The sequence below is a fragment of the Schistocerca nitens genome, chromosome 4 (genome assembly GCF_023898315.1).
Source record: "Schistocerca nitens isolate TAMUIC-IGC-003100 chromosome 4, iqSchNite1.1, whole genome shotgun sequence".
Taxonomy (NCBI): domain Eukaryota; kingdom Metazoa; phylum Arthropoda; class Insecta; order Orthoptera; family Acrididae; genus Schistocerca; species Schistocerca nitens.
The window spans coordinates 292,161,830-292,450,187 of NC_064617.1; the positions used below are offsets into that span (position 1 = coordinate 292,161,830).

Here is a 288,358-nt window from a genome sequence, read left to right on the forward strand (position 1 = left end):
TCCACCCATCCGCTCTCTCCTGCGCATTTAACAGTGGAGTACCCACTGGACTCTTAATGTTACTACACTTGCTTTTAATGGCACCGAAGGTTGTTTTAACTGTTTTATGTGTTGACTCAGACCTCCCAACGGTCATTTCTTTTTCGATTTCTACACATTTTCCATGCAGGCATTTTGCTTTAACTTCCCTCCACTTTCTATTTATTTCATTTCTTCTGTTACCCAAGGTTCATTCACACTTACCTTCTTTGTACCTGTGTTTTTCTTTCCAACTTCAGTGATTTCCCTTTTTAGAAATATCCATTCCTCTTCAACTGAACTGCCTAGTGAGCTTTTGATTATCACTGTATCTATAGCCTTAATGAACTTCAACCGTATCTCTCCCTTCCGTAACACTTGGGTATCCCACTTCTTTGCATATAATCTTCCTGACTAGTCTCTTAAACTTCAGCTTACTCTTCATTGCTACTAAATTGTGATCTGACCAGAAAGCGCTGTCTTCTTTCCATTTCACTTCGCTAATCTCCATTACATCTAGACTGAGTCTCTGCATTTCCCTTATCAGATTTTCCAGCTTCCCTGTCACGTTCAAACTTCTGATGTTCCACAACCATACTTGTAGAATGTTGTCCTTTTGTTGGTTATGGAATCTTGTTCTCATATCACCTCCCCCTTGACATCTCCTTCCAGAGTTCCTAACGGGAGACTATTCCAAAATCTTTTGCAATGAGGAGATCATCATGACACTTTTTCAATTTCAGGCCACATGTCCAGTGGAAACACACTGTGTATCCGTAATGCAGTGGTCTCCATTGCCTTACCAGCCTCACGCCGTTGCTCATTGCTGATTCTTCTGCCTTTAGGGGCGTGAAACTCTGTCCGCTCCTCCGCCCTCTTTGATAAGGCCGTTGCCAGAATGGGGATGACTTCTTTGGCCAGAAGTCTTCTGCTGCCAAAGCTGATTTATTCAAAATTTAAGCGGTGGTGAGGTTCAAACCGAGGACCGAGGACGTTTGATTACTAATCAAAGATGCTACTTTTTTGTGTCATGGACCTATCTCCTTATCTAACTAACTTTAATCTCCAAAGTGAAAAGAAACGAAAATCAAATCTACACCTACTTGTCACTGCTACCAGAACCCTACGTTTAAAAAGAAAGAAAACAACTATCCCTCTTCAGCCGTTGCCCGTAACTACTCCCAAAAGTACTCCATATGTGATTAGATTCCACGTGTCTACAATTTTTTATTTATTTATTTTTAAGTACATAATTATAATGTGTACAAATGATAACACTATAAAACAGAATATTGCAATAAAATCTCTTAGAGCTCCATATATAACTTGCGTACTTCAGCTAAAAGAATATTTCTTCAACAAATGGTCCAAGTGAGGTTTTCTTGTGCACTGCCACTGGTGTTTACTATTTCCAAAAATGCCGTCTAAAATATCGACAGGAGACTAATGCTGCACTGCTAATGCCTCAATGAATGCAGCGTTCCTTGTATCACAGTTGCTTTCCTTTCGCATTCCTAGCAATTTAGGTCAATCTCCCTTCGATGTGATGCAATGTATGTTCCACTGAGTTTGGCATTCCCAATACAGTGGGAGGGGGGGAGGAGGGGTTACAAAAACACTGCATAAATAATTTGAAAAGAGGATACAGTACCTTGGTGTGGGTTCTAGAGTGTAGTGTGCGTTTTGCAGGTACCACCAGTAATCAAGCTCCACCAAGAATTCGCTGCACACAACCAGAAACAATACACTGGCACTCAAAGGGAAACAGGCACTATTAATGAATTAGTAAACAAGTTATGGTTACAGTGTGGCAGACAACCTGCTGAAACTGTAGAAGATCAGTTTAACCATTACACTGCAGATACTGTTGGCAGAAAACTTTCACTATACATCAGAGAGATCGTTGCATTCATGAGGATTCAGTCAAGGTGACAAAGTGCTGTGTTTGCAAAACCTTTGCACCACACGGCGATGTCAAATGTGGCTTGCAGCATCCATCAGGTAGTCCAGAACAGTTGCACACCCCGATTTAGAATTGTAGGGTTTTATCATGCATGTCATCACATGTCTCTGTCCTAGGTAACAAAGAGCTAAAACTGGTAACAAGACTCTAGGTGACACATGTCTAGAGCCTAATCCAATAACCATCAGTGTCTTCAGAATGTACCATATGACTGCAACTGCTCATGCCCAACATGGAAAATTGGTATTCCCCAGAGTTTTATGACATGCGAGTGCCCGGTCATCAATACATCCCTGATGTCAGAAACTAGGTCTGCCAATTGCTCAGAATAACAGCAGCAAAGTTCTAGCTCTTAGGACATAGAAAACAGATAATGTTTTGGTTTCCAACCTTTATAGGTGCCAACCAAAGCAAAGGCACCTATTTAAAGAAGAAAGAGCAAGCCGTTCAAATTTCCAGTGGTCTCTGATAGTTGTTACCATTTCTGTGAAACTGCGAAGTTCTCTCTTGGTAATTGTAGCCCAGATAAGATTCCGGGATACGGCTCTGCAATATGTAAAGAATCTGGCTTTGATGGTCTCTCTACTCTCCTACTTTTATTCAAAAAGGAAACTCTACATGTAAAGTTACGCAAACATCAAAATAAAATTAGTATTAAAAAATGAAATGCACCAGAGTGTTAATTGTAACAATTGTATCAGTATTCAATAGTAGCATAAATCTGATTTTAATTAATTGGACCCTCTTTCCTTGTTAACTGACCCCGTGCAAGCACTCATGTAAGTTTCTCGGCACATGGCGGTGTGGAATTGAAGTGCATTGTAGAATTACAGGGAAAATGAAATACAGGATGAACACAAAGTCCTTCCTGATTACACAAATATATTTCTAAGAAACTTTGATAGAGTATTTTGTTCGAGAACATTTTTCAACATAAGTGAGTTATCATTAGGCACCCACTTTTCAATTTCACCCACGATATGTACTGCAAGTAAATCCTGCTCTTGGATACCCATACGTCCCTCTCAGTTTAGTGCCCCAAGCGGCCGCTACTGAATATAATGCATTCCGTATAGAAATACAGTTCTGGGCGCCCTAGCAGTGGCTTGTCCCTGTAGCCTCAAACTGGCGCCGTTCATTGTCATGTTATTTCACCTCATTGATCCCCGCTACATGTAGACAGAGCCTTTGCATTTCCCTTTCTAGCTTTCCTACTACTATTTTGAACTTCTGACATTCCACATTCCGACTCTTTGGATGTTACCATTTCATTGGTTATTCAGTCTTTCTCTCATAGGACTTCCCCCTGGGCAGTCCCTCCCATAGATCCAAATGAGGGAATAATCCACTGTCTTTTTGCCAGCGAAGAGATCATCATCATACTTCTGCAATTACAAGACTTTTCCTGTGACTTCACATAATGTGTCTTTAGTGCAGTGGTTTCCATTGCTTTCAGCATCCCTCATGCCATTGACCATTGCCATTTCTTCTGCCTTTTAGGAATAGTTTCCCACCCCAATGTCGAGAAGCTGTCCTGAACCTGTCTGCTCACCTGCTCCATTTGAAAAATTGTTAACCAAATGAGGGTAACTCCGCACTCTGGAAGATTTCCACTGCCACTGCCGACGATTTGTATTTAGAATTCAAACAGTGACTGGGATTGCATCTGGGACCCAGGACATTCTGTTACTGGACAAAGACACTACCCCTAGATTGTGGGTTCTATCGCTACTCAAAACTTGCAGTTGGTACACCACTGTTCCATTTGCTCAGACAATTACTTGAAACTGCATGCTTCAACTGAACAACCAAAAATGTAATATCCTGAGTGTTTAAGTTCTGTGCCTTATATATTAGCTGATCCCTCTCCCCAACTTTACCATTTAACTGTTAATTTAATAAAAATGGCCCACCAATCATAACTCAATAAACTTCAGCAATGGGTTATACACAATGCTGGTGACTACTTTGAAGGTCAGTAAAACTTTGAAACACATATCTATTTTGTATGAGCTGTAAATAAATAGTTGCCACTATTAAAGTTCCAACCCTCGTATAGTACAACAGAGAATAAGTAATGTCTTTGATTCTTACGTATCTGGTGCTCACCGATTCTATCACAACGAACTCTAGCTGTGGGTTTTACAAATCTGTTATGGACTAAAGTTTATGTAAGTTGGAAAGCAATTGCTATGAACCCATGGGACTGAAATATGAAGAGCCTTTGATGTACTCACTATAAATCTTCATTTTTTCTCCTTCAATAAGGTAGCTTCTCTTTCTATTAATATAAAATCTAGGATTTTTACAAAAGAAAACAAAGATGTACTCAAAATATTTCTATTCTCAAACAAATGCAAAACAAATACATGAAAAATCAGGATTCAAAATCGCATTAAATCAATTTCAAACACGTATGAGCAAGTGACAGCCAGTGAAATTGTACCTACGCACGATGCTATGAATAAAAAATATTATATACATATGTAATGTTTATCACAGATACGTATAACTTCTTCAAGATTTTGTTCGTGAAAATTGTTAGCCAATATCCATGGCACTTGGCTTACTTTCACATGCTGTTGTGATGCCTGCAACAATAAAACAATGAATAAAATCGAATTCATTTAGTGGAAAATATCATTTTATGCTATATATTAAACACATAACTACTGTTGAAATTGCATATTTAAAGTACGTACATTTTCACAGAGGTTGTAGCTACTATTCAAAACTGCAAATGAGCATTTTATTTAAGTTTGGTTCGAATGAGAGAACTACATGAAATGAACCCATCAAGCATAGTATCTATTACGCAAGCACATCACAAAAGTATATTATCATGACTCGGAGTTACACTCATACTGAAGATTTCTGCTAAGAGGTGATAATGAATGATCCAATGCACTCCAATTAATTACATAAAGGCTTTCAGCAAGATGCCAGTTGGTGGATCTTGTGGCAGTAAAAGGAGATGATGTGAGAGAAGAGGGGTGAAAGCAGAGTAGTCAAGTACACATGATGATCTGGAGTGAAGAGTGTTTCCTTTATGTTCATGCAACGAAGTGACTCAAAAGTCAATTACATGCTTTAGATGCCTAGCACATTCATTTTAGATCTATCAGTTTATTCGTTCTGGACGCGATACCAAGTCCTCCCACTGAAATTGCTTATATTGAAGTATTTTAAAACAACAGATGGTTAAAGGCTAATGGATTACCACGATTTTGACACAACTCAGCACATACAATTCAGTACTTTTTGTAGATCTCACGAGATATAAAAATCATCATCTGAAACGATGAAACGTGAGAAATATATGGAAAGGATAGATTGCTACTTACCACATGGAGGAGCTGAGTTGCAGTTACGCTCAATTAAAAACTTGCTGAACATTTAAGCTTTTGAAGAAAAAGGCCCTCCTTCCAAAACAGTGTGTGACCACACACATGGACTACACCTGTGTCTGATCAGTGAAGCTGTCTGAATTGTATGGTGAGGGTGAGGAGGCAGTATGGGGGCAGGGAGTGGTAAGGGTAGTAGGTTTCTGCGCTAAAGTGGGGAGCAGCCTCACCAGCATGCTCCCCACCTCTCCCATAGGGGTATTTCACCACCAACTGAACCTACGCATATCCTTGTCCATCCCTGTACCACACCTGCTCCCAAACCCTTCCTTCATGGCTCATATCTCTCCAATAGACCTAGATGCAAGACCTGTCCCATACATCCTCCCACTACCACAACCTCCAATCCTGTCACAGGCATCTCCTACTCCATCAAGGCCAAGGCTACCTGTGAAAGCTGTCATGCGATACAGAAACTAAGCTGCAATCACTGTCCTGCTTTCTATGTGGGCATGACAACTAACTAGCTGTCTGTTCACTTGAGTGGCCACTGCCAAACTATGGCCAAGAGACAGTTGGATCATCCAGTTGCTGGACATGCTTCCCAACACAATGTGCATCACTTCAATGTCTGTTTCACAGCCAACACCATCTGGATCCTTCCTACCAACACCAGCTTTCCTGAGTTGTGCAGGTAGGAAATCTCCCTACAACATATCCCTCATTCCCGTAACCTTCTGGCCTCAACCTTCACTAACCTCTGTCCTCTCTCTATCTTTAAGCTTCCCCATTCCCACTTCAGCATTACACACACCTTCTATTCCACCAACACACTAAAGGCTTTCCCTCCATTATATCTATTATCCCCCCCAATAGCACAGTCTCCCAACTCTGTACCTAACAGCCTTTCCTCCACCACATCCCTGCATGCTCCCACAAACAGCACAACATCCTCCCTCACCCCTACCCTACCCTAGCATCACTCCCACTTCATGTCCCATACCACCTCCTATCCCCACTGCCCACCCTAGATTGCTGCAAACGTCAGAAACAGATGCAGTCTGTAGTGAGGACCCACCAGCCAGAGACAGTAACCATGTGTGTGTGTGTGTGTGTGTGTGTGTGTGTGTGTGTGTGTGTGTGTGTGTTATTTGTGCTGGTGTGTGTGTGTGTGTGTGTGTGTGTGTGTGTGTGTGTGTGTGTGTGTGTGTGTGCATGCGTGCGCATGCTCTATTTTGGAAGAAGGACATTTATGGTAAATGTTTAGCAGCCTTTTAATTGTGCATGACTTAAATTCATCACCTTCTCTACGTGGTGAGTAGCAATCTATACTTTCCATACTGTTGCTACTCTATCTTGGACTTTCCATTGTTTAGTGAAATATGAGAAGCAGATAATGAAAAGTTTCTGACATTAGACATAGATCACAACCTTAATTGGACACCCAAACCTTAGAATTAATATAGTGCTTTAGTTAAGTTACATGTGAAATATGCATTGTTATATGTGATTTAAAAATGAATAAACTAGTTTATTCGGCATATTTATATTCACTAAAGAGTTACAGAATCATTTTTGGTGAAACTCAAATTGTCAACTTGTGGGGACAATATTTCTAGAATATAGAAGTTTGCTGTAGGATTTGATGTTAGTTCTAAACATCTTGCAAAAACTTCCTCCAAAACATTCCAACAACTGTTTCATAATCCACATCCACATCCTATGTCATTACTGGTGTTTCACTATTTTCAAAAAATAGTAAAAAGTGTTAACATGATGCTAGGAAGTCCTGAGTGGAATACAAACAATGGAAGGAGTAAAGGTAACTATTCACTGTATTAACACGCTGAGCAAGGCTCATAAATAATATTTCAATCATTGTTACAGTGTCACACACTAACTAGGCTGAACAGCCTTTTATGTGGATGCAACCCCCAACCAACTATTCCCTTGAATGAATGGACACACCAAAACTGTGTCCAACAGCAATGGACAAGCCAGTGGCAAAATTGACTCTGAGCAGATGTTCAGCTTCAATACCCACTTCAGCAACCTGTATCACCTGGATCCTCCCCTGCAATGCTAGCTTCTCTGAGTTATGCTAGATGGGAACAGTTCTTACAACCCATGTTTAGATCCTGCAGTCTTCTTGGCCTCATGATCTCCACTATGCCCTGTCCCACACTCTCCTCCAACCTGTCCTCGTGCCTCCCACTTCACTCCTTTAATCTACACCTGCAGTGTCCTCTCCACAGTTCTCTCTTCCTCTGTTTCATCTTCACCCTATCGCTCCTCATAATTCACTTCATCATGTTCTACAGGCAACATACTCTTTCTGAACTATTTTCAGGTAACCAGTGCCACAATCCTAACCCATTCCTTTCCTGCCTCTCCATCCCAACTGTCAGCTTGCCTTCCCTCCACCTCTCCTGCTCCCCTTCTCCTCCAAGTCCTCTCACTCTCCCCACCTGACACAACCTCTCACTCCAGTTGGGCAACAGCACCAGGATCAGTACAACATAGTTATCAAAGGCATAGAGAAAGACAGAAAGAAAGAGGAAGCGACTTGCCCAAAAGCTTAGCAATGATTCTGATCTTGATTATGTGCCTGTTGATTGTTCCACATTTCAACTGTGCAGTGAGTGGCAACATTAATTCTCTTTATTTATATGTCACCTTGGACTTACCAATACTGTAGGCCACTGGGTGTGCGCAAGGACTTCTGTACCCACACTTTGCTATACAGTTTGGCTAAACAGACAATGTTTTCCCGCAGTTTATGATAATTTTTATTGGTCCCTTCAAATTATCAATGTTCAGAATCTTGCTTCTGCAGTACTGTAATTATTAATTTCCACCATAACCATTTAATAAAACAACATGACTGGTGAAAAAATGTTTAGTGGAAATACAATGTCATTGGGAAGGTGTTGACTTTCAAGTAATGTTTACAACCACAATATTTATAACCATTAGGCAATAAACTTTCTTGAGCTTTGACTTGCCTAGTTCTGAATTCATAGGGGATGTTAAAAGTTTGAGCAATTTGTGCTGCTACTACTACTCTGTCTTCTAACAATGCCATCCTAACAATAACTATACTGCGTGTAGTGTTTGTCATAGTTGTGTTATCAGATGTGGGTTGGGCTAAAACTTCAATATTATTCCAAATGGAAGGGAAGATGGCAACAATAAACAAGAGCTACGGTAGTACCTCTTCCAGACAGTATACCAACTACCTTCGACCGCTGAAGGTGTGGCACCTTTTGAAGAAAAAAAAACTACATGTGAATTATTGGCATATTATTTTGTTACAAAAATGCATTAACTTTGTTTTGAAGTAAGACGTTATCAAGCGGTGTACAACTATGGTTTTGTCGGAATACGTAGCGATTTCTGAAGTGATGGTTAGGCTGTAACTAATAGTAATGTTTAAACAACTTAATTACAATTCTCACACATTTGGGCACTTCTTTTAGAATAATAGCAAGGGATATTCTTCAGCCCCATACATATCGCTCCCATAGGAACCTAAGTAAAAGACTAGACTAATTACAATGTGCACGGAGGCACTTAAACTAGGCTATTCCAATGCTGCCCCATCATGCATGGGGTGCTTGCATGCATTCCTCATCTCGCCCATGGGCAGGCCCAGGTGGATAGGCAACCCGCCAGGCTGTCCTACTATGCTGTGTTTGTGCATTGCTCTGTGGGCAGACTTGGATGGACACCCAATTCTTGGCATCATATGAAGAAACTTCGCACTTCATAGCAAACATAGCTATAATGATGTCTTCTCAAAAAATCCCACTGTTATTTTCCATCCATTGGGAAGCACTATTCTTACTTGTTGGTAAAGGTGGGTTGCCTCAGTGCCTAGTGTGCCATAAGATACTTAATACAATCAAGAAGTACAATATTCTCTGTTACAACATATGCCATCACATCACACATTTTGAAGAGCTGGTCGGCAGTGCAAGGAAGCAACTTATTGCCACACTGAAGGGCAAAGTACAGCAACAGCTAATTTGAGACAGAAAAAATCCATATCGTAGACTTGGTGCATGTTCTTCATGTGCATCAGTCTCAATTACTCCATGAGGAGAGGTAATGAAATTTGAAGGATTTTGCCTGTCCAAACAAATACTTTCTTGTCTGATTCGAGGCATGTGTGCCTATACGGAAGACCAACTAAAGGAGAAAGGTCAGAGTTTTGTTACTTACTCATTAGCACTTGATGAAACCTCTGATGTAATTCTATTCTATGATGTTTGGGATTGCAGACGGATCATATTGACTTCTCGCCACAATATTTCGGCTGGCAACCATTCAGTCACCATTTTCAGGTGAGCATCAGCCACTGGAGACTGCTAGTTCACAAATGTAAGTTTCATAGCAAAAACTCATGCGGAGACGCATGCACATTAAAGGCCATGTCAGGAGTGTCCAAAATCCACATAATCTGCAAATACTGTTCCTTCTGTGACATGCAGGCACATACGTAAAAATGAAACTAAATGTCCACCCTGTGTTACAATGCACTCGTGGTGCTAAAAACAAATGTCACATGTCGCCAGACGTGCCTTTATGGATAAAATGTTTTCTCTCAGAAGAAATTAAAAAGATCACTGGACCCCAAGCATTGTCCAGTTGAAAGTCACCTTCATGATTTACAAGATCTTGTGCTAGACGTATTTCCAAAAATTCTTTAATCACTGAATCCCAATACGATCTTGCTAGGGCCAACATTTTTGTGGAAGAATAGTCCATAGAGTGTCCTGTGATAATACAATGCTCAGCTACGGCCGACTTACTGGGCTGTGAAAGGCAAGCTTGCAGAATCTGATGTTTGTGTTTAGTGCCAGGAATGAAAGCCAACAGCGTGAACTAGCGGTCTCTAGAGGCAGACACTCGCATTAAGATGACTGAACAGTTGCTAGCCGCAATATTGTGGCAAGAAGTCAACACGATCCAGCTGCAACCTCAAAACCTCACAGAATATTCAGTGTGCCGGGAAAACTTCAAGAATTACATCAGACTATGTGTAGCTTGCAAAAATTTGTGCAGCGTGTTGACTCAGAGCTACAAGTTTTCTAGGAACTTTTAGATGATGTACCTATGGATTCCACAACTGCAGGTCAAAATATATTTTAGGTAGTGTGTGAATCCATTGAAAATGTGTTTGCCATGGGTCAAGCTCTATTCTGTGGTGACAGATGGTGCACCACACACAGTTCTGAGTCAACAAGGTTTTGCCTCTCGTAAGAAACAAATCAAGACCAAATTTGAGAAAGACAACTGTTTTACACACCAGGAAGCCCTTTGTGCAGAAAATGTGCAGTGTGGTGACATCACAAAGGTCACGGTACAATGTATGAATTTTGTAAGGCACCATGGTGTCAATCACTGCCAGTTCAAGGGATTTTTGGAAGATCTGGAAGCAGCATACAATGGCTGGCAATTAGTAGAGACACAGTGACAAGAAATGGGTTGTGGACTTGGCCTTCCTTCCTTAAATCTGTCAGTTCAAGGAGAGGCTCTGCTTATTCCTACCTAACGTATATGACAAAATGTATGCACTCATGGAGAAACACTGTCTATGTGAAAGGCAGCTCACTACAGTAAACCTAACATTTATCAAAAGCATTTCGTTACTACAGTTATCTTCAAGACTCACATTTCAAGACTTACAAACAAAATATTGTGCAACTCCATCAATCTAACAAGACAAGGTTTACAGAACTGTGTAGCCTACAAAATGAATTAAATTTATTTAGCACACCATTTTCTGCTGCACCAGATACTGGGTCTTTGGAAACGCAATTATAGCTAATAGATCGCAGGACTGAAATCTGCTCATACATACATACATACGTATACAGCAATCACAGGCCCTGCAGACGACACTCTGCCACCACAAAATACCTCCATTCCTTTCTGTCTTGTGCTTATTTTCTCCAGGTGTCTCATCTTCGAGTCCACTGATACTGAATCGGAGTAAAGAATCTCTCTTAGGAAATACACGAATTTCGTGCCCCCTGCTGTTCTTTCCTTGATGTCTGTTTCTATGCTTTTGTCACTGGTAAACCAAGATTCCAAATATTTGCACTGGTGAATTATCTTAAACCTCATGCCATCTCCGCAAAAAATTCTCCCTGCTCTTGCCTTCTTCCTAATTGCATGAACTCTGTTTTGTGATGATTCACCTTTAGCCCAGCCTCTGGCACATAGTTCTCCATTTTCTGGTACATTTCTTTCAACTCATGGTTTGATTCACTTAGCAGTACCATATCATTTGTGTACACAAGACAATTGAAATCATCATCAATCTGTACTCCAGCCCACTCCTGTTGCTTACATTCCTTCACTACTTTCTCTAAGATGAGGCTGGACAGAACATATGACAGAGCATCTCCTAGTCTGAGGCCCATCTCAATCTGAACATTTCTTATGTGACCTCCCGGAACCGCACTGCTTACCTTCATCCATCCACACAAGTTTGCACCATTCTTACTAGATTCTCCAGGATTCTAAAGTCACACAGTGCATTGTATAGGCTTTCCTGTGGATGTTGTCATAAACATATTAAAAAATGAAGAACAGACTGTAGATATTGTGGTATCGACTACCGCCTGTCAACTGCACATCGAAATACACATGGCACTAGTCAACACCGCACTTCCCACAACCGCTGCCATGGCCAAGGGGTGCTGCTTCGATGCTGTTATGCCACCATCAATCATCTGCGAGTAACCACGCACTTCAAAGTCCTGCAGCAGATGTATTTAAGTTATGAAAGCAGCTTCTGTCCTACTCACTTGTTACTGTTCTTGTACCTCCTATTCAATGTCCTCAAGTATTTGTTGGCCAGGGTTTTGAACTTTGTAATTATCATTCATAATGTGAAGCCTGACTGGAAAATTTAGAACTTCTGAATTTGTCTTAACAAAGAACTTCTATAGTCAACTTCTACCAGAAAGATATGTATTCATTCTTTTTTTAATGTCATCTGTACTTAGAGTAAAAGATAATTGTCTGTGTTTATAGTGCTCCATGCTCCTGTCATAATGGGAAGAACATAACTCTTGAATTGCACAGACTTCAATGAGATATTACCTGCAGACACAATGCAGGAAAAAAAAGATGAAGAAGAGTGGGAGGCAACTGAAGAAGATGTGAAGATTGCAATCAAAAGACTCAGAAACAAAATAGCCCCAATGCAGGACAGAATTACAGGCAAATTAATCAAAGGGAGAGGTGAGAGGTTGCACTTGGATACCAACTGATCTAGTTGGTATGGAAGAATGAGACATTACCAGAAGAATGGAAATTGGTGCTAATATGCCCGATATAAAGGAATACCAAATTGGCTTTTGACCAAACCAATCGAGATGAATTGCATTTTTATTCTTAAGACAATTATTTGAAAAACACTGGGAGTATGATACTGATGTTTATTGTATCTCATCTTATGCACATGTGGAGGATGGCACATGTGGGAGATGAATTTAAACAATGTTTTGAAAAATGGAATAAAGCAAGCAGAGAGTACTTTGATGGGTTGAAGGTTCATGGTTAAAAATGTGAATAAATAGGTTTAAAAATAAAAAAAATAAAAATCAGTTCCTTTTGGGTACCAACTCATATTCTCTTCTCTGTTCTCAAGATTCACTTCATCTCCTTTCTAATGTCGAAAAAAATGTTACCTTTTCTGCCCATTCGCCCTGTCAGCCAGTCAATTCTCACCCATCTTTCTTGTCTTTTCTGTAGCCTTCTGAAATATCCTGTTGAACCTTTTTCTCTTCTTCATTCTCTTCTTTCTTCCAAATGTATCCTCCGCCATACTTAGTACCATGGACTTAATTTCTTTCCACTTTCCCTCCATGTTCTCTTTTGATTCTAATGTTTCTAGGGCCTAAAAACAGTTTTTGACTTGTTCTTTAATTGCCCTTTTTCACAGTTTTCCAGTATTCAAAGCAGGTTCTAGTGTCTCCTTTGTTAAGATGTTATTATGATGTTCATTCAGAAGAGTTGTCGAAATTACATAGGAATGCAGCTAACATTGTATCTATGTATCTCTCAACATACTCTCGTGAACAACTTTTCCATAATGAAGAGGATAAAAACTGAAAAAAAGGTCTCAGCTATATGACCCAACACTAAGTCTCAATCTAAATATTCCATCTCTTGTAATCGAAAAGAAATGTCTTGCTTCATACACTTAATAAAATATGGTGCATCAAACAGCCTTCATGGCCAGATGGAAGTTAAAGATGACCCACATTCAGGATGCCCTTCGATGTCGACGAATTATGCTCATGTCCAAACATCAAGGAAACTATTAATGCTAATCAAAGACTGACTGTCCAAGAGCTTGCAGTAGAATGTAACATTTCAGTTGTATCATGTCATGAAATCCTGACACATCACCTTGGAATGCACTGTGTTACTGCGACATTCGTACCACAGCTCATGAAAGACCAGGAAGACCTTCACCTCACAATCTGTGAAGAGCGTTTGGACCACACAAATGAGAACAAGATGTTTCTTAAGAGAATCATAACTGGTGATGAGATGTTGGTCTACGGTTATGATGTTATGACCAAGGTTCAGTCTTCACAATGGGTTGGGAAATATTCTCCAAGACCAAAAACAGGTTGTCAGGTGAGCTCAAATGTCAAAGCCATGCTGATACTTTTCTTTGCCTTTGAAGGACTGGTTAATTATGAATTTATGTCACATGGACAAATTGTTAATCAATGGTGCTATCAGGAAATGTTGTGATGCCTGTGTGAAAATTGAGAAGAAAATGGCCTGAAATGTGGTAAGACAATTCATGACTCTTGCATCATGATAATGCACCAGCACATTCATCCCTGTTGGTGCATGACTACTGAACAAAAAGCAAAATCTGTGTGCTGCATCATCCTTCGCACTCTCCAGAACTGGCCCCTGTGGACTTTTATCTATTTCCAAAGTTGAAAAACCCATTTAAAGGATGAAGATTTGCAACAATAGATGAGAGAAAAGAAAATTCATAGACAGCATTTCACATGATCCAACAAGAGGCATACCAAGACAGCTTTGGGAGCGGAGTATAAATTGTGGAAGAGAGTATTTCAAAGGAGACCATGTACAGTAAGCAAAAGGTAAGAGTAGAAAAATTTTGTGGACAAAGTTCTAGAATTTTTTGAACAGATCTCATATAAAAGTGATAGCCTGCAGCACTGTGATCAACATTTACTCACCATGCAGTATAGAAGCAAATGCAACTGCAGCAGGGGATTGGGGGACCTCAGTGAGAAAGTTCTTGCCTTCATCACAGGCACGAGCAAGAAGAGGATCTAATGGAAGACTGCCTAAGAATGGAACATTCAAGTCAGCTGCCATTTTCCTTGCACCTCCAGTTGCTGCTGGAAATATCTCTGACTGCACCTGTAAACATGATTAATAAGTCTTAGAAGATAAAACCACATTTGTGTTCTCAAAAATTAAAAATATATAAGACTAGGAAAATCGTATTAACATATAGAAAATTCAAAACTATCTATAATGATAATTAATACATTTTCAAAAAAACTTTACCGCAAAATTTTTTTTTAACTTTGGTAATGTATACACAGCACAAACTATTCAAATAAGTAATACATGAACTTGTGGTATCAGTCAGAAAAGTCTCATTAACAACTACTCATTCCACACAAAAAAAGTCTATAACTCATCACATCAATTATGAGGAGGCTACCACTCATCATCATCAATCAAATAGGGGTAATGCAGGAGTAGGTTTAATAATGAATAAAAAAATAGGAGTACGGGCAAGCTACTACAAACAGCACAGTGAACACATTATTGTGGCCAAGATAGACACAAAGCCCACGCCTACCACAGTAGTACAAGTTTATATGACAACTAGCTCTGCAGATGATGAAGAAATTGATGAAATGTATGATGAGATAAAAGAAATTATTCAGGTAGTGAAGGGAGATGAAAATTTAATAATCATGGGTGACTGGAATTCGAGAATAGGAAAAGGGAGAGAAGGAAACATAGTAGGTGAATATGGATTGGGGCTAAGAAATGAAAGAGGAAGCCGCCTGGTAGAATTTTGTGCAGAGCATAACTTAATCATAGCTAACACTTGGTTCAAGAATCATGAAAGAAGGTTGTATACATGGAAGAACCCTGGAGACACTAAAAGGTATCAGATAGATTATATAATGGTAAGACAGAGATTTAGGAACCAGGTTTTAAACTGTAAGACATTTCCAGGTGCAGATGTGGACTCTGGCCACAATCTATTGGTTATGAACTGTAGATTAAAACTGAAGAAACTGCAAAAAGGTGGGAATTTAAGGAGATGGGACCTGGACAAACCGAAGGAACCAGAGGTTGTACAGAATTTAAGGGAGACCATAAGGGAACAATTCACAGGAATGGGGGAAACAAATACAGTAGAAGAAGAATGGGTAGCTTTGAGGGATGAAATAGTGAAGGCAGCAGAGGATCAAATAGGTAAAAAGACGAGGGCTAGTAGAAACCCTTGGGTAACAGAAGAAATATTGAATTTAATTGATGAAAGGAGAAAATATAAAAATGCAGTACATGAAGCAGGCAAAAAGTAATACAAACGTCTCAAAAATGATATCGACAGGAAGTGCAACATGGCTCAGCAGGGATGGCTAGAGGACAAATGTAAGGATGTAGAGGCTTATCTCACTAGCGGTAAGATAGATACTGCCTACAGGAAAATTAAAGAGACCTTTGGAGAAAAGAGAACCACTTGTATGAATATCAAGAGCTCAGATGGAAACCCAGTTATAAGCAGAGAAGGGAAAGCAGAAAGGTGGAAGGAGTATATAGAGGGTCTATACAAGGGCGATGTACTTGAGGACAATATTATGGAAATGGAAGAGGATGTAGATGAAGATGAAATGGGAGATATGATACTGTGTGAAGAGTTTGACAGAGCACTGAAAGACCTGAGTTAAAACAAGGCCCCCGGAGTAGACAACATTCCATTAGAACTAATGACAGCCTTGGGAGAGCTAGTCCTAACAAAACTCTACCATCTGGTGAGCAAGATGTATGAGACAGGCGAAATACCCTCAGACTTCAAGAAGAATATAATAATTCCAATCCCAAAGAAAGCAGGTGTTGACAGATGTGAAAATTACCAAAGTATCAGTTTAATAAGTCACAGCTGCAAAATACTAACGCGAATTCTTTACAGACGAATGGAAAAACTGGTAGAAGCCGACCTCTGGGATGATCAGTTTTGATTCCGTAGAAATGTTGGGACACATGAGGCAATACTGACCCTACGACTTATCTTACAAGAAAGATTAAGGAAAGGTAAACCTAAGTTTCTACCATTTGTAGACTTGGAGAAAGCTTTTGACAATGTTGATTGGAATACTCTCTTTCATATTCTGAAGGTTGCGGGGGTAAAATACAGGGAGCGAAAGGCTATTTACAATTTGTACAGTAAGCAGATGGCAGTTATAAGAGTCGAGGGGTATGAAAGGGAAGCAGTGGTTGGGAAGAGAGTGAGGCAGGGTTGTACCCTATCCCCGATGTTATTCAATCTGTATATCGTGTAAGAAATAAAGGAAACAAAAGAAAAGTTCGGAGTAGGTATTAAAATCCATGGAGAAGAAATAAAAACTTTGAGGTTCACCGATGACATTGTAATTCTGTCAGAGACAGCAAAGGAGTTGGAAGAGCAGTTGAACAGAATGGACAGTGTCTTGAAAGGAGGGTATAAGATGAACATCAACAAAAGCAAAACGAGGATAATGGAATGTAGTCGAATTAAGTCGGGTGATGCTGAGGGAATTAGATTAGGAAATGAGACACTTAAAGTTGTAAAGGAGTTTTGCTATTTGGGGAGCAAAATAACTGATGATGGTCGAAGTAGAGAGGGTATAAAATGTAGACTGGCAATGGCAAAGAAAGCGTTTCTGAAGAAGAGAAATTTGTTAACATCGAGTATGGATTTAAATGTCAGGAAGTCGTTTCTTAAAGTATTTGTATGGAGTGTAGCCATGTGTGGAATTGAAACGTGGACGATAAATAGTTTAGACAAGAAGAGAATAGAAGCTTTCAAAATGTGGTGCTACAGAAGAATGCTGAAGATTAGATGGGTAGATCACATAACTAATGAGGAGATATTGAATAGAATTGGGGAGAAGAGGAGTTTGTGGCACAACCTGACTAGAAGAAGGGATCGGTTGGTAGGACATGTTCGGAGACATCGAGGGATCTCCAATTTAGTACTGGAGGGCAGCGTGGAGGGTAAAAATCGTAGAGGGAGACCAAGAGATGAATACACTAAGCAGATTCAGAAGGATGTAGGCTGCAGTAGGTACTGGGAGATGAAGAAGCACGGGATAGAGTAGCATGGAGAGCTGCATCAAACCAGTCTCAGGACTGAAGACCACAGCAACAACAACAACAACAACACTCATCCACAGCTGACTGATGTGTGGCACCTAACACTCAGCAGAAAATTATGTGTACAAGCTTTTGAGTTCTTGCTCTTTCTCTAGTAGAAGCACACATATTCACACACACACAACCACACAGATACCCAAACATACACATCCATGGTCACAGTGATGCTGACTCTCCACGGTCATACGCGTGTGCCTTTGGTTGTCTGTGTTATTGTGTGCATGAATGCCTATGCCTCCACTAAAGAGAGAGCAAGAGCTCTATAGCTATTGTAAAGAGTTTTCCGTTGCTTGTTTCTATGTGCCACACATCAGTCAGCTTTAGGTAAGGACAGGAAAATTTTGCAAAAGCCCTAATGCAAAAAATAATGTGAAATTGGCATTTTTTGTGAAATAATGCAAAATAGACGATTTTTATGAAGTTTTGTGAAATCTGTCATTTTCCCATATAAAGATGTTTGCCTCAAAATTGAGGTTCATTTATAATCTTAATATGACATTTCATTTCCCGTGTAATGAACTACGATGTGATGTCAAAATTAGCACCGAAACTGGCAAAAGGAAAAACACGAAAAGCAGCAAAAAAATAAGAGTGACAATGGCAAAAGAGGTCACCTAATCTGGCAAAAGAAACACTGAAACTGGCGAAAAAGGACGCTGAACTTGGCAAAAACACACCGACATTAACAAAAAATAACACCAAAATCGGCAAAGAATAGCACCGAATATGGCCATAAAACAATTTTTTCCTGTCCCTTGCTGTAGGTGAGTTGTTCCCTTCCCTTTATTTTATGTAAAATGTGAAATGATCAACAAATATCTAATTATCATCATTAGTTTGAGAAATACACAAGAGTGAACCAAAGTATGCCTAATATGGCATAGGAAAACTGTTGGCATTCAAAACGGATTCAAGTCATCTCGAAATGGATTCACAGGTCCTGCATGGTTTCAAGAGAAACTTATATAATTCTTCCTGCAAAATAATGGCAAGTTCAGGAACGGTGATGAAGGTGGTTAGCAACCACGCACTCTTCTCTCCAATGTAGATCAAAAAGGCTCAATAACATAGGGATCTGGTAACTGTGGTGGCCTGGAGAGATGTGACAGTTCAGCTTCATGCTCACAAAACCAGTCCTGGACAACAAGTTGTGTGATCAAGGGAACTGTTGTCTTGGAACACAGCATCACTTTTGGAAACAAACGCTGTACCATGAGATGGACATGATCAGCCAAATTGGCCACATAATCCTTGGCAATAATGTGACCTTGCACAGTAATCATTAGGCCCATAGAGTAATGTGATATGGCTGCCCAAATCACCACTGAACCCTCGTCACATTTCACTCTTGAGACATAAACTCCATCGGAAGTTGGAAACAGGGTGAACCAACTTTCATCCACCCAAATGACATTCTTCCATTGCTACATAATCCAGGTTTGGTGCTGTCAAGATCTGCAAGCACAACCTTCATATCTGCAGTGACTTCTGAAACTGTCATCTTGTTATCTGTCATCATAGTTCTCTTCAAGGACCATCTGTCACGATCACTCATCATTTACGTTCATCCATGTTGTGACTTAGCTGATGATGTTTTTGCACTTTCCCCATGTTGTTGTGGTCTTCAGTCCTGAGACTGGTTTGATGCAGCTCTCCATGCTACTCTATCCTGTGCAAGCTTCTTCATCTCCCAGTACCTACTGCAACCTACATCCTTCTGAATCTGCTTAGTGTATTCATCTCTTGGTCTCCCTCTACGATTTTTACCCTCCACGCTGCCCTCCAATGCTAAATTTGTGATCCCTTGATGCCTCAAAACATGTCCTACCAACCGATCCCTTCTTCTAGTCAAGTTGTGCCACAAACTTCTCTTCTCCCCAATCCTATTCAATGCCTCCTCATTAGTTACGTGATCTACCCACCTTATCTTCAGCATTCTTCTGTAGCACCATATTTCGAAAGCTTCTATTCTCTTCTTGTCCAAACTGGTTATCGTCCATGTTTCACTTCCATACATGTCTACACTCCATACAAATACTTTCAGAAACGACTTCCTGACACTTAAATCTATACTCGATGTTAACAAATTTCTCTTCTTCAGAAACGATTTCCTTGCCATTGCCAGTCTACATTTTATATCCTCTCTACTTCGACCATCATCAGTTATTTTGCTCCCCAAATAGCAAAACTCCTTTACTACTTTAAGTGTCTCATTTCCTAATCTAATCCCCTCAGCATCACCCGATTTAATTTGTCTACATTCCATTATCCTCGTTTTGCTTTTGTTGATGTTCATCTTATATCCTCCTTTCACGACACTGTCCATTCCGTTCAACTGCTCTTCCAAATCCTTTGCTGTCTCTGACAGAATTACAATGTCATCGGCGAACCTCAAAGTTTTTACTTCTTCTCCATGAATTTTAATACCTACTCCGAATTTTTCTTTTGTTTCCTTTACTGCTTGCTCAATATACAGATTGAATAACATCGGGGAGAGGGTACAACCCTGTCTCACTCCTTTCCCAACCACTGCTTCCCTTTCATGCCCCTCGACTCTTATAACTGCCATCTGGTTTCTGTACAAATTGTAAATAACCTTCGCTCCCTGTATTTTACCCCTGCCACCTTTAGAATTTGAAAGACAGTATTCCAGTTAACGTTGTCAAAAGCTTTCTATAAGTCTACAAATGCTAGAAACGTAGGTTTGCCTTTTCTTAATCTTACTTCTAAGATAAGTCGTAAGGTTAGTATTGTGTCACGTGTTCCAACATTTCTACGGAATCCAAACTGATCTTCCCCGAGGTCCGCTTCTACTAGTTTTTCCATTCGTCTGTAAAGAATTCGCGTTAGTATTTTGCAGCTGTGACTTATTAAACTGATAGTTCCGTAATTTTCACATCTGTCCACACCTGCTTTCTTTGGGATTGGAATTATTATATTCTTCTTGAAGTCTGTGGGTATTTCGCCTGTCTCATACATCTTGCTCACCAGATGGTAGAGTTTTGTCATGACTGGCTCTCCCAAGGCCATCAGTAGTTCTAATGGAATGTTGTCTACTCCCGGGGCCTTGTTTCGACTCAGGTCTTTAGTGCTCTGTCAAACTCTTCACGCAGTATCTTATCTCCCATTTCATCTTCATCTACATCCTCTTCCATTTCCATAATATTGTCCTCAAGTACATCACCAATGAAGAGACACCAGCTGGGATGGAGAGTGTGTACCAGAACATACTTCGTAGATTCATTGTCTGTAACAACGGCAGTAGTCGCCACATCGAGTCATTGTTGTACTGCATTAGTACTGACTGTATGTACAGTATGCTGGATTCTTTTTTGCTTTGGAATAAAGTAAACATGCAATGTTTAAATTTTAATGCAAACAAACACGCTTTAATGATAAGTGGATGTTTCTTTAGTTTCCTTTGGACAGTTACCTAATAACTGTACTGTGTCATGCCTAATCCTATTCCTCAAGCAGAAGTGGATCAGTTAAACATCTGTGTTGAAACGGCATGTTTCTAGACATGGGTTACTATTCAAAATATTATATACTCACTCCCCTCTACACATCCTAGAAGTTTGTAACAGGAATTTCCAAATACCCTATATATCATATCTGATATGTACATGTTGCATCCTTGATGTAGCAGCTGCTATTCAGACTGCCTTCATTATGTACAAGTCAAGACTGCATGTTGTATTTGATATCACCCCAAACTGTAATACTTGGGTTTTCTATGTTATGATGCTCAACCAGCGAGCTTACCAGATTTTGGTCACCACATAAACAGATAATACATATGTAGGCCAAACTCAAGCTCGACTTGCCCAAAGGCATAGTTTGTCAATCAGTACTTCACCCGTTTTGCAGGCAACAATCATCTGCCACTTAAACTCAAGTTACGTTCTGGTACTGTACCTCACAACATTGATGAAGCATACCAGCCTCTTCCTTTAATTTTTCACTTCATTTGACACAGTGTAGTGTAACACTGGTGCTTAGTGGTCACGCAAGGGAGGGCACTGCTGGGACTACATCTATGCCGCCTCGCTATATGTTAATAACTTACTATTGGCACAACGTTCTACACATCTTGCAAGATGGGTTTCATTCAGGTTACTCTTTTCAGGCCATGCAACTTTCATGAAGGTTAGTGAATATTACAAGGTGCAAGAATGGATGATGATAAAATACCGTGGCATTATCAACAAATGAAAACATAAAATTCCTCATAATTGTGCTCACGGGGGAACATGATCCACCAAAATATATCTCAATGTTTCTACACTTTTTCCTCTATTTAGTTTTCAGTCAAATCCTGATAAAGAAATCTGCAGTACACAAAAGCTTAAGATTTGTTTTTCAATAATAGCTCAAGGCTTATCTATAAATCGTTAAACATTTTATTTCATGTCTTTATAGTTTCTTATCCTCATTTTCTGTGTTATTTAATTTTTCTCTGACCTGTATCGTATCAAATCAGCATGCTATTTTTAATCACAAATATAGACACACACACACACACACACACACACACACACACACACACCTACTACCTTATAACAGTATGTCTAAGGCAATAACAAATATTTGAAAATTTACTTATGCACTTGTGTACCTTGCATTTTGGACAGACAAATGCAGCCATATTCTCTACAACACCTAAAACAGGAATTTGAACTTTCCTGCAGAAATCAATCTCCTTTCGGACATCCAGTAAAGCAACTTCTTGAGGTGTTGTAACAATTACAGCTCCCGTTAGTCCAGCATTACTTAAATACTGAGCAGCTGATAAATGTTCATCTGATGTACCAGGTGGAGTATCAATCACAAGATAATCCAACTCACCCCAGTCAACATCACTGAGAAACTGCCGTATCATGCCTAGAACCAGAAAAAGTGTTGTTAAATAACCTTTCGCACCAAACTGAACTAAAACTGTTATGGAAATGTAACTGAGCAAACACAATTGTGGATACCTTTTTACAATAGACAATTCCACTGACTAAACACAACAACAAAATTATTTCAATATCCAAAGCTAAATTTTGCACACTAAACTATTTTACTTTTTTAAAAGTGTTGCTTAGCTCTGAACTATGTTTTCAATCTTTTCAGATACATGAATATCACAAAAATGACTACAACATCACACATTATATTAAGAAAAAAGAAGAAAGATTAAGAGTTTAACAGCTCGTTGACAATGAGGGCATTAGACCACATGCTCCTGATGGGCAAGAATGTGCAAACAAATTTGAGACGTCCTGTTCGAAGGTACCATGCCAATATCCACATTCCATCTATTTAAGGAAACCACACAAAATTTAAATCTGGCTAGCCAGACAGGATTTGAATTCCAATCCTCTCCAGTTTCTTAACTACTGAGCCCCCTTGCTCAGTACATTCCATTCAGGCACCATTAAATGCCAAAATCTTGTTACAAAAAGATGATGCATTTGACATGTTCAGTTTTTAATTGATCTAGTGGTATTAAAACTGCCAACAAACAAGCCATGGCCTTTATAATTATGAACAAAAAAAATCTAAGACTTTAAAGAACATATTTGTTTAGCTACAGACAGTAGTAAAAATGGTTTGGGTAGCAAAATCTCATCAGACATGCAAAGTGAATTAGTAACTGACCACAGAAACAATTCATTTGCTAGTTGTTCAGTGGCATACATAGTAGCAGGAAAGGAAGCTCTTACAATTGTGTGGAGTCTTATTAAAGGAAAAAAAGAGATTAATAAATGGTTCATAACCAAGTCATTGACATTTAACTTTGATGTGTACACAGAGTGTTCAGAAATTACCATTGCAAACTCCTAGAACTTAGACTAGAGTGTGTATATAACATTTTGAATAGGAAGCCACATCCGGAATTGTACCGTTTCCACGCTACAGTCGTTCAAAAATGTGTTTGCTAGGTAGCTAAGCAACAGCGTAGTCATGGTGGGATGTGGTTATGTCAGACTGGCTGATGTCATTTGACATCTTTCCTACCTCTCTGACCTGGTTCGAGCCTGATTCACATGTCTGTGAGTGTTAGGGCAACATCATCGAGTACATGTTTACAAAACACACTGATGTGATCCTTCTGCATGGCGAAGCTCAAGGTAAAGGAAAAGTTGCTTGTCGCTTTATCAAGATCATTCTCAACAATGTACACATCCAATGCATACCCTTTTCACCACAATTACGAAATGGCTTCGAGAAAGGGAACCCTCACTGTCATCATGCATGGCCCTGGTGCTCCAACGAGACACAACACACCCGAATAGAAAAAGGACATACTACAACAAGTATACAATGCAAAACAAGTGATGTAGTAGGTCATGCCTAATCAATTACTTGTAAAAGTGGTTCCATTACCAACATTTTTTCAAATGGTAGTAGCATGGAAGTGATATGTTTCCAGACATGGGTTCCAGTTCAAAATATTATCTACTCGCTCCCTTCTACAAGTCCTAGAAGTTTGTAACTATAATTTTCAGTTTTTGTACATCTTAAGTGCAGTAAGTGAACACTGGAAGAATCATGAAATTGAGATTTCAATACTTTTTACTTGTTACACACCCTCGAGGACCACTTCACTACTGATATTTGAAATAAAGACTAAATTTACACATATTCTCAAGTGAAATACATAATCCATGTTATAGCTTTTTGACATGTTTGACATTCACAAGGATATTCTTGTTATAGGTCTATGGAAAAGAATAATGTATCTCATGTAACGAGACAGAGAAACCATGAGCAATACAGTTATGCGCCAGGAATGTGCAATTTTGCCAAGATATGAGGTGTAAACAATCTTGGCATATCTGCTCTCAAACAGCTTACAGCTAAACATGAAACGTGCATTATTTGCTATTCTTTTCTGACACATTTTGATTGATTTCTAAAAAAAAATCTATTAATTAACAAAATTACAGGTGGCAATCGACATTCACATGATAGGTTCTTGCTTACTGGTTGAATGCTTTGCCACTTATTTCCTACATACCTATCTCATACTGAAATGTTACCAATCGCATGAGAATAACTGATTCCGGTAAATCAAAAATTAATTATATTAGCTATCTATTTTCAATTACAAAAAAATGGTTCAAATGGCTCTGAGCACTATGGGACTTAACATCTATGGTCATCAGTCCCCTAGAACTTAGAGCTACTTAAGCCTAACTAACCTAAGGACATCACACACATCCATGCCCGAGGCAGGATTCAAACCTGCGACCATAGCAGTCGCGCGGCTCCGGACTGAGCGCCTAGAACCGCTAGACCACCACGGCCGGCTTTTCAATTACATACCCAAAGGCTATATCAAATCAGCTTCACATATTAATCAATAACCTGTTTCCTACTTTCATCCCAGTTCTACTTTTATGCCCAAACATGTTAAACTCACCATTCTTCTTTGGACCTCTCCATATGATGGCTGATTCTGGACTCTCCAAAAGGAATCCAATAGACATGACAGACAAATTGTCATCTACAAACTGAAAAAATGTAAATGCATCAGAGTCATACAAGAAATAGTGCACATGTGCACATCAATTTCAGGCACAAAAATTAAAACTTTTTCCTTTTTTTCTTTAAAAACATGAAAGAAAGAAATGAGTGAAATATATTAGTTCCATTCTTCTGTATGTCAATCAACAGTATAAACATTTAAGACATTAATAACTTAGTGCATATCTAACAATTCATTTACCTTGTACACAGATTAATACTCACCACAGGTGACCACCCAGAGAGGCTCTGATGAACCTATAAACAAAAGGAACAAATGCTGCATCACTGGTAAATAAAAATTTAAAAAAGAATACATCTGAATATAGTAAAATATTTCCAGAATGAGATTTTCACTCTGCAGCGGAGTGTGCGCTGATATGAAACTTCCTGGCAGATTAAAACTGTGTGCCCGACCGAAACTCGAACTCGGGACCTTTGCCTTTCGCGGGCAAGTGCTCTACCAACTGAGCTACTGAAGCACGACTCACGCCCGGTACTCATAGATTTACTTCTGCCAGTACCTCGTCTCCTACCTTCCAAACTTTACAGAAGCTCTCCTGCGAACCTTGCAGAACTAGCACTCCTGAAAGAAAGGATATTGCGGAGACATGGCTTAGCCACAGCCTGGGGGATGTTTCCAGAATGAGATTTTCACTCTGCAGCAGAGTGTGCGCTGATATGAAACTTCCTGGCAGATTAAAACTGTGTGCCCGACCGAGACTCGAACTCGGGACCTTTGCCTTTCGCGGGCAAGTGCTCTACCAACTGAGCTACCGAAGCACGACTCACGCCCGGTACTCACAGCTTTACTTCTGCCAGTACCTCGTCTCCTACCTTCCAAACTTTACAGAAGCACTTTACAGAGCACTTGCCCGCGAAAGGCAAAGGTCCCGAGTTCGAGTCTCGGTCGGGCACACAGTTTTAATCTGCCAGGAAGTTTCATATCAGCGCACACTCCGCTGCAGAGTGAAAATCTCATTCTGGAAACATCCCCCAGGCTGTGGCTAAGCCATGTCTCCGCAATATCCTTTCTTTCAGGAGTGCTAGTTCTGCAAGGTTCGCAGGAGAGCTTCTGTAAAGTTTAGAAGGTAGGAGACGAGGTACTGGCAGAAGTAAAGCTGTGAGTACCGGGCGTGAGTCGTGCTTCGGTAGCTCAGTTGGTAGAGAACTTGCCCGCGAAAGGCAAAGGTCCCGAGTTCGAGTCTCGGTCGGGCACACAGTTTTAATCTGCCAGGAATTTTCATATCAGCGCACACTCCGCTGCAGAGTGAAAATCTCATTCTGGAAACATCCCCCAGGCTGTGGCTAAGCCATGTCTCTGCAATATCCTTTCTTTCAGGAGTGCTAGTTCTGCAAGGTTCGCAGGAGAGCTTCTGTAATGTTTGGAAGGTAGGAGACGAGGTACTGGCAGAAGTAAAGCTATGAGTACCGGGCGTGAGTCGTGCTTCGGTAGCTCAGTTGGTAGAGCACTTGCCCGCGAAAGGCAAAGGTCCCGAGTTCGAGTCTCGGTCGGGCACACAGTTTTAATCTGCCAGGAAGTTTCAGTAAAATATTTCCTGCACCTTGAATAAAAAAAACATTGTGATTGAGAGAATACAGTGATTGAGGGCTGCATTGTTGACATGCAGCCAGCAACACCTAACATGGTTCTGCATGTGCCAACAAAACAGGCAACACAGTTAGCACACCACTCGGCACATTGAAACGTCAGTCACGAAGTTATTTTAATGTATTTATAGTCTCCAAAGTGTAAAGAATGTAGAAGATGCCTTAAAAAAGTACCGTGATGCAATTTACTGATAAAAATAGTTTATGAGTGTGAGTAGGGGAGAGAATGTAGAGGAAGGGAAGATGACTAGATTTAACATCTCAGCCGTGATGAGGTCATAGGAGATGCAACACTAGGTCAGGTTAGGGAAGGAATGGGAAGGACATCAGGTCCCTTCTGAGGAATGTTATGCAATGTAAGGAAGTTAGAGGGGGAGGGAGGGGGGTGTGGAGAAGTGGGAGGGGAAAGAGAAGGTAGATGGAGGGACCTCTTACAAAATCATGTTCTATGCCGACATTGTTTCCATAGTCCAAACAGTTACATATAAAGTTTTCTTACAGTCAGAAAGGTACAGTATTAAACTCACCATGTCATATTTTGAACATCCTACCTAAGCTTTTGAACTCACAGCCTTAGCAACTTCATGAATCTTTGCTTTTGAAATACCAAATCATTACTGATCTGACAGCATAAATACTCTTGTTTAATAGTCTTTGTAAGCAGGCAGGATGCCACTATGCTTTTACAGCAACAGAAGTATCTTCAAAATGACATGGTCATCAGAGAACTTTAACAATGCCATCTCATGTGGGCTGTCTTTCTGTCTGTCCCATTGGAAACAAGCACTGGAAACTTCCACATATCAAAGTGATTTACAAACACACAGAGCAAAGACACACCTTAAGATAAATCTTATTAGAATGAAGTTACTTGCATCCTAAAGTTTATTCAGATTTTCAAATACATAATTTTTTACCATCTACATCCCCTGACATCCATTACATTTTAATCAAGTTGCAAGATATGTAGCTTAATCGCCATAGTTGTAATAGTGCACGATACCATATTCATTTCTATCAACAATGTGGGATGTGACAGTTGCTGTGTAAATAATGCAGGAGTATATGGGTGGCAACTGTCATTGTGCACCTGCAGCACTTCCATCCAAATTCTTGCAGGTGAACTTTCACGGACTGTTGTCTTAGCTTAGTACATTCTTGTTTTTAATGTTAGAATTGCTCTTTCTAATGTGTTCTCTAACAATATTCATAGAGAAGTTATGTTGCTCATAAGCATTTGTTTAGTGGTATATGATATGGAAATGTGCAACAAAAGGTACTAATAAAATCAACAAGTCAAGCTGTACTGCAGTGCTTCTGTTGTTTAACCAATGAGTCTTCAGAATTCAAAAGACAGATACGACAGATATTAAAAACAAGCTTCCTGTGGCAGCCAGTGAACATGGTCTATGTACATGGAGGATAATGGAGTATCACTAAGTGTAGTCTTGACGTACCAAATTTCTTTGAAAAACTATATGTAGCGGCTTACAAGTTTCACATATCCTTTATCACAAATCACAATACAAATATTTAGTACACAAACAATAATCATGGCTTCAGCCAAATGACAAAAACTGTGGCTAAGATAAGTGAAACAGTGCTGACTGGGTGGCAAATCCCTAATAAATCTTGCAATACATTACACCTTTTATCAATACCAAACATGCTCCTGTTAAATTTTATTGTTATATTGTAATTCATGTTATACTATTAATTATATACTGATTATGGGACACTGTGTAAAAAACTAGACACCCAGTATTAAATTTCATAGCTGTAGTAACTATTTGGTGTTAGTTATGCTACTTGTAAAAACTAAATTTTATGCCAACCAAGCTGTAGAGACAAACTTCTGAATTTTACTAATTAATATCTGTTATTTCATATCTATTCATAACAACTGTTATTTCATATCTATCTTCCTCCTCCATAATGTCTATACTTTCCCTTACCCAATTAGTTCACTAGAGTTCGTGAGCCACTTCCTGTGATATATAAGTAGAGAACCATTGACGAAACAAAGTCGAAACTTACCTGTTCCCCAAGCACCCCCATTATTCGAGGAATGGAAGGTCCGCAGATATCTATATCCAACACAGCAACCTGTAAATCAATGAAATTTTGTTTTGATTATGTTTGTAGATGATGTATGATAATGTAATAGATGAATAGTATATCACCAAGAAAACTGTCTACTGTGAGTAAAGGTATGTAAAGAGTCTGAACTTCTGAACCTGCATTTTCAATAGTTAAGGAATGAATTATTTCAACATTATGCCCTGTTCCGTTTTCTTCCTAGGTATCACAATCACAACTACATTTAGTGCAAAATCATACAGAAAAAGATACTAACATGTACAAGAGAACATGAAAGTTATTAACAGCAACCTCCCCAAAGTACATTCCATGAAATAAGAATTACTAAAGTAAACCAAACAATGGAAACTCCAGATAGGAATATCAACAATGTCGGGGTTGGCAGTCGTGCGCGCGTGTGTGTGTGTGTGTGTGTGTGTGTGTGTGTGTGTGTGTGTGTGTGTGTGTGTGTGTGTGTGTGTGTGAGGGGGGGAAGGGGGGGGGGCGTGTGCTCGCCTCTCTCTCTCTCTCTCTCTCTCTCTCTCTCTCTTTACTGGCGAAGGCTGTGACTGAAAGCTATATGTGAGTGTCTTTTAATCGTGCCTGTCTGCAACTTGACATGTCTTCTTTTCCTACACTGCTGAGTTACTGAAGTACTCCAACAACTGGATTTTTCATTTAAGAAAGTGTGGAAACATGGTGAGAGATTCACAGACAAGGTACAAAATAAAACTGCATTCCTTATCATTCTAGTTCAACTACAGTATTGTAAAAAGAAAAAAAAAACAGGTATTTTTTATCATTATAGCTGAGAGATCTGAAGTAAAAATGACTTGTAAATATTCATTTTTAATTAAATGGAAAAAAATTGTACTAAACAATACATTCTCAACTATCAAATGAAGAGCCAATGAAGTGCAAAAAATTATTCATAGTTAACATTATGTAACAAGGCAGATAGTTGATCAGTGTGTTTCTTTCATGAAAACTACAACTAATTAGTGCATAGAGAGATTTCATGAAGGACTTAATACGGTGGCTTTTACCAAAGAGCAATTGATTTTGACAGATAGAGTGATATTCTTCTGTCACCACAGACCCCAACTAAAAAGAGATTCTCAGAGACATCAGACTTTTTTTTCTGTGTTAGAGAGGAAATAGCCACTACAGGCAAAGGAAGACAAACTGGTATCCCTTATAATGAAACTTCAAACTGTAAAATGGTTTTTGGATGAATACACAACCAACGATATTATGATTAACAATTGAATTGTTGAATTCTCTGCTGCCATCCCTTCTGCTCTTGTGACTTAAGATCAACTAATCCAAAAATAAAAATAAAAAGACCCGCCAGAATGCTAACACACACTTAGGTGACTGGCTAACATTACAGAGGCAATTAGGTACTGCAACACGCATGTCAGTAACTCTCAGTGACAAATGACATCCACATATCACTGCAAGAAAAAGAAAAGAAAATAAGCAAAACTTTGTTACAACTATTGCATACTTGAATGCACCAATCAAAAAGATTAATAAAATTACAACAAAAAATTCAAAAATGTCAGAGTGCATTAATTAATTACTGCAGTTGCTATAGAACATCTTGGTCATTGGTGAGAGGAACTACTCTTGATATCAAATATTATATTTCACATCAAACACCGTAATAATGAGTGTCATTGCAAAAATATCAGCTGTCAGAAGTGGTTGTCAGTCTAAAGGCTGGTTTTGTGCAGCTCTCGACACTAGTCTATTCTATTTAAGCCTCTTAATCTCGGCACAATCTCCTCCCCTCTGCCCCCCCAACACCCCCTCCCCCCCACCCCCATGAAACATCTTCCTCCATTACAAAATTAAATATTCCTTGATGCCTCTGAAAGTGTCATATCAATCTATTTCTTCTTGTAATCAAGTCATGACTATGAAGCTCTTCTTTCTGACTCAGTATCTCTCCATTAGTTATTCAATTTACCCATCTAATCTTCAACATTTCAAAAACTTCTATTTTCTTCTTGTCTGCACAGTTTCACTTCCATACTAGGCTACACTCTCCAGACAAATACTTTCAGATAAAACTTCCTAACAAATTTATATCTGAAGGAATCAAATTTTTCTTTTTCAGAAAAATATGCCATACAAATGAAAAATGCAGATAAGTCTTTTTAGATTCTCCATTAATCCTTAAAGTTTTTTTGATGATTTGTTTTCTGATGCCTTGTTCCTTCGTATCTTCATAACTTACTGATCCCAAAAACTCACTTCAATACATACCAAGTGAAAATTACAGCACTTTATGTATATTTCTGTTTTTCTTTATTACTTCTAAAAAAATTCTTTGAGTGAATACTGCAGTGTGCCTAGCTGAATGATCAAATGCTTGTGTGTTATGACAAAATGAAGCACTTTTTAAAAAAGAAATAAAATGAGGAAATGGCAGAATGATTGCATAAAGTTTAATTAAAACAAAAAGAACCTTTCAAATGTGTACTAAACATCAAAGAGCACCAGATCAATAACAACAAAGAAGTATGATTTCATAGGCAGAGGCCAAGGCTGTCAGAGCCACAAACAGCAGCAGATCAATAAGATAAGAGCCAGGAGATGGGACATGGTGACACAAGCACCTTTGCTTGAGATTGGTACTGGGTGGTACTGCACACACAACTTGCCTCCTGACAGAAAGATTGCTATCTCACACAGATATACACCAAGCAGAAGGGTAATACATAACTACAATGACAATACAGAACAACGTATTTTCATAATTATAAATGTTCTACTGGAGGATAATTCCTTATGCAGATATCTGCATAACTGTGAACATTTCTCTTCATATTATATTTGGGGGAAAAAAGGAAAAGATTGGGGGGGGGGGGGGGGGGGCGGAGAAGAGTAACTAACCATTGTTAATACTTAACAATATTCTCTCTCTCTCTCTCTCTCTCTCACACACACACACACACACACAAACACAACACACACAAACACACACACACCGCACTTGCAAACAACAAGGCGAGTCAGCCCATCTGATATACACTGAATGACAATTGAGGAAGCAGTTCTAACACTATGTGAAGTGGAAGAATAGTGATACACTAATGTAAACTTATTTTTTCTGCAGAACTCGCACTTTTAATGTAAGTGTCTGTCATGCGCTTAATTGTGGCTGTACAGAAATAGCTAGTGCGAACTTCTTTTCAAAACATTTGATCAGTGAAGGGGGTTGGGCATTCTTCTAAGCTGTGAGGTAATAACATGCAATGGAATGGTCTACTGCGACACAGTAAGTCCCCCCCCCCCCCCCCCCCCCCCCCCCCCCCCCCCCCAAGTACATCTGGCATCTGTGTCACTATTTTCATTCCCACGCATTCTTCCCATATGAGTGGGTACCCAGGAACATTTCACTGCAATAAGACAAAGCTGGTCACACTGTTCACAATCAATTTGTTCAATGGGTGCATCTGTTGAATACTGTGACGGTCTTGGTCACATCCCAACTATTCAAGTTCTTTCAGGATTGAGTAAAACTGTGTACAGAATAGTGTGCTTTCTCTTGGAGGGTGTATTTGGAAGATACTATTGTGGAAAACCGGTTGAGCAGCCAACTGTCTCTCATCACCAGGCTCATCAATGCAAATGAACCTCAACTTTTAGTGTTGTTCTGTAATTCAAGGCACAAGTCTAAAGCATAATTTGGAGTGAAAGACTTCTTGCATTCTGACAAATTTAAAAGCATCCTGGGTCCCTCAAATAACCAAGATAAGTATTTATTACAGGCCTAAGGTAAAACATTCAAGTTCCCTGCATCTAGATTTGAGAGATGCTTCTTTGCTCTCATCCCAAAAGGGCTCACTACTGTTATAATGTAAATCTGTCCTCGAGCACCAAGGTTAGTTGACCATCACAGTGCTCTCCAGAATGAGATTTTCACTCTGCAGCAGCGTGTGTGCTGATATGAAACTTCCTGGCAGATTAAAACTGTGTGCCGGACTGAGACTCGAACTCAGGACCGTTGCTTTTCGCAGGTAATCTGCCAGGAAGTTTCATATCAGCACACACTCCGCTGCAGAATGAAAATCTCATTCTGGAAACATCCCCCAGGCTGTGGCTGAGCCATGTCTCCACAATATCCCTTCTTCCAGGAGTGATAGTTCTGCAAGGTTCACAGGATAACTTCTGTGAAGTTTGGAAAGTAGAAGATGAGGTACTGGCTGAATTGAAGCTGTGAGGATGGGTCATGAGTCGTGCTTGTGTAGCTCAGTCAGTACAGCACTTGCCCGCGAAAGGAAAAGGTCCTGAGTTCAAGTCTCGGTCCAGCACATTGTTTTAATCTGTCAGGAAGTGTCATCACAGTGCTCTTTTAGACACAGTCATTTTGGTGGAGATATCACCCCATTAGTTTGGACAAGAAGAGAACAGAAGCTTTCAAAATGTGGTGCTACAGAAGAATGCTGAAGATAAGGTGGGTAGATCACGTAACTAATGAGGAGGTATTGAATAGAATTGGGGAGAAGAGAAGTTTGTGGCACAACTTGACTAGAAGAAGGGATCGGTTGGTAGGGCATGTTTTGAGGCATCAAGGGATCACAAATTTAGCATTGGAGGGCAGCGTGGAGGGTAAAAATCGTAGAGGGAGACCAAGAGATGAATACACTAAGCAGATTCAGAAGGATGTAGGTTGCAGTAGGTACTGGGAGATGAAGAAGCTTGCAAAGGATGGAGCAGCATGGAGAGCTGCATCAAACCAGTCTCAGGACTGAAGACCACAACAACAACATCACCCCAGCTCCCTCCTACCTTTGCTTTGATGCACCCACACAGCTCTAGGACAGTAATGTAAACCCTGAGCCATGGTGCAACTAGGCACTTTCCACGTAAACTAACCATCATCAGAGGTGAAAGAAGCAATAAGTGTCAGAGAGAAGCTTAAACCTGGGTAAGATCTCAACCCTGGACTTTTGGATTGTAGCCCAGTACTAACCCACAATATTCCTGTTCTGCAGCTTATAAATACATGCTCTGATGGTGTTCAAGTAATGAGATTCAAGATGGTGGAAAGTAGGAATAACTCAACCTTATAATTCTGTCACATCAAAAGCAATTTCTGCCAGGTGGAAAGTGGTGTTTTACCAGCTTCTATGTGTATGATGAGTATATCAGTATTTCTAAGGGCACCTATCACCAGGGTAATTCCATCACTGAAGGTACTACCCAAAATTCTTTGATAAGAAGATTGAACAACTCCATGACAGTCTTCCGACTGAATATAAGTCCCAGAAATCTCTAGTGACCTTCATGACTCTTTCACTGAAGTATGCAACTGATTTCCCTAAAGTCCCATCTGTCCATGTACCAGAGAATGTGACACTTCCCTCCTTTGTCTTTGTGAGTAAGAAATGGCATCCACAGCCTTTTTAGTCATTGATCAGTAGTCATGGTACCCAGTATACCTGCAGCTTTTTCAAGTCAGCGCTTTATGAAAAATTTGGGTCAAATTTACATATCGGACCCCTCCTGAAATCTTGGTTGTGGAGACAGACTGATCTGTTGCACAGCCCAAGGTCTAGGTTAGATAAGAAGGTGACAATTTGATTGTGAGTTGGTGAACCAACAAATGTGAAAGCAGAAAATCTGTTTCTGGTAATAAATTTACTGGTAATGAAGTTTAATGCTTACATCTGTGCCAGATTGAAAAAGCAAGGGAGGTCCGAGACATAACTTTTACTGGATTTTTTGCTCAGATGCCTATGTTATCTGGTGACCATTCATTCTGTTATCTTCCACAGCCACATCCTGAACTTTTCAAATGTTTTCTATGTGATGATTTCAACTGTCCAGTAGATACAAATTTCAACTTCCATGATCATATTTAAACTCATTAACCCAGATATTAACATCAATGTGTACTATGTCTAAACTTAATCCAATTAGGTTTTGACAGAATTTTCTCTGTTGAGGAACAAGGAGTGATCTGAGTTACTTGGTAAAAGACTTCCTATAGCCAAGATTGCATAAATACTTCTTCATTTTTGACAACCAATTTCGATAGACTTTGCTCTCATCCTCTGGTCTGTAACATAGTGCACATAGAATGAGATTTTCACTCTGCAGCGGAGTGTGCGCTGATATGAAACTTCCTGGCAGATTAAAACTGTGTACCCGACTGAGACTCGAACTCGGGACCTTTGCCTTTCGTGGGCAAGTGCTCTAACATCTGAGCTACCGAAGCACGACTCACGCCCAGTACTCACAGCTTTACTTCTGCCAGTATCTCGTCTCCTACCTTCCAAACTTTACAGAAGCTCTTCTGCGAACCTTGCAGAACTAGCACACAGTTTTAATCTGCCAGGAAGTTTCATATCAGCGCACACTCCGCTGCAGAGTGAAAATCTCATTCTGGAAACATCCCCCAGGCTGTGGCTAAGCCATGTCTCTGCTATATCCTTTCTTTCAGGAGTGCTAGTTCTGCAAGGTTCACAGAAGAGCTTCTGTAAAGTTTGGAAGGTAGGAGACGAGATACTGGCAGAAGTAAATCTGTGAGTACCGGGCGTGAGTCGTGCTTCGGTAGCTCAGATGGTAGAGCACTTGCCCGCGAAAGGCAAAGGTCCCGAGTTCGAGTCTCGGTCGGGCACACAGTTTTAATCTGCCAGGAAGTTTCATAGTGCACATACATGGAATACATCACCTTTCATGATTTTATGACATAATGTTTGAGAAAAAAATATTTGTTTGACATTATAATTAACAGTTTCCTTTTCCATTTCTTGTAATCTCAAACAAAAAATTTTTTTCTCAAGTATTACAGCATAAAGCCATAATAGGAGATTTGTCCATGTATGTGCACCACATTTTAACCCAGATGATGACAGCAAAGTCTGTAAAAATGGGTTGTCAAAAATAAAGAAGTATTACGTGATGATGTGAAAGTTATTTACCAATCAGGTTTTGATATGCTCAACTGTCGAAACTTGCAAACAAAACTGTTACTGGTCATACAAAGCTGTTGATCCTTTTCTTTTACAAATGTCAGCTAATCACCTCATGCTGCTTCCAACTAACAACTTACATCATATGCATTTGAAACTGTGTCACACAAATCATACTTATCTCCTCTGGACCAGTTCACCTAAATCTGCCCTTCTTTCAGAGAAATTTATCAATCACAGTGGATAAAGCCATAGCACATAAGCTCTAAATAAGTTTTCTGCTAACCGGCAAAGACTACCAACTGCTGGCCCAAACAAAATGTTTCTTATAGCTACTGGTCTTCACCATTCCCATAGCTACTATTCAACAGTAGAACTCTTCTTTTCTTATTCTATTTTTCTACAAACTTCTTTTTAAATTTGCTAATTGTCGTGCTGTGTCATACATTCTTCCGTATCTCATAGACACTCTTTCCACTCTAGTACACATAAGAAGCTAAATCGTACAGTTACATACAACCACAACAAAACATATGAAGTTTCCTTGTCTGTTAATTATTTCAAAAAAAATTCTGCAGAAATTAAAATTAAAATGGTTTGAAATGTTTTATAAAAAAGAAGCAAATGAAAATGCAGATTGCTAACACTTATCCTGCACAAAATGAAGACTTAAAAATTCATTTTTATATAAGTTGAAATGCTGACTTCACATATCATCATTTACTATTATAAGATATTAACATTTCCAAGACCAATGTAGTTGAATACCATTTAGAGCCACAGTTTGTTAACACTTACTTATTTAAAAATTACTACCAGCAAAATTCGCATTGATCCTATGGGAGATAAAGTGTAACTGTGGCTGATCATTCAATTATGACTTTCATAAGCCACAGTGAAATTACTGCCAGCCATAAGTCAAGCAACAGAAATTTAAGGTTGTACATAAAAAATATATCCATCTCACAGCAACATGTATTCAACAGCTTAAGGAAAATATTTCACACAAAGTATGAAAATGTAACATGATAACATCTGTACTATTTAAAAAAAAATAATGGGATAAATTAGCATTACAATGGAAGTGGCAACATATTATTTATCAAAGCAATTTTGGAGCTTCAACAAAACTTACATTCCTATCAGGGTTAGTTACTGCTAGACCCCTAGACAACAATGATGTGAATGTTGTCTTTCCAACTCCTCCTTTTCCAGACAGCACCAAAATCTTGTGTTTCACTGATGACAATCTCGATTTAACCAGTTCAATACCTGATGTAATATAAAGAATTGTGTTATATTCTAAAAACATTTTAAAACTTGTAACTCATCTGTGGAACTTATTGATATGTAGCAAAAGATCATTAATAACCTGGATCAGGCTGCCTTGCCGCACCAGACGCACATATCTGTTGATTGGGACAACCCTGGCAGGCCGATTCTTTGCCTGCAGATTCACTTTGTGTCCCAGGACAGTCTGTCACAAAACAAAAGAGATCATTAAATAATTTCAAGATTGAACATTATAAAGAACTACAACTAAAGTTTATTAACGCTGGAAGACATTCCTCTTTCCTATTCTGATCAATAACTGTAAATCAGAACACTACTTTGCCATTTCAAATACAAAAATCATGTCAGTCATTATCAGACATTATGATTTTGGGCACCCGACAAAGGGATCTTTATCTCCCTCTTTCCTTGCACGTTATCCCCTGGCACAGGATTTGTTGTTTTCATGTTTCGGGAAATTTCTTTGGGGCTGGGTGCCCTTGCTGCTGCCATAGTCATGAATTAATCTAAGGCAGGGAAGTTGTGTTCGTCACCTGTATGTGGATCATGTAAACTTCGTTTTATGTATTATCATATTTTCTGAGACAGAGATTGGGGACCAGCACAGCATTTACTAACACTCATAAAAACCATACTTAGGCTCTCCAGAGTACCAGACCAATGATTGTTAATCCACAGTGTGGATCTGAAATACTTTCCTGTCTTGCATTCTAATGCACTGTGTGACCTATACGAACAGATCACCATAAGGATATTGATCTTCTTTCCAGGTGAGTGTGATAAAAAAATAAGAAACTAAATTTTCCACTTAAATTTGTAAAACACACATATATGCACATATTGAACAATAGTGAACAAAGCTATGCTAAAAGTTACAATAGTAATAAGTTGTCATCTGATCATTTATTAGAAAAATTTGTTAACCAGCCCCTCTGCAAACCTACAATTAAAAGCTTACACTTATCAGACAAAGCATAACTTTGTCAGTTAAGTACAACATCTGTCTTCTTGTTAGTTTAAATAGGGGTCAGATTCTCAGTTAAACTTACTGCTGGGTCATTCTGTGTCAAGTGACCCAATCTGGAAGATGCCCTAGCTCACCATCTTCAATTTCAATGAAATATGTACCAAGTGTACATAAGGGGCAGGTATGAACTTCTGGTAAGTTTCAATTACATTTGTAACTTCATGTAGGAACTAGAGCCATTTTCACAAGGTTCACTTTCTTCAGAAATAAAAACGTACAAAATAATCATTCATGTTCAGCAAGGCATTGTTTCTGAATTAATAGAGATAAGATCCTACAATTTACCATCCTGGCATTATTTTCTGCACAGAATATAGAAGCAACATAAAAAAATCACAAAACAATAGCCTTGGCACAATCTCTCTTTAAAATGGCTGAAAAATTTTGTCATGAATTTTCCCCATGTGTTAATATGGAATAAAGGTGAGTGAAAAGTACTGGCAACTTGAAAGTTTTTATTTTTTACCACTCAGTGAATTATGAACTTCCCTACAAATACATTCACTATGGTAGCAGCCTTTTAAGTTACCAAAAATAACTTATGTACTAAATTTTGCAAATCTTTAACATAAAAACTAAATTTTATAACTGTTGTGGCCTTTCATCCAGAGACTGGTTTGATGCAGTTCTTCACACCAGTCTACCCTGCGCATGGTCTGCCTCTTCATCTCTGCTGCAACCTACATCCACTTGAACCTAAAGACAAGCCTTGGTATCCCTTCACTTCCCTTCATAACCAAATTGACCATTCCTTGATGCCTTAGTATGTGCCCTACCAACTGATCCTTTCTTTTAATCAAGTTGTGTCACATTTTTTTTTTTTTTTTCTCCCCAGTTCAATTCAGTACTACCTCACTAGTAATCTGATATACCCATCTAATATCCACCATTCTCCTGTAGCATCACATTTCGAAAGTTTCTATTCTCTTTTTGTCTGAACCATTTACCATCCATTTTTCATATTTATAAAAGGCTAAACTTATAAATTTAAATCTTATGAATCCATTTCTGAAGGTTCATAAATGTGTGTTTACGTTTACCAGAAACACTATTTTCATTTGGGATTCACGTGAGTTAACAAGCAAAAATTTGGCTTTTTGCCATTTGGAAAGAAAAATGAGGAAAAAAATGATGACATTATTCGTGTTGGACTATGGCGGCGGTACCACAGCCAATCACGTCACTTTCTAATGCGTTTTACATAAGGAGTAAACCTACTGCACCTACAGTCACACACCCCCTTGAACTTAAAACTTTGAAAATTTGACTATAGGTCAATTTCTGTTTTGATAAGCAATATACATTTCTTTCAGATAGGTATCCAGCAAATACTTTTGATTCTGTACTTTACCGCAGTCTAATCGAAGGAAGCAGCCTTTTTTGACTGTACGAATTTGATAACATTCTTGATTTTCTAAAAATTTCATATTAGTTTGCCTTATGTCTTCTAGAAGCTTTTCCTAAGGTTCTAATAAGCCAGGATTCCTTTTTCCGACTTTAACTTCCTTGCCCTACATATCTGTCGCCATAAGCTTCTGTCTCCGCATGTTTCCTCACTTTCTTTTACTTCCCTTTTTCTCATGGCATCTTTTATCCCATATAATAAGGCAACCTTTGATCTTCCTCTTCGCCTTCCTCCCAGAGGACAGTAAGTCAAGATCATATTCGCATCTGGCATTCCCACTTTATGTCCATACCAGGCAAGCTTCCGAACTTCTATTCTATCTGTGATGTTTTCTTGGGTCTGGTTCATTTCTCTAATCATTGTATTTCTTATAATGTCTCGCAGAGATATTCTACACAAACTTCTAAGCTAGTCCCCAACTTGTTTTTATTTTCTCCAGTAAGGTCCCAACACTGACATCCACAGACCAGTACAAGCATTTTCTTTACTCTCCAACTTATCTGAGAAGACCATTACAGAGGGTTAGATCTGGTTTGCTGCTTTCTGATAGGCTACTCATTGCTGTATTTCCAAATTACTTGTCCCATCTGCCAATGAGATACTACACAAATATTTACATTTTTTACAAGCCTTTATGTACTACTATTACTATTTCTACATTTTCTCCACTGCATGAGTATTCAATCTTTTTAAAATTTACTTTTATTCCCCACCTCTCATGTTCTTGTACATAATATTTTTATCAGCATAGCATGTATTATCTTCTTCACTGGGCACCAATACCTGATCATCTGCAAAGAACGTGCTGTACCAACATTGATCCTTGTTATACGCATGCCCATTCCTGAACATTTTCGACTCAGCAGGTCTAAGGCTTTCTGGATGTATATCTTGAACAACATAGGAGATAAGCAACATCACTGTTTTAATTCTTTTGCAATTCTAAAAGGTTGTGACAAAATTTTATTCTCCACTTTGATTACACATTCTGCACACTTTTATAGGTTGCATATACTTCTAACATATGTATTTCATGTTCACTCCCCCTAATGATTATAAGCAGTATCTTCAGAGCCACTTTGTCATACTCCTTCTCGAGAGCTGTGAATACTAAATGGGCACTCAGATTCCTTTCCAGTCTCTTTGCAATTAGCCATATTAAAGTAAAAATGTTGTCAAATCAAAATCTTCCCTTCAGGTGCAGGTGTCACCACCACTAAATTACTGAGGGAAGGAGGGAGGGGACTCAATAGATAAGGTATAGATTGTAAGGGGATCTTGAAAGACGTTGAAAAAATTAGAACCTAAAACTACTTTTTGCAACATTACGGATGCCTCAAACCACACATTTCAATGGCACTTAAAACTCCTAAAGTGTGCCAGTTTAAGCATGGATTAAAATGTATTTTGTGACTACTGAGTATAAAAGTTATACAATATTAACAACTAAATTTATCAACAGTGTGTTGTGACTTATGTAATATGTTCCACACCTTTTTGCAAGGAAGAATTAAGGGAAAATAATATATAGAGAATAGGCTATACTTACATCAGTTTAGAAAACAGTCGATAAATTCCTACAATGTGGGTGTTCTACTATGAGGGGCGTTCAATAGTAATACAACACATTTTTTTCTTGGGCAATTTTGGCTGAAAAAATGCAGAATTTGTTATGGAACATCATGGATATTCCCCTTCAGGGCATACAGTTTCATGACATTCTGATAGATGGCAATGCTATACGTAGCCTTCAAAGTGTCGCATGTAATGGATGTGTATTCCTAGCAGAGTGTTTGCACTGAGTTTCGTTTAGTGCAAAAACCACAGAATCCCATATATTCGTTGGCATTTGCTGTATATCCACAGAGACCTGGCAATGAACAAAAGCACATTGAGTAATTGGGCGGAGTGCCTGTCATCAATGCAACAAGGTCGCACAAACCTGTCCAATCTCCCACGTGGCAGCCACCACACCCAGCTGTGACTCCAACAATGTTGGAATGTGCAGACACTCATATTCGAGGTGATCGAAGGATCACAAACAAAAACCTCACTGCACAACTGGACATCTCTGTTGGTAGTGGTGACACATTCGTCCACCAGTTGGGGAACTCAAAGTTGTGTGCCCACTGTGTTTCTCGCTGCCTAACATAAGACCATAAAGAGCAACGAACAACCATCCGTGCAGAGTTAGTTGGTTGTTGTGAGGCTGATCGTGAATGTCATCACAGGCGAAGAAACACGGGTTTCATCACTTCAAATCTGGGAGAAAAAAAGGCAATCCATGGAGGAGGAGGAGATTAGTGTTTAACGTCCTGTCAACAACGAAGTCATTAGAGACGGAGCGCAAGCTCGGGTGAGGGAAGGATGTGGAAGGAAATCGGCCGTGCCCTTTCAAAGGAATCATCCCGGCATTTGCCTGAAGCGATTTAGGGAAATCACGGAAAACCTAAATCAGGATGGCCGGAGACGGGATTGAACCGTCGTCCTCCCGAATGCGAGACCGGCAATCCATGGAGTGGCACCACACCACCTCTCCTCTGAAGAAGTAGTTCAAAGCTCCACCCTCAGTCAGTAAAGTATGGTGATGGTCTTATGGGACTCTGGAAGGATTATCCTGTTTGATGTCCTCCCTCGTGGTGTAATGATCAACTAAGAAGTGTATTGTGCTACATTCAGAGAATTGAATAAATGACTTCAGCTTGCTCGTTGCCACAAAAATGTAAACAAACTTCTACTTCTCCAAGACAATGCAGAGTCCCACCCAAGTCTGTGTATCCAAGAGGAGCTCATGAAGCTTCATTGGACTGTGCTTCCTCATCCACCCTACAGCCCAGATCTCGCTTCTTCAGACTTCTGTCTGTCTGATCCAATAAAGCACGCACTCCATGGGAAGCAGTAGGTGGATGATGGCGAGGTATTGCTGCAGCAAGATGTAACTCTCAATCAAAAAGTAGAGTGGTACCATGTGGGCATACATGCCCTCCCAGTAAGATTATAAGGGCCATCACACTGAATAGAGATTGTGTTGAAAAATAGGCTATTGTAGCCACAAAAAAGTGGGAAATAATACGGTGTTTTGGAATCCTGAATAAAGCCAAACTGCTTTCAGAAAAAAAGGTTGCATTACACATAGAACACACCTCGTACACTGCAATAGTAAAATTGAGGAAATTGGCATACTTCTGTAACGAACATTTACTTACAATCATTCCTTTGCCTTTTTCAAAGAAAGTATTGATGAACTGTCTTGAACACTCTTCATAGCAATTCCTCTTGACACTCAGACTGACTATAACTTTATTATTATACCCACACCTGACTGTAAGTGATTGTCACATGGTGTTTGATTATTAGTCATCTGCCTCCTGGTCATTCCTCCCACAGCAAAACCAAGCACATTTGTGCCTACATACCCCGCTCCCTCATCACTTGTAGCCATACCAACACAATTCATAAATACTTGGAATATTGTCTTTTTAGTGAAAACATAAGTGGATTTGATTTACTGGCACATTAGTGACTCTAGAAAACCATTAATTCTTATTGCACAAGAGCTTTTAGTGTGTGTAATTAGTTAAGCTTGGATATACTATTTGACTGAGTCATTTTTTGTCTTCTAAGACTCACCCCCTCCCTGCTCTGATAGAAAATGAAGTATTGAGTTTTTTTATTTGTTTTTCCCAAATTGACCAATTCCGTGATTATGTATACAACTATTAGTGAAATACTTACTAATGTTTTCCTTGATATACACATTGGTAAATACACTCACTTGGAGCACTAAGGATATCCAGTTTCTAAACAGTTCCTTACAATGAGCCTTTTCACTTATTACTACTACTACTATTATTATTCATATGAACTTTTCTGTGGTTTAAAAACTGTCTCAGTTTTGTGCCTTGAGACCCAGAAAAGAATCCCATACCTAAGAAATGAGTGTACATAGGAACAATATGTCACCACAAGACAGTCGTTACAGTTTTCCCTGTCAACATCTGTAAGTGTGTGGTCTAGCTTATGCTGAACTTCTTGATATGCTACTAACTCTTGTGGCCTGATTAAACCTTCATCGCTGCACTACAAGCTTGCTCATTTACTCTAATTCCCTGTGTCTCAGTACCCAGTGGAATGTAAACTCCTTATTTTTCCAAGGGACCGATGACCGTAGCAGTCTGGTCCCTTTAATCCCACAAACCAACCAACCTTTGTATCAGAAATGATTGTTGTATGTTTTGGTTAGTTTTCTCTGTTGGGAACATTTGGCTGAAAGGCCTGAGGAGCACTAAGCAGATGAGAATTTCTTCCCATATATTCTGCTCCAGTGCCTTCAGGATAATCCCCAGTTTAGCATGAAAATATCTGATATGGAAATCATGATGACATATATGGTATGCAAATCCTGATGACACAGTCAGAGAAAACAATTGAGCAGCTGACAGTGTCATCCTGTTTTGAGCTTCGTTAAAACTATGGTGTTCATCTAAAACACTATAACAGAAAGATCTAAAAATCAGGTCTGAAATGCTCTCTTTTCTCAAATTTGTCAAATTAAAGACAGCTCTGAATGTGATGATTTACTCCAATCTTGGTGTAAAGCATTAATAGTCACTATGTCTATACACTTGGCAGGCTAGCTGCAATAATCAAAATTTTGGACTACCAGTTCCAAGCAGCCAGCTGATAGACAGTCGAAATGTGAGTAAGCAGTTTGAAGTGGACGTGGAAGTAATGCAATTGTTTACCTGTTGTGTCAAAAAAGTGGAGCTTCAAAAAACTAGAGTAGCACTCAAAGGGCACATGCCAAACTTACCTCAAGAATCTTTGAAACTACTCAGATGTTTTTTATTAATATTATTATTTTTAACTATACAAGAATGTGAGAGCATTAATTCAGTAATCTGCTAGAAAACATATAACATTCAATTTTGAGTACAAATACTGCTGTGTGTGCTTGTATAACTCCAGGAAGAAAAACTGGTAATTACTTTGAGATGAGTGTACAAAACAATTTTATACTTACTTTTAACAATGTTATTAATGGATTTTTTACACTTCCTACAATTCTTTGTTGCTGCACTGATTCATGAAACAGACCTAATATTTCTGAATTCTGAGTCATTTTTGAAGTAATTAATTCTGTCTGTGATAAAACATGCCCCCTCATACATTGGTAGTCGAAGTTTTACCTTGCAAAAATAAAGTTATGTAATTAACCTTTCATTTCTTTGCAGGTACATCTGCAGTCCCGGTACACACTGAAATCCCTGCACCACAGTTCCGTAGCATGCCACTCCCATCTCTATTTCACAAATGGGATGTGCCATTTCGTTCTGGCTCCTCTAACCGTGGTCCAAGTCACAGTGTTGCGATGATTTCAATGTGCATCAGGACTCCCGACATTTACCTACAATCAAATAATAACTTTGTAACTTTCTTTTTCATATGTGATGTTTAAAACTTTATGGCTACCCTTCTTAAGAGTCATGTCTGTCTGGAACAAGTGCAAAATATTCATGGCAACTTTGCTACAGCCCTAGACTTCTGGTAAATGATTTGGATGAGTTGAATATCCATGGAGATATTGCCCACCACATGCGGTTGCTGGTTCATAATTTGGCTGTGGTTTACATCTACAGCTATATGATACAGACCAAATTTACAGAGGTGAGTTTCCAGTGGAAACATTTGCACTTCTTTTTATTAAATAATTTTTTTCTATTTATGTAGAAACACTATCATGTTCCTGAATTCTTTTTTTAATCTTACAGCAGCAAAATCAAAACCAGTCTATGTTGATTAGATTCTTGGGTGCTTTAATCATCATATCTTATTGTGGTACTTTTGTTTTGATGCTTCAACCAAACTTTTATCATCAGTCTCCTCCTTTTTGGTAACAGGCAAACAAATCTGAGCGAAACTTACTGTCAGGTTAAAACTGTGTGTCAGACAGAATTTTCCTTTCATGGGCAATTGCTCTACCATCTGAGCTACCCAAGCATAACTCACAACCCATCCTCATAGCTTTACATCATCTCCTACCTTCCAAACTTCACAAAGTTCTTCCATGAAACTTGCAGGACTAGCACTTCTGGAAGAAAGGACAGCCTGGGGGATGTTCCCAGAATGAAATGAAATGAAATTTTCACTCTGCAGTGGAATGTGTGCTGGCATGAAATTTACTGGCAGATTAAAACTGTGTGCCAGACTGAGATTAGAATTCAAGACCTTCGCCTTTGGTAGGTCAGAGACGAGGTATCAGCAGAAGTAAAGCTGTAAGGACAGGTAATGAGTCATGCTTGGGTAGCTTAGTCACAAAAGGTAAAGGTCCTGAGTTTGAGTCTCAGCCCAGCACACAGTTTTCATCTGACAGCAAATTCCATACCAGTGCACACGCCACTGCAGAGTGAGAATTTCATTCTGGAATTTGAATGCCTGCAACCTTGCTGTCACTTTCACCAATGCCTGGTACATCCATATTAGCTTGAACTGTATTATGTACCACGGTTTCCACATGAAACTGCAGTTGATCAAAATGTATGCAGAGAAAATCTTCTACATCTATACTCTGCAAACCACTGTGAGGTGCATTGCAGAGGGTACATCCATTGTAACATTTACAAGTGTTTCTCCCTGTTCCAGCCACATACAGAGTGCAGGAAGAACGATTGTTCGAATGCCTCTGTGCATGCAGTAATTATTCTAATCTTATCCTCACAATCCCTATGTGAGCGATATGTAGGGAGGTTCTAGTATATTCCTAGTGTAATCATTTAAAGCAGGTTCTTGAAACTTTGTTAATAGACATAGTTTACATCTATCTTCAGCAGTCTTCCCATTTAGTTCCTCTAGTGTCTCTGTGACACTCTCCCACACATTAAACAAATTCGTGACCATTCACGCTGCCCTTCTCTGTATACGTTTAATATCCCCTGTTACGACTACCCAGTAGGGGTCCCACACACTTGAGCAATATTCTGGAAACAGTCGCACAAGTAACTTGATTGATGAATCAACACAGCATGTTTGAAACATGGTAAGAAATGCCCCAAGATGACATTAATCCATGCCACAATGAATGTCGATGATAGACATCAGTTTCAAATGGAATAAACATTTAATCATTAAATACCACTTACACGATCAACATCTCCATAAAGTTTGATAAATATCGGACTGGTGCTTCACTGTGTAACACTTTTGCTTCCTGTCAGTGTACCTCAGATTGCTTTTCAGCTCTTCTCCACACACCAGAAGTATAAGAAGTTCATTTCAGAAGACAAAATAAGTCTGACTACTACAACAAGTCTGCAGAGACCAAGACAATTGCAGTACACTTCCCTTGTCTTGATGTGGCTGTGTATGGACAACTGGCCAGGAATTCTTGGCTGACACACATGTGTAATTCTTTGAGCTGTCAGTGACAAATTGGCTGTCGTAACGTGGCTAAAGAAGTTGGGTAGCCTTGTGTTTGGTGGCTCGGAATGACATGAAATTTTCCTCCGCCAACAAGGAAACTGCTTTCACCTTAAATATGGCCAGTTTCTGTTCTGCTGAAAATCTATTTTGGGCATGCTCAAAGTTATGCTCTCATACTTAGTTGTCTTGGACTGATTTTATACAAAATTTTAAACACAACTTTTACATACACATGTTAAATTTGCAACTATGTTCATTCCACTTTGGATGTGAATGGTTTGCATAATTCTGAATAGTTAAGAAATGCTTAACCAGCAGCTGGTGGTACCAAATAGGCCTACATGTATTGCAGAACCCTTAAATAAAGTGTAATGAATTTCCTGCAAGAATTTCCGATAGCTGAAAAATTACACTGTTATTCATTCCTGGTGAGCAAACTCCACAACAGAGTGTCTACTATTAAAGTCACTCACTGATATATACTTGACTAATAACAAAGATTAATATCTGTTGGCTTCAGATTCAATAAATTGTTAACAGGGAAGATATAAAAATTGATACCAGCTTGGTAACCTGTTCATAGTATGCCAAAGAGTTGGGTCAATTGAACCTATCAAATATCAGATGTTGGCTTTTACTCATGAAGTAATTATGTGTAGCAACATGTGTGCAAACAGAAAGATGATGGAACACTGAAAACATTTATTTTCTGTTCTTTAGTACATGGTGTAGCATAGGTTTAAAGCTGACGGTACGGATTTGAATTGGTGATGCAAATCAGTGCGCATAGGCTTACAAAATATTTGTTGTGATGACAATGATCAGTAGTCTAGCATGACATCTAGATTAGGTGAATTACAACTTTTTTGTTAAGTGACAAAACAGTATTAAAGTCTTCAATTACGCCAAAGGGTTGAGAGGCACTCTGGCACAATTTTGCAGAGATTATTCCACCAATTAGTTTATTTTGTTTCCGTACATCATACAGTACTTAATTACATGGAGTGTGTACAATAAATACTTTGTTGTATGGTTCAAGTTTACAGGTGTGAATTAGAGACACATCAGTCCACAAAATACTGTACCATTCCATACCACATCAACTTATGAAAGATTCTTTTGCAAATATCAGGTAACACTGATGTGCCTTGAATTTCTCCACAGTGCCCGATTCGAGCAAGCAACACTGCTTAGGTAATTAATAGTGATATTAAACGCATGTACGTAAGAGGTGACATTTAATTAAAATAACATTGATTGACACAGGACAATCCTACCGAATCACTAATAACAACCGATTTCCGAATCCACTCTTGCTATGTGTCTATTAGTATTGTGCGATTTTCGTTACGCTTTCCTACGGTCAACAATTTTCGTTCGCATTTCTTTCCAATATCGGTAATGTAGGATATAGTCCCAATGACAGAACCATTATTATCTCGAATTAGGGGCTGGTATCACCTAATTAATAGTCACGAGTTAAGACAAATAGGTAGGGGCAATGCTTCATCGGTATTTGTTTTCTAATTCCATACTACTGACGTTTCAATTCGTGACAACTGATTCCAAATACCCGATAAAGTACCACAATTTAAGAAATGCAACAAATACTCTGCATGGTACTATGGTGTCACTTTCCTTCTTTACTTTTAAATGTTACAGCAATGAGCATGAAAATTGTGCATTCAAGTACGGGAGTGAAGGTTGCATTTTGTGTCGATTCATGTCCCTTCCTTCTCAATTCTCTTTCGAGTTCTTATTGAGGATACACTGTTGATGACAGTAACCTCTTCGTCACGCTGCCGAAGCGCCATCAAAGTGACAACCGTGACACGAAATACTGTTTTATTTAACGACACAAATATGTACGATATTCCCAAATTCTTCCCTGCAAACTTACGCTCGGGAGCTTCCGCAGGAACATCTGCCATTTCTACCGTACTACCGCACCCGGCACCACTTACACACAAAGATGTTAGTTTTCATTCGATATCAATGTTGTGGCAGAAGATCGCTCCCACAGTAGCTGCTGCCATGGCAACCAAATAATGGCACTATTAATAGCAGAAAACGCTGACAAGTAACAACTCATTTTCTGTTCCGGGCAAGTTCGCGTAATGTCAGTGTAAGTACTAAGGTTTTATATCTATATCCGCATGTAAAAAATTATCATACCGAACTTAAATTGCTGTTACGCTTCTGTTAATAAGACATATTCATAATAGAAGTGCCTGTTTCGTATAAGACTCCAATTAAATTCAATCTATAAATAGAAATCTCCAAAGAAATCTTAACCGTTCTTTTTCCAACTGGAACACACATGGCCCATAAACGATGCAGTTGTGGTAGTGGACGTCGGGATGGGATTCAGTGTGAAGACAAGGAATTTGTTTCTTTCTCTTTATAATGTGGCAAATTATAGCCTGCGCATAAGATGACCAATAATGGAGCAAAAATTGAGCTTTTTGAATCAGGATTTTTAGTTGAAAAGGTGTGCAATTTCTGTGAATCCTACTCCAACGACGCACATAAAGGCCAGACATTATTATAATATTGGGGTATTAAAATTGCACACTATAATGTAAAATGAAACCGCCTACTTGTATTCTGGCAGGCGCATTTCCACTGGAATGTTACAGTACCCAAATCTACTTGGTGTGAAATCAAACTTTCAGAAAGCACTGTACATTGCAAACATAAATACTCGTGAGCAGGAAGTGAACTGGATAACACATAAAGTTTTTCAATACAACAAATAAAATGTCAGCCACTTAGTAGGTTTACATACAGTAAACAGTGGTAGTCACATTAATTTAGTGTTGGGGACAACACTAAAGAAATAAATTTTACGAGGGACAGAGTGATCCATTAGGACCATTACTCAGATATATAATTTTGCTTCATGTCATAAGGAGAGAATAGTGCTTCCAGAAATATTTTGTCAAGTGTGTTGGTGTTACTATTTAATGATATTTTGAAATACTGTAGTGCCTGTAGTTTCTTGCAGTATATTTCTACATTTTCTGCAGATTACTCTTTGTATTGTAACATCATGAGCTTCTCCTCACACGAAATGAAAATATTTTGTAGCTTCGATGTTTTCATACAACTTGAGAACTTACAATCGTCTAATATAACAACTAAAATTTAATAATGTTTCTCTCAGTATTCCATGGTTTTCATTCAGGAAAATAGTAGAAAACATTTCCTCCCATTATTATTTCCTTTTGCACTTTTGCGCAAGGTCTAAATATCCATAGCTAACATTGTTACTTGTCGTCTTTAAATATAGTAAAGCATTTCCAGACTGATGTCAACTTATGTTAATTTACAGAGATACACTTTGATAATAGATCTGATTTAACTACACTTGATTTTGTTTTATTTAGCCTTTTATTCTTTTTATATTGATATTACTGAGTTTCTGCAGCATGTTTACTTACTAAAACGTTTGAACAATATTCATGTTAGTATATGGTACAGTATTTAATCAGAATCATGTATTTTCACACGTCATGTTGGTATAAAATTTTCTGTTATTATTTATTTGTTCTCTCGTTTCGGTCTCCTAGCCATTGGTAGAACTTGTAATTCTCCGCTCTCTGACATTGGGTTGTGTGTTGCTGGTATTCAGTCTTCTCCAAACTGCTGGTCATACTACTACTACTAATAATTCTAGTACTGCAACAACTATTACAGTCTTCACAAATTTAGGCCTTGCTATGGTCTCATAGTTGAATCAGTTTGTGATTGATTCACTGTGAGATTGTATACTTACAATAGTAATGGGTTCTAATTGTTTGTACTTAAAGTGGTGATTCTCAGGCAACAGATTTGAAAAAAAGTATACAATTTTACATGCATACTGCCTTTCGAATATTTGAAACTCATAGACTAGTTCACCTCTGCTTTATGTTACTGAACTTGCCTTTTGCTCTAAATAGAACATCACTATTTGCCAGGTGGTAGGTTTAATATACTGTTGGTTGACTGTATCACAATGGATAAATGTTACCTGGGCTTCATTAAAAGTCTGGAATTTGATGGATCAAATGGACCTTGTGTGCTAAACATTGGCCACCTGTTTATAACCTTAAAAATAAGAATTATGTAACACTTAACTTATTATTATGATAAATTGCTGCTAAAAGATCGTTAATATATGTACAAGTCATAAGGTTTCATCCTTTTATTCTTGCAACCTGTCAATATAAAATTTTTGTTTTCCTAAGGTTACCCACATACATCATACTTTAATATTATAAATACGATTAAGAGTGAAGTTTAATAACATTTTTGGCGAGCCATTGAGATAGCTAAAACTAACAACTTTTTGTGATACTATATAATCACTGACAAATGGCAAATCTAAATTGGAATTCGAACTGTAAATGTCCTTCTGCATAACTCTAATCAATGACTACACTCTGAAACTCACTATCATATTTACACTGGGATGTGCTTTCTGTTGTATCACACATTATAATTTTTCATTTACAGAAGGAACACACGACTAACAATTATTTGCACACCTATGGGAGAGCTAATTATGCATACTGAACTGAAAAATATTCACAGTTTCCTTCATGAAGTCTATTCTGTAGATTTTAAACAGGTTCACACAAGATAACATGACGCATTTCTCCTGAGATCTTGCATCATTTCTGCTGTGGTTTTCTAAACACAAAACAATTTCTGAAGCTGTTCATAAAACTTCCTATGACTAGGTGATCAAAATGAGAGAACAACAACATAACATCCTTTGTATAAACTGCATGTCCTCTGTTAATTCCTATTAATATGGATATTTCTAAAATGGATAAACAAACACTTTACAAGTAGTCGCTTCTCTAGGTAAACAGCAATTTTCCAGTATTGTACCAATCAATTGAAGCCTAACAATTTGCTGTACCTGCAATAGAACTCATTTGATAGCTCCATTTCATATGAAAATAACAAGAAAATGCAACCCTCGTAGACAGATTAGGCAGTTTTCTCACTGAATCACCTTCTGTCTGTGGAGAATTCATTACTGGTGCTACATGGGATTCAATATTCTGCCCACTAATGCTTCTACTGTGTGCAAATGACTTACCATCTCACATTGAAACGGTAGAAATAGTTCTCTTTGCTGATGATTTAAGCATAAATATTTCTCTTTAGTGGTGATTCAAGCATCATAATCATATATATATATACTTTTAGGTATGCAGTTTCATATGTTTCCTTTCTACCATACTCTGCTGTTAGAGATGATGTCACACTATGATATTTTCATTACTGAATGAGCTGCTTTCACTAAGTTAATCAACAGACCATTTATAGAAACCCTATCAATAATTTTCGTGAGTACTCTGTTTATCTTTCTCATTGTTAGGATATATATATATATATATATATATATATATATATATATATATATATATATATATATAACAACAGAGTAAGGTACAAAGGCAATACACAAAACCGAATACCTATTCTGAAATTATGTGTTGTCATGAACTTGAATTGCGACTCTCATATTATAGATATTGCCAAATTCCAAATACAGCAACATTTTCGCGGTGCATGGTTACTGACTTTTGCGGTGAAAACGTTCTTTCATATAGCTGCGTTCATTGAGTTCAGATTAAAGAATATTGTACTGAAATTGCCTGTATAGACCATAAATAGTCATTTAATATAAAATTGTATTAAGAATAATTTATAGGTAATTTCAAGAAACCTCATGTATGTACCCATTTGAGGAATTAGGCATCCTAATAGCAGTGATCTAAAACATTCACTCTACAACAAAATTCGTTAGATCTTGACGCAGTTTCACAGTAATAATAACACACACACACAAAACACCATGAACAAATAGACTTTCAGTATTTATGAATTAACCAACTCATACACAGAACAGATCAACGTATGTAGCACTAAAAAGTCTTACCACTGCTTTTATGAAACATAGATACCGACAGAATCAGAAAACAGGAAATGAAATAATTTTTGTTTCACAAATTTTATTATCCATAAGAATAATTTGTGTATACACCCTGTAAATAAACCCAAATACAGCATATGGTTAATGCAAAAGCTACTCATATAAGTGGTCCACATAGAGGCAAAATTAATTTGAAAATCTGTTTATTTTTAAACCAAATAGAAAATTAACAATCGCAGTAAGGTATAAATGTGATTAAACTAAACAAAGATAAACAGAATTCTCTTTATCTCATGCACTGGTATCGTGTGATACACAGATGCAAATTACGAAATACAGTTACTGTACCTCTTCAGGCAAGTATTATGATTAGATTAGATTAGATCTACTTTCATTCCAGTTGATCCGTAGTGAGGAGGTCCTCCAGGATGTAGAACATGTCATAAAAATGATAATACATCACAAATATTTACAACTAAAACAAATAAGCTAATGTACCATTCAACAGGTCCCCAGTGGAATGATCGTCATTTTTTAATGAACACAATATGAAAGAATCATTTTACAAATACTAATGCACTGAATTTAAAATAAAAGGTTTTTTTATGTATTTATAAGGTAATAAACATGTAATAGAACTACTATAATACTTATTTACAATGAACACATTACTGCACTGAAATTTTGCAGAAGTTATATACAAATCAGTTGGTTCTACTGAGAAATTCATCAATGGAGTAGAAGAAGTTTGCCACCAATAAATCCTTTAGGCTTCTCTTAAACTGAATTTCATTGGTTGTTAAGCATTTATGGCTGCTACAAGTTATTGAAAATGTGTGTTCCTGAATAATGCACACCTTTTTGCACAAGACTGTGTGACTTTAAATCCTTGTGAAGATTATTCTTATTTCTAGTACTGATTCCATGAATTAAGCTGTTGATTTGAAAAAGTGATATATTTTAATGACAAATTTCATTAAGGAATAAATATATTGGGAAGCAGTAGTTAGTACCCCTAGTTCGCTAAACAGGCTTCTGCAGGATGTTCTTGAGTTCACACTACTTATAACTCTTACTGCCGTTCTTGTGATCAGAAAACTTTAGCTTGGCTTGATGAATTACCCCAAGAAATAATCCCATATGACATTATGGAATGAAAGTAAACATAGTATGCCAGCTTTTTCATTTTTATATCCCCTATGTCTGACACAATTCGCATTGCAAATAGGGATTTGTTAAGACACTTCAGTAGTTCTGTGGTGTGCACCTTCCAATTGAATTTATTATCAAGCTGTAATCCCAAGAATTTAGCACTGTCCACTTCTCTATCTGCTTGTCATGGTATGTTACGCATATACTCGTGGGACACCCCTTACAAGTTCTGAATTGCATGTAGTGTGGTTTTTCAAAGTTTAGTGACAAAGAATTGCCCAGGAACCAGTAATTAATGTCCACAAATATTTTATTAGCCGATCTTTCTAAGACTATATCACAGTATAAGTGTATATATGTGTGTGTGGCCACTTTATCACGGGATAATTATATATTTTTGTTTTTATAATTATATTTTATGATTTTGGTTGGGGTGGCTTTAAATATTGTGGACTAGTATGAGACTTTTTGTTAACTTATACCGCGATAACACTCGTACAGACATCGGCTGCCCCAAGGTACGTGCGATATAATAATTTTTAAACACAACACGCGACTCACCGCCTTCTAATAAATAGTTTGCGTGAGTGCTGCTGTTTAAAAATGAAAATATGCGTACTCTTATGTAACTTGTAATTATTAATATGGGTCTCAGGGGCTACTGGTTATTTATGTACCAAACTACATAAAGATTAACTGAAATATTGCGGAATGTAATGATTTTCAATATTTCTTGTTCATTATTTGCAAGGCAGAACTGGAGAGAATCTCATCTTCCATTAGGCGCCCAAAATGAAACATACTGAACTCATTCAGTGTTGTGGATTTTAGTAAATGAAATTTATCACTACTGTTTTTAACTTTGAAATTAATGAAAGATCAAAATTGAGAAGTCTCTCGCATTTACATTTAATAAAATTAATCGTCAGCGTAATGGCCGACTAAACCTGCTAGGGGAGACAAGCTCCCTACACTACAACATTCTATAAAAACTTTATTAATTATAAGTAATGGTTGTGATCAGGAGAGGTGACAACTAAGTCAATAATACACACTTTCTAAAACAATTTCTATTATATTTCTCTAAAATACAGATACAACTAACATTAATTATCAGACAGCACTAAAATGGTGGCCTACCACTAGATGGAACAAAACAGGAGAGCTTTCAAAAAAGCAATAGTCTCAGGTCATGTTCATTTTCATTACACAGATAAAAAGAATGTTCTTTTACTTCTATATCACGTCGCTGTTTGTGATTTTTGATGCTATTATTTAACTTTTTTAATCTTTCTTATACGTTGTGCACACATATACAGTCTTGAAATAATTTATAATTCACAAGTCGCACAACAAGAACTTCCTTTCCCTTTCTCCAAATGTCCATTTATGTGACATACTGTCACAACTACACTTATTTGCTATTTATTGCAATGTTTGTATCATCGGCAAACAAAAAGAACTTGGCATCTTGTAATGTTACTGATGAAAGGTCATTGATATATACGAGAAAAAGTAAGGACCCTAATATGGAACCTTGTGGGACCCCACATGTATTTAGTTTCCAGTTGGATGATGCCTGATAGCTTGATACATGTCTCTTTCCTAATAACACCCTTTGTTTCCTGCCACTATAATATTCTAATTTACTTAAAAGGATATTGTGATTTACACAGTGAAATGCCTTACACAGATCACAAAATATACTAGTTGCCTGCAATTTTTTGTCTAATGAATTAAAGACAGTTTTCACTGTAAGTGTAGATAGCCTTCTCAGTATCAGTATCCGAACTGTGACTTTGACAGTATGGTATTTGAGGTAAGATGGTTATAAAGCCAGTTGTACATTACTTTTTCTAAAATTTTTGAGAATGCTGGCAAAAGTGAAATTGTGCGAAAATTTGATGATATTTCTTTATCTCCCTTCTTAAACAGTGGCTTAACTTCAGCCATATTTCAACCATTCAGGAAATATTCCACTGTTAAACGACTTGTTACACTGATAGCTTAATATGTTACTTAACTCAGAATCACATACTTGAATTAACTTTGTTGATATTTCATCAAATCCACTAGCCGTTTTTAATATTAAAGAATTTATGATGGACATTATTTCTGCTGGGGGAGTGAGGGTCAAATTCATATTATGGAGGTTACTTGAAATGTCTGGTCTGAGGTTTTCCATAGCAGCATCTACAGAACCTGACAACCCCATCTTTTCAGTAACAGTAATAAAATGTTTGTTAAAAAGTTCTGCAACACTATACATATGTGTAGGCCATATTCTAAAGAAAAATACATGTGAATATAATGATTAAGGTGATTTCAGTATTATCTTTACATTACAAGTTACAGTCAAGTAACAAAAGCTACAGACTGTATACACTTTATAATTTTATACTGAAATGATATCGCCATAAAAAACAACAATTAGGGAAGCTATCAGTGAACTGTAGATGTTTAGGTGTGCTGTTGTTAAAACAATTTACAACTTTTGAGTATGAAGTTAGTAAGCAGAAATGAAAAACAGCATTACTAAACAACAAATCTCGCCTAACATGACATTTGTTTCTCAGTAAAGAATGTTTTTAGTGTATTGTAATGAAAAGTGATGTCTCAAATTTGACACATATGTTAGAAACTTCTCAACACACTAAACTATCAGGTAGCTCATAACAGAGCTGAGAGAAATCAGATACCTCCAAATGCTAAGTTGCCAAGACAATGTTTCCCTTGAGGAATTTTATCATTAACGTATGTATTATCAACATGTGAGTGATAGGATTTTGAGTAGGGAGTATGACACATGGAATGATTTCTTGTGCACAAATGATATCAATATATATATATATATATATATATATATATATATATATATATATATATATAATGATGCTTGAATCACCACTAACGAGAAATATTTATGTGTAAATTATCAGTAAAGAGAACTCCACAGACAGAAGATGATTCAGTGAGAAAACTGCCTGATCTGTCTAAGAGGGTTGCATTTTCTTGTTATTTTCATATGAAATGGAACTATCAAATGAGTTCTGTTGAAGGTACAGCAAATTGTTAGGCTTCAATTGATTGGTACAATACTGGAAAATTGCTGTCTACCTAGAGAAGCGACTACTTGTAAAGTGTTTGTTTATCCATTTTAGAGATATCCATATTAATATGAATTAACAGGGGACATTCAGTTTATACAAAGGATAGTATGTAGTTGTTCTCTCATTTCGGCCACCTAGTCCTTGGAAGTTATAAGAATAGCCTCAGGAAATGTTTGGTGTTTAGTAGACCTTAACAGAAATGTTGCAAGATCTCAGCAGAAACGTGTCATGTTATCTTGTGTGAACCTGTTTAAAATCTATAGAATAGACCTCATGAAGGAAACTGTGAATATTTTTCAGTCCAGTATGCACAATTAGTCCTTTAACGACTCCCCCATAGGTGTGCAAATAATTGTTAGTCCTCTGTTCCTTCTGTAAATGGAAAATTATGTTTGATACAACAGAATGCACGCCCCATTATAAATATGATAGTGACTCTCAGAGTGTAGTCATTGATTAGAGTTATGCAGAAGGACATTTACAGCTCGTTATCCAATTTACATTTACCATTTGTCAGAGATTAAATAGTATCACAGTACAGTTGTTAGTTTTGGATATCTCAATGGCTGGATAAATGAGACATAATAAGAAACAGTTGGATACAGACTTTCCTGATAATGTAATTGTTGAGAAAACCAGTAGCTTTCTTATGGAGATAAAACTTATATTAAGACAGCAAGTGAATTAAGAAAGAAATATGAAGCTGAAGGACAAACTGAACTCACAGCCTATGATGTATATCTATAATTTTTTATGGTCATAATTTCTCACTCTAAATTTTAATCTTATGATATTCTGGTAGCTTAAAGTGCAACAAACACGCCGTTGTAGTTTGGTTGTTGGAACTCTTGGTTCCCAATTGTAAGAGGCAGTATCGTCGACTGCTGCAATGGAGGTAACACGCGAGGAACAATATGTGGCTTTGAAATCCTGCTTTCGTCTCAACAAATCTTCAGCTGAGGCCTATAAAATGTTACAGAAGGCCTATGGAGAGTCTGTTCTTCCCTACAGTACAGCTCGAAGGTGGTTTAAAATGTTTAAAAAGGGGAGATAATCAGGTTCAAAGAAAGGGGAACCTCATGCTCCAGTTACTGCATCAACACTCCTGCTGTCATTATGAGAGAGGATCGACGAATTACCTTAAGATCACTTTCTGAAATAGTGAACATGTCATTGGGTGCCACCCACATGTTGGTGACACAAAAATTACACATGACACGTGTTTTTGTATGATGGGTTCCAAGGCTGTTGATTCCCAAACAAAAGGACATTCACGTGCAGGTCTGCTTCCAGCTAAAGTTGATGTTATGTAATCACTGCTGATGAAACTGGGCTACATCATTTTGTGCTAAGAGCAAACAGCAATGCTCAGTGTGGAAATATCCTTCATCACTAATCCCCAAAAAAACAAAAGTGGTTGTTTCTGCTGGGAAAGTTATGGTCATCTCATTTGTTGATATTCATGGAATGTTTTATCAGCATGTTGTACATGCACACACATCAGTAACTGGACAATAGTGCAGGAATGTCTTGAAAACATTGCTAATCCATATCAATCGCAAAAGACCACATTTCCGTGAAGCAGGCTGGATGCTGCACCTCGATAATGAGCGGCCGCATATTGCCTATGTTGTTGCTAAATATCGTACAAAAATCAACGTGGAGTGCACCTCTCACTCTCCCTATAGTTTGGATTTAGACCCATGTGACTTTTTCTATTCCCTGACATGAAGAAACGCTTTCATTGGAGGCATTATCAAAAACCAGAAACAGTGGTGAAGGCTGTGGAGGTGTTTTTGAAGGACTTCTCAGAAAATGGTTTCCAGCATGTATTTGAAAACTGGCAGAAACGCTTGGAGAAGTGCATCGCATTCCTGGAAGACTACTTTGAGAAGAACTATCAAAATTATGAGGATGAGTAAAGGTATGTTGTCCAAAAAATATGATCATTCTTTATTGAACAGCCCTCATATACTCTTACATTACATTCCACGCATCTGTGGCAATATTTGAACTGATGTCTGTGTCACCATAAAGAAGAGACATTGCAACTTAAAATAGCGAGCCAAGTGGGTGGCATAGCACATAACACAAAAGGTGTAATGAAAGACAATAACATGCAGGTTCTTTTTCGTTTTAACTAGCTGCTCATAAACGTTATAGCATAGCACAAACGTAAACAAGAGAGAAAAATGTTGTAAGAGAAGTGGAGTCTTACATAAAGTGAAGAGAAGTGAAGTCATTACCTTTAAGCAGTACTCACCTGCAAAAATGAATTGCATTCACTGAAGTGATATGAATTACTTGGGATGCTATAAATGGAATTAAATTAAATTACATAACTGAAATTCATTAAGAAATGCTCTAGGTTCTATGTACTGAATGTGCCATTACAAATGAAGATGTTTGCCATACCAGGATTCGCTCCTGGACCATCATTGAATAGTGAGCAGCTGTATTAATCATTTTTGGAACTTCACGTAGAAAATTTCGCCTACAAATGTTTTATTAGTGGCATATACAGGATGTTTCAAAAATGACCGGTATATTTGAAACGGCAATAAAAACGAAACGAGCAGCGATAGAAATACACCGTTTGTTGCAATATGCTTGGGACAACAGTACATTTTCAGGCGGACAAACTTTCGAAATTACAGTATTTACAATTTTCAACAACAGATGGCGCTGCAAGTGATGTGAAAGATATAGAAGACAACGCAGTCTGTGGGTGCGCCATTCTGTACGTCGTCTTTCTGCTGTAAGCATGTGCTGTTCACAACGTGCAAGTGTGCTGTAGACAACATGGTTTATTCCTTAGAACAGAGGATTTTTCTGGTGTTGGAATTCCACCGCCTAGAACACAGTGTTGTTGCAACAAGACGAAGTTTTCAACAGAGGTTTAATGTAACCAAAGGACCGAAAAGCGATACAATAAAGGATCTGTTTGAAAAATTTCAACGGACAGGGAACGTGATGGATGAACGTGGTGGAAAGGTAGGGCGACCGCGTACGGCAACCACAGAGGGCAACGCGCAGCTAGTGCAGCAGGTGATCCAACAGCGGCCTCGGGTTTCTGTTCGCCGTGTTGCAGCTGTGGTCCAAATGACGCCAACGTCAACGTATCGTCTCATGCGCCAGAGTTTACACCTCTATCCATACAAAATTCAAACGCGGCAACCCCTCAGCGCCGCTACCATTGCTGCACGAGAGACATTCGCTAACGATATAGTGCACAGGATTGATGACGGCGATATGCATGTGGGCAGCATTTGGTTTACTGACGAAGCTTATTTTTACCTGGATGGCTTCGTCAATAAACAGAACTGGCGCATATGGGGAACCGAAAAGCCCCATGTTGCAGTCCCATCGTCCCTGCATCCTCCAAAAGTACTGGTCTGGGCCGCCATTTCTTCCAAAGGAATCATTGGCCCATTTTTCCGATCCGAAACGATTACTGCATCACGCTATTTGGACATTCTTCGTGAATTTGTGGCGGTACAAACTGCCTTAGACGACACTGCGAACACCTCGTGGTTTATGCAAGATGGTGCCCGGCCACATCGCACGGCCGACGTCTTTAATTTCCTGAATGAATATTTCGATGATCGTGTGATTGCTTTGGGCTATCCGAAACATACAGGAGGCGTCGTGGATTGGCCTCCCTATTCGCCAGACATGAACCCCTGTGACTTCTTTCTGTGGGGACACTTGAAAGACCAGGTGTACCGCCAGAATCCAGAAACAATTGAACAGCTGAAGCAGTACATCTCATCTGCATGTGAAGCCATTCCGCCAGACACGTTGTCAAAGGTTTCGGGTAATTTCATTCAGAGACTACGCCATATTATTGCTACGCATGGTGGATATGTGGAAAATATCGTACTATAGAGTTTCCCAGACCGCAGCGCCATCTGTTGTTGAAAATTGTAAATACTGTAATTTCGAAAGTTTGTCTGCCTGAAAATGTACTGTTGTCCCAAGCATATTGCAACAAACGGTGTATTTCTATCGCTGCTCATTTAGTTTTTATTGCCATTTCAAATATACCGGTCATTTTTGAAACACCCTGTATATAAGCCATCCTCTCTTCTTTAATGATTTTCATCATGACTCTTTAGCATATTTTTTATTATCATCTTCGAATTTTATAGTTGTTGACATAGTACTGAATCTACATTGAGAGAAATTATAAATAATAAATTATGTTTTTGTCAAATAACTGACTGTTTTTGTACAAGTGGAATGGTTCAAATATTGAATAAATACAGCACATTCACATTTTTAGTATCAAAACATCCCATCTTGAATTATCTTGGTATTCCTACAACAAATAATAATCATGATAGAAAATTCTAAGTTCTTAGGTTTACAGGTTGATGAAACATTAAACTGCAGAAATATATAGTATACCAGATAAAACATTTTGGCAATTTTTGACTAAGCAATTGGTGGTTTAGCTGCCAGTGTGAGAAGATTGGTGACCACAGTGTCATTTATCGAAGAGTGTTTAAGAAGCCCAGATGTCTTACTTATTATTCTCAGTGTTGGGTCACACTGCCCTGTCATACGTTGGAGTAAACATTACACCCTGTAGAACATTACTGGGAGAGAGATTTTATGGCATACTTTACTGTGAAAAATCTACTTTAGTTGAGCTTGTTCTAGAAAACAGTTACTGAATCTAATTTGAAGAAACTTGTGTTGTGGATTGCACTAACGGCTTCTTGGACTGTGAAATTAAATAAGCCATTGAAATAAAAATTGCTGACAACAGCCTTCATAAAGACACCAGCCAGTGGGTAAGCCCGGATTGGGATCCAGTGATTTTGATGTTGAAGTAAGCCCATCGAATACCAAGCCAACATTTGTCCATTTATGGCGATGCTGTGCGCACCAATGACACCATAGCTGGCAGCTGGTGTATACAGACACTTTCAGCTACCCATTTGTAGTCAAACTGAACAGTCTACTTTCAGGACGAGAAAATATACTTCAATTTACTGTAAAATATCTTGCAATCTAGACGAACTTCTAACTTGGCGAAAAAACGCATCGTAGATAATTAAACAAGCCAAAAGCAGACCCAACCTAGCGTGATTCATGAAAAAAGCCGAAAGCAGCTTTCATGAAAAAGAGATCACATGGAGTTGATCAATCAGCGTCTCTTCTTGCATATACAATCTTTGTCTGTACCTTTCTCGAATATGGGTCTGAAGAATGGATCGTTCCAACAAGTCAAGCAAAATTGATTTTGTCTGCTTACAGGAGGATGCTGCATATTGCTGGAAATCTAAGACATGATGGCCCTAAAAATTCTTTAAACAAAACTCCCAACACCAGAAACGGACTGGAAAGAATCATCGAACAATGCTCCAGATTTGTACTTAACAGGCTACTCCATGACAGACACACACAGGAGCCCTACAACACTATCCTATAACTTTCCGAAATTCAAGTACTCTTTCCCTTCCTATATCATACTAAAAGCCATATCAGACTCACTTCACCAATATGACGAAGAAGTCAAAGACATAGTCCATAGACCAAAGGTACCCACAAGAATTGGGATAATTTAGCAGTGTGATACAGAAAAACAATTGATGATGCTGTCATATTTCAGACAATGTGTATAGAATGAGACGAAAATTTTACATGTTCTAAATATCCAGTACCACGATCATAACAAGAACATCCATCCATATTCCTCACAGATGGAATGAAAGATTGAAAATATGCCACTTGACAATGGCTTAGAAGAACTTGGTCGAAATTTCATGACAATTTAACCACTTGTCACAGCTGGAAGCCAGTTGTTGTTGTGGTCTTTAGTCCTGAGACTGGTTTGATGCAGCTATCCATGCTACTCTATCCTGTGCAAGCTTCTTCATCTCCCAGTACTTACTCCAACCTACATCCTTCTAAATCTGCTTAGTGTACACATCTCTTGGTCTCCCTCTACGATTTTTACCCTCCACCCTGCCCTCAAATGCTAAATTTGTGATCCCTTGATGCCTCAGGACATGTCCTACCAACCGGTCCCTTCTTCTAGTCAAGTTGAGCCACAAACTCCTCTTCTCCCCAATTCTATTCAATATCTCCTCATTAGTTATGTGATCTACCCATCTAATCTTCAGCATTCTTCTGTAGCACCACATTTCGAAAGCTTCTATTCTCTTCTTGTCTAAAGTATTTATTGTCCTTGTTTCACTTCCATACATGGCTACACTCCATACAAATACTTTCAGAAACGACGTCCTGACACTTAAATCTAAACTCGATGTTAACAAATTTCTCTTCTTCAGAAACGCTTTCCTTGACATTGCCAGTCTACGTTTTATATCCTCTCTACTTCGACCATCATCAATTATTTTGCTCCCCAAATAGCAAAACTCCTTTACTACTTCAAGTGTCACATTTCCTAATCTAATTCTGTCAGCATCACCTGACTTAATTCGACTACATGCCATTATCCTCGTTTTTCTTTTGTTGATGTTCATCTTATACCCTCCTTTCAAGACACTGCCCATTCCGTTCAACTGCTCTTCCAAGTCCTTTGCTGTCTCTGACAGAATTACAATGTCATCGGCGAACCTCAAAGTTTTTATTTCTTCTCCATCGATTTTAATAGCTACTCCGAACTTTTCTATTGTTTCCTTTATTGCTTGCTCGATAAACAGATTGAATAACATCGGGGATAGGCTACAACCCTCTCTCACTCTCTTCCCAACCACTGCTTCCCTTTCATACCCCTCGACTCTTATAACTGCCATCTGCTTTCTGTACAAATTGTAAATAGCCTTTCGCTTCCTGTATTTTACCCCCGCCACCTTCAGAATTGGAAAGAGAGTATTCCAGGCAACATTGTCAAAAGCTTTTTCTAACTCTACAAATGCTAGAAACGTAGGTTTACCTTTCCTTAATCTTTCTTCCAAGGTAAGTCGCAGTATTTCCACACGTGTTCCAACACTTCTACAGAATCCAAACTGATCTCCCCCGAGGTCGGCTTCTACTAGTTTTTCCATTCGTCTGTAAAGAATTCGCGTTAGTATTTTGCAGCTGTGACCTATTAAACTGATAGTTCGGTAATTTTCACATCTGTCAACACCTGCTTTCTTTGGGATTGGAATTATTATATTCTTCTTGAAGTCTGAGGGTATTTCGCCTGTCTCATACATCTTGCACACCAGATGGTAGAGTTTTGTCAGGACTGGCTCTCCCAAGGCTGTCAGTAGTTCTAAAGGAATTATGTCTACTCTGGGGGCCTTGTTTCGACTCAGGTCTTTCAGTGCTCTGTCAAACTCTTCACGCAGTCTCATATCTCCCATTTCATCTTCATCTACATCCTCTTCCATTTCCATAATATTGTCCTCAAGAACATCGCCCCTGTATAGACCCTCTATATACTCCTTCCACCTTTCTGCTTTCCCTTCTTTGCTTAGAACTGGGTTTCCATCAGAGCTCTTGATATTCATACAAGTGGTTCTCTTTTCTCCAAAGGTCTCTCTAATTTTCCTGTAGGCTGTATCTATCTTACCCCTAGTGAGATAAGCTTCTACATCCTTACATTTGTCTTCTAGCCATCCCTGCTTAGCCATATTGCACTTCCTGTCAATCTCATTTCTGAGATGTTTGTATTCCTTTTTGCCTACTTCATTTACTGCATTTTTATATTTTCCCCTTTCATCAATTAAATTCAATATTTCTTCTGTTACCCAAGGATTTCTACTAGCCCTCATCTTTTTACCTACTTGATCCTGTGCTGCCTTCACTACTTCATCTCTCAAAGCTACCCATTCTTCTTCTACTGTATTTCTTTCCCCAATTCCTGTCAATTGTTCCCTTATGCTCTTCCTGAAATTCTGTACAACCTCTGGTTTAGTCAGTTTATCCAGGTCCCATCTCCATAAATTCTCACCTTTTTGCAGTTTCTTCAGTTTTAATTTACAGTTCATAACCAATAGATTGTGGCCAGAGTCCACATCTGCCCCTGGAAATGTGTTACAGTTTAAAACCTGGTTCCTAAATCTCTGTCTTACCATTATATAACCTATCTGAAATCTTCTAGTATCTCCAGGGTTCTTCCATGTATACAACCTTCTTTCATGATTCTTGAACCAACTGTTAGCTATGATTAAGTTATGTTCTGTGCAAAATTCTACCAGGCGGCTTCCTCTTTCATTTCTTAGCCCCAATCCATATTCACCTACTACGTTTCCTTCTCTTTCTTTTCCTACTATAGAATTCCAGTCACGCATGACTATTAAATTTTCATCTCCCTTCACTACCTGAATAATTTCTTTTAGAACATGTAATTCAACATTACTGCCATGAGATCCTACATTTTTACATCATAGTGTATTGCCTCTTTTTAGCGTCATTATCAAATAAATTCAGTCTTGAGATTCAAACACGGAGGACATAGTTATTTTTAACTTGTTGGGGGATTATGATGCCACTTGCCATAATTCGATTTCCCAAAAACTATGCTTAGAGGAAGAGGGGTCACATAAGTGAACATGTGTCATAGTTTATCCATAGATGCTTGGCTATTTTTGAACAAATGACCATCAAAGTTGTAGAGATAATTTCCAAGTATTATATGTCTTTTACCACATGATATCTTCAGAGGAAATAGTGGTACATTGGTTAGAGGTATGTGTTCTTAATTCTGCACCCCATGTTCTAAACACATTAATTAATTTTATTTTTGTTTTTAATTTTTATACCCATACCTGTATAAGGTTACTTAAATCATGTTTTCCAATGTATTGATGTAAAGCTGTCCTTATATGTCAACTGATTTTATGTCAGCTGAACTAATTTTAAAACATGAGAAAATTATTTGAAATTGTTTTGGGTGAATTTCCTGTAGTATGTCTTGATTCATAATCACTGCAAAGCCAGTGTCCGGCAAAGTGTTGCATTACACATATTTTTGCCATGAAATTATTATCAGTGTGCAAGATCTTCACCACTGGTAACAAGTTTCTATCCCGATTGAAATTCAAATGAAGAAATGTCATTGTGGAAAACCACCTTCATGTGATGCTCATGGTGTTTGGAATATCTGTATTTTGAATGTATCTGTGATTGGTATAATTCAAAGGGATTCGCCAAATCTTCATGAAGAATAGACATATGAATAAAATATAAGAACTGATATGAGAATTAAATATCAGAGTATGCGAATTTATAATGTTTGTGTCCCTCAACATATCACACACACAAAGACAGAGCATATAATAAAAGTGTGAAACTTATTGTGACATCCAGTTATAATTTTATAATAAATATAATACCCTTGTATCCCCTAATTTGATAAAAAACGTCCATGCAGTAACCTTGTATGTAGCTGGGTAGATAAATGAAAACAACAGAAGTCAAATAAATAAAAACAATACAGATTTCAAACATGAGCCATCATTTCATTAATGATATCTCCTGGTAAAGACACACAAGTATCTCAAAAACTTTGACTGTCATTTTTCCAGAAATGCTCAAGTACCTACAGATATGCTGGGACAAGATTTCCTTTATTTTGACTCCTCTTGCATTGAGCAAAGTTCCTGGGAAATCGGATGATGGCACTTCCTGTGTTCTTGTTACTTCTATTTCTTGTTACTAGACTCTTATTCTATGGACCCCTTGGAGAGTATGATCTGGGATGAGGAAAGAAGTCAATAAAGTATCTTTTGTTTGAGTGCAGTGCAATGAAATGACTTGTCTTTCTGTACAATTATAGTGTTACAATGAAGATATTAATTATATTGCAGCTGAATACATAAATTTTAAGTTCTGTGAAGATGATATCTGATGCATTGGAAGGAATTAACCCATTGAAACTTCCTTAATTGAGTCTTGAATGCCACAGTATTGCTCACAAAGTATTTAACATGCCATGACAAATTGTTGGATAGATGTCCAGTTTTATCTGTCACTAATTTCTGTGCTAATACTTATTTCCTAAAATGGTAGTAGAGTTGGATAATGATGGTATTGTTACATAATATATGATTTGCTCTATTTGTTTTGTAGAACACATATCAGAATATCAAGGTTTTTTTTAATGTCTTAGCAAGAGGCTGTAGAACTAACATAAAAAAACAGTTATTACAATACTTCTCTAAATCTTGAATATATAATCCCTATAAGGTGTATTTGCTCGAAATTGTTTTTGGAAGTCATTACTGAATGGCAGTACACAGAAAAAATTAATTCCTTTATTTTTAAATCATCTGTAGGTGTAATCATATGTACTTCTAATTTTCCTGAAGTACAATGCTACTTTATTTTTATGGTATGGATTTTCTGTTTAAACAGTGCAATCTGTCTGTGATCCCAAAATCTTAAATTAATCTACCACTATAATCCCCTTTTTTCAATAGAGTATAGCCATTGATTGTAGATTCTGCGAAGTAGTGGGAATTGTACATACTGAGTCTTTTCAATGAAAATTTATATGCCTTGAAACATCTGTTGATGTATTCTACTGTTTACTTTTTTAGAAAGGCAGCTGACACTCTTGTTTATAAAATCTTCAAAAAGAAGAGAATGAAATATCATAGATGTATAATGGAAACGACAGAAGACTAAATTGGATCCTGTGATATATCATGTCTGATTTCTTCAAATTCCAAGCACCTACAACTCTATGTTTGAAATGAATATGGTACATTGCTTTCAGATTAATGCAGTTCAGATAATGAGGCTGAATCTTCTGTGTCCACTCTTCCATAATATTTTAACTTTTAAATGGCTATCATGGTTTACACAATTGTATCACAAAATATTTGCAATAATAATAAAAATAATTCTCGATTAATTAGTTCCAGTATATTATTTCTTAAGATAAATTTGGTATTATCAGTTGAAAGTCTTTGCTGAGACATAAAGTTTGTCTACTAATAAGAATCTTTCCTGTACTTGGTATTTATAGAATTGAGTGTTCAAAAACTTTGGCAATAATGAATAGTACTGTTTCATATCGGTTTTTTTATGTAGGTTGAAAATAGCGTATTTAAGTTCACCATGAAAAGGTTCATTAAAATGTAACTTAGTATATTTCAAAGCTCCCTTGCACATTTTCAAGCATGTCGTTCACTTCACACAAATTTGATGTTTGATTAATGCAACATTCATGGAGTTGCGATTTTAATGGTCGTCAGTGTATATTAGATACTTTATATTTCTAGAGCACAATCAAATGTGCTGTTTAAAATTAGTGCAAAACTAGGTGACAGTTTTGTTGTATTATTTGAATATCCTACTCTGATTTGGACATTGACAGGCTGATCAGAAAGTCGATGCTAATTTGTTTCACTTAGTCTTTAGTCATACATTCTGCTGTTATTCAAAACACGCCATGAACTGCATCATAAATCGATAAATTAGGTACCGTATTATCACAGTCTAACATAACAGTCGCAACACTTCGCCTCTATTTAGTTGCCTACAGCGCCAGCAGCGCCCCAAGCGGTAGGTTGAACTGTGAGTTCGGCGCGATCGTGAAAGCGAATAGTGATTGTTTATTTTGATTTATACAATGGTTTTTACCATCGGGAGCGTTTGTAGCGCAATAAATTGCAGCAACAACAGGAAGAAGACACCACAGCTGTCTTTTTTTAGGTTTCCTAAGGATCCTGGGAGATATATACCATCATGTATCGTCAGGATTCACTTGCAAACTATATGTCTATAAATGATTAATATTTCGTTTTAGGAGCAGAAAATGGCTAGTCAATAGCGGACGAGAAGACCTTATGAAGAAAGACCCAGTTTACCTGTATAATAATATTAGGTTTTGTTCACTACAGTTCGAACAAAACCAGTTCATGAACGCAGAATATAAACTCGTTTGGAATGCAGTACCCACTCTGTTTGACATTCCAAATAAGCCCCCTCAACTGACAATGAAGAAGAAACTGCCACAAAGATTCGACAGTCAATCTAAAGCTGTAAAACAGTCCTATGACACAAAAGCAGCCAGTTCGACTCTCCGTGTATCAGTGTCAGATTCGTGTGAATCATCAACACAGACCTGCTTTGACGATGAAGTGGTTAAATTAAGTGCAGCTGTTCGTGTCTTACAAAAGCGTGTGAAGTGTCAGAATGTGCAGAAGCGAAATTATTACGGGACAAGGAAAGTGCCTACAGACAGATTGTTTGAAAATTATTCAAATATTTGGTTTTTCGTGAAATGTAATGTAATCATCTCATTATAATGTTTTCAGCATATGTCTCCCACTATTTGGCAGTTGCTTGTCCCACTTAGAATAATATAAAGATGAAGGTCATACTTGTGGCAACAGGCGACAACGACAAACACAGTAAGCCTTCATAACGATAAACGAGCTGTCGATCACTTTTGCTTGTAGAGGTGCATGTCTGTGTTTCTTACATGTGAATCTGTGTGTTTATATTCTTTTTATATCAATGTGGTAAGCTGCAATTCTGTCCAATTTCACAAGTGTTTCTTCACGAATGTGTTGTAACTTGTAACTCTGTTCATGGTTTTTGTCCATACTAGCGCATATTTTAGAATCATTTTTGGAGACGTAGATGCCTTCTGATACTACACAAACTCTTGGAGGTAAGAAAATAACTCGAATAATTTGCAAATTACGCAGGAAGTGGATGCAAACAAACATTATGCTTACGACGCCTCTGACGTTCGCCTTACCTTCCGCTTGGAGCGCTAGTGTCGCTCCATCTGTCAAATGGCAACAACTTTTACAGCAGTGAGTGTCGCGACTGTTATATTAGACAGTGGTATTATCAAAACCTATAACTGCGATGTGTAATATTTAGAATCAACCATTGTAAACAATGACACTTTTCGAACAAATTTAGCACAGATGTGCCACTATCAAAATTGGAAATTATAAATGATCTAAGTAACTTCTAATTAAGTATAAACCAACATGAGAATGTTGAAGGACACTTAAAGTGAAATACATATTTACATACATAATACCTGCAGTGTTGCAATGCGAACCAGGATTAATGTTGCCACTAAATGTGATAGAGAATGTAAAAATGTACAAAAGGTAAGCTACAACAGATTTAGGGAATAATATTTTAAATATTTGTCAGTTTCCTGGAAACCCACACTAGCGGTAAAACTTACATAAAATATTTCTGGGGCACTAAACCACTAGAGAGATGGTAAAATTCGTAGCTTATATGCAGGAATGAATTATTCTGCTTATGTGACATCTTCTAATAAAGTATTACAATAGTTCTCTAGCTCAGACATAATTATGGTAAATGACCTTCACAACCTGAAATAAGTACCAATCCTTAATGATGAACAGACCAGGTGGAAACGTTTGGGGTGGGGGTGGCGGGGGGCAGATGATGTAAACAATGGGAGTCAATGGACAGACTGAAAATCTATGATTAGAAAGCAGACTTGTACATCCAGGTACAATAGAAATTACTCAAAAAGCCTTCTGTGTAGCATCCATGACTACTTTACTCTCTTTATGACAACCATTAAGCTATTCAAACAATGGGTTCAAACCAGTCGTGGATAATTGGTAATTGCCAGAACTAGTCTCATGCTTTGCATTTGCATACTGCAAGTCATAGGTTTCATAATTTGTGTGATGTTCATCTGCAAGAGCGATTATCATTTCTATTAATCTTCAGATATTAGTTTCTTGGGGTAATGAAGACAATTTCCTTCCACATACTCAATATTTTATAGCATTTATATGTGATGTATTCAATTGGTGAAAAAATGATGTGTATAGCACAAGTTACTTCTCCATAGAACGCAAAAATTATCATCAAAACACCTCATATATATAAGTAAATGATAACTATTTCTACAGAGAAAGTCTACTTTGTAGTACACTGCAGAAATTGTGTTTTTGAAAACACCCTGAATAGGTCGCTTGCAACAGGGACCAAAACACCTGTAGTTTTATATATACTGACAATGTGATCACAAACCTAGAAAAATTTTATTGAATGAAATTGTACTTCATAACATGATGTGACACAAAAGGGACTTTTCTAAACGAGAAAACTATTTTGACAGATATAAGGAAGGCCTTTCTGGAAGATCTGGAAACATATTTAGTAATTTGCTACAACAGACAAAACTATATATATATATATATATATATATATATATATATATATATATATAATGGTTTTAATTTTTAATATATATATATATATATATATATATATATATATATGCACAAGACATCCAAATTACCAAAGGACATACCACAATTTTAGTGGCAGACTTTAATGCACAAGTCGGTAAAGAAAGAAAATTTAAATCGGTAGGTGGAGACTATGCAGCACCTGGATGAACAAACAGAAATAGGGAAAGGCTCATAGACTTTTGTAAATAATGTAATCTAAAATTAATGATATTTTCAGGAAACTTGTAAGAAAGGGAAAAAAAGTGATTCATCTAATACAAATCAAGGTGAATATCAAATAGACCAAGGAGATTGGGAAGAAATTAGAGAAACAGTGAGAGAGTCAGTTCAAGAAGCAGGACAACCACCAAGGATACCAAGTCGCGGATGGCAGCAAGAGTCTGTGATGAAACAATTGACATTCGAGTAAGGGTATGGAAAAGTGGAACAGTAATAAGAAATGTGAATATTGGGAAGAATTTAAAGTACAAAGGAAAAAAAGAAATGGATTCAGACTTTAAAAGGAACAAACCAGGGACTTGTATAAGACTTTCAAAGAAGTTTTAACAGAATTCCAGTCACCAAATTTACAATTTAAACATAAAAATGGAAACATTGTTTTAATCAATAAAGAGAATTGCCAACTTTTAGCTGCATACCTAGAAAATCTATTAAATTGTGAAGATCCTATTGACAAATTACAATTTCAGAAACCACAACATGAAAGTCTACCAAAGATTATCAAGTTGCTGAGAATAACAAAGCACCAGCACAGGCTGGGATAGTAGCAGAAATGTGGAAACTAGGGCGATTATCCGTATATCAGAAAATTCACAAGGTAATTAAAGAGATTTGGACAAAATGAATCATACCCAGCGACTAGAAACAAGCACTAATCCACCCTCTCCACAAAAATGGGGATAAAACAGACACCAACAGCTACAGGGGCATCTCCTTGTTACTAGTAACATACAAAATAATGTCTAAATCACTACTAAATAGAATAGTGGAACAAGTAGGATGTAGTATAGGAGAGTACCAAACAGGATTTATGGAAAGTAGATCATGTGCAGAATACATTCTTAATTTAAAAACCGTTTTGAGAGTGAGTGCTAAACAAAATAAAAACACAGCAGTTACTTTGATAGACTCAAAGAAGGCTTATGACTCAGTTGACAGACAATCACTGTTTAAGGTACTTTATGAATGAGGGATAGATGAAAACAACAGAACACTTGAAAAATTTCTCACGGCTACAACATCAAGGATTGAGTTTCAAGGCAAAATTTCTTATCTGTTCAAAATCAAAACAGGGGTTTGACAAGGAGATAGACTGTCCCCAATTCTCTTTAACCTGGTTTTAGATAAAATAGTAAAAAACATGGTAAAATACTCAAGAACATGCAGGCATAAACAAAGGACAAGGAGAGAAGAAATTTGAAGTAAAATGTTTAGCCTTTGCGGGTGATATAGCATCGATAACTGAAGATTGAATGGACCCAACTCTTTTGCCTGATGTATTTCACAAGACTGCTGAAAAGACTGGGCTAAAAATATTTTAAGAAAAAATGGAGTGTATAGAAAACAAACGCAATAAAGAAAAATTTATGAAAATGAAGTATGGAAAAATTAAAGGAGTTTATAAATTTAAATACCTCAGGGAATGGTTCCAAGCCAATGGACTGGATAAAACAACAAATAAAGAAAGAGTAAAGAAGTTAGAATATGCATACAAATTAACACAAAACTACTACAATAAGAAATCAATATCCATGAAGATTAGACGTTATAATTCAGTTACTAGGACACCAGCAACATGTGGATCAGAGCACATAACACTGAATGACAAATGCGAACTAGAAAAAAGAGAGAGGAAAATTTTAAAAAATTCCCAAGTGCTGAGAAAAACAATGAAAATATGAAGATTAAAGGGAGCAATGAAGATTTGTATAAAATATAGAAAAAAATTACAGATACAACGACAGCTAAAATTATATGGTCATTTAAAAATATTGGTAGAAACATGTATTACAAAGAAAATTTTTAATTATCTTAATAAACTGAAGAAAACTATAGGATGAATAGAAGCAGTGAAGAAAGATGCAAACAAAATAAGTCTTACAGAAGAAATAATACGTGACAGGAATCGCTTCAGGCTACTAATAGAAAACGCAAACTATGAGGAAGATAGGCCAAAATCTTGACCAAAGAGAATGTGGACAAATCATCAGAATTGAGCAGTTGGAGAGAAGATGAAGAAGTAATTGGAAGAAGAAAAGAAAAAGGAACAAAATAAGTCTTAAGTTGCATGCGGGCAGCTATGGCACAGAATGTAAGTTCTGGCCCATGTGACACAATCCTTTTCAATGTTAGACCAGACAAACCATTCAGTGAGGAAGTGTATGGTAGGGCGCATGCCCGGATGTGCAAGGTTTTGGAGAAAGTCGAAGACTGTCCTGCGACATGGCTCTGGGATGACTGGTCAGAACCATCCGTTCAAGATGTAACACCAAACATGTATGGCCACACTGGGTAGCGTGAATTGTTGCAATTGGAGTCCATTTTCTGGTTTGTTAAACAAGCTGTGGGGATCGGCGTCTGTCACTTGTGCATCTGTGATCCTATCGAAGTCTAACTGGGTAGAGGTAACTGCAATACAGGAAAGATGGTCCACTACAATATTATCAGCACCTTTAATGTATCCCACGTTGGTAGTGAACTGTGCAACGAAATCTAGGTGGCGAAATCTCATGGGTGCAGCATCCATCGAGAGGTTGTGGAATGCATCTGCCAATGGTCGATGGCCTGTATGAGTGGTAATGGGTCTCCCCTCAACATCATCTTGAAAGTGAGCAATTGCTTCAAAAATTGCTAGTAGTTGGTGGTCAAATGTGGATCATTTTCTGGATGTCGGTAAGTTTGACGAGACAAACTTGAGTGGCTGAGTTATTCTACCAACTTCTTGTTTTAAAGCAGCCCCAATCACGTGAGCACTACCATCAGATGCGATGATTAAATGTGTGTCGGGCAATTGGTGGTTGAGGATCATGGCGAGTAACAGGTGTTCTTTTATTTTGTTGAAGTCCATCTGCAGTTGCGCTGAACAATTGGGGTTATCGCTTACCAGTTGTATTCTTGTCACACAGTAGTTGTTGGAAGGTGAGAAGAGGCGTAGGTGGCCAGTTTCTCAGGATTGGGATGCATCTTAGATGCGTCGAAATGATGTCCAACATAGGTCAGACGGGATAGCTGAAGCTGACGCTTGTCATCGTTTATCATGACCCTACCGGATGCCAGCTTATCAAGGACTGTATGCAGGTGATTTTCGTGGTATTGTTCATTTTACGAAAAGATTATGACATCATCTAGATAGGTGTAACAAAAAGGCATCTTGAACAGTATGCTATCAACAAATCTCTGCCATGTCTGTGCTGCTTTTTTAGTCTTTACAGCATGTAGAGAAACTCAAAGAGATGAAATGGCTTGATTATCACAGTTTTTGGTACATATTCAGCTTGCCATCAGAATTTGTGGGTATACTGGTTTGAAATCGATGATGTTGAAAAATTTTACGTTGGCAAGACGTGAAAAATGGTGCAAGTTCGGAATGGGATAGTTGTCAATAGTTGTACGGGTGTTAAGGTAGTGGTAGTCGCTGCATAGGCCACGTGTACTATTCTTCTTAGGAACTAGTTTAACTGGGGAGGCCCAAGTACTGTCTGATGCCTTGACTATGCAGCTCGCGAAAGTTCGTCCAGTACAGCTTTAGCCACTTTAAGATTGTGGGGAGATAGAAGATGGAGGCGGCGACGGGCAGGGGAACCTTGTGTGGTTGTAATGTGGTGGAATGTACCACCCCTTATTGCACAGACTGTATGTGGTCTAATGGGAGAGCGCGGAGAGAGTCCAGTTCATATGTTCAAATGTGTGTGAAATCTTATGGGACTTAACTGCTAAGGTCATCAGTCCCTAAGCTTACACACTACTTAACCTAAATTATCCTAAGGACAAACACATACACACATGCACAAGGGAGGACTCGAACCTCCGCCGGGATCAGCCTCACAGTCCATGACTGCAGCGCCTTTAGACCGCTCGGCTAATCCCGCGCGGCTCAGGGCGTGCTCTGTCGTTGCTGTTAACATCACACAACATTGTCTCAGGAGCCCACTCATGTGTGTGTTGTGACATTTGGTTGTGACACTTCACTAACCTGAGAAGTGTCTGTAGTAGCAGCGCCACAGAAGTGATCAGAGCCGAGATGATGAAGGTCATCGAAATGCTGATGAGCTGCATGTAGTGATGTGGTGGCGTTCACGATTTGTCTCCATAGTTGTTCATTGTTGAGGCACGTGACCTCATTGTCACGATGTACTGATGAGTACTCAAAATGGTTCAAATGGCTCTGAGCACTATGGGACTTAACTTCTAAGGTCATCAGTCCTACAGAACTTAGAACTACTTAAACCTAACTAACCTAAGGACATCACACACATTCATGCCTGAGGCAGGATTCGAACCTGCGTCTGTAGCGGTCGCGCGGTTCCAGACTGTAGCGCCTAGAACCGCTCGGCCACCTTGGCTGGCGATGAGTACTTGGCTGACTTTAAGTGTAGCTGGCTGAAAAGTGCTTTGCTTTGTTGCTTCAGATCGAGTGGTGTGTTGAGCGTAGGCCATGTGACTGAGGGCATTACAGTGTCGGTAGGTAGTGTAACACGGACCACACCAAGGATCGGCTGCTGGCCATCCTGTCATAATACGAGGCCGCGATATAAATCCAGCAGCAGTTGGTAGTGCCGGAGGAAATCGGCTCCCAGGACTGGTTCACCTTTCTCTGCCACTAGGAATGTCCAAGTCATTTGCGTATCTGTACCAAGGTCGAGTGTAATGTGTGGAGTTCCAGTAACTAAGATTACAGTGTCACTGGCCACGCACTGTTCTAGTGGTGATGGTGACTGTGTAACAGGGGGCAGAGTGTTTACATCATCCCTGGTATCAGTGAGGAAATATGTACTGAGGTGACAAATGAAAACCATCTATATGTTGAAATGCTGTATTGGTGCTGTTTTGCTGTGGTGTGCAGAGGTGCCTTGTTACTGAAGAGTAGTGTGGTGCACCTATGTCAGGTTGCTTTTCTAGTTTTGGATAGGCGCAGGGTTGTCTGCAGTGCTGTACATCCTGCCAAAATCTGATGTGAAACCAGCAGTAATGTTGCTGTGTCCTGGGTGTGGAAGCAGGCGATGTACTTCATCAGCGTGGTTTTTGTTTGTACATTGAGTAGCATTAGTAGTCACCTGTGGGATGACATCCTTGGCTGTTGCATTAGGCGACTGCTGTCTGCTGGTGCTGTGAAAGGCACTCAGGGTGGTGAGAGGCGGGAGCTAGGTCCGGTTCATGTCACTCTGGTTGTCAGGTGGTCCATGGCTGCTGTGGAATGTCAGGGCAGCTCGGCTGGGGTTGGGCAAAATCTGTTTTGGTTCAGGTGTACTGGGCGTCGATTGCAGCCTATGGCTGTTGATCATTGATTAGAATGCAGTGTTGTGTTAGTGCCTGCATTATGTCAGCGAGTCGAACTCTAAACTCCAGTTGCGACTCCTCGTGTACTAGCATCGCTGTCTGGATGGTCTCTGACAGTTTTAGGAGCCAAAGTGTCCATAGCGAACGATCAGGCAGGAGCATTGTCTCAATTAGAATGAGCAGGCAGCGCCAGAGCGAAGACGTTGTGCTGTTGCTCAAAGTAGTCTCGTTGATCACAAGATGTAGCTGCTGCTCAGGCATGCATGTTAGTCATTGTAGCAGCAGTATCTTGGCTGTTTAGTATTTGTGAGAAATTAGAACGTCCAAAAGGAAGTTGCTAAGGTCTGCTCTGTCTCTGAGGTGGTTAAGAAGAGTGACGAACTTCTCATCATCTCCAATGTTGTCACTGACTGACATCAAACTCTCACTGAGGACAAATCACATTGCAGGAGAATTTCAGTGGGTTCATTGTAAGGCACGATTGTGAGGTGGGTGTAGTGTGGTATGGGAGACACGAAGTCGTGGGAGCGTCGATGTGCGAGACAGGCAGGAATTGCTGCTCGACATAGGGAGGTAGGCGATGAGGCAAATCATATTGTGGCATGGGTGGCTCTTCAAAGGATCACCGTGTGTGTGATTGGCGTTCCGAAACTGACTTAATGGGTATGACTTCCACAATGTAAGATGTCTGAAACAGCAGAAAATGCATGTGAGAGTTCATCTGAGGTTCTGGCACTGTAAAGAAGGAAGACATTGTCCATTTATTATCCAGCAGCACTGTCCGTGTCTCATGAATTTCGTTTGGAAGTGCAATCGTTCGTGGCAGAGCTGACGTAGGTGTGACATCACTTGAATCGGGAGACAGCGGTATCTGACGTTGCTGAGGCGAGGACGTGAAAAACGCGTTCTCGAAGTCCATAGCTGCTTTTGATTCTGGGTGCGAGTGATGAAAATGCAAAATACGGTGCTGGACCAGAAGTGAGACGCTTGGGGTGCCCAGTGTATCTGGGATATGAGTGACGTCACAGTATGTCTCATGGAACTAACGTTTAGTCGCAATGGTTGGAACAGGATTTGGAAAATTGGAATGCACACACACACACACACACACACACACACACACACACACACACAGATAAAATGCAAACAAAATTCAAATTAGGTGCCGAACTCTCTGGTGAACAAATGAACACTGACTGGGCTGGGACACACAACAAACCACAATCACAATGTTTTGGTGAAGTGAAAAGCGTTGTACTACGTTATTTGTAGAAAATACTTGTTACAGTTACATGTGCATCACAACACCTCAGCATGATGCAGAGAATGGAAGTGCTTGCCACATGAAAACGTAAGTAAAAACGAATATAGGCGCGAAAATATCGCGACAAACTAAATTACATTCTAGAAGATAGGTTAACTCCCAGCAATAAACTTTCTCATCATCATAGTTTGGTTGCAGATGACAAGCTACCTGTAGTAATTAACACACAGGTGATTTAGAAAATTCATGCACACCAAATATAAAGGTATTTACAAAAAGAAACGATCTGTTGTTTGAACTAAAGATGCACGTAATTTTACAATCATTTAACGAAAGCCGGCCGAAGTGGCCGTGCGGTTAAAGGCGCTGCAGTCTGGCACCGCAAGACCGCTACGGTCGCAGGTTCGAATCCTGCCTCGGGCATGGATATTTGTGATGTCCTTAGGTTAGTTAGGTTTAACTAGTTCTAAGTTCTAGGGGACTAATGACCTCAGCAGTTGAGTCCCATAGTGCTCAGAGCCATTTGAACCATTTAACGAAAATGTTCACATTGCAGAATAAATAAAAACGATAACCCACTGATGATGGCACAGTGGTGCCAAAACATGTTTGGGTACTGAGAAAAAATGGTGTTTTGTGCAACTGGTGGACCTTACATCCAGCACAACAAAAGTATTCAGACCCCCAAAAATATACCTTTTTTATATTAGGTGCATTGTGCTGCCACCTACTACGTGGTACTCCATATCAGCGACCTCAGTAATCACTAGACATCGTGAGAGAGCAGAATGGGGCGCTCCACGGAACTCACGGACTTCGAACTTGGTCGGGTGACTAGGTGTCACTTGTGTCATATGTCTGTACGCGAGATTTCCTTACTTCTAAACATCCCTAGGTCCACTGTTTTCAATGTGACAGCGAAGTGGAAACGTGAAGGGCCATGTACAGCACAAAAGCGTACAGGCCAACCTCGTCTGTTGACTGACAGAGACTGCCGACAGTTGAAGAGGGTCTTAATGTATAATAGGCAGGAATTCCAAACTGCATCAGGATCCACAGCAAGTACTATGACAGTTGGGCGGGGGGTGAGAAAACTTGGATTTCATGGTCTAGCAGCTGCTCATAAGCCACACATCACGCCAGTAAATGCCAATCGACACCTCGCTTGGTGTAAGATGTGTAAACACTGGACGATTGAACAGTGGAAAACCATTGCGTGGAGTGACGAATCACGGTACACAATGTGGCGATCCCATGGCGAGGTGTGGGTATGGTGGATGCCCAGTGAATGTCATCTGCCAGCGTTAGTGCCAACAGTAAAATTCGGAGGCTGTGGTGCTATGGTGTGGTCGTGTTTTTCATGGAAGGGGCTTGCAGCCTGGTTGTTCTGCGTGGCACTATCACAGCACATAGCTACATTGATGTTTTAAGCACCTTCTTGCTTCCCACTGTTGAAGATCAATTCGGGGATGGCCATTGCATCTTTCAACACGATTGAGCACCTGTTCATAATGCGCGGCCTGTGGGGGAGTGGTTACACGACAATAACGTCCCTGTAATGGACTGGCCTGCACAGAGTCCTGACCTGAATCCTATAGAACACCTTTCGGAAATTTTGGAACGCCAACTTCATGACAGGACTCACCGACCACCATCAATACCTCTCCTCACTGCAGCACTCCATGAAGAACGGGCTGCCATTCCCCAAGAAATCTTCTAGCACCTGATTGAACCTATGCCTGCGAGAGTGGAAGCTGTCATCAAAGCTAACGGGGGGCCAACACAATACTGAATTCCAGAATTACTGATGGAGGGCGCCTCAAACTTGTAAGTCATTTTCAACCAGGTGTCCGGAAACTTTTATCACATAGTGAAGATTAACGTTTGTTATGGAGGCGGTTGGTCACTGTTAATTGTGATTCTGTGCTGCACTTTTGTCTGAAGTACCAGGAATAGATTCACTTGGTGTCAAATCTGGATTGTTTATTGTGAAGTCACTCAGGTAATTCGACACTTGTAGTGGTACAGTTCGCTGCTTGGCATCGGCTGCGATGCGAGGTTTGTCCAAAGATGAGGCGAACAAGTAAGGCGTTATCGCATTATCGTTTGACATCCACGAAAGGAAAAGTAATTGCTATGTAAAGACTCCCGTGTTAGAAAAAATCTAACACTGCGCACAACTTCAAATAATGGCACAACTAGCAAGCTATTGTTGAAATATGACTGTAGAGTCATAGATTTATTGAAACACGGGATACGAAAGAAAGCATTTCTAGATCGTCAGTTCATTAGCTTTGAAATGTGCTGGAATATTTAACTAAAATCGTAAATGTTAGATTGTTTCTAACAACGCGAGTGATCGCGGGTTAAAATAATGTTGTACAGGAATAAGTGTACAAGAAAAGAATGTTACTAACTGGTTGGGTCACCTGCTATTAAGCTTACATTGCTGAAATATTTTAAGGATGTAGAATTCAAATAATTAGGTACAAATTGTAATCAAAGAATAAGGAAATAAGTAAATAAAACGTCGCAATGAGATCTCCTACGATTACTGTCGTCAACAGAACTTTTTTTTTACTTTTGTCACAGTGATAATAGTACTTATGAATTATATAAATAGATTTTGCAGCTATTCGAATTTAAGAAAAAATAAATAATATGGAAAGTAGCGGAAATCTCTCACAAAATCGAAAGGCATTCCCCTTTAGAAAACGCGATCAATAAATGGGCGAGACTTGCGTGTCGTTCTCTTTCGGTACTCAGCACGCGATTCTGCATTTTCTGCGTCGTGCCACGTGTCGGACACGGAGGTTAATGCCAGAACTTTTTTTTGTTCCAACGTTGGCAGACGTCACAGACTGTAAAGTAGTTAGCTGACTCTATGTTGGCAATGGTGAGGGGATTTTTGTCAGTTAAAAGCAGATTCAATTGTTGTAGTTCTCGTCGTTTCAGTTTTATAAAGCTGTGAGGAAGTAAATAACACAATTTTCCTTCTCTTGCCCCAAGTCTTTTGAAAACACTTACCGGTATCTGCCTTACACAGAATGTGCGCAGAGAAAAATATTTGTTTGAAGTGTTCATTGTTAGAATCTAAATTGACGTATTCCTCAACAGGAAATGTGTGGTATGTGAGACAAACACATGACTTGCTTCATATCTTGCAGTTGTCGCTTGTTTTCCCCTAGCAGTGTCACACCACTTTCGGTAGTTAATGTATCACGTGCCCGTTGAGAAAATAATATACTTTTGAAGCGCTTGCAGCTTTTGTCTGATTCACGGAGAAATCCGTATTGTAATGTATGTTTCATTGTGACATTGTTTTTTCTGTCTATTTCACAAATAAAAACATTGACATGTCTTCAAAACCTTTCTCAGCGATGGGCAGGGGATGACAGCTGCCACCCCTCTCCCACTTCCTCAAAGCTCTATCATTATTTTGCCATCATTATTCCAATGTAAGTGTTGTAGAAAAGTTTTTCTCTAAAAACTGATTTTGAAACTTAATTTTCCACAGTTCTGCGAACATCCATCATTCTAGTTTATCCATAGGTCACAATTTAGTAAAGGTTTTCAACTGAATCCGTGAGTCTATATTTTTAGTCATTAATCTTGTGATTGGTTTGATGCTGCCCTCCACAAATTCATCTCTGAGTGGCACTTGCAACCTGTGTCCTGAGTTATTTGTTGTATGTGGCTTGTCTTCCTCTACAGTTTTTACCCCCTACAGTTCCCTCCAGAACCATGGAAGTTATTCCCTGGTGTCTTAACATATATGCTATCATCCTGTCCCTTGAAAATATTTGTCATATGTTTCTTTCTTCACTGTTTCTGCGAGAACCTCCTCATACCTTACTGGCACCATATCAGTCCACCTAATTTTCAACATTCTTCTGTAGCACCAGATCTTAAATGCTTCACTTTGCTGATATTGCTTTTTTACTACAGTCCCTGATCCACTACCTATACAATGCTGTGCTCCAAACATACGTTCTCAGAAATTCCTTCCTTAAATTAAGACCCTTGTTTGATACTATTTGACTTCTTTGGCCAAGAATGCCCATTTTGCCTGTGCTAGTGTGCTTTTTATGACCCTTTTTTGTCTGTCATGGGTATTTTGCTTCCAAGGTTGCACAGTTGCTTACTTTCATCTATTTTGTAATCACCAGTTTTGATGTCAAGCTTCTCGCTGTTCTCTTCATTAGTTTGGTCTTTCTTTGGTTTACTTTCATTCCATATTCCGTACTCATTAGTCTGTTTGTTTCATTCAACAAATGGTGTAATTCTTTTCACCTTCACTGAGGACAGTAGTTTCAGTGAATCTTATCACTGATATCCTTTCACCACGAATTTTAATCCAATTCTTGAGCGTTTCTTTGATTTCTGTCACTGCTTCTTTGATATATAAATTGAACAGTGGGGGCAAAAAACCATCCCCATCTTACACTCTTTTCGATAGGAGCACTTCATTCTTGGTCTTTGTATTTATTTAATTATTTATTTATTTACATTTTTTTGCATGTAGGCCATCAAGCTGATGTCTTTTGCAAACGTCATACATTGGTTGAGTAGACTACTATAGATAACACGTACAGTAATGGTACATACATATGTCTTAGTATTCTAACTATATTATGTGTTACAAGAGAGGGCAAGTAGATTACAATGCTCTTGAATGAATATAAACATTTATTTGCTAAGAAGGCTCTTAACTTCTCTTGGAAGAGCTTTGGTTACAAGTTTTCAAACCTTGTGGCAACTTGTTGAAACATATCTGCCCATTAATATAGGTCATTTTTAATTTTGTCATCAGCCTGAAGTAGTTCCCCTACTTCTAGTATCATAATTATGTGTATCACTGCACTTATTTAGTTTGTTTTTACTATTCAGAAAAAATATAATAAGTTTATACAAATACAAGGAATATACTATTAGATATTTGTGTTGGACAAATGTTTCACGACAGGACTCTCAGGACTTAAGTCCATACATTAACCTAATGGCTCTTTTCTCTAACACTAATATTCTGTTCAGGTACAGGTCTGCCGTGCAACCCCACAGTTCAATACCCTAATTAAGAAGTTGATAAAAACTTCCATAGTAAACAACTCTTAATGTTTGAATTGTCACAGTTTTTGCCATCTGACTGATAAGATACAAGCTAGTGCTGATTTTCTCTCGCACAGAAATAATGTGTTTACCCAACAGAGATTTTTGGCCAGGTGGATACGAAGAAATTTAATGTTCTGTTTGTGCTGATGTCATACCAGAAATATTGTTTATCTCAGCCTTATGAGAACCATTTATTTTAAATGTTAGTAACTGAGATTTACTGATGTTTGTGTTTAGACCCTGATGTAGAAAATATGTGGTTACTTCTGTCACATCCTTAGTTGCAACTGAGTGTAAAGTCTCCAAATCTTTTTCATAAAATAAGAGGGAGGTATCACCAGCACAGGTTACTAGATGTGAGTTGAGTTGTGCCATGTCATTGATATAAACCGAGAAGAGAAAGGGACCAAGGATGAATCCCTGTCATACGCCCTGGATTACCGTATCTCTAGAAGATTGGAAATCTATTACTTTGTTATCTATTTTACATGAAAGCATAGTATATTGTTTGCTGTATGTTATGTATGTGGTCAGTAATTGCATAGATGAGTGATTGATATTTTAAGCCTTCAATTTCTTAATGAGCAACCCATGGTTGACCGAGTTGAAGGCTTTGGAAAGATCTAAGAATGTGCCTGTGTTCATACTTTGGTATAGGCGAGTGAACACTTTATGGAGAAATTCAGCAACTGCAGTAGTTCTGCACCGATCTTTCCTAAAGCCATGCTGTGCTTCTGTTAGCAATTTGTTCTTTTTAAAATAAGCAGAGAGCTGAGAAAGGATAACCATTTCAAAAATCTTACAATTATATTGGGTGTTAGTTTGAAATTTGTACTCCCCTTCTTACACTGGTTTAACAATGCTTGTTTTTAAATTACAAGGATAAGTGCTTTCTCTAATACTACAGTTTATGAGGTGGATTAGTGGTTGACTATTTCGTTTATGCATTTTTTTAACTACTACACTCAACATATCATCCCATCCAGCTGAATACTTGTTCTGTAATATGCGGATTATCTTTCTTATATCAGTTTCTTTAACCTCATTAAATTCAAAACTCACTGCTTGAGGGGTGTGCTTCGCTATGTCTCAGTACATTTCTAAAGTGGGTGTGTTGGATTTCCTGTTGCTGATATGAAATGTTTATGAAAAAGGTTACATAAGTATCTTATGGTACCCTCTTGGGTCTTGTACGTATTGTATATTACATGCCTTTCACTAGAGCTTACTCCTATTTTTCTCAGAATTTCAAACATCTTGCACTATTACATTTTGTCCAAGTCAACAAACCCCATGAATGCATCTTGATTTTTCTTCAGTCGTCCTTCCATTATCAATCACAATGTCAGGTGCACTTATAACTAAATAAAAAAAATGGATTTAGATGGATGTGTGCTGACCATTTACTGTTTTTTATGATTAATTATCTCTACTCAAGAATTATAACAAATTTCATAAGTGAATAAGTATGCTTTGGGGCTCTAGTTAATACTCCCAGTCGCTTAAAGAGATGCCTGCAAGTGGTACGTCTACTAACTTCACACATAATTCTGATGTCTTTCTTTTGTGCTTGGATGCTTTTTGTCTTGAAGAACAAGGTATGTCAGATTATTATCCCATAAGACTACAATGAATGAAAATTTTCAAAATATGTTAACTTATGGACATGTCCCAAAAGTTATCACACACACCAATCAAATCCTAGCAAAAGTAGCCAAATCGAAATGTTTTTTTCAGGTGTACTGTATGGTTTTCCAGTTTAAGTTTTTATCAAAATGAACACCAAAGAACATACGATTTTCTACCCTGTTTATTATTTATTCTTGGCATACTAGCAATTTTCCAGGAAGTGGTAGTGCACCAGTCAGTAGTTTCTAGTGTTTTATGTAGATAAGCTGTTGTATTATAGTATCATGTCAATGGGCTGCAGTTTGTCACTTTAATGTCCATGGAATTAAATTTCAGTTTTGGTAATCCAGTTTTCCTTGCTTTACTCACAAATCATGATATACAGAACGTCTATGGCAGACTGTCAGTTAGACTATCTAAATATAAAAAGTTCCACTCCTTGCATGCCACAATGGCAGTACAATTGCCATCCTAATTTTTCATCTGAAAAACACACAACAAACCACAGGTGTTCCTTAGTTATAGAAGTGACGTTAGTGTGTTTTTGTCACAAGTAATTTTCAGTTAGACAGTGAAGTATATAATTACAGTTTGCAAAACACCTTGACTTATGAAAGGTATTTGGCATCATAGTGAAGGAATCACAATAAAAACACTTCAAATAATGTCCCCCATAAGTTTCATGTGCCTGAGCATTCCTAATACAACCAATATGCATCAGGAGCCCCAGAAGTTACCCAATGGCAGTAGTGTTGCCTCAACAGACATATGCTATGTTGGTGCACATCACATCCAGGTGAGCTGTTTGTGGATGTTTCTAATATCCTTAAAAACCCAAAAATTTAAGACAAAATCTCTCCTATCTGAAAAGCACTTTCATCAACATTCCTAATAGCAGCTGAAGCACGCAGGCATGGAACTGAGGCTGAAGCATACAGCATGGATCAGGGGTAGGGGTTGTAACCTTTGCCCTCTAGCGCAACCCCCCTTACTCCTTCTTGACCCCAAAGCAAGTGTAAATAAAGAATAAAAGAATTTCTACTGAGCTTAAGGAACTGTAATGTGGTTTACAAAATACTTGTAAGACTGATTCCCGCGTACTGCTCATCCATCTGGGACTTTTACCAGCTTGGGCTAATAGAGAAGGTCCACTGAAGAGCAGCACATTTCCTCAGAGGAACATTTAATAAGCATGAGAGCATTTTGGAAGTAATCAGTAAACTCCAAAAAGAGATATTGCAAGAGAAGCACTGTTTTGCAGAGGCTTACTGTTGAATATCCAAGGATGTTCCCTTTCAGCCCAAAAACATTTTAGAGACTGGATTAATAAGAAAATAGAGGAAAGTTAAGATGACGGTTTTGATTACAATACAACGAAGTTCATACAACCATGTGAAGCTGTCAGAAAAGTCCTTTGAGATGTTCATCTTGCATGTTGCTTTGGCATGAACTTTGGTTGTTATAAAAGCATTGACTTTTAATGTGAATTTCTGTCCTTTGTCATTTTGTGGTACGTTCATATTGATAACATCAAGTCTTGTCACATGTGACTTTTTGCAGGAAAGAATTGTCCATGTTTTGCATTTCAGTCAATTTTTGTTTGCCAGTCAAGGTGTGTGACAGACTTTGCACACGCTTTTCTCTTCTTTAAAATATTCTGCAGAATGTCTTGAACACTTGAGTTAGAGATGTTGCGCCATTACGATTACTGACACAACATTGTTGACACACTGTGATTGCACATTCACTGCTGAACACTGCCTGATCACAACTGTCTAGGTGGCTGAAGATCTGTTGTTTACGGTTGTTAGTACAAGCTGGCACCGGAGTTGCACTGAAGTCACTTATATGCCAGGAATACAATCATCTGGGAACATTTTGTACAGATGGTGTACATTCTAAGAAGTGTTGCCCAGCATATCACTGTCTCCTACAAATGTCTCATGAATTACCACGACAAGAAAATCAGAAGAATTAAAGCTCATATGGAGGTGTATTCTTGCCATGCAGCATTTGTCAATATAAAAGGTACACTTCACCACACAGTTAAATAGACTAGCTGAGACATAAAAGAATATAATTTCAAAATTTTTCAGCTAACTTTTGCAGAAAACAAAGGGTCTCAAAAATGGCATGGAATTCTAGAAAATTACAAGCTGTGTTTTAACACAGGAAACCTTAGAATTTCTTGCCTGATGGATAGCCCATGTGAGCAGATGGGCTAGTTGCCTGACTGGCTGCAAAAAACATTCCATGCAGGTAAAGGCAGTCAGTCACAAGCTGGCCGAATTTAGTGGCACCAACAAATGCGACACAGTTTGTGAGTCTACAAATAGAACCCTCAAACTGCTGACAGTTCAGTAAGACAGAAAAGAAAGACCTTCCACTAAAAAAAATAATAGGAAAACTGACTTACCCGAATACAGGCAGAAATGCCTGTAATAAACTGTACCTGCTCCCCTCCCCCCCCCCCCCCTCCCATTTGAAAGCTTGCATAGTCATTCTCAGCGGATCAGCATTCACAATCGCGGTGCTAAGTGAAATATGATAATGCAGGGTGGCAATTCTTTTGGACAACTTGGAATTCTCAGGGAATTACAGTTTACTTGGAGAAATCAGGGAATTTCAAGAATTTCGTAAAATCTCAGGGAATTGTACGTTTTTAACCCAGCATTGAAATTTAATGTTATTGGGTTTTATAAATCACAGATTTTAAAATGCAATTCACAGTCTGGCTTCGGCAGCTGAATACAGTGGTCATGTGTGGGTGAGCTGCGTGTGCATGAATATGTGTGTGTATGTTGTCTAATTCAGAAGAAAGCCTTCTGGCCAAAAGCTTACTTTTTTTATAGTCTTATAGTTGTGCCTGTCTGCAACGCAACATCTCTTATGGATGGTGAGTAACAATCTATCATTTTCATAATATTGTCATTTTTTCATCCAAGATTTTCAATCATTTGACAGGTTTTAAAATGCTTAATACCTCAAAGTGTGTTAATTATATGATTATTGTTTCACATAAATTATCAGTGTTTAAATACTGCAGTTAATCTGCTGCTTATAGTTGGTATGTAGCTCAACTGAGAGGAAAGAAAAGTCATTACTGTGGTATGCTGCGCCCCTCTTCCTCCTCTCACTTGGAATTCTCAGGAAATTTTTTTCCAAGTTTGAGTATCCTCCCTGTTATGGTAAGTGTGTAATTTGATTTTATGTTGTTCAAATGGTTCAAATGACTCTGAGCACTAAGGGACTTAACATCTGTGGTCATCAGTCCCCTAGAACTTAGAACTACTTAAACCTAACTAACCTAAGGACATCACACACATCCATGCCCGAGGCAGGATTCGAACCTGCGACCGTAGCGGTCACGCAGTTCCAGACTGAAGCGCCTAGAACCGCACGGCCACACTGGTCAGCTTTTATGTTGTGTAAGTAAGCTATGATGTTCTCAAAGTTGTGAGAGTGTGTTGCTATTAGAGTTCTAGAATTAGCTGCGTGACCCATGTGCTTCCCACATTTTTGGGCAAATGCTTTTTCTACACATTAAAAATCTTATTGACTGACAGATTGCATTGGCAGGGGTAGTGTTGCTGGTGTGCAGCCAGCCATGCTTGTCAAGACTCTACGTACATCTGAAAAACAGTCCACACAGTGGGCACGTGGTGCTTGAGACAGAACCATGATTGGCTGGTGTGTGTCTCCCACCAATAGACACTCTGAAACATCAATCACAAGGTTTCTTTAATGAAGTTTAATCACTTATATAAACAAATTGTTATTATACTACAACATTTCATATATTTCACTGTTATTATTATTAAAATTTTAGGATGTGGAATGTTAAAACTGGCCGTGATAGTGAGATATATTTATGATGGTGGTGGTTGTGGGGAGACTAACTGTTGACATGGATGTTGTGTAGTAACACTGTTCACGTTTACGTCGCACTTCACTTAGCGTAGACCAGGACTTGTGTCCTAGGCATGCCCGATGTTGACTGACCTGGCACGGCCTGTGCTGCTGGAGTTGTTGTTGTTGTTGTTGTTCTTGTTGTTACGCCGGCAGAGGTCGCGTCCGAATTCTCGCGTGCCCTCTGGTGGACGGGACTCTACTTGCGGCAACTACCGCCCGTGACGCGCCGTGCCAATGTGCGCCTCCCGCGATCTTTCTGGTGGCTACTACACTCCTCCTCCTTCGGGGGGTGAAGCCACTGTGATCCACTGCGTCGGAAGGTGGAGCGTCGGGCAGGAGCGATGACCTCCACATCCATTGGATGGCCGGAGTCGAGGGGATCTGCAAACCCTCGAGCTGGAACCTTCGAATACGGCTGGAAGTGACCCACACGAAGAGGCCCCCGTCGTCCCACAACCGGAGCTCGGGACAGAACGGGTGACAAGCTGTCGAACTCCGGATCCCGTTCCACCTCGGGAGGGGCAAGACCCAGTGGTGGGGACGAAGGGGAAGGGACAACCACAGGTGAACTAGCCCCCTGAGAAACCGAACCTGCTATGGGGGCCGGCTCTCGCTGGGGCATCTCGAATGATGGCGATGCCGGTGCTGGAGCTACTGGAGGCTGCCAAGGCTGAGAACCATCGCAGTGCGGCAGAGTCACAGCGGGGAGAGGAGGTAACGTCCCCTGTGAAACCAATACAGGTGCCGGCAATGGGGAAGCCGGTGTCCGAGAGGTCGGAGGGTGGGTGCCCGAACGTGGACGTAGCTGATTTTGGTGACGACGTACCACCCGATCCCCCGCCTGCAAGGTATAGAGCCGGCGGCCATTTCGGCGCAGGACCACCGCCGGTATCCAACGTGGATTGCGACCAAACCCACGGGCCCAGACCGACATACCCAGTGGAAAGCCAGGTACTTCGTTTTGTGAAGACTGGCGAGGACCAGGCCAGAGGAGGTGCAGCAGAGTCCTAGGTTGACGCCCATGGAGGAGCTCTGCGGGGCTGCGGTCGCCCATTGGTGTGGTCCGGTATGCCGTCAAGAAAAACGTCAAGGCTTCCTCTGCAGGAAATTCGTGCACATACTTTTTCATCTGCGTCTTAAATGTGCGCACCATGCGCTCGGCTTCCCCATTCGATTGTGGATGGAAGGGGGGAGAGCAAACGTGCCGAATACCGAAGCGCCTACAAAAATCCTGGAAGGTCTGCGAAATAAACTGCGGTCCATTGTCTGAGACCAGGGTGATTGGCAGACCTTCCACAGAAAAGATTTTTGCTAGTGCCTGGATTGCAACTTCCGAAGTGGTTGAGGAGCAGCGAACCACATATGGGAATCGGGAATAAGCATCAATGACAATGAGCCAAAAGCCATTGAGAAACGGGCCCGCAAAATCGATGTGAACACGTTCCCATGCTTGGGTTGCTGGCGGCCATGAAGAGAACGCTGCCCTGGGAGATGCTTGTTGGCTCGCACACTGGGAACAGGCGGCCACCAAGTGCTCAATTTCTCTGTCAATACCGGGCCAGTACACATGTCTGCGAGCCAAGGTTGTAGTACGGGAAACACCCCAGTGCCCCGCATGTAATAACGTGAGGACCTCCCTTCGTAAACTTGCAGGAACAACCACGCGAGGAGCTGTATCATCGGTAGCCAGAAGGGGAACTCCTTCCAAGACCGAGAGGCGGTCTCGTAGAAGAAAATAATTACGAAGAGGGTCCGAGGCCCGGCCCGGAGGGCGGGAGGACCACCCCTGCTGAATGAGGCGAACTACTTGCCGGAGAACCGGGTCAGCCGCCGTTTCCCTGGCGACTCGAGAACTAGTGATCGGAAAGCCATCAACTGCTTGGCGGGATGCCACATCCAAATGAAAACACATAATCTCCTCTCGATCGAACGTAGGATCCGGGCCCACCGGAAGACGGGAAAGAGCGTCGGCGTTGGCATGCTGTCTTGTAGGGCGAAAATGAATGTCATAATGGTACTTAGAGAGGAACAAGGCCCAGCGCTGTAGTCTGTGGGCCGCCCTATCTGGAATCTGAGAGGCGGGGCCAAATAACGATATTAACGGCTTATGGTCAGTGATTAACTGAAACTTCGTGCCGTACAAGAAAGGGTGAAACTTGGCAACAGCGTAGACAATGGCCAAAGCCTCTTTTTCCACCTGAGAGTAATGGGCCTGTGCGGGACTAAGCGTTTTAGACGCAAACGCCAGTGGTTGCTCGGAACCGTCTGCGTTGCGATGGGCCAGGACTGCCCCCACCCCATACTGCGAAGCATCTGTAGCCAGGACCAACGGCTTACGGGGATCAAAAGTAGCCAAACAAGGGGCTGAAGTGAGGAGGCCCTTCAACGAGGTGAACGCTCGCTCGTATGCAGGCGACCAATCAAAAGGAACACCCTTGTGCAGAAGGCAGTACAGGGGGTGGGCTATAGTGGAAGCCCTGGGAATGAACCGGTGGTAATAGGCTATCTTGCCTAAAAAAGCTTGTAACTCTTTCAGCGAAGTGGGCCGAGGAAGGTTGACGATACCTTGGACCAAACTTCCTAGTGGCTGGATGCCATGCCGAGATATGGTGTAGCCCACATACTCAATGGACGGTTGGAAGAAGGTTGACTTATGCAGGTTGCAACGCAAGCCCACAGACCTGAATTTGAGAAAGAGGGTGCGAAGGTTGTGCAAGTGTTCCTTCGTGCTGCGGCCTGTGACAATTATGTCATCCAGGTAATTAATACAATGAGGGATTGTCGACGTGACATGCTCAAGATAACGCTGGAATATCGCCGGGGCACTGGATATTCCAAAAGCCAACCGCTGGTATTGGTAAAGGCCAAACGGGGTGTTGACGACCGCCAGCTGTTTGGAGTCCTCATCAAGAGGTATCTGATGATAAGCCTCCGACAGATCGATTTTCGAAAAATATTGGCCACCCGCCATGGCGGAGAACAATTCATCAGCACGAGGCAAAGGATAGGTGTCCACCACCAATTGGGAATTAATGGTGGCCTTGAAATCGCCACAAAGACGTAAGTTTCCCGAGGGCTTCTTGACAATAACGAGGGGCGAAGCCCACTCACTGGAAGAAACGGGAAGAACGACCCCTAGGGCTGTCAGCCGGTCTAGCTCTTCCTTTACCTGAGGGCGGAGAGCCAAGGGCATCTGTCTCGCGCGTAGAAAACGCGGACGAGCCGACGCCTTCAACGTTAAGTGAGCTTCAAAATCGGAAACACGCCCCAGGCCCTCCTCAAAAATATCTGGAAAGTCTGAGATCAAAGATTCCAATGAGTGATAGGGAACGTCTTCGGAGACCAACTGTATGGTGTCAGCAATAGAAAAACCGAAAGCTTGAAAGTCATCCAGGCCAAAAAGGTTAGCGGAGCTCGCATCACTGACAACAATAAAAGTAATATGCCGAGTGACTGATTTGTAAGTCACGTCGGTAGTGAATTGACCCAGTAGGGGAATGAACTGTTTACCATAACCGCGTAGACGCCGGTAAACTGGCGCCAACGGGGGCGATCCAAGGTCGGAATAAGTTTGTGCATTCAATAACGAAACTGCCGCCCCCGTATCTACTTGCAGTTGTAACCGGCGCGACCGAACCGACACCTCGATAAAGAGTTTGTGGGCCGGTGCGTCGGGAGCCTGGCCCGATGAAACTTCCTGTATGTCAACGTCCATGTCCTCTGTACTTGCTTCCTTCGATGCTTTTGAGGCTGAGCGGCAAACTTTAGCAATGTGACCTTTTTTATTACATTTGCGACAAATGGCCCAACGCTGGGGGCACTCTGACCGATCGTGATGTATATAGCACGACGCACAGGACGGCAACAGGGGCCGGCGGCCGGAATTCTGTTTACGCGCCGTGCGGGAGCGGCCGTAACGGCCGGATTGTACCGCTTGCACGTCGTCCACCCCGGACACAGTGGACAGCTGTTGACCTGCTGCGTGAGAGACTTCATACGATTGAGCAATGGACAGAACTTCCTCGAGGGAAGGGTCTTCTAACTGCAGGGCCCGTTGCCGGACCTCCCTATCAGGGGCCGAACGAACAATGACGTTGCGTACCATAACGTGGGCATACGACTCTCGCGACTGCTCCGTGACAAAATGACACTTGCGACTAAGACCGTGCAGGGTAGCGGCCCACGCCGGGTAAGACTGATGGGGCTGTTTCTTGCATTGATAGAACTCGACCCTAGCCGCCACAACATGCGTGCGGCGACGATAATATGAAGACAGCAACGAACACAATGCGTCAAAAGCCAAGGACGAGGGTTCCTGCAACGGCGCTAGCTGCCGCAAAACTTGATACAGCGAGGGAGATATCCAAGACAAGAAGAGAGCACGACATACCTCCGCATCGGCAACATGAAACGCCTGGAAATGCTGCCGAAGGCGATGTTCATATGCGTCCCAATCCTCCGCCGTCTCGTCATACGGGGGAAAGGGAGGAGGGAACTGCGCCGGAGCAGACGGCGTGGAGAGCAACGCCGGAAGCACTTGTTTCATGGTGGCCATGAGTTCCGTCTGCTGCGCAACCAAAACTCGCACCAAATCCTCCATGCCGTGGAGAAACTGCGAAACCGGAACAACGACGCAACACGCGAAAGAACGACCCTACTCGTCGCCAATTGTGTAGTAACACTGTTCACGTTTACGTCGCACTTCACTTAGCGTAGACCGGGACTGTGTCCTAGGCATGCCCGATGTTGACTGACTGGGCACGGCCCGTGCTGCTGGAGTTGTTGTTGTTGTTCTTATTACGCCGGCAGAGGTCGCGTCCGAATTCTCGCGTGCCCTATGGTGGACGGGACTCTACTTGTGGCAACTACCGCCCGTGACGCGCCGTGCCAATGTGCGCCTCCCGCGATCTTTCTGGTGGCTACTACATGTTGAATGTAGACAAAGATAATAGAAAATATATTTTGTAAATATCCCTAAATCATGAACAGACAGTAAAACCCACCCCCTCTTACCCCAGAACGTAATCTGTTGCAGTAAGTGTCACTATAGCCAAGTCTGAGTGTATAAGAGTGTATGGTTATATGGGAACATAGTGGCTACTCTTGCGTATCTTATTCCTTTTCTGATGTTGCTTGTCTGTTCAGAAATAATTACACATGACATTTATGTTATCTTAGGATTTTGTTTTTATTTGCTGAATACTGTTGTGCACACTTCTGTAATTATGTTTTCTTTCATACACTGAGGGTCATTTTTCTTCCTGTGGGATTTAATTTCCCATCAGCATGTAAAACACTGGTAACACACAAAAGGAAAGAAAATTGTGATATAATACCTTGTTGACAATAAGATCCTTAGAGACAAAGCACAAGCTCAGATTGTGAAAGAAGCAGGAAGGAATTTGACCATACTGTTATGAAAGAACCACCCAGCATTTGCTTTAAACAGTGTAGAGAAATTTTAGAAAACCTGAATCTGGGTGGCTAAATGAGGATTTGATTTCCTGTTCTCTGAATACAAGTCCATTGCATTGTCACTAATCACCATGCTCCATGGTAACACTCAGATTCATTAAGAGCGGCAGGAAGAATTACCCTTGGAAGAGCTTAGTGCATATACAATGAAGAGTCAGAGAAACTGGTACACCTGTCTAATAGTGTGTAGGGCCCCTGCGAGCACGCGGAAGTACTACAAGGCAATGTGGCGTGGCGTCGACTAATGTCTGAAGTAGTTGTGGAGGGAATTGACACCATGATTCCTACAGACCTGTCCATAAATCTGTAAGAGTATGAGGGGGAGTGGGGGAAACCTCTTCCGAACAGCATGATGCAAGGCTTCCCAGATACGCTCAATAACTCAATAATGTTCATGTCTGGGGAGTTTAGTGTCTAGCGGAAGGGTTTAAAGTCAGAAGATTGTTCCTGGAGCCACTCTGTATCAAAAATGGTTCAAATGGCTCTGAGCACTATGGGACTTAACTTCTGAGGTCATCAGTCCCCTAGAACTTAGAACTACTTAAACCTAACTAACCTAAGGACATCACACAAATCCATGCCCGAGGCAGGATTCGAACCTGCGACCGTAGTCCTTCGGAATGCACAGTGGACATGAGTGGATGCAGATGACCAGACAGGCTGCTTACATACATGCCACCTGTCAGAGTCATATCTAGACGTATAAAGGGTTACATATCACTCCAACTGCACATGCCTCACACCATTAAGGAGCCTCCACCAGCTTGAGCAGTCCCTTGCTGACATGCAGGTCCATGGATTCATGAGGTTGTCTACATACCCGTACACACCCATCTGCTCAATACAATTTGAAACGAGACTTGTCTGACGAGGCAACATGTTTCCAGTCATCAACAATCAAATGTTGGTGTTGACAGGTCCAGACAAGATGTAAAGCTTTGTGTTGTGCTGTCATCAAGAATACACAAGTGGGACTTCGTCTCCAAAAGCTCATATTGATGATGTTTCGTTAAATGGTTCACACTTTGACACTTGCTGATGGCCCAGCATTGAAATCTGCAGCAATTTGCAGAAGGGTTGTAGTTCTGTCACGTTGAATGGTTCCCTTCGGTTATTGTTGGTCCCATTCTTGCAAGATATTTTTCAGGCCACAGCGATGTGTAACTGGATGCTTGATACTCATGGTACACTCGTGAAATGGTCGTGCTGCAAAATCCCCACTTCATTACTACCTTGGAGATGTTGTGTCCAATTTCTCGTGTGCCGATTCTAACATCACGTTCATACTCATTTAAATCTTGCTAACCTGCCAGTGTAGCAGCTGTAACTGCTTAACAACTGTGCCAGACACTTGTTATGTGATGTAGACGTCGCCGACCACAGTGCCGTATTCTGCCTGTTTACATATCTGTGTATTTTAATATGCATGCCTATACCAGTTTCTTTGGCGCTTCAGTGTATTATGTTTGTTTTCAGTAATGTGGAACTCTGAAAAATGAAATTCATGAAAACTTGATCAAGTTCTTCTCATTTACAGATCCATCATATCAAACCTTTGTTACTTTAGTCACTGTTGTACTGAGATACACTTATCTGTCTAAATGTACTAAGTCATTACCATAAGCCTATGTCATTTTATTGCAGTCTTAATTCCTGTTTCCTCTCTACTTTCTTGAAAAGTATAATTTATTTATGATTGGTTGGGAGCGAAGATCCATCTTTAGTTTTATGTGTGGCCAGCACTATATTCATATATCATTGTTTTTTGTAACGCCTTTCTTTATCTTTACTCAGAAGCTATTTTAATATTTTTTTCTTCGCTGTATGTATTTCTTGTTTGTACAACCTCCAATAGTACAATACTAAGTAAAGCACTTTGGTGTTCAAATCAGCCTTCAGTTTGGAGACAGCTTGGGAGTGATTCTATGGTAATGTTAGAACTTTTCAGGGATGCTGGAGAAGGGTAATTTTATCAGTTTGAGGTAAAGAATCCTGGTCTGGAGACGGCCTAGTCGAAAGTTATAAGCAAAAATCATTCTGATACCTCTGACAGTGGCGTACATGTATCAGTATTGTTCATGCTAAGATTGTAGGGTCGGCAATCCTGATGAGAGCTTAGTTTTGGAGGCTTGGATGATAACTCAACTAATCCAGTGCAGACAGTGTATTGTGTACCAACATGGTGTACAAATGTATGTACTGTAGTAGACTGCTTGAGTGTTTACAAATTGAAATACTTAAGTCGATCAGCCCTAACCAAATGGAGTTGTACCCATTAATGGAACTTGCAGACATGATTTCTGTGTATGGGCAAGCAAATGGAAGCAGCAGAGAAGTGGTAAGATTGTATAGAAGGTTATAGCAAACATCTGTGTGAAAGACATCCAGCTCACACCATGTCTCCAAGGCCGTTCCAACAATTAAGTGAAACAGGGCAATTGGTAACACAGCACAACAACCAAGGAGGATGGACAACTCACAGGTTCCAACTCAGAAGATGCAATGCTTGCCCAAGTGGATGAGGTGCCTGCAATTAGTACATCAGTTGCATGTGAAATGAATGTTTTGCAGAGTGTTTTGTGGCCAGTTCTGTGGAAAATGCAACTACACCCCTACCATCCACAGAAAGTACATGCTTTGACCCCTAAGAACTTTGGATCTCATGTCATATTCAGTCAACGGTTCTTACAGCACCGTACAGTTGATCTTCACTTTCCTGTGCAGGCCTATGATGGGGTATATTCAATAAGTAATGGAACCTTTTTTTTTTTCTTAAAGCAACTTGTTTTTATTAGGGGATTCCAGTACACTGTATTATCCCCCACTCGTTTGGCTAAAACATCTATTTTTCAACATAATCGACATTGAGTGCAACCTTATGGGAGGGCCTGCAGACCCACATGGTACTGCTCTCCTGGTCAGTGTCAGAGCCATTGTCATGCTGCACCAATAAAATTGTCACCACCAGTCTTGTAATGCTCAAGCAGATCATCCTTTGTTGCTTTTTATGGTTTTCCGTTAGGCGACGAGGAACTCAAGTAGCACACACCTTCGAGTACCCCAACTGGTGGATGAGTGTTTCAGCACTACTAACAGAGATGTCCAGTTGTGCAGTGAGTTGTTTGATTGTGATTGGTTGATCATCTTAAATGAGAGTGCCCACATGTTCCAACATTGCACAAGTCACAGTTGTGTGCAGCCGGCCGGCATGTGGGAGACCAGACCGGTTTCTGACTTATCGTGCTTTTCTTCATAAATATTTGACATGTGTCTACAAACATCTACGATGCTCTGGTTTTCCTCCAAAAGAAACTTGATCATAGCTCTCGGCTTGGAACACACCTCAGTTACAGATGTCATTTTGAAGGCTACGTATAGCGCTACCATCTATCAGAACTTCATGGACCTATAGGGGCTGAAGCAGGAATATTACACGACATCCAAGCCCCTAATACTTTTAGCAGATGAAGCCGGTTTCATCAGAGATGGAACGCTAAATAGTTCCAATAGTCGTGTTTAGGGCAATGAGAATTCCTATGCTACAGTTGTGAAGAGCCATCAACACAGAGTGTCGGTCACCGTGTGGGCAGATATAATCAATGATTACACCTGTTGTGATTAAAGAGGATCTCCCTCCAAGAATTTTCACTCCCTTTGATGCTGTTCAAATGTGCTGGGGATTTTAGAATGGTTGAACAACATTTGTAAATGTAGCAGCTCGTGGAACGTGTGCAGGTAAATGGAATTCATTATTACTGTGCTGCGGACTTGGGATTTTCACCTCTTGACATCAAATTATGCACACTGTTACTTGTCCATCAATAGGAGAATTATCTGAGGGTATTGGGGAGTATTTAGCAGAAATTCTGTACAACATGATCAGGGCTAAGAAGTTGTGGGACTTAGTTTGAGCTCTGTGTGAAGTTAAGGTGGAACTTGAATAGATTTATGCTTACACCTCTCGACTTGGATCTTATCTGGTTTGAACATCTGACAATTTTCCATTTCCTGCCTGGTGTGTACTGGCAATTTCTATAGACTATGCCCGCATATAGTAAAACTCCATTCTGAAACCTGGCTAGTGATGCGCAGTCCACATAGAAATCATTGTAACTTCTAGTATTGGGATTATGAATTGATAAATAATTAAAATTTTTCATACTAATACCATTGCCTTGCAGAAGATACACAAAACTTCCATTTAATGATTTCCATTCGATTTCTAGGGAGAGACAGTATGAGAAGGCTAGCAAGGCACTGTCACAAGTAAGTGTGACAGAAGGAGATGTTAACTAATACAATGAATGGCAATGCAAACATTGCGGCAATTGGTAAGTGTGAAAGATTTGTGTTAGATGTAGCTATGTCAATAGAAATATCAGCGAATTCAGTTCTGGGAACTTGAATTCAGTTTCCAGAACTGAATTCATAATTTGTATGTATGTTATTTTTAATCTGCATAATACATTTTTTATATACTTCTAGGACTTACGAATTCTCTATGCTCACTTCCGTTATCTTTTCATGTGATATGGAATAATTTCATCCACAACAAACATTTCTTAAAGTGTGTTAATTATAAGTAGTAGAGGAGTGTTGCATTTATTTGACCACAGTCTATCTCAATGGATATCATTTGAGAGATATAACATATTTTCTCTTACTTTCTGTGATGACTTTGCATAACTGATATGGCTTGGTGCTTAATCTTTACTGTTGTCCAATAAATTGAAGGTGTAAGGAAAACAACTGCTTCTATTCATCATGGAAGATGTTAAAGGAGTGCTTGGCCCAACACGAGTTGGACAATTTTACCAGACAACTCGTTCACAGCCCTGGCGACCAACCCTTGGATATGAAAATGTGGAGCTTATCCCATTGTAAGGGCTTGACGAAAACCTACTGCTGTGATCTTCATCATTTGATGCTTTTTGTAAACATAATGCACCAGTTCATTTATAGAACTTTAGACACCATTTCTGCTCCCTTTTTTGTTGAATAAAAAACGAAATTAGTGAAATTGTAGTGCTGGTATTTATTATTATACCTTATGCAGCAGCTTCTGTCATTGTTTCCGTTCCCTGCTGGATGAATTATGGCAATTTTTGCATAAATGGGCATTTTGAGCTTATGTTCCTTTTGTGAGCAAAAGTGTGGAATGAGCTTACACTTCTATGTGTTGCTTTGACAGGCAGGCACACTTACTAGTGGCAGTACAGGAACTGAAGCTTCAATTCATAACCTTGTGCAAGAATAGCAGTGCTTGGAATAAAATTTTCTGTATTCAGAACAGACATTTTAAAAAATTGATTATTGGCTTCTGAGAGAACTTGCATGTAATGATATGTCATTGCTTCTTAGTTACATAGAAAATAATATATTTTTAATGAATGTGAAAATAACAAATGATTATTAGTACTACTTGAAATCCAGAATAATTCCTAACTTTCTACCTGTTATGACAGGAATAACTGAAGCATGACTTAGAGATGAAGAAACAGATATTAAATTTAGTGCTTTTGGATCATTTAAACAGTCCATATGCCACCTCATTTGTTTGTCTGTCAGCCTCATTCCAGCTTCCACTGTTTCAGCAAGAGGTAAATGGACACTTCTACCTCAAAAAGTGTTCATTTACATGCTGACAAACAAGTGTTACCTTCATTTTTGTAGAGGTGTAACCATATGAACCTACATTGATATGTCCAGAGAAAAAATAAAAAACATTGTATGTCTTTCATAACCAGTGAGTTTATTGTAGTTAGAGAGCATTTATAGGAAGATCAAGGGAGGAGATTTGTGTAGTAAATAAAAAAAAAATTACTTCACTTTAATTACAAGTGAAAAGAAACAAGGAGAAATGTTATGTTTGTTTGTGTGGCCAACTTCTGCAGCAGCTGTTGACATCTGCTGTTATGGGTTGTCTGTCTTGAGGCGACTGCAATACATTGCAGTCAGCTCAAGACAGATAACCTATAATAACAGAAGGAGAAATGTGAATAACTTTTGGTATTAAAGTATATTGCCACAGGTAAAGAGAACTCTTGTCTGGCTCAGAAACTGTGGTCGAGGGCTGAAAGCACATTACTAACAGTGATACATTATGTAAAGAAAAGAAAACATTAAAAAAATGTATTCAGTATAGACAGGAAGGAAGGAATCCATTGTTGTGAACATCAATTTAATTGTGCAGTCTGTTGAGGTGTATTACGGCAGTTATGTGGATGAATCCTAGGTTATCATAGAGGAGCCTGAAGATTGTAGCTCTGAAATCAACCGCAAATATAGCAAGACCTTTAAATACAGTTTTTTGATTCATTCACATTCAAATAAGAATGTAGGAGGTTCCTCATTTCTGGGCATGATGATAGGTAGTCCAAGCTTTGGTGTTCATCTGCAATGATATTGAGTAATGAAAAAATGATTCCTTGCAGGTGGTTTGCGTGGTTTGTAGGATAATCACAGGTTTGTGTGGATATGGCACAAGATATCTGTTTGTGACTACATTTGGAGGATAATGTCAGTTTGTGAAGATCTTATAAGACCTTCAGTATATTGGGAAAGAGATTGCTCGTGTCTGCAGATCACCAGATTGGACAGGAGACCTGTTTTAGTATGGAATGTGTTGTAACCATTGCTTTGGCCCACAATGTTTATTGAACATTAAGTAATTTCACATTAAGTGATTTCTCTAACAACAACATAACTAGTCACTTAGTCTGTAAACAAAGCAGAAAGAGTTGTTACTGATGTATTCATCTAAACTACAATGGAAATTATCCAGAGATCATTATACATCTACATTTACATCACAGTCTTCAAGCCACCTTAAGATGTGTGGCAGAGAATACTTCCGGTACCACTGACTGATACCCCCTTTCCTATTCTATTCACAAATAGCACTTGGAAGGAATGGTTGTCAGTAAGCTTCTGTATTAGCCTAATTTCTCGAATTTTCTCAACATGGTCATTTCACATGTTGTAAGGAAGTAATATGTTGTGCAACTCTTCCCAGAAGGAGCTCTCAAAATTTTAATAGTAAAATTGTCCTTGATGCTCAACATCTCTCTTGTAACGTCTGCTACTGGAGTGTGTTGAACTCCTCTGTAAAGTTGTCGTTCCATCTAAATGATCCTGTGACAAAATGCATGGCTCTTTGTTGGATCTTCTCTTTCTCTTTTTCATCAATCATACCTGGTAAGGATCACAGATACATAAACAGTGCTCAAGAGTCTGTCAAACAAGCACCTTGTATGCCATTTCCTTCATGGATGATTATATTTACGGAAGCTTCTTCTTATGATCTCTGTCTGGCATTTGTTTTTCCTACTGTTTGCTTTATGCGGTCATTCCACTTAAGGTCAATGTGGTTAGTTACTTCTAGATATTTAATGGTAGATACAGTTTCCAGCAATTTGTAATCAGTAGTGTAGCTCTGCAGTAGTGAATTTCTTTTCCTATGTATTCACAATATGTTGCATTTATTTATGTTTATGGCCAACTGCCAGAGCCTGCATCATTCATCAATCCTCTACAGGCCACTCTGCAAATCGATACTGTCTTTTGGTATTGCTACTTTCTTATAGGCAGTTGCATCATCTGTGAACAGTCTTAAAGAGCTTCTGCCACTTTCTACTAGATCATTTATGCACATCATAAACACTAATGGCCCTATCACATTTCTTTGAGGTACTGTGCATATTACATTTACATTTGTCAGTTTTGGTCTGTTAGAAGTGACTTGTTGAGTTCTGTCTGCAAGGAAGTCTTGAATCCAGTTGCAAATCTGGTCTGAAATGGGGCTGTGGGATGATGTCAAATGCCTTCCTGAAGTCAAGGAACATGGCATCAACCTGAGTGCCATTGTCTACTGCACTTCGGATCTCTTGGAGGAACAGTATGTGCTGAGTTTCACAAGATCTCTGTTCGTTGATTCTATGTTGATTTTTATAGAAGAGATTTTCATTTTTAAAAAATTACAGAATTCTTGAGCATAAAACGTATTCCATAATTCTACAACAGAGCAGAAGAGTAAAGTCCAAACGCAACTTAGCCAGATAACATGTATTTCATAATCAAATTTTCCATATAAGCAAGATTTGGTGGAAACCAGAACTTCAGGATATATTGCATGAAACACACAGTAAACTGCCAGTGCTGCTGGGTCCACTTGCAGAGGTGAGTTGAATAGCAGCAACTGAGGCAGAGGCTCACCATGGAAGCTCATGTGACCGGCCCATAATATCGGCCTTGTTCCAGCTGTAGGCATCCTCACCAGATGTGTGTGATGTTACACATGTTGAAATGTCTGTGTCATCCATCTGCACTTCCAGCAGAGTTATGCCACCTTTCACCATTCCCTGATGTGAAGACAGTATTACTATTTAACTGACACGACAAGCCTTGGGTGAACTGAATATAAAGAGGTTGCACTGGAGTGTGTCATTCTGCTAGAACTTTCCTAGGTATAAGAAAGAGGAAGTCAAGTTCCAAAGAATAATAAATGCCAAGTCAGTCAGGTTCATTCATTCATTCGTTGTATTTCATTGAAAGAGTGTGGAATGGGTCAAGGTGTACACTAAGGCAACAGAAGCATGCTCTTAGAAATTAAACCTGTAAGTTGTATTAACAATAAACTGTTACTATACTCATTAATGTAGGCTCATGTAAGCAAGAAAAGTAGAGAAAAAGATGTTATTTTACTTATTTATTTTTTAAAGATGTTTTTCTAGTATTTGTAGCTTAACATTTTCTAGCAAAGCATTTCCTGCTTTATGTGACATGGGAGCTTGTTGAATAGCTTAGTATCAAAATACATAACTCCAGTCTGAACCCTAGAAAAGGAGGTAAAGTCTAGTATTGTGATAGTGAAAATCACAACTCAGCGGAAACTGAATATTGATTATCAACAAAAAAACTATTACTGAGTAAGTGTACTGGGAAGTGAGCATAAGAATTCCAAGATCATTAAACATGCCTCTGTAGTCATCTGTTTTACATAACATTCATATTTCTGCCAAATAAATATTTTACATACTGTAGGTGCATTTCCCCAGAAGATTATTTCATAAGACAACAGGGAGTGAAAATATGCAGAATAGACAAACTGAGTTGTATTTAAATCAACACAGCAAGGTACTTTTAAGACTAAAACAAACCAGTTGGTTTCCTGAGTAGCTTATTTACATGTTGACGTAATTTGACTTATTATCCAGCTGGGTCCCAAGACACTGGATGAGGGAGAATTACAGGACTTATTAATGATATTAACAGCTTAATGAGCACAGAATATTGACTGAAAGGAAATGAACGAGAGACAAAAGTTATGAAGAGTAGCAGAAAATGATATCACTTTACATTAAACTGGGGGCAACATAGTATACAAAGTGAAGGAACTTTGCTACCTTGGAAGTAAAATAAAGGTATGGACCGCACCTGGTGTAGAGATTGCCTGTGTCGAGGATGGGATAGTGGGGGCACTGGATGGGAGGAAGTTTGAAATGAAAGAGTTAATAAAGGAAACTCATGGCATATTCTGAAATTATGGAATAAAGAAGAGCTCATCCAGGCTGAACTATAGGGGCATCTGCCAGTGTGAATGTTAGTGAAATATGGAAATAAAGAAGAAGAGAGAAAGATGGCTCATGAAGTAATGGGGGCTAGTCAAAGAGAGATGAAGGCAGGCAGCACAAGGCTATCTGCTATGCCAGAAAGCTAGAAACCAAGAGTGTCTGCTCTGTACCAACACTGGCCCTCCATGACCAGTACCAACCACACGATCCCTTTCTCATGCCTCCCTATTGGCTAGTCCACAGCATGGGCAGTCTTAGTGCATTCAGCAGAAAACTGAAAGCATACCCTGTCAGTTGCTTTTACCAGAAAGAACCACATTCATACTGAAGGGACAGGCCGGTTAGTCACATAGGCACTGCAAGAACTCATGCTGGGTTCCACCCTGTAGCTTGGTTACAGTTACACATATGAAAGAAAATTTTAAATTCTCCATAAATAATTGATGAATTGTTCCATATAACCCAGACTGTCTAGGTGCCCTTTACATAATAAATTACAGATGAAACAAGGAGGATATAAGAAGCAGACTAGCACTGGCAGAAAGAGGGCATTCCTCACTAAAGGAAGTCTACTAGTATCAAACATAGATGAAGTACCTTCACTCATGACATGCACAATTTCAGAGATCAGGCATCCATACAGTTCACAGTCCTGCTTATAGAGGCCACCTGGGTAAGCCCCCTGGTGTGCTCTAGTGAGCCACCAAAGAAACAGTATTATTTAAGTGATCACAAATGAGTGGTTGGCCTATTCTGTAACGTGTATTACTGTTGTCCAATCAATGTGTTCAGTGCTACGCACAACTTGTCCTACATTGTATCTTACGTTGCTCCGAAAAGTAGAGTAAAGTGGGGCAAGACTGTGCACTTAAGGTTTAAATAGCGATATACTGAAGGAAACGTCACAAATTACAATTATATTTGAACTGGCATTTCATCTGAATTTTGCCTGTTATATGACAGAGTCTGAAAGTCATAGAAACAATTTAAACTGTAATTCACACTTAGTAAAAGAAGTAATGCAAATGCGCAGTCTTACCCAACCGTGGGGTAAGAGTGCATTTCTAGTGGGGTAGATTTGCGCATTATCATCAAATGAGAAAAACATATGTGTCATTTAGTTCTTTGTCTTTTATTTAATTTGTAGCATACATAAATGTAATATACCTTGTTTCTCAGTGTATAACAGTTACTGTTGATACAATATTTGACCTAATGAACAAATCTGGGCCTGTCACAAAAACATGCAAAAATATTCCTGTCGGACAAAAATCTTTTTAATAGAGATCACAAATGAAGTGTCCAGAACCTTCATAACAAGAGCAGGATTCATGCCATCACTTTTTCCACTTGAGACATTGAATCCAGTCTTCTGTTGGTGGATTATTGTATTTTTCAGTACAGCCTGGACAGTGGAAAGTTTGTGAATTTTCCCTAGATGTATTTAAATTTTGCTTTGCTTTCTTTTTGTTTGCTTGATCAGAATCAAATGGTTTCCTCTTTGGTTTCTTTATTTCTTGTTCTGTTGATTGGTATTCCAGTTGCTTCTTAAATGGGGTTCCAGATACTATTTCTGACTTCTTTCCTTTCTTCTGTCTTTTTTGGCAATCTTTTCTTCTTGGCAAAGGAATTATTTCTTTTGGGGAAACATAGGTACTTGGTCCTGATTGTGGTTCATTTGTAGATGTCTCTGAACTTTGGCTCTGGAGAGATCCAGTTTCAACTGTGGATGCATCATTAAATTGTCACTTTGGTCTGTAACAGTCGAAGGCAGGAAATCTTCCTTGGTGAATATGTGACGATCAATTGGATAAATGCCACATATATTGAATGCCTTTGTTGCTTTCGTCATTGTGGTCGTCCTTTGATAAGCATTTCCAAACAATTCAGCAATACATTCTTGCACAGACTCAAAGGTGACGAGTGATTGTCCAAAATTAACAAGACTGGATTATCTTCTGTTGGCTGTGTATGTTTTTCAAAATGTTGTAGCTATGTGAGATACAAATCTGAGTTGATGTATCCAGTGCCCGAACACATTATTAGTGACCCAGGAGGGGCACCGTTCTTCAAACTCTCTTCATCCTTTTCAAAGGAAATATTATTCCTGGATTCATGTAACTCCCCCCAGCCCCCATACAACATACAACCGTTATCAGTTGACCTCTTTCTGCAGATGCTATTTTGCCTATGTGCTTCTTGCCGCATGTTGCAATCACTTTCGGAACCTTGTTAGGAACAGTTGTAATTCCTGACTCATCCATGTTATATATGTGATGAGGTTCAAATTTATATCTCTCCATCAGCGACGAAAGATTATCAAAGAAGATGCTCGTTTGCTGTTTGTTGAACCCCATCACACGTCCGAGACTAGTTTTCTGTGGGATCCAAAGGCTAAGATTTCGTCTCTGCAGGAAATCATAAGCCCAGTCCTTTCCGGCCATCTTAGTGTTTTTGACAAATTTTGTTTTTATGTTATTCCTCCCAGAGTAGTCATGAACTAATCTTCTGAAATCTTTCAGAGTCATTCCATAATAACATTTGTCCAAAGATCTGCAGTGTTTGGCAAGTTCCAGTTCCTGTTCATCATTAAAAGTTCTTCCAAATCTTCCCAGTTTGTTTACCCCAAAACCCTGAAAAAAGTGGGGATGGGAGTATTAATTTTAAGCTTATCCCTACGTAGGCAAAAGTTTCCAAAATAAAAAATATAGAGGTAAAATTGTACTTGCAAGGGCCTCGTACCTCTTTAAGGCGATTTCTGAGGGCAGCTTCACTTATTCCAAGCTCCCTCGCTATTTGTCGTTTAGACTTGCCATTTTTCAAGCCCTCTTTTGCAGCTTCCAGCATTTCTGGAGCGCATGGCTTCCGTTCAGTTTTCCTTTTGTAGACGCTAAAATATAAAAAAGGATTCTTAGAGGATTACTGTCAATGTATAATACCCACCTCAATGTTCATAAATATTTCTAGGTCTATGAAAAAGCTGATAATTACAATGAATGGGGTAAGATTACGCACTGCGCAGTTTTGCCCCACCTGCAACGCATAAACTTGCCCCCCACTACGACACTGCAGCTTTTACTGCACATGGAAATGCTTTGTAGGAATATAGATGTGTTAATATACCACAAGACTGACAATGTAGTACACAATGGAATAAAGTTAAAATTAATAATCCCATTATTGCTGAGTTATAGCTTATTTCCGGAACATGAAATGTTATATGAAAATAATGTAAAACAGTTCTTATCGCATTGCGCAGCTGTTAACACCAGGAAAACGATCAAACTACGGCAATAAAGGGTCAGCCACAGAGGCTATTTCGTGCCCTGCATAGTAGCCAACTGCTGCGTTACTAAAACTGAGATGCAAGCCTTGCACAGTCTTACCCACCGTGCAGTCTTACCCACTCTACTGTACTATGGTCCATAAATGGTGTTTGTTCTTGCTACAGCAATAGGCTTTAATTTTGAGGAATAACTTTCTGAGAATCAGCATTTGGAGCACAGCATTGTATGGATGTGAATCATAGAGTATGGGAAACTGGAAAAGAAAATTTAAGGTATTTGAGATGTGGTACTATAGAATGTTGTTGAAAATTAAATGGACTGATAAGATAAGAAACGAGGTCTTCCACACAGTTGGTGAGGAAACAAATATGTGCTGATAGGGCACATGTTAAGACATCAGGGAATAATTTCTACTGGTCAGAGGGCAAAAATTATAGGTGAAAATGATTTTGTAACGTATCCAACAAATAATTCAGGATGTTGGGTGTAAATGCCACTGTGATATGAGAATGTTGCCACAGGAGAATAACTTGTGGTAAATTGCATCAAAGCAACCAGAAAAAAGGGGGAGGCACAAGGAAAAGAGAGCACTTTGCAGAATCTTCTCCTGGGACTCTGAAAGTCTTGTACTCGTATGTCATTTAATCTCTGATCAGTAAACTGTGATTCTTTAAAGAAACGAAGTCCCTTGTATAAAAAAATTTAAAATGTTTAATTTAACAAATGAATTAATCTGTCAGATATTTGATATTAAGCATTCAAGTGAGAAAGTATGGAAAAGGTTTGAAATTATACTTAAAGTTTTTTGGAAGATGATAAGTGTTCTCATTATGAAACACTTGAAGAATAAAGTTTGGGTGATCTGCGGTCTGTTTTAATCAAAAACTAATTTACTTTTGCATTTAAATATTTATGATATCATATCTCCTGAACTATGTGTCATAGAGTGATGTTATTTTGTAGGTGCATTCAGTGATATATGTAGATACTGGCTGAAAAGTTTGTTGCAAATAGAGCTTGTGGTAAAGAACTAATAAATTAGAACATCATGCCTGGTGTTGATATTTTACTGCGTGCCATTTTAAGCAGAAGTTAGTTTTTCATGCATCCAAATATCTATGACATATCACCTGACCCACTTTTCATACAGTGATATAATTTTGCAGACATATGCTGTGGTACAAGTGGATGCTGTCTGCAAACTCTGTTGCAAATAGAGTTGGAAGTCAAGAAGTAATAAAATAAAATGTCATGGCTGGAAGTATTACTGCATGAACAGAAAAATGTAGTAAACAATCAACTTTTCTCTTTTGATCATTTTGTATGTATGTGTGTGTGTGTGGGGAGGAGGGGGGGGGATCAGCAATAAACCATTGAAGTTATGAGTGAAGTTTGTTTGGAAGTTGCAAAGTGCTGCCATTCTCAAATACTGGATGAATAAAGTCCGGGTATTTGCATACCATCAGTTACACTGCCTCAAGACAAACAGGCAGTTGCTAACTGTGATACTTTTCTTAGTGTGTTGAACTTTTTAACATAAGAGTATACGTATTAATGAGAACATTATGAGAGCATTTTAAATTCATCCAATAACACTGGTGTACAAAAAAAAAAAAAAAAATAAATAAATAAATAAAGCCATCTCTGTCCTTTACAAATATAGTGAAATCCAACCAGATTGAGGTCAAAGAACAAGAATATGACACCAGAAATTTTTGATAGCCCTTTGTTGAAATATATATGGAACTTCCGGAACTACTCCCTTTGATCTCTTACCAATTTAATTATTCACTTGAGCATTTCTGTTTTTTCATTTGTAGTCTACTTCTGGAGCATTTCTCATGACATTCCATCAGTAGTTGGCAAGCACAGATGAGTTTCACTTGCTCTGATACCTTCTTTCCATTGCTGGAATGTCTTGATGAAAGTGCTCTCTGAACTCATCACTTGCAGTGCCACAATTGCTTGGAAAGCAGTCAAGATGTGAGTCCAAAAAGTGGATATTGAGTGACCTATTACAACCTAGCTTTTGGTATGTTCTCAGAAGTTCATTAACAGGTAGACTGTAAGTGTCAGCTGTTTCATTTCCCAAGAAATTGTGAACAGCAATGTAGAATGCTTCCCTAGTTTATTTCTCTTTCCCTTCAGTTACCCTATTATGTGTTCCATCCTTGAACTGTTCTTGAATTTACAGTCCAATGAAGAGTCCCTCTTCAATCTTAGGATCACTAAAATGTGGGAATTTTGTCTTTAAATACATGAAAGCTTCACTAAATTCTTCTGCAGTCTTAGCTTTACATGTAAAGGTGCCAATAACATTTTAACATGGGGAACTAAGGCAGTATACTGTATATTCTTTTACCCAGGCTCCAGCATTTTCTTATCTGTCCAGATTTTTCATTTGTGCTGTGAAAGCAGCACCTTGGACATCCTAACTGCAAACCAAGTATGATAGCAGTAACCTTCAGTTCGCCACATATCTTCAACTGAAGACCTCATTGCAAGAAGTGGTAACTCACATTTTTCAGAAGGAGCAAAAAAACTAATTTAATGCTATTAGATTAGATTAGATTAGATTTACTTTCATTCCAATTGATCCGTAGTGAGGAGGTCCTCCAGGATGTGGAACATGTCAGAAAAACAACAATACATGACAAATATTTACAATTAAAACAAATAAGCTAATGTACCATTTCACAGGTCCCAAGTGGAATGATCGTCATTTTTTAATGAACACTAAGAGTAATTTTACAAATACTAATGCACTGAATTTAAAATAAAAAAGTTTTTTATTTATTTATAAGGTAATACAACTACTGTAATACTTATTTACAATGAACACATTACTGCACTGAAATGGTGCAGAAGTTAGATTATACTAACACACACACACACACACAAATTTTCAATGAACACATTACTGCACTGAAATTGTGCAGAAGTTATGTTGTACTTATATACAAATCAGTTGGTTTTACTAAGAAATTCATCAATGGAGTAGAAGGAGTTGGCCACCAATAAATCCTTTAGGCTTCTCTTAAACTGAATTTCATTGGTTGTTAAGATTTTTATGGCTGCTGGCAAGTTATTGAAAATGTGTGTTCCTGAATAATGCACACCTTTTTGTACAAGACTAAGTGACTTTAAATCCTTGTGAAGATTATTCTTATTTCTGGTATTGATTCCATGAATTGAGCTGTTGGTTTGAAAAAGTGATATATTTTTAATGACAAATTTCATTAAGGAATAAATATATTGGGAAGCAGTAGTTAGTATCCCTAGTTCCCTAAACAGGCTTCTGCAGGATGTTCTTGAGTTCACACCACATATAACTCTCACTGCACGTTTTTGTGCCCAGAAAACTTTAGCTTGGCTTGATGAATTACCCCAAAAAATAATCCCATATGACATTATGGAATGAAAGTAAGCATAGTATGCCAGCTTTTTCATTTTTATATCCCCTATGTCTGACAAAATTCGCATTGCAAACAGAGATTTGTTAAGACGCTTCAGCAGTTCTGTGGTGTGCTCCTCCCAGTTGAATTTATTATCAAGCTGTAATCCCAAGAATTTAACACTGTCCACTTCTTCTATCTTCTTGTCATCGTATGTTAGACATATACTCTTGGGACACCCCTTACAAGTTCTGAACTGCATGTAGTGTGTTTTTTCAAAGTTTAGTGACAAAGAATTGGCTAGGAACCAGTGATTAATGTCCACAAATATTTTATTGGCTGATCTTTCTAAGATTACATTTGACTTGCTATTTATTGCAATGTTTGTGTCATCGGCAAACAAAACAAACTTGGCATCTGGTAATGTTACTGATGAAAGGTCATTGATATACACAAGAAATAGTAAGGGCCCCAAAATGGAACCTTGTGGGACCCCACATGTAATTAGTTCCCAGTTGGATGAGGCCTGATAGCTTGATACATGTCTCTTTCCTAATAACACCCTTTGTTTCCTGCCAGAGATATAAGATTTGAACCATTTTGCAGCATTTCCTGTTATACTATAATATTCTAGTTTACTTAAAAGGATATTGTGATTTACACAGTCAAATGCCTTTGACAGATCACAAAATATACCAGTTGCCTGCAATTTTTTGTCTAATGAATTAAGCACATTTTCACTGTAAGTGTAGATAGCCTTCTCAATATCAGAACCTTTTAGAAATCCAAACTGTGACTTTGACAGTATGTTATTTGAGATAAGATGGTTATAAAGACGACTGTACATTACTTTTTCGAAAATTTTTGAGAATGCTGGCAACAGTGAAATTGGACGGAAATTTGATGCTATTTCTTTATCTCCCTTCTTAAACAGTGGCTTAACTTCAGCATATTTCAGCCATTCAGGAAATATTCCACTAATAAACGACTGGTTACACAGATAGCTTAATATGTTACTTAGCTCAGAATCACATTCTTTAATTAACTTTGTTGATATTTCATCATACCCACTAGATGTTTTTGATTTTAAAGATTTTATGATGGACATTATTTCTGTTGGGGTAGTGAGGGTCAAATTCATATTAAGGAAGTTACTTGAAATGTCTGGTCTAAGGTAATCCATAGCAGCATCTACTGAACCTGACAACCCCATCTTGTCAGTAACAGTTATAAAATGTTTGTTAAAAAGTTCTGCAACACTATACACATCTGTCACCAATGTATCATTTACTCTTAATGCTATTTGTTCCTCTTCATGCCTGGTTCTACCGGTCTCCTCCTTCACTATATCCCATATTGTCTTTATTTTGTTATCTGATATGACTATCTTTTCCTTGTAATATATTTGCTTTGACATCCGTATTACAGTCTTTAATATTTTGCAGTATTTCTTATAATGTGCTATAGCATCAACATTGGAAATGTTTCGGAGTGACAGATACAGTTTTCTTTTTGTTTTACAAGATACCCCTATTCCTCGAGTAATCCATGGCTTCTTTGTAGACTTTGCTCTAACCTTGGTAAGTTTTGGGGGAAAGCAGTGTTCGAATAAGGTAAGCACTTTATTAGCAAAAATGTTATATTTTTCATTCATGCCATGAACGCTGTAAACATCAGTCCAGTGAATGTCTCTGAGGAGTGTCCTAAAATAATCAATTTTTGGCTCACTGATTACCCTTTTGAGCTCAGATTTAACAGATTTTATATCCTGTTCAGTATTAACATTTAACAGAAGGAACTGCATGTCATGGTCTGAGAGGCCATTGACTATTGGTTTTGTAATATAATTTTGTTCATTGGACTTTTCTATAAAGATATTATCAATGGCTGTTTGTGAGCAAGTGGCTATCCTAGTGGGGAACTTTACTGTGGGAATTAAGTTGAATGATAGTGTTACTAACTCAAACAAGTTCTTATTGGGAGAGTCTTTAAGGAAATCTACATTGAAATCACCAGCAACCACTATTTCTTTGTTTTTGGTTGTTAAATGGGCCAGTACAGCTTCAAGGTGGTTGACAAACAGATTAAAGTTACCTGCAGGTGCTCGATATACACTTAATATTATGAAGGATTTTTTGTGAAATTCTAATTCTGTTGCACATGCTTCCATATGCTGTTCTAGGCAAAATTTATGAATGTCTATGTTCTTAAATTTATGACAGTTCCTGATGAATGTGGCAACTCCTCCTTTCTCCATTTCTGATCTACAAAAGTGAGATGCTAACCTAAACCCTGTAACACTTAAAAGTTCTATACCAGTGGTCACATGATGTTCAGAGAGGCAGATTATGTCAGCTGGGTTTGAAGACTCTAATTCATCTATGCAGATAGTTAATTCATTAATTTTATTTCTCAGTCCTCGAATATTTTGATGCAATAAAGATAGCTGACATTTCTCATTGACTGAGTTGATTGGGTGGAGTTAAAATATCTGCTGACAGTTGAAAATTCTTAACCAATGGCTGTTTATGCTGATGTAATAAGCTGGAATTATGTTTTTTGATTTCTTTCTCAAACTGAAGATTTGTCTCAGTTCTAACCTCTCTTAAAATTTGCTTTCTTTCTGTCCTCCCTACCCTAAAAAAGGGTCTTTTCTGAATCCTATAACCACTGGTATTTTACCACTCATGATAGTGCCTCCCCCCTTTAACTTTCCTGCTATTTCCCCAGCCAATTTACCCTTCCCCTTCCTGTTGAGGTGAAGGCCATGCCTAGTATAATCCCACCTACTGAGAGAATCAACAGGAACCACACCAATGTGTGACCCCGCACCCGACATGAGCAGCCGTTCCAGCTCCAAATTAACTCTCTTGACAGAAGAGTTCAAATGAGGTCGGTCATGGCGCCCAAGAACAGATACAAACTCAACACTAGTATGCTTCAATGCTGACGCAATCTTCGCCAGGTCACACCCTATACTGTACCCAGGTTCTCTGTCAATACTGTTACCTGCCCCACCCACTATAACCACGGTGTCTTCCTTAGTGAAATCTTTGCAAAGTGATCCTAAATCCTCTGTCACCTGCTCCAGACCAGCACTAGGTTTAAAAAAATTGGTGACCTGGTATTCTGATCCTAGTTCATCCTGCAAAAGTTGGCCAACACCTCTTCCATGGGAACTACCTAACAACAACACTTTCTTTCTCTTTACTGATTTCCCTACATTCTTACTTTTCAATTTGCTGCTGAAAGTTTGTTGTGCCCTGTCTACACCTGCAACTGCTTGAGGCTCACCAGCTTCTAACTGAAGCAACAGGTCAAATCTATTTTCCACATTCACCATAAAGCTGTCAGACAAAGTTCTAGGCCTGTTCCTCCTGTTGCCTGTTGCCACTTCCCACCTCTCTTTACCCTTCTCCCTCCTTAACCTGTCAAGATCTCCCCTGGCCTTGTCTAACTCAGCCTGAAGGGCGGCAATTTTCCCCTCCTGTTCTAGTATCTTCCTATCTACAGGTTGAGTAAGGGTTTAAATGTTACTTTGTAGGCACAAAAGCAGGAAGTACAAGTTTTTCCCCTTTACACAGCTTTAAAAATTGTCAATGTCAATGAAATTCACCAACAGCCATGTAACTTAAGATGTTATTTTAGTTGGAAGGCTATCAGTTTCAGCATTTCACAATGCCATCTTCAGGCCCCACATGCATCTCACCAAATAAACGAAAATGTCATAGAGCAATAAATCTCTGGATGTCATGAATTCAGTTGTTGCCTTAGTGCTTCATTCGAAGACTCGATAGCAACTTTATCTATCAAGTCTTTGAATGAGGCACTAGTGCAACAACTGAATTAATGACATCCAGAGATTTCTGGCTGTATATGACATTTTCGTTTATTTGGAGAGATGCATATGGGGCCTGAAGATGGCATAGTGAAATGCCGAAGCTGGTATCCTTCAAAATAAAATAAAATAACATCTTAAGTTACACAGCTGTTGGTGAACTTCAATGACATTGACAATTACTTAACCAGCCAGCCGATGTCCCCTGTCCATGATGGACCAACACAGATTGCATTAAAATTGGTTTGTGGAAAAAAATGGAGTTATCCCATTCTTCCACTGACTCTTTCAATTGATGGAATTTATAATTTAATTTTTCAAGAAGCTATTTTACATTTTTATAGCTCTCCTTCATATGCACAGTGTGACATAAGGCAACATATGGCAATGCTATTCTGTTGTGAAACAAAACAGCTTTCAAGCTTAATGTACAGGAATCAGTGAAAAGTCTTCTGTCTTCAGGATTAGGCTCCATTCTGAGAGATGCTATCAGGCCATTTACATCATTGCATAGAACAAGTTTGTTTTCCATTTCAAACAATGACTTTAAGTCTCTTTCTCAATGTCTGTATGCAGACACTATCACATTTTTTCCAGGAGATTCCACTGCTGATGTTTGGTCTTGCTTTCTGGTGACTCCAGATGCCAAATTAAACCATAAAATTGCTGAGAAAGAAGAGCGGATAGGTTCTCTAGGCACAACAGAGGACATTTGTGTAAACATGTTGGCTTCTCTAGGAACAAAATACGGCTTACTCAGTGTTGGTATCCTCTATTTGTGACATTGAGAAAGTTACCAACATTGCTAAATAAGGGAATGAGATCTAAGTTAACATTTTGAACATAGTATTTATTCATTTCACGTCACAATGAATAGGAATTAACTGTTTTTAACTTTGACAGAGTTTGAGTGTAGACCAGTGTAGTTACACAAAATATAGGAATTCAAATTCTTGATACACGTGGAAACCATTAGATAAGTAACCTACGACTGATATCAGGTTTTGAGGCTTTGTGTTCTGGGATAGTCACTTAGTAATTTACATAATATTTGTGTTTAATAATATGAGTTAATTTAGTGGGAACTATGAAATTCATAATCACAATATTAGAAATAAAAGTAACTCTGTGCATCTTTGTGTACAATTCGTCCCCTGATATGTAAAACCTAAGTAAAACAGTGCCTCGTCTATAATGTGTCAGAATGTTAAGACTCAGGGATGTAAATTCTGGTTAGCAGGAATGTTCATATTAGAAAGGTTTTTAACTATTTCAGCATATAGACAGCTAACATTTTTGTGTGGAATCAGTAAATTTACACAAATGCTTATTATTAAGTAGTAGATAAAGACAGCAACTGAGTAGTATGAGTAAGAGCAGTGTCTTTTTCAGATGACTGCTTTTCTCTTAATATGTGTGGTATTCTAGAAGCAATTCCTGTCATTATCAATGTAAGTAGATTAGCACTACACGTAAGGTGTTGGTAGTATATTTTGTACAAGTGGCGTGCAATGTCTACGATAAAATGTGTTTGTTCATGAGTAGATTTTCACTACACATAATTTGTTGTTAATATATTTTACAGAGGTGTCCTACAGTGTCTACTACAAAATAGTGTTCTTTCTGACTTGATATAACCACATCTCCAATGTCATTTGTAATTAAGCAACAGCTCAAGCACATTTCACGACAGACTTAACTGTGTAGTGGTTGTAACCATCTAAACTGCAGGCAAGTAAATATCTAATTACATATCATTTCCGTTCCACTCTTTTCCTTCTCTGTCTCCTCTAGTTTTCTTTTTTGAGGGAGCATTCTTTAATAGAATGCTGAGTTTAGTTTCTAAGCCGAACTTGTTAACTCTCAATTTTGGTTTCAGAAAGTGACTCTTTACAGAGTCTCATAAAAAATGCTTGTTGTTTGATGGAGGTAATAGATAAATTTATCCTGTTAACATTTTGTGGGTCCTTTCCATGGACTACGATTCTGTAGATAATGGAATTATACTTCAAAAATTTAAATTTTATGGCAGCAATAACATTTCTTATACGGCGTGTCCATAGATACTCTTTACACTCTTTGAAACTGAATATCTCTTTAATTAAAGCAGATAGAAGTTAGAGGTTTTTGATGTCTTACACATAAGGTGTAACGTAAGTGTGGTATACACCACTTCTAACAAACACCGAACAACGCGCTCCAGTACGCGGCCGCCAAATACATCGCTGGCCGCACTTCTCTGGGCGGCCCGCTGCTTCCATCGCTGGCTGTCTTCACACGCACGCTCCCTGACGTGGCCGAGAAATACATCGCTGGCCACACTTCTCCAGGCGGCTCACGGCTACCATCCCTGGCCGCCTTCGCGCGCGCGTTTGTCAGCACACAGCAATTGGCTACGCCAGGAAATATTGCGATTGGTTTTCCCTGGAAAACAGTGACCCCAGCCGATGGCTCCATTAACTAGCAAGCCTTATATAAACCCGGCCGCCGCCGCAAACGACAGTTCTCATCGGGAAGTGCAGTACGCCGTGTTCCAGCTGCTTGTGGATGACTCGCCGCACCACTCGAGGTTACCTGGCTGCTCGGCGGAAAATCTTGCGACTTCACTTGGAGAGACTGAACTTCACTGGACTTGGGAATAATTACAGGACGTGCACCCCACCATGCACATTCGGACATTGGTATAACCAAACTTTAATTCTGCATTACTTCTGAGTGTGAGCCTGGGTAGACGCTTGGCTAACATAATTGTTAAAAAGTGATTTGTGATTTAATAAACCAGACTGAAGAGGTTATTGTGTTATTCCTGGTTATAACATTAAGGTGGTGTAGTTTTGCAGTTTATGCTGTGTTCTTGAAGTACTCTAAAGTTAGAAGTCTGAAAGTGTTACATCTGGTGATTTGAGCTGGATATTCCACAACATTTCCTCTTCGTCCTATCCATCTTGAAGGGAATGTGCAATTGAGGAATTCTTTCAAATTAAATTGAAAATGAGGTGGAGCCCCATCCTGTTGAATACACTAATCTTCATTGTCAAAAAATGTCGGTAAGACCTGGAATTACCATGTTCAACATTTCTAGATAAGCGTCACCTGTGACAGTAGCTTCAAAGATTAACTTTCTAGAATTTGGACCACACCAAACTGATACTCCTGTAGATTAACAGACCTTTCTTCAGTTATGTATGGATTTTTGTTAACCAAGTAGATACAGTTATGGCACTTAATTCTTCTGTTGCATTTAAACGTCGCTTCAACTAATTTAGGAAATGTTCATTTTCATACATGTTAATGAACCATTTACAAAATTCAGTTTGCCTATCAGGATCATTCTCAGTCAGAGACTGGAGAAGTGCCAGAATGTAAGGGTTCCATCTCTGAGACTTCAAAATTCTATGAACACTAATTTTGCTGGTTCAGGTTGATATCTCCACAGAGCTCCCACTGGGAATCTGCTGGATGATGACAATGAGTGCTGATGTGTTCAGATTCACATGACCAGCCGCATCATGGCTGGCGTTATTATGGGACTTGGCTGGACCTTTTCTCAGCGAAGTGTGAGTTTGGCCTGAATACTGTATAGCTGGTATTGTGCAAAGTGTGAAAGAGGGTGGCAAAGGCAGCACTACGACATTTCCATGGGCTCAGCGGGCACAACATTTGTGAAGGAGGTTGCTTCATTGTCCATGGTATTATTCAAGGATTCCATAGCAGAATGGGGTGGAGAGGGTTCGTGCCAGTCATCCTTGACCTCCAGTAAAGCCTGGTCAGTGGCTGGGGCTAGGTGTAGTTGTCGTGTATTATCTATGCTGGTTTTAGGCAGGTGATGAAAACAGTCATTGGTGTACCACTTAGTAGGAAGTCGAAGGTCTGTGGCCTTCGGCTGATGACTTTGTTTTAGCCTGAGTACAGAGGCTGCAAGGCGTCCCATATGGAGTCGTCCCACAACATGATGTAATTGGACTGCGCCAGATCCTTGTACACTGTACATACGTGAAATAGAACCAATGGAAGGGTCCTGATCCAGGACCCATTGTTGCACATCAGGGCCACTTTAATAGTTCTATGCCACCTATCCATGAGGCCATTACTGTGTGGGTGATGAGCGGTGGTCCACATGTGTGATATTTTGCAGAGGTGGCACAGGGCGTTAAAGAGGCCAGACTGACAGCCCTGATCAGTGGTAATGAGCTATGGGGTTCCGAACCCCGCAGTGCACAGGTTGATGAATTTACAAGCAGTGGCCTCGGTTGACATATCACACAGAGGTGCTGCTTTGACCCACCGTGTCGTTGTGTCAACCATCAAAATAATGTAGCAACAACCATCTGACTCTGGTAGGGGGCTGATGATATTAAAGTGTATATGCTTAAAACATGCTTTTGGGATTGGAAAGTATCCAAGTGGGGTTAAGCGTGGCAACGAATCTTACTCCATTGGCAGGGAATGTAAGCCTGAACTGAGCGACGGCAATCACGTTTCATGTTCGGACATATGCATTTGTCAGTGGCCTTAAAACCGGCTTGACTCAAGTTATATAGCAGGTTGAATATCTCTTTTGCATCACTAGAGGCATCAACAGATGCGTCCTGTGTTTCGACATGTCACATAACAATGGTTCTGTATATGAGGGAAGTGGATGGTGTTTGATACAGAGGCCACTGTCTGGATTGCTCGTGTCGTTTCATCTGTATGCTCGCCATGTGTGCAAAGTCTATTGTATAGATATATAACTGACCTATGTAAGATAATCCTTAATAATGTTGTCTGTGCCATGTACATGTCTGATGTTCGTGGTATACTGCGAGATAAGGTCCAGATACCGGAATCACTGTGGACTGGCATCTGACGATGTTTTTTTTATGACATCTAGTGACAGCTTGTGAGCTGTATGCGGGGTGGTCCATCTGAAGTTTCGGATGAGATTATCTCGAAAACTATACATCGGGTAAAAGTAGTGGGTAAGACAAGTTTGTAAGCTCAAAGGGGGACATCAAATGATACTACACGTGACCTCCAGCCCCCACCCCCTTGGGTGGGGTGGGGGGCAACTTTTAAGTCTTAAATGGAAACCCCCCATTTTTTATTGGAGATTTGGATTCTCCATAAAAAAAAATCAAGTTTTATCTGAAACATTTTTTAAACCATTGACAGATGTCGCTGAAATTGAGAAAAAAGTAAAATTGGGGAAGAACTCTGATTTATTTAGAATTATCCGAGAAAGAGGCATCAAATACACTGCTGGCCACCGTAAATGCAACACCCTGAAGGAAGCATCCGAATCAAGTGAAATTTACACCATGAGTTTGCAGCGATGAGATATGCAACCGATTAGAATTTCAGCGCAGACGCACATCACGCGTGCCTGTGGCGCCACCTCATAGCGCCATTGAAGGCTTGGCAATTTCGACGAGTGTACGTTCGGCACGTGTGTTTACCTTGTGGTTGTTTCACAAGACGATCAGTTATGCCTCGTAGACAACAGCGAACATCTTTTGATCAAGTATCCGAGTTCGACAGAGGAAGGATAGTGGCTTACCAAGATTGTGGATTATCATACAGAGAAATCGCTAGTCGTGTTGGATGAAACCAAACAACTGTAATGCGGATATGTGACCGTTGGATGCAGGAGGGTACGACGGACCGACGTGGTCGATCGCATTCACCTCGGTGCACCACTGCATGTGCTGATAGGCAAATTGTGCGCATGGCAGTGACGGATCGCTCAGTGACATCCCGAACCATAGCACAGCACATTGCGTCTGTAACGCATCATCCGGTGTCTGCGCGTGCCATTCGACGCCGTTTACAGCAGAGTGGTCTGTCCGCAAGACGTCCATTGCTTCGTCTACCATTGACGCAGAACCACAGACGTCTCCGTCGCCAATGGTGTGATGACAGACGATGTGGACGGCAGAATGGAATGACGTTGTCTTTACTGACGAGGCACGCTTCTGTCTGCAGCACCACGATGGTCGGATTCGAGTGTGGAGACACCGTGGAGAGAGGATGCTGGACAGCTGCGTTATGCACCGCCACACTGGTCTTGCACCGGGTATTATGGTATGGGGCGGTATTGGATATTACTCTCGCACGCCTCTAGTACGCTTTGCCAGTACTTTAAATAGCCGGCGCTACATATCCGAGGTGCTGGAGCCAGTTGTCCTTCCTTACCTACAGGGCTCGGTCACAGCCATATTTCAACAGGATAATGCGCGACCACACGTGGCACGCATTGTCCAAAGGTTCTTCGTCAATAACCAGATTGAACTGCTTCCCTGGCCGGCTCGCTCTCCGGATCTTTCGCCGATAGAAAACATGTGGTCCATGGTTGCTCAACGAGTGACCCAGATTACATCCCCAGCTGCCACACCAGATGATCTTTGGCAACGTGTGGAAGCTGCTTGGGCTGCTGTACCCCAGGAGCACATCCAACGTCTCTTTGACTCAATGCCGAGACGTGTGGCAGCGGTGATCTCCAACAATGGCGGCTACTCTGGCTACTGATTCTGGCAGGAACCAAATGTCACAGACGTCTGTAAACGTAATCATTTGATACTTGGTCAACATGTTATCTACAAAATAAATTTTGTTGTGCTACCTCTTGTCTTTTTTGGTGTTGCATTTACGGTGGCCAGCAGTGTAGATAAAATATGTGCACCAATTCTTTCGTTACACCAAATTAAGCTATTTTTGTACAAAATGTACTGTATCCTACTTTTAGCACTACCCAGGAACTACAACATGGACGTAGTAGAATGATGTTCCCATGGGGTGCTTCATTAGTGTGAGTCCCCTTGCCTCTCACATATTGGTGTGCTTCATTAGCGTGAGTCCCCTTGCCTCTCACATGCTGGGGTGCTTCATTAGTGTGAGTCCCCTTGCCTCTCACATGCTGGGGTGCTTCATTAGTGTGAGTCCCCTTGCCTCTCACATGTTGGGGTGCTTCATTACTGTGAGTCCCCTTGCCTCTCACATGTTGGGGTGCTTCATTACTGTGAGTCCCCTTGCCTCTCAAATGTTGGGGTGCTTCATTACTGTGAGTCCCATTGCCTCTCGCAATTTGGGGTGCTTAATTAATGAAATTAGCCATGAAGAAATTGTTCAAAATTATCCCCATTTGCTTCAATACATAAAGTCAATCGTCTGCAAAAGTTATCCACAGTTTTGAGCAGCACATCCCATGGTATGGCTGCACATGCTCTTCAAATGTGTTGCTCGATATCGTTTCGGGTTGTCGGCTGTCTTTCATAAACAATATTTTTTAAATAATCCCATAAGAAAAAAATCAGAAGATGTTAGGTCTGGTGAACATGACACTGAATTGGTCCGCCACGTCCTATCCACCGACCAGGGTACCGTAAATTTAAAATGTTCCGCACATTTTTAGCATAATAGGGAGCTGCTCCGTCCTGTTGGAACCACATTTGTTGCCTAGTTTCTAAATCAGCATCTTCCATTAGCTCCAACAAATCACCGCGGAGAAGTTGTAAATAAGATTCCCCAGTAACATTTCGGTCAAAAAAATACAGTCCTATCAAGTTTAAAATTCCACACCAGACCATTAACGACCATTTGTGTTGATTGTCAATGTGTCTGTGCCAGTATGGATTGACAGGGGACCAATCATGACGATTTAATTCGCCATTGTCTTTTATTGTGGCTTCATTGGTGAACATAACGTATCTAAAAAAATCATTGTCACCCATCATTTCCAAGGCCCATTGGCAGAAATGCACACGTATTTGCATATCTTTTGGCGTTAATGCCTTAGTCAGTGTGATATGATATGCATGATATTTATGTGACTTCAAAATCCTCAAAACAGTTGGTTTCAGTATTCCAGTTTGTCTCTGAATCGCATGACTACTAATTTTGGGATCCAGTTGAACACAAGCGAGAACAGTAAGGGTACGAGCATCATTTTCATTGTATTCACGATGATGAGGTGGATGGTGGATGTATTCATTTCCAGCTCGTTGAGTGCAATTTCTAATAATGTTTTCGCTTGGATGTCGTCTGTTTGGGAAATGATCCACATACAATTGTGCAGCTGCAGTGTAATTGTTATGGCATTCACCTAAAATTAACATCATATCAACAATCTCTGTAGGAGGATAGTGAGCCATGTTTCGCTAAAGAATAGTTTACTTACGTCAGTTGATGTTTACGGTTCACAATATGAAAGAGAAGTGACGTATAATTGCATTGCACTGGCCTTTATACTGAACCATAGTTCGCAGTTTGGCCACGGTAGCACCACAATCGGGTGAGTAATGCAATTGTGAAGAGTTCCCTAATGAGGTTTTATTACCATTATGCCTCCCTCCATCAAAAACTGTGGTGGGTAGGATACATTTTGTAATAAAATAACTTAATTTGGTGTAATGAAAGAATTGGTGCACATTTTGTTTCGATTTGATGCATCCTTCTCGGATCATTCTAAATAAATTGGAGTTCTTATCCAATTTTAATGTTTCTCGATTTCAGCACCATCTGTCAATGGTTTAAAAAAAATGTTTCAGACAAAACCTAATTACTTTTTATGGAGAATCCCAATCTGCAATAGAAAATGGGGGTTTCCATTTAAGATTTAAAAGTTGCCCCACCCAAGGGGACAGGGGCTGGGGGTCACGTGTAATATCATTTGATGTCCCCCTCTGAGCTTGTGAACTTACCCACTATTTTTACCCAATGTATAGCTATCGAGATAATCTCATCTGAAACTTCAGGTGGACCACCCTGTATATGATGACTTGCCAGCCGTCAATGTCTTCTCTGAAGTACCGGATGGCAGAATAGACGGCTAAAAGCTCCCGGTCGAGCACAGACCACTTGATTTGGGAAGGTGGCAGTGTCTTTGAGAAAACTAGAGCGGGTGAGGTTCACCATCGAGTACCTGTTGCAGAATTGCCCCAATAATGGAATTTCTCACATTAATCATGAGAGTCAATTGGGCATCATGGTTGGGGCATGCCAAAGTGAGAGCATATGCTACACACTGTTTGATGCATTGAAATGAACCTGCCATCTTCAAAGTCCACTGAATTTTCTTCTTGCCCTGTTTGTCGGTGTTCGCCAGACTGTTCATGAGAGGCACCTGTAGCTCAGCTGCGTGAGGCAGGTGATGAATATAGAAATTTAGAATCCCTACGAAGTGATATAGGTCGTGACATGGCTCAGGATGGGGAATACTGCTCATGGTAGAGATACACTCCTCTGTCAACTTGATGCTGGAAGAGTTGAGCTTGTGACTTGAGAACATGACCTCCAGATGACATAACTGTGATTTGGATTAATTAATAACCACACCACCATCATAGAGTGCAGCTAGAGCAGCTTCTAGTTGCCTCGAATGTGGTAATTGTTTTTGGAGAAAATGAGAATGTCATCCAAGTACGTGTAACTAAAGGGAAAACAGGAAAGAAGGTCATCGATAAACAGCTGCCATGACTGAGCAGCTTCCGTAGAACCTTAAGGCATGTAGAGATATTTGAACAGCCCGAATGGCTTGGTGATCGCTGTTTTCTGTATATTGTCTGGATGCATTGAGGTCGTAAGTATGCTCATTTGCAGTCAGTGCCACTAAACACTATATCACCAGCAAAGGTGTGCATCAAGTTCTAGATATAAGGTGTGGGATAACTGATGTGTACAGTCCTGGAATTCAGTATCCGATAATCCTAGCCTAGTCTCACTGAACCATGTTTTTTGGGCACTAGTTTTATATGAGGGTGGTTTGAAAAGTTCTCGGAATCACCATGAGAGGCCAGCACTATTGCAACGAGTTGTTCATATGATATTCATTGAACTATTGCCTGTAAATACACGCTACACCAGTATTCTTGGAAGAGAGCTGTGGTGGTGACATGGCTCTGTTGTTGTTCCCGTGTAGTGATTTGCGAAGGTGGAAAAAATTGAGATTCGACAGCGATTAAATACTTTGTAAAGAAAGGTATGAAAGCAAAGGACATTCATGCCGATTTCCAGAATACACTGAGGGACTCTCCTCCTTCATATTCACCTGTTACCAAGTGGACAAATAAATTTAAATTTGATCCAGAGAGCTTAGAAGACGATCTGCACAGTGGTTGGCCAAGATGTTTCACTACTCCAGAAATCATTGCAAAAGTGCACAAATTGGTCATGGAGGATCGCCGATTGAAAGTGCGTGAAATTGCTCACTTTTGCCAGATGTCATCTGAAAGGGTATATCACATTTTAACTGAAGAATTAGAAATGAAAAAAATATCTGCAAGGTGGGTGCTGTGACTCTTGACACTGGATCAGTGTGCGCTTGCGCACATGTGCCATCACCATGGCAAAATTACACGAACTAAGGTATGAAATGTTGCCACACCTGCATTATTCTCCTGATATGGCTGTCAGACTTCCATCTATTTCCAAAACTGAAAATTTTTCTTGATGGACGAAGATTCACTTCAAACAAAGAATTGATAGCTGGAGGTGACAACTATTTTGCAGGCTGGAGGAAACTCATTTTCGAAATGGGATCAAGGCACTTGACATCTTTGGACCAAGTGCATTAATCTACAAGGAGACTACACTGAAAAATAAAAAAAGTGTCAGTGATGTAAGTACTTTTTTCTATTCCGTTTTGAGAACTTTTCAAACCACCCTTGTACAAAGCCCAAGGACTGTCAGAAAGACATACAGTCCCTTCTTGCAACAGCTCGTTCATAGCTGACCTGACTCTCTGTAAGTCTATGGGGCACAGGCATCGAGGTTTGTGGCAACCTGGTGGACTATTGGTAGTCATGATATGATACACTGTCCATTCCGGTCCTGTCCTGTCCAGTTTAGAAACACTGCAGGTGATGCTGTACTGATGCTGGGAAGGTGGTTGACATTCATCGGCGAGAGCTGGCATGGAGAAGAGCATTCTGCATGTGAGTTGAGTGTGGCTGGAGAAGACGGTGGGGCAGGTTGATGCAGTGCCTGCCGTCCATGGTTGTTAACACTCTGATGCATGAAGGCATGCTTGGGCCATTTGCTATTCTGTAGTTATGTCATCGACATGGTGCCTAAGGTCCTCCTGTTTGCTACGTGGCCATTGATTGCAACAGTCGGTGTAGTACTTGATGTGTACTCAGTGTATCATCCACCAGTGTGACATACTCATGAAGCGTATTGAGGTACAAGTCATTGACACAGTGCTGTTTGGGTTGATGTGGGACAGATATGAGTGGTGTAGGCATGGTCAGGGTGAAGAGGTCCTGAATACTGGTGCTAGTGGGCTGATGAGTGAGATCAGTGTGAATGGCACCTGGTGAGAGCCAAGTCCATTCAAGTGACTGGCTCAGTGATGTCCATAATGTAGAATGTCCAAATGCATTGCAGGGTTGGTGAAAGTTGCACAGTGCAGTCATTGGTGCCATGGACCATGATTTCTGAGTTGTTTGCTGAATGAAGGCATAAAACTGTTGTTGGCACGAATGTCCACGTGCTGAGTCATGGCAGGGAGCAAAACATCTGTCAGAGATGGGAGTGGTATCTAGAACATAGTTGTCTCGCTTTGCAGGCTGGGTGGCTGGACCATGGCAGGTTGCCAGCGACTGTGAGAGTGTGGCATCTCCTTTGTGAGCAATCATGGTAGTTCGGATGCACTCCCACATCACTAGGGGTGGTAGCCGTGCACTTATTAATCCTATAGCAGTGGTGAATTACTGAATACACTCAATCTGACACTGGGAGGCAATCTTCTAATGGGGCTGACTTCTAGGTCAGTCAGAAAGTTCACTCGCCAAAGGGTCCACAGTGCTGTGTCTTGCATAAGGGAGACATCAACAGTTGCACAGAGTTGGCCCAAAGTTGCAGTGATATGCCCTTGTGAGGTTGTTGCTTGTACATGACCTTAAGCTGCTGTTCTGTAAAGTGTGAAAGTTTCTGTAAAAATGCAACTTTCGCTGCACCACACTTGCCCTTTGCAGCAGGTTCAGGATAATTTCACTAATGAGTTTGGCCTGCACAGCTAGATGGCACAGTAGATGTACACACTTGTTGGCATTGTTGGAAATTCCAAAAGTCCCAAAAATCCCATCCAGGTTACAAACCATAATGCTGGCTGAGTGGCTTTGAGTGGCAGTAGTTTTAAATGCGTGCTAGACAATTTCAATCAGAAAGGTGGATGAACAGTTACATCATTTCTGACGTTATGCAACATGGCTGCCAGATCTGTGTAGCACACAATTGGTTGTGGCAGAATGATTAGCAGTTGCTTGAATCCAATGCATGGTCTGGAGGATGTGGAAGACATGAATACAGAGTTGTACATAGTTTATGGGCCTTGCTTAACCAAGGCAGGGCCAGATGCGTTATTGTTCTCGAAGTCTAATGATAGGTTCGGAGCATGTGGCCATTGTTGATGCATTACGTATTACAGGCTTTTAGTCACCGTTCAGAGCATGTGGCCATTGTTGATGCATTACGTATTACAGGCTTTTAGTCACCATCATTAATACTTGACACATTATGTGTTACTTACTTTATTACACAAGCCGTTGCTTACATTTCCATACTCAAGCATCATCTACTATGCACTGCTGCTGCACTGTTAGACAAGATCTTCCTCACTTCATCAAAGAGCTTTCCATCATGTTTAAGTTTGATGTTCTTACATACGAAACAAACCCAAAGTGTTAAATTTCTTAACTGTAGCTCAGAGTAGGCTTCTATATTTTGATGCAAGGATACTAACAGGTTGCCAAGACAAGAAATGATTCATCCCTGTTAATTTAAAGATAATCAGAATTTTACACATTACCTGACTATATAAATTTGGGAATCTAAAACCCCTGTTAGCATTACAAATAACAAAGGCTTAGCATTACAAATAACAAAGGTTTTTTATGTAAATATTAAGTAGATGGAGTAACGAAAGAACATCTGCTGATTGTAATTAGAAAAGTGCCGATTTTTCCGAATGTAGCTACTATTGTACTAATTTTATTGTGGTTTTTGCAAATAGAGTATAACAGATTAAACAATGGCCAACTGTTTATACAGCCTAAAAAAGAGATTAGGCAAAATGTTTGTACAAATGGTTCAGTGGGAAGTGTATTCAACTGGATCATGTAAATCAGTATTGAGAAGTACTGGGAGATAACAATGACTGCATGTATGATGTGTATGTTCACAGTTGATTGTTCTGAAGAAGGATTTTGTATGAAAGCTAGGCAGTTTAACAAATTTTACTGGACACTTTGTACTGCTCAGTGCCTCTTATGCTTGATGAATAACGTTCTTTCCTCATTTCTGTATGAAGAAAAGTCCTAGGAGGAAGGATATTCATTTGAAGATGTGATATAAACATGAATATATTGCAACAGCATTGCAGGGCCAAATAATATTGATTCACATGAAGGCTGTTTTGTGGTGTTTAAAGGAAGGTCATTTTTCATATTTTAGTCTCATTGTAACACAGTTATGACTCTGGTTGTGCAAATGTTTGATGGAGTCATTGTTTGCTATTGGGTCAGATTCATCACCTATGACCAGATAGACTGTATTGTTGTGTTGAATTTTGTTTTATTCATCTCATGACGTACATTTGCAATCCATTTGGTTTGCGTACAGGAGACATGTCAAAAATTTATAAAACGAGGAGAAGACACTTGATTTTTTTATGAAAGAAAATAAAAAACTTTTTGTTAATTAGTTTATACATACAGAACTATCTTCTCATGAATGACAGGCCTTCACATGGTGAATAGGCTTCCATGCGTCAGCAATAGACAGACTGTAGTTGCAACAATTTTGAAGGGATGGTTGCGGTGTGGCCAAAGTAACACATGGTTCCTGAAGGAGGACAGAAGCTATTTCAGTAGTTACAGTGAAGTTGCTCTCAACGATCAGTTGATCTGGCCTTGTAACATTAGCCAGCATGGCGTAGCTATATTGACACTGTGACACAGCCAAAAGCAAGCAAATTATCTTGTTATCTTCCCCAAGAACATGCAACTATGCAACTTTATTGGTTTAATGAAGATGACATTCTAATGGGTAAAATATCCTGGAGCTAAAATTGTGCGCCCATTCAGATCTCTGTGTGGGAACAGAAATGGGGGGGGGGGGGGGGGGGGGCAGAGGAGGGACATTGTCAGAAGTAAAAACAAGTCTCTTTAAGGCAACAGATTGGCTGGTAGTGTGATTATAAGTACTGCCAATGGACACATACAAAAAAAAAAAAAAATTGCTTTTGCAACTCCTTCTACAGAGAGGGAAGAGGGACATGGTGAGGAAGGTTAGAAATGTGTGGCAGGTCACTCAGTCCCAAGGATAACAGGGACTCCACTGTAGTGAGAATCTAGAGAGAGACAAAGAAGAAGCTAGTGACTCAGAGGGAGGCAGCCAATTTGCCAGCAAGGTATGTAGGAGGGAGGGGGACAAGTGCACACGCTAGGTATGTGATGCACAGTTGTCAGATCCAGTGTGGAGTGCCACATGCTGAAGATGATATGAGAACATGAATTGGGAAGTGATGTCAGAACATGGGTAGGTGAAAGTGTTGGGTAGAGGGGTGGGGGGATTGCGGGTTACTGAAGATTGAGGCTAGGCTGATTACAGCAATGAAGTATAAATTGCAAGGAGAACTCCCCTCTGCGTAGTTCGGAGAAGCTGGCAGTGGAGGCAAGGATCCACATGGCTTGGGTTGTGAAGCAGCCATTGAAATTGAGCATGTTGTGTTCAGCTGCTTGTTGTACTGCCGAGGGTGGTCAACTTTGTTCTTGGTAATAGTTTTGTATTAGCTTTTCGTCATGGTGGACAACTGATTGGTAGTCATACAGACATAAAAAGCTGTGCAGTGTTTGCAGCAGATTGGTATATGACATGGTTGCTTTCACAAGTGGCACAGCCTCTAATGTGATAGGATAAGCCTGTGACAGGACTAGAGTGAGAAATGCTGGGTGGGTGTATTGGGCAGGTCTTGTACCTTGGTCTTCAACAGGAATACAGCCCATGCGCAAAGGAGTTGGGAGTGGGAGCAGCTTAGGAATGGTGTTGTGTAGTTGGGTGGGTTATGGAACACCACTCTAGGAGGGTTGGGAAGCATCTCGAATAGTGATTGGCAACTCCTTGGATAGTATGTCTGCTATATCCGGGCATGACAAAGATAATCAAAGCTAACAAAGGATGTGGTTTAGCTGTTCCAGTCCAGGGTAATGTTGGGTGATGAGAGGGCACTCCTTTGTAGCTGGTTCTCAGAGCTGGTGGGAGGATTGGGGGTGTGTGAAGATGTGGAAAGGGAAATCCATTTGCAGACTACGTTCATGGGGTAGTGTCTGTCTGTGAAGGCCTTGTTGAGACCTTCAGCATACCGTGCAAGGCAGTTCTGATCACTGCAGATATGTTGTCCACAGGCAGCCAGGCTATATGGGAGGGATTTTTTGGTGTGAAAGGGATGGCAGCTGTCGAAATCCAAGTGTTGTTTTGTGCTTAGTGGTTTTAATATCAACAGATGTAGGCATCAAGAGGTGGAGATCCATGGTCACAAGGTGGCACATTGGGTTGAGGAGGACCAGATGAAGCAGATGGGAGAGAAGGTGTTGAAGTTGTGAAGGACTGAGGGTGGGGTTTCTTGGCCCTGAGTCTACATCATGAAGATATCATCAGTGAACCTGAATCAGACTAGGAGTTGGTAGATTTGGGAGGCTCTGGAAGTTTTCTCGAGATGGCCTGTAAACAGGTTGGCATAGGAGGGTGCCATGCCAACCCGTAGTCTGGTTCAGGTTGATGGTTTCTTCATGATCTGGACTAAGGGTCAAGAAACCCAGTCATCATTCCATCACAGCCTCCACACCTACCCCCACAACACCTTCTCTCCCATCCACTTCGTCTGGTTCTCCTCAATCCAACGCCACCTTAATGGATGTTGATCTCCATCTGTCTGATATCTCCATCCACACCTTTGTCGACATTAAACCCACTAACCACAAAACAGCACCTGTATTTTGACAGTTACCACCCAATCCACATTAAAAATCTCTCCCTCCCCTCCTCTCCCCATGCCGCCTGACCACCTATGAACAACATATCTGCAGTGTCTTGAATTCCCTTGGCCAGTATAAGGTCTCATGAAAGCCTTCACAAACAGACAGTACCCAATAAACCTAGACCGCAAACAGATTTTCCTTCCAATATCCACACACACACCCAGTCTTCCCACCTACTCCAAGAATCAGTGACAAAGATGTGCCTCCCCTGTCACTCAGTATCATCCTGGACTGGAAACACTGAACCATATCCTTCATCAGGGCGTTGATTATCAATCATCATGCCCGGAAATGAGGAACATCATACTCAAGATCCTTCCCGCTCCTAAAGTGGTGTACCCTCATCCACCCAACAACACAACATCCTAGTTCATCCCTATGCCACTCTCACTCCCAAGCCCTTGTCACAGGGATCATAACTGTGGAAGACCAAGATGCAAGACTGCCCAATCCATCCACTCAGCACTTCCTACTCCAGTCATGTCACAGGCTTTTCCTACCCTATCAGAGGCTGTGTCACCTATGAAAGCAGCCATGTCATATACCAACTCTGCTGCAAACACTGCACAGCTTTTTGTTTTGGTATGACTACTGACCAGCTATCCACCAGGGTCAGTGGCCACTGACAAACTATTGCCAAGAACAAAGTTGACTGCCTGGCACACAACTTGCTTCACAAAGTGGGCCATCTGGATCCATCCTTCCCTTACCAGCTTCTCTGAACTATGCAGCTGAGAACTATCCTTGCAACTCATCCTTTGCTTCCGTAAATGTCCTGGCCTCAATCTCCAGTAACCTACTGCCCCACATCCTCCACCCAATAGTTTTTCATTCCTCCAATCTGTCATGCCCTCCCAGTTCATATCCCCACATCACCTTCAACACGTGCCGCTCCCCACTGGCTCTGACAACTGCGTGTCACATACTTAACACATGCACCTACCACCCTTCCCTCCCTCCTTCATCCATAGTTGGCAAATCGGCTGCCTCCCTCTCTCCTGCCTTTCTCCCTACCCATACCACCTGACACAACTGCCGCCCCATCCTAATCCACATGCCAAATTGCAGCACTGGCATTGCACTCTAGCCCACACCATGTAGGGCCATAGGTGTGTGTATGCCTACAAATGCATCTGTGTTTTCTATATGTATTTGTACTCTAGCTCAAAAAAGGATTGCTGCGAAAGCAATCAAGTTTTTCTGTGTACCTGTGGATGTCTCAGCACTTCACTTTTTGGTGGGTTATCTCCTTTACTCCTAAAGTATTTACTTTCTACCAAAACATTTCTACAAAATTAATTGCATGAGGTATTACAAAAGTCAGCATTTTGGCCATACAACACTGAGCTGTAGAGGTGAAGCAACTAGTGATAAATGTGTAAAGGCAGTGCATGAACCAGGCACTGACTGCCCTGTCCAGGGAAATGCAACTGCTCTGGGTGCCACCCAGGCTGGGGAAAAGAGCAGAATATTCAGGTCAGAAGGTGCTCCAAGTGCCATAAGCAGTAATACTGGTATTACTGTCATACCTGACTGATGAGAAGGATGCCTTGGACTTCAATGAATGGTACCAGACGCTGAAGCCCCCCTGTTCCCTGCTCCCTCCCTCTGTATCAGTGCCTCATATCCCAGCACAAAGCTGAGGGGAAATTAAAAACACAACACTAAAATGGTAGCTCTTGAGACAATTTCAATTATCTACTGCAGTCAGCTCCACATAGTAAACACACTTACTATCCATCCTAATACTAAAATTCAAATGGAAATAGTAAATAAAAATGAGTCCTGTCATTTTTAGACATGTATTTGTACTACCAACCTTCTCACAATCACAAATGCAAAGTACTATGCTGAGACTATCATTGATGTTAGTTTGCTCCATGCTGGGTGACAAGGAAATATCCAGCAGTAATAATCTGTTTGGCCATTCTGCTGGAACTGAAATCGCCGTGAGTTCCTCAGTGGATGCCCATGACTACTTTTTCTTGGTGTGGGACCATGAGTGCTTTCAAGTAGCCATTTGTCTCTTAATTTTTGGTTTATAATGGTGTACCCAAACCTCATTTCCAGTCATACTCAATTGTGACAAGTTGAAATGTTGACTCAGTCAGTGAGACATGTTTAAATGGGCGATTGATAACAAACTATCTGCAGAATGCAGGTTTTTGAATATGAGTCTGAGTCTGGCAGTAGAGGTCTGAAGACCAGATGAGGCAACCCTGCTGAGAATAATATCTCCTAAATTTACATAATGATCTAGTGCTGCTGAGTTCTGCATGCTATGCAACTTGTGATCATCAGACAGTTGTTTGTCTTGGTGCTCATAATTTATAAACTTTGTATAGCCAAGATCATCGCAGATGATGTAGTAGACAGATCCTTGTCTAATGCAGAATTCTATAGCAATGTCATGAACAATAAAGTGCATGTTGATGTCCACTTGATGACCAGTTTACTGTTTCTCGACCTGTGTTTGCAATCACTCCAGTCTTCCATTTGGCACTTCATCGATGACATAATATATTCCATTTTTTAATCCATCCATCCATTGTAATTTTCTGTCTTAACTGTTTCCACACTGAACTTTGATTCTGTTTTAGATTTCAGGCAGTTTTGCTTCCTGTGATAAAAAATGAAAGGGAACATCTTGATTTGTTCTTGCATAGTGTATATTGACATTGGCTTCTACAAGTTGGCATAGATGTGTGCCACTCAAGTTACCGAGAAACTTTTGCAGTGTATTGTTAAGGAACTATTGTTCTCCTGTAAGACAATATTATGTTGTGCCATCTATAAAATTTTAATAAAAATCCTGTTTTATAAAATTCCTGTTATCCAATGATGTATCCTCATATTTATAAAAATATTGAGCCACGTTGATTTACTCGAGTTAAGCATACTGGTTTTTACTTAAGGGGAAAAAATTAGATGTGTTGTCTGCAGTTTTTGCAACTGTTCCATTGAAGTCTATTTTAAACCCTTATTGATAACTGACTCATGAACTACAGCCATAATTTGTACTGGTGTATATTGTTACATTCCATCCTGGATTTTCCATTGTTTGAATATACATCAGAATTAACAAGAATTGACAATATGAGGAGAGAACTGAAAAGTGAAAGCATAAAAACCTGTATTGTACTATCTGCGTGTGCTGAATTACATAACATGGTTAAGGTAATCTGTTATTGATTTGTTGCCTATATAATAACAATAGTCTATTTCATATAAATTACAATATTCACAACCACAACAGAAGATATAAAAACAGAATTTCTACGTGTAGCTCTGCACCCTTCTCTAAGGTTCAAAGCAGAGTCTTTCCGTCTGACGCAAAAGTATTTTACAAGTAGCTCATCTAGGTATAAGGCTGGAAACTGGTGATCTGCATGAAGTAGCAGAAAAAGAGGCTGTATTAATAAGTTTAATTTTGGCAGGCAGTCATCTATGTTACTGTCAGAGTAATATGTTGTTATTCATGTGAAATGCAATGTAGTTCTATCACAATTTCATAAGGGCTGTATAGATAAAAACATTTATCTGAAACAATACATGTTAAGTACACATGAGCCATTAACTCACTTCCAATTTTGTTCTTTCTTGCAGGGCTAGTCACCCTCTAACGAATGCATATCTGGATAAAAGCTACACATCTGCAAAAATGTCTACTGAACCAATAAGGTTCCCAAACTTAGTTACCAGTGTTGAACGAAACCCACCACACGCTGCACGGACTGCACTTTATTCTCGTTACACACCTTTTGAATGGACACAGAGTAATATCAACTATTATAATGAATCAGAAACCAATAGAAATTATGCAGAACGCCTCAGAAATGAAGCAGTTCGTGTAATTAGGTAAGTACTCTCACACAAAGTTTTTTAAAGGTAAAGTATGTCTGTATTTATATAATTAGCTTACAAAACAATAACCAACTCTGAACACATATCAGTGACACTGTCTCCTCCTTGTTTGAGAATCAATCAGAAACTATGAGAAACAAAATTTAAAAATCAGTTTCCTGAATGCTAATTTCTCCTGAGTCATTGTTTGTTTGTATTTTCTTTGCCAACAGCACATGTACGCACTTTCCATCTGTTTTATAGATTCTTTTTGTTTTTTTCCTTTCTTTTTTTTTTTTTGTTGGAATTATTTCTTAAATCTGGATCATGAAACTCACTGGCAAACTGAAACTGCATGCTGAACCAGTACTTGAACCCAGAATCTGAGCTTTCAAGGAAATACCCATACTGACAGAGCAATCCAGGCACTACTTGTTATGTGCTCTCACCACCTCAGTTCTGCCACTACTTCTCTCCTGCCTTGTCAAAGCTCTTTTGCATTCTTGGATAGCTGGATCAGTAATATCAGTGTCCATGAAAGGACAGGTTCTGAATTTAAGTACTGACCTGGATCATAGTTTTTACATACGAGGAAGTTTCAAAGTAGTTCACAGTTGCTGCAGAGTGAAATATTCATATTAAGAGATGTGGTTGCTTTTAATTCTTGTCTGTCAGCCCTGATCCAGCTCCTATTTCTGTAACTTGTATGTAAATGCTCTTCTATCTAAAAAAGACAACAAGCATTCAAGATTGAGCAAAATGTAGTTGTGAATAAGCAAGTCTTTGAGATAAAGATTCTTTACAATGCTGTGACTGCTAATGTGTTGGTTATTGTTAACAGCATTATTATTGTTTGATTGCTCACAGGCTCACTATTTGTACCAAAGAAACTTATTGAGCAATGACTTTTGTCCTTTCCATTATAACTATACCTCCACCAGATATAAATTTTGTAATGTGAGTAAATAGCATTTATGTTTCTGTTTGCTCCTTTTGTTTATTTTATTTGTTTGTTTTCATAGTGAAATGTTTAATATGTTTCATGTTCAGTCATGAATTATGATGCAGTGTCAGACATGGAACAGTCTGGAATCACTAGTAGTTGAAAACTCATCCCATAGTAGCTCAATAGTCAATCAGGGACTGGGGAAGCCTTTTCATGTTTTCCAAAATTTCTGAACCTCGACATAATTCATGTAGTTGTGACACAAGCAAGATGTACATGGTTTTTTTTCTAGTTCTATTAAAATATATTAATTTATTAAAAATAAACAGTTGTAATTGAAAAAGTTTTTGCTTAATTTTAATTTACTGTGCCCTCCATAAGTTTCGAAACACAGAGTGGTTATGGACAATGGAAAGAAAATACTGTATAAAATTCCATATTATTATTTTCAAATTGTTCATTAAACTCAGACAAAACATAGGTAAATGCAATGTTTGAATTTTAGATTCCTCAAAATAACCATCCTTTGCATTCATCACTGCCTTGCGTGCTCTCTGCATATAATGGGTCTATTTTGCCAGGGTTTTCTTTGGAATGTCTTTTTTCTTGCTGCAGAACCTCCAACAAGTGGGTCCCACTCATGATTCCCCATTTTTGGATACTCCTGTCCAACTCATCCCATAGTAGCTCAATAGTCAATCAGGGACTGGGGAAGCCTTTTCATGTTTTCCAAAATTTCTGAACCTTGACAGAATTCATGTAGTTGTGACACAAGCAAGATGTATGTTTTGGGTTGTTGGCTTGCTGCAAGACAAACCCTTTCCCAAACAGACACACACAAGATATCTTGGCATGTTGTTGGAGAATGGCCTGATAATAGTTTTGGTTCATTTTGCCATCTACTTTCATCAAACTTCATTTCCTCCAAAAGATCCTCATATCTTAACAGAATCCACTCCATGCTTCACAGTTGGAATTACATACTGAGGATGCAAGTGTTCATGGAGTAAACACATACAAATTGACAGCATTTACTTCCAAGTATTTCAAACTTGGATTCATTAGTGAATAATACTCTTTCCCAAACCGTTTCTTTTTAATGCTGGTGTGTTGTAGGCACTGTTAACTCACACACCAGCATACACCCAATTGTGTTTAGTTTAGCAGTCAGTTCACTGACAGTTTTGAATGTATTATAGTTACTACAAAGACATTTCCTGGCGTTCTGATATTTTTCTGCATGCTCCTGAGTGAGGATGATCACCATAGGAACCTGTCTCTTGATGTCAGTGAATGATCGAGATAACCCCACTGATGGAACTCTTCAATTTCATTGATATTTGTTGACACTGTGGCTTTCTTGGTGCAAAGCGAGTATCTTTACCTGTAAACCACAAGGGATCTGTCACTTTGTGGCCCTTTTCAACTACTTTTACTGTGTGTACTACTTTCTTTCATGGTGTGTCCTACATTCATATAAATGGAACTACAACTGAACAGAACTGTAAACAATGTACCATCTACTTGTGCCACCTGGTGTGTTTAGTGGAATGCATGTACAGGTAAAATCAGTTTATATAAAACTGAGCAATACCAATATGTACCAGTATATATATATATATATATATATATATATATATATATATATATATATATATATATATATATATATACACACACACACACACACACACACACACACACACACAGTAATTATATGTACAATACTGTAAGTGAACGCATTATTGTGGCCAAGATAGACACGAAGCCCATGCCTACCACAGTAGTACAAGTTTATATGCCAACTAGCTCTGCAGATGATGAAGAAATTGATGAAATGTATGATGAGATAAAAGAAATTATTCAGGTAGTGAAGGGAGATGAAAATTTAATAGTCATGAGTGACTGGAATTTGAGAGTAGGAAAAGGGAGAGAAGGAAACATAGTAGGTGAATACGGATTGGGGGTAAGAAATGAAAGAGGAACCCGTCTGGTAGAATTTTGCACAGAGCAAAAATTAATCATAGCTAACACTTGGTTCAAGAATCATGAAAGAAGGTTGTATACATGGAAGAACCCTGGAGATACTAAAAGGTATCAGATAGATTATATAATGGTAAGACAGAGATTTAGGAACCAGGTTTTAAATCGTAAGACATTTCCAGGGGCAGATGTGGACTCTGACCACAATCTATTGGTTATAAACTGTAAATTAAAACTGAAGGAACTGCAAAAAGGTGAGAATTTATGGAGATGGGACCTGGATAAACTGACTAAACCAGAGGTTGTAGAGAATTTCAGAGAGAGCATAAGGGAACAATTGACAGGAATGGGGGAAAGAAATACAGTAGAAGAAGAATGGGTTGCTTTGAGGGATGAAGTAGTGAAGGCAGCAGATGATCAAGTATATAAAAATACGAAGGCTGGTAGAAATCCTTGGGTAACAGAAGAAATATTGAATTTAATTGATGAAAGGAGAAAATATAAAAATGCAGTAAATGAAGCAGGTAAAAATTAATACAAACGTCTCAAAAATGAGATCAACAGGAAGTGCAAAACTACTAAGCAGGGATGGCTAGAGGACAAATGTAAGAATGTAGAGGCTTATCTCACTAGGAGTAACATAGATACTGCCTACAGGAAAATTAAAGAGACCTTTGGAGAAAAGAGAACCACTTGTATGAACATCAAGAGCTCACATGGAAACCCAGTTCTAAGCAAAGAAGGGAAAGCAGAAATGTTGAAGGAGTATATAGAGGGTCTATACAATGGCGATGTACCTGAGGACAATACTATGGAAATGGAAGAGGATGTAGATGAAAATGAAATGGGAGATACGATACTGCGTGAAGAGTTTGACAGAGCACTGAAATACCTGAGTCGAAACAAGGCCCCAGGAGTAGACAACATTCCATTAGAACTACTGACGGCCTTGGGAGAGCCAGTCATGACAAAACTCTACCATCTGGTGAGCAAGATGTATGAGACAATCGAAATACCCTCAGACTTCAAGAAGAATATAATAATTCCAATCCCAAAGAAAGCAGGTGTTGACAGATGTGAAAATTACCGAACTATCAGTTTAATAAGTCACAGCTGCAAAATACTAAAGCAAATTCTTTACAGACGAATGGAAAAACTGGTAGAAGTCGACCTCGGGGAAGATCAGTTTGGATTCCGTAGAAATGTTGGAACACGTGAGGCAATACTGACCTTACGCCTTATCTTAGAAGTAGGAAAAGTGAAGGCAAACCGTAAGTTTCTAGCATTTGTAGACTTAGAGAAAGCTTTTGACAATGTTGACTGGAATACTCTCTTTCAAATTCTAAAGGTGGCAGGGGTAAAATACAGGGAGCGAAGGTTATTTACAATTTGTACAGAAACCAGATGGCAGTTATAAGAGTCGAGGGGCATGAAAGGGAAGCAGTGGTTGGGAAGGGAGTGAGACAGGGTTGTAGCCTCTCCCCGATTGTATTCAATCTGTATATTGAGCAAGCAGTAAAGGAAACGAAAGAAAAATTCAAAGTAGGTATTAAAATCCATGGAGAAGAAATAAAAACTTTAAGGTTTGCCAATGACATTGTAATTCTGTCAGAGACAGCAAAGGACTTGGAAGAGCAGTTGAACGGAATGGACAGTGTCTTGAAAGGAGAATATAAGATGAACATCAACAAAAGCAAAACGAGGATAATGGAATGTAGTCGAATTAAGTTGGGTGATGCTGAAGGAATCAGATTAGGAAATGAGACACTTAAAGTAGTAAAGGAGTTTTGCTATTTGGGGAGCAAAATAACTGATGATGGTCGAAGTAGAGAGGATATAAAATTTAGACTGGCAATGGCAAGGAAAGCGTTTCTGAAGAAGAGAAATTTGTTAACATCGAGTAGAGATATAAGTGTCAGGAAGTCGTTTCTGAAACTATTTGTATGGAGTGTAGCCATGTATGGAAGTGAAACATGGACGATAAATAGTTTGGACAAGAAGAGAATAGAAGCTTTAGAAATGTGATGCTACAGAAGAATGCTGAAGATTATATGGGTAGATCACATAACTAATGAGGAGGTATTGAATAGAATACCGTATTTACTTGAATCTAAGCCGCACTTTTTTCCGGTTTTTGTAATCCAAAAAACAGCCTGCGGCTTAGAATCGAGTGCAAAGCAAGCGGAAGTTCTTAAAAATGTCGGTGGGTGCCGCCACAACTTAGTTCTGCCGTCGAATATATGTAGCGCTACACAGGCATGCTTTGTAGGCACGAAGATAAATACTGGCGCCAAAACCTCTGCGTCCGTAAATAAATTAAAAAAAAAAAAAAACAACAAAAGGTGGAAGACAAGCTTTTTTTCTCCGCGCCAAGTTTCGACCACTGCATTTTCATACATTATCCAACGAAGTAAATACAAATTCCGTATTGTTCATCTTCGAATGTAGCAGCATTTCAATGTACTACGAAAACCCGACTGGCAAGAATGTTTAGGATGTTTGTCAATATGGCCAACTCTACGTTCTAAATTTTTTCCTATCTGTGAGAAGAGATGGTTGCTAATAGGAACTTTTATAAATTGTGAATCACATGCAGTATTCTCGTCACCATAAGAATAATACGAATATAAACATTTTGCCATGTATTGTTTCGTGTTTGCTGCTATGTCATTTAAATCCTGTCTGCGTAATAAACCACAAAACTAGAGTGAGACAACAGCAAACGCGGAAGAATATACATATCATGTCATGTTTATATTCGTATTATTCTTATGCTAAACAGTGATACAGTCAGAAATGAAGCGAGGCAATTGACCAGATTTTTAAATCTAAGATGACTCTAATTTCTGTGCAGAATGTAATGTACTAAAGAGGCGCCTGCAAAGATTTTCAAACGGAGAAAATTTTTCGCTAAACTCTCGTTCAGAACATCTTCTATCATATGCAGTCTATTATTTGGTTCTTGTTGATCATTATCAAAGAAAGCAGCAGTGTAAGTAACAACAAGTAGCAGTCTCTTGTCATTGTTTCACTAATGAGACGATTCCTCTCTCTTTTTTTTAATTGTAAGCGGCGGTAGCGAGCACAAAAGCAAGCCATGCCGCGATCGGCGACAGGCCGTAAACACGCAGTATGAGAGTACAACAAACAATGCGTGACAGTACAGTAATGCATTTTCAGCGTAGAGTGACGTAAACACCTATAACAAAGAAAACTGCGCTTATCAGATCAAAGAAAAATAAGCAATCAATTCAAAGCAGACGAAGCACGTGAAAAAGGAAGGGTACCCGTATAAATACGGACGGAGCGCCTGATGCATAGCAATGGCTACCTAAGCTTACGACTCGAACCAAACTACTGTAGCTGGATCGTCATTCATTCGACATAAATTGTCTCATATTACAGTGGACCAACTTTGTTTCGATTTGGAGACGCGGCCTAAAACTTTTCTCTCCCCTTGAATTTCGAGTCTCAAATTTGAGGTGCGGCTTATATTCGGGAAATTTTTTTTCCTTGATTTCGAGTCTCATTTTTCAGGTGCAGCTTAGATTCGAGTGCGGCTTAGACTCGAGTAAATACGGTAGAGGAGAAGAGGAGTTTGTGGCACAACTTGACAAGAAGAAGGGACCGGTTGGTAGGACATGTTCTGAGGCATCAAGGAATCACAAATTTAGCATTTGAGGGCAGCGTGGAGGGTAAAAATCGTAGAGGGAGACCAAGAGATGAATACACTAAGCAGATTCAGAAGGATGTAGGTTGCAGTAAGTACTGGGAGATGAAGAAGCTTGCACAGGATAGAGTAGCATGGAGAGCTGCATGAAACCAGTCTCAGGACTGAAGACCACAACAACAACAACAACAACAACAACAACTGTAAGTGTCATTATAAATCATTACTTGAGTATACATTCTGTATTCTAACCAGTAAATCACATAGATCACTCCAATCTTGCTCTGCCATAATATGCAGCATGGTGTTTCCAAACTTATGGGGGGTAGTGTATTATAAATACTAACGGACAAACTCAGCATTGCCCGGGTATTCATTTTGCCAATTTTCTATTAGAAATGAAACAAAAAAATGAACTGTGTTTGTAGCGTATATCGAAAAAATTTCATTTCCTTGTATTCGTGAAAATATCTGTGAAATTATGAAATACTTGTGTAAAGATACCGGATGATTTCTGCACATTGGGCACAGCTACTTTGCATGTCTACAATATGCTTTTGTAAATGTATCTGTGGGAATGTCTCTTCAAAGCTCTATAAAGATTTATTGTTTCACCTACTGTCATTTGCCCTTTGCAGTTGAAAGCTGTGAAAACTGCTGCCAGGTGTAAGGGATTCTTTAAGTTGACTTGACTGTACGAGTATCTTAGTGAAGTATAAATGCGTCAAACAAAAAAACTACAAAGAACGAAACTTGTTTAGCTTGAAAGGGGAAACCAGATGGCACTATGGTTGGCCCGCTAGATGGCACAGCCATAGGTCAAACAGATATCAGCTGCGTTTTTTTTAAATAGGAACCACAATTTTTTATTACATATTTGTGTAGTATGTAAAGAAATATGAATGTTTTAGTTGGACCACTTTTTTCGCTTTGTCATAGATGGCACTGTAATAGTCACAAACATATGCCTCACAATTTTAGATGAACAGTTGGTAACAGGTAGGTTTTTTAAATTAAAATACAGAACGTAGGTACGTTTGAACATTTTATTTTGGTTGTTCCAATGTGATACATGTACCTTTGTGAACTTATCATTTCTGAGAATGCATGCTGTTACAGCATGATTACTTGTAAATACCACATTAATGCAATAAATGCTCAAAATGATGTCCATCAACCTCAGTGCATTTGGCAATATGTGGAAAGGCATTCCTCTCAACAGCGAGTAGTTCGCCTTCCGTAATGTTCGCACATGCATTGACAATGCGCTGACACATGTTGTCAGGTGTTGTCGGTGGATCACGATAGCAAATATCCTTCAACTTTCCCCACAGAAAGAAATCCGGTGAATGTGCGGGCCATGGTATGGTGCTTCGATGACGAATCCACCTGTCATGAAATATGCTATTCAATACTGCTTCAATCATGAACTATGTGCCGGACATACATCATGTTGGAAGTACATCGCCATTCTGTCATGCAGTGAAACATCTTGTAGTAACATCAGTAGAACATTACACAGAAAATCAGCATGCATAGCACTATTTAGATTGCCATCGATAAAATGGAGGCCAATTATCCTTCCTGCCATAATGCCGCACCATACATTAACCCATCAAGGTCACTGATGTTCCACTTGTCGCAGCCATCGTGGATTTTCTGTTGCCCAACAGTGCATATTATGCCGGTTTACGTTACCGCTGTTGGTGAATGACGCTTCGTCACTAAATAGAACGTGTGGAAAAAATCTGTCATCGTCCCGTAATTTCTCTTGTGCCCAGTGGCAGAACTGTACACAATGTTCAAAGTTGTCGCCATGCAATTCCTGGTGCATAGAAATATGGTATGGTGTAATCGATGTTGATGTAGCATTCTCAACACCGACGTTTTTCAGATTCCCGATTCTCACGCAATTTGTCTGCTACTGATGTGCGGATTAGCCACGACAGCAGCTAAAACATCTACTTGGGAATCATCATTTGTTGCAGGTCATGGTTGACATTTCACATATGGCTGAACACTTCCTGTTTCCTTAAATAACGTAACTATCTGGCAAACAGTCCGGGCACTTGGATGATGTCATCCAGGATACTGAGCAGCATACATAGCACACACCTGTTGGGCTTTTTGATCACAATAGCCATTCATCAACACGATGTTGACCTTTTCTGCAATTGGTAAGCGGTCCATTTTAACACGGGTAATGTATCACAAAGCAAATACCATCCGCACTGGTGGAATGTTACGTGATACCACGTACTTATACGTTTGTGACTGGTACAGTGCCATCTACCACAAAGCGAAAAAAGTGATCCAACTAAAACAATCATATTTCTTTACGTACTACAGCATATGTAATAAAAATGGGGGTTCCTATTTTAAAAAATGCAGTTGGTATCAGCGCCATCTAGCGGGCCAACCGTAGCGCCATCTGGTTTCCTCCTTGAAGCTAGACGAGTTTCGTTCTTTGTAGTTTTTTCCTGAGATATTTGGCCCAGTCACTATCAATGGACAACCCTGTATAGTTTAATCATTATTCCTTTGTAGTATATTAATAACACAAAACTCTAATGAGTTTGTAACTTAGATTTTCTTCATGTAAATTAAGTGAATTATATTTGTCTTCTGCTGGAAGCTACACATGGTATTACAGTTAGATTTGCCGAGCTAAGATCAGGTTCAGGTGCACCCTAAATAGTGTGTTTCTGAGCAACCAAAGTAATCTTCAAATTCTCATCAATTTCTTCAGATACTTAATCTTCAGATTGCATGCTACTTTTATGTCTTACCATGTGCACGTTTTTTGTTACTATAGAATATGTCACTGAATGTTGTGTTTGATACAAGTATTTGTGCACAAAACAAATGATTCATATTGTAATAAGGACTAACAGTATGTGAGCCAGTTACTATGATGGTCCCTTGGTCCTAGTTGGTAAGTACGTCACAGAGAGCAATGCACTGGTGGCAGATACAAGTGAGAAATGACCAGAGCTGAATAGATCAGTTGAAAAAAGAGCAAAGAGAAAACAGGAAATTAATAAAATGCCCAGGCAAGTCAGACAGAATGCAATATGGATCTGTTGATGTATCTTGCCTGATCCTTTAGCTGTGTCACCTAAAGGAACAGCTGATTGGCCCTGATATAGTAACTGCCTAGAATGACTAGTGATGGTCATGCAGCAGCCTTTTGTGTTGATAGATCCAACGTTTACTCAACTTGAACTATAAGAAGTGACATAATGATGTGACACATATGAGATGTCAAGGAAGTATCTATTTTGTAATGGGAGGAAGTGTGGAGTGTAAACATTATAATCAGAAAGCAGTTTCAGGCAGAATCTAGATTGCAACAGTTATACAGAGATGAAGAGATTTTTGCCAGAGAAAGTAGCATGAATAGCTGCATCAAAAACTTTTTGCAGTTAAGACCACAACAACTACTCCAAAAATTTGTTAAATTGAAACTCTCATGTACAGTACTCTACATGGATTCTGCAAGCAGCATTCATGTAAAATTTAACTTGCTCTGTTTGCCCATTACATCCAGAAGGTGGTACTCACTGATGCCCACATTGATGTCATGTTTCCTGATTTCTGGAAGACACTATCACACAGCAAATAACTTATGAGCTTACTGAATAATGAACTAGATTTCTGGCTAGACCGAAGAATTCTCATTAATAGAACTCAGTATGTCAGTGTGCACAACAGAGAATCTTATTCTCAAAACTCTCAAAACGGAATCTAACACTTTGGGGCCATTTTCAGTTACTTCTGCTGTGTGTACTACCTTTTTTCACAGTGTGTCCTACCTTCATACAACCAGAACTACAGCTTAACAGACCTGTATTACTTCTTGTTGGATATGTATGCCAGAGAAAGATCCTGATGATAAAAAAATCTAGGAAATTTGAACTCACAATACAGAGGTTTTTCCCCGTGCAACATTTATGGGTTGAACAGGAGGGGAGGGTAGAGGACAATAGTGGTATGTGATGTACACTCTGGCCAACCCATAAAATAGGTTATAACATACATGTTTAAATGTAAGAAAATGTACAATCACTGCTACATGCACCATTGATATCTTCAATAACTAACAGAAACTTTACGTGCTTACATTATATACATTACATACAAGGTGCTTTATAACTTCCTAGCTTAAAGTGCAAGATATTAACAAGTATGTAATTTTCTGGCTGTGAACCCACATTATAAGCATTCAAACTGATTCAGGAAGGAAAGGAGCATTGTGACACCACTTTCCTCATGTTCACAAATTGTAATTTTGCTCATTTTAGAGGCAGCGTATTGTAACCTATAGTACCCAATATGAGATATTTGAACTGGAAATTACTCAAGAGACAAATATATCACAGATGCAATATTGTCAATCCATAAAAAATTAATATTGTTTTCTAGAGATACTGAAGAACGAACAGCAGCTGCACAACGTGATTCCGGTAGACGGCTTGGAGAACGGATCACAGATACCACATTTTGGAGAAATGCACTGTCAACTGAGCTGGAACGCCTTCTTGCTGAAAGCAACCTTCTTCAAGACAAACGGAAAGATCTGGAAAAGTCTATACAGGACATTGAGGGCCCTCACCACATTGCACAGGAATGCCTGTACCAGAGGGAAAACAGAATTGGTTGGTGACAAAAATGAAATGTAATTTATGTAATGCTTAATAAGAGTTTTCTAGGTGTGCAGTTTAATATTATACAGTTTATAAAACAGTACCAATTTATTAAACTGAATTTTAACTGATTGAACTGATGGATATAGAGGCATATTACTGTTCAATATACAGATGTAAATGACAAGTAATATTATACTGGAATTTATCTTAAAAACAACAATAAATATGAGTAAGTACAAGAATGTTGTCTACATCATACATTCATTCAGTCATCATGTTTTGTATATCTTATTTAGAAGGAGAACCTTTAGGGGTGTGGAACAAGTCTAGGTGCACATTAATACAACACAAAGACATCATGGAAACTTAATCCATATACTGAATTATCAAGAAACTGTCACTATACTAGTTAATGCAAGTCATGCTTATGCAATCTTAAGTTTAACCGAGTTAACTAGTAAAACCAGCCTCCCGTGAAAGTAACTGCTGTCACCTCAGTTTTACTTTAGCTGTGTTCATCTGCTATTAATAGACTAATATTTATGAGATTACTATGGGATTTTACAAGGAAAACTTTTTTATATCTATAAATACTTGTTTGTATTTAAATCAAACAATGGAAAATCCAAGATGGAATGTAACAATATTATGAGATATAGCAGAGATGCTTGGTTGCAGATAGGCACAAAAAAAGACTCTCACAATTATAGCTTTCAACCATTAAGGTCTACATCAACAATGGACACACATATGCACACACACTCACGCGAACGCAACTCACATACATGTGTGAGACGTATCTGTGAGTTGCATTTGCCTGAGTGTGTGCATGTGCATATGTGTGTCTACTGTTGACGAAGACCTTAATGGTCGAAAGCTATAATTTTAAGTCTTTTTGTTGTGCTTATCTGTGACTCAGCATCTCTGCTATATGGTGAGTAGCAACTTTCCTAGTTATATTTATACTTAGTTCTGTTTATAGTATATTAGTACTTATCATACTGCTTTATGACATACACTGCTACTCCCCCCCCCCTGCCCCCCCTCAATCTGTAAATTGGTTGGCAGCGATTCTGATACTTCATTTCCCCATGTCCTCTGAAAATCTCTTCAGTTCTGAATATGATGTCAGTTTAAGATCTTGTTTATCTGCAGGATATAATTTTAATTTCCTTTTGAACTAGTGCAGATTTACAATTTATTGCTTTATGCTCAATGGAAATTCACTGAATATCTTTCTGCGAGATTACATAACTCCATTCTGAACACTGGGGATGGAGCCAAAGTGTGCATGAAAATTATTTTGTTGTCTTGTACTGTGATTGTATGTATCACAGTTCATTTGAAACTGATTTTTGTTATCAGCAACAAAAAACATCTGGGTGATGTGAGAGACTATAAAGATCCTTAAAAAGACTTCTGCAAGATGTATGGTTATCTGTTTTACATACTGTTCTTATTGTTTGCTTCTCCTAAACAAACAATTTATTTACATTGTGTGTACTGTCCCAGAAGATAGTTTCATGAGACAACAAGGAATGAAAATATGGAAAATAAGACAATGCTCTTGTCTTTACATCAACACAGTAAGAGATGCTTCCAAGTGCATAACAGTCTGAACTGAGCTGTTTTATTAGTTTATCCATGTGTTGCCTCATTTTAAGTTGTTAACCAGCTGACTCCTTAAGGAATTTCACACACCGTGCTTCAATCAACGTATGAACATTAATGTCTGCTTCTGGCACTGGATGGTAATCATTGCTTATTTGAAGTTGCATAATAGAGTCTTTGTGAGTCTAACACTGAAAACTGTTAGCTGCAAACTGCGTGTAGGCCTGTCCAGCTGTCACCTGAGCTGTGTCTGCTAGAACTGAGTTTGGACACGTGATTAGAATTCATGCGTTATAAGCAAATATTACGATTTTTGAACTGCGCTGTTAAGTTTGTAGGTTAGAAACAAGACAGAGCCCAGTACTGATCCCTGTGTCACTCTCATTCTGATATTATTTTCATGCCTGAGATACAATCTGTTTATGAAAATCTCTGCTTTCAGTTATGGGGACATTATTCTGACCATACTGGAGGGCTGACATTAATGCCTTAACACTTCAGTTAACTTTCTGTATAGAGAATCCTTTACAAAAGCCAAACTGAGAGGCAGTTAATAAGTTCATCTCAGTTAAATGAATCGGTATTCTCTCATAGGCCACTCTCTGAAACGCTTTTGAAAAGACTGGAAAAAGTGGTATGTCAGTAGGTCTATAATTGGAGGTAGTTTGTTTAGCTCCAGTTTTTTAGGTAGGTATTTCTGCATCATATTTAAGTCTGTCAGTAAATATCAACTGATTACAAGGATAGCTTAAGGGTCAGTCAGCACAAGATATTAATATTCTGCTAGAAACAGCACCATAGCCACCAGAATTACTGCACTTTAGTGATCTAATTAATTCTATAGTCTCCCTAGGGGTTGTATTTTTGAAACTAATGATTGTTGGTTGTGCATGCAATGTAGTGCAAATAAATCTAATACATGTATATTTGATTGTTTATTACTGGGTGCTGTGTTTGCAGCCACTTTGAGAAACCAATCAATGAATTTCGTGGCAAGCGATTTGAAAGTGCCATAATGTTTGGCAGAGCTTTGACCTGGGGGCTCAGTTTCATTTGGATTGTTAACTTGGTTTTCTTCTTGTTCAGTAATTTTCCAAACAGTTTTTGCTGTACTCTCGGAGTGTTTTACTTTTTGAGCATAGTGCACGAGTTTTGCTTTGTGTAATAACAGTGTAGGATTGGACGATACTGTGATAATTGAGTCTCAGATCTTGAGTACTGCTCTTTTTCTGAATTGCATACAGCTCTCTGTTTCTAGCACAAGGTAATTTAATTCTGGGAGTTACTTACCCCTTATCCTTGCTTCTGTTGAATTTTGCCCTTATTTGTTTTAGGGAAAAATAATACTCAGAGTGCTGCATGAATATGTTTAAGAAAAAGTTAAATTATCCATCACTACTTGTAACACTTTAGATGACAAGAATCGATGTGAAGTTGGATTGCAAAATTCATACCTCTCTCACCTCAGTTGACTTACTTGGTAAGCACTGCCGATCTTCTTTTCTGGATTGCCAACTATGTCGATCTCCAGAAACGTCTTCTTCAAAGAATACTGCTGGTTAATGGAATTTATCAGACTCTCTCTCTCTCTCTACTCATGAAATAAGTGGATACTCGCAGAATACTTTTAGTTTAGTCTTGGTATATTTCAACTTCCACAAAGCACAAATTCACCATTTCTCACATAAATATTCGAAAGTTTGCAAGTCAACTGATTCATCTTGCATTAGATAATTTATGAACATGTCTTGCTTCTAGCAAGTCCAACACATGAATTACTTAAAAGTCTAATCTCATTTCTTCATTTGTCCTTAACAATCATCACAGTCACTAAACCAGCAAAGAATAGCACAGGCTCTTCTCTACACATACACTGAAACTCTTTGGATTGTACCACAGGTACTTATCGGCCACCGCGTCTACATTTTGCTCATGACTGTTTTTAGACCTGCACACACAAATATGCAATGCACAGTAGGTTCGATTTGTCTCTCTCACACTTCTATTTAAAATATTGTCGGTTTGAGATGGAACAAGGCCAAGTGGTTCTAGAATTTACGCGGAAATTCTCGAAGCACTACATACTGTCTGCCTACTCCATAAATTTCTCCCCCAAATCATTCCCATAATTTCTATCTAACCACTGTGAGTGAATCATTATTTATGATTCTGTGACACAATACTTTTCTACTTGATCTGTAACAAACGAGTCAGTAACAACAAACATAATGTAATTGGATAGGTAAGAAATTTATTCACCAAGTGACAGCAGGAGAATACATATATAACAACGGTTTTACTTATGCAAGCTTTTGGAGCTGGTGGCTCCTTCTTCTGGCATAAGGGTTGAAGAGGAAGTAAGAAGAATGAAGGGAAAGGAACTGGAGAGGCTTAGGACAAGGGGTGGAGTTCGGAAACGTCACCAGGAACCACGGGTCTGGGGAGACTTACTAGATGAGATAAGAAGAAAGGAGTTTGTAACACCTTGACCCCTGAGGGAAGAGAATAGCATCAGCAAGAAAGAAGAAAACCTCAAGGTAAAGGGATCCTGGATTCCTGTGCTGCAGCGAATGGCTGTTGCAAGTAACAAGAGGAGAACCGCACTGGAAATGACTGCAAAAAAGCCCCTGGACTTTTATGCATCAGGTACATATGATCTGAGTCTGCCAACTCGGCTCCAGTCCACCACCAGCAATGAAGGGTGAAACTTTGACAATGCCAGCCACTAGTGCTGACAAAATGTCAGAAAAATCACTAGACAAACGTTGGCCGAAGGACCCAAGACAAAAGCCAACAGGCAGTATGCCAAAAAGTATCCCCAAAAGACTTAACAATTTTATATTATGCTTCTACGGAGAGGAGATTTGCAGATTATACTGATGCCTTGACCAGCGATGGAACAGAATAGCTTCAACAAGAAAGAAGAAAGCCTCAAGGATTCCCATGCTGCACCAAATGACCATTGGAGCTAGCAAGAGGAGAACCACACTGGAAATGATTGCAGAAAAGCCCTTGGACATTAGCACATTGAGTACATATAATCTGCGGCCACAAGCTTGGATCCAGTCCAATACCAGCAATGAAGGGTGAAGCTTTGACAATGACAGCCACTCGTGCTGATGAAACGTCAGAAAAATCATCAGACAAATGTTAGCAAAAGAACCTGAGACAGAAGCCAACAGGCTGTTTGTCAACAGCTGGCCCTGAAAGCCTTAACAATTTTGTATAAACATTATTGTTCTCATTGAACATATAAAGATCTTTATTCAAAGAGATATTGTTTAATATATGTCATACAATGTAAAATTTTCAATATGATGAATCCCAGAATTGAGTTAACACAAAAATACCTCAGTGAAACAATTTCCAGTGTGGGATACACAGAAGGCATTAAAAAATTATTTTGGAAGACAGATGTGCAAACATAATGCAGCACTGATGAGTTAATAAAACGAGAGCTATGAATTAACATTTTAGTATTTTTTATCACAACCAGCAAAACTTTTGAAAAAAGGTGAAAGGAAAAGAAGGAGGAGGAGAACTGTCAATATCATAATAATAATGTGAAACCAAATGAGAGATTTACAAAGATGTTACATCTGGCAAATCATTGTTTGGAAATTCCACAAGTAAAACAACACATATTGAGAGGTGCAAAATTATACTTTATTCATGTGAAGCTAGTAAAAGGAAAATGATGGTGGTTGTATGCACAAAAATTTTAGTGATATAGTAGACCAGGAGCATTTCTCTGAACTATTTTGCATAAAGTCATCAAACTATTGTCTTTAATGAATGCACAGCGGGGAATTCTTGAAATGTTATGTCCTATTAGAGTACATCGAGATGCACAAGCTAGTACTTCTGGCAGTGCACAAGCCATGAAAATGAAATATTCTAGATTTAATGAAATATTTTGAGAGACGTGTGTAAATTTTAATACAGTGAAAATGAAAATGGATTTATTTTATGAAAGTGTGCAGTAAGAATAGTAGTAAAATTGGTAACCGAACATATTGCAGAAACCTCTTCAGAGACCTCGGAATTCTCAGACTGATGTATCAATGCATTTACTTCTCAACAGTATGTCCGGTTAATAATAAAGTGAATTTAATGCACATTACAAAATTCACAACCTCAATACTAAAAGAAAAACTTATTTCCATATAGACTATTTGCCATTGCCTCCAGTTGAGTGCAGAAAATGTTAAACAGGCTGTCAGCAGACATCAAGTGAAAAACTGGAAATCCACCAAATATTTAGAAACAAAGTTAAAAAAAAAAAAAACCTATTAGCCACTTATTCTACAATTTATCATAACATGCAAGTCAGGGATTCAAATTTCAGTTAACATGAATGATCATATTCAACTAGTTTTAACATTTCCACTATTCAGAAACGTGATAGTGTTCTCTGAAATCAGTAGAAGTTATAAATATTTAGGACAAATTAGTAGATAAAAAGAGCGGCGCAGTAGGTTAAGAGGAAGAGCGATGTGTGCGTATGCATGTATGTGTGTGTGTGTGTGTGTGTGTGTGTGTGTGTGTGTGTGTGTGTGTGTGTGTTTGTTTGTTTGTTTTCCCCCCAAAGTGCAACTGATTCTCGATAATTTGACACTTGATAATTTAAAACTCTCAGTAATCTGAAATTTTTCCCTGATCCCTTCAAAAATACTCGATAATTTGGAGAAAAAAAAAAAAAGGATGTGTTTCGACCCCATCAGTAATATGAAGTCATAGTGGTGAAGGAATCTCACCAACACTTTATAATTTGAAGCCAGGACTCTCAATAATTTTAAGTCCAGACTTCTGTGCTTCCCACTGAAGTCTTCCTATTCTGATTTCCAGTACAAACTCAGACCACCTGTCATTTGTTCACCCGGTCTGTATCCTATCGAGTCTGCAGTCTGCCTTTGCACTATGTTGGAGTGTATCTGTGTTTAGAAACTGCAAAATGCCTTGAGTGCTAGAAGGAACAACGTGTCTTTATCAGTTAATGAAAGAAAGTTTGTTATTGAAGCTGTGGATAGTGATTTTAAAAACTAAAGATTGTGTCACGGAAGTGTCTCACTGTTTCCATGGGTTGTTTCATGTTGAAGGAAAAACTTAAGTCTTTTGCTCAGTCTCTCAGGATTGAAGGATTCGCGGCAAGTGATGAGCAGCTCCCAAATTTAAAAAAAATAAAATCATTCCATCATGTTAAAGAAACATCTGTGGAGAGTGCAGCGTGGACAGTTCCCTTCGTATTGAATGGATTGCTGAACTAAAACAACTTTTGAATGGCTATGGCCTACACAACATGTTCAACGCAAAAACAAAACTTGGTTTTTTTAAAAATTGTTATTATTATTATAAATGTCTTAATTTACTTTTAATCTGACTCTAATTTATTTGAATTTTTCCCCTGTCCATCTTGACTGTTTGAACCCATATTATTTTGTACTCTTGGTCATTTGATCTTTTCCCTTGATCCTTTGAGTTTCAGATTATCAACTGTTGACATCTACTTTGCTATTAATTGCATAATATTCTCATTCATAACACATTAAAATGATATCATCCTAGAAGTAATTCCCATAATTGTTAATGTAAGGAGGTTAGTACTAGTTGGAATTGATTGTTAGTATACTCTACAGCAGGGGTCTCCAAACTTTTTAGTCTGCGGGCCACATTGACTCCTCCACAAAGTCATAAGGGTCCAGATCTACCTAGTGGGATTAAAGCACCCTAGCACTCCATGATCACCTTAATGTAAGGCTAAAGGAAAGAAGAAATCGCAAAAATCTAAGGTTGTGGGAATAGCTAGCACTGAAACGAACTACGATTTTTATTTAATTACATAATTTTGATTGGTGGAAGTACCTGACCGAAATTCTGGCGTATTTTATTCTGGCGAATTTCACTGACAAAAAAGGATGTCACCGCACATTTGTATGTATTTTACAATGTAATCAAAAGAAAGTGAAACCTTGCTTAAGAAGCATCTTCCATAATGATTGATTACTAAGGCTAGTCGCAGAAGTGGCGTCCATTTGAAAGACTTGCACCAGACTCGTGAGTAGAATAAAATGCAAAGAATTTTTTTACTTAAAATGTTTTCGCCAAACTAGTCTGTTAACCGTTCTTTTTTTTTTTTTCACTATCGCACAGAGAATGGCCTGTCTGTTTATTGTGGCTAGCCACAAGTTTAACCATGACCTTCCGCTTTGTAAAGATAGAGCTCCGACAATGTCGCGGTGTATTGGTCGCGATAGGCCTCGAAACTCAATTGTTGCCCGTATAGGTACCACCTCAAATATTTGGCGGGCCGGATATCGTGGATGACCGGCCAGCTAATGCGGGCCAGTTTGCCGGCCCTCGCGGGCCGGTTTCGGCCCGCGGGCCGTAGTTTGGAGACCCCTGCTTTACAGAATTAAGCATTCAGTTGCTTGTACCTGTTAATGTATAACTTGACTTATTCCACATTCTTGAAGGCTCTCCTTTGTGATAAGATTTGTAAAGCATGATGTATGAATTAATGACCTGGTGTGCTCAATGGGAGAGATGATAAACATTAATGCCTTTGTAGATAATGTTAGTTAGAATTATATATTTTTCAGATATGATTTGGTTATCAATGAGACTGTTTTATCTGAAAATAGTTGATGTAAATATCAGTGTGGTACAAATTGTAGCAGCTGACACCTTAATGTAGAGAAATGTACATTGTGCTTTTCACAAAATGTAGTACATGATTAATGTGAGGAAACTAGAATCAGTTGTGTCTTAAAAGTACTTGAGAGGTACAATGTGCAGAGGTTTGAAGTAGAGTGATCATATTAATAAATTACAAGGTACAACTGCTGCCCATCACTATTCTTCAGGAGGTGAAATTTTCAGTACTGCTCATTGACACATATAAAAGTAAAAGCGATAACCCTATCCCAGCTTTCAGAACAGTTAATTCCTTCCTCTGGAGGTAGAAGGGATAGTTAGAGGAAGGTTAAAAAGGAAGGGCAGGTCACTCAGACGCCAAGATTATAGTGACCCACCTGTAATGAGGAAGAGTGTAGACAGAGGTGAAAGGGGAGGTGTCAGAGAGTACAGGAGGTCCTCCTAATCTCTCTCATTACTTGCACAGCTAACTGCTAGAAGCTAACTGCTAGAAGTATCCATTCTGATCAAACAGCATCTATCCTGGTTCAAGGATTTCCAATGTGTTCCCTAGGCCTGTACTAGCACCATTCTAAAGACAGAGATGCAGAATAAATACAATTACAAAAGAAACAGCCATTGCAAAATGAAGTACTGCAACTTGCAGAAATCCATGGATATTAAAGGAAATACTTTTAGTGTCTTCTGTAAGAACATCAACAGCCTCCTTAATAAGATTGATGAACTTCTCAATTCATGCAGCAAAATAAAAGGATAAATACTACATCAGCAGACATTTTGTGCATATTATGACATGTAAATCACTGGTAGATACTGATAGAAACTAATATCATACTACTACTTGCTATTATAGGTCTAATTAAAAAAGAGAGGAGGTAACTAGGGGTAACTATATATGCACAAAAAAAGTAGAATTAACTCTCAGGCCACTCAGGTTGTTGAATATTGTGTTGAGCAACTCTTTGAATGTTGTGTCACAGTAGTTGTACTGACAACCATCTGGGTAGGCAAACACATTAGCGCACATCACTTATGGGAGTCGGGGAGACTTGCCTGCACTGGCTCAAATCGGCCTGGTGGATTAACACCAAGGGCCAGTGTGCTGGCCAGCCTGGATGTGGTTTTTAGGTGGTTTCCCACATCCAATTAGGTGAATACTGGGTTGTTACCCATGTCCTGAGTCAGTTACACAATTTGCAAACAATCAAAAACATTTTCACGCTTTCACTTTGGATGGTTCAAATGGCTCTGAGCACTATGGGACTTAACATCTATGGTCATCAGTCCCCTTGAACTTAGAACTACTTAAACCTAACTAACCTAAGGACATCACACAACACCCAGTCATCACAAGGTAGAGAAAATCCCTGACCCCGCCAGGAATCGAATCAGGGAACCCGGGTGTGGGAAGCGAGAATGCTACCGCACGACCACGAGCTGCAGACTCACTTTGGATGACACTAGACACAGACAGATGGGGTACATAAATTTCATCTGGGTAGGGTGGGGTGACAGGAAGGGCATCTGGTCACCCTTTACCACTAACACAGCCAAATCCAGATTAACATGTCAACTCTCGGAAAGTATGGGATAAGGACAGGAAAAATAAGATGCAGATTTAATTAGAAAATATTTTTTTTTATTTCAAGGCATTAACACTGATTTTTTGTCATACTGTATTTATTGATGGCACCTAGAGTTGTTGACACCCAGCTGTGGATAATTTTCAACATTAAAATTCCCTATAATTGTTGAAAGACAGAGTGAAAAAGCCATTGTCAATATGTATGTAAACCCAACATTCTTCAGTGATTTAGCATTATTAAATAATAAACAAAAACTCATCCAAATGAAATTTGTCCCTCACAAAGAATATATTGCATGATGACCAACCAAATTCAGTCATTAATTCATCATAATGGCTGCAAATATTGCCCCCTCAAGTAAACAACCAGAGATACATTAGATTTACTTGTGCAGAGACTGCCTGATCCACCAACAGAGATTTATTTAAAAAATACAACCCTTAAGCAGATTAAAAAGTTTACCAGGTCCCTAAAAAGTAGCAGTTGTTGTGACTATGGTAGTACATTTTGAATTAAAAATCTTTTGCTCATGTGATAAGATCACACTTATCTTTGTAATCAGTCAATAACTCAGGGCATGTTTCATGACAGACTTAATTATGTTGCAACATTTATCATAAGCAAAGCTAGCCTAATTACATACTCATTTTACTCCTTCCACTCTTTTCAAAAGTGTTTGAGAAAGTGACCTATAGTGAAATACTAACTCACTTAACTGATGAGAACTTGTTAACTTCTTCTCAGTTTGGCTTCCTCTGCAAATTATTTGAACATGTAGTCAGGAAAGTTCTGTTAGCTAAATGGCAGTATTTTTTTATTAAAGCTGCATGAAAAGTAGTAACATATTGTAATGAGAGCTCTGTATTAAAAGATGTAAGTAACAGTATCTTTGAAAACTACAAAAGTAATCAAGGTAATGTGAAGCTATCAACAGGAGATAAACAGCAGCTATTTAGTAAAACAGAGAAAGCAGCAGTGTTTTTCAAAATAGCAGCTTTATTTTTGACTTGATTAAATTTAGCCGGCAGGGATAGTAAATACGAATAACTTTAAGTGGTATGGTGATTATTTGTTGTTTATACAGTATACTCAGTTAATTGGTGTACCTTTTGCTAATATATGTCTAACTCCACATCCCTGAAGGTTCTCCTTCTTGATGGGATGTACAGTGCACAATGGATGGATGAATGAATGAATCTTTATTGGTGTCTTTTCTTCTTGTCTTATTATTTACTGATCATCATTTCCCACCATGCAACATCTCTCATTTCTGTTTCATTTTCCGTAGTCCATTAGTGTTTCTGACATCCCTCAGTAAACTCCCATGTATTATTTCTCTCCCTTTGCATTTCCTTTGCTAAGCATTCTTAAAGGTCTTTGTACCAGAACTGTCTTCTTTATTTTCATCCATGCCCAGCATTAACTTGATTTGCAATTCAGATTCACATAGTCACTCAATCTCACCTAATTAATTTTTATTAGACACATACCATGTGTCATTTATTTTTAAGTTGGCACATGTCTTCACAAATTCCTGCTACTCTCTGCTCCACCACGCTTAACAAACACACGGTATTTTACTGGCTCTTCCATCTATGTACATTCTTTTAAAGAAGTTGTCTAATTGTGTTATTTATTATGTATCATGACATTTTTCTCTAATTTCTTGTCAGCACTATACCTGACCGTCAACAAGTTACACTTCTTGCATACTAGCCCAGCTGATTAATCTGTGCAACCCCTACATTTCATCAGAATCATCCTGTTAACAGTGTATCAGGAGTTCTGGTTTTGCTCCTCCATTTTTCAGATCCATTCAGAATTCTAGTATTTTATATTTAGCCATATCTTACATTACTTTCTTATTCCAAAGTGATGATACAATCAAGATACTGAGGCAAGTGTGTGGCCAACAGCCTGGATCAACTATCTGTCAACACTACCAAAAATCTACCGTAGTGACCCTGTAACAGATATTCTCGGTGAACTTGACGATCTTTTTAGCCAGGTGGATGTGTCGCACGTGTTAATTACTGCCTTGATAAAGCTTCTCACTACATTTAAACTGTGTGCTCTCAGCCCTTTCCAATTTCCAAATACACACATTTCATAAACACATACTTTTTTGCAAACTGGCATTCTTTATCCTGGGCACTTATCATTTTTGTGAGCACTTGAAATGTACACTTGTAATGTTATTAACTCCACTGAAATAAGTGGATCAGTGCAGACAAACTCAGTGAAGATGAAATCAGAAAAGGTACAGTGGCATGCAACTATGCAAACTCTTCAGATATGCTGCACTCAAAATGTAATGAATACAAAGTGACATTTGAAAATCTGTTCCAATCTATGACAGATTGTAATTTATCTGTCCCAGCCTGGAAAAAGAGTTTAATCACTTACACATTCCCTTCTCCAATTTAACACTGTGTTTCTACTGGTGCCACATCATTACCATATCGGTATGACAGATTCACACCACATGCCCTCAATGTAAATTCTCACCAGCTTCATTTTTGATGGCAAACAGTTGTTTCTTTGAGAGAAAATTTACAAATAAATTCAGTGAGTCAGCATTGGAAACAAAATAGTTTCTTCATCTGTGAACTATTGACTGCCTAGAGTAGCCTTCCTTGGAGCAGTAAAATTGGCAGCCACAGATCTGGCGAAGGCTGAAGATGACATTTCATTCTATGAAATTGTGGTGAGAACAAAGTCATGGTGAGCATGAATTACAAAATTTTGTGAAAAATATTGTTAAACTCAATTCTTGCTTTTCCAAACCTCAGTGCTCCTTTTCTAGTGTTGATCTTCACCTATTTGATAGCTTCACATTCCTGTGAAGATGAAACCAATCAAGCAGCAACGTCTCTATTTTTTGACATGTGTCATTTTTTCAGTGTTAAGCATCGCTGTTATGTAGGCTCTTTCAGTAAGTATAGGCATAATACTGAAAATATTGTGGCATCTTTCATCTTTGATCATTTAGTTTCCATTTATATTACTCAAATTTAGCTCTCTTGGTAGACTTCAGTTTCTGCTGCTGATCGATTTTTATTTTATATTCAATACCTGTACCCCGCGTCTCTCATTTTTCCTATGTGTGAACTGACATTTACTTCCTTTCACCATCATATACCATTTTCTTTAGTCTTTGTCATAGTGAAGAGTATTTGGAAAATTCTGAAAGCTCAAGATTTAGATGCATTTTTAAATTTACTGTCTTCTAGCAATAGTTCACCAACTGGTAAATAATAAATATTGCTTGACAAGTGTTCTTTCATACCTAATTTTTCTCCTCATCGGTGGCTTCTCATATACAGATATTTTATTTTTGTGTCTCACACAGGGATTGATCTTGTTCATGATCAGGTTGAAAAGTCACTCTTAAAAGAAGTTGAAATTCAAAGAAATTGCCGAGATCGCCTTAAGAGTATTCATGATAAAGTATGCCAACAGGTAAGTGCTAGTAAACAGTTTCAAACATGAATGTTAATAACAGTTTTAAAAAATGTGTGTTTTATCTTAATTAAGAGAGTTATCTTGGTCGAAGTCAGCAAATTCAGAACTCAGAGTTTAGCTGTATTTTGCCCGTTATTTATTTATGTGATTCAGCTGTTTGTACAATCACTTCTAGTTTATGTTGTTTCAGTGGCTTGCATGTCAAATTTAACTTTCATCATATAATAAAAACTGTAGTTTTTAATGTCTTTTAATTAGTAACGCACACACACAATAATTCGTGCAAGAGATGTAGTGTGAGACATAAATAAATTTATGATATTTGAAGTTGTACTGAATATATTAGTCCTAAGCAAGTTCTGAACTATTAATAAATCATAGATGAAAGAGGCAATCAATTAACAAAAAGACAAACAGCAAAAGATGCTGCAGGTGTCAAGAAAGAAACTATTAAATGGTATAAGGTGGCTATTAGGAAGAAAGCTAGAGTTGCAACAAAACAATAATAGAAATGTACTGTAGCAGAATATTTTGAAGTAAACGAAGCTGTTGGGAAATGTCAGCGGATGTGATAAAATACAATAAAAAATTTTGAAAGCGACAGTTAAGAATATTTTTTAAAAAGAGTATAAAGGATACAAATTAAAAAAGATAGTGGCACAGTAACCAAAACAGAATGGAAGTTCTCTGAGCATTTAAAGATTTCATAAATTCTTTTTTATAGTTGAAGAAATGAATCAGAAACATAGACAGTCAATAACAAAATTACTGGTGTTCTGGAAACAATTCCAGAGGAAATGTGTAATGCCATTTGAGGTGTGATGAAAGGAAAGTGCATGGAGGTTGTGGTGTCTCATTAGGAATGGTTAAAGCCTGAGAAAAGTAATAGAGAAGGAACTTGTGAAATTATTTACAGTATGTCTGTGATGGAAGAAAATTACTTACAACTGGAACATTATTCTATATCATGAAAAAGGAGATGTACTAGACATAAAAAACTGCTGTTTCAACATACGTTAGTGTTGTGACTCGCCGATCATTTAAAGTGCCGCCGCGCATTTACGCACGTCCTCTACGTGCGGCGCTGTCTGCCTGCCAGCCATGCAGCAGCGGTGCCACCTAAGCGGCCAGCCGAGCAGCGGCCGCTAGACTGAGACTCAGTGCTTATCTGAACGCTAACGTGTACACATGTTAACTTACTCTGTGACATATATGTGTTGTAGTGTCGTTCCTAAATATACTTGTTAAACTAGAAGTTCTAACAATTGGCGACGAGGTAGTGGATTTTTCCTTTTCACCGTTGACTCACAGGGTTCCATGGCTACTGTCGAGCAACTCTTGCAAAATCTCCTTGAACAGCAAACGCTTCTAACGGCGGCGATTCGCGATTTCGTCGCGGCGTCAAATGTGGGCCGGTTCTCGTCGTTGGCTGTACCTCCTTTTCCTCCTTACGACGAGACAGCAGAAGACTGGTCGGATTATGAAAAACGTCTTCGACAGCACTTCTTGGCATTTTATGTCTCGGACGAACAAGCATGTAAGTCTCTGTTCCTTTCCTGGATTTCGCCTCAAATGTATCGGTTGTTGTCGCAATTGGCCCCTTTGAAGGATCCTGCGTCTTTGTCCTTTGCTGAAACGTGTTCCCTTCTGTCGGTCTATTTTCAAAAGCAATCGCATGTGGTAGCCTCTCGTGTTGCCTTTTATCGTTGTCACAAACAACCCAATCAATCTTATCGCACTTGGGCTGCTGAACTTCACGGCCTCAGTCGAAAGTGTCACTTTGTTACTGATGTTCACAAAGAATCCTATGCCGATTCCATGGTACGGGATGCTATTATCCGGTCGGCGCCCGACAAAGAAGTTCGGCAACGTGCCCTTCAGTTGGCGAATCCGACTTTAGATGAAGTTCTCTCCATTGCGCAGTCTTTTGAAATTTCTCGCGCCGCTGGGGCACAAATAGAAGCGTGGGGTGACGTCGGGGAAATACAACCTCTGTGCGCTGTTGACGACGCGCGCGGCGCGTCCCTGCCGGCCGACGTGGCCGCAGTGCGCTCCCACGCGCAGCCTCGGCCAAGCCGTAAACAAACCCCTAAGAAACTGCAACAAAATCCCCGGCAACTTCCTTCATGTCCAAGGTGTTTTACGAAACATTCACGCGAGGATTGTCCACAACGTTGGGCTGTGTGTCACAATTGCAAAAAGAAAGGTCACGTGTCTTCCGTTTGTAAATCCGACCGCATAAATGACGTCCATGAACATGACGCTGATTCTGATTCTGTGTTGTCTGTCAATTGCACTTCTTCCCTTTCCGGGAAGTTATTCCTCACTGTCCAAATCCTTGGTCGAGATGTTCGCATGCAAGTGGATACCGGTTCTGCCGCCACTATAATTAATTCTCAGACGTATCTTCAGCTGCGTTCTCCACTCCTGTCCCCTGTCACTCGGCAATTACGGACGTACAATAAACAGAAGATTTCTCTCTTGGGACAGTTTAATGCTGAGGTATCTTACAAATCCGTCGTTCGCACTGTTCCCATATTTGTGGTCGACCAGGGCAACACAGAAAATCTTTTTGGGTTCGATGCCTTCCGCGTTTTTGGGTTCTCCGTAGATGACTCTGTCAATATTGTCTCCGACGCTATTCCTTATGCTAAACTGGATTCTTTGTCGACGACCTTTTCGTCCATTTTTTCTCCTGGGTTAGGCCGTGCACACGACTTTGAAGCTCATATCACACTCAAACCCACTGCTCGGCCTAAGTTTTTTCGGGCTCGGCCCATTCCTGTGGCCCTTCGTGATCGGGTCAAACAGGAGTTGGATCGTCTCACTACTTCAGGGGTCTTGCTTCCTGTCACTTCCAGTGAGTGGTCCTCTCCTGTCGTTGTAGTTGCCAAGCCCAATGGTGCTATTCGTCTCTGTGGCGATTTCAAAGCCACGGTAAATGCTCAATGCCTCATCGACACTTACCCTATGCCCCGTCCTGAAGAACTGTTCACTAAACTCGCTGGAGGGCAGTATTTTTCTAAAATTGACCTGTCAGAAGCTTATCATCAACTTCCTCTCGACGCTGCTTCCCGGCAGTTTCTGGTCCTTAACACGCCTTTCGGCCTCTATCAATACCAACGCCTGCCATTCGGGGTTGCTAGCGCCCCTGCTCTCTTTCAGCGATTCTTGGAACAATTATTGCTCCCTGTCCCTGGGTGTATCAATTACATGGACGACATTGTTGTCACCGGCTCCACCACTGACGAACATCTTCAAAATCTCCACACACTTTTTACTGTCTTACAGACTGCAGGTCTTAAGTGTAACCTTCAGAAATCACAATTTTTTCAGGCATCTATCACGTACTTGGGGTTTCAACTCTCTCGGGATGGTATTCGTCCGCTTCAACAAACTGTCGCTGCGATCGATGCCCTTCCTCGCCCTACGTCTGTTAAGGAACTGCAGGCCTTCTTGGGGAAAATAGCATACTATCACAAGTTTTTACCGTCTGCAGCGTCGGTGGCTCAGCCGTTGCATCGCCTGTTGCATAAAAACGTGCCTTTTCACTGGTTCGCGTCATGTGACGCGGCTTTCCAGAAATTGAAGACTATGCTGATACAGGCCCCGTGCCTAGCTACTTATCGACCTGGCCAACATCTTGTCCTTGCTACAGACGCCTCTCACTACGGGGTTGGGGCAGTCCTTGCGCACCGTTTTTCTGACGGTTCGGAACAACCCATTGCTTATGCCTCCAAAACGCTCACGGATGCCCAACGAAAGTATTCTCAGATTGAGAAAGAAGCTTTGGCCATCATTTATGCTCTTCATAAGTTTGGTGTTTTTCTCTATGGCACAAAATTTCATCTTGTTACGGATCACAAAACACTTGTTTCCTTGTTTCACCCATCAACGTCGCTTCCCGACAAGGCTGCACACCGCCTCCAGCGTTGGGCTCTTTACTTGTCCCGTTTCAACTATGAGATTCATTTCCGGCCAACGGCTCAACATGCGAATGCTGATGCTTTGTCTCGCCTCCCCATGGGCCCTGATCAGGCATTCGATCGGGACGAACTTTTGTGTTTCCACCTGGATGTTGCCGAGCAGCGGGTTGTGGACGGGTTCCCCATCACTGGGGACAGGCTGGCGGCTGCTACGGGTTCTGACCCTACCCTCTCCCGGGTTTTACGCTGTATTCAGACGGGTTGGCCTGATCGCCCGTCCGCTAAGACTTCTGATCCGTTGCGGAACTACTACCCTTTGCGCTACCGCCTCACGGCTAGGGATGGTGTTATCCTCCTCTCCACTGACAATGTTTCGCCGCGTGTTGTGGTCCCCGCGTCTTTGCGTGCTTCGGTCTTGCGCCTCCTTCACCAGGGGCACTGGGGTGTGTCGCGCACCAAATCTCTGGCGCGCCGTCATGTGTACTGGCCTGGCATCGACTCTGAAATCGTACACATGGTTGCTGCCTGCGGCCCTTGTGCGTCACAGGCCGCTGCCCCGAAGTCATCTTTGTCACCGTGGCCTTCGCCTGCGAAGCCCTGGGAGCGCATTCATGCTGATTTTGCGGGACCCTTTTTAGGTACTTATTGGCTCCTCGTAATTGACGCCTACTCTAACTTTCCTTTCATTGTCCGTTGCACGTCACCTACCACCGCGGCAACCACCAGTGCTCTCGCCCACATTTTTTCTTTGGAAGGCCTCCCCTCTACTCTTGTTACTGATAATGGTCCGCAATTTGCCTCTTCTGACTTTGCGGATTTTTGTGCTCGTCACGGTGTTACGCATGTCACGGCCCCGCCGTTCCATCCACAATCCAACGGTGAGGCTGAACGACTGGTCCGCACGTTTAAGGCTCAAATGTGGAAACTTCTGACTTCTTCTGCTGCTGATGAGGCGCTTCTCCAGTTCCTGGCGTCTTACCGTTTCACCCCCATGGGCGATCACAGCCCGGCTGAGCTCTTACATGGCCGACAGCCCCGCACTCTACTTCATCTTCTGCGGCCTCCCACCTCCCGGCCGCGGGTGCCGTCACTTGGCTGGTTCACCGCCGACGACCTCGTCTGGGTACGGGGATATGGCAGGCGGCCAAAATGGAGCCCGGGCCGCATCTTAAGACACCGTGGCAGACGCCTGTATGAAATCCAGACGGACACAGGTGTTGCAGTGCGTCATTCGGACCAGCTTCGGCCTCGGGTGCCACCAACACCTGTTCCGAATGCCGCCACACCACCCTTGACTCTCCCTGATGCTCGGGATCTTGGCACATCTCTATACTCACAACGCCGCCCTCTACCCGTCATTGCGATGCCAGCACCAGAACGGATGCCACCAGACGACGTGCCCATGCGGGAATCGGAGGACCAACCAGTGTCAGAGTACATCTGCTCGCCTCCTCCTCCAACAGATGCTGACGCATCGCCCATGTCTCCTGTCATATCAACTGGACTTGCCGCAACGGGCGGATTGGTGCGTGGGGCCCCAGCAGATTCGACCCCTACGTCTCCTGTCATCTCGACCCGTTATCATCGGGGACACTTCCGTCCGTACGGGAAGCCTCCTCCTCGAGACTTTACGTCGAGTCACACAACGCCTATGGACGTCAGCCATCTCCAGGACACATCCATCAAGACCAGTGCAACAATTTCAAAGGGGGGAAAAGTGTTGTGACTCGCCGATCATTTAAAGTGCCGCCGCGCATTGACGCACGTCCTCTACGTGCGGCGCTGTCTGCCTGCCAGCCATGCAGCAGCGGCGCCACCTAAGCGGCCAGCCGAGCAGCGGCCGCTAGACTGAGACTCAGTGCTTATCTGAACGCTAACGTGTACACATGTTAACTTACTCTGTGACATATATGTGTTGTAGTGTCGTTCCTAAATATACTTGTTAAACTAGAAGTTCTAACAGTTAGTATACTGAAATTCTAAAGAATATACACTGTCCAGCCATTAATGTGATCACCTGTGAAAAGCCTGAATAACCACCTATTGCTGCAGACTGCTGTGAGACGTGTAGGACGAGAGTCACTAAGGTTCTGGAAGGTACCAACAGGGATGTGGAGCCATGCTGACTCAAGTGCAGTGGTCAGCTGTGCTAGGTTTCTTGGCTGAGGATCCACAGTGTGAACAGCCCAATCTAAGTGGTGTTCCCACAGATTCTTGATTAAGTTAAAACCTGGGGAGTTTGGTGGCAAGGAATGTGCGGTAAGCCCATAGAGGTGCTCTTCAAAATACGTGTGCATACTATGAGCTGTGTGACACTTTGCATTGTTCTGCTGGTAGATGCCATCGTGCCAAGGAAAAACAGACTGCATGTAGGTATGGTCATGGTCCCTAAGGATAGATGCATACTTGTGTTGATCCATTGTGCATTCTAGAATGACGAGATCACCCAGGAACTGCTATGAAAATGTTCCACAGACCATAATGCATTCAGGGTGTTTGCTTCAGATGTTTCATCCCATACATGCCAATGGCTATCTGTCCCTCATAGCATAAAATGTGATTAATCTGAAAAGGCCTTCTATTGCCACTCGTTGGATGCGCAGTTGCAGTATTGGTGTGCCAATTGTAGCCTTTGTTGCCGATGAACAACAATCAGTCATATTGTAGCCTTTGTTGCTGATGAACAGCAGTCAGTGTGAGTACATGAACCAGGCACTTGTTGTGGAAGCCCATATGCAGCTGCATATACTGAAAGATCATCGAGGAGACACTGTTGGTAGTTCCTTGGTTCATCTGGGTAATCAGATACACAGCAACTGCATGTCTATGTGGCCATACATGTCTCCACAGCCATTGTTCATCCATGTCATCTATGGCCCATGATAAACTGCAGTTGCATTAACACTGGTGTTGGATAGCGCCATTTTGCTATGCATGGCATACTTTGCCCAAGGTGGCATGTGAACAGTTTACAGACTTAGCCATTTCTGAAATGCTTCCACTCTTGGCCTGAAAGCCAATGATCATGCCCTCTCGGATATCAGATAAATCATTCTGTTTCTGCCTTACGACAATGACTGTGTCTCTCTGGCACAGTTTATGTACCCTCCATTGCTAGTGCTGCCACCTGCAATCTGTGAGTGGTTCTTGCACATTAACATTGAACATATGTGGTGGTCACATTGATGTCACGACCTGATATTTTCTTTCCGTCAACTGATGGAAAAAAGTTGGGAGTATAACAAAAAGGTGATAATGGTTTTTATAGACATAGAAAAGGCATATGACTCAGTTAACAGGGAAAGACTCTGGGAAGAAATGAAGAAGATAGATATAGAAGATGGATATATTAATGTAATAAAGACAAAGTACAGAGGACACAATTATAGAATTAGAACACCATTGGGAAACTCTGAATACTTCGAAATAAGACAAGGCCTTAAGCAAGTAAGTATTCTATGTCCTGCACTTTTTAATGTTGTGGTGGTGGGAATGAATAGGGCAGTTAAAGATATAGTAAAAGAAAAAGACAAAAAGATGATTTTTGCAGATGATGTGGTAATATGGGGTGATTAAGAGGTAGATGTACAGTGTGAGGAAAGAAATAATGAAAAGGTATGGATTAAAAATAAATAAAGATAAGAGTGAAGTAATGGTATTTGGAAGAGAGAAAGGGATAAACAGAAATATTACCTTGAATGGAGAACCCCTCAAAGTGGTAGAAAGTTTCACTTATTTAGGGAGTGAAATATCTAGGGATGGAAGAATAACCAACGAAATTAATAGTAGGTTACAGAAGGGAGGCAATTTCTACCAAACAATAAAACACCAGATTTAGAATAAGGAAGTTTCAGAAAAAGCAAAACTCCTTAAGTATAAGAGTTGTTAGTTCCCTATTGTCACTTATGGTGGAGAAACATGGACAATGACAGAAAGGGACTGGAGCAGACTGCAAGCAGGGGAAATGAAATTTCTCAGAGCAGTTAAGGGAAAAATAATAATGGACAGAGTAAGGAATGTAGAGATTAGAAAGGACCTTAAACAAGAAAGTATGAGAGAAGAAATTGAAAAAAAGAGATTAAGGTGGTATGGGCATGTTAAGAGGTTGCATGGGCAGAAGCTCCCCAAAATTATGGAAGAACTAAAGATGGATGGGAAAAGACCTAGAGGGCGCCCAAGAACATGGTGAAAAACAGGAGTGAGAATATCTGTGGAAAGGAGAGGTGTGACCTGGCAGCAAGTGGAGGAAGAAAAGTGGCGGGAGGACCGAGCCAAATGGAGAGGACTCGTCAGCACCCAGACCCGGCAGTAGCTGGAGCGGGATCCGGATATAGATAGATAGATATCGTAAACTACATTGCGATAATGAGAAAGGTAATAGAACAGGTTAGAAAGCAAGCCCGAAAATTATAACAAGACTAGGAGAATACATAATCAACACGTAATAAAATAGTAAACATGAAGTTGTAGTAATAGTTGGTGAGTTTTTGTATTTATAGCGGTTGAAAAAGATGCATAGATGGACAGGGAAAGAAATATATGGAAAAGTAAAAATGATCAAAGTTTTTTGATAAACTGAATAGCTTTCAAAACAAAGATTCCACTGCTTTTAAACAGAAAGCTAACACTCAGCATGTATTACCAGCCTTCACTTAATGGTAATGAGGTATAGATTTCTAATGCAAAACCATTCATAAACTAAGGGCTTTTGAGTATGCAGTGGGAAGATGCATATTGAGAATTAGTAGGAGAGACAGAAATGCAAACAAATGGCTCAGGGAATAGGCTGGATTAAAAGACATAATTATGCCTGCCGTGAAAATGAAATAAAGACGGATGGGTTATTTAGCCAGGCAAATGGATGTTGATAGACCAAGGAAGTTGTATACTGGATTGCAAGAGATAAGAATGGACTTAGATGATGTAATCGAGGACAGATAGCTGACATCAGAAAACAAAACATGAGCAACATTGATGTGTATAGTTGAAGATCAAAATGCATGGAAGTGTTTAGAGGAGAGGAGGCCACCTTTTGTCTAGTAATTAAGGTCAAATGGTTGATGATCATGATTATGATAATGGTACTGAATTATTAAGTATTTGTATTAGTTGTGAAGATAATCATATTATAATCATTTTATACATTTTCCATGGTTTCTTAGTTGGTTCTGTATTCATGTAGATGTAGTTCTTCTTTACCAACACCATACAGATACCAAGGAGCAGGTTACAATGTCAAGAATTGAAATCAGCATATCTGGGAATAACAGGCAGAAATTTCAAAACTAGGTACAAAGAACTCAATATGAAGCTAGAAGTATGAAAGTAGCCATTGTACCTTTATTGAACATCTTACGAAATCTGGACATGAATCATATAACATGAAATAGGATGTGAAAATTATTAGAGTGAACAGTTACAATAGAAAACTCCTATCATTACAGAAAACTTTCACATACAAGGAACTCTTTCAATGAACTAAAGAGTAATACATAATTAAAATGAATGTAAGCTACAACAAACAGAGATATAAAATATTATTGGACTAAATAATAAATTAATCCATCTCTCTCTCTCTCTCTCTCTCTCACACACACACACACACACACACACACACACACACGAAGCAAACAAACAAACATCAAATTACGTATAGACACCACCACACATCAAACGACAAATGATAAATACTCGGTGACAGTTGTAACACTACACACTGTAAACACACAGTCAACAACCAACAATGAAAAATGGAAGTGGAGAGTTCAAGTAAATGCGCTAGAAAAAAACTTCAAAAATCTGCCGTCTAGAGTATGTGTACCAACTAAATATGAATCCAGGACAACACACATGGATTAATAACATCAGAAATTGTAAATAACACCAAATGCTGATTTAGCCTCATGAAAGTTATGCTGAAAAAGTTGTTTCTCACCTCAGAAAACAAGATAATAGCAAGGAAAAAAATGTAATGTACTAACATATATTACAGGCCAGTGAGGATGCTTTGCAAATAAAAGAAGCAAAACATGTATGGCACGAAACAAATTATCTTTCATTTAGTTGCAAAGATGGAATACATCTCCATGAATAAGCATATTATTCTTACATTCACTTACCAGGCACTGCCACACACCAAAATGTTTTGGAGCCAGAGTCATGCATCAGAATGTTCCAGAACCAGAAGACCTGAGTAATGAACTAGCTGAAAAGTACAAGAAGGAATATAAATATATTTCAAGTTAATTAGTTTCTGATCCACAGATAATTTTACAGTGATATTAAATGTTGATCTTAATACATCAATGAAATATAATTAAAAGAAAAGAATAAAACACAGTTAAAGTTCAACAGATTTGTATGTCCAGGCAAATAATTCCTCACACATCTAGTTACACGAAGATTTGTACAGCATGTACAATGCTCTTTTGAGTATACCTACTTGCAGATAATATGAAGACTATGACAGTGTCCCTGCCTTTCCATTACATCCCATCAGCCCAGGTTGTAGTGGGGTGGTGTTGCAGAACAGAGCAGTGCAGTGTATTGGACAGCCACCACAGTGCTGCTTTGCAAGTAGATGTAGTGGACAAGGGAACAACATGTCACATATGTGGTAAACCACTGAAATTGTGAGAGGCATTACGAGTAGGAAGAGTTGTTCTCTGCAGCTACTTTGAGTACTGAAAAATAATACTAGCAAAAGATAATAAATCGTTATCCATAGAACAGTGCTGTTAGAGTTTATCATTTTCATGAATGCGTATCAAAGAGAAGATTGAGAGAATGATATGTCCAGCAAAACAGAATTAACTAGTAGAAAAATTAAGCCTTTCATAATTTATCCAGTTGAGTTTTGACAATGCTTCAGGATGTCAGTGAGCATGTTTGACTGCATCTCACAGTATGAGGCACATACCTCGTCTGTTATGAGACGTTCCTGGGGGGGGGGGGGAGACTGCTGTGGCCTGTTGTTATAGGGTTGTGAGCCACTGAGGCCTATGGTGCGACGAAGCCTCTCCATCGTTTCTAGCTCCCTGGTTTAATACATACATACTTAATTTGATTAGCCCTGAAGAACAATTAGCAAATACCCCCTTCATCTAAAATACATTGTTATTTGGTAATACTCCAAGCAATTGCAAATGTTTGTGGCAAGTTCACTGTAAGCAGTGTAGGAGGATGTCTAGAACAGTGTGATAGTGGTTGTTTGTAATTTTGAAGTGTATTTCACTTGATGCAAGAAGGAAAGCTGATATAGTGCTAGTCTCTCTGTTACCATAAATGCCAATTTTACTGCTTTACATATTCACTAGAGATGAGGCATATCTGCAGTTAACGCAGTTGTTCAAATACATGTTCTTCTAGTGAATGACAAAAAATTGAATATGCTTTTGGAATAATGAACGCTATTACATGTATTTATATGCTTGAAAATGTAATTATTACAAAAAAACTAAACAGGGGCAGTCCAAGCATCACCCTTAATGAAGTTGTACATAGCTACCACACAAGGCAGATAAGTGATAAACACTCCTGGAAATTGAAATAAGAACACCGTGAATTCATTGTCCCAGGAAGGGGAAACTTTATTGACACATTCCTGGGGTCAGATACATCACATGATCACACTGACAGAACCACAGGCACATAGACACAGGCAACAGAGCATGCACAATGTCGGCACTAGTACAGTGTATATCCACCTTTCGCAGCAATGCAGGCTGCTATTCTCCCATGGAGACGATCGTAGAGATGCTGGATGTAGTCCTGTGGAACGGCTTGCCATGCCATTTCCACCTGGCGCCTCAGTTGGACCAGCGTTCGTGCTGGACGTGCAGACCGCGTGAGACGACGCTTCATCCAGTCCCAAACATGCTCAATGGGGGACAGATCCGGAGATCTTGCTGGCCAGGGTAGTTGACTTACACCTTCTAGAGCACATTGGGTGGCACGGGATACATGCGGACGTGCATTGTCCTGTTGGAACAGCAAGTTCCCTTGCCGGTCTAGGAATGGTAGAACGATGGGTTCGATGACGGTTTGGATGTACCGTGCACTATTCAGTGTCCCCTCGACGATCACCAGTGGTGTACGGCCAGTGTAGGAGATCGCTCGCCACACCATGATGCCGGGTGTTGGCCCTGTGTGCCTCGGTCGTATGCAGTCCCGATTGTGGCGCTCACCTGCACGGCGCCAAACACGCATACGACCATCATTGGCACCAAGGCAGAAGCGACTCTCATCGCTGAAGATGACACGTCTCCATTCGTCCCTCCATTCACGCCTGTCGCGACACCACTGGAGGCGGGCTGCACGATGTTGGGGCGTGAGCGGAAGACGGCCTAACGTCGGTGGGACCGTAGCCCAGCTTCACGGAGACGGTTGCGAATGGTCCTCGCCGATACCCCAGGAGCAACAGTGTCCCTAATTTGCTGGGAAGTGGCGGTGCGGTCCCCTACAGCACTGCGTAGGATCCTACGGTCTTGGCGTGCATCCGTGCGTCGCTGCGGTCCGGTCCCAGGTCGACGGGCACGTGCACCTTCCGCCGACCACTGGCGACAACATCGATGTACTGTGGAGACCTCACGCCCCACGTGTTGAGCAATTTGGCGGTACGTCCACCCGGCCTCCCGCATGCCCACTATACGCCCTCGCTCAAAGTCCGTCAACTGCACATACGGTTCACGTCCACGCTGTCGCGGCATGCTACCAGTGTTAAAGACTGCGATGGAGCTCCGTATGCCACGGCAAACTGGCTGACACTGATGGCGGCGGTGCACAAATGCTGCGCAGCTAGCGCCATTCGACGGCCAACACCGCGGTTCCTGGTGTGTCCGCTGTGCCGTGCGCGTGATCATTGCTTGTACAGCCCTCTCGCAGTGTCCGGAGCAAGTATGGTGGGTCTGACACACCGGTGTCAATGTGTTCTTTTTTCCATTTCCAGGAGTGTACATGTACAACAGACAAACAGTGCTATTACAGAAAGGCATACTCCAGCCTGGGATCAAATTGTGCAATGCACTTCCCAAGTCCATAAAAATAACATGGACTTAAACAAGTCCAAATCAACTGTGAAAGATTATTTGGTTGAGAACTGCTTCTATACAGTAAGGGAATACCTGGAAAAACAAAACTTCCTCACCGATTATGGATGTTTTTATAAAATGTCTGGAGTAAGACAATATTGTATAATTTTATCTTTTGCTAAAATGATGTATGAAAAAAGAAAACAAGTCAATGAATGTGTATTGTAATTAATGAACAGTCCAATACATTTTGTACACTGTACAGTCCTAGATTCACAGGACCAATATGTAAATAAATAAATTGTAAGTGGAGAACACTGCAAAAGTCAATAGAAACTTTGCCACAGTGTGCTTAAGATTTTGTGAAATGTGTGTGCACTCCGTAAAACACTGTTATCGACCTAGAAGAATCCGTCAATGTGCAGTGGAAATCAAGAATTGCATGCAATTTAGCATCTGACAGGGTGATACTTAAACAGAGCTTTGAATAAGACTATCCAAAAAAGAGATCCATGCAAACTTTCTGTAACACAGTGAAGTATGTTTTTCATTTGGTTGTTAGTTGTAGTGCTTTGCACTTTATTATTTGCTGTCATTTTGAGCCAATAAAAGAAATAAAAATGTTAAGTAAATGTAAAAGTTTATCACTGTAACATAGTGTGTAACTATCTGGCTACCTCATCCCATAACTTGTTCAAAATGAGTCTTTGATGATGATTTTTACAGTGGACAAGGGCACCAAGTAAACATATTTGATACCAGCATATCCACTGATGCTATTTTTTAACAAAGCTGCAAGTGAAAAACAAGCACAACAACAATGCCAAACCTATCTGATGCTGCTACCTGTAGCAATAGTCTGTTGCTGCTGTGGTTCCCAAGCTCTTCCAGAGTTATTCAGACACAATGGTCACAGCTCTTCAGGCAGACATGTTTCATCCCTTCAATGCTGATTTATTTCATCAATGCTGCACTGCTCTGATCACACACACACTGGTCACTCTGCACTGTTGCACTATAACTGCAGCCTTATGCTTTCCAATTAGGCAGAATAACTTGATACCGCATCCCTCCTTAATGAAGGATATGTTGTGTTTCAAAAGGTTGAAGGAGGTTAGTGTTTTATGACTGATCCTTCCAGTGGCGTGCATTGATGTGGAAGCATAATGCAGAATCACAGATGTATTTTATAATTAATATATGTGATATATTTATCAATCCATATTTTGTGTTCTCTGAATAAGCCTTTACCATATACTATGATAATATCAGAGACATGCTTGTGCTGCCTATTTTAGATAAGTTAGCAGTAATTATATTTTTATTCTTGTTCAGCACTTTATTGTACAATTGGATTTCCTGGTACCCAAAAACAGTTTTGAGTTTCTTATTTGTTTTTTACTAGCTATCTGCCCTGGCATCACATGGGCAGCACCAAGTATCTATGGTCATACGACTTATCTGGCCTAGTGGTAATTTTGTTTATGGGCCACTGCATAGAGTTTTGAATAAAATTAAGAGAACAACATTAGGTAACTGAATATCATCATGTTCATACAACTTAAGCAATTTAAGCAGCATGGGCCAGAAAAGTTCCTGAGAGGCATGAATGTTATCTGTTCCATGTTTAGGAGTGTGGGGTGTGACATCTCATCTCAGTGATGAGAACATATCACGATTTAATTAATCCATTTACAACCAGTATCAGTATTCTATACAAATCATGGGTGTAAATATGTGTGTGAGATTGGATATGTTTTTTTTTTTCTTTTTCTTTTTTTAATTTGTAGCTTATTATGTATCAGAGATTGAGTGGGTCATGTCCGAAGGTCACAAACAAAATAAAAGAAAAAGAAAAATAACACACCTGATCTAGACGTGTAGTCCATGACAGCACTCCCTTGAACAGAATCACTGCCACAATTCTTTGTCGCGGACCATTTGTGACAGACTTTTCCCCTTGCCCGACAAAGAATCTGATTCAAGCAAAGCAGAATGCTGGAAGTTGAGGCATTTGTTGTGCTGCTTAAAACCTTACTGTATGTAAACCATTTCACGGGGCCAAAATCATTGTACAGTGGCTTGAGGGACATGCTAGTGAACTCGCATTGATGTCCTGGCCATCAGATTTGCCTCATTTGAATAATGTGGAACAAGTCTGGAATGCTCTTGGGTGCCAGCTCAGCATCCACAAATCAACAGCCCTGAAATTGTGTGACCTGTATGTAGACATCAGATGCCACATAGCTTCAAAAGCCTGCCAAGGACTTGTCGAATCCATCCCAAACAGAATTTCTCCTGATTGTGTTCCAAATGTTGACCAATACACAAATCATTGGATCATAATGTTTTGGTTCATCGGTGAATTTCAGTGGATAAATAGTTCAAAAATGGTTCAAATGGCTCTGAGCACTATGGGACTTAACTTCTGAGGTCATCAGTCCCCTAGAACTTAAGAACTACTTAAACCTAACTAACATAAGGACATCACACACATCCATGCCCGAGGCAGGATTCGAACCTGCGACCGTAGTGGTCGCGCGGTTCCAGACTGTAGCGCTTAGAACCGCTTGGCCACTCTGGCCGGTGGATAAATAGTTGTACAGGTGCAGATCCAATCTGTCATTTCAGCTCACAGCTCCAGGGGCCAGTGCAGTAGAGAACAATATAATTGGCAGTTGCTTCATTCATTGCTTCATTCATACATGATATCTTGTGAACAGTAGATGCAAGTGGACAAGTAGATTCTACCTTCCTAGATTATCAAGAGGCAATTGACAGTGTACCATGTCATCAACTGCCAAATGAGATACAGTTACATGAAAAGTGTCTTTGAAAATAAGTGATTAGTTTTATGAATTTTTGACTAACTGTAAATGAGAGCAATATTGGCTGCACCCCAATGAACTGCAGTAGGAGCTCTAATATTCTCCATACACATAAACAAGTTATGTGATAGGATCAGCAGCACTATAAATTTGTTGTTGATGGTGCTGTTGTCCACAGGAAAATATTGTCGTTGATATTCATAAGAAATTGCAGCAAGAGTTGGACAACACTTCCAGTGAGTGTAATGGACGGCAGCTCTCTTTAAATATAGATAAATGCAAAATAATTTTCAGCATCATGAACACATCACATTAGATAAGTATTTAAGAATAATATTAATAAGCGGAAAAAAACTGAAGCGTCAAAGAAACTGGTATAGACATGCGTATTCAGATACAAATGTATGTAATCAGGCAGAATACAGCACTGCAGTCGGCAACACCTATATAAGACGACAGCTGTTAGGCACAGTTGTTAGATTGCTTACTGCTGCTACAGTGGTACATTATCAAGATTTAAGTGAGTTTGAACGTGGTGTTATAGTTAGCGCATAAGCGATGGGACACAGCATCTCCGAGGTGGTGGTGGTGAAGTGAAGATCTTCCCATACGAACATTTTACAATTGTATTGTGAATATCAGGAATCCAGTAAAACATCAAATCTCCAACATCGCATTGGCTAGAAAAAGATCCTGCAAGAATGGGACCAATGATGACTGAAGAGAATTGCTCAGCATGACAGAAGTGAAACCCTTCCGCAAATTGCTGCAGATTTCAATGCTGGGTCGTCAACAAGTGCCAGCGTGCAAACCATTCAACGAAACATCATCAATATGGGCTTTCAGTACTGAAGGCTCACACATGTACCCTTGATTATTGCAAAACACAAAGCTTTATGCCTTGCCTGGGCTTGTAAACACCAACATTGGACTGTTGATGACTGGAAACATGTTGCCTGGTTGGACAAGTCTCATTTCAAATTGTACAAGCGGATGGACATATACAGTTATGGAGACAATGTCATGCATCCATGGGCCCTGCATTTCAGCAGGGGCTGTTCAATCTGATGGAGGCCCTGTAATGATGTGGGGCATGTGCAGTTGGAGTGGTATGGGATACATGATACATCTGGATCGACATATCTAGATATTGTTACATTCCAATATTGTTAATATAGATACGACTTTGACAGTTGACACATACATTAGCATCCTGTCTGATCACCTACATCCATTCATGTCAGTTGTGAATTCCGACGGACTTGGGCAATTCCAGCAGGACAATGCGACACCCTATGCCAGAATTGCTACAGAGTGGCTCCAAGAACACTCTTATGAGATTAAACACTTCTGCTGGCCACCAAACTCCCCAGATATGAACATTAGTGAGCACATTTGGGATGCCTTGCATCGTGCTGTTCAGAAGAAATCTCCCCCCCCCCCCCCAATACTCTTATGGATTTATGGACAGCCCTACTTCAGACATTAATCAACTTAACGCCATGTCATGTTGCAGCACTTCTGCATGCTCGCAGGGGCCCTATACGATATTAGGCAGGTGCACCAGTTTCTTTGGCTCTTCAGTGTAGAAAAATCATGTAAAATCAGTATTGTGGAAGGCTTGCATTTGTTGGAAGGATTCTGGGAAAATGCAGTGGATCTTTATAGAAAATCGCATGCAAGATGTTAATGTAGACATTCATTCCTCCCTGCTCAATATAAAAATGGAATAGGATAGAAACTCACTAATAATAATATGAAGTACATCCTGTGATGACTGTACAGTGGCTCTTCGAGTATATGTGTAGATGTAGAAGATATTGAATGCATCATTTGGCTACAAATTGTTACGAGGAACCCAATGAGTGCTCTTAAGGCACATCACACTGCCCTGCTGCCCCACCTTGAAAACCAAGAATATTCGGCATATCCACACTGGCCATCTCCCACACTGATGCAATGTTAGGGTACAGAATAGGGGCCTTTCATAGTGTTACACTCACAAAGCATATGTAATTCCCTCTGCCAGGTATAACTTATGAGTTGACACAATTTTTTGTGGTGTTGCTGCTGCATACACAATAATTATTGGTAGCCACTGGTCAAGAGATTTAGGATTGCTTGCAGACTATGCAGCATCTATGTCTTATCCTCCAGCTGTAAGTCAACCTAGAGTTATTTAAGCATGCTATGGCTAAACATCTCATATAATAAAATTATTTTTAAAATAACCCTACTCCAATTCCCTGTATTTAAGTTATAGAGGTCATGGTGTGTTGTTATAATCAAGTTTCATGATAAATAAGAACACATTTTATAAAATCATTATTCTTTTATTGTTGTCACACCTACAACAATAATCTTGCATGATTGGTCATCACCGTCAACAGATTTTGTTTAGTAAACAGTATTTGTTCTCTTTTATTTCATAAAGCTCCGTAACAATCGAGCTGCCCAGCATGAGTTGGAAACCGATTTAAACTTAAAAGAATCCACACTGGATATTGATACAGTGTGCCATCAGTTGAACAATTTCTCAAGAGGCATCAATTATTTTGGGGGCATAGAAAAGTTTGATCCAACGTAAGTATGATTTATTAAATTCTCATTGTTGTTTTTAAATACATAATTACCTTCTAGTGTAAGTTAAGATCTGTGTGTATTTTTAGAGCACTATGATTCATGATTAAGATACTAAACTGATACTTGCATTTATTGTGGGTGAATGTACACTATGTAGGTGACAGTATAATACGAATCTTTCCAATGATACGTAGCGCGAACTACTGTGTGAATACAACATGGCTAGTCAGAATGAAATTTGTGACTGGATTGAGGGCTTTTTGGTAGGGAGGATGCAGCATGTTATCTTGGCTGGAGAGAAAGCTTCAGGTGTAGAAGTAACTTTGGGTGTGTCCCAGGGAAGTGTGTTAGGACCCTTGCTGTCCATGTTGTATATTAATGGCCGAGTGGACAATGTATATAGTTACATCAGACTTTTTGCAGATGATGCAGTTAATTGTAATGAAGTACTGTCTGAGAGAAGCTGCATAAATACTCAGTGAGATTGTGATAAGATTTCACAGTGGTGCAAAGATTGACAACTTCCTTTAAATGTTCGGAAATGTAAAATTGTGCACATCACAAAATGAGAAAATGTAGTATCCTATGATTATTGTATCAATGACTCACAGTTGCAATCAACAAACTCATACAAATACCTGGGTGTAACACTCTGCAGGAATATGAGAGTGAATGATCACATAGGCTCTGTCATGGGTAAAGAAGGTGGAAGACTTCAATTTACTGGTGGCATACTGAGGAAGAGCAATTGGTCTACAAATCAGTCGTGTGACCCATTCTGGAATTTTTTTCAAGTGTTTGGGGTCAATACCATATATGACTAACAGGGGATATTGAATGTTTACAGGGGAGGCAGCACAAATGGTCACAGGTTTATTCGACCTGTGGGAGAGAGTTACCAAGATGCCGAAGAAACTGAACTGGCAGACTCTTAAAGATAGGCATAAATTAACCTCAGAAGGTCTACTAACGAAGTTTCAAAAACCGGCATTGAGTGATGACTCTACAAATATACTAGAACATATGGTTCAAATAGGGATTGTGAGGACAAGATTAGCTTAATTACAGCACACGCGGAGGCATTCGAACAATCATTATTCCTGTGCTCTGTACGTGAAGAAACTGGTAAAATGTGACGTCCCTCTGCCATGCACTTCACATTGGTTTGCGGGGTGTAGATGCAGATGTAGATATAGTTAGTGAGGAAACTTTATTGCAGTTTTAAATAACACTGTGTTTAGGAAAAGATCACCACAGACAAGCTACTACACCCTTAACAATACATTCTTAGCAGTTTGATTTTGATAATCTGAAGAATGCAGTTGGCCAAGGGCTCCATGAAATCATGGAGCTGAGCAATCCTGTTTGAAACGGTACCTGTTCCTTAGAATATGATGATGTTTGTTAATGTACGCTACATATCATTATAAATTTTTCCATTAGTTTAAATGTGGGAAACTAACAGGTTGACTGATGAGGGAATGTGTAAGATGTTATTTGTGACACACATACGAACACATCTAAATTATGGGAAACGTTCATCTTTATAATTTATTGAGTTACTTGTGTGTCACATTGAAAAATATTAATAGATTTTTTCCACTTTTTATGCACACAGAAATGATAGCATGAAATAATACATTTTGTATCTTATGAAGTATTTAACTTTGAATAATCAAGTATCAGCTCACAGTTATCAGTTGAACAGTTTTTTGCTATTAAAATCGTAATTGTGGCTTTTTGTCAGAGATGCCTAGCTATCAAGCCCATCTTACAAAAATCATTTAGGCTGTTCTTGAGCACACAAGAGCAGTATTTATTTCCCCACTTAAAGCTTGTCAATTCATTATGTCTTAGTACAAATATTTTAAGTGCGTGATTACTTTGAAGTTCCAAATCTTATTTTTTCTGTCTTTGCAATCAGTATTAGAAGACTGATTTCATGTTTTTCTAAAATGTTTTTTGCTCTGTTAACTGATGTTTGTGAAATTTCTAACACTAAAACTACATTATTTGCAAGATACAACAGCAAATTATTTTTGTAACTTTCTTGTTGAGTAAAGGCATTTTGTGCTTTTTTTTCCATCTTTAAGTGGCTTAATACCATCTAATACTTACTGTTTGTATGTTGATGGCATTTCAAATATTACAGCTGTTGTGTGCCACATAACAATTTCTTTAGTCACTATGCTTTCAAATTACATCTTATAACAAGTAATGCATCAACAAAGCCTACTTCCATTCGACATTCAGTAGCTCCTTGTTCTGCTATTATAAACTTACTATATGCACTCTTACATATATTTCTGTACATAATGTTAACTTTGTATACAGTTGGAGAATGTAAATCCCTAAGTTGCTGACATAGGAGTTTTTTACACTGGAAACTATAGCTGAATCAAATTACAACTTTTATTCACGTTTTTGAAATTAGTTGCATTATGAGACTTAATAATGAAGACATTAGAACATTGTGGAAGTCCACGTATGCGTGAATGAAAAAAATGAAATTACAAATTACATTTGGCATCATATTCACTGCTTCATGTACTACTGAGTTTATAGTATTCTACTGACTAGGGCTAGCTTATTTAGACAGCAGACCTTTGATGATTAATAACTGGAACTACAACATCTGGTATATTGCAAATAAAACTACAGAATATTTTCATACACAATATAAAAAATAAAAAATTAATATGGCATATTTTACATAATGGCATAACTCATTATAAATCAGGAGTTTTTAACCATCCAGACCAGTAGGGCAATGACAGTAACATTTTGGATAGCTTATTTCCACTGCTGGCCATTAAAACTACTACACCAGGATAGCAAATAATGAAATCTGACCTATAATGTATGTCATATAGTAAGAAGAATGCTTTATTACATTTGTAGGTAATCTGGGAGTGTACAGGGTGTGAAATTTAGTACACAGAGAAACAGTGGTTCTAACCGGCTAGGCATCAAATTGAACTGAGCTTGGATGGCAAATACAGGTACATCACTCCATGCTGCTTCTTCTGCATGCCAAGGTTCATCAATCATAAAGTCTAGCAAGTGAGTGGTGCCATGCCAATCTGTTGGCAACCGATGGTGAGAAATCTGGAGAAAATGCTGGCCAATGTAACTGTCAAATACACTCTATAGAAGTAGGTCAGGACAGCATGAGCAATCTGTAGTCTTTTGTTATCTTGTTGAAGGTATAGTTGAAGAGTCAAAGATAGTGTGCTGCTCCTGGCTTCACACATCAGAAATATAATGGCTGCTGTCCAAATATCAGCTATGCAAACCAGAGGTGATAGTATGAGGGCAAATCAGAAAGTCTGTAAATGCGAAATCAACATATCCATTCCCAGCATTGGACCTTTCTTGGTTTGTGCCAGCCTTATCTGCTGGTAGCTTCATCACATGGCAGTGCTGTCAGTTTTTAAAGATGCCAGTTGTGCTTCATATGTTCATGGTGATAGAGCAACGAAATGTGATTTGTTTTCTATGGAGCAAGGGACAAACACCTATCAAGATCTACATGGAAATGCAGCCCACATATGGGGAAAACTGTGTCACTTTGATAACTGTGAGGTGGCGGTGTTGTGAGTTCGACAAAGGCCATGAAGTCTTCCATGAAAATGAGCGGTTGTGGAGGCCGCATTCGTCACTGAATGATGACAACATTTCCTGCATGGATGCAATGGTGAAAGCAGATCAGCGTGTCCACATCACAACCATTTCCTGGTTGCTTCGCATATCCTATGTGAGTGCTTACAGAGGGTTTATACGACCCGGGAGATCTGGGAAAAACCTGGGAACTTTTTAGAATTCCAGAAATTTTTCCTTGTTTTAGTTATCAGTTAAATTTTTGTAATTTTGACTGGTAAGAACCAATACTCTAAAATAGAGTATTACTGTATCCTGTTACTACAGAATAATACTACAGCAATTAAACATGAATGGGAGAAAAAAAAACAAATATAAAACTTAAGTTGCAAAGGAAATGCACCATATACAACAAAACACAGTGCTCATACAAGGATCTGTCAACAGGAAAATGTGTCAAAGGCTTTAGGAAAACTATTTAATGCTTCGTAACAATAAATTGCCTCCAATGAGCGTGACGTCACAATTGTTTACATTAGATTTGCCTGAGAAGTTGTGAGCGGGCTCGTGCGCATGCGCAGTTGAGTTTTGTATGAGTAGTACCATCCCCCGCTTCTGGCTACAGAAGTGTGGCTTGTAGCTGTATAAGCAGTAGCAGCAAGCAGCCAGATGATATCTGGAAAAATGTTACTGGCACGCCCAAGTTGCCAAGTTTTTATTTTTATAATAAAACAATTGGAAACCTGTAAGGTCTCAGGCTCAAAGATTTCTAGTTAAAGTTTACAGAGTTCTCTCTGTCATTGTCCCCTTTCTTAGCTTGCATTTATCGTGAATCTCTAGCATAGCAAACAGCCCCAAGCAACTGGAAAAAATGCAGGTTCCTCTCGTATATAGGAATAGCATGAAAGAATGGATACTCAAAATTATATATCATTATCCAAAATATCAGTATGTGTCTGGATCCTTGACCGTATTCTAAGATCATAAAGAATGAGTTTCGTAGAGGCTGAAAAGCTTCTGTTCTAGATTGGCATAGATGTAGTGAAACACAGCTTGTGATATTCACACACAATATCCATCAATCCAGAGATCCAGGTCAGCAGAGAGATTCTATACATCTAACTTTCCAGAAAGTGTCAGCACCGTATCACACTTCATACTTTGAGCAAAAAGCCAAGCATATGGGGCAGACCCTCAGATATACAAGTGACTTGAAGACTTGTTAGAGATGGAGCACAGTACATTACCCTTTATGGTAAATATTTATCAGAAATAAAGGTGAAATCAGGAGTTCTCCAGAGAAGTCTAGAGCAACTTTAAGTAGATACCCTCATGTTTGCAGAGGTCTCTACAAAGATCTTGGAATGCTTAAACAAATTTTATAATAACTTTAGTCTTGAATGGTATGTGGAACTAACAATAAAAATCACTTTCAGGTAAACTGTGATTGAAACAACAACAGCAATACAAGAAACAAACATAATTTTCATGTAGATTACCTCCTGGTCTAAGTTGAAATGTGAAGTTTTGTATTTTAGTGCAGTAGTCTGCTGGAATAACCCTGATTAATGTGCATCACTTTCCAAATTTGGACAGTGTGATGGATTGCAAAAACTTAACTCGAAGTGAAGTTATAAACTGTATGCATGAAGCTGCCCAGTTTTACAATCAAGTAAGGTGCTTCCTTTGGAACGACCAGATACCACACAAGACAAAACTAACCATCTTCAACACCTATTACTCCCATTTTGATGTACTCATTGTGGGCCTGTGCTCTGACAGAGAGAGAGAGAGACTAACCAAGTCCAAGTTGCTGAAATGAAGTTTCTTATATCTGTGCTGCTGCAAACGAAAAAGGACAAGATAAGAAATGAAAGGAATAGAATGGATGCAGGTGTAAAACTCAATGCACTGGAAAAACTTCCAATCCAGCTAAAGATGTATGGTCATGTGAAATGGATGGAAGAAACCAGGGTGGCGAATAAATTCTTTGAAATGACTATAAATGGGAAAAGATACGTCGGCTGGCCAAGAAGAAGATGGATCATCATAGTTAAGAAGGATATTGCCAAAAGTTGTCTCCTTTGGGATAGAATCCCTGAGAAAGAGCTGTAAAAATGTAGATCAAGTTGTCACCAGCAGCCAGAAAACTGAACTGCAACCTGAATCTGATGATGATGATGAGTGAAATGGTGTTCAATAAGGTCCCCCCCACCCCCTCCCAGCACAGTAAGCAATTAACAGTAGGAATCTGCAAAAATTCAAAATAATATTAAAACTGTTCAATAAGGTCCCCCCCCTCCCAGCACAGTAAGCAATTAACAGTAGGAATCTGCAAAAATTCAAAATAATATTAAAACTGTACTTTATTAATCATTTCTTCTATAAATTATCTGATTATCTACAGTTAAGGATTGAAGATACCTGTTAGTTGCATGACAAATAACAGTGTTCTTTAAATGGGCCTCAATCTTTTATGACTTTCTTATATGAAGATGAGACTGTTTCAGACCTACCTCATGTTGTGATTATACTATACTACTGTATTAATTAATGGCAGACTTGGCCAGCTAGTCACTCATGCTGCTACTGCAAAAACTGTAGCGTATTGCTTATTAGCTGTGACCATGTCAAATTAGTACTCTCAAGAAAGCTTATGAGTAAACAGTTGGTGGGTGCTCACCAGTCCAGTTCTCACTGTATGTTTATTGTCATCTACCACCCACCGTTGAGGTGCCGGGCCATGCTGATTCTATCCCCAAGGAGAGTGACTTTCACTTTCAGAACTATAGTTTTGCACATAGCCAGTTGGGCCCTCCCCGTCTATTTATGTTGCAGCAAAATTTAAACCTTTAGCTCTGAGAGTTTAAATTTCAACCCATTTCTCCTGCATGAGCACTTTCACTTTTTGAAATGTGAAAACAATGGTGAAGCCCAACCTAGCATCATAGAAGACATTAGACTCATCTGCAGGATGTGTTATAATGAGTGCTCAGAAGATTGAGTTTACTGTATGAATTTACTTTTCATTTATTGTAAAATGACTTTATGCAAAGAGCTTTATTTAATAAATGTTCTTGAAGGTATTTCCATTGAATGGTTTTGGCCTGTGAAACAAATCTTTTATGTTAACCGGGTGCCTTCATTTAAGGGTTACTGTTATAGAAGTTACAATTATTTAGTGAGGACCCTTATGCTACTGGTTTTATACACCTGTTGTTATCACTGTCCGATGTCCAGTACCAGTTCAACATAGAGCCACACAAAGGGCATTTCTGTTATGATAGTTAATTAGTACTAGAGCACAGGAATTCAGTTAGTAATATTGGCATATTTGGAAAGATATGCAATTATACTATTAGTCTTTCTTTTAACCACAATACCATACATCAAAACCAAACTGATTATTTATCAGTGAACAAAAACTTTACTGTCTATTACTTGAACTGAACAGGGACAATCAGTTGTGACATGATGTGAGATTGTCATTTGCAAGTTTGAAGAAGTAGGAAACTGAAATGGTTCCATTGAACAATTTCACATTCCTTCATTATACATAGGCTTAAAACTTGACAGCCTAGAACTATGAAACTTTCCATGACTAACCCATATAGCCTCACTACCAAACACTTCCAAAATTTAGGCTGAAATTTTTCTCAAAAAGTTAATTGCACACTGCATTTTCATTTTCCACTCACCTTTTAGCTGTTTATGGTACATGATATACTATAGTCTCATCTTCACAGTGTTACCCTGGGTGAATAATATGTGACACTGTGAATGCACTCTTTGTCTCAGCGAACATGTCCCATATAGCTGCACCTGCCCAAGTTCCAACATGGTCTGTTCTGTGTAGTGTATCCATTGCTGTCTTTGTCCACTGATAGGGGAAAGTTTTCTCATTGTTTGGCTTACTACCTCTCATTTCTGCAACTACTTCTGAATTTATTTTTAAGTTTGAGGTTGGTCACAATTTTAACTAACTACATTCAGTTGTTCAGGTGTCTAATTTAGATATGTACAACATTTTCTTTATCACATATTTACAGTTTACAAAGAATGCTTTTATTGTTTGAACTGTTTCCTTTCTCCAACAAATATTTTGACCATCCAGTAGGCAGTCTGGCCTTTGGACTTTCTCATTATCTCTTCACTCACACTGTCCACACTCGTCGCCATACGAGACAGTGTTGTGGGTTCTGTCTTTTCTTATGTCTGAGTGAGAGAAATAGGAGAATTTGTTATGCTTCAGTGTAACTTTTCATCTTATGGTTCTCAGCATCTCCATAAATCTTACATGTTATTCAGTGATAAATGTCAAGTCTTTAGATATCAACCTAGATATAGTAGACTAACAGTAGCTTTTCGCATAACTGAGTAGTATCAAATTTTATTAACATCTAGCAGCTTTCCTATAATTTTTACCATATTAATTGTAGCCTATATGTGCACAAATGGTAGAAATGCAAAACAGAGTAGAATTGTGGAGAATCTGAATGATAGTTAATTTTTAATGTTGTTTCTGAGAGTTGCTTCTCTTTGTTAATATGTGCAATGACCCAGATGTGGCTTGCGCTTTTACACTTGGGAAGGTTGCAACATGTATTGCTCAGAACTAATCTAGACTTTGTGCTACACTACAGACAGTATATCACCACAACCAAGATTTCAGGGGCAGTGGAGGTGGAGGCTAATATCGCACTATACCCAAAAGTTTACATTTTGTATCTCCTTTCTGTTCCATAATCAACTACTAAATAACACCAAAAGCTAACTCCAAGATGAGATCTCTATTTAGCATATTTATTCACTGATGTCACAGTTCCCAATACTTTATCACAACAAATCATACTAAAAATCACATTTTTGAGAGATCTTCAATGCATTTCATATTACTTTTGCTGCATGCTTAATAGTTTTTTCCCCAAGTGTGAACTTGAGACATTTTCTGTTTTGTTTGTGCTCAGTCTGTGGTGTTTATGAGTTGGAAAGATGAAATAGTGATTGTTTCTGTGATACCACATGCTGTGATTGCCTGACAGAAGCAATCCTACAAGCTGAAATGTTGATTAAAGTGTTTGTGAAACTAGCATACTGTATTTGTTGGTTTTTGTATTTATACAGGGTGTTCTATTAACTGATGACCACATAGAGCACAGTAGATAGAGGGTAACAAGAACTCCACTGCCTGGTGAATCACATACTGTGTCGCCCATCAACTACTACAGTACTGAAAGTAAAAAATCTGCAAATAAATTTTGTACTCTTCCATTTCATGCAAGGAAATGCTGGAACTGCATGCCATTGTTTTCCTCATATTTCTGACATCAATTCAAGAACTTATTGATCACACAATGTAATTCTCTTTGGGAACTTGGAGCTTCACTTGTCTCTGCCACACTTTTCATCAGATGAAAATTGCCTTAGGCATTTTCATATTACATAATATTCAAAGGCCAGGACAGTTTGTAGTGTTGTGTGATCCTCATCACTGCTGGGTGTTGTTGAACAGTTTTAATCTTGCGTACTTTGGGGTCACACCTCAACATAAGCATGTCTTGTTGAAATACATTGTCATACAGTTCTTTGTGATAGAATAGAATAGAAATTTTATTGTCACATAACATGTCATATACAATCAGATGATTGGGACGTAGGTGACTTGTCAGTTTAAAGCTAATTCTAATTGTAAGTATACAGAATAATTACAGGTATTTTGTAATTTTAAGCACCACAAAATGATTTAAAATAATCATGTTGAAAATAAAGTAAAATTAAGAATAAGTATTTACTTAAAGTACTTTTTTAGCATGACAGAATAAAATGTAACATCAGGCACAGTTATTTGTGACAGTCAGCCATAAATTCTTCTACACTGTAATATTATTTACTTGCTAGGTATTTTTTTAAATGATGTCCAAATTATTTTGGTTCATAATTTTTAAATTTTTCACAGACTTTATTTCCTAGCCTCATACCCATATAGTAAGGTGTCTTTTCCAGCAGTTTTAGCGTATGACATGGTAACTTATATTGATATTTGTTTCTTGTTTCATAATCGTGCTTAAACAGGTTATCCTCAAAAAGTTGTGGGTTTTGTTTAGAAAACTTAATTGTCTCATAGATATAGAGGCCAGGGACAGTCATAAGATCAAGGGCCTTGAACAGAGGTCTGCACGATTGTCTTTTTTCTGCACCTGCTATGGCTCTAATGATTTTTTTCCTGTAGCCTAAAGACTCTGTGTAAGTTTGTTTTCTGTGATCCCCAAAAAATTATACCATATCTAATCACAGATAACAAAGCATGCATGATATACAAATTTTTTGACTGGTGTTTCTGTTATACTGCTTATAATATTCTTTGCAAATATTAGAATATTTAGATGATGACACTTGGCATCTACATGGTCTGTCCATGATAAATTCTTGTTCAGCATTACACCTAGAAATTTGGTACAGTTCGTGGTGGCAAGGTGATTGTCCTCATATGGTATTTCTAGTATATTCTGTACAACTCATTTTGTGGTAAAATAAATGATTTGTGTCTCTGATGCTCTCAATTCATTAAAAATTGGTTGCGAAATGCTTTGCACATATCTTTCACTGTTACCTGTAGCTTTAAAAAAATGGTGCTATTATTCTGTCACCACTAACTGTACACCACACCCTATTTTGTGAAGGGGTTCCTCATGAAGCAGAATAGGTCTATTGGTACTCAGTTTTTGACAGTTTGGGAATTAGCAAACCCATGTAGATGGAACCAAGCCTCTTCTGAAAACAGAATGAGGTAGGGATCTATTTCACCATCGTGCACTTCTTTCAAAACTCATTCGCAAAACTTATCACTGTGTGCAGGATCACCAGGTTTAAGTTCTTGCACTACTGTTACTTTATAAGGCCTTGCCCAAGCAACATACCAGCTCTTGTGCAGAGGTGCAAAAAATTAATGTTTGCTATGAAAGATACCTAAGAGACTTTTTAGGGAATTTTCTAGGAGATATGCTGTGTCATCAACATGAGTTCCTGTAAGCAGTGTACATTGTTTCAGAATGAAATTTTCACTCTACAGTGGAATGTGCGCTGATATGAAACTTCCTGGCAGGTTAAAACTGTGTGCTGGACTGAGACTCGAACTTGGGGCCTTTGCCTTTCGCGGGCAAGTGCTCTACCAACTGAGCTACCCAAGCACGACTCACGCCCCGTCCTCACAGCTTTACTTCCTTGGAAGGTAGGAGACGAGGTACTGGCAGAAGTAAAGCTGTGAGGACGGGGCGTGAGTCGTGCTTGGGTAGCTCAGTTGGTAGAGCACTTGCCCGCGAAAGGTAAAGGCCCCGGTGTACATTGTTGTTTACACTTCTTGTCATGAACACATCTCAATTCAAGAAATTTATTCACTAATTTATGAATTGCATGACGACACAGGATTCAAACAACTCAAAACTTTTTTCAATCAACTTCCGGACAATACGAGTGGACTCTGCACACACATACAAATCTTAAATAAACACTGATTGTGGAATGGAATAATTTGGCTTTGCCATTGTTACAATTGCAGAATTCAGTGTTACACTTGTGATGTTTGTTTTACCGTTTTAATGACACTGGCCAAAAAGGCGTACAGTGCGGCATTAACAGGGAGACATGGGACCCATTCGATCAGCCTTTATGGCACTGGTGGTGGGCAAACACAACATGCGTTCCTCAGATAAATGGAAAACTCTGTACTTGTGTATTATGAAAATATGTACTGGATGTCCATAACTAAAGCCCCACTTTCAAAACACTGTAGAAGGAGAACTACTGCTCAGAATGACATCAAATTTGAATAGCGTATTATTGGCGCAGGGGAAATGTCACAGAACAAAAAAAATTAACGAAAATTTGACCAATTCATGGCTGCGTAAGCATCAGAATATGCACACCAACAGATGTGTGGTACACAGCTGTTCCTCAGTTTGCATCTGAGATGCCCAACATGACTATCTCCATGTAGGATTGCACACTGCTGGTAAAGTTCTTTTATGGGAATGGTGACTGTGCACCAGTAGCCCATCAGAAGTTTCAGAAACTCAAAGGGATGAAAAAAGGCATTGTCCAATGTCTGCTAAGGGTCTGGAGAAAATGATTACAAAATTCAAAAAGACAGGGGCTTTTGAAGTAAAATGTGGCAGAGTGAAGAAAGTCAATGTCTGTCGAAGATTAGGCCATGGCATTGCTGGAGCAGTCTAGTGGTGGTACACAAACACGTAGTGCATGGGGAATTACCTGAACACTGGACATGCCTGTGAACGTGGTCCGTAAAATCCAATGAAACATCCTGTATTGCTATCCATACAAAGTCACCAGTGTTCAGGATTGCTTCCTTGCTGAACTACCAGCAAGACAAACATTCAGTCTGGAATTTCTAGCTGGCATGCATGTGGACATAGGACATTCTGTGGGCAGATGAAGCCCATTTCCATCTCCAAGAATATGTCCATACACAGAATTGCAGAAAATGGACAACAGAAAATTTGCACACACGTCAACCAGTACCATTCCATTTTGCAAAAATGACTGTGTTGTGTGGGTTAATGGTATCATTTATCGTAGGCGGTTTTTTTTTAGGAGATGAGTCCTGCGGGTCCTATTACCTGTACTGGCAAACACTATGAGAGACTTTATGCACCAACATCCAGTGTCATCCCAAGTCTACAACAGTGGATGTGTGGGTAGGATCATTTTTATTCCAGATGGCGCTCCTCTGCACATTGCAAGCAAGTTAAGTGGCTACTGCAGAGGCTTTTCAGAAATGCTGGAATTATCAGCCATCATTTCCCTACAGCTTGGCCATCCAGATCATCTGATCTTTATCCGTGTGACAACTGGCTGTGTGGTTATCTAAAAGTTGATGTGCTCTGAGTACATACATAACTGAATTGAAGGCACACATTGTGCACTTCATTCTGATTGTGATCCACGAGACAGTCTGATGTGTTGTGGAATGTGCTGTTTGTCAATCTCAAGTTGCAGCAGAAAATGGTGGACAGCATATTGAGCATGTCTTTCGCCAGTCTCATGAGAATTAGAAAGTGATGTCATTGTGATTTTTATGTAGTTTTTGGCCCCAGAAAATTAAAAACTAATGTCATTTTGTTTTGTATGTGGTTTTTGGTCTCCAGACAATTAAAAACCAGTTTTTGACATCCAGTTTGGTACTACCTAGCCAGGGTGGATGGGCTTACTTAACTAACAGTGTCACAACTGTTGATTGTTGAATTTGTGCAGTGATGCTCAGTTGGTGTAATTTACAGCAAAAACCATAGCCATTGTATTCCAGTTCATCTGCTGTTTGTACTGAACCCGTTTATTTTAAAAAGCGTACAATGTCATTTAGTGGCAAATTTTTTGTTAATTTTTTTTATTCCTTGACATTTCCCCCTACATCAGTAGTATGCTGTTCAGATTTGTGCACCAGCATCCAATGCCTTTCCAACCCTACAACAGTGTGGATGTGTGGATAGGATCATTGTTATCAAGATGATGCTCCTCTGCACATTGCACAGCAAGTGAAGTGACTGCTGCAATGCCATTGATTTGTTTATTCTGGGAAGTGGTTCTCTTTCTTCAGCATTTTGAAACAGGAACTTTAATTATGGACACCCTGAAGTTTAAGTGATACACCACATTAAATGTCTCTCAGAATGAGTCATTTTTAGTTGTTTCATTGTGCTAAAATGGTGGTAAATATGGCTTCACTTGGAAAAAATACATTTCCACTCATTTTAAGCCCTTCATTTAGTAGCATAAATAGTTAGCTACAACAAACGAACTGCTTCTTATCACCTAACAATGATTGTTTTACTTACCTTCATTCTTTTGTTTATAGATGAAATCATCTTGTCTGCCATTCTGCACTGCATTTCATTAAATTTTGGACAGTTAAATAGTTTGTTTTCAAGGTCATGTTCCAATTTTTTGTTTAATAAATTGCACACTGAACTCATATTGTACTGTTTTCAGATTCACAGTTATTTGCAAGAAAGTAAATCTCACTAGAACTCAGGCACAATGCCCTCACAAAAAGGAACTTGCTAATAATGGTAACGGGACATTTTTCATGCAGGTATTTCCTCTGTTCATTTGTGAAACTCTCGTTAGGTGGTGATACTTATGTTACAATATTCTGGTGCACTCTGGTGAGATAGCTACAAAATTATTCCCACAGTGAATAGAATTGCCAGTTCCAGAAAAAAATCTATCTAAAACACGCTATAGAAACAGTGATACTTAACAACCGTTAATAACACATGAAAACATAGAGATATACAGAGACATGGCTCTGGTAGTGAAGTTTCAGCTGCTCTGTTCATTCCCTTTTTATGTAAACAACAGAACTTGAAAATAATGTGAAAATTAGTGGGATACTCTTAGGCTCTGCTAGTTGAGCCTTCAGGAGGCTCATAAGAGCTGTACTCTGTGGAAGCAATGCCCCCAAGACCCTACTACATATATCTAACCTTCATATCAAGGTGCAGCCTTAAGACTAGCTGCTACCTGTTTGAAAAACATCGCTCGATATCAATTCCAGAAATTTTGATTGCTGTTATTCATGTGGGAAATATTTGAAATATGTCCTCATAATTTAAATTCTGTAACACATTACAGAGAAATATAGTTTGAGGTGTCTTTGTCTCAGAGCCTTTAACTACAAGCCACATCTGCTGTGACTGCTACCCATTCATGAGGGTTCTGGCAGTTCGTAAGACCTGAATGCTTGTAACCAAATACACATCATTTTATATCCTTCTACCTAGGACCACTTTCCTTTTTTTTGTGGGGATGGGTACCTGCCTTTGATCACAACCATTCATGCTGATACCATGCTGTATCTCACCCTGCTTTAGCTTTCCTTTCATACTCTGTCATTTTCTCTCCAGTCTTCAGTACTTATCCTCCAGCGTACCTTCATGCCTTTCTTATTCCACCCATTTTTGTGACTCAGTTTTCCAACTTTTTTCCCTTTTTGTGTTTGCCTTTTTTGCCATCTCTAACTTAAGAAAGTAGTAAGGTAGTGCATTATTTACTGCATTGGGCTCATATGTAAGAAGAGTGGGATCAAACACTGTCTGACCATCCAGATTTACTTTTGTCTATTTTTTTGTCATTTAACCCCATGTTCTATCATCCTTTTAAAAAAAAATGGTCTTTTGTTTAATAGTCTATAATTCATGATCCCACAACACTGCTGACACCTTTCCCTTTGTCTTCATCTCTCTTGTTTCCATCTATTGTATGAGTCCTAATTTGTGTGTTCCTGTCAACTGTGTTAGAGGCCACTGCCCTTGTATGTAATTCTGGGTAAGCCAACTTTTTATGTGTGTTAAACATTTTTGTATTTATTTTTCTGTGATGCATGAGTTATTCATATTTCAGGGTGACTGTTCCAGAAACATGGGCTGAGAATAGTAATCGCATAATCCAAAGATCACAAAATGAGCGTTTTAAGTCTTCACAGTCTCGTTCTGACAGTGATAATCTTATAAATGCCTGTGCAAATGAAATCTGGAATTCATGGAATGCTACAAATAATTCATTGGCAAACAGGTCATCAGAAATACTGGAAGCAAAGAATAAATTACAAATGCATTTACATAAGGTAATTTTCTGTTGAACAGCTTTAAATCATCATCATGATTTACTAATTTGTCTTAAAAATAGTCAAAATAACTCAATGACCAAATCATAATACAAGTATGCATTTATGTCAAATTATGCTAGTAGTTTGACTTATACACATGTTTAAAGAAAACATTGTGTATTTTGAGAAGAGGTAGTACTAAAAAAATTTCCTATAATCGTAGGTCCAGAAACACAGAACTTTCTGAGATTCAAAATCTTATCCATATGGGAAGTTGAAAAACATTTCATTTCTTACTCGAGCACATTCATTGTATTGGCACTCTGTCAACAGGACCAAAAGAGTTCAGTTACTCTAGGTACACATTAGTCTGAGCATTAGGTAGACAATAACCACTTGTGTTGTTTCAGTTCTCTAGCACTGTCGTTTCAGTCATGTTAGTGAGTGTTATTTTACAGTAAATTACTTGCAATCCTAAGTGTATAATGATGTCTTATCTACCTATAGAAATGGCTTCAGTTTTGTCCTTACTACTCTATTATTATGCTACTTGCATGTACAAATTGTCCAGCACTCTGTCTTTTTGGTTTCCACTACTAGTCCATAGGTAATATCGTGGATGTGATTTTCTGCTGTTGTCTAGCAAATGAAAGTAGCTTATGAGCCTGTGCCCTCTTTACAGAAAAATGTCCATGTTGTTAGGTACCATCTTGTTAGCTGTTTATCTTGTATAAAGTAAAGGCACTACAAATGTCAAAATTGTAACAGTAAATTTCTTAAGCATTGGTAACAAAGTTCCTCAATTTATCACCCTGCAGGCAAGTTGTCATGCTCAGATTGTACTTGGAACCAAGAGCTGGATGAAACCCGAACTAAAAACTCCAAAATATTTAACAATGCATGGAATATATTTGAAAAAAGACAGGTAGGACTCAATTGGAAGGGGGCTCTCCATTGCAGACGACAAAAATATTGCGTCTATTGAGGTCAGAATTGAAAGTGACTGCAGAGTTATCTGCACATGAGTAACTGGCTTAGGTGATGTTGGTTAATCATTACATGATTTTACCAGCCAGCCATTTCCACTATAGCAGTTGTGATATCATTCAAAAAAGTCTACACTCAGTAGCCTGGAAGGACTTTGGTCATTCCATATCAGTTGCAGGTGACTTTAACCTACCGAATATAGTCTACGTGTCTATGATTCTTTGAAGATGGTAATGAACAGACAGTCTTGTAAAGCAGTTCTGAACATGTGTCCGAAAACTGTCTTGACCAGCTACTCAGACAGCCCATACACAATGGAAACATTTTAGACCTGGTAACAACAACCAGCCCTGATAGGTCTTTATACTGACAATGTCAGTATAGAGACAGGGATTAATGATCATTAGATCATCATGGTGACAATGGATACTTGAGATAATAAATCAATCCAGAAGGTTAGGAGAATTGTTATCCTGGAAAGATCAAATAAACAGTTGTTAGCATCCTATTTATACAATGAATGGAGGTACAGGAATTGCGTTCAGAGTTCAAAATAAATGTAAATGGTGCTCCAGGAAGCCAAGTAAGTGGATTAAGAACTGAAAAGACCCACCAAGGTTTTATAACAAAATATGGAAAATGCTGTGGAAGTAGAGAGTGTTGAGTCTGTTCAAAAAAGAACCAAAAATATCAACAGGCGTGAGTAGGTAGAATGATGTGAGAAGCATACAACTTCCAGTGTTATACCTCAGCAAAAAATCTCGCTGATAATCCAAGAAAATTCTGATCCTATGTAAAGTAACTGAACAGGTTGAAGGCTTCTATCCACTCACTCATCAAACAGCCTGGTATACCAACAGAAGAAAGCTAAAGTTTTAAATTTCACTTGTAAAAAGTCATTCACTCAGGAGTATCATGCAGACATACCGTTGCTTGACTGCTGCACAGGTCCCCTTATGGAGAACACAGAAATAGGCATCCCTGGTATTGAAAAGCAACCAAAAGAGCTGAACACAAATAAATCCAGATGGAATCTCAGTTCAGTGTTAACAGAGTGAACTCTCGGCATTGGCCCCTTACTTAGCTTGCATTTATCACGAATCTCTCAACCGATGCTAACTTCCAAATGACTGGACAAAAGTGCAGGTTGAAATATGCTCACTATTTTTTTTTTTTATTTACTTAAATTTGGCATATTTCGTGACAGTACCTTTTCCGTAAAATGTTTACTTGGCTATATTTGTCTTGGCTTCAGTTGTCTAGTGGAAGTATGATTCCACAATGCAGTTTTGTCGGCTGCAGAAATGACCTGGTTCAATGCGTTTGCCTCATTTTTGGTGCTTCAAATACCATTTCTTCAAATGTGGTTTCTTCTTAAAGTTTATACAAAAAAAGTAGTAACATAATTCCTTTTTTTTTTTTTTGTTCACTTCCAAATTATTATGACTGTGACCTGCTTATTGTTTTACCGTCAACACACACCAAGCGTTCACTGCCGACTGACTACAGTCAAAGACGACTCCAGCGTCAAAGACATTTTACACAACACACAAGCTTCCACTTGTAATCAGTCTCTTTGATATTCTTAGTCACATTTACTAATAGTAATCAATATGCTTTCACTCTCAAAAATATAAGTAAATTAGCATATAATAAGGCAAATTACAATAAAAAAAATTCTGACAAAAATATAAGAAAACATTTACAATTTGGTATCGGCAAATCCGGTAGAAAATAACACATCTCCCAGATCCATTACAAGGTGACTCCTGCATATAAGAAGGGTGAAAGAATGGACCCGCAAAATTACAGACCAATATCCTCAACAATGGTTTGTTGCTGAATTTGCGAGCACATTCTAAGTTCAGATATAATAAATTTCATTGAGACTGAAAAGCTTCTGCCCACAAATCATCACAGATTTAAAAAGCATCAATTGAGTGAAAGTCACCTCCAACTGAGCAAGGTGGCACAATGGTTACCACACTGGACTTGCATTTGGGAGGACGATGGTTCAAATCCATATCCAGTCATCCTGATTTAGGTTTTCTGTGATTTCCCTAAATCACTTCAGGCAGTGCTGGGATGGTTCCTTTGAAAGGGCATGACAGATTTCCTTCCCCATCCTTCCCTCATCTGATAGGACCAATGACCTCGCTGTTTGGTCCCATCCCCCAAATCAACAAACCAGCCAAACTCATCTTGCCCTTTTGTCATATGATATCCTGCAAACCACGGGTAAAGGACAACACGCGGATTCCATATTATTAGATTACCAGAAAGCATCTGACACGGTACCCCACCATAGACTGTTAATGAAGTTATGAACATGTGGAATATGTTCCCTGAGATGTGAATGACTCAGTATGTTGTCCTGGATGGTAAGTGTTCATTAGAGACAAAGGTATCATCAGGAGTGTCACAGGAAAGTATTGTAGGACCATTCTTGTTGTCTACATACATAAGTGATCTGACAGACAAAGTGAACAGCAATGTGCAGCTGTTTGCTTATGGCACAGTTGTGTACAGGAAGGTGTCTTTGTTGAGTGATTGTAGGAAATACAGGATGATTTAGACAGAATTTCTGTTTATTGTGATGAATTGTAGTCTGCTTTAAATGTAGAATAAGTAAGTTAATGCAGATACTTAGGAAAAATAATCATGTATTGTTTGAGTACAGTATTAGTGGTGTGCTGCTTCACTCAGTCACATTGATTAAAACTCTAGTCATGAAGTTATGTGAAATGGAACAAGCATGTAAGGTCAGTATTAGGGAAGGTGAATGTCAGCTGGAGAGAATTTTAGGGAAGTGTACCTCATTTGTAAACAAAGCACCAGTACAAACCATTTTTGAGTACCGCTTGAGTGTTTGGAATCCCCACCAGGTTAAATTAAAGGAAGACATTGAAACAGTGCTGCTAAATTTGTTAACGGTAGTTTCGATCCATACGTGAATATTACAGAACTCTAATGTTTTGTGAACTCAAATGTGAATACACGAAGGGAGGACAGCATTCTTTTCATGATATGCTGTTGAGAAAATTTAGAGAACTGGCATTTGCAGTTGACTGCAGGCTAGTTCTACTGCACCAACATACATTTTGCATAAGGATTATGAAGACAAGACAAGAGAAGAGAAATTAGGGCTTGAACAGAGGTATAGAGACAGTTGTTTTTCTCTCACTCCATTTACGAGTGAAACAAAAAATGACTGATAGTGGTGCACAGTGTCCTCTGCCATGCACCTTATCATGTCTTGAATAGTATAGTTGTAGAAGTACAAGTAGTCTGGTATTATTTTATCGGTGGCGTCTTATATACAATTGAAAATTGGCGTTTCCAGTAATTAAGATGTCATGTTATGTTGAGAGATAGATAAGTACTTATCCACCTCATTTCCTCCTTTGCCTGATTTCAAAACTCCAATTACTGTAGCTTTATCAGACATCTTGGGTAGTTTTCCAATTCTCAGTATTTTATTGAAGAAGTCTGTGTTATTTCATCCAGGGGACTGTGCTTTAAGGAAACTCAAATACTCTCCTGTATTAAACTTCAGAGTGCTCAGAGGGAATTTGAGTGTGTGTATGTTGAAATCAAATGCATAGTGAGGGTGAAATTCAAACAAAATCTCTTTTCATGTAGTGATTTCTTCACATTTTATTAACATGCCATGAACATGTACTTTTGAAACTTTTATTTATCTGGCATTAACTGCATTAGCATTTACATTTGTCTTGCTTCTTGGTATATGTGGAACTGTACCAAGTTTCGTTTTAAAGTTCCTGGCTTTACAGCTGGAAAGCATCTAATTCAGTCCAGCTATGGATTTATGTTAATCATGTCTTCTGTTTTAATTGAGAGCCTTCAATAGATCATCATTTATTATGTATTACTGCTGATATTGTGTGAGCAATTTGTGACATTATTGTGTCTGTCCAGGTACATATAGACATTGGAATCCAAGTGGTACGAACTTTTTTCTTTGTAGACACCTTGTATAGTAGTAGATTATTATTTCTCATCTTTTATCTGTCAAGTAATTATCATGGAAGAAATATTTTTGATAATATGTGTTACAGGCAATATGGTGTATGTCAGTTTGATTCAGTACTAAATCAACTTTATAATCTTTTGAAGGACTAATTGGAGTCAATATCAAATAGGTTATGGGAGCAGGAAGAGATTAGTGAAGTTTCCACATCCATAAAGTATCTTATGTTCAGAAACCAATAAATCAATATTGTTAGTATCCGTTGTTGTCGTTGTTGTGCTCTTCAGTCCTGAGACTGGTTTGATGCAGCTCTCCATGTTAATCTATCCTGTGCAAGCTTCTTCATATCCCAGTAACTACTGCAACCTACATCCTTCTGAATCTGCTTAGTGTATTCATCTCTTGGTCTCCCTCTACGATTTTTACCCTCCACGCTGCCCTCCAGTACTAAATTGGTGATCCCTTGATGCCTCAGAACATGTCCTACCAACCGATCCCTTCTTCTAGTCACATTGTGCAACAAATTTCTCTTCTCCCCAATCCTATTCAATACCTCCTCATTAGTTATGTGATCTACCCATCTAATCTTCAGCATTCTTCTGTAGCACCACATTTCAAAAACTTCTGTTCTCTTCTTGTCCAAACTATTTATCGTCCATGTTTCACTTCCATAAATGGCTACACTCCATACAAATAGTTTCAGAAATGACTTCCTGACACTTAAACTCTACTCGATGTTAACAAATTTATCTTCTTCAGAAACGCTTTCCTTTCTGTAGTGTCAGCAGACTTGCCAACACTACGCACACTAATTGAAAGAGGCGGCCAAGATGCACGCGCTAACTCACGAAGGATGGAGTGAGGTCTGAAACAGGAGACTTAATGAATGCTATAAAGAAAAGTACATATCTTCTGGACTACTTAACTTTTAATCCTTCCTTTGTATACATCGTTCTTGATGAGACATCTGGAGATTGTGGCGATACAAGTGAGACTCTTTAGATACAAGCTATCTAAGGCTAATGGCGCCTTGCTAGGTCGTAGACATGAACTTAGCTGAAGGCTATTTCACTGTCTCTCGGCAAATGAGAGCAAAGGCTTCGTCCGTATAGTCGCTAGCAACGTCGTCGTACAACTGGGACGAGTTCTCGTCCGTCGCTTGAGACCTGCCGTGTGGTGGCGCTCGGTCTGCGATCACACAGTGGTGACACGCGGGTCCGACATGTACTAATGGACCGCGGCCGATTTAAGCTACCACCTAGCAAGTGTGGTGTCTGGCAGTGACACCACATTCCTCCCCTGTAAATCGGCAAACGGTCGTGTTATAAGGCTTCCGCCCGCCGTGGGGAGGACCCCATGTTGACATATGCGATGGGGTGGGGAGCCTAACAACAGGCGAGGCTGTGCCACCCGCACCCGGCCATTCGGTCCGAGGGGAGCTAGGAAACGCCTGAAAACCTAGTCCAGGGTGCACGTCAACATGCGGTGTATGCGCCCGTAGAGGGCCGAAGGGTCGACCTCCATGTGGTCGGGGCACCCGACGGGCGAAGACGACATCTGGTCCGGAGCGGGCAAGAGTTCCATGGTGGAGGACAGCTGGTCACGGGAAGCGAGCGGCGGCGTGTGACCCAGGGAGGCGCCAGGCGGCTGCAGCGACGCGCCCACTGCGGGCGGCGCCGGCGGGAGCACAGGCGGCGGCGGCGGTGGCGGCGGCGGCGGCGGCGCGTCGCCATGAGGCAAAATGGAAGGCAGCGTCGGGAACACCTGGGGATGAGGCGAGCCAGTAGATGGGTCCCCAGGGCGCTGACCGGATGGCACCTTCGCTGAAAGCAGACGGGGAGCGGCAGAACCCAGGCGACGACAGAGGTTCAGCTGATTGAGATGCCGACGCACCTCACCAGAGGCCCCCAAAACCAAATACATCGCGCGGCCGAGGCAGCGAAGAATGCGCCCTGCGAGCCAACGCCGTGAACCGCGATAGTTGCGATAGAAAACAACGTCGCCAGGAGCAAAAGCAGTAGTCTGCCGCTGTACTGGAACCTGATGCGGCGGATGCAGCAAAGACATCAAGGTTCGATGAGGACGACCATGGAGCAACTCAGCCGGCGAGCGACCATCGCGGGGCTGAGAGCGATACGAAGACAAAAAGAGCAACAATGCGTCCTCCCTAGAATGCGACTCTTTCAACTTCAACATCTGTGACTTGAAAGTCCGGACCAACCGTTCAGCGGCACCGTTTGACTGAGGCGAAAACGGCGCGGATGTCAGATGTTGAATACCATTGGCCTTGCAGAATGACTGAAATTCTGCGGACATGAATTGTGGGCCATTGTCGGAAACAATAGTCTGGGGAAGACCTTCAATGCAAAAAATAGCGGACAACGCTTGGATGGTGGCAGATGACGTCGTGGAAGACATCCGGACAACAAAAGGAAAATTACTGAAGGAATCCACCACAACCAACCATCGAGCATTCCAGAATGGACCAGCAAAATCGATGTGCAAGCGTTGCCAAGGGGAAGTGGCTGTCGGCCATGCAAAGAATTTCCGCGGCGGGGCGGATTGTTGTTCGGCACACGCCACGCAAGAAGAGCACATATTCGTAATCGCAGCATCGATTCCGAACCAAGTACAGTGCTGACGAGCAAGTTGTTTCGTTCGCACTATACCCCAATGTCCTTGGTGGAGAAGCTTTAAGACAGAGGACTGCAACGAACGTGGGACCACGACTCTGGATTGATCATTATCCGAACGCAACAACAAAACACCACGTCGTACAAAAAGTCTCTCCTTGTGAGCAAAAAATCGGCGAACCAACGGATCCTCGATCCGTGACTTTGACAAGGGCCATTGCGTAGCAACAAAACGCAAAACAGTAGCAAGGACAGGGTCAGCAGCTGTGGCTGTAGCGACACGACGAAAATCAACCGGAAACGATTCGACCACGTCATTGGTTTCCGAGTCAATGAACATGCAAGCAAGTTTGGAAGAATCGAATGCTTTATCCTCAGCAATAGGCAAACGGGACAACGCATCAGCGTTTCCGTGCTTAGCAGTGGACCGATACAAGATATCGTAACGGTACTGCGAGAGGAAAAGAGACCAGCGAATGAATTTCTGCGCTGTACGTGGAGGTACAGGCTTGTTCGGATGAAAAAGCGATGTCAAAGGTTTGTGGTCTGTGATGATGGTAAAGTGACGACCATACAAGAAATCATGGAACTTAGTAACACCAAACACGAGAGCTAAAGCTTCTTTCTCTATCTGGGAATAATTGCGTTGCGCAGACGAGAGCAATTTTGAAGCAAAGGCAATAGGACGATCATGCGATCCATCTTTGTGCGCAAGCACAGCACCGATCCCGAAATCCGATGCATCTACCATCAACAAAAGGGGTTTCTGAGGATTGAATGGCGTAAGGCAAGTATTTGAAAGCAACGCCGATTTCAACCGGCGAAAGGCGCGTTCGCATTCCGTCGTCCAGACGAACGGAACACCTTTACGGCGTAAGCGATGAAGCGGAGCTGAAATGGAAGAGGCATGGGGAACATATTTATGGTAGTAATGAATTTTTCCCAACACACTCTGTAGCTGTTTCACATTTTGCGGCGAAGGCAACTCCTGTATGGCACGGAGGTGCTCTGGACTCGGATGTATGCCTTGGGCATTAATTACATGTCCCAGATACGGTAAGTCACGAGCAAAAAACACACACTTGTCCTTCCTCAAGCGAAGACCATTTTGTCGCAAGACCTGAAATAATGTTCGTAGGTTGGCTAAATGTTCGGCTTCTGTCTTTCCGGAGATCACAATATCGTCCAGATAGTTCGCAGCAGTAGGGACCGACGCACAAACAGTTTGCAGATATTGCTGAAACAGTGCAGGGGCGGATGCACACCCGAATGGCAGTCTGTTGAATCGGTACAATCCAAGATGCGTGTTAACCACCAAGACGCGCTGGGATGCTTCGTCCACTGGTATTTGCAAGTACGCATTTGCTAGGTCCAATTTCGAAAAGTATTTACCCGGGCACAGTTTATCAAAAAGATCTTCCGGGCGGGGCAAAGGAAAAGTTGCAGTCACAAGTTGTGGATTCACAGTTGCCTTGAAGTCCACACAAAGTCTCAATTTTCCGGAAGGTTTTGGCAAAATTACTAAGGGTGAGGCCCAGAGAGAAGCCTGCACACGTTCAATGACACCTTGAGATTCTAAATCGTGTAATGTTCTTGCAACCTCATCACGCAATGCGTGGGGAACATTGCGCGCTCTGAAAAATTTCGGTTGCGCGTTCTCCTTCAGTTCCAAATGTGCTGCATAGTTCTTAGCGCAACCAAGGCCCGGTGCAAAAATGTCTGCAAATTCTTCACAAAGACTAGCAACACTGGCGGAAGGCACAGTCTGATTCACTGATAGGACCTGATTTACGATAGACATGTTAAACAACTGAAATAAATCTAAACCAAACAAGTTCACTGCCGTAGAAGAATGAAGAACGTAAAATGACACAAGTTTTGTTTGTCCCTTGTATGTGGCAAGAAGGCTGCACTGTCCTAACACAGGTATCTGCTGTCCTAAATAACTATTGAGCTGAACATTTGCGGCACGCAACGGAGGTTTGCCCAGTTGTTTGTACGTGTCTTGATTGAGCAATGAAACTGCAGCTCCGGTATCGAGCTGGAATGGTATCACTTTGCCTCCAAAGTCTAAGTCTACAAAAAGTTTATTGTCCTGCCGACGACAAGAGCGACTTTCACGTGCAATTTGAACAGATACAGGTACAGAAGTACTTGCGACTTTACGGGATTTCCGGCGACGTCGACGCACACTTTTTGTGGGACGAACACAGTCACTGTTAGATAAAGTGGCACTGGACGGGGTGGAATTAACGACATGAATGTCCATGGGCGAAGGTCCACGAGCCTGATTGTCCCTGGTTCGATTCCGGCGTGAAGCAAAGGGCCTGGAATGGTTTTGATTGTCTGATCTTAGCTTTTTCTGGCAAACACTTTGAACATGTCCTTTCTTATGACAGTAAAAGCAAATAGCTTGGCGTGACGGGCAATTGTCACGCGAATGTCTAGTTGCACACCGCGGGCATGATTTTAGAACTGCATTGGCATGCTTACGCGGCTGGACTCGTGTTTGCGAGCTAGGCTGCAGCTGCGCTGACGTGCGCGAGGGCCGTTTAGCGTCCCGTGCTGCGCGCCCGGCGGGCCGGTCAATGCGACACACTGCTGGCGAAGTTTCAAATGATTCCTGAGCAAAGTCAAGTGTGTCTTGCCTATCCAATATGTCTATCACTTGTTGAAGGGAGGGATTTACTAGTTTCAAAATCTGTTCCCGTATGCGAACATCAGAAACGTTCTGTGCTATTGCATCACGCACCATAGTATCTGAATACGGAAGTCCACATTCACATGCAAAATCACAATCCCTAGTAAGTCCTTGCAATGTTGCAACCCACTCCCTATTAGTCTGACCGGCCGTACGTTTGGTACGAAAGAACGTATACCATTGTGCAACTACATTAACTGTCTCTTTGAAATAGGCATCTAAAGCAGACAAAATTTCTTCGTAGGACAGAGTTGCCACGTCGCGTTGGGGAAACAACTTCACTATCACACGGTAGGTGGACACACCGACACAAGAAAGCAAAAACGGCTGCCGCTCATTACCTTGAATTCTGTAGGCGGCTAGATGGAAGCCTAATTGTCGGGACCATTCCGGCCAGGTCTCGTGGGCTGCGTCAAAGCTATGAAACGGAGGTGCAATCGCGTGTGGTGGCTGCGGTAGCGATGAAGCGGCGGCGGCCGCATCGGGGTGCAGCGCACGTTGACCCTGGACGAGCTGTCCAAGGGCATCCAAAAACGCCTGCGTCTGCTGATTCTGCAAGCGATAAAATTCGGACAGTACATCTGGAGAAGCCATGACACAAGGAAATGCAAGCAATGAGAAAGAACAAGATCCTGATTAATCCGCGGCGCCAAAATTGTAGTGTCGGCAGACTTGCCAACACTACGCACACTAATTGAAAGAGGCGGCCAAGATGCACGCGCTAACTCACGAAGGATGGAGTGAGGTCTGAAACAGCAGACTTAATGAATGCTATAAAGAAAAGTACATATCTTCTGGACTACTTAACTTTTAATCCTTCCTTTGTATACATCGTTCTTGATGAGACATCTGGAGATTGTGGCGATACAAGTGAGACTCTTTAGATACAAGCTATCTAAGGCTAATGGCGCCTTGCTAGGTCGTAGACATGAACTTAGCTGAAGGCTATTTCACTGTCTCTCGGCAAATGAGAGCAAAGGCTTCGTCCGTATAGTCGCTAGCAACATCGTCGTACAACTGGGGCGAGTTCTCGTCCGTCGCTCGAGACCTGCCGTGTGGTGGCGCTCGGTCTGCGATCACACAGTGGCGACATGCGGGTCCGACATGTACTAATGGACCGCGGCCGATTTAAGCTACCACCTAGCAAGTGTGGTGTCTGGCAGTGACACCACACTTTCCATTGCCAGTCTACATCTCATATCCTCTCTACTTCGACCATCAATAGCAAAACCCCTTTACTACTTTAAGTGTCTCATTTCCTAATCTAATTCCCTCAGCATCACCCGACTTAATTCGACTACATTCCATTATCCTCGTTTTGCTTTTGTTGATGTTCCTCCTTTCAAGACACTGTCCATTCCATTCAACTGCTCTTCCAAGTCCTTTACTGTCTCTGATAGAATTAAAATGTCATCGGCGAACCACAAAGTTTTTATTTCTTATCCGTGGATTTTAATACCTACTCCGAATTTTTCTATTGTTTCCTTCACTGCTTGCTCAATATACAGATTGAATAACATCGGGGAGAGGCTACAACCCTGTCTCACTCCCTTCCCAACCACTGCTTCCATTTCATATCCCTCAACTATTATAACTGCCATTTGATTTCTGTACAAATTGTAAATAGCCTTTCTCTCCCTGTATTTTACCCCTGCCACCTTCAGAATTTGAAAGAGGGTATTCCAGTCAACATTGTCAAAAGCTTTCTCTATGTCTACAAATGCTAGAAACGTTGGTTTGCCTTTCTTTAATCTAGCTTCTAAGACAAGTCGTAGGGTCAGTATTGTCCGAACTGATCTTCCCCGAGGTCAGCTTCTGCTAGTTTTTCCATTCGTCTGTAAAGAATTAGCGTTAGTATTTTGCAACCGTGACTTATTAAACTGATAGTTCGGTACTTTTCGCATCTGTCAACACCTGCTTTCTTTTGGATTGGAATTATTATATTCTTATTGAAGTCTGAGGGTATTTCGCCTGTCTCATATATCTTGCTCACCAGATGGTAGAGTTTTGTCAGGACTGGCTCTCCCAAGGCTGTCAGTAGTTCTAATGGAATGTTGTCTACTCCCGGGGCCTTGTTTCGACTCAGGTCTTTCAGTGCTCTGTCAAACTCTTCACGCAGTATCGTATCTTCTATTTCATCTTCATCTACATCATCTTCCAGTTCCATAATATTGTCCCGAAGTACATTGCCCTTGTATACACCCTCTATATACTCCTTCTACCTTTCTGCTTTCCCTTCTTTGCTTAGAACTGGGTTTCCATCTGAGCTCTTGATAATCATGCAAGTGGTTCTCTTTTCTCCAAAGGTCTCTTTAACTTTCCTGTAGGCAGTATCTATCTTACCCCTGGTGAGACAAGCCTCTACATCCTTACATTTGTCCTCTAGCCATTCCTGCTTAGCCATTTTGCACTTAATGTCGATCTCATTTTTGAGAAGTTTGTATTCCTTTTTGCATGCTTCATTTACTGCATTTTTATGCTTTCTCCTTTCATCAATTAAGTTCAATATTTCTTCTGTTACCCAAGGATTTCTACTAGCCCTCGTCTTTTTACCTACTTTATCCTCTGCTGCCTTTAGTACTTCATCCCTCAGAGCTATCCATTCTTCTTCTACTGTATTTCTTTCTCCCATTCCTGTCAATTGTTCCCTTATGCTCTCCTTGAAACTCTGTACAACTTCTGGTTCTTTCAGTTTATCCAGGTCCTATCTCCTTAAATTCCCACCTTCAGTTTTAATCTACAGTTCATAACCAATAGATTGTGGTCCGAGTCCAAATCTGCCCCTGGAAATGTCTTACAATTTAAAACCTGGTTCCTAAATCTCTGTCTTACCATTATATAATCTATCTGAAACCTGTCAGTATCTCCATGCTTCTTCCTTGTATATGGCGTAAATTGAGAGTTACTGTATATCATGTGCACTCAACAAAGTGCTATCATACTTTTGTTAAGAAAATGGAAGATTTATTTGCTGAACTAACTGAATGTAACTAAGATGGCTTTGGGTGGAGAACCACTGTTTATGTTTGTAAATGGCTGTAATGTCTAACTACAACAAATGGAAATTATGATAGAAATTGTACCTAAAACATGAGGGACAGTGAGAAAAAATTGCTGGCACTGGTGAAGACCCAAAGTAGGTACAGAAAGTATTATCAAAAATAAATTTAAGTTTAAATTCTATTGGATATTCAAAACATTAAGGAGCACAACAAAATTTTTCAATATACATTCAAAAATAAGAGTTCATCTAGTCATATTGGGCCGTTACAGTGCTTTATAAATGTATGATTGGCTTCTGAGAAAAATATGGAAGCATGTTTGTCATAAATGATGCCACTTGCTCAACAAATTTGGAGCATTGTTGAGAAAATGAATGATGATTTGGTAGCCGAAATCATATAAAGTGCACTTCCAGCAGATTTCGAACTTGTTATTATGATGAGTGAGGATTCAGGTGTTAATATTACTAGTGATTTAATAAGTCAGTAGTTATTCTAAAAATCAAAGAAATGTCATATTGCTTCAGCAAATGAAGCTACAGATTCAGTGTTAGCAGCAAGTAAGCAGAACATAAACACCAGAAGTCAAACTTCAGTTGCTATTCATATTTGTTTAAATGTTGTAAATGTCAGAAAATTGGTTGTAAGGTGAGTGAGTGTAGATTTAAGAAGGAACTAAATAAATGTTCAAATTCTGTGCGTTCATATAGAAGTTACTGCCGATAACAGGAATAACCAGACAACTATTAATGATGTTGGATATGTTCTAGGCCTGGGAACAACTTGCTGTCACTTAATTAAATGACAAGATATGGATTGTGCATGTTGTTCAATGATGTACAGTGTGGTATATATGACAAAACTGATATTATCATCTCTGAACATCAGTTTAGATCCATGTATTTCTAGTATAAAAGGAAGACAGTCTTGTCAATTTTTTCCTAAAACATCAAATATAAGAGAAGAATATCTCTCGACACAGTACATTCCAGTGTTTGTGGACTAACGAGCATGTCTTTGTGGGAAGGAGCACAGTATCTTCTCACTGTTTCTAATGATATGTCAAGAAAGTCATTCAATCACATTCTAAAATCAACAAAAAATCTGTGATACTTTCTTCAGTCGAAAGCATGAGTAGAAAATGAAAATGGTCTAAAATTAAGATAGTGGAAAAGAATTTGTCAACCAGCATATGAAGTCATTCCTAATGGTAAATGAAATTTGACTTGAAATGACAATTCTTTACACACCAGAACAAAATGGAGTTGTGAATCGTGTATCGGACCATCACTGAAAAGGCAGGTTCAACATTGACAGTTCCAGGACTATGAAAACAGTTTTGTGCTGAAGCCATTAACACAGCAATTTATCTCTAGAATCGATCTCCAACAGCAATTGTTATAATGTTACTCCTGAAGAACTATGGAGCAGTCCTTGAATAAATCTGAGCCACTTACTAATCTTTGGGTGTCAAGCATTTGTGCATGTACAGAAAGACAAATGAACAAAGTTAGAAGACAAATACAGATAACTTATTGGTGTTGGACATTGTGAAGATTCTAAAGAATATTGTAAAGTTGATCCAGATTCACTAAAGACAGTTGTGAAGTGCTATGAAGTGTAGTTCATAGATAATTGAAAATGAAACTGTGGGAACAGCATCAAGAACTGTATTCTGATTGACAATTATGGTATGGAGCAACACTCAACTGGCGGCAGTACATAACATTGTTGAAAAGGCAGTGGAACCAACACAACCTGCTGATGTTGATAGAAATGCAGTTTATCTTGAATTAGTACAAAGTGACATGGAGCAAACTGTGAATGGCAATGTTGACAGGGACACTGAACAATCAGATACAAAACCTGTGCAGTCAGAAATTAGAAAACCATCATGTCAAAAAATACTGAATCCCAGATATTTTTATTACAATTTTGCTTGTTGTACTAATATTCCTGAGCCAAATTCACATAGAGAACCAATGAATCATGGTGATTATGAAAAATGGAAGGAAACTTTAAATGACAGATGTAAGTCATTACTTGAAAACGAGACGCGGACATTGACCAATTTACCAACAAGCAGAAGGGCAATAAATTCAAAATGAGTTTCAAAGTCAAGGAAATATCAGATGGTGGAATTAAATGTTTTGTCACAAAAGGTTATTTCCAGATACAAGGAGTGGACTCTGATGAAATATTCTCACCTGTAATTTGTCAGTGTTGACTTCGCACACTGTTAGATTTAGCAGCAGAATTTGATCTTGACATGGTACACATGAATGTTTGAACAACATTCCTATATGGTGATCTTGATGAAAAGGTTTTCATTCATGAACCTGAACGCTACATGAAGGAGAGAAAGGAGATAAAGGTTTGAAAACTAAATTTATAGTTTAAAATAGGTTTTACATTTTTGATATTACAAATTGGGTGTAATGTTATGTAAACTGCACCTAAAGAAGTCAGAATATGATCAATGAATTTGCTACAGAAATAAGAAGCAAAATACAGTAGAGCGTCGATTATCCAAACATCGGTCAACCGAATGACCGCTTAACCGAACTGTGTACTCGCTTGCACCTGTTACCCTCCCACCCTACCGTCCATCATCCCCCTCACTCCCAAACCAAGTTTCCCACAGTAGTCGCCGCACTGGGCCACCGCTGGCGGAACATTGCTTCTAATGGGGCCTTCACAAGGCGCTGCTGACCGGCCAAGCCACCAGTCGCTGTGTTTCAACAATCAGCACACTTCTGTCGGCTTCTCACTGGCAGTAGAAGTAGCGGCAGTATCAAAGCTGTTCACAGCAACAGCTGCGCCAGCTTAGAGTTGAGGCGTGCCGCTCTGCGCAGTTTGAAGGATTGCGTGCCCCCAAGAAGAGCTTCTCACGGCGCAAACAGTCACCTTCTGTTCTCTGTTACGACCACTTGTGTGCTGCTGCGTGAAGAAGTGAACTTGACGATACAAAATGCTTAAATGTAAATGTGTTGTCCTTTCTATGAGGGACAAGTACGAGATTATTGAAAGGTTAGAAGAAGGTGAATCTGCAACCACTTTATCCAATGAGTACAAGGTGGGGAAGTCGACAATTACAGATATAAAAAAGCAAAAGACGAGCATAGCAAATTATATAGCTATGCTTGATTCTACTGATGGATCAACAAGCCGTAGAACTATGAAGCTCACCACTAACACAGATCTTGATGATGCTGTTTACAAGTGGTTTACACAAAGGAGATCGGAAGGAGAACCTATCTCAGGTCCCAGTCTGTGTGAGAAGGCAATGCAGTTCAACGAAAAACTTGGAGGGCCCTCGAACTTGAAAGCGAGCACGGGCTGGTTAAAATGCTTCAAGTCAAGACACGGCATTCGCGAGCTTACAATACAGGGAGAAAAACTGTCGACTGATTCTTCAGCAGCTGATTCTTTCAAAGTCAAACTAAGGGACGTATAAAGGGAAGAAGATTATGCTCTCGAAAATGTTTACAATGCTAACAAAACTGGACTTAACTGGAAAGCTTTACCGAGAAAAACTCTTGTTTCACGTCATGTATTAGCAGCACCTGGTCCTAAAACAAGCAAGGACCGTATTACAGCTTTGGCTTGTGCTAATGCTACTGGAAGTCACCGACTGCCTATGTTCATCATTGGTAAAAGTAAAAAAACGCGTTATTTCAAGCACATTAATATGTCAGCCTTGCCTGTTGTGTACACCTCACAAAAGAGTGCCTGGATGGATAGTACGATTTTTATGAAGTGGTTTCTGGGCATTTTCGTACCCTCTGTAAAAGCTCATCAGCTAAAGAATGGGAAGAGGGAGAAAACACTACTTCTCCTTGACAATGCACCAACTCATCCGTCATGTGATATTTTAAACAAAAAATACGTGTTCATAAAGGTAATATTTCTTCCACCTGACGTAACCTCCTTATTACAGCCCATGGATCAAGGCGTTATTGAGACTTTTAAACGATATTACAGGAAAGAATTGTTGCGTAAGTTATTGTTAGAAAGAGAAAAGGATGGAGAACAAAGTCTCTTAAGAAATCATAAGAATATTGACTTGAAAGATGCGTCCTACATGATCAGCGCAGCATGGAATAGTGTAAAGGAAGAGAATTTGAAGAAAGCCTGGAACAAAATTTTGGACACAGAAGAAAATTCACAATGTATGATTGAAGATGATGAACAGAATGATATGTCTGAAATTCTTGGTATGCTAAAAGAAATAGATTGCCACGAATGTGATGAAGAAGACATTCATGAATGGATGAATATCGATGATGCAGATCCAGGACACCAAATCATGCAGGACAGCGAGATTGTAAACGTCGTCACTGATAAAGATGACGCCGCCAGCATCTCATCAATCAGTGCTCCAGAAAGTGAAGATGAAAGAATACCAACAGCTTCTGAGGCGTTCACTTGTTTAGATACTGCCTTACGATGGTTTGAAGCCAAAGATGAAAGTGACCAGTTTCAGATATCTGTAATGAAAAAAGTACGTGAGTTAGCTGCTCGTAAGCGTGTAGGCTTGCTTAGACAGACCAAAATAAAGGATTTCTTTAAACGTTAATTTTGTGTACTGTGTGTATTGTTTATGCAAAATGTGTATGTAATATGTATATATTTTTGTTTAATAAACTGTGCCACATACTATATATTCCTACTGAAGTTGTCTTTGTATGTTACTTTGCAATGCTAAAAGAGATGCCTGTTTTTATGAATAAATTTACTGTACAGTACTTCTTTTTGCCAAATAAACATGTGCAGTTCGATTATCTGAACAAAACAGTTTTCTGAACACCCATGTCCCCCAATTACTTCGGATAATCGACGCTCTACTGTATGTGCATTCTGGCCGTTTATGTAGATGACTTGATCATCTTCTGAATAGAAGTAGTAAGTGGATGAAAAAATTGAAGAAAGAATTGATGAATCAATTTAATAGGAGAGATCTCAACAAATTCAGTTGGTGTCTTGACACAAGACTAAAATGAGATAGAAACAAGAGATGAATAGCATTGGCAAACATGTTCAGGAAATTTGGTGTGGAAGACTGGAATCCCATTGCACATCCACTCAAACCTGTTTTGAAGATAACAAAAATGTGAAGAAAAATTGACAGGTAAAAAATAACTTGTGCATTCCTTATCAGCCAACCTTTGGGTCATCCGTCATGCTCATGGCATAAGACGGGACTTAGTGTCTGTTTTGGGGATGAAAGTAGACTCAACTCAAATTATGAAAAAATCCACTAATTATAAGATGCATCAAAGGCACAGCGAATACAGGACTAACTTTCTGAAAAAGTGGAACAACCAAAACTGAAGGCATCTGTGGTGCCAATTATGCATCACATCTCAATCAATGGCTACTATATTTTTATGTTAGTCAGGACAGAAATTCCATGGCATTCAAAATGGCAACAAATAGTTTGTCAGCTGCACAAGCAGAATATATAGCCCTATCAACAGCAGTGTAAGAAGCAATATACCTTCAAGGATTGCTGTGTGAAGGGTGTTTTAAACATAGTCAAAAATCAGTAATTGCACTCTGTTCTATTGGAGGTTCCATTGTATTGAGTCACAATGGTGCATCATGCACAAAAATAACACATCGATGTGAGGCAGCACTGTATCCTTGAGTTCATGAATGCAAAAAAAGTTCATTGTCAAGTCAAACAGTAAGCCAAGCAGCAAGATATTTTGTTACGAAGGCACTGCCAAAGGTTAAGCGTCACTGGTGCTGCTGGATAGTGCAACTTTTGGAGTTCACAAATTAACATTTCGAGAAGATGCTGGTATGTTGGGAACAGTTATGTTTTTTCTTTGTAGGTACCTTTTACAGTAGTAGTGTGCTGTTTTTTATTTTTGATCTGTCTTGTAATTATCATGAAATAAATAGTTTTGATAATATGTGTATGCGAATTCCATTCATTCCGTGTGTACTTAATAATGTTTTAAAAGGATTGATTGTAATCAATATCCAACAGATTTCAAACAAAATCTCTTTGAATGTATTTTATTTCTTTACAGTTCATTAATGTGCCTTGTCCAGTTTAACTTTTGAAACTTTTATTTACCTGGCAGTAACTGCATTACATTTATGTGTGTGCTGCTTCTTGGTGTACATGGAAATGTACTAAGTTCCCTTTTAAAATTCCAGGCTGTATGGTTGTAATGCATTTAATTCAGCCTGACTGTGGACTTGTATTCATTATGTCTTCTGTTTTGATTCAGGGCCTTAATATACACTATGTGATCAAAAGTATCTGGACACCCCCAAAAACATACATTTTTTCATATTAGGTGCATTGTGCTGCCACCTACTGCCAGGTATTCCATATCAGTGATCTCAGTAGGTATTATACATCATGAGAGAGCAGAATGGGGCACTCCGTGGAACTCACAGACTGTGAACGTGGTCAGGTGATTGGGTGGCACTTGTGTCATTCATCTGTACGTGAGATTTCTACACTCCTAAACATCCCTAGATCTGCTGTTTCCAATGTGATAGTGAAGTGGAAATGTGAAGGGACACATACAGCACAGAAGCAGACAGGCCAACCTCATCCGTTGACTCACAGAGACTGCCGACAGTTGAAGAGGGTCGTAATGTGTAATAGGGAGACATCTATCCAGACCATCACACAGGAATTCCAAAATGCATCAGGATCAACTGAAGGTACTACAACAGGCGGGAAGGAAGAAAACTTGGATTTCATGGTTGAGCAGCTGCTCATAAGCCACACATCACACTGTTAAATACCAAATGACACCTCGCTTGGTGTAAGGAGCGTAAACATTGGACGATTGAACAGTGGAAAAACGTTGCGTGGAGTGACAAATCACGGTACACAATGTGGTGATCCGATGGCAGGGTGTGGGTATGGCGAATGCCCAGTGAGCGTCATCTGCCACTGTGTGTAGTGCCAACACCTAAAATTCGGAGGCAGTGGTGTTGTTATGGTGTGGTCATGTTTTTCATGGAGGGGCTTGCACCCCTTGTTGTTTTGCATGGCACTATCACAGCACATGGATACATTGATGTTTTAAGCACCCTCTTGATACCCACTGTCGAAGAGCAATTCTGGGATGGCAATTGCATCTTTCAACACGATCGAGCCCCTGTTCATAATGCACGACCTGTGGCGGAGTGGTTACATGACAATAACATCCCTGTAATGGACTGGCCTGCACAGAGTCCTGACCTGAATCCTATGGAACACCTTTGGGTGGTTTTTGAATGATGACTTCATGCCAGGCCTGACTGACCAACATCAATACCTCTCCTCAATGCAGCACTCCTTGAAGAATGGGCTGCCATACCCAAGAAACCTTTCAGCACCTCTTTGAACATATGCCTGAGTGGAAGCTGTCATCAAGGCTAGGGGTGGGCCAACACCATATTGACTATCAGCATTACCGATGGAGGGTGCCACGAACTTTCATTTTCAGCTAGATGTCCGGATACTTTTGATCACATAGTGTAGCTTCACCTATTGTCACTGTGTGGTTTCTGATATTGTGTGTATAAAATATCTCATCATTATGTCTGTCCAGCTAAATGCAGGTATCAAAATCCATGTGGCATTAGATTTTAGAGCATCCACAAACCTATGATCATTGACTGGGATTGGAGAGATTCATTGGACAGTATCATAATCTCCCTTCTTAAACTGGTCTCAGTCTGCTTGTGGAAAGTTATAATCAAGGCTGCAGGACTGAGGTAACAAATGGAATTTTTATACCATACTGAATAGTCACTGGTCTGTGTTTATGTCTGAGAATGACTCGAGAGCTTTCTTTTGTGTCGTACTTTCATTGCTGGATGTTGATGAGGAAACTGCACACAGGTTAGAAAAACTTAATGTGCCTAGGTGCTTAGCATTTTAGATGAAGTGGAAACTGTTCACTTCCATTCAGCTCCTCAGTGCAGATCCAGTTCTGTTAACATACACTACAGGCTGACTGAAAGCCTACAGATTGATACATGGGATTGTAGATATTGATCACAGCAACATGGGCAAGCTCAACCACTAGGACAAATATATCTGCTGATCTGTGTTCATGAATTACTTTGGAATCTGTATGTTGTGGCTTGATATATATAGCACTTCCATACTGCTTGTCATTACCTCTCCCAACAATAGTATAGTCACATATTTTTCCCCTGCTGTAAAGATATGCATCATCTGTAGTGTAGGTATCTGCATAGATATTACTACATCTACATTATTCTCCTGCATCATATGAGAGATATTTTCTCTTTGGTGGTGAGAGCGACTCGGTTTAAGTGTCACATTTGTAAGCTCTACGCAGGGTTATTATAGCAGTATACAATATGCTGAAAAGGATTACTTGTAAGTGTGTGTCATAGCATATCCTCATTTGTTGTGTAGCATCTGTGAATTAGGTCAAAGGCTGTCAGTCCCATGTGGAGACTGTGATGTTTCAAACAGTAAAACCTGTAAGAAACTCAGTTATGAATGTGCCACAAATACAGTAAAAAATGTGACATCTGTGTGAGAAAAATTAAAATACATGGAAGTCTGTGCACAGTGATGATAACAAAATGCTGGTTAAATGTCAATATTTGTCAAGAACATTTGTATTACATTCATCTTGGCTTTAGCAAATATTTTCTTGGGGCCACATCTTCTTCAGTATGATAGACTAACTTTTTTCTAAGTTGTTAATCATTAAGACTTAAGGGTAGTAAAAAGACTAGCAGATCAATATCCAGACCACCTGTTATATTATACTTTTGTTTTGAGGTCTGTTCTCTGTGGTAGCCAGAGAGGAGACACATCCTTTCAGGCTAATTATCTCCACAGTAGCCCTAAAACCTACACAAATCATGATAAATATAACTGTCAGTTTGTTATTAATAACATTTACAGGTACAGCAAGAAATATTTGATGTTGAAAAGCACATGGATATGTTGCGTAAGGCTATAATGGACAAGAGCAATCCCATGAAAGTTGCTCATACTCGCTTAGAAGCTCGCACTCACAGAAGAGATGGAGAACTTTGTCGTGACCCTGCCCAACAGAGGTAATTCTTTCTTAAACAACTTTTTTGAATTCAGTTGCTGAGTACCTGGCACTCAGGATTATAAGGAAGTGGAAGTCGTTATTACAATGATATCCATTTCTGCTACAATTTATGTACTAACTGTAATGAAATTCTTATTTAAGTATATGGCCATTTCAGGCTTGTACAAGAAGTGGGTGAACTAGGTGAAAGCTTAGACCAACTCCACCGCAAATTACAAGAAGCTGAAGCTCAGCATCAGCAGTTGCTCCGAACCCGAGCTGGTCTTGAGTCAGACCTGCAGATCAAAGTAAATTCACTGTTCATCGACCAAGATAAGTGTTTAGGAATGCGACGAAGTTTTCCTATCACAGCTACAATTAAATATTGAAAGCTGTCTTTTGCATGTTTATTATACATAACCCTTTCATTTACCTTAATATTCTTTCAGAATAAGTATCACTAAATGTAAGTGTGTGGTACATAGTATTTCGCTATTCCAATGAAAATGTTTTTTAATGGTACTGCTGCTACAGTTGTTTACTACAGTAAGAAACGGATACTACATTCAACAGATGGGACAAGTTGTTACATTTACAGTACATCATCTCCCTTAGAAATATTATGGAGAAAGGACATCAGATCCTGAGGCCAGAACAATGTTATGGTGGCGCAATTGACTCTAAAAAGATTAAAAGGAATGGCAAAGACTGGGACAGTTAAATGGCATAAAATACAGGATGAGAACAGAGAAAAGGAGGGAAAATTATGGGCATGTAAGGCAGAAAAATAAAGCTTTACATTGTCATAAAATGTAATTTTTTAAATAATGCTTATATGCAGTGATAAATTCTGACACAATAATGATGGAGGAACAAAAAATGGATGAGGGCTTAATGAATACAAACATACTGTAGACAAGAGAGAGAGACATGTAAAAAAGGAATTAATATATCCTTGTGGTTGTGTAACTGTAAAATTGTGCAGCATGGCACATTTTTAAAAAGATAACTGCTCTCTGTGATAGCAGAGAAGCTGGCACTCTAAATAATGTATGTTCCTAGCAACTGAAATGATATGTACATTGTTCTGTGACCGTCTCTCTCAGCTTTCCAAAAACACGTTAGTTGGAAATTGTGGCTTACCCCTCATTTTTAACAGTTGACTGTGTATTCCAGAAGAGAAAAGTATATGATTGCTTCCTTCTATGGTTCCTTCTTTAGGTAGTGAAATAACAGAGTGCATAAAAATATGCTTCTTTGGCTCTATTTGAGTAGTGGGTACCCAATGCCAGAGTTTTAGCAGAGGTGTAGTCTTGGTTTGGAAAAATCTATTATGTGCATTAAGCTACTGATTTGAGGATTTACATTAGTTTTAATGTTTCTGGTATCAGTAAACATTCAAAAACAGAAAACAGCCTCCTTTTCCACTGTCTACTTCATTCTACTACTAAATAAATAGTTCTGCATATGTTGTAAAATATTAGGCCATTTTAAAAGTATCTACACAATGTGTCAGTATTGCCACAGTTCCTTCATACACATAAACAGTAATTAACAGATTCTCTACCCAATCATAGACCATGCTACCTGTGTGTTGCAGTCAGATAAAATCATCTGAACCCTTTCCAAAATCCTGTTAAAACAGAAGCAATCATGCCACAGATTTGCACCATTTGCAGGGAGTCAGTTTGCATTATCCTCCCCACATATCACAATGATTTCATTTTTGCTAGCTTCTGTTACTTCAAAATTTTCCACATTTGTCAGCCCAGCCTGCAGTACTTGATTTTCTCATAGAACAGTACTTTGCTATTTGAATGTACCACTCGGTAATAATTAACTACCTTAAAGCACTCTGTCATCAGGCCACAAGTGGCCCATGGGGACCATCCGACCGCCGTGTCATCCTCAGTTGAGGATGCGGAATGCAGATAGAGGGGCGTGTGGTCAGCACACCGCTCTCCTGGTTGTTATGAAGGTTTTCTTTGACTGGAGCCGCTATTATTCAATTGAGTAGCTCCTCGGTTGGCATCACGAGGCTGAGTGCACCCCGAAAAATGACAACAGTGCATGGCAGTCCGGATGGTCACCCATCCAAGAGCAACTACCTTAACCCTCCATTAAAAACCATGCTCATTACACAGAGTCTCTGCATCTGCCTTCACTGTCATGTCTGATTACCCTTTCCACCTAAGCTTATTTCCATTATCTTTTCCATTATCTTATCACTTTAAACTTTAAAATAATCTCATCATAAAAGACCCGACTTCAAAAGATTGTACAATTTGTGTGTTATCAGAACTTAATCTGAGAGAGTGCCATTTTTGTATTAAACAAACACGAGTGCATTTTTAAACAATTTTATTATCACATGAAAGTCTAACCCTAATCTAATTTTCAACATAATATCCACAAATATTAAGGTCCTCACCTCCTCCTTCCTCTTCTGTTGCAGCGTCTTTAGTACCATGGATTGCCCCTTTGTCGATTACATTTCTTCTTCACCATCCAGAATATCTTCATTCTTTCTCCTCTGCTCTTTTTCCAGCATCCTCTTTCCTGTATCTTTCACTGTCATTGATCTCTAGCATGTACGTCATTGTGTACTCGCTTCTGCAGTTTTCCTGTCCTTCCACCTTGATCCGTAATTCTGACCAGGCACTCCTGAATTTGACAAACCATTTGATTTCTCATGGTATTGCCCTTATCATGGTGACCAACCAACTTTTGAATTTCATTCCCATAAAAATCTGCCTCCTAATTTGGCAATCATTGCTGAACGGCAGTTTTGACAGCATTGTCACTGTTGTGACACTGACTGTCTAAATGTTTTGTATGTTGGGCTGCACATATGATCAGATTGTTTGCAGCTGTATAATGTGGTGAGATCTTGCATTTGTTGAGTCATACAAGGATGGACATTTTCATGAGATGAAAAAATTCCTTTACTTAGCTTGTCATGTTTCATTTTCAGTTGTTTGACTCACTTTAATTATGATCTCAGAATTGACTGAGTTACTGTGAGGCAAAAAATCCTGAAGCAATTTCCCCTATGTATACCAATACACAGTTCACATGGTTTTTCAGGCTGAAATTGATTACTTGAACCCCATTTTCTGTAGTGATGTTGAATGCTTCCATTTCAAGGATTGATATTTCATTGCTGATGTAACATGAGCCACTCATGTTTCATCTCCAGTGACAATTTGGCTTCACCTTTTCTACCATAGAAAGAAATTAAAAACACTGGCTATTCGGTTGGCTTTTTGCACTTCGGTCAGTATTTTAGGTACTTGGAATAAGCACAACATAGTTTCAGCATTCTGCAGAACAATGACATAAATAACACGTTTTGGAACGGGCAGACTCATAAGGCACGTGTTCTCCTTTTACATCTACTTACTGCACCAAGTTTTTAAATGGTGACAGACGGCTGCCCACTTCACACTTTATCATTAACATTAGTGAGCCTTTCTTTATATGTTTCAACCAATGTCCTTAACATTCCACTACTCATCAAATTTTCCTCATAAACATCACTAACCTACCAATAATTGTGACCATTTTATCATTTTTTACACACGGAAACAAATAATTGTGTGTATTTTACGCTTGACAGGAGTTTTGATTAGCTGGGAATTTTAAATAATTGAAGAGGAAAATAAACATGGATGAATGCTTCTGTTTTGGTGTTTATGGATGTCCAATAGCTATAGGTATTCATTGAGCAATTGCTGATCACAGCGCTGCAGCAGCCATAAAGAATTATACTTAAAAACATGCTTTTTCTTACAAAGGTTTTCCCCAGCAGAGTGCCACATGATATTTATTTATTTCATAATGGTGTACAATATTTCCTGAAAATAGTACAAAGGTCCACGTACCATAAAATCAACTGATATACTACAAACTATTCTGTCCAATAAACTAAGTTCATAATCATGGCCTGGGAACATGTGATGCTATTGGATGTCAATATGGACGGGAATATAGTATTGTTAATAATTTCTCAGGAACTCATAAATGCCATTCTGTAAGGAAAGTGAGACTTAACTACAAATAACATAAACAGTAACCTTTAGATAGTGTGGGATCATTCAGGAGGGGTAAAATGTAGTGCATTAAAAGATTCTTTAAGAATTAAAAAAGACTAGAAACATGCAAAAAGTAGTCTCAACATATATTGGATATTAACCACTGACAACATAGGTGAATTTCACAAAATACTTGAAGAAATGTCAAGAATGACACTTACTATTAGAGATATGCTAGTTGCTATTATAGCATGGTATGGGTTTATGCAGTAAAATGTTAGTTGATACCTGTAGTAACATTAAATTAAACAGAATAGCTGTTGTTATGAGTTTCAAGTACAAGTACAAGTTGCATCTCAAAATGGTTAAATACGAAAAAGTTGTGTCACTGCCAAAAATTTTGCTTTTCTGTAAAATTGTACTAAAAGTTGATGTCATTCTACTCTGTGTATTAATTTGGGCCTGTCAAGTACATTCCATATTGTGTACTGTGTACAGTCACATTAGCCAGAAGTTTAAACACATTTAGGAACAGCATGCATATCTTTGTGTGGTTAGCATCTGTGCAACAATGCTGAGAACACAGATTATTCAAAATAAACTCACTCTACTTTTGGCATACACTAAGTATAATGTGGAGTATAAAATGGAAAAAATGAGTATAAGGTTTTCTTTCCAACACTTTGTAACAATTATATTTAGCATTTGTAGCATTATCTGTATTGTAGTATTTATGGGCTGCTCCCCATTCTGAATGTGCATGGCATTGCCATATAGCTATAAAAACACACAACTCCGTTTCTGGATATTGTGGTTTCTGCACATAAGTTTTATTTGTAGATCCAAGAGTATAATTTTCATCTAGAAGAAGAGAATAAAATCTTGTCTCTCATACTTGGGATACAGAACGTGCATCAGTTAACAGTCACCATGAAAAATCTGAAATGGGCAACAGCAGTATTTTGTAGCAAAAATTGTGTGTGTAGCACAGATATATATAAACAGCGGAAACATTATTTTTACTTTCTTTATGGTGACGAAGTAAATATACAGCATGTATTATGCTCGCCTGTTCCAAAAGTCAGAAGCATGTGAAGTATGTAGTGAAAAGAAAAGGACACTCATTTAAAGGTAGCCTTGAAAGGGATGCTATGAATACAAAAGTCCAGTTCAAGAAAACTACTTGTAATTTACCACATAGAATTAAAAGGAAGAGCAATGCAACCAGAAAGTAAACAAAGTATATGGAACACTGGGTTTGAAAATGAACAGACAACTATAACATAAGAGATGCCATATATTAGGAAGTTATATTTTAATATAATTTTACAGAACAGTGGGCTATGGCCTCAGGTGACATTGTATTAAATGATACCCCTGGAATGAGTAAAAAACCTGTATGTTTTGTAAATCTGAAATGAAATTCTTCTTCATCAAGATTCAAGGGAATTACTTTTTAACTTACCTTGACATTTATGTGGAGAAATTTTTGTAAAAAGTTATACTCTTCCTTTGTGTGGCTGGACTGACATTTATAGCAACTTGTATTTGTTGTGCCTGTTGATATATCACACTATACTATACAACAGTTGTATCATGGAAACAGTAACAGAATGTGGGCTGACAGGTTCATTATGTCATGTAATTGCTCTGTTATCCCTACAGTACCAAAACTAATCATTAATGGTTGTTCTTTCAGTGGCCACACTGTAACTACTATTGTAGTTCTATGTAACACCAAACATGTTACGGGTGTAGTGGTAATACAAATTATGTAATTATCTTACAGGATCAGGCTTATAGAACTGCTCCTCAATTGAAATATTAATGTAAATGTAAATTTCTGTTTAAAGCAGTTAAGCTGGTCTTGAGGAACTAACATGATGATAAACTTTTAATGTACATTACTTGAATCAATACTTCATGAAGTTCTTGCCATGTTTGATTCATATTCAGTCTTGAGATTTTCACAACTTCCGCTTCTGGAGATTTCAGCAGGTATTTATGTACTTTATAAAATTGGCCAAATTGTGTTATGGAGATGACGCAAAGTCAGGGAACTTCCATATGCTACCAGAGATTATGTCCATGATGGAAGTACTTTGATAGCAATTGTGATTACAGTGGACGGTGGCTGACTCTGCAGATTTCTCTGTTGCCTTTCAGCTTTAATCACTGCTTTCCAGGCACGATTATGGGTGTAGGCACCATCCCATTTCAATTTTGTTGTTACACATTCTGATCTCAAGAGCTTCTTTGATGGTTGAATCTCAGTAGGTAGATGCATGTGATAGCGTTTCCGTTTTGTCGAACGTAGTCATATTTTACTTCATGAGGTTGTGTTCAGCAACTGCAGATTTATCGAATTTGTGATATTTAATGTGGCATCGACGCTCTATGCAGCATTATGAAATTGTATTTCATTACCAATGTCACTGCTACTGTGTGCACATGGTCGCAATTAAATTGGTCAGTTGATAAGAACTATTTTAGAACACAGCACAAAGCACCAACAACACATTAAATACCACGAATTCAACAAATCTGTAATTGCTGAATGCAGCCTCATGAATTAACAAATGATTATGTTTGAAGAAACATAAATATTATCCCATACATTTACCTAATGGGATTCTGTCATCAAAGACACTGTTGACATCAGAATGTGTAACAAGTTTAACCAGGAAAGAGGCTACACCTTAGTGGTGCATGGAAATTGGTGCCTGATGCTGAAAAGCAACAGAGAAATCAGCTGAGGAATCCATCATCTACTGAAAGCCGCATTGCTACCAGTGTTCTTTAGTCGTAGATATTAACATAATTTTGCTAGCATATGGAAGTTTCATGATTTTGTAATGTCCCCTTGACATAATTTAGCCAACTAAATAAAGTACCTAACGGCTTACTGAAATCTCCTGATGATGACAATGGAGCAAGTCATCGAAAGTTCAAGACTGAATACCAATCTGATGTGGCAAGAATGCCGTGAAGCATTTAAACAAGAATTTTTGCTGCAAAAACTAAGTTATCAATGTACATACTTGATTGCCCTTTCCATCATCTTCTGAAAGCAGCATTGCTACCAGTGTTCTTTAGTAGTGGACACTGACATAATCTCTGTTAATGTATGGAAGTTCCATAATTAAATTGCCTAATGAATGTCAGCAGCAGTTCAGATCTTCACACATTAGCTGTTACTTCTTGTTGCCTCTAGTTATTTCATGTTGAATGTGAGAATGCCATTTGCATAGCTCTTTCTTCTGTCCGGTGCATAATGCTTCTTGAAAAAGAATCTATTGTGGCCTGAACAGCACATATAACCATACAAATAAAGCTTAGTATAAAATGCTTTTTTGTTTTCATCAGCATTATTCAAGAATGCACTTCCAATATGTGTGAAGCTTCAGCTGCTAAAGTTAATTGTTTATGAGCTGTCATATTAATTTTTATGAGTATATACCATTTCTATAAAGTGCAATTTTGTAGCAAGTATTCACTAAATGAGTTTTCGAAGTTGAAAGATAATGTATGCAACATATGAAAGTAGCAAAACTATTCAGTAACTGTTTTATTGTATATTACTTATGCATGTTAAATTTGTGTTGCTTACTTAGAGGAGTTTATCAGTCCTGTTACTCATGTGTACATATTGAATATGTGGAATATTGGTTTCATAAACAAAAATATGTTGTCTTTATATGAGCAGAGTTTTATGATGAGAGTTAAGTTTCATATTTGGAAGAAGTATCCATAACCACTAACAGTTTATCTATTTATGCATCTTAAAAGCATTTCTCACATGTATGCAATCATTTCAGGAAAGACAGATGTACCAGCAAATGTTTTCGCAAGCTCTTTGTACAAAATTTATACATTTGTGCCATTGTTCTTGGACCAATGCTTTTTCAATTGAACCTTTACATTTTTCTGCAAAATATACATATACATAAAAATTACTGAAATCAACGTTTTTAAAAAGTGAAAACTTTAAAATAAAGAAAGGTATGTGACACAAATATTGTTAAATCAGAATAGGGCTAAGTATGCTAAACAAAATGTGACACATCTATCCTTTGGATTCTGAGGAACAGAAGGTAATTTAGGTGACACTATTTCTTTTCCCTTTTTCATTTCATACCGAATACAATGAGGAAGAAACCTCCAGTTTTTGAAATGTACAATATGTAAACAAGTCAGTTGCAAATTTCCTTGCAGTTTGGTCTCTTGGAATGAAAGGCATTTCGAGTGTCTCGATTTTATATGCTTTCCAATTGTGGATTAAGAATAGCTTCAGGCATCTGACTTCATAAGGAATAAAATCTGTTTTCCTACTTGCAATCAACAGATGGAGGAGTTTTGCAGCAAAACAAAATTTGTTTGCAGGAATTTAAGTACGCACATGAAAATGATGTTCCACACTACCTTCCTTTTTGAAAACGTGTATGTACTCTTACATAAAGCATTTATTCATGAAGAGAAGCCAACATGATTGCTTCAAGGAGATTGCAGTTGCTCCCTCATCAATCGGTAACTGGTGACACAGTGACATGACTGTGATGTCTGCTAGACACACATGCATTTCATGTTGCCTGCATGGAGTCAGTTTCAGTTTATTTCCACAACACATCCCATCCACTTATTCTCAGGAAGTCAATGTATAGCTTTGTTTCATTATCCCGAGAGATCCTACCAGCCAGACTGTGAAGTTAGTGCTCACAAACTTCTACCTCTACATACATACTCTGCAAGCCTCAATACAGTGCATGGCAGAGGGTACCTTTTACCATGAAGTAATATCTGCAGGTGATCATTGTAAGGTAGACATTATTCCATTTTCATTTTCTCCATGGGTGGAATCAGTACAATCTCTTGTACAACTGATATTAGATGAGTCAGTACAATGCTCATATATCACTATCTTGTATCAGTATAATACAACATGTGTAACAAACAGTTTTTCTGAGAAGCTTACCATATATATAAAAAGATCACAGCTGTGTGATTAGGGGTGGACTTACAGTATGTGTCAAGAAAAATCTCAGATTTTAGGAAAATTACACTTCTGTTTCCAGACATTCAGCAACAGAGTAGAACCAGTAGCTTAGTAAAAATTTTCACAGTTTGTATCTTATTTTTCTTGGACATTGATCGACTTGCTGTCTGCTGCAAGGTGATTGTATATTCTTCTTCCCACAGATTTAGTACCATCTGTATACAGTTTGGGTTCACGCACTATAATTCGTGATTGCCTTTCATTGGAGTGTTGTGGGGTGGCAATCTAGAGTTTTGTGAAAGAATTATAAGTGCTGTACTGTAAAACATGTTTACTCCAGTATAAAAATGCATAGCAGTGGCAGGATTTTGAACTGTTGGAAGAGCAGTTTAACGAGATCAGCTTTCATTTTACATGCCTTTATTTGATCCCTTGTGTCTGTAATATAAACATGCTGTGAGCTCAGGACTATTTTGCCAGAAGGTCTGATCATAGCCTATGACAGACTTGAGTAGTGAATGGTATCCAAACTTCAAAGCATCTGTGTTGGCAGTACCTCTTTTTGACCTCAACAAGAAATAGATTTTGTTTGGATGTAGCTTCAGTTTAGTGTGTTTCTGATGGACAATCAAAGAAATGTGATGTTCTGTAAATTGACAAACATGTTCCTGCCAACAAGTATATCTGCATAAGGATAATATTTTGCATTGTGTCAAAGTTCGTGTTTCGAGTTTTCAGAATGTTTATTACTAATCTGTTTGCCTCAAACCACGATTTTACAAAAGAGATATCTTCATTGACAACCTCATATTATCTGTTTTCCCTCTGCAGATCATGAGTAATTTGTGAGATGTGCATATAAAAGGGAACTATCCTTTGTTATATGCTGTGGAAGGTCATCAGTGTACAGAGCAAAAAAAAAGGGTCCTATGGGACACCGTATATTGAACTTTGTGTGACTGGCTTCCATGTTAAGAATTCGTATAATTTCTGCAGTTTTTGTCTTTAGTAAAATTTCTTCTTCCATTCAGGTAACTAGAGATCCAGTTTCAGGTAAAACCTCAAATTTGGTCATATCTAATGCATTAGATTGATCAAGGCATATGTCTGTAGCAGGCCGTTTATGATCTATTAAAGTTATGCAGTTGTCCAGAAATTGATAAAGACATGCATGGTGGGCCTATTTTTGTGATCTGTTACAGTTTTTTTCAATCACTAATGCAGACAAATTCAGATGGAATTGCAGTGAATAAACAGTGTGATGACCCTCAAGGTGCCATGACTGATCAGCCCAGTGCTCTCTGCTACACTTCTTGGAATTTTGAAAACAGCCTGGACTGCACATTCTCCTATAATAGTGTAGACAGTGTGATCAACAAACATTGTGATTTTGATGATGTGCTGCATCACAGCCCAGCAAGGGACAGAAATGATGACAGTAGTCTCAGATTGTCAATACAGAGTATGCAATGGAGGTGAACAATGTATTTTGAAACATTATTGAAATGGTTGGAAGGAATGCAACATACTTAGAATTAAAAGAATTTTTGTAATAGAATGTTCTTAGTGTCATTGCTGTAAATTTCTTTGACTAAAGAAACTCATTGTTGAGAGAGGCAAAACATTACAGACCAAAGTGCATTTAAAATTCAATAGTTTTATGCTGTCATATTTTTTACCATTGTCAAGTATTATATGACTTTTTCAATTTCAAAGAGAAAACAGAAAAGGCAATGGTATGGGCATCTACAGAAATTTTTCTGGTAGGCAGGTGAGCAAGAGAGAGCAAAACTCTAAAATTGACATTTTTTATATAAATGAGTTCTTTTTAGTTTCGAGACTTGACATGCCACAATAAATAAATTTTATAGGTGACACAAAAAAAAAATGATATCCCAAAGACTTGATGGTTATCCATGCAATATATAAAATACCAATGGGCAATGGAGACCATCAGACATTACGTGTCTACATTCTATTGACGGCTATGTGAACAGTAATATCTCAGTTATTAATTTTAGACCCTTTAGTTTGTTTTCAGGAAAAACTTCCATTGATCAGTGGAAAGTATTAATCACAAAGATTTCTCAAACAAAAAGTTCAGCCAATGAGCTAGGTTTATCTGTTGTTCAGTGGCACATATCTTCTTGCTACTCATTAAACTCAGCATGTTCAAGACATGAACCATGGAACAAAGAACCCTCATATAAATGCAGAAACCAAACTTTGGTTTATTCTAGGCGAGTGTCATACCAACAAGGAAGCTCTGTTGGAAAAAGAAATTGTTATAATGTCAATTTGATTCATAAAGAACAGGGATCATAAGATAAAATAACTTACTGCAACATTAGGTATATTACAATGGTTCATTATATCATTGCATATATTGTTTTAGGGAATTAAATAAATTTATAACTAAAGGGTGAACAGTTTGCTGCACAAGAGTTTGTTTCTAAAAGCATATAACAATTAGCTCATTGAAAAATACACTGTTGGAAATTTTAATGGTTTATATTTGAACATCATGTAATTAATACTTGTTTTAAGTTCATAGTATGAGAGTGTTGAAAAGGAAATAAATGTGCCACAAATTAACAGCAAAGCTTTCCTTGGCATAAAAGAAAAAAATCTCAATTACTGTTCAGCAAACTGTTAAGACTATCTCCTTAATCAAAGTGCTACTGTTATGTAAAATGAGAATAATGAAATTAATTTCATTGGTCAATTTTCTCATGATGTTAGAAAGACAGATATTTCTCAGGAGCTTCCTTTTGGTGTAAGGTAATGACAAGGAAAAGGAGGGCAGAAATAAAACAGGCCATATTACTGTTTTGCATAAGCTTTAAAAAGCAGATCTTTTTTGTTTAAAAGCATTGTGGAGGAGCTTCTGTCGATTTATTCAAAATATAATCTGATTTCTATTCCAGAATATGCTAGTTTTTTTTTCCCCTGAATGGTATAGTTTTATCAAGCTTACAGTTTTTATTCACAATATAATGAGTTCTATTCATATATATTTTTGTCTCTGCCTCTTTGAAAATATTAATGTTCCTTTCATGACATAGACTGTGTTTGAAGACCACATGCAAAGGTCCAGATACCTACATGTTTGAGATATTTTCCTCAAATTTATTAAAATAGTGATATATCAGTGATAAATGAACCCTAAACAACTGATGACTGAGGAGATATAAAAATTGTTAAGGGTTATGGAAATTTCTGTTCCACTGTTCTCATTTAAGAAGCTGTTAATGTATTTGCAATAAATTTTTTGCTATATGTATATATTGTTAAGTTTGTGGACATCAGACTGCTGCTAGTTAAAAACATTTTGTATTGTCAACAAGATGCACACTTCTGTATCTATATTAAGAAAAATAAAGAAATTATGAAATACTAGCTGTTACCCGCAGTTGTGCTGACATATCAGTGGTTTTGTTATGATGCATGATGGTGGGTAAGTAAGGTATTGTATGTGCAATAATGTCAGCTTGCTCTCATATGTCTGCCTGTTCGGTTAAGCATAACTTGTGATGTGCTGATTTTTATGCAGTACACTAGGACAACTGCTTTATTTTTCACCCAAACAACTAGCTTGCATAGATTCAGTAATTAATGTGATGTTTGGAATAGTTAGTCTTACAGAAGTACTTAGTTCAGTGTATTTTGGATTACATTCACAGAATTACTGACTTATCGAATATTTTGAGTACAAAAACTGAATTTACTAGTTTTGACATAAAAAATCTAAATACTGACTCAGATTTCTCATTAGGGTGGAAGGGTGTGAAACAGTTTTTTAAATCTGTCCCCATTGGGTGCTAACTCGCAATTGTTTTAATTGTAATCAACAAACAAAACTACATATAACAAGAATAGTAAACAATAAGGAAAATCATTGCACTTTATTATAATATTACTAAAATGCCTCTATTCACCACAAATAAACCTTAAACCTAGAAAAAGCTTTAAAGTGGAGCTGTACAGTTTCATTTTCGGAATAATACGAACAAAAAGTGTACAACTTTTACTTTATAAATATAATATACTAAATCATCTAGTTTTCTTTACAAAATCACGTCATTAACTCTCACTTCATTTTAGCTTATTTGAAAAAATGGTATAACACTGCTATTCTGATTGTCAGCTGGTTTCTGTACCTTTTCTTTGTCTTTAATTTTCTTCACTTCCTGTTCCCAAACTTTCATAGAACTCTCAAACATTGATTAGGCCACACTAATTCCCACCAAGTTCCTTTTATTTATTGCTTCTTGTAAGTACTTGTTTGTGCCATCCAGTAATCTGGAATAGACAATATTTCCCTACTTTTTCATTTTCTTCAGTGCCTGTACATTGTGCTCAATATTTACCTTTTATTTTGCACACTTACTTTCACACTTGCTTGCAACTTTTTTTTTCCCTCAGCCACTCTCTTCTCATCTTCATAGTATTGCTTTTATCTGACATGAACTGTATGTGCTGATCAAACTGGTTCCCAAGTGGTAATTACAAAATGAGCCTTCCCCTCAGTCACCACAGCAGCTCTTACAGTCAAATGAGAATCCAATGTTCTTTCACACATATCTGCAGTATCTTCATTCAAGATGTTCTCAGCAGTGAGACTCCCCTTTCTACATCCATGTTGCCATACAAAAGTGCAAGTTCAGCCATCACAATTTTCATAACAGTAGGGTATTCTTTCCTCCAGAGGTATGTCTTCTCAAAAAATTGACTCCAGTAAAAGTTGACTGGGTTCTTGTCACTGCATGGTTTTTCTTCTTCTACAGTCAATAGCTTCCAGTCATCAATCAGCACTTGTTTACTGTTCTCAACTGGAAGAACTGCAGCTAGTTTCGTTATGTTTTTGTGTGATATTTCTTTCACTCTCTTTGCAGGATGCAAACGTCAAAGACACCAAACACAGTTATACCCACAAAATCTTTTCCAAAATATATATACAAGCAAACACAGTGATTTCTAGCTTGCATAGAAATTTTGGATTTTTCATGTGTGCTTAGCTTCATCTAAGTATCTTCTCTAGTATCAAACAATGTTTTCCAAGTAATACTTTCACAAAATTCTTCCAGACCCAGTTCAACATCATTAACAGAAACTAGTTCGTGATCATTTGGACAGGGCTTGTGAGCTCTTTATAGATTAGATACATTAAAGCAGGGCCAGCTATGGCGTGCCAAACCACACACAAGCTGGATGTGTGCACTGCAGCTGACCTGTCTTAGGTTTGCCTGGTCTTTCTTGGAAGTATCTGATACAGTGCAACATTTCATTGATTATTGTGGTGTAGCATTTTTCAGTTGGCACAACTCTTTTCAGTTCAACAGAACGATGGTATAAGAGTTGTTTACCCTTTGCTATTTGTTCTTGGTATGAAAGACGTTCACATGTCCAGTGGCCGTTTGCACAAAAAGGGGCATCCATAAATGAAACATCAGATGCCTTTAAAGATCAGTGTGAATGGAAGAAGAGAAGTGTGAGAATTCTCAATATCAATTATACAGCCACATAATCAACGGGTACTGCTAATGTGCCATGAAATGACATTACAGTAACATGCAGGAAGAGTTTGAAGATTTAATTGACAGTGGGCAGGTAAAAAATTACAATGCTCAACAATGGTATTTGTAGTTCTGTACATCAAGAAGCACTTTGTGCTAAATTTGCAGGCATGGAGTACATGAATAGTGAAATTTCTGAAGTTGCACACAGTATTCCACTGTCAGCTGCAACAGTTTGCGATGGAATTGAATGAAGAGTATGGAGACTTTGTATACTACTGCAGAGTACACTGGTTAAGTCAAGGGGCATGCCTGGAACTACTGTCCAATTTAAAACCCTTGATGAATTTATGAAGGAAAAAGGAATGCAGAAATGAAAATTAGAACACCTGGAATGGATTGCAGCCCTCGCATTTTATGTGGACTTAATGCACATTGCCCACAGTAAGGAATTTCAAGGTGAGAAACAAGTTATTTCTGATTTGATGGAGATGCAATTAAAAAAAGAAAATCACATTGTAGAAGGGGCAAACTCTTACGAACAAAGACCAGTTCTATAAGCCCGCTGGTGTTAAAGAAAACATGAGATCTGAAGAATTTATTGTGGCCTTGGAAGAATTACAAGGATAGTTTTTAAACATTTTGAGGACTCTGCCAATCTTACATCTGTTTTCATGATCATTTGCCATTTCAGTTGAAAGTGCCCCAATGCATGTGTGAATGTAACTGATTGATGCACTATAATTCCTGTTTTAAACACAAATCCTTTTATGTTAAAACTGTCGAGGATGTTGTCAACATCATTTGCCTCAGGTAGAGTTTCCATGTCTATATAATGAGGTTGCAAAAGTGCTACATCAGTATGTGTGAAATAACTTTTTTGGTTGTGAAACTAAATAAGTCATGGTTATGTAGCAATCTAAGTGCGAAAATCTGTGAAATTTTCTGCGTCTATCAGAATGCTAATAACGTATGTTTTTGAGTGGGGTCTGCCTTTAGCAAACACTATTTTGTTTTTGTCCCAGACATGCTAATGTTTGTAGCTGATAAAAATAAAATAATTCTGAATATTTGTTTCGTTTGAGATCCATGTTGTTGAGAAAAATGAAATCATGTTGTACACAATGCGACTGTACTGCCGGCTAAACATGGTGTGTTCACAATTCCCCCCCCCCCCCCCCCCCCCGCCCCCCTTTTCAATCTCAGGCAGCATGGTGTGGCGGTGGGGGAAGTGTGCAGCCAGGCTGCACACTGGTTTGTAATGCAAATTCTTGGCCACCCTTGCATTAAAGAGTCTCCCTGCTGATAGAAACCAATGAATCTTGAAGATGTATGAGAACTTGTACATGCAAACATAATTTCTTTTTAGTAGTTTTGTCTTTTAAGAGTTTAATGATGTTCTTGGATTTCAAAGAACCTCTCAGCTTTCTTTTTCTTGGCATATAAACTGAAGAAAGTACTCTTCAAGAGCTGATTTGTCAAATGCGTTCACATTTTCAATGAGTTTATATTACTTAGATAACAGTCCCAATACAGAGATCAACAATCACTCTCTGGTGCACAAGATTAATAACAATCTAATTTTTCAATCGATCTCCCTCATAAAAAATTACTTTATTGGTCACAAACCTTTTTTCATATCATAAATCTTCGTTTAAAAAAGCCATAGTATAAAACTTGACTTTACAGACAAAAATTGGAAAGCAGACTAACCCTGACTGATCTGAAAAATACTGATTTTTATGAATCACATCATCTCAGCCTTCCCAACTATCACACATGAAGATATTTTATTTCAGAATCTTCTTCAGACTGAGATGAAAGTGACACTGTATTGGTTTTTCTAAGAAAACACAGAAGTGTCCACATAAAATGAATTTCATACAGTAGCACACACCTTTAAATGAGAGAATACAAAAGTTCCTTGTGATCTATGTGCCGGATGTTCAATCTTGCAATGTTTCCAGTTATTTGTATCGCCACTGTTTATGAAGTCTGTTGCAAAAGAAAGAAGCTTTTATATGACTCTAAAGAAAAGTGACCACTTCTTTCTCACATGACTATTTGGGAAGACATAACTTGTGAAGAATTTCATCTTTTTCTCACACCATACCCTCCTTTTGCCTTGCATAAAGAAGCTGTCACTACATTAGTGTTGGTCAGAAGTTTCTCCTCTAATGATGTCAATTTATGGAGATGTGAGGTTGAAAGACTGATTTCATTTGATTCTTGATTTACTGCTTTTTGCTGACAGTACCTTGTCTACTGGTGGAGACCGACTTTTCATAGTAGTTTATTGATGAAATATTTCAGACCTTCTAGAACGTGTTATACCCATTTAATAAATTATGTATTGATGAATATTTTCTTTAAATTCCATCATCATGATTCAGATACAAAAATATACCAGAAAAACTTGGAATGACAACACAACACATTCACTTCAACAGAAATTGCCTAAAAAATAATGTCATTCCCAATTATGTCAAGATTGATGTCAAAACAAACACAACAACTGCAAAGATCCACCTAATGATGGAAGTTTTTTAAAATGTGTTGTGGAAATAAACTGGTAACAGTAAAGTTGTTTCATTCAGTATCAATGACAACCTAAAATAGTCACATTCTAAGAACATTTGCTTTTGTTCAAAAGGAGATTATTCTTCAGGCACAACACTCCTCATAAGAAAAGCAGATTTAGAATAATGCTGGTCATGTTATGTGATTCTGGAACTGGTTGTGTACTGGATTTCATTGTTTATACAGGGGCTGCCAATGACATCCAAAAATATGATCTTCATAAAGGACATACTGTTTCTGTGAATGATTCATATTCCATTCCAGCATTATTATTTAGTTGCTTGACAGAATTATGTGCGTAACACTGTTCGCAAAAAAGGTGTGATGTGCCGAAAATGAAAGAACAGCAGGAGGAAGATCAGTTCAGATTGCCTGATATTGTACTTGCCATCAAATGGTGTGATAAGACAGAAGTTTGGATCCTCACACCTTGCAGAACACGACTTTATGAGTAACAGAAACTCTGACCACAAAACCAGAGGAAGGCCCAGAAATCGAAATGTGCTCTTGCCTACCATGAGCCAATGGGGGTAGGAGAAGAGACTGAATATGATCGTAAGTTTGATCAAATCTGTTCAAAACACTTTTTTTTCTTATCTTTTAAAAATATCAGTCTTAAATGTGCACATTATCACAAACTTTAAGACCAGAACAAATGGTTCAGTGCACATAGTTCTACCTGTTTTGTAAGCCAAATTTTGGTGGTGTATTAACACAGGAAAAAGAGTCATAGAAACCTGTCATTAGATGCATCGCCCCTTTGGTTAATGCAACACCACTTTCCAAGTTCAGTCTACAATACTAAATCATGTCAAACAATGGAAACTCCAGGTTGGAATATCAACAGTATAAGGAAAAGGATAGATTGCTAATTAATGTAAAGATGGCACACTGAGTTGCATGCAAGTACAACTGTGCTGTGCTACCAATTGTTTTATATACTTTCCCTTCAAAGGAGAAGTAACCATGGGCACCTGCATGGCATCCTCCTATGTCAACCTTTCATTGTCCATCCAGAGGAGACCTTCCTAGCCTCCCAAAACACCAATCCCCTAGTCTGGATCAGGTTCATTGAGGATATCTTCATGATCTGGACTCATGGCCAAGACACCCTATCTTCGTTCCTTCACAACCTCAATACTTTATCTTCCATTCACTTCACGATGTCGTCCTCAACTCTGTGTGCCATCTTCCTAGATGTTGACCTCCTCCTATCTGATGGCTTCATCCACACATCTGTCCATATTAAACCCACCAACCATTGACAGTACCTGTATTTTGACAGTTGTCATCTCTTTCACACCAAAAAATCCCTCCCATGCAGCCAGGGCACCTAGGATGGCATATCTGCAGTGACAAAAACTCTCTTGCTCTGTATGCTGAGGATCTCACGAAGGCCTTCATAGACGGGCACTATCCTCCATACTTAGTCAGCAAACAGATCTCCCACGACATTTCCCCTCCCACCACCAATCCTTCCACGACCCCCAAGGACCAGCCACAAAGGAGTGTCCCCTTTATCACCCTGGACTGGAACAACTGTTCCACATCCTTCACCAGAGCTTTGATTACCTATCATCATGCCCTATAATGATGGCCATCCTACCTGAGATACTTCCCACCCCTTCTAAAGTAGTCTCCATTGCCCATCCAACCTCCACATCATCCTACTCCATCCTTATGCCACTCCCAATCCCAACCCCTTGCCACAAGGATCACATCCCTGTGGAAGATGCAGGTGCAAAACTTGCCCAATCCACCCACCCAGCACTTCCTGTTCCAGTCCTGTCACAGGTTTATCCTACTCCATCAGGGACTGGGCCAATTGTGAAAGCGGTCATGTCATTTAACAGCTCTGCTGCAATCATTGCACAGTTTTATATATTGGTATCACTAACAACCAGCTGTCCGCCAGGATGAATGGCCACAGCCAATTTGCTGCCCAGAGCAAAGTAGACCAACCTGTGGCACAACATGCAGCTGAACATCATACATTTGATTTCAATGACTGCATCACTACCTGAGCCATCTTTGATTTTAATGGCTGCTTCACTACCTGAGCAATCTGGATCCTCCCCTCCACCACCAGCTTTTCTGAACTGCACAGATGGGAGTTATCTTTACAACACGTTCTCTGTTCCTGGCTTCAACCTACAGTAACTACTGTCCCCAAACTCTCCACCCAACAGTTTCCACCCCCTCTGTCCTGTCATCTCCTCCCCCTTCTTGTATCCCACCCCGTTTATTTGCCGCACTCTGCCAACACATTTGCCCATCTTTCCTCCTTATTCCTCTCCATCCTGCCCCACAACCTTCTGACGCTGTGCCTGCAGGCATTCTTAGTCCATGCACATTCCACCAGACAGTGTTCGTCTCTCCCCCCCCCCCCCTTTCCCGTCCCCACCCCTTCCAGACTGCTGTTTGTATCTCATGTGATACAGTATTTTGGCCTGAGATTCTGGAGTTGGTGGTCATGTGTGCATGAGGTGTACTTGCTTGTGTGTATGAGTGGTGCGTGTCTCTTTTACTGATGAAGGCTGCAGTTAACGTGTCCTTACAGTAAGTAGCAATCTGTCTTTTCCTACATTGTTAAAACACACGCATACATTCATTCACACAAGCAAGTACATCTCATGCACACATGACCACCATCTCCAGCAGCTCTGTCCAGTCCAAGCTGCTGGACATGGCAGTCATGCGTGCCTGAGGTTTGCTTGCTTGTGTGAATCAATGCATGTATGTTTCCTTTTCCAAAGAAGGCTTTGGCCAAAAGCTAGTGTGTAAATGTCTTTTAGTTGTGCCTATCTGCAACTCACTGTGTCATCTTTACAGTGAGTAGGAATCTACCTTTTTCCTTATATTGTTGATACTTACTCATATGTATGAAACAAAAAAAAAAATTGGAAGGTACTATTTTTGCATGCAAAATAAATGATGTGGGATACATTGGGCACTGCTCACTGCTTCACAATGCGTGCGTGCGCACGCGCGCACATAGCTATACAGTATTAACAATACAGATATTATGTAACCCACCCAATTAAAGTTTCAATTCCTTCCTTCCTTCATTTCTTCCTTTTCAGAACAGAGATGTACTAACACTTTTTCACTTATGTTACATAAAATTAATTCTGTTTTTAATTTGAAACGTAATAATACACAATAACTGATAGTTAAAACACAACCAACGGACATGTAAATAAAAATTTCTGTTTTCCAGCCACATAGAATGGTTAAAATTTTAACCGTTTGACATGGTTAGAAAACCGAGAACATTTTATTGAATGTTACCACTGCGAGACTCAGCATTCCTACAACAGTCTCCTGCCGTGTGTGATTGCCTACACAATACTTCTTTCTCAAGCAAAGCTCTTGCAGACTATTCCATAACAAGAAATTTGCTAGTGTGTAAGTGTCTTTTAGTTGTGCCTATCTGCAACTCAATGTGTTATCTTTACAGTGAGTAGGAATCTACCTTTTTCCTTATATTGTTGATACTTACTCATATGTATGAAACAAACAAAAAAAAAAAAAAAAAATTTGAAGGTACTATTTTTGCATGCAAAATAAATGATCACTGGTGTAAAGTGCTAAATAGGAGTTAAACTAGGCATGCTCAGATCCATGTATCCCAGAAAAACTTAAATTTTCTTGTAGAATACTGTGATTCAATCCAATTTGATTCCTTTGATAAGTCTTAGTAGAAACAAACTAATACCATTTTATCATTTAAAAAATTATTTTGTATTCAGTGAAAATATAAATAGTTGTGCCAATAGGGCTGTTCCTTAGAAACTGGGATTAACAAGGTATTTCACTGCAGCACCAATGGGTAACAACTCTAGAATACATAACCCTCTCAAACATTTTAGGAAATGATGTACGAAATGCAGCAGTTACTGACATCAGTGGAATCACCTTTCTTATAGATAGGCCTAACAATTGAATAATTATGTTATTTATATCTTACACATATGATTAAGAACATTAGATATTACAGGACCACAACTTTTTAGTGTCTTATTATGAGGGTCACGATGTTTTTCCTGATTTTGGATGCAAACATGTAAAAAACGTTCATTTCACTAAATTTTTTTCTTCAGTGTAATGCCACGCTTTTTCTTCTGAACTTTTTGAACCAGTTTTCTCATTTGCTTTTAAAAAGTAATTATTAAAAGCCTCTGCTACACATAATCTGTATTTCAAACGCTTCTATTCTCTTTCATAGAAAAGTGTTACCTTCTATAGGTTCTTTTCTCTTTTAACAATATGATTTTATTGTCTGCTCTGTCATTTCTGACAAGATTTGTATTACCTGGACTTTTACAACTTTTCTTAATATATTACAGCACCATTTAAACCATAAAAGTACTTCTGGATCCTTACTTGTAATCGCTGTTTTGTAGCTTTCTCTTTTCCATTCCTGAAAATACTGTAATACTTGTAGTGATCAAAGGTTTCTTTCGAGACTTCCTAGTAGAGATTTTATTTGTGCGTGTGGGGGGGTGGGGGTGTCGGAATTGGGGAGGGGGAGGATGCTCTTAAAATTGGATACAAACTTACAGAGAAACATATTCAATTTTGATATGGCATTAGGCTCACTGTAAACTCCAACAGTGTCAGCCTTTTTTAAGCTTTCTTTAAAATATTTCACTGTTTTGTCATCATCACTATTATTGTTCTCTTTTCATGTTTCCAGATTATTTATGTGGCTAAGTTACGTGATGTGCATTCAGACAGGCATTATAATTGGTTTACGTTCTGCTTTTTCTATGAATACATTATATATCAAGGTACTTCTATCTTGAGCTACTCAGATGGAAAAATTTATGGCCAATAGTGAAGTGTCAAGTACTAATAGCATCCCTAGATCATGTTTCCTGTCAGTTTTGTGTAATAAATTTACATTAAAATCATTAACCCTTCATTTCTGTCTGATAGACATAAATATTTAACAGTTGTCTTCCAGTACTCATTTCTGATCAACACTAATTCATGATGTATATGCTACTTTGCAATTTATATATCAGATGATACCCACGCAAGCATTAAATTTTTTCTGAGTTTACGACCGCACTGTCAATATACATAACTACCAATGTTTGGTCACTGTTGCAAATGACCCTTCTTCAGAGTAAATAAAAACACCCTGAAGGAGGTCACTTGCAACAGTGATCGAAATGTCAGTATTTTAAATATTGACAATGCGGTCAACAAACACAGAAAAATTTTACTGACTGTAACAATGGGCATGGAAGCCTACAATTATATACCCATACAAATTTTTGTTAATATCGGCAATTAATTCAAAAGAAATTCACACTGCTTTGCCACAAATCATTCCACTTTTATTGATATATCTGATTTTCTTCTCTGTACACTATAAGAGCAGTTTATCACTTTCGTACAAATGATGGCACTGGTAATGTAAGACCTTCTTTTGCTTCAAAAAATGTATAGGACAATACAATTGTGTCAACCAACTCCATTTTTGGATCTTCAGAAAACTCTGGATCAATGTAGAAAAATACTGGCATGTCCACCTGAAAGTTGAAAAAGAGTAAAATTATACTGTAAATTAAGATATATAATAACATCAACAACAAGAAATTCTTATAACCTCTTCATGTGGATTCAGCTGCTGCTCCTCAAAACAGAAGCACTGAATTTTATTAAAATACTGTCCTGCTTCATATGGTACCACATTGTAAGTACTAATTCCAATAACAGGTGTGTCAGTTGGGTTTCTTGCTGTATAAAATGCTAATGCAGTTTCACCCACTGGCACCTGCAAAAGTAAAAAAAAAAACAAAATTATGTATTTAAAACACACTGAGATTTTATAAACTACCACAAGAAACCAATACCTAAATTTTAAACCAATCTGAAATCTTTAGTACCACAGTAAACAAATCTCCAACATATGTTGCTTGATTAATGACAGATCACAAAAATGGAAATAAAAATTTATGTAAGCATGACATCTGTCATTAATGTAAGCATACAGGTGATGTCATTGTAAGATGACAGACAGAGAATTACAAAATAGTTTTTACATTATAACAATAACCTTATGAAAGTATATGGTTATTCATATGTTTGAGAAATTGGTTATTCATATGTTTGTAAAATTGCCCCCCCCCCCTTTCCACCTTTTTTAAGTCAGCAGTCTACTGACTGGTTTGATACATTCTGCCATGAATTCTTCTCTCGTGCCAACCTCTTCACCACAGAACAGCACTTGCACCTTACCTACATCCTCAATTATTTGGTGGATTTATTCCAGTCTCTGTCTTCCCCTGCAGTATTTATGCTCTACAGCTCTCCCTAGCAGCATGTAAGTTATTCCATGGTGCCTTAACATGTATCCTATCATCTTGTCCATTTTTTGTCAGTGTTTTCCATATCTTCATTTCTTTGTCAATTCTACTGATAACTGCATCTCAAATGCTTCAACTCTCTTCTTTTCCAGTTTGCCCACAGTCCATGCTACAAATGCAGGTTCTCAGAAATTTCTTCCTCAGATATATGTTAGTTGTATGATGATCAGTTTCATTTATTAATTTTATTATAACATTATTCCAAGGTAACAACCTTTTGTTCTGGTATCAACACTGATGTTCTTTATTTTATTAATGTGTGACACAGATTGTCAATGAAGTGAAATGGAAAGAAGACATGGATTTCTGATCAGGTGAGTAAAGGTTAATATCAACAGCAGAAGAAAATTATGTGACAGGAGTAGGATTCATTATAAATAGGAAGGTAGGGCAGAGAGTGAGCTATAGTGAACAGTTCAGTGACAGGGTCATTTTCATCAGAATCAACAGCAAACCAAACTAACAACAATAGTTCAGGTATAAATGCGGACACTGCAAGCAGAAGATGATGAGAGAGAAAGTATATGAGGAAAGGCCTTTTTATTGTTGATAAATAACATTTTGATTTACCTTTTTTTTTGTCAGCTAGGGATTGAGAGTAAACCAAAGAAAAACAAATGTATTGGGGGGTAGCATAAATAAGATTAGTGATACACTTAACTCTGAAATTGGTGACCACGAAGAACATAAACTCAAGGAATTCTGCTATCTTGGTAGCAAAACACTGTGACGAACAAATCAAGGAGGACATAAAAAGTAGATTAGGGCAGGCAAACAGATGTTCCTGGCCAAAAGAAGGCTTCTGGCACTGAATGGGTAATTCAGTAAGTAAATGGAGATGAAAACCTAATAGCTAGGGGGGGTTTGGAATGCGGTTGTAGGGGAAAGAGTAGAAGAAAGGGTTCGTTGTTGGTTGCTTTTGGGGGGAGGAGACCAGACAGCGAGGTCATTGCTCTCATCGGATTAGGGAAGGAAGGTGAAGGAAGTCGGCTGGGCCCTTTCAAAGGAACCATCCCAGCATTTGCCTGGAGTGATTTAGGGAAATCACGGAAAACCTAAATCAGGATGGCCGGACGTGGGATTGAACTGTCGTCCTCCCGAATGCGAGCCCAGTGGAAGAAAGGGTTACAAGAGACTATGGGCTTGGTAGTAGGAATGAGAGAGGAGTAAGACTAATTGAGTTCTGCAATGACTTCCAGGTAGTAACAGCAAATACTCTGTTCAAGAATGACAAGAGGAGTAGGTACACTTGGAAAAGGTCAGGCGATATAGGAATGTTCCAGTTAGATTCCATCATGGTCAGACAGAAATTTCGAAATCACATACTGGCTTTTAAGGAATACCCAGGAGCAGATATAGACTTAGATCACAATTTAGTAATGATAATGAGCAGTATGAAGAGACTAATCAAGCAGAATCAATGGACAAAGAAATTGGAAAATACTAAGGAATGAAGAGATATGCTCGAAGTTTCTGAGGCTATAGATACTGCAATAATTAATAGTTCAGTAGGCAGTTCAGTTTAAGAGGAAAGGACACCTCTAAAAAGGGGCACTCACCAAAGTTGGAAGGAAAAACATAGGTACAAGGAAGGTACCTGCAAGAAACCATGGGTAACAGACTGACAAAAGAAGGAAATACAAAAATGTTCAGGGAAATACAGGAATGAAATAAGCAGGAAGTACAGGGAAGCCAAGGGAAAATGGCTGCATGAAAAATGAGGAAAAATTGATAAAGGGATTATTGTTGGATACATACAGAAAAGTCAAAACAAACTAAGGTGAAATTAAAAGCAAGGGTGGTAACATTAAGAGTGCAATGTGAATTCCACTGTTAAATGCAGAGGAGAGAGCGTATAGATGGAAAGGGTCAATGAAGGTCTCTATGACGTGGAGGACTGGTCTGACCAGCAGTGAACTTCCTACACTATTTGCAGATGTGTTGAAAGGCCATACACTTTTTTCGATGAACTTCACACAATTGATAATGAATGTCTACAGGTGAGACCCCTTTTGAATTTAAAAACTGGATAACTGCAGATTTCACACCTGGCAGTAGTGACATTCAGGGCTTTCATCGTTAATGGCTGCTAGGTGGACATAGAATAGTGTAAAAAAGAGAGGAAGGTTGGAATCGAGAGTGGGGAAGCTACTGTGCACAGCAGTGTTGCTGGATTTTGTCTAACGCCTCTCCCTGCAGATCCAACACTTTGAAATTTCATTTTCAGTTAATCGAGAAGATATCACGTATACAAGCACTAGTTCAGTTCAAATAGTGCACTTCAGAACTCAACAGAGATATGGTAATTAAAACAGTTTTAGAAATTGGGCTCAAGGTAACATGCTGCCGTTGCAGCAACAACCACGATTCAGATTTCAGAACCCACTGACAGGTGGACAGGTGATAACACCAACATAGTCCTTCTGCAAGACAAAGAACAGAGCACCGAACACACTGTTGTGGGGGTTGCCACCAGAAGTATCATGAAAAGTATGGACAGGATTTCTTAAAGATTTGGCTGGATTCATAGTAGCAGCAACAGCATTCAAGGAAATGGATGCAGTGACCTGCCTCTTCTACAGAAGGGGGATATATTCCATTGATGTGAAGTGTTACCATTGTGGAAGTGCAGTCTCACATGGCGAGGGTGCTGTCATCCGCAGTGTAGGGCATCAGGAATGAGAATGTAGACAGAATAATGGTCATGACACAAAGACATGGAATGAAAATGGTAACCAACTGTTAATTGGCAGTGGGAGCCCCAGGGCCAATGAGCAGCTCTACCAGTACATTTTAGCACAACTAAAATGTGTGTGGAGGCAAAATTTTGCTTAATTGGTTTAGTGTATAGAAGAGAACAAGTTTCTCAGGTGTTTTAGGGAAGTATTGACCTCATGGAAAAGAGGAGGTTTGAGACCACCAATGTATAACCATATGCAGTGGGTGGTGGTGATGTTTATTCCCTGGAGTCAGCAATACTGAATTTTCAGGTGGTGGCAAAACATTTCCCAGGATGTATGTAAATTTTGCCTATATAGGCATTGGTTATTGTGCAATTTTAAGGTTAGTTTTCCTACAGGAACATCATGCTAAAATTGACCTTTACAGTGCATAGTGGAACCCAACGGAATATTGCTTCATCTGAGGGAAGCTGCTGTCCATGCCACACTGCTGCAATGTTCATCCCTCACAGAAGGGGACCAATTAGATGCCTGTAAGGATTAAAGTACCGCAAGGCGTGGGGAAATTACTATGGGTGAGTGTAGGAGCTGATTTGCCAGTGGTGTGTTATTAAGCCATTAAAAGAGAATGACAAGTTAGACATGGCACAGCATTTTGTACGGAGTGTGGTATGTGTACAGGAGGTAGCGAGTGAGCACGTAGCTTTGGGGCCAAAGACATGTACTTGTTTAAGGTATTGATGGTTGCCAATTTGAAGATTTTAGAGGAAGCATTCTGGATCAGATAAATTGGACCCTAAGCATAAGTAAGTCACCAGTTTAGCTGAATTATGGGAGAAAGTGAAACACTTGGAAGGAGCAGAGATTCACAATGGAGTTTGAAGACCTGCCTAGCCATTGCACTAAATCCTGACTGGGACTGACCCACCTATGTATTGTCATACAGAATACCACATCATCTGCAGCTGGTGATGGATGAGCTCATTAACAAACAGTTATAAGGCAGTATTATTAAAGAAAGTGCCAGCCCTTGGGGAGTACCAGTGGTGACAGTTCAAAAAAAAAAAAAAAAAAAAAAAGTATGAATGGCATGAAAACATATCAATTTTGTTATCATTGATATCACAATAATCTTATGATTATAGATGCTTATCCAATTGCAAATATAATGGAAACTTTAGATAATTTGGGGCAGTACAGGTAGTTTTCCACCTAGTATCTAAGAGGTGGCTATCATCAGATAAAAGTAGCATCCAAGGACTGGCTGAAGATAGCACTTAACGGTTTCTCTGGGACACAACCAATATTGTCATATGCTGTTTGGGTTGAAGCCATGTTTCGGCATTTGTTACACAGCTTTACAAGGGTTAAAACCAAGGCAATGAATGGTATATCTGGATGACATAATTGCCTTTTGTGAAGGGTACTGAAGAACATGTGATACAGCTAAGAGAGGTATTATGTAGCTGTGGGCAGTGCACCTAACATTCAATACGAAGAAGTATCACTTTTAGCTACAAGAAGTACAATATTTGGGTCATGAAGGAGTCCAAACAGACCCAAGGTTGGTAAAAGCTGTGAAGGATTTTCCAGTATCATGTTTGAAGAAGGCACTGCAACCGTTTTTGGGATTATTCTGGAAAGTTTGCAGAGTAAGCACAACCTCTCAAAACAAAAACTGAATACCAACTAAGATGGAGGGTAGTGTTAATGAGCATGTATACCCTGAAGGGTAAGACAAAAAAATTCTTCACGCATTATCAAGGGCCATAACAAGTGACTGAGATGACCTCGCCAGTGAACATGAGGTTACAACTTCTCAATCGTACAACAGTTGTCCAAGTTGAGTGTATACATCCCTTTCAGGGCGCACCAAACTCTTAACCATTACAGGTTTCAGTCCCAAAAAAGGTTGAAGGGGGCAGGAAGGGGACAGGTACCTGCACAATGCTTTATGCATTAGTTCTAGAGTTTTATTAGGTGCAATTTTCTTTGATATCTCAAGTCATGTACCATGGTAATGATATTGTGCGAAGTGAATGTTACACACAAACAATAAAGGGTTTTTGTTTTTTGTTAACTTACATGTTCCAATGTGTGGCTGCAATTCATTCTTGTTGCATGTTAACAGTTAATTGGGGGATATCATGTGGGCTGTGTATTGAAGTTGATTCTGGTGTCTTGTGAGTGTAATAATTTACATTTTTTAAAGAGAAATTACGGTAATCTTGGTGTGCAGTGATTTTTGCTCATGATTTCCTTCCATAATAGTACAAACTGCGACAGACTTATGAGACAGAGCTGTGTCTTGAGTAGACAGGTGTCGGAGGATGCTCATGGGACATCCTCATAACACAACCATATTTCCAGAAGACAGGGCCTCACTGGATATAGCCCATATATGACCCAGTTGCATCACCACTTGCTATGAGCAGGAATGTTCAATGGGAACAGAATGCAGTTTCAGCTTCCCCTAGCATTGTCACCAAATAGCAGCTGGTGTATAAGCCACTGCTAAACTCTGATTAAAATTACTTTCAGATTGATGTTTCAGCGAGTCAAATGGTAGGGATCAGTCGCCATCCCATAATAGTGGTGCCACATGCTCTCACTGTTGCCTATTTTGTAGTTACGAGCAGCAACTTGTGAAGGTTAGCTGGCTGTGCACTGACAACACTGCCTTCCACCATGGCAATCTGTCAAACACAAAGTAATTTTCATTGGAGTATAGACAAGGTAGTTCTGGGTTTTGAGCAAGTGCCACTAAAGGAAGACCGCTCTAGAGTGTCTTCATCTGGCACTCCAGGAGGCTCCCGGTTGTCAATTCAGGGGTGGGTATCCGTGTTCCTGGCCCGCTCTTCGCAGCCACTGCGGCATGAGCCCGCTGTCCGTCAGACGTGCCTATCTTACATCAGTACAGTTCGTGCAACCTCGCACTTGCTCTCTTACACTTCTCGTATACTTCGCATACTTTGGTGGAAGTTGCCAAAGATTACCAATGCTGTCTTGCCTAATGACAGTAAAGAGTGCACTTGTACTCCGCCACGTGGATGGCACAGCCAAGTGAGCACTTTTTCACAGCCGTGCTGATGTGGCTTTTAAATTATTTTTCAGAACAATTCTTTTTGTCAAACATATTATCAGATACAGTGGAACCTTGCATAGCGAGCAGAATTCATTCAGAATATTGCTCATAGTGCGAGACACTTATTAAGCAAAACAATTTATCCCATATACATTCATGTAAAACACAATAATGGGTTTCGCACAGAAAAAGTACTAAAAGTTTTATCTTGTTCATGCCACTTATTCAAGAAAATTATACACACAGCATCATGTAATTTATTATTCATGATACATAATTAATTCTTTTTTTACTAGGAAGCTATCTATAACCATTTGTTTCTGCCAATGCTTCAACACTTGGCAAAAATGCAACACAGCATGATCAACAAACAAATTTGTAGTGTGCATATCCACTGCGTTATTGCGGCGATGATTTTCAACGTAAGATGCAACTGACTACTATGCTTTTTCTATTCCTACGCCAGATGATTGCTGCTTTGTTGCTACTGCCTCCTCCTCGTCTAAAGAACTCCTCTACACAGCTTCTTGCTGTGAAAGACACTGCAGCTCCATAAGCTCTTGAGTGGTCATTTCTTGGCTGTGATCTTCCACAAGCTCATCGGTATCACTGATATCCACTTCTAGTCACATACTCGCACCCAAAGACGCAATCTCGTTGACTACAAGTTCCACAGGTACTGACTCAAATGCCTCAGAGTCACAATCGACAATGCACTCCAGCCAAAGCTTCTTCCAAGCAGAAGTGACAGTTCTTTTGGAAACCCCTTCCCACAGCTCTACAATCATGTTGAAGCACAAAAAAATATGTTGAAGTGGTATTTCCAAAACTCTCTGAGAGTGAGATTGGTAGCTTCAGTCAACTCAAAGCAGTGCTCAAAGATTGGTTTAGTGTAGAGCTTCTTACAGTCAGAAATAATCTGCTGGTCCATAGGCTAGAGTAACGGAGGCAGAAATTGGATCTTGATGAACTGAAATTCATCAAGGAGGTGGTCTTATAGACCTGGAGAATGGGCAGGAGTGTTGTCCATAACAAGCAAGACATGGAGTGGCAGATTCATCTCAAGCAAATATTTTTTCACCGAAGGGCCAAATAATTCATTGATCCCATCAAAAAGAAGATCACGTGCCACCCAAGCCTTGTTGTTGGACCTTCACATCGTATTTAACCTGCTGCACTTCCTGAAATGGTAAACAAGCAGTGGTTTAATTTTCAAACTGTTTCTTGCATTGGCACAGAATAGCAGCGTGAGACAGTCTTTCATTGGCTTGTGACCGGGCAGTGCATTCTCCTCTGCTGTTATAAAGGTAGGCTTCGGCATCTTTTTCCAGAGTAGACCCATCTCGTCACAATTAGAAACATGTTGTGGCAGATAACCCACAGAATCTATGAGCACTTTGAGGCTGCTGATGAAGTTTTCTGCTGCCTTTGTGTCATAGCTGGCTGCTTTGCCATGCCTCACAATGCTGTAGATGCCGGTTCTTCTCTTAAACTTCTCAAACCAGCCACAGCTTCCCTTAAAGACTTCTTCAGCTGCTAATGATCACAATGCTTTCTTTATGAGATCGGAAAAAATCATTCTCATCTTCTCACAAATAGTGTCACCTTGCAATTGCTTTTTATTTATCCATATATGGAGCAACCTTTCGATTTTGAGGTAATCCATCGACTAGTCATTTCCAGAATATGAACTCATTGTTTAGATAATCCTGTCACTCCCTTTGAAGCATCTATCTCCTTAATTTTGTCCTCCTTCTTGAGGATACTGCAAATAGTTGATGTTGACCGACCGTATGAACGTACTAAATCACCAACACTCGCACCACAATCACGTTTTTCAATGATTTTACATTTCATTTCTACAGCCATTCCCTTTCTCACATGTTTGTCTTCTTGTGGCTTTATCTTTGGAGACATTTCTCTGAAGGTTAACAAAATTTGCCCACAAAAAATCACTGTGTGAATACAAGTTTGGAAAAATGTGTGATCACAAGCTGCACTAGGATGGTAGCAGAAAGAGTGCTAAACCCAGACTCCAATATGCACTAAAGACATTGTTCATATGCTGCTGCTGACAGTGAGAAGTGTTCAAATTGTTGAACGTTTCCCCTGTCACACAAACAGCTGATGACATCACACTAAATCATCATTTGTTATGCAAAACATCACTCATTAAGTGAGCCATTTTTTTACGATTTTTCTTGCTCATTGTGGAAATTGCACATTATGGGAGGTGCTTGTTAAATAAGGTTCCATCTGCCATTGCGACATTAAAGAAAATATGTTCTACATACACAAAGATTATATTGATGTGTTACATCTTCTGAAATCGTCTTTACTTCAACTCACAATCTTCTTCGGCAGAAACTGGGAAATCATCAATTTTGCTGTAGTTTATGGTAAATAATTTGTTGTGATTACACATTAACTTCACTACTAAAATTACATTCAAAATAAAATTATTTTTTATATCGTAACATCATTTATGCATGTAGTTTGTTGTAGGTCTATTTTGATCGTGAACAGTTAACACAGGTAAACTATTTGTTTTTAAATTCTGGGTAAGACATTGCTGCAATGACTGCAGTTGGTGCAGAAAGGTGAAAAAGTTTTCCAATCATCTCTTGACATTTTCTCCATAAAAAATTTGCCAGTGTGCTGCAATATTATAAACTCTTATCTCTTCAAACCCACTGACTCTTCCAAAATTTCTGAATCTCAAAAAGTTCTGTATAACTGCATAGACCCACGTGGGAACAAAAAACTGTTCCATATTCTAATGTAAAGCTTACTCAGAGTCAAACCTAAAACACTTCTGGGTGACTTGGACATCCGGCAGAACTCCACAAATTTTTTAGGAGGTCTACAGATGTAAGTTTGTTGATGTTAGTCTTAGCAACTGAGTTCTAACTTCGTTCACTCACATTGTAGCACAACATATACATGGAAACTGCATAATTATATCAATGATATGCCCATTTCTGAGAGTGTTAAGCAGCCTTTGTACAATGGATGATGCTTCGTTGGCTGCATTCTTATCTTTGGTTACTTGTGCAGAGTACTTCTGAATGTTAGCAGAGAGAGGAGGGAAGAATTGGCAAGAACAGTCAGTTGAATTGTGTTGTATCAACAGTGTAACTGCTAAGGCCATCTGCTTATGAAATACTTTTGTGTTGCATTTGTTGACTGTAAAGAAAATGAAGTTGTGCTCAACACAAAGGTTAGTTTGATCACTGCAGTACTTTATTATGCATGGTGGTTCCTTTGACTTCCTCCCACCTCTGAACCTATTTATAAAGCCAGTCAGAAGTGGACCTAAAGTTCAACATGTGCTGCAAAACATGGCACAACTTGACTTTACATTTTTCTCATTGTTAGAGGTGAACATGTGATAAGTAACAAAAATAATCACACAACCAACAGGGGACTGAACCCATAATCTTTGGCTGTGTAGTCTGAAACTTAACCCACTGAGCCACATTTATACACAGTCCATTAATAAGTTATTCATCAAACAGAAACTGCACTGAGCCAATGGAAAAAATAACAGTGTTTAAATTGGTACAAGAAATAAACAAAGAAAATGCAATGTCGTTTTATGTTATTCATTATTTAAGTTACAAATAACTTATTCATGGATATATTTGTTTGAATGATCTACTTATTCGGATAATTATACAGATTTAAATTTATTTCAATAATGCCCATCACTGCTTACCACAACATCTTGCACTTCCTTCTTCTTTCTATTCATTGCGGTTAATGTTATCAATGGTAATGAGTCCTATTAGTACATTCGCTCGATTTACACACAAAAGTCTACAGTATAGCTGGATTGAAGTTTTTTTGTTAATTGCAAATAAATGTGATAGTTATAATCTGTTGTCAGACTCAACAGACCACATTTCATCAGCTATTCTTTCATGCAAAGCTGAATCTAGAAAAAGCCTAGGAATATATAAGATATAACAAATAAAAAATATAAAACATAACATGATTAACAGCCATGAGTACCAGCCACAAATAGCACAAAAATATTCTGATGTAAGTATCAATGTCAATATCTATACACCTAGGTACGTAGTGAGTGCTGGTGATGACCTGGGTGTGTCCCGTATTTATACAAATAACTGAGGCCAGTAGATCGCACTATAATGCTAGGTTGCATGAGTAACCAGTATTGTAAATTCAATAACTCAAATGCAGTATGCATAGTCATAGTACATATGGTGGAATGAGTGTCTGACAATGAGATATTAACTGACATACAATATGTGGAAATAAAATCCATACTTAAAATCCATATTAAACATGTGAAGAGTGATAATAGAAAGCTCACAACCTGGCAAAGCAAATAACACACAGTTGTGTAAGAGTCAGAATAAAACGTTTAAAATTAACATTACATCTATTAATCGGAACCTTTCACCATGACAAAGCAGCTAAACATAACTGTAAGTGTGAGGTAATTAACAAGACAATGACTATTAAATAAAACCTCGATAGTGAATAACGCATTCAGAATGGAATCTGACTGGTGTTGCTATGTGGCTTCTCTGTAAGAAGTTTTCATTTTCCTGTGGCAGTGCTTGCGGAAGAAGGCTCAGGCCACTGGCAGCTGGCGTATACAGCTGCACGCCAAGTTGCTGCAGCATGTGACACTGCTCAAACTGGTAGTTTTCTGAATACATCACAATAAGCATTCAAGTTGAACTAATTCTGCTCATTCAGCAGTAACCCTTGTTGACATTTTCTATATATGTAAATTTTCATTTCCTCCAGTAGGTTCAACACCCATCCTTTTTGTGCCTCCTGCAATACTTCCCTATTATCCTCTACATGTCCTGCCACATGTTTTCCTTTATCCAAATGTGTATGGAATGTGCTATTACGAAGGTGAGTCAAATGAAAACCTTAAACTTGTAATAACAAATCGAAATTTCGCGCCGTTATCCTGTAAGTTGGTAAGCGTGCAGAATGGCCTGTAGGTGGCAGCATAGTGCAGATGCACACATACCATCACAGTATCAGTATAAAGATGGCCGCCCCACTAGCGACTTGCACCAGGGAAGAACAGTGTTCTGTTATTCGGTTTTTGTGTAGTGAAGGTGTGAAACCTATTGAAATTCATCGACGAATGAAGGTTCAGTACGGTGATGCATGTTCGTCACAGCAGCAAGTCTACGAATGTAGTAGGAAGTTTGCAAATGGTGTGACTTCAGTGAAAGATGCTCCTCATCCAGGTCAGGCACAACGAGTTGTGACTCCACAGAACATTGCAGCAGTTGAATCCATAGTGAAGGAAAACTGCCGAGTGACACTGAATGACACTGCAACATGTTTACAGATTAGTCATGGGTGCCACGTCAGGTGACTCCTGAAATGAGAGAATGACGTGTTGATGCTTGTGAAGAACTTCTTCTGTGTTTTGAATGAGAAAGCCGCTTCCTTGCAAGAATCGTTACTGGGGACAAAACCTGGGTTCACTTCCACCAACTGGGAAAAGAGAGAGAGCAAGAAACGGTGCCATTCCTCATCACCAAAACCAAAGAAGTTTTGAACAGAACCATCAGCAGCGAAGGTTATGCTGACTCTCTTTTGGGACAAAAAAGGCGTCATTTTGGAGCATTACATGCCTAGAGGTACCACTGTCACCACTGCATCATACACAGATCTCCTAAAAGATCATCTGCGGCCTGCAATCAAATCACAGCGACGTGGATTGCTGTCAGCAGGTGTCCTTTTGCAACATGACAATGCAAGGCCCCACACTGCCCGTACAACAGTTGCAATAATCACAGACCTGCATTTTGAGTGTCTTCCTCATCCACCATACTCACCAGACCTTATCCCAAGTGATTTCCATATGTTTGGACCACTCAAAGACGCAATGGGAGGAAAGAAGTTCCATTATGAGGAAGAGGTACACCATGCAGTGCATGAGTAGTTGCGCAGATTACCACAAGATTTTTTTTCTAAAGGAATTTATGCACTTAGTAAGTGCTGGAGGACTTGCATTGAGTGTGTGGGAGAATATGTTGAAAAGTGATACAACTTTGCACCACTTCTGCACAATAAATAGTATTTAGAAAAATATTTAAGGTTTTCATTTGACTCACCCCCGTATTTTGGCTTCATATATGTTCTCTAAAATCTTTCTTGAAATTCCTTCCCACATTACCAATATGAAACTTTTCACAGTCCCAGCAGTTGATCTTGCAGACACTGGATTCTAAATATTTGTTGCTGTTGTTGACAACTTTGTGGCGTAGCCTAGAACCAACTGTACTTTTCATTTTCATGGAGGCTTGTGCTATTCTGTCAGAAAATGCATTATTTAGAGCCATGATCAAAAGGTTGCTAAAACTACCACTCACTCATAGCCAGGGCAAATGGATACAAGTACTGTAATGTCACAAATCTTTATGACAAGCTAAAGTCACAAATACATATCAACAAGGGGACAGCAGCTCCAGAGAGCAAGTGGTTTGTTGCTGTCATCCAACAGAGCATTTTCCAACAGAATTAAACAAGCCTTCAGAAAAATGAAAATAAAAATTGGATTTCAAATAAAAGGTGCAGTTGGTCCTAAGCTACACCACACAGTTGGCAATCTACAGCAACAAATATTTAGAATTTCAAGACTCATTTTAGAGAGCATACATATAACCAAAATAAGAGTGCATTCCATACACATCTGAATAATGAAAAACATATGGCAGGAAATATAGAGGATAACATGGAAGTATTGCAGAAGGCATCAAGACAATTGTTGAACCTATGGAGAAAATGGAAAATTATGTACATAGGAAACAACAACCGTGATTACTACTAAATGAACAGAGTGAGTTTAACCTGAATGCTTATTGTGATATATTCAAAAACCTACTCTTCTGAGCAGCGCCACATGCCACAGCAACTTGGTGTGCAGCCATATGCACCAGCCACTAACAGTGAGGAGACTGGGCCTCCTCCTGCAAGCACCACCATAGAAAAACAAAAATTTCTTGCAGAGAAGCTACGAGGTGGAGCCAGTCAGCTTCCACACTGAATGTGTTACTGACAATTGAGGTATTAATTAACAGTCATAGTCATGTTATCTTATACTTATGATTATAGTTAATTGCTTTGTCATGGTGAAGGGTTCCAATTAATATATGTGAAGTTAAGCTTTTAAACTTTTGATTCTGACTGTTACAATCTTGCACATTATTTACTTTTACTCTTTACACGTTTCATGCAGATTTTAAGGGACTTAACATCTCAGGTCATCAGTCCCCTAGAACTTAGAACTACTTAAACCTAACTAACCTAAGGACATCACACACATCCATGCTCGAGGCAAGATTCGAACCTGCGACCTTAGCGGTCGCGCGGTTCCAGACTGAAGCATCTAGAACCGTTCGGCCACCAGCGGCCGGCCGGATTTTATTCCCACATACTGCATGTCAGTTTATGTTTTATTGTCGGATGCTCATTTTTCCATAGGAACTGATGTTAATTAATGACTACATATATTGCATATTAACTGTTGAATTTACAATATTGGTTACTAAATTACACTAGCATCAGTGCCCTCTACTGGCCTCAGCTATTTGCATAAATACAGGAAGGACCCGGGCCATCACCAGCACTCACTATGTGGCTAGGTTTTTGTTTTTGTTTTGCTTTATGGCGCAAAAAACAACTGGGGTCATCCTCGCCCAAGTCAAAACTATAGAACATGAACACTGAGGGGAGTTAAACAACCATATGTTAGTCCCAATGGACAGAACAGGAGACGCCTAAAAACAGGCACATGGAAAAGGGGCTAAAAAAACACCATGCAGAAATGGACGTCCAAAACTAGAAATGAAATGGCCTTCACCATATTGCTTCGGCGGATAAAACGGCTGATAGTCAGATGGCAAACCAAAGCTGGAACGTAAAAAAAGGGCATTCCAGCAGGAAGTGGCGGACAGTTAAAATTTGGGCACAGTGTGTACAAAGTGGTGTGGAAGCACCACTTAGCAAATGACAATGGTTAAAAGGCAGTGCCCAATATGTAGCCGAGTTAAAATAATCTCCTCCCAGAGGGAGGGCCGAGAGGTCGTCCAAGGCACTGGGAGAGGCTTAATGCGCCGAAGCTTATTTCCATGAAGGGGGGGACCATTGGCGATGCCAAAGGCACACCACCACCTAACAGACAGAAATCATCAAAGGAAATACATGTACTCATGGGCTGAGGTATGCGGACTGCAGCCTTGGCAGCAGTGTCAGCAGCCTCATTTCCTGGCAGACCGACATGACCAGGGACTCACAGATACAGGACACTGGCTCCATGACGAGTGAGCAAGTGACAGTTTTCCTGGACGCTCTGCACTAAGGGATGAGCAGTGTGCAGCACATGTAGACTTTGGAGGGCACACTGAATGAGTCTGAGCAGAGGACACAATTGGGAAGGCTGTGTCGCCGGATGTACTCTGTGGCCTGATACAAGGCAAAGAGCTCGGCTGTGAATACTGAGGAAAGTGCCGGAAGCTGATATTGAAAGACATGGATGCCAATGACGAAGGCACACCTGACCCCATGGTCAGTCTGAGAGCCACCAGTGTAGACAAAGGTACTATAGCGAAGTTCCATGTGAAGGTTCTGAAACTGGAGGCAATAGACCAAGGCTGGAGTAGTGTCCTTAGGAAGTGAATGAAGGACAAGGTTAACATGGGCCGCTTCACGAAGCCAATCGCCTGAACTGCCTCCGCTCGTTTCCGATGGTGGAAGGCAAGGTGATACTGGGAAGAGCTCGAAACTTCCGCAAAATGGCGGCCCAAGGTGTTGGAGATAGCAAAAGGGTCCTCAATGTCATCATCGACTGTCAGGCCAGAAATTGGGCAATGGATCATGGTTCCAGAGAGACATCAGAGGTTGGCCCAAACAACGTAGGAATGTGTGGAACTGTTAAAAGAACTAATGAATGAAATCCAGCTAGTTTTTTTTGCGATCCCGAAGAACACAATGACACTCTAAATGCATCTGTTTATAATGAATGCAGTTTGTCAGTGTAGGGTGGTGGTTAAAAATGCGGAGAGCATGTCTATGTGTGCGAATTGCATTGCAGCATGCCTCAGTCCTTCAAGGGACTGGGACACGACATGGTAGAGAGGAAGTGTGGGGAAAGGGACGTTCTGCAGCAGTAAGGATAACGTTTGTGAGATATTTGACCTGGGCATCACAACTGGGGAAATCTTGTTCGAAGGACGCCAGGGCAGAGTAAAGTTGACAGTCAGTCCTAGGAAGCTGTCATTTAGGCATGCACACAGATGGAATAGGGGTCAACAAATGGATAGCACACAGGAAATGGTCACTTGAGTAGGTGTCAGAAAGAACGGACCACTCAAGATGATGGGCGAGCTCGGCAGTGCAGAGGTACAAGTCCAAATGCGAATAGGTGTGCAAGGAGTCGGAAAAGAAAGTGGTTGCTCCAGTGTTAAGGCAGAAGAAGTTAAGTTGGTTAAGGTCAGCCAAGAGGGCACCTCTCTGACAGAGAGAACCCCAAACAGGATGACGTGCATTGAAGCCACTGAGTGGCAAAACTGGGGGAGGCAGCTGCCCAAAAAGTTGAAGGAAGTCTGCCCTGTTGACAGCGACTGATGGAGGGACATAAATGGTACAGAGGGAAAAAGTCAGGTGGGGAAGGAAAAGGCAAACTGAACAGCTTGAAGATGGGCAGTCAGCGAGATGGGTTGACTATGAATGTCATTCCATATGAGAAGCACGATGCCCCCGTAAGAGGGAATGCCAACCTCAAGGGGAAGGTCAAAACGAATCGGTAAGAAATGTAAAAGCTCAAAGCAGTTGTGAGGGCGCAATTTCATTTCCTGAAGGCAGAGTACAATGGGATGCTGTGACACTAGAAGCAGCCGTAAGTCCCCTTCGTGAGACCGAAGGCTTCGAACATTCCATTGGAGGAGAGTCGTGATGAAGAGACGTGGGGGCGTCACCTCTGCGGCTGCCAAGTGACAGTTGGGGAAGAGGCGCAACTACAGCACACAGAAGCAGGAGGATCCTGGTCCATGGGGCCCACAGAAGCATCAGCTTGCTTGTGCAGTCGGTCTGTGGAGTCCAACACCGAAAAACGATTGTTGTTGTGCACTGGCAACACGGAAGCTGGCCGGGCGAAGGTATCACGTGCCGACACTTTCAAAGAGGATCTTTGATGTGACAAAGGAGAAGACCGTATGCCTTTGGAGGACTTCTTCCAGCCTTTTCAGGTAGATGAAGACTCGGCTGTTGTTTGGCTGGAGGGATGGAGGAAGTCTTCACGGGAGTACTCCTTCTGTCCTTTCCAGCCTACCAGCTGTGTAGTTGGTGGTTTCACCCCTTGAGGCGAGAGTTTGATGGCTTGTTGCACAGATGGACAGGGTGGATGGCGATGCTACCTTGACACTGGGTGATTTCACGACCTCAGAGCTAAATTGCAGGTCGCAACAGAACTATAGGTACCAGACGAGAAAACACAGGGTTTGCAACTAGCATGGCCGCCATTTTAGTTGATACAGCATGGAAACGGAGGTGAACTATCACCCTCATGCGCAACCCTACGACAAGTGACACATTTGGATGGGTGTCGACAAGACGTTCTGGTGTGATTAAAATGATGACCCTGGTAGTAGCACATTGGGTTCGGAATGTATGGCCAGATGCTGATAATTTCATAGCCTGCTTTGAGCTTGAATGAAAGCACCACTCAAACAACGGTGAGAAAGAGTGTGTGGGTAGGAACTAAGGAAAAATCTACCTTTTTCATTACATGATGAATGGCAATGACACCCTGATTGGAGAGGTCAGACTGTATTTCAGCCTCGGTTAGACCATCAAGCAGCCTAGTGGAAATTATACCACGGGAAGAATTAGAAGTTCTGTGGGCCTCGACACAAACAGGGTAACCATGGTGAAGTGAGGCAGCAAGCAGTAGTTGTGCTTGAGAATCATAAGTGGTCTCCAAAAGCAAAGTGTCATTCCATAAACGAGAACAGGATTTCAAAGGGCCAGCAATTGCATCTACACCTTTCTGAATAATAAACAGCTTTACCGTGGCGAAGGACTGACCATGTGAGACCATGCAGAACCGTGGTGAAGCGGGAAGGGTGAATCATTAGCCTTGTTGCATTTACGTTTTGTAGAAGTTGAGTGGGAAGATGATTGACTCATCGCGAGGAGATCCCCCATCATCTCCGATGGTGCACTCTTTCCAACTGGGGGCCCCCTTCACAAGGGGGCGCACCTGCCTTTGGTGATTGTTCACACCTTGGGTCACACCTCCCAAACACCTGACGGAGGGACCAATCGACCATCTGAGAAGGTTACAGCTCAGGCAATCACCCCTCCTTGGGCCTGGCCTGTACCAAGGGGTACCTGTGAACCATACCTGTCGACCTGGGCCTGGGAATTACGCGTTGCCTGGTCAACAGTTATGTGTCAGACGCTTGGGCCGGCTCTCAGGAGTGCACAGGGAGAAAGAAGAAAAAAGAGGATACTCAAATGCCTAAGTGGAGGAATGAGAGGAGAAGGGAAACAAAGAAAGGAAAAGGGAGCGAGAAACAAAGGTGAGACTGTTCGCACGTCACCGACAGAATGCAGAACATTCCCAAGAACCCAGACATGTTCCCAAAAGGAGGGGAAAAAGAATAGCAAGACGATTGACGTGCACCATGGAAGGGAATAAATGCTGCAAAGGCTGGGGCTCCAAGGTAGCCAACTATGAACCCACTAAAGAGTGGTGATCCTCCTATGAGAACATGCCTAGATAGATACTTACACAGAACGTGCCTAGGTGTATAGATACTTATGTTGATACTTGTATCAGAATAATTTTATGGTATGTATGGGGTATGCATGGCTGTTAAACATGTTATATTTTTTATTTGTTATATCGTATGTATTCCTAGACCTTTTGTAGATTTAGCTTCAGCTTATTTTGTCACCCAACTGTTTTTCTATTTGTAAGAGATCTGAAGATGGCAATAGCCACACCAGTATATATAAAACAAAGATGCTGTTAACTTACCAAACGAGAAAGCGATGGTATGTTGATAGACACAATGAAAAACACACAAATACACACACAAATTTCAAGCTTTCGCAACCCAAGGTTGCTTCATCAGGAAAGAGGGAAGGAGCAACCTTAGGTTGCAAAAGCTTGAAATTTGTGTGTGTATTTGTGTGTTTTTCATTGTGTCTATCAACATACCATCGCTTTCTCGTTTGGTAAGTTAACAGCATCTTTGTTTTTTTATATATATTTTCCCACGTGGAATTATATACGTATTATATGTATATATATAGAGAGAGACACACACATACACACTCATATGTACTTTGCAATATGAAAACTAGCAAAAAGACAATGCATTTTGGAAAGAGCTTCTATTTGCAGCAAGAACTGTACACTGTATATTTTCGTATTACGAAAGTACAAATATGAATCCCACCAAATACAGCACGGAGCTTCCACAGCACTGAAATTGAGACAGGCTTTTGTCAGTCAGTTATAGCACATGTCACATGATCTCACCAGACTATGACAGCAGATATTCAGAACATAGGACATGTGATGCAATCAGCCAATAACAACATCATTGTTAAGTAGCATGAAAACACAAATAGGAAAATTTAATTGTTTAAATTAATAAGTACACAGTATAGCTATAAGAAAAGCTAAGTTTTCACATATAATATTGCTCATCAAAAAGTTTTTGCTGTTTTTTTCCAAGAGTGTGGTTAGGTAGGATCATAAAAGCACAGCTAAAATTGCATCAGCTGAATGTTTCTGACAAGCATGGTTATAAATTTCACTGCTATGCACCAAACATTTCGTGGGTTACCTGGCTCAACACAGGTTCTGCCGAGCACTCCCACTTTTCCATAGAAAAGTCAATTATGTGTGAAATTGCTCAAGAACTCACCTCACCCTTCTTTTAACATAGTTATACTTTTTGCCACCGTTCTTACATAATTTGTAATCTATGAAAGAACTAAAACCAACATGAAAAACTAAGCTTGAAGCTTGATCTACTAAACACTAAAGTGCTAGTAAAATTTTAAATAGTGGCATAAATCGCTAGTCTTCTGGGTCTGAAATTTTTCTGAGTGGCTGATCGTCACAGTGTTAAGTTTTGAATGAGAGTCAAACACTCCGCATTTTAAGACATTCATTTTTGAAAGTAACACTTCTTAAACCACAATTCGCAATATTTCCCTGTGGCCTATTAGAAATGTAAACAAAAGCAGTTTGTTGTTAAGAAGTACTGCATAGTCTTCATCCTAAAACCTTCGACACATTTTGCTGTTGACCAATGCTTGTGTGAAAACTGTGATTTGTTGACGTAATGGCGCATTTTCTTTGCAACTGATGTTTTATTTTAGTGTTATTCTCTTGTTTACATTTTATTGCTACAGTATTAGTCTGCAGTAGTGGGCTAAAGCAAAATTCTTTGTTATCATATTGGTTCTTACCAGTCAAAATTAAAAAACTTAGCTGAAAATTAAAACTATGAAAAATTCCTGTGTTTTTCCCAGGGTGTACACACCCTGTTAATGTTATATTATTTTTACAGTTTTATGCCAATCACCACACAGTTTCTGTGCAATAAATGGACAAGTGCTCACATTTGACTAGGATGAGAAAAATTAATCTGGCATGATCTTGTTGAATACATCATCTGAATGTCTACTTTGTATATCCTAGTGAAATCCCCATGATGCTCAGCCAAGAGAGTTGGGCAGAATTTCTTACAAGCATCTGTCCACCATACTGCATATTACACACTCTTGCAGATCTTGATCTCTTACTCTGGTGCAGCAATCATATGTCTTCTATTATATACGAACAGTTATTGAAGATAATTGAACAAAATAGTGCAAAAAGTAATGGTTATAATGAACAACAACAGAAATTACACACAAAAGATGGCAGGAAAAAATCCAGGGCCCAAGCTAACTGCAAAATAATTTCTTGTAAAATAGAAGAAATTTTCAAAATATGCTGGGCTAATGCCAATGAACCTAAACATTGTAAAGTAAAATAAAGATGACATGGTTAAGTAGGTGAAACAAGACTTTTGTCTTTGGATTTCTATTTTACAAGAAATTATTTTGCAGTTAGCTTGGGCCCTGGATTTTTTCCTGCCATCTTTTGTGTGTAATTTCTATTGTTGTTCATTATAACCATTACTTTTTGCACTATTTTGTTCAATTATCTTTCAAAGGAAATTTCCAAAATAAACATGTTTATTTAATGTCTAGTTTTGAGCTTTTATATAATTAAATTTGTTGATTCAGCTGGAGATTTGTATAATTCTCTTCTTCATTTTTGTGTGTGTGTGTGTGTGTGTGTGTGTGTGTGTGTGTGCGAGAGAGTGAATATGTATTGCAATAAATTATCTTACATGGTAACTGACCAGAATAAATAATCACAAACTAAATTTAAAGACATATCCACAAGCAATATATTACCTTTATTTCATTCTGTTGTGGTTTGAAGTTCCACCTCATGCTTGCTCCCAAGTCTGCATTGAATTTCACTTTAACGATTCTGTCAGACTTCTTCTCCATATTTTCAATTTTCCCTGTATCATCATGTTTACTGACAGTTCCACCATAGCTGTATGCCTGAAACAAAATGGAAGCTTGTACTTCTCAAATTAATGTATTCATTCAGCAGTTTTTCAGTGGATGCTGAATCACACAGCTATACACTAATAGTCTGTACAAGAAAATGTTTGTAATCCAAACGATGTGCTGAAATAAAATTTAAACAAGTAACACAGTCAGTCGCTGGAAACACTGAATCTGTAACTGTGCATGCATCATTTGTATAATGATTTTAGAATATGATTACATTTGTTGATTTTTGTTGTCCTTTAGAAGATATGCCATCTCAGAAGGATATCAGAATATTAGCTCTTGCTTGCACTGTAAGACTACAGTATGGATGACTTGATGTTATTACAAGGAAATCCCACACAACTAGAAATTGATATTCTAGTAAAACCAAGCTTCTGTGTACTTTCAGCTAGTCTCCCTCAGTATGTTTCTCACGTATCATTAGTTCCAATGAAATTTCTAAGAAATAAAACTGCGGAAGAACATCTATGTTTGAGTAGCTGAATGTGAAACCTCAGTAAAATACACTAATACAAATCAAAATTACATACTGCCTGTCAATATCATGAATCACTTCAAAAGAAAAGAAAATTTAATTCCAACAATTAAGTTTTCATAACAATGAGTTTCAATAATGTAGCACATCGGTATATGCAACATCTGAGTCAACGGCAGCAAAGGAAGAACACAAAAATGCACCTGTTCTACAGCAACACTTTAGCAAGGAAGGAAGATTAGGGTTTAAAATTCTGTTGATGACAAGGTCTTTAAAGATGAACATAAGATGTAGGGCAAGGACAGGGAAGGAAATCAACTGTGTCCTTTAAAATAAACCATTGTAATATTTGCCTTATTCAGTTTGCAGAAAGCACTGCAAATCTAGATCATAATTTTAACCCTCACCCTTACAAATAAGAGTCCAGTGAGCTAACCACAGCATAATCTAGCTTAGTAACTCCTTCAGAGATAAAATAATTTGTTTGACAACCACATACTTGGTGTCTAGATTGTTCGAGGGAATTTTTATTGTCATGTTCATGAATAATATGAGAAATACAGGTGACAATAAAAATTACCTCAGGTCTCAAGGAAAGCCTAGACGTTTATACCAGCAGCTTGAAATAAGCTGGAGTTCTGAGTTTCAAGCCTAGTTCGGCAAAAAAATTTAATTTTCAACACAATGATGTAATGTTCAGCATTTCAAAATGGATTTCAAATATGTCATTATTTCCATTCATTTTATTTGGAGAACTCAATTTGTTCAGTCTTATATAGTGTTATAATGCTGTGCATCAAAGCCCACTCAGAGGAGAAATGTACTGGAAAGTTGTACAGCAAAATTAATGAGAACACCAAATACTAATTCCACATGGCATACTGTGATTAAAACTACTTTGTGACTGATAGAATGCAGAGACAGTTAGCAATGTTGCCAGTGTGCAGCAAGCCACACTTCACAAGGCACTGCATGTACTTAACAAAGCAGGCAGCACATCTAGCATGTGGTGCTTGAGAAAGAACTACAATTGGATGGTGACTGTCCCCCATCACACAGCTAGCTAAAATGTAATCACAAAGTAATTTTAATCAGAGTATAGTAAAGAAGTGGATGGGAGGCAATGGTGAAGAACTGGATTTGGAGTGCTCAGCAAGTTGATGATATGTATGATGAAATTATTAAAAGTGCATAACTATGTTTCATTCCGACAGGGTAGTAATTCTGTAAATATTAGCAGTTCCACTTCGCTGTAATGTATTTGCTATTCTCATATTTTGCCAATCTCGTTACAAATTATTAGGGCAGAGAGTATTATATTCATATGTTTTATGTTTTTTATTTTAGATTTTCTGACTTGTTCCATACCCACAAGAACTGTCACATTTTTGGACCTATGGAACGAAAACTGAATTTAATCTAACCCTTAGCCAAAACAAATGTGGAATAATTTGATTAAAATAAATTAAAATATGTACATTGACAGTATAAAACTATGGGCACTGGCTTATAAACTGAAATTGAAACAAACATATTCTGATGGTAATAATGTTGCAAGGCTATGTTAAAAAAGATAATGGGCAAGTAAACCAATTGTTGAACTTTTGTCAAAATATTAAATGCAATATAATGTCCATTAATTGCATGGCATAAGCACTGCACATGGTGCGTTTTCTTACAGGAGAAGGACCCGGTGTGTGTCAAGACAGTACACTATCTGGAAGAGGGTTAAAATTACTTCCTCCTGCCCTAGTGCACGAGGAAGGATTGCCGTGGCTGGATTCATTAACTGCAGTTTGTTCTCCCTAAATTTCAGTCAGTCTTCCTCCTGTTGGCACATGATGCTGTGCCTCACTAGATATGTGACAACATGTAGTTCTGTAGGATTTCCCCTTTAAATATCCTGGCAGCTAACAGAATGACACCACCTTCCCTCCTCCTTTATTAAGTGGAGAAGGTCATCTTAAGTGGCCTAGATATGTTTACCTGGTGCATACAGGTGTTGGTCGTGGTTTTGTTGTTGTTGAGGGCTTTAGTCCAGAGACTGGTTTGATGAATATCTCCAGGCTAGTCTGTCCTTTGTAAACTTTTTCATTTTTGCACAATTATTGCAACTTACATCCATTTGATTCTATTACTATAGTCACATCTTTGTCCCCTTTTACAATTTTAACCCAGCACATACTCCTAAATTACCAAATTAATTACTCCTTGATCCCTCAGGATGTATACGATCAAGCAATCAATTTCTTTTTAGTCAGGTTGTACCTTAAATTCCTTTTCTCCCAATTCAGTCCTGTAGCTCCTTGTCATTCACTATCTGATCTACATGTTTAATCTTCAGTATTCTTCTGCAAAACCACATACAAAAAACTTCCACTTTCTTCTAGTCTGAATCTTCATCACCCATATTTAACTTCTTTACAGGTACAAACCAACAAAATCATTTACTACTTTTAGTGCCTGATTTCGTAATCTAATTTCCTATGAAGTTTATTACATTCCATTACATTGTTTTACATTGTTTGATATTCATCTTACAATTTCTTAAATGTACTATCATTCTCTCAAATGATCTTCCAAGTCCTCTATCCTCTCTGATGGAACTACAATGTTATCTCCAAAACTAAAATTCATTTTCTGCTCCTTGAACTTTAATTCCCTTTCCAAATTTCTTCTTGGTTTCATTTACTACTTGCTCAAGGTACAGACTGAAAAACAGCTGGTAGAAGCTACAACACTGCCTCCCTTTCATATATTAAAACTCTTGTAACTTCAGTTGGGTTTCTAGTCAAGTTGTAGGTAACCTTTCACTTGCTATATCTTGTCTTCATTTCCATCAGACTTTCAAAGAATTTATTCCAGCCAACACTGACAAACACTTCCTCTAAATCTAAAAATGCTATAAATAAGGGCTTACCTTTATCCAGTCTATTTTCTGAGGTACGTTATAGGGTAAAGTATAGGTCAATGTGTTCCTACATTTCTCCAGAACTCAAACTGACCTCTCCTGAGGTCAGCTTCGACATCTTTCTATTTTTCTGTGAATAATCATGTCAGTGTCATGCAATCATTACTTTTTTTAAATGAATCATGGAAAATCCAGGATGGAATGTAACAATATTATGAGAAGGTAAGTTGCTACTCACCATATTGCGGAGACGCTGAGTCGCAGATAGGCACAACAAAAGGACTTTCACAATTATAGCTTTCGGCCGTTAAGGCCTCTGTCAACAATAGACACACATGCGCGCGCGCACACACACACACACACAACTGCCATCTCAGACAAATGAACCAGCAGTTCCAGTTGCCTGAGACTGCAGTAGTGTGTGCGAGTTGCATTTGCACATGCGCAGCAGGTAGAAGCTACAACACTGCTTCACACCCTTCTCAATTACTGCCTCCGTGTGTGTGTGTGTGTGTGTGTGTGTGCGCGCGCGCGCGTGTGTGTGTGTGTGTGTTTTGTTGACAGGCCTTAACGGCCGAAAGCTAATTGTGAGAGACTTGAAACTGGTATTGTAACGTTCTTTAATGGTATTCCACCTGTCTTATATCATGCATACGAGGTGGAATAGCTTTGTCTTGGTATGTTCTTCCAACAATCTCAATAATTCAGAGGGAATCTTGCTTTGATTTAGGTCTTTCAGTACTCTGTCAAACCCTTTCGAAGTACCTTACCTCCCATCTCACCTTCTTCTGCTTCCTTATCTCTTTTCATAATAATGTTTCCAAGTTCTGCATCCAGGTAGTAAGTACAAACAAGAAATTTTAAGACACAATAGCACTTCTTCCACTGCAGTGCCTCAAAATCACACACAATTCTACACCATCAAGTGAGCAAATCTTGATGCACCTCCACAGAATACCACAGTACAACAATGCTTAGACTGACTGGTGTAAATTTAGTTATGATGCTAAGCTAAAATATTACAACATGGACTTAAAAACATAGTCTGGAGTGCTGTTCTTTCTATGTTTCCTTATGGACAAGGTGGGGAAGGATTTAACCCTCAGCTAGGAATGTAATGTGTCTGCACCAGGACCTCAAATACTTCCAGTTCCCAGTGTCAATTGATGGAGTTTCACTGCACTGTAGAGCAAGCATAGATATGTAGAATGCCAGTGACTGCAACAGTGAGAATATGCTGTACACAATTCAAACAATGGGTACCTGCCACTGTACAGCAACTGGTAGTTTACTGGCCTCCAGTGCCTGGGTATTGGGTCGATGCAGTTTGCTTCAGTGACTAATTGCTCATAATAAACAGTATCTGCAATTTTCAAATGTGTTGGTCTAGCTGTACCATAAACTCGGCATCAATTATCAAGCCTCCCCCACATAAAGATTATGTAGAACTGGAGTATTTGTTCTCAAACGGATATCCATGAGTGGCATAATTTGGGTGGAGTGACCACCTAAGATTAAAGAACAAAAAATGAAGCTCACAAACCTAATCAAATTTTAAAACAGTGGTTTCACCTACATGTATATCCTATAAGCAGCTGTCAATTCCATGACAGAGGGTACTCTGTGAAGTATTATTAGGTAAAAAATTAAACAGCAATGCCTACAATTTACGAACAAACTTCCCTTACGTCAGTTTAAAACCTGTTCTATCCATCCAAACCTAGAATCATCATGTTATTAGTTGTAACTGACAAATAGACTGGAGAAACGGCACATCATAACAAAATTGTGCACAAACTATGAGCTCTCTTATGCTGACTGTGATATGGACAATATATGATTAATTGTTACTGTGAACATAGTTACACCTGAGACTTGAAAAACATTATCATTTCTTTGTTTGTTTGTTATCTCTGTCTGACTATCAATGTCATGGTGCCCAACAAACTGTCTGAAAAGGAATGATGTTATGAAGATAACCCATTACAGAAAAAGTTCTCAGCTATCATAATGAAGTCCCACAGTGAATGTGCCACAAAGAAACCTTTCAACTTGGATTTAAATACTTGGGGTTTGTAATGCCATTTCTTCAGTTCCAGTGGCAAACATCAGAAAATGAAACCTGTTGAATAGTGCACATCTTTCCGCAAATCACTTAAGCACGTGTTATCCAAGTGTATATAGTTTATCTAACTGTAGTTCACAGAATGAATGTTGTAATGTCTACTGAATGAGTCAAGATTGTTAACAACAAATTCTATGGTGGAATATATAAAAGGGAAGGCAGAGTTAGCATTCCAAGACCCCCTGAGCAATGGCTTACACAATGTTCACAAACTGACCCGAAAGATACGACCATCCGTTTTTGGGCTAAGAATATTCTTGGCATGTGCAGAGTTGCCCCCAATCATGTAACCTTTTTTGTACTAATAGAAGGCTGACAGTGTACAGTGATTTAGCTAAATTTTGTTTTCATGTAGTGGTTTTGGTAAAAGTTATGTATTGGACCCTCTTTACATTTTTCCAATATGGTGTGGATGTAAATATTAGGCTTTGCTACCAGTCAGTTTGTTGCCACCACCAGACTTTCTGCTTTTCAATTCCCTGGCTTCACCAACTCTCAACCAAATTGTCAGCTTTTGCTCTAACCTGGAACTTGGGCTGTGTACAGATCAGCCTGTCACCATAACCAAGATTTCAGGGGTGGAGTGGGACATCCTACAATGTAACTGTAGCCACAGTTTTGTGTTGGATCACACAGAATTAATAGTAGCTGGAAGTAGGGCTGGCACAAGATGGGAGTCATATATCCACAATACAAAGGGGAGTAAACATTTAACATTCCGTATAAAACACTTCTAACTGTAAACTGGAAACAATGGAAGCAAAATATTGCATCCAATAACATATGGCGTTATGTTTGTTAGTATTATCAATGAGCTACTCAAGGAAATAGAAGAGCGATAGACATCTCCACTGTTGTGGAGCTTGTTCTCAACAGATAAGTAAGATTCTCAGCCACCTGTGTAATAGCTCTCTGGAACAGGGCATTTTCCCTGATAGACTGAAATATGCTATTGTTATACCTTTGCATAAAAAGGGGGATAGATCTGATGTCAACAATTACCGTCCAATCTCCCTTCTAACAGCTTTATCCAAAATTTTTGAGAAAGTAATGTATTCAAGAGTAGCTTCACATATCTGTAAAAATGAAGTACTAACAAAATGTCAGTTTGGTTTCCAGAAAGGTTTTTCAACAGAAAATGCCATATATGCTTTCACCAGTCAAATTTTGAATGATCTGAATAACCGAACACCACCCATTGGGATTTTTTGTGATCTCTCAAAGGCTTTTGATTGTGTAAATCATGAAATTCTGCTAGACAAGCTCAAGTATTGTGGCATGAGTGGGACAGTGCACAAATGGTTTAATTCGTACCTAACTGGAAGAGTGCAGAAAGTTGAAATAAGTAGTTCTCGTAACATGCAAAGATCAGCACATTCCTCAAACTGGGGAACTATCAAGAATGGGGTTCCACAAGGGTCAGTCTTGGGTCCTTTGTTGTTCTTATTATATATTAATGACTTGCCATTCTACATTCATGAAGAGGCAAAGTTAGTTCTCTTTGCTGATGATACAAGTATAGTAATCACACCTGACAAACAAGAATTAACTGATGAAGTTGTCAATACTGTCTTTCAGAAAATTACTAAGTGGTTCCTTGTAAACGGACTCTCACTGAATTTTGATAAGACACAGTACATATAGTTCCGTACAGTGAATGGTATGACGCCATTAATAAATATAGACCTTAATCAGAAGCATATAGCTAAGGTAGAATATTGCAAATTTTTAGGTGTGTCCATTGATGAGAGATTAAATTGGAAGAAACACATTGATGATCTGCTAAAACGTTTGAGTTCAGCTACTTATGCAATAAGGGTCATTGCAAATTTTGGTGATAAACATCTTAGTAAATTAGCTTACTACGCCTATTTTCACTCATTGCTTTCATATGGCATCATATTTTGGGGTAATTCATCACTGAGGAATAAAGTATTTATTGCACAAAAGCGTGTAATCAGAATAATAGCTGGAGTCCACCCAAGATCATCCTGCAGACATTTATTTAAGGATCTAGGGATATTCACAGTAGCTTCTCAGTATATATACTCTCTTATGAAATTTGTTATTAACAACCGAACCCAATTCAAAAGTAATAGCAGTGTGCATAACTACAATACTAGGAGAAAGGATGATCTTCACTATTCAAGATTAAATCTAACTTTGGCACTGAAAGGGGTGAATTATACTGGCACTAAAGTCTTTGGTCACTTACCAAATAGTATCAAAAGTCTGACAGATAACCAACAAGTATTTAAGAAGAAATTAAAAGAATTTCTGAATGACAACTCCTTCTACTCCATAGAGGAATTTTTAGATATAAATTAAGAAAAAAAAACAAAAAAATATTTAAAAAAATAATAAAAAAATAAAAAATAAAGAAAAACAAAAAACACAATAAAATAAAGTTGTTATATTAACTTAAGTATGTTGTTAAATTAACCTAATTATGTCATGTATTGGAAAATTCTACTCGTTCCACATCATTAAGAAATATCGTATTCATGATCCATGGAACTAGTATTAATCTAATCTAATCTTACACAGTATTTTTTTTTCTTTTTCCATGGGAAAGGAAACTTACCATACAACTAGGGCAATTACTGTGCTTTTAAGATATATACAGATTAAATTGTATTGTTTTCTGTATACTGTGGTACAATTTGCTTACAATGCATCAATATGACTTAAGCACAATTTGAATGTTGCACAGGATTAAGGCGTGTGTTACGCGGAGTACGATTCATTGGCACTTGTGGATGATGTGTTTCTAGTTTGCTAACTGATGGCACATTTTTTTCATTTTATTCTGACCTTGGTATGTTATGTTTTCATCTTCCCTCTTGTGCTATATGTGTACTCTCTCCGCGTGACATTTTAATAGTCATGGTAAATAGTCATGGTAAACAGTCATGGTAAACACCATTTCAATTATTTCTACAAATGTGAAATGTAAAACGGCACAATTACCTGACAAAACATTCTATACAATGGCACAGCAGCGTAGCTAAATCCGACGGTCAAAACACCTGCAGCAGTTAAATAATACAAAGTTGACTTCAACTTTTGTTCCCTTCCTCGATGCGCTGTTTGGGAGTCACTGTCCTTACGTCTCAGAGTTCTATAAGAAGATGAATGAAACTTTTGCTTGATGAATTGCGTTTGCCATGTTGACAACACAGAAGTTCGTTTGAGACAATGTCTGGCGCATGTGAACATTGTCCTTCAGGTAAATTGCACAGTTCCAAGTTTACATCTCCCTAAACACTTTCCAACATATCTGAAAAAGAAATACATTACTAAGCACAAAAAGGAAGACCTAACTTCAGCACTCAACATATCTAAAAACTGTCGCTAACTAATCCGTCATTATTCAGGACGTAACATCGTCGATTAATTGCATAAGCGGCTGTGATTGCACAAGCTGCTCTGCCCCGTACCGTAACAGACGACATTTAAATCCCGACCATCACAACAAAAACAAATTCAACAATCGAATTATCATTAATCGAAACAGGTCAACAATCGGACTTATAAATCGATTATCGTAATGGAACCTTATAGCGGTGTAGGTCGATTTCAGCCTACAAAGCAAGCTGTAAAGACCGGTATACAGGCCAGCAATTGTCTGCGCAGAAGTCTCTGTATGCAATATATCGCCCCAAATCTCGTGCGTTATTGCGACGTACTTTCACTCTACTACTGACTCTAGTACTACTAGAAAAGAAGTTTCATCGGTAAACAGTTACCTCCTAGCAAATAATAATTCATTTCAGAAAACTTAGCAAGTAAAGCGAAGTTCACACACGCATATAATGTAGCGCCACAGCTTCCTGCTTGATATAGTGGCATCGCGGGCTACCGCTCACACAGGACGCCACAATTTCTACCTAGTTGCACAGCTTTCAATATGGTGTCAGATGTTATAGCGCAGGTTGTGGCCCTAGAGCTGTGACACGAGTTAAATACAAGGAAGACGAAACCCAAATGTTGGATCTGAAAATACATTTCACACAGGGATAAATCGGGGGGGAAAGCACACTTATAAAAGAAATAGCACTCATCGACGAAAATGCTGTCTGCAAGGGCAAACTAACCAACAGCTGGCATGTAAATATCATCGGCAGAGACGCCAGTCTTCCCATATTTTAAGATCTTATTATATTCGTTGTTATAGGCGTTTGGAATAACTAATTTTTAGTTTAACAACTGCCGTATCACACTCTGGAACTATTTCCTGCGTATAATACAAAATTTATACAATGTGTGGTAGTTCATACGGCTCTCTTTTTTGGTTAAATATATTAAGTTTCTTTATTCGTTCAAAGATCTTTTAAGACTGTAGGATACGTCATTGGTTTGCAAATAGTGCGTGCGCACACAAACACACACACAGAGTCACTTCTGCAGAAAATCAAACATAGGTTGCTGTTCTTGTAGTTCTAGAAGCTGCGAAAATGTACCTGCCGACCATTATGTTCACTTTTGTTCAGAAATAAAATTTAAAAAAAACACACACACACAGAAATCGAACGGCGTACAGCAGCAGTTACACCCCGATAACTCCAACAGAGTGCTCGTGTTTCGAAATACTGCCACCAGGGAGCAGTGGTGGTAGTAAAGTGACGCAACAAAGTACAACCAAGCTGAACTTTACGTGGCATGACAAAAGTTGCGTCTCTTAAGTTGTGCCACTAAAACTTGGAGTTCACACATGCAACTGCGATGCAACAACAGTGTGTCACTAGCTGTGGAGTCACTTTTGTTGCGTATGTGAACTCGGCTTAATAAAGGAAACTCTTCTGTAACCCGTCTTCGCAAATGAAGAAGTGCGTGTGTCACAGGCAGAAAGAGTGATCTAAATTGTCAAAATAATATTTTACTTTTCGAGTTACTGTGAGAACCCAACGAATAGCGAAATTATTTCGGAATGTGCATGGAGATGTAGAAACATGTATTCACGCCCGCAACTCTTCCGATAATTCGACAAAATACTTAGCCTATAGTAGGAAAGTAGATTCATCACATGACAGTTAAATTACAATTCCTTACATCAGGATGAAGTTTTGAAGGTTACAATTTTCGACTGCACTGTCCAAGTACGCAGTGAGCTAAATAATGCATAGCAGATGTGAAGTTGCTATACATACATTGTTCCGAAGAAACACTTCATGAAGAAAAAGTATTGGTACATCAATTATCTGATATATCAATTGTAAAAAGGTACATATAACATTTTTAGTTTTATAGATGTGTTCGGATCTTCAAATATTCTGATAAACTATATCAGAGGCTAATGAGATATCTTTTACTTTGTTCTGAGTATCTGGAGATTTTCAATTCTACCAGCAAAATGTTAGAGACTTTTAGAATTATAATTAGCTACCTTCTTATCCTGCTCATTGTATTCCATGCTCTTTATTTCCCACACACATCTGTGACTACTATATATTTCGATGAATTTGGCAATGACCTCTCTAGAAATTGACATGAAGAAATCACTGCAGATTTCAGTGTACGCACAAAGATGAGCAACAATAGACTGTACAAGAGCAGATTCACAAGTAGACACGTTTCATGCTCCATATTTGCGGTGATTTCTCGCCATACACTACCATTTGCCTGTGTGTATGTGTGTAACAGGCATGGGACTTCACTTCTCGTCGCCAGATTAGAACATGGGTTGTCAGTGTGAGGAAGAAGATGGTGAGAGTGTGTCCATGGATGGCTCCTGATGACAGAATAACAACATTTATTGATCAACTGCAATAAATTAGCTATGGGTACCCTGGGCGATGTTTGCTTCCATTCGTAATATTCTTGGCATTCACATATGCACCCACTGTTGCGTCTAAAGCTGCACTGCCATAACTCGAATCTACTACCTCGATAGCGGTGCTCCGGCCTTGCACTGACTTACTGCGACATTTGGAACCACACACCACAGGCCTCTGGTGCTGGCGGCTGCAGGTGTGGCAGCGGGATAGATCAGTGCTGTGTCTCAGCGAACATCCCCAGGGGCGGTTGCCTGGCGTCGGCGAGACGGGATCCCTGTCTCCTGCCCTGGCCATGGCGTTTTTGGCGGCAACGTCCCAGGACGTTGGCGATAGTGCATTACTACAATGCACCCCAAGCAATGACTCCCTTGAGAGGCAGCTGCCTGTTGATGCCGTCCGACGTTAGATACAGCGGCGGCGTCCTCTAGCGCCTTCTACGTGAGGACCTGCATTACGACGATGACTATTACGATAATTGCAATGACAGTGACGACATTGGACTGGTGGTGGGGCTAAGTGACACAGGCCATGCATCACTCTAACGCCTCATAACGGACGACGTTGATGAGCTGGCTGCCAGTTCTTAAATAGTGCTTTCTGCCGCTGATGTCTGCTGTTCTTCTTCCCTAATAGGTCGGTGGAATATTCTGGTGTTGCTCAGCTGGCATAACTGACCCGATTACCGCCCTCGATGTCGACACCCTTGGATGCAGCGAGCTGCTCTTTGGCACGTCTTCTACTGCGCACCGACCTGGTCGTTGACACAGTGTTCTCCTTCCTGTTGCTGAATTCGGCGTTCCACCGACCCAATTACGCCACGGTATGGAGCACTGAACTGCCCAACCCAATGTGACCCACATACGACTTCTGGCTCCCAATATTCTCCACATTTTAACTAGCTTCACTACTGCAAAACTAACTTAGTCACTCTCACCTTCGACCCTCTACATTGCAAGAGCCTGTACAGACATAGACCAAGTCCATAAAAAATACAGAAGAAATAAAGATTATGTAATAACAATAATAGAATTTATCGCAAGTGACTGCTTTGGACAAGTCTGATGGGCTCTGAGCACTATGAGACTTAACATCTATGGTCATCAGTCCCCTAGAACTTAGAACTACTTAAACCTAACAAACCTAAGGACATCACACAACACCCAGTCATCACGAGGCAGAGAAAATCCCTGATCCCGCCGGGAATCGCACCCGGGAACCCGGGCCCGGGAAGCGAGAACGCTACCACACGACCACGAGCTGCGGACGAAACAAGTCTGATGTAAAGGCAAATTATTACATATATATTAGATGTATGCTGAATGGAAAAGAAATTGCAATGCTGGTAGGTGTGTTTCTACGTCTGATAGATTATGTGTCTTCAGATTTCATACCAGTCATATAACAGTGGCGCCAGTGGGGACACTATGTTGGAGTGAACCAGGGTTTCATTAATACACAATGTAACAGTTGTGGGCTTTAGTTACCTTTGTCACTGAACAGACTGACTTGATGTTAGTCAAGAACGCCTTTAAGATGACAAAGATGCCATTATCAAATAACCACTCAGTTTGAATGGGGTTGTGTGATACAGCTATGAGAAGATGGATGTTCCTTCTGCGATATTGCAGAAAAACTTGTCAGGAATATAGCCACTGCACATGACTGCCAGCGGCGGTGGTCAAGAGAATGTTCGGTCGCAAGAAAACTAGAATCCACATGCCAATGTGTTACTACCAAGAGGGACAAAGATCATGTTCAGTGTGTGGCTAGCCGGCCGGTGTGGCCGTGCGGTTCTAGGCGCTTCAGTCTGGAACTGCGTGATTGCTACGGTCGCAGGTTCGAATCCTGCCTCGGCCATGGATGTGTCTGATGTTCTTAGGCTAGTTAGGTTTAAGTAGTTCTAAGTTCTAGGGGACTGATGACTACAGATGTTAAGTCCCATAGTGCTCAAAGCCATTTGAACCATTTTAGTGTGTGGCTCTGGCACATCTTACTTCATCTGCAGAAGCAGTCTGAGCGGCAGATGGCACCACAGGCAATCAACTAACTTATAAATCAGTTACTTCAAGGTCAGCTCTGAGCCAGATACGCGGTAGCGAGCATTCTACTGACTCCAAACCATCGCCAATTGTGACTTCAATGGTGTCAAGGCAGATCTTCTTTGGAGTGTATGGTGGAGGTTTACTGTGTTTTCTGAAGAAAGCTGTTTCCGCTGTGATGCCAGTGATGGCCATGCATTTGTTAGAAGGTGACCAGTTGAGGGCCTGCAACCAGCCTGTCTGCGTGCTAGACACACTGGACCTACACCTGGAGTCATGGTCTGGGGTGCAATTTCATATGACAGCAGGAGCACACACATGGCTATCCCATGCACCTTGACTGGAAATTTGAATGTCAATTTTGTGATTCGACCTGATGTGCGCCATTCATGAACAGCATTTCTCTGTGTGTTTTCGGACAGGATAAATATCTCCCACATACCGCTGTTGTAACCCAACATGTTCTACAGAGTGTCGAAATGTTGCCTTGGTCTGTTCAACCACCAGATGTGTCTCCAATCGAGCATATACGGAATATCATTGGGCAACAACTCCAGCATCATCCACAGCCAACATTATCCATCCCTGTATTGATCGATCAAGTGCAACAGGCATGCAAATCCAATTGTGAAAACTGACATACAGTACCTGCACAACACAATGCATGCACATCTGCATGCTTGCATTCTACTCTCTGGTGATTTAATCCCATTATTAATATGCCAGCATTTCACATTTGAAATTGCTTATCTCACACTGACATTAACGTGTGATCTTGCAAAGTTAATCACTTGCCTATTATAATGGTCGCCTAGTAGTAGATATTGCTATAATCACACTATTTCATTCCCATTTATGGAGCTTGTTAGCACTTGATGTTAGGTTGGCGCCATTAAAATGCATTGTGGTAATCGCTGCTGCTTGCTGGATCGCTGCTGTGTATCGATGTTGATTCTGGCTCTAAATCTGGTTGTCTAGGGGTAAAAAGATGTGACAGCCAGAGCGAGAGCACCAGCAGCAGCGAGTACTGTTTGTATAAAGCGTTTATTTTGCATTTTGTTTACGACCTTCCACTAAGGAAGGGATTCTATTAGTGTTTATCTGCTCTGCATAGTAACTAACACAGTTCTTGATAAAACTTTACGTAGTTTTCGTGTTAGATTTCTTAGTGTTTTCTTGATCGTTTAGAACAGAAAGCGCCCAAAAACCGTCTTTTGTTTGTTTCGCGGCCGTTAGCCACTAGTCACTTGAATCAGCAGTTGTCTTGTGACAGCCAGAGCGAGAGCACCAGCAGCAGCGAGTACTGTTTGTATAAAGCGTTTATTTTGCATTTTGTTTACGACCTTCCACTAAGGAAGGGATTCTATTTGTGTTTATCTGCTCTGCATAGAAACTAACAGTTCTTGATCGTTAGGAGAGAAATTTATTTTGTACTTATTTGCTGCGCTTAGCTTTTAAATAGTTTTTCTGGGAAAACCTAGCGTAGTTTTCGCGTCTCGTATTTCAGTGAGTGTTTCTTGATTATCAGAGTAGCTCATCAGAAGATTATCTTGGGAATTTGTCACCGTATAGAGTAGGGTAAACATAGTCATGTGTAGGGACTGTGGTTGTTGTGAGCGGACGCAAGGAGAATTGGCCACTCTTCGGGGGCAGGTGGAGGCTTTGTCTGTTAGGCTCATCGAGCTCGAGGCGCAGGCGTCGGCTCGTAGTGGCGTTGGGGCAACTGTGGTGAGACCTATGCCTACTTCGGTGGCCTTGGAATCACATGGAACCCCTGATGTCGCTGCGTCTTCCGGCAGTGAGCATCTTACCGGTCAGCCATCACTCCAGGGTGAATGGCGGACAGTGGTGGGCTCGCGTGTGCCTGGCCGAAAGGCGAAGGTGGGATCTGGCCGCGTGGCAGCTGCCTTACCCCTTTCCAACAGGTACGGGGTGCTTCCTAGTGGTGATGACATCGTTTCCGAGCCACCACAGGATGCCTCGCCTGTTGGGCCAGTTGCCGATTCTCCGGCAAGGTCCCGACAGTCACAGAGGGCGGGCCTATTAGTTATAGGGAGCTCCAACGTTAGGCGGGTTATGGAGCCCCTCAGGAAAATAGCGGGTAGGTCGGGGAAGAATGCCAGTGTGCACTCGGTGTGCTTGCCGGGGGGTCTCGTCCGTAATGTGGAGGAGGCCCTTCCGGCAGCTATTGAACGCACTGGGTGTGACCGGCTGCAGATAGTAGCACATGTCGGAACGAATGACGCCTGCCGCTTGGGTTCTGAGGCCATCCTTGGTTCCTTCCGGCGGCTGGCTGATTTGGTGAAGACAACCAGCATCGCACGCGGAGTGCAAGCTGAGCTTAATATCTGCAGCATAGTGCCCAGAGTCGATCGCGGTCCTCTGGTTTGGAGCCGTGTGGAGGGTCTAAACCAGAGGCTCAGACGACTCTGCGACTATAATGGTTGCAAATTCATCGACCTCCGTTATTGGGTGGAGAACTGTAGGGCCCCCCTAGACAGGTCAGGCGTGCACTACACACCGGAAGCAGCTACTAGGGTAGCAGAGTACGTGTGGCGTGCACACGGGGGTTTTTTAGGTTAGAGGGACCCCCCCTTGGGCGAAACGATAAAATACCTGACGGCTTACCAGAGAGAACATCAGCATCGTTGATAAAGAACGTCCGTCCTCAGAGACCAAAAACAGGAAAAGTTAACGTAATATTGGCAAACTGCAGGAGTATCCAGGGCAAGGTTCCTGAATTAGTATCGCTTATTGAAGGAAATAGTGCGCATATAGTATTAGGAACGGAAAGTTGGTTAAAACCGGAAGTGAACAGTAACGAAATCCTAGACACAGAATGGAATATATACCGCAAGGATAGGATAAACGTCAATGGTGGAGGAGTATTTATAGCAGTAAAGAATTCAATAATATCCAGTGAAGTTATTAGCGAATGCGAATGTGAAATAATCTGGGTTAAGTTAAGTATCAAAGGTGGGTCAGATATGATAGTCGGATGCTTCTATAGACCACCTGCATCAGCAACCGTAGTAGTTGAGCGCCTCAGAGAGAACCTGCAGAACGTCGTGAAGAAGTTTCGTGATCATACTATTGTAATAGGGGGAGACTTCAATCTACCAGGTATAGAATGGGATAGTCACACAATCAGAACTGGAGCCAGGGACAGAGACTCTTGTGACATTATCCTGACTGCCTTGTCCGAGAATTACTTCGAGCAGATAGTTAGAGAACCAACTCGTGAAGCTAACGTTTTAGACCTCATAGCAACAAATAGACCGGAACTTTTCGACTCCGTGAATGTAGAAGAGGGTATCAGTGATCATAAGTCAGTGGTTGCATCAATGACTACAAGTGTAATAAGAAATGCCAAGAAAGGAAGGAAAATATATTTGCTTAACAAAAGTGATAGGGCACAAATCGCAGAATATCTGAGTGACCACCATCAAACGTTCATTTCTGAGGAAGAGGATGTGGAACAAAAATGGAAAAAATTCAGAAACATCGTCCAGTACGCCTTAGATAAGTTCGTACCGACTAAGGTCCAAAGCGAGGGGAAAGATCCACCGTGGTATAACAATCATGTACGAAAGGTACTACGGAAACAAAGAAAGCTTCATCATAGGTTTAAGAGTAGTCGAATCATAGCTGATAAGGAAAAGCTGAACGAAGCGAAAAAGAGCGTAAAGAGAGCAATGAGAGAAGCATTCAACAAATTCGAACATAAAACATTGGCAAACAATCTAAACAAGAACCCTAAAAAGTTTTGGTCATATGTAAAATCGGTAAGCAGATCTAAATCCCCTATTCAGTCACTCGTTGACCACGATGGCACCGAAACAGAGGACGACCGAAGAAAGGCAGAAATACTGAATTCAGTGTTCCGAAACTGTTTCACTGCGGAAAATCGTAACACGGTCCCTGACTTCAGCCGTCGCACGGACGCCAAAATGGAAAATATTGAAATAAACGATATCGGAATTGAAAAACAACTGCTATCACTTAGTAGCGGAAAAGCATCCGGACCAGACGAGATACCTGTAAGATTCTACAGTGATTATGCTAAAGAACTTGCCCCCTTTCTATCAGCAATTTATCGTAGATCTCTGGAAGAACGTAAAGTACCTAGCGACTGGAAGAAAGCGCAGGTCGTTCCCATTTTCAAGAAGGGTCATAAATCAGATGCGAATAATTATAGGCCTATTTCGCTTACGTCAATCTGTTGTAGAATAATGGAACATGTTTTATGTTCTCGTATTATGACGTTCTTAGATAATACAAATCTCCTTCATCATAACCAACATGGATTCCGCAAACAGAGATCATGTGAAACTCAGCTCGCCCTATTTGTCCAAAAAATTCACAGTGCCGTAGACACTGGCGAGCAGATTGATGCCGTATTCCTGGACTTCAGGAAGGCATTTGATACGGTTCCGCACTTACGTTTAGTGAAAAAAATACGAGCTTACGGAATATCGGACCAGGTTTGTGATTGGATTCAGGATTTCCTAGAAGAAAGAACACAACATGTCATTCTTAACGGTTCAAAATCTGCAGATGTAGAGGTAATTTCGGGAGTACCGCAAGGAAGCGTGATAGGACCTTTATTGTTTACAATATACATAAATGACTTAGTTGACAACATCGGTAGCTCCGTGAGGCTATTTGCAGATGACACGGTTGTCTACAAGAAAGTAGCAACATCAGAAGACTCGTACATACTCCAGGAAGACCTGCAGAGGATTAATGAATGGTGCGACAGCTGGCAGCTTTCCCTAAACGTAGATAAATGTAATATAATGCGCATACATAGGGGCAGAAATCCATTCCAGTACGATTATGACATAGGTGGTAAATCATTGGAAGCGGTAACGACCGTAAAATACTTAGGAGTTACTATCCGGAGCGATCTGAAGTGGAATGATCACATAAAAAAAATAGTGGGAAAAGCAGGCGCCAGGTTGAGATTCATAGGAAGAATTCTAAGAAAATGTGACTCATCGACGAAAGAAGTAGCTTACAAAACGCTTGTTCGTCCGATTCTTGAGTATTGCTCATCAGTATGGGACCCTTACCAGGTTGGATTAATAGAAGAGATAGACATGATCCAGCGAAAAGCAGCGCGATTCGTCATGGGGACATTTAGTCAGCGCGAGAGCGTTACGGAGATGCTGAACAAGCTCCAGTGGCGGACACTTCAAGAAAGGCGTTACGCAATACGGAGAGGTTTATTATCGAAATTACGAGAGAGCACATTCCGGGAAGAGATGGGCAACATATTACTACCGCCCACATATATCTCGCGTAATGATCACAACGAAAAGATCCGAGAAATTAGAGCAAATACGGAGACTTACAAGCAGTCGTTCTTCCCACGCACAATTCGTGAATGGAACAGAGAAGGGGGATCAGATAGTGGTACAATAAGTACCCTCCGCCACACACCGTAAGGTGGCTCGCGGAGTATAGATGTAGATGTAGATGTCCCGTGTTTTTGATGTGCTTTTGATGATAAATAACGAGCGAAACCAACAAATATTTAAACTTCATATATTTATTACTCTGGTGGCCATCTTAATTCCACTGTCCACCAAAGACAATGACACAACACAAAGTAGTACTTCTTTTACATGTTCAATTTTAGATTGCCCTGCAGATAAATTTTCAGGAATTTCATATCATCAGTCAGTTTCAAACTTTTGTCATTACTTTCAATGGGTGGTCATTTTGTTGCTTAGAGTGGGTTACATGAAACCTCATGGCTACCATTATTTCAGTATTTATTACAACTTTATTTCTTTCAAACCAGTTTGCTATCTCCAGCAATGATGTGTTTGTAAGTGACTGAAGATCTTTTTGGTTTAACCCTGTAATCGATATACTTGTGCCATCAATAAATAAAATTTTGTTTCTCATGGACAGGTCATCTATACACGAATGAAAAAAGGATTGGACCCAATGTCGACCCTTGTGGCACACCACATTTCATTGTAGCTTGTTCTCATAAGTATGTTGTTGTTTTTATAACGTTTCCAGCGACTTTACCTTGTTTAAGAACAACTTTTTGTTGTTTGTTAGTAAGATATGACCTAATCTATTCATTTGGAGTACCTCTGATTCTCTTTCTTTCCAATTTATGTGAGAGAATAGCATGATCTATATTGTCAACTGCTTTGGATGGCTCCACAAATATTCCAGTAAGCATTTCCTTTTCATCTTTAGCCTTTAGGATAGCATGCAGTAATTCATGGACTGCTGTGATTGTGGATCTTGATTACCTGAAACCATGATGATGATTTGACAGCTAATTGTTTTTCTTAATAAACTCTAGCAACCTATTATAACAGAGCTTCCTAAAGATATTTTAGAAGCCATTAAGCTGAGATACATGCCTGTAATTGTTAACATTGTCTGTAGGTCCCTTTTTGTGCAAGGGGGTTACCTTTCCAAACCTTAGGAGATTTGGAGATGTAACTGTTGAGAAGGAGTGATTAGTAATAAGCTTCAGTGGTTCTACAATATAATGTCCTGTTTGGTTTATAATACAGAATAGAATATCATCAAAACCATACGAAAATTTCTTTAATGATCAAACTACCAGTATGAGATCATTGTGTCTGACCTATGTGAGAAACATAGACCCCACTGGGAGGTTTGTGGTTTTCAGTGTGATGCACATTAAGAGTTTTAAAGTTGTTTTGGATAAAATCATTTGCCATTTTGATAAAGTACTCATGAAAGATATTGTCTACTGAGGTGGTACCAGATACTTGTTCATCTTCCAGATTTAGGCCAATGCTTGTTGCCACTGACGTGGTGCCTGTTTCAGATATAATGATGTTCCATGTGGGTCATGTCTTGTATTTTGATTTGCAAGTGTATTCATGATTACTCCATTTTTGCATTTTCAATAACTTTGTGGTAGATCCTACTGTACTCCTCAGTATAATTTTACATTTCTAATGATACAGTATTTTGTTTTTTTTTTTATTAATGCACAAATCTTTTGTTTGCACTGGAAATTTGTATACCTTTAGTAATCCAAATTTTGTTTCTAGTTGGTTTTAATTCGCATTGTGTAAGTGGTAATGCTACATCAAAAGAGTATTGACATGTTCCATAAAAGATATTGAACATTATGTTTACAAGTGTTTCATTGAACACTTCATCCCATGTCTCCCAGATTAATAGGTGGCAAAAGTTTGCTATATTACCATCACAGATCCCTGCACTCAAACATTTAAATGGTGATATTTTCTCTGTTCATAATTCCAATGTTAGTTCACCTCGGTAGCTGCATTATCAGCACTTAGGATTGGTAAGTGAAGGGGCTCAAGGTTCGATTCCCAGTTGCACTGGAGATTTTCTCCACTCGGAGACTTAGTGTTGTGTTGTCCAAACGTTCTTATCGTCATAAATGATATTCCTCTGACTGTATGAGCTCTTCCAAAACAAAATAAATTTTAAAAAATCCAGTGTTAACAACAGGATATCATGTTTACTATAGTCCACACTTACTGCTTTACCATTGTCTGGCGAGTAAAAATTAAGTCTAATGCAGTTTTACAGTGCCTAGAGATTCTGTAGGGATTAAATTGAAACCCTTTGCCACATAATACATCTCTGTAGTTTGAAGGTTTCAAAAAGTCAGTGTCAGAGCCACCACAGACGATTTTCTTTTTGTTGGCTCTAAATTAACACCATTTCAAATTTATTCAGGAAGTCTTCATGGCCACCACTGGGGGATCTGATAGGGTTACCACGGTAAGGTGGGTGCCGGTAAGTTCAATAGCTTTTATTTCAAATACGTTTACCTTGATCAAACCAGAAAAAGATAGCTGTCCCACGACGCCTTTAATGAGATCTGCCAAATGGACTGCCTAGGGGAAAAAACCAGAGATCTTTACAGTTTCTGTTTGTTGTTTTTTGGGCAATGCTCCATTATGTAGATAACATCAATTTTAGGTCAGAGTCTAGTATTAATCTTAGTTCTTGCAATTTGTTAATCAGAGATTGAACATAATATGAAATGGGAGAAAGTTATTTTTGTTTTGCTTATTATTATCACAACTAATTTATATCAGACAGGAGTTTAGTTCAAATAAAGACATGATCTTAGCACAGTGAGTGAAGACAAACACTTTCAAGTATCAGGTATTTAATTAGCAGGAACCATTGATAACACCAAGAAATTAATCACTTTGTGTGTGTCTCGACCTCCCAGTGATAGTGTTGACATTTTTTTCAATAAATAGACAGAAGTTCTAGATAAAATTTCAAGTAAAATGGTCAACATAGTATTGTGTGGAGACATATAGGTAAACACAGATAGCATACATGGAACTAGTAGTCCTAGGCTCCTCATAAATATTCTTCAGAGTTTTGGCACGTCATTCTGGTACAATAGTGCAACAAGGCTTACTACAATGACTGCATCAGTAACTGACCATGAGGCCACAAATATGGGCAGGGAAAAGTGTGATGTATCTGTAAAAGATCTGGGATTATCACCCCATTCTGTGAAATAATAACAGTAAAATCGAGTATGGCCAAATTCCATAAGTTGCAAGCTTACAAGAGAAATTTATTAGGTCTTAAAATACAAGGTTTTTAAGAATTAGCAACCAAAGCTAGAATGAAGTTTATACAGAAACCAATGTAAATGTTAAATTCTCAACATTACTTAAATTGCAGATTGAAAAGTTATCAATGTCTCACAAAAACACATAGATAACAGCAAGTATTAATCCTTTCCACTCCAATGGTGAATCACACTCAACACTGCGAATTTTGTTTTTCACTCCATTGTCTAACCTCATTCAATACGACTTTGCATAGCTCTCACATACTCCTTTCTAGAAACTGAGTGGACTAGGCATCAGTTCTACATAGTATGAACATAGGAAAGCCAGTGTTAACTCAGTGTCGCACACCAGCTACATTTCACACTCAGCCCTCTCTGAAGAAGAGGTTATAGAGCTTTTAAAGAAATGTGTTACTGAAAATGAGAGTGACAATCATTATGATGACAGCGATTTTGATGATGACAGTGATTTATTTGTTAACAATTCAAGTGAAATGATGATGGGAACATGACACAATGATGATGGAAACATGACACAATGAAATGTTTTGTATTTATGTAAATGTATTTGAATGAAAACCCACTTCTTGTTTCAATGTAGACTCTAATTGTTGTTCAGTTGCCTCATTGTTTCCACAATTCTCTGTGGTACGGTCGCCACCTGGGTGGTGGCGATTTAAATAAGAGCACTTTAAGATGCCCTATCCCTGCTTTATTGAGTACAAAGGTTTAAGAACTCATCCCAAACCCTTAAATAACTTAGTGTCATGAAATAGAATTAAAATGAGCCACAGTTCTTGAATTTCTATCACAGATATAAAAAGATTTATAGAAAGGTGCTGATTAACAAGTTGTTTAATGAAAATTTAATATACAATGCAGAGGATAAAAACAAAGCAGTCTGGGATGGCATAAAAGAGGAAACAGGGAGAGACAAACAAAGGCATAAGAACATACTGATAAGGCAGGGGGAGAAGGCAATAAATGATCCACACCACCTAGCAAACTATAAGAATGAATATTGTTCAAGGTTTATAGAGAAGTCAGAAAAAATTTCAAAAACCGAATGTAACACCTGTAAATAACTATGCATTAAGTATAATGATGTTGCTGGTGACCACAGAGCATGAAGGAATCATCATTCCCAAAAAATAGAACCAGTTATGAAAGACAGATTAACGAGTTATTTGAATAATCACAATTTGGTTTCCAAAGTGACGAAAGTACAGACTCAGTCACATTAGAATTCACAAAGTGGCATTTGATGCTCTTGACAAAGATGAGTGCATCACAGGCATATTTTTAGTTCTTTATAGGGCTTTTGATACTGTTGACCCTTTTCTATTAAATAAGCTAGAGGGATTTGGAATAGGATGGGTAGCTAATAACTGGTTCTGATCATACCTAGCAAATAGTATAGAAAGAGCAGAGATAACATTCATCTCAAGTCTAATGTTTTGGTAAAATATTCACCAGAGCCAAAATACACGAATATAGGAGTTCTTCAGGATAGCATACTGTTGCTGATGTACACCAATGACTTTTCCACTAGTGATAGTTATCAAAAGTACCCTTTGAAGAGAAAGCAAATAAAACCCCCAAAGAAGTTCACAATTGATCAGTAAGCAGTAAAGTGGTACTGAACATAAAGAAACAAATGCCATGAATTTCACTTTGAAGATGGAAAATGATAATGTTAAAGTGGTCATGGAACAAGATCTAAACTGAACCTACATCTATCAAGAAAGAATAAACATAAAACTCAAGGTAGCATTTTCTACCAAGGAATAAATCTGTACAATAAATTACAAAAGGAAGTTAAAGAAATTGCTCAACTAACTTATTTAAAAAGAATGTTAAAAATATCTGTTCACCCAAATACTCTGTTGACTGAAGAGCTGCTTAGATAACATGGAGTAGGGATTGAGTAAAAAATGTACCACAAATTATAACACTGATAACATCACATTTAACATTCCACATAACACTTTAACACTATATTTTTCCCTGTTTTTTCCATCTTCTGATAAAATTTACTCCTAAAGGTAAATATTGTATAATGCTAAAATCTTATCATCTTTCTGAGCTCAACATCTCATTTGTTACAGAGCGATGCTGACTCAGGTGAACAGGGTAACAAATGGCAAGTTGCAGTTCACAAAATGGTCCTGGTATCAGCTGACAGTGTGCCTAGTATTGTGGAACAATGTGTGTGCATTATGTGCAGTACAGGGAACTAAGTGAAGTGTAGTATTAGCCTTTTATCATTAATAAAAACATTTATTTGTAAAACACTATTGTAGACTAGTGGTAGCCTGAATGAGGTAGCACTACTTTAAACAGACTGCCCTTGTGTTTGGGAGGTTAGAGGCTCCACTCTTCATCCAGCAATCCTGATTAACGTTTTCCATGGTTTCCCTAAGCGATTTTAGGCAAATGCTGAGATGGTTCCTACTATAACGCTATGGCCAACTACCTGTACCATTCTTGTCATTCTAGAACTGTAAGTCTGTAAATGTCTGTATATGTGAATTACTTTATTTTTGTTGTTCTTAAACTGCAATGCGAAGATATCTCCAATATCCTTGTAAAAGAAATATATGGAAAAATAAAAGTACTACCACTAATACTGCTAATATTACCACTACTACTGTTACTACTACCACAGTTTAACATAACAGTCGGGACACTCACTGCGGTAAAAGATGTTACCGTTTGACAGATGGGGTGGCACTAGCGCTCCAAGCGGCGAGTAAGGTGAACATCAGACGCGTCATAGGCATAATGTTTGTTTTGCGTCCATTTCCTACGTAATTTACAAAATATTTGAGCTATTTTCTTGCCTCCAAGGATTTGTGTAGTATCACAAGGCATATATGTTTCTAAAAATGATTCTAAAATAAGAGCAAGTGTGGACAAAAACCATGAATCGAGTGGCAAGCTACAACACATTCGTGAAGAAACACTTGTGACATTACATAGAATTGCAGCTTACTTCGTTGATATCAAAAGAATATAAACAAACAGATTCACATGTAAGAAGCACAGACATGTACCTCTACATGCAAAAGCGATCGACAGCTCATTTATCGTTCTGTAGGCCTACTGTTTTTGTCATTGTCGCCTGTTGCCACAAGTACGACCTTCATCTTTATATTATCCTAAGTAAGTCAAGCAACTGCCAAATAGTGGGTGAAATATGTTGAAAACATTATAATGAGCTGATTACATTACATTTCACGCAAAACCAAACATTTGAATAATTTTCCAACAATCTGTCAGTGAACAAGGTGCTAACAAAATAATGTCGTCACACGAAGGAGCAAGGAAAATTATGTGACTAACAACAGAAGTGAATGAAATACATACCAAACAATACAGTTTTGTAAGACACGAATAACTGCACTTAATCTAACCACTTCATAGTCAAAGCAGGTCTGTGTTGACGATTCACACGCATCTGGCACTGATACCTGGAGAGCTGAACTTGATGCTTCTGTGTCATAGGACTGTTTTACAGCTTTAGATGCGTTGTTGAATCTTTGTGGCAGTTTACTCTTCATCGTCAGTTGAGGTGGCATATTGGGGATGTCAAACAGTGTGGGTACTGCATTCCACACGAGTTTATTATTGTCTGCGTTCATGAACTGGTTTTGTTCGAAATGTAGCGAACAAAACCTAATATTATTATACAGGTAAACTGAGTCTTTTTTCATAAGGTCTTCTCGTCTGTTATTAACTAGCCATTTTCCGCTCCTGAAACGAAACATTAATCATTAATACACATGTAGTTTGCAAGTGAATGCTGACAATACAGTTTAGTAACATGATGGTATATACCTCTCAGGATTCTTAGGATACATAACAAAAAGTCAGCTGTGGTGTCTTCTTCCTGTTGATGCTTCAATTTATTGCGCTACAAAAGCTCCCGCTTGTAAGAACCATTGTAGGAATCAAAATAAACAACTACTATTCGCTTTCACGAACGCGCCGAACCCACAGTTTAAGTTGCTGGCCGCTTGGGGTGCTGCTGGCGCGATAGGCAACAAAACCGATGCGCGAATGTTATGTTAGACTGTGCTACTACTACTTCTACTACTACTACTACTGCTATGTACTATGATAGTAGGGTGGTTGTTGCAGTGGGGATGGAGTATGTGTGTGTGTGTGTGTGTGTGTGTGTGTGTGTGTGTGTGTGTGTGTGTGTGTGTGTGTGTGTGTGTGTGTGTGTGTGTGTGTGTGTGTGTGTGTGTGTGTGTGTGTGTGTGTGTGTGTGTGTGCGTGTGTGTGCGTGTATGCATATGAATGATTTTGTTTATGATCATATTTCGTAATATAATAGCAAACATCCTAATTTAAAACAATTTAAACAATAGAAAATATTGTATTAACAATGAAAAACAAAAATACTGTAGGTTGTGATGGGATACACGCTACAGTTCTTATATTTCTGCATAAAATATAGGGACCCACTGTCTATAATAATGAAAAAATCTTTTGAAAATAGATGTTTCCCAGGGATTCTAAAGTTTGGAGAACAAAACCTGTGTCCAGAAAATGGTGAAGAGAGGATACAGAAAATGAGTGTCCCATCTCGTTTCTTCCAATCATGTCAAAAGTATTTGAAAAAGCCGCTGCCATTCAGATTCGAAATTTTCTCGAAAAATATGAGATTATTTTGAAAATCAGTTTGCTGCCAGTGTGCAAAAAGCACTACAGATACAATCAACAAGTTTGCTGCCAAACCTAACACACCATTAGATAATAAGAATAAATTTGCAGAAGTCTTTTGTGACTTCCCTCAGGGTTCCATACTAAGACCTATTTTGGCTCTGTTCTACGTTAATAACGCACCAATGGAAATAAAACCATATAACTTTTTTTTGCAGATGATACAAGTATGTTAACTGAGGGCCATGAGTCAGAAAACATCTCTATATGCGTCCTCACTACAATAGACTTCAACTCAATGGATTAACCCTAAAGATCCCAAAAACCTATATGATCCAGTTAAAAACAAAACATTGAAAATCTCAGGAAATTAATGTAAATTGTAAAAATCAAGTTCTTGAAGAAGTGGATTCTGCGAATTTTTTATAAATGAAACAAGAATTTAAATTGGAACAAATGTGTTTAGTATTTTGTAAATAAATTATAAAGCTTTCTATTTGCTGTGCAAGTATTAGATAGTGCCACAAAAATAAACACATGGAAAATAACACACTAAAGCTATTTTCAACCAGTTACTAGGTATAGTATTCTTTTTGCATTAATTTGAGCAACATATTGTGCATACTGCAGCTGCAGAAAACAATCATTAAAAACATGTTCACATCCTAGGATATCACATGACCCATTATTTAAAGATCTGAAATTATTAAATGATTCATTCCCTATTTATCTGTGACAGTATCATCCTTTTACATAGCAGTTTAGAATTATTCAAGGAAAACTATAATGAGGTGACAAAAGTCATGGAACTGTGATGTGCACATATACATATGGTGGCAGTATCACATACACAGTGTATAAAACAGCATCGCAGTGGTCTAGCTGTCATTTATTCTCAAGTGATTCATATGAAAAGGTTTCTGACATTATTATGGCTATAACAGGAATTAACAGTCCTTGAAAGGTAAATGGAGCTGGCTCCATGTGACATTCTATTTTGGAAATCGTTAGGGAATTCAATACTCCAAGATCCACAATGTCAAGAGGAGGATAACAAATTTCAAGCAATACCTCTCACCATGGCCAATGCAGTATCCAACATCCTTCACTTAATGACAAAGAGCAGCAGCGTTTGTATAGAGTTTTCAGTGCTAACAGACAGGCAACACTGCGTGGAATAACAGGATTATCAATGCAAAACGTACCTCGGACGTATCCATTGGGAAAGTGTGGCGAAATTTGGCATTAATGGGCTAAGGCACCAGATGACCGAAGTCAGTGCCTTTACTAACAGCACGACCGACTGTCACGCGTCTCCTGGGCTTGTGAACATAGTAGTTGGACCCTCTACGATTGGAAAACGGTGCTCTGGTGAGAGGAGCACCGATTTCAGTTGTTAAGAGCTGGTGGTAGGGTTCGAGTGTGGTACAGACCCCACAAACTGTGGACTCAAGTTGTCAACAAGGCACTGTGCAAGCTGGGGGTGGCTGCATACAGTATTAGCTTTGTTTCCATGGAATGGACAGGGTACTCTGGTAAAACTGAACCGATCATTGATTGGAAACAGTTATGTTCAGCTACTTGGAGACCATTTGAAGCCATTCATGAGTTTCATGTATCCAAACAATAATGTGCTGTGTCACCAGACCACAGTTGTTCATAACTGATTTGAAGAACTATTCAAGCATATGATCTGGACACCCAGATCACCTGACGTGAATCCCACTGAACATTCACGGGACATACTTGAGAGGTCAGTTTGTGCACAAAATCCTGCCCCAGCAACACTTTCACAGTTGTGGATGGTTATAGAGGCAGCATGGCTCAGTATTTATACAGGGGATTTCCAATGACTTCTTGGGTCCATGTCACATCCAACTGATGCACTATGGGCAATAAGAGGTCTAGCACGATATTTGGAGGTATCCTACGACTTTTTCACCTCAGTCGATTTTGATCACTCATATGATATGAGAAATAAAGATATTATTACCATTTGAACTCACAGGCTGAGACTTCCCAGTATATGGGGATGAAAATTTACAACAAACATTCTGAGTGTGAATTTGGATTCACAAAAAAAACCGCTACATGATTCTCTATTTCAACGATGCTATTGCTAAGCTGAAGGTTTCATGAAGGGCGAACTGAATGTCTGAGCAGGATATAATTCATCAATTGCCTTTTGATGTGAATACAAATGTCTTTTAACAGAAAAGTTGTGTTAATGTTAATACTTTATTAACTATAGTTTTAAGACACTGAAGTTGTATTATCTAATTTCATCATTTCTCCTTTACTCTAATCAAATGATTAGCAGATGTATCTTAGGAAATAAATAAATCACAATTCATAAAAAAATAAATCACTCTCGAAACTAAATTTTTGCAGATGTAAAAGAAATAAAAAATATAAAATATTATGCTGCCACAGCTATGTAGACGATATCATAAGCCTCATAGATAAACCACAAGAAAATACAAACAGTTTACAAATGCAGATAAATAACATTCACTCTGGAAATATAAAAAATATAGAAAAGGAACAGCTACAAATACGATAATAAACAAGAAATCAAACTACCCATATACTCAAACAGTGGCAGCTATCAGACATATGGTAGACAGAATGTCTGGACACCTCTAATAAAAAAAAATATCAAGAAGAACTAAACATGATCATCAACATAGCACGAAACAATGTCCATAAAGTCAAGTCAGTAAAACAGCTATGTAATACTATCAAAATGAAAATACAAGCAGAAGACTGCAAAGTTACAAACAAACTAAATATACCAGTGCATAACAACAATACATAATGCATACTCACACCAAAAAACTCTTCATTCAACACAACTATAAAATTTCACATCATAACTTGACATTTGTAACATCTTCAAAAACATAGCTCAATACAAAAGAAATCTAAAACGGTGACAGAAGAGAAAGACAAATGCAGCAGTGCAGAAATATGTGAAACTGCACAAAAGTCTAAATATATAGGAATGACAACAAGAAATTTTAAAATCAAGTATAAAGAACACAATAAGCACTCCAC

General features: G+C 39.3%; 3 protein-coding genes across 4 annotated transcripts; 1 reads left to right on the plus strand and 2 right to left on the minus strand.

The window, feature by feature from the left end:
* Positions 1-4,307: 4,307 nt before the first annotated feature.
* Positions 4,308-49,115, minus strand: LOC126252804 (cytosolic Fe-S cluster assembly factor nubp1). Its single transcript, XM_049953740.1, has 9 exons — positions 48,966-49,115; positions 37,294-37,398; positions 37,057-37,193; positions 28,948-29,016; positions 25,525-25,557; positions 25,196-25,286; positions 22,400-22,665; positions 14,574-14,760; positions 4,308-4,572 (listed from the first exon to the last, which is right to left on the minus strand). Exons 1-9 carry the CDS (start codon positions 48,994-48,996, stop codon positions 4,523-4,525), a joined length of 969 nt encoding a protein of 322 aa, XP_049809697.1. The 5' UTR covers positions 48,997-49,115; the 3' UTR covers positions 4,308-4,522.
* On the plus strand, positions 49,078-215,175 carry LOC126252803 (tektin-3-like). Its single transcript, XM_049953738.1, has 10 exons — positions 49,078-49,190; positions 98,557-98,661; positions 99,065-99,210; positions 134,042-134,293; positions 145,303-145,535; positions 158,730-158,839; positions 177,060-177,208; positions 192,224-192,446; positions 214,651-214,805; positions 214,965-215,175. The coding sequence occupies exons 3-10, from the start codon at positions 99,095-99,097 to the stop codon at positions 215,173-215,175; spliced, it is 1,449 nt and encodes a 482-aa protein (XP_049809695.1). The 5' UTR covers positions 49,078-49,190; positions 98,557-98,661; positions 99,065-99,094.
* A 22,059-nt stretch (positions 215,176-237,234) lies between these two features.
* On the minus strand, positions 237,235-267,801 carry LOC126251708 (cytochrome c oxidase assembly protein COX11, mitochondrial). Of its 2 annotated transcripts, XM_049952301.1 has the most exons (5): positions 267,671-267,801; positions 267,201-267,510; positions 258,549-258,704; positions 237,530-237,697; positions 237,235-237,452 (listed from the first exon to the last, which is right to left on the minus strand). In XM_049952301.1, exons 2-5 carry the CDS (start codon positions 267,447-267,449, stop codon positions 237,306-237,308), a joined length of 720 nt encoding a protein of 239 aa, XP_049808258.1. In that variant the 5' UTR covers positions 267,450-267,510; positions 267,671-267,801; the 3' UTR covers positions 237,235-237,305. The 2 variants fall into 2 exon arrangements, with proteins under 2 accessions (XP_049808258.1, XP_049808257.1); XM_049952300.1 differs by lacking the exon at positions 267,671-267,801 and having other exon boundaries at positions 267,201-267,583.
* Positions 267,802-288,358: the final 20,557 nt, after the last annotated feature.

Bases quoted from the DNA above. Each gene is read 5' to 3' on its own strand.
- LOC126252804 (XM_049953740.1), bottom strand. From the start codon at position 48,996: ATGGCAGATGTTCCTGCGGAAGCTCCCGAGC. The intron at 37,194-37,293 runs GTTATTAATGAT...ATATTACATCAG, and splicing joins GGCAAGGCAGCCTGATCCAG to GTATTGAACTGGTTAAATCG. The intron at 29,017-37,056 runs GTAAGTTTTGTT...ATTGATTTACAG, and splicing joins TAACTAACCCTGATAGGAAT to GTTGCTGTGTTGGATATAGA.
- LOC126252803 (XM_049953738.1), top strand. From the start codon at position 99,095: ATGGAAGATGTTAAAGGAGTGCTTGGCCCAACACGAGTTGGACAATTT. The intron at 177,209-192,223 runs GTAAGTATGATT...TTCATATTTCAG, and splicing joins ATAGAAAAGTTTGATCCAAC to GGTGACTGTTCCAGAAACAT. The intron at 214,806-214,964 runs GTAATTCTTTCT...TGGCCATTTCAG, and splicing joins CGTGACCCTGCCCAACAGAG to GCTTGTACAAGAAGTGGGTG.
- LOC126251708 (XM_049952301.1), bottom strand. From the start codon at position 267,449: ATGTTCACATGCGCCAGACATTGTCTCAAACGAACTTCTGTGTTGTCA. The intron at 237,698-258,548 runs GTAATATATTGC...TTACTTTTGCAG, and splicing joins CACAACAGAATGAAATAAAG to GTGCCAGTGGGTGAAACTGC. The intron at 237,453-237,529 runs GTTATAAGAATT...TTCAACTTTCAG, and splicing joins AGCTGAATCCACATGAAGAG to GTGGACATGCCAGTATTTTT.